The following is a 288,358-nucleotide window of genomic DNA, read 5'->3' on the forward strand; positions in this document are numbered from 1 at the left end:
AGATTGCAGCTCTACCTATCATGTACTATGATGTGCTAATAAAAATGGCCTTACCTGTGTGCATTTTGCCTCTGATTTCAACTACAGTAAACTAGTTTGGCAAGGCCAGACTCATAAACAGTGGCAAAAGCAACAATGATTCTTCATCTCCTCAGATTATTTGCCTGCAACAATCTCATGTCATGTGAAGGCATATTTTATACAGTGGATGAGGAATAGATCAGAAAGATGCCCCTATAGTACACATATCAGAACTTCTTTGAAGAAAAACATATAGACCCCTGAAAGGAGAGAAGGAAACATGAAATAGGAAAAATAAGTTATTAAATTATGTGTTTGTATATATGTACAAACAGAATTAACACATACATTTTTCATATATTATATATAAAACCCTATTATTTTATGAAAACATGATTTTAGATGTGTTACATTCTAAATATCTGTAAATAATAGAGAACAACAGGTTGAAGAGTGTCGCACAAATCTAAAAGTGAAAGAACAACAGACTGAAAAATTGTCATATAAAACTCACATTAACAGGTAGAATACTGATCACATTTCTAGTTTATAAATGCTTGCCTTTGTAGTCAGATTTCCAGGAATTTCTACAAGGAACATTGCTCACTGCATACTAGACAAAGGCCTAAAGCAATAATCAGTACAGGCAGTCTACCCTTGTGATGACCTATGTCTAAATCAAAATAAACATCCCAGCAATGACATCTTATCTTCCCTCTCTCTTGATTATTTCTCATTACTGTCCTACTTCTTAATTGTTTTCTACCTGTCTTCCTCTTTAGGCTTTCCTGCTTTGACTAGACTAATTTCTTCCTAGTGAGCTGAAAATCTTCAACCAGATTCAGACAGTAAAGAAACTGATATGGTAAGTTTTTAATGACCAATCTCCTTATCAGCATCACACACTAAAAAGTATTGTCCTGATGTGTAGGAATATGGATAATTAAGAGATTAAGCCAGGTGGTGGTGGCACATGCCTTTAATCCCAGCACTTGGGAGGCAGAGGCAGGCGGATTTCTGAGTTCAAGGCTAGCCTGGTCTACAAAGTGAGCTCCAGGACAGCCAGGTCTATAGAGAGAAACCCTGTCTCAAACAAACAAACAAACAAACAAAAACAAAAACAAAAACAAAAACAAAAACAAAAAAAAGAGAGAGAGATTAAGATGCTGGGATAAAAGTTAAGAAACATCCCAACAATTTTTATGTCAGAATATAAATTCTTAATGATATAATTAATTGTTAATAATAAATATTGATTTGGGCAGAGATGAAAATTATAGATAGAAATAAGTCAGAACATTTTGTAAACTGTGAATATCTTAAAATAAAATGAACACCAAATTCTGTTAGCACAAAGAGATAAGTTTAATGATTCACCATGCATTTGAGAATAAGTATGTGCTCATTAATTTTGAATAATTTCTGAAATTGTGATATATGAAATTAGCAAAAGGCAGTAGTGAGACAGAACATAAGTTGTATCTATTTTTGACAAAGTTATTTTGAGAAAATTAATGCATTTAAAATGATTAAACCGAAGAATATTTTATAAGAATATTGTATATAAAGAACATAGAATGCTCTTTCGGATGTCTAGTTTCACTAACTAAACAAAAGAATTCCACCCTCATAGACTTCTTTGTCAAGTACTGTGCAAATAGAGTTTAATTTTAGATTTAATTTCAAATCAATGCTTTGTCCCATTAATCGAGGTTCTCAGAGCAAGTGAAATCTCACAGGAGCAGTGAAGTTCTAAGGATGGAGACAAAGTAACAAGTGTCCACTCTTTTCATTGTTCCTATAAAGAAACAGACTGATAAGCTGAGCTATCCATCCAGGTTAATCAAAACGTCCTTCGCTTCCTGAGAAGACTAACTGGTAAATTATAAGCACTGCTGGAGTTCTTGTTTCAGCCATTTACAATAATTATTTTCCCCAGGCTTTGCTTTGATTCTATGGACTATCCTGTACTTTGCCAATAAGTTATTTTGTTTGCTATGGCAATACTGATCTGTTTCTATAGCTTGCAAACAAATGATTACCAAAGACACAAACATTGTTTATTTGTTATCATTGATCTAAGGGCTGTCAGACAAGTTGCAGTCATAGCTTGGAATAAGCAATTTGCTAAAGGAAATCAATGCAATGTTTTTCCTTGAACATAAAATCAGATTAAAGGCAAAGCCGGTGGGGCAGTGAAAGGTTTTCTTATCCCTTCTAAAATTATGAGGATAAACAAACAATCAATTTTCTTATCAACTGATTATATGGGACAGATTCTGCAAATCTATTATTTTTATTGCCATGAATTATCTTGGAGAATACACCACTAAGCTGCCACAGTGAACGCAAGGCAAAGGCTCTTACAAGGTAAAATTGAAAGCTCTAAAAGCAATGTGTTTAATAACTTCCCTCTCCTAGCAGATGGTTTAATGCTTGTCTTTATTCTTTCAAAAGATAATTGTGTCTTGTTTTTACAAAGAAAACAGTGAATAAAGTGAAATTGCTACAGAATATTTTTCATCTATTTTCTTCAGGTATTTTTTTTTCAGAATTAATTCAATATTTTTACCATGATTCCCTGATCTTTCTTTTGTATTGTGCATGCACACGTGCCTACAAACACACCTCTGCTCTTCTGTACTTCTTGCTGGTCCTATCATTCTTTCCAAATAACCATATTATTTTAATGTCTTTAAAATTTGTAGCAGAGGATGGCCTTGCCAGGCATCAATGGGAGAAGAGGGCCTGGGTCCTGTGAAAGCTTGTTGCCCCAGTGTAGGGGAATATAAGGGCAGGGAGGTGGGAGTGGGTATGTGGGTGGGGGAACACCCTCATAGAAACAGGGAGAAGGGGTGGATGGGATTGGGTTCTTTAAGTGGGGAAACCGGGAGAGAGGATAACACTTGAAATGTGAATAAAGAAAATATCCAATAAAAAACAAAAAGTTGGGAAAGAAAACATTTCCTTCACACCAAGCCAACCAGTGACACCACACAGCACTACATCTTCTGTCTCTATAGGTGCAGAATACTTCCTTCTGCATATGCCGCCTTAACTCTGTCTTTACGTGTGGATACCTAGCCTAAAGAGAGCACACACCAAAAGGATACATTTTCTTTTTTTGTTTAATTGATGTTTTCTTTGCCTGAACATTCAGTCCATGCAACAGGAACTAGCATGATACTACCACACAATTCATATTTGTTAAATTTATTAAAAAGACTTATTGAAAAAAATAGGCTAAAATATCATCTAAAGACAACAAAAGAAAATACAAAATAATATTTTTGTATTATGTTGCAAAAGCTCATCTTTTAAAATCTATTTTAGACAAGCTGGTTTCTCTGTGAATGAAATATATTTTAAGTAATGATTTCCTTTGCAATGCTTATAAGCAAGGACTGTCATAAATCAATTCAGTCAACATTCCTGAATTCATGCTCTCAGCCAGGAACTTTGCTAGATAGAGAAAAGAGGGGATGAGATTGTTTTGTTTTTAACTTTTTATTAATTTTCAGATACTAGTCATATTAGTTGTGAAAACTGTAGATAATGAGCCAATAATACCTAATGCTTTTTATAAAGGGAATATGTAAGTGTATTAAATAGCTATATGATGAAAGATGAGGCAGTTACTAAGAGCCGTAAATAGATATGTTAGATAGGTACTAAGTTGGTGACTAAAGACAAACATGTTTTACATTGTGGCAAGGCTTTCTTTCTAATTTACATACTACTTACATGAGTCTTGTGTTTATACCATGAGAATTGTAATAATGTACCTTTACATAATTAATAAATAATGGCTAAATAACCTAGACAAATGATAATGATATTTACAAAGCTTTCAAATTGAAATTTATGTTTAAACACTGATGAAATTCATGGTTACAACAAGCAGCTGAATGTGCCTTGGTAAGTAGCAGTCACTATAAGTTTCTTTTATTCAAATGAATGTAGATACATCTATGAAAAGTTCATTTAGACTAAACATTAACAGGTTTCTTTATACTAAGCTAAACCATGCCTTTGAACTTTGCTTAGAATCTCAATCACACTTTTACTATTTTTAAGATTCAGATAAATTGAAAAAAAATTATAAACTTAAAATAATGTCAAGTATTTTATGTATGTAATAAGTATGTAATACTTTCAGTATTACAATGTTTCACAAACTAGACTGTGGGATCCTTCACCATAACTCTATACCTTTTAATTAGGAACTACTTGGGGAGTTTTGAATATTAAAATAACTCTACAGGAAACATTTGAAAAATTATCATCTCAAAAAACCCCCACATAAACAAAACAAAACAACAACAACCAAACAAACCCCAAAGCAGTCATACACAGAGAGAGCAGGGACACATTAATGAACACTAGGATTCTTTTCAGAGAACTGTGTGAAAGAAGTGCACTGAGACCTATGGCTGCTTCCTAGGCATCACCAAGATGTGCTTTCTAGTCCCCTCCCAGATGTGTCATCTCATTAATTTTCCCTAAAGCAGGAGCTGCAGTGGGCAGATGAAGTCCCTCTCTGATGAGATCCTCTGTTTATTTGTGTGCCCCTGAGTGTTGTGACCTTCATTTACATCATGTCAGCTTTTCTGGCTCTAACTTTGATTCTTAGATTCAAGCCATGTGTTCAACTCCACTTTCCATATTGCAGAAACCACATGCATGTGCTCTAGTTCCCACGTTCCTCAAATGTCCCCTCTAACAAGCCCCATTCTATGGCAAAGGCCAGGTGTCATATCACTTATATTTTGACAGTGTTCTTTAGTGCTTTGTCATTTTAAAAGAACTTTCTGTTTCATGACTTTCATTTAATCTTCAGGTCATCCTCCTGCCATTCCCTTCCTGAGCATGACTGTGGCAATGACCAACAACAACTTATCTTTAACAAGTAATTCTCTTTACACACCTGGAATGTATTTCTGAGATCATTCTCCTCATTGGTTATAATAATAATAATAATAATTGAAACTAGGAATTTCTTTTTTATAGCAATTCAGACATAGTCAACATTACTTCGGAATCAATTTTTCTCTCATTTACATCTTTGCTCCATAGTAAAAGTTATTTCTTATGTTTCATATTCTTTCAAATTTCTTCCTCACATACAATTCCACAGATTTTCAAGTAAACTGATATTAACCATATATATTCAGCCACCCTTGACTTAATTCCTTATGAAATTTGGCAATTTTAATTTTTTATTCAAATGTGTTTTTCTTTTTTTAAAAAAATGGATATTTTACTTACATTTCAAATGTTATCCTCTTTACCAGCCCCCCCCCCCAGAAATCCCCTACCCTATACTCCTCCCCCTCCTTCCAAGAAGTTGTTCCCCACCCACTCCTGCCTCCCTACCCTGGCATTCACCTACACTGGGACATCAACCATTCACCCGACCAAGGACCTCTCCTCTCCTCTCATTGATGTCCCACAAGACCATTATCAGGTCCATATGCTGCTGGAGCCATGGGTCCCTCCATGTGTACTCTTTGATTGGTGGTTTAGACTCTGAAAGCTCTGGGGGTTCTGGTTGGTTAATATTGTTGTTCATCCCACGGGGCTGCAAATCCCCTTACTCCTTCAGTACTTTCTCTAGCTCCTCCATTGGAGACCCCGTGCTCTGTCTAATGGTTGGCTGCAAGCATCTGCCTCTGTATTTGCTAGGGTCTGGCAGAGCCTTTCAGGGGACAGCTATATCAGGCTACTGTGAGCATGCACTACTTGGCATCCTCAATAATGTCTAAGTTTGGTGATGGTATATGGATGGACCCCGAGGTGTGGCAGTCTCTGAATGGCTTTTCCTTCAGTCTCTGCTCCACACTTTGTCTCCGTATCTCCTCCCTTGAGTATTTTGTTCCCCCTTCTAAGAAGGACTTAAGCATCCACACGTTGGTCATTCTTCTTGAGCTTCATGTGGTTTGTGAATTGTATCTTGGGTAATCTGAGCTAATATTTACTTATCAGTGAGTGCATACTATGTCTGTTCTTTTGTGACTAGATTACTTCACTCAAGATGGTATTTTCTAATTCCATCCATTTGCCTAAGATTTTCATGAAGTCATTGTTTTTAATAGCTGAGTACTACTCCATTGTGTAAATGTATCACATTTTCTGTATTCATTCCTCTTTTGAGGGACATCTTGGTTCTTTCAGCTTCAGGCTTTTATAAATAAGGCTATTGTGAACATAGTGAAGCATGTGTCCTTGTTATATGTTGGAGCATCTTTTGGGAATGTGCCCAGTAATGGAATAGCTTGGACCTCAGGTGGTACTATGTCCAATCTTCTGAGGAACTGCCAGATTGATTTTCAGAGTGGTTGTACCAGCTTAAAATCTTACCACAATGGAGGAGTGTTCCTTTTTCTCCACATGCTTGCTAGCATCTGCTGTCACCTGAGTTTTTGATCTTAGCCATTTTGACTGGTGAGAGGTAGAATCTCAGGGTTGTTTCGATTTGCATTTTCCTGATGACTAAGGATGTTGGGCATTTTTAAGTGCTTCTCAGCCATTTGGCATTCCTCAGTTGAGAATCCTTTGTTGACCTCTGTATCCCATTTTTAATAGGGTTAATTGGTTCTCTGGAGTCTAACTTATTGAGTTCTTTGTATATATTGGGTATTAGCCATCTATCAGATGTAGGATTGGTGAAGATCGTTTCCCAGTCTGTTGCTTGCAGTTTTGTACTATTGGCCGTGTCCTTTGCCTTTCAGAAGCTTTGCGATTTTATGAGGTCCAATTTGCTGATTGTTGATCTTAGAGCATTTAAGCCATTGGGGTTCTGTTCAGGAAATTTTCCACTGTGCCCATGTGTTCAAGGCTCTTCTCCACTTTCTCATCTTTTAGTTTCAGTGTATTTGGTTTTATGAGGAGGTCCTTGATCTACTTGAACTTTATCTTTGTACAAGGAGATACAAATGGATAGATTTGCATTCTTCTACATGTTGACCTACAGTTCAAGCACCCTTTGTTTAAAATGCTGTCTTTTTTCTATTGGGTGGTTCTACCTCCTTTGTAACTATTGTATGTATGTATGTATGTATGTATGTATGTATGTATGTATGTATGTATGTGTACATACATGGTTTGATGTCTTGGTATACATCCTTACATGTGGTTGCACATACACATGTATCCATATACATGTCTGCATAGAGACTGACATTGGGTGTCTTTTATGGCCACTCTCTGTGGTATATACTAAGGTCTCTTGCTAACTGAACTATTTCACCTGAGAGGCTTGCCCTAGGGATTTGTAAATGCTAGACACTTAAACTGTGCTTAGTTCCTTACTCTTTTAAGACAAGATCTTCATTCACTAAGTTCACCTCCATCCACAAACTCTTCCCTTTGGACCTGATCTTTGAGTTTTTCAAATGCTACAAACATATCAATCAAAACATATGAGGGTAAAAGTGCCCTTCTTCAATCAGAATTGTGTTATCCATTTTCATCCTCGGTACACACATACAATTACTATAGCAAAATCAAGTGTATAAGGATATTATTTCATAAATTAAAATGTTTTAATGACTTTGGAGTTTCATTCATGGTATTGATAGGAGCATGTCTTAACAGAGTGGCAATTTTTTCAAAAAAAAAAAAAAGTCAGAGTTTATGATCTTTAAATAACGGCACAGACATGGGGAACTGATAAGAAATCATCTCTATCTTTAAACCTACATTTAAATATTAAATCTACATTTAAACATATAAAGAATGGCATATCTGTATTTTCTGAAAATCATTTTAAACACATATCAAGACAATATAACAGGCCAAAATACATGCAAAGAACAGGGGAATTAATTAAGCTCTGGAAGAGACATTACAACAAAAAATATATAGGAATTAAATATGTTCCATATTATCTGTACTGTTTCCCATCATGTGGATAAACCATGAAAGACTTCTTGTGATGGGACCAAGCCAAAAGTGACCTCATCCTGCTTTGTGTTTGCCAAAAATGCATCACCATTCATCAAGGACACAATCATGACTGCAAAGTATAGAGCTTTTGATTTGATCTGTTATCCAGCCCACAGCTGGCTGAGGAATTTACAATATTCGAGAACTAAGCTCATAGTATCATCTACCTTGTCCAATTTGCTTTTCTCTGTGTCAGGATTCATAAATCACCAGTGTTTTAGGATTCTAGAAGACAGATAACCACAGAAATCTCTGTCTTCAACTTTTCCTTTCAGTATTTTTCTATTTTCACCCCACAGCATAGCATTTATAGTGTTTGTTCTCATCTCTGAATGGCGTTCTTTTCTTTCTTTCTTTTTCTTCTGTAATGTACATTAAAAGTTTTCAAATAAAGTAAGGGATACTTATAGAATATATAATATTGATATTTACTTATATAAAATAAAAATATAATTTAAATCTAGGAAAAATACATTTAAAATGGAATATCTTCTATTAAATTACATTGGAATCACTTTTTAAAACTGTGCTAGTTCGGCTATTAATAGAAATATATCCTATGGGTAAAATATATTTGTTATGTGACTGAGAAAGGACACATGCCATTTTGATGTGATATGTTTTACTAGTGAAAAGGAAAATGATATAGCAAATTATTGGTGTAAATGACTAATATCACCATGAAGAGAGTAAGTACAAAAGGGACTTTGATTTCAATATTTCTATCAATATTTCTTTCTGCAAAAGCACTTTATATGAGAATATGACATGTTTATTATAACAGAATTAAGACTTTTTTAGATCCCCTAAATAACTGAACTATCTGAACATAAAAATATGTATTTTACTTGTTTTATGCAGGAACAGTGGTGCATAAGCACTTAGTGTCTTAGTAGGCTTCAAAAAGCAAAGATCAATGAACCTTGAATGTTTATACTAATAAATGTGTTGTGTTTATTGTTGATGAAACAATGAAAAAGAAACAAGTGGAATTGAAAACAATTTTCTGAGAATTCCATAAAATGGAACGCTTACTAAATACATAAATATATATATGTGTGTGTGTGTGTGTATAGTAATTACTAAGCAGTAAAACTATCACATAATATGTTATTTTTTTTTCCTGTTCAAAATTTTAACTTTGCTTATAAGTAGCCTATAATGTGAATATAAACATTTATAAAACCAAATATAATATTACCACATATAGTGTGAAAAATTCCAGGACATATTAGGTTTCATGAATATGAGGACAAACTAGGTTTCATGAATTAACAATAGTTCAATAATTTAAAAACACTTACTATGGATTGATCTGGAGAATATCATCCAGAGTGAGGTAACCTAATCACAAAGGAACACACGTGGTATGTACTCACTGATAAGTGGATATTAGCCCACTTAGAAACCCAAGATACAATTAGCAAAACACATGAATCTCAAGAAGAAGGAAAACCAAAGTGTGGATACTTTGAACCTTCTTAGAAGGGTGAACAAAACTCTTGTAACTCCTACCCATGGAAGGAGTTACAGAGACAAAGTTTGGAGCAGAGACTGAAGGAATGATCAGCCAGAGACTGTCCATCCCATATACAATCACCAAACTCAGACACTATTGTGGATACCAACAAGTGCTTGCTGACAGGAGCCTGTTATAGCTGTCTCCTTAGAGGCTCTGCTAGTGCCTGACAAATACAGAAATGGATTCTCACAGCCATCCATTGGACAAAGCACAGGGTTCCCAATGAAGGAGCTAGAGACACTATCCAAGGAGCTGAAGAGGTTTGCAACCCCATAGAAGGAACAACAATATGAACTAACCAGTACTCCCAGAGTTCCCAGGGACTAAACCACTAACCAAAGAAAACACATGGTGGGACTTGTGTCTCTAACTGCATATGTAGCAGAGGATGGCCTAGTTGGTCATCAATAGGAGGAAAGGCCCTTGGTCCATTAAAGTTTCTAAGCCCCAGAGTAGGGGAATGCCAGGAAACAGATGCAGGAATGGGTAGGTTGGTGAGCAGGGGAAGGGAGGAGGGATAGGGGTTTTCAGAGGGAAAACCAGGAAAGGAGATAACATTTGAAATGTAAATAAAGAAAATATCTACAATAGATAGATAGATAGATAGATAGATAGATAGATAGATAGATAGATAGATAGCCACTGGCTTTAAATAAGGGTGTCCTGTGTAGTGAGCTCAGTATGAATCTTTGGTGCAAAACAAAATGGTATAATTTTTAAATACTATAGTTTATCTGTAATTCTGACCAGTCTGTTGATAACTGTAATTGCAACCACCATTGTAAAAAGTAACCTTGAACCTGAGATTCACAAAGCAGAATATCATGTAGGAATCAAGTCACAAATATTTGATTTTGTATTAGGGTGCTTAGGTATGGGTATATATATATATATATATATATATATATATATATATATATATATTAATTTTTAATTGAGTTTTGTAACCTGAAATATTTTAAAAATAATTGATGACATTGTTCTGAATTTTGTTTAGTAAAAAAAAAAAAATCAGACTAGAATTATGAACTCTTTTCTATTGTTCAAATTCTGTATCTTTATTTCCTTTTAGATTACACATTTAATTGTAATCACAGGAAAGATGTAAGAAATCAAAATAGAGAGAACTTTATAAAACAACTGGACAATAATATTTTTAAAATGCAGGACTAGGTCCTGGAGAGCAGCTCAGAGGGTAAGGTCCCTTGCTGCTCTTGCAGAGGACACAGGTTTGCTTCCAAGCATCTGCTTGGTGATCAACAATGGCCTATAATTAAAGTTCAATGTGAATCGAATGCTGTCTTCTGAAATCTGTGGCCTCATGAAAGCACATGTTGCACATGCATACTTGTGGGTGAACATTTCCACACATAAATGATAATAAACAGTTTTAAATAGAATCATGAAAAAGAGGAAGGTAAAGAAAATGTCAAAATTTGATATTATAAATCAAGCACTTTATAATAACTCAGGTTAGACCAAGAAGTGAAAATATTGATCAGGAAGAAGCAACTGCAAAACTCTTTATTGTTTCTTATATAATGATGTGCTAATATGTCAATATTGAGTTTTTAACTTTTATAAATATGCCCTACTTGCACAGAGGAGGTCCTTAGGGAACTTTATGTTAAAAGTGTACAGCTATTTTGTATTCTCTTAGGAACTATTTGGCACAATTGGAATTATGTATAAACTGGTAGTCTATACTTATGAATAATTCAAAATACCCTGCATTTTGAAAGTATTAATTTCTATATACCTCATACATTCGTTACCTTTATAGATTCCTCAGATGAATGTCATCAAAGGGATAACTTGATGCTCTCTGTACTTCTGAGAACAGCTGAGGTTGGTATGCAGATGGTTAGTTTACTCTTTGGACTAACTGATAATGAAAGGACTAAGAATTATCCCCTAAAGGAAATCATAAGTATAGAGCAAATTACACAACAGTCACCAATCTTTAAATTCTGTTTTGGTCTCCTTTACATGAAACAGATTGGAGAGGCATGGACAGGGTTTCTGGATCCCTACTGCTTTCAGAGTGTGTCTCTGGAGTAGGAGTATTCGGGCTTCATTTTAACCACACTCAATCACTTGGGGGAAATCACATGCAGTTCTATCATCCTGAAAAAAAAAAAAAAAAAAAAAAAAAAAAAACTTTAACTGTGACAGCTTCTAAATTGCTTAGAACCCATCATTCTCGCTTAGGGATTTAGTAAAGAAAGAATAAAAACACGAACATAGCCTTGTGTTCTATTTTTCTGGTTTTTTTTCCCCTTCAAAACCAGAATCAGTTATTTTTTGCCTCAACTATATCCACAAGAAAATAATCCAACATGTCTCTGTAAAATATTTTCCACACTGATAGAAATTCCTTCTTTACATATTTTACAAGTGTATTTTAAATTATTTTTATGGTAAAGATTCTGTCTTCTCTCTATTGTATAACATATTAAGGAGCATATGTAAATATATGTATATAATCTAAACTTATACTGTTAAGGAGAAATAGAAACTTAAAATTTTATAATCTTTAAATTGTTTGTATACACACATACACATATATGTGTTTATATACTTGAAGAGAATATCATTTTGTAGCTATGATTGTCAAAACTGTTCTCTGTAGAACAAGTAGTTTCAAATGACAAAGATCTGCTTGTCTCTGTTCAAATCTGTGATTAAACACATGTACTGCAATGCCTGGGTCTGTACATTTTTAAAATTAATTCTGCTTAAAATTTCATACATGTATATTGTATTTACATCATTTTGTCTTCCCTACCTTCAATTATTTTCGTCTCTTACCTCTAAAATCCATGACCTTCCTTTAAAAAAAAATTGGTGTGTGCATGTGTGTGTGTGTGTGTATGTGTGTGTGCTTACTCAGTCATCTGATTCCATTAATGATTATCTTATTTATATTTGTTTAGTGCTGACCAGTTGAGATTGGATAATCTATCAAACACTCAACCCAGGAGACAACTGTTGTCCCTCTCTTAGCCCCCATTATTGGCTGTATCTTTATCTAGGAACAGAGGTTTGCAAGATACTCAGTGCTGGCATGTCAACTTGTGTGGTCCTTGTGTAAGTCTTATTTAAGAGACTGCATTTTTACAATTTTATATATGCAGCTCCTCTGTTACACATAAATAGGTATCATCATCTCATAGTGAATTTTCTTATAGCCTTTCCCTTCTGTCTTCTGTGATGTTCCCTGAAACTTAGGTAAAGGAATGTTGTAGATATATCAACTGGCATTAAACACTGCCTGATAACATTACTTTACATTTTGTCCAGTTTTGGATTTCTGTAATGGTGACTGTCTGGTATGTAAAGAACCTTCTTTGCTGAAAGATGAGACCTGAACTTAATCTCTTGGTATAAGGATAAGTATTTAGACAAGGATAATATTATTAGACATTATCGTGATTTCAGACATTGCCAGTAGTAGTTTCTTCTCCAGGATTCAATACCTTACTGGACATAGGAAGTCAGCTAGGATTTCACTAAAATGTATTAAGTGGATCATAAATCCAGTTATAGCTTATCATTGTCCTCAAGGTATAAATGCTACTGTATGTAGAGGATATCTTGATGTGCTAGTTAGTGTTATTTGTGGGCTCTACATCTTAGTAGGACTGCTTTTCTCTGATGCCACAGTGCATAGTAGTTCTGGATAATATGAAGTCTAGTTCCCCAGGAGGAATCTGCCAGGTATGTCAGTACCAGTTTAATGTGCCAATTCTGTGTCTGAAATGTCTTCAACAAGAGGGTCCGACATTCAAATTACAGGAGTCAATCAAGCCTCTTGAGTTGTTTGTCATGGTATTTAAAGAGACACTCTTAGTAATATAGTATATAATATTTAGTAGCCATTATGTAGTAATGGTTATTGAAGAATCCTGAGGAAGTTTTATGTTGTTACATTGTGGCTTTAGCATCAAGCAAAATTTAGGAAACTGATGGACGTGCAAGAGTAGTTATAAATAATGGATGGGAGGAATGAGGCATGGAGTGAGTGAAAGGTAGTGACCATAACAGGAGAAAGATAACAACCAAAACAGTAAAACAAAATTATCTCAAACTTTGAGATTGTGATTCAATTTTTTAAAGTGCTATTTTGGAGCTCTTAAATAGTGTAACTCTAGATACCCACAATTAAAGCCTCAGTGTTTTTATTCTCTAACTACTATCTTCACATAAAATCTGACAAGTAGATTACAGGGAGGAATACACAATATGTCAGCAAGATAAATCAGTGTTGGATCAAATCAAATGCCTGTTGGTAAGACTGAACCAGTATACAGGTTGATTCATGAGCAGAACAGTAGCTATTTATTTAACATTTACTTTTATCTTGATAATAATTCATCATTTTTTCTACATTTCTCAAAAGTTTGAATAGACTATAAAGTATATCCAAATGATATTTAATAGTGTACTGTAGATATTTAATAGTGCACTGTAAGCAATAAACAAAATCCCCAAAGTAATCTTCTTAATGAGTCAGTTAAGGAAAATACTTTAGCATCCTGATAAAAAAGTGTTTTGTAAGTCCAATCTATGAAAATATGATATTATTTTAGTGTGATTTAAAACTCTCAAGACCTTTAATTTGTCTGTGTTATGTATAAGATGACCGGTGCCCAATTTTCAGATCATAATTATTTCTTTCTTTTTAATTTTTAATATTTTTTATTACGTATTTTCCTCAATTACATTTCCAACGCTATCCCAAAAGTCCCCCATACACCCCCCCACTTCCCTACCCACCCATTCCCATTCTTTTGGCCCTGGCATTCCCCTATACTGGGGCATATAAAGTTTGCAAGTCCAATGGGCCTCTCTTTCCAGTGATGGCCTACTAGACCATCTTTCAATACATATGCAGCTAGAGAAAAGAGCTCTGGGGTACTGGTTAGTTCATCATGTTGTTCCAACTATAGGGTTGCAGATCCCTTTAACTCCGTGGGAACTTTCTCTAGCTTCTCCATTGGGAGCCCTGTGATCCATCCAATAGCTGACTGTGAGCATCCACTCCTGTGTTTGCTAGGCCCCAGCATAGTCTCACGAGAGACAGCTATATCTGGATCCTTTCAGCAAAATCTTGCTAGTGTATGCAATGGTGTCAGCGTTTGGAAGCTGATTATGGGATGGATCCCTGGATATGGCAGTCTCTAGATGGTCCATCCTTTTGTCACAGCTCCAAACTTTGTCTCTGCAACTCCTTCCATGGGTGTTTTGTTCCCAATTCTAAGAAGGGGCATAGTGTCCACACTTTGGTCTTCATTCTTCTTGAGTTTCATGTGCTTAGCAAGTTGTATCTTATATCTTGGGTATCCTAAGTTTTGGGCTAATATCCACTTACCAGTGAATACATATTGTGCGAGTTCCTTTGTGATTGTGTTACCTCACTCAAGATGATGCCCTCCAGGTCCACCATTTGGCTAGGAATTTCATAAATTCATTCTTTTTAATAGCTGAGTAGTACTCCATTGTGTAAAAGTACCATAATTTCTGTATCCATTCCTCTGTTGAGGGGCAACTAGGTTCTTTCCAGCTTCTGGCTATTATAAATAAGGGGGCTGTGGACATAGTGGAGCTTGTGCCTTTCTTACCGGTTGGGACATCTTCTGGATATATGCCCAGGAGAGATATTGCTGGATCCTCCGGTAGTACTATGTCCAATTTTCTGAGGAACCGCCAGACTGATTTCCAGAGTGGTTGTACAAGTTTGCAATTCCACCAACAATGGAGGAGTGTTCCTCTTTCTCCACATCCTTGCCAGCATCTACTGTCACCTGAATTTTTGATCTTAGCCATTCTGACTGGTGTGAGGTAGAATCTCAGGGTTGTTTTGATTTGCATTTCCCTGATGATTAAGGATGCTGAACATTTTTTCAGGTGCTTCTCTGCCATTCGGTATTCCTCAGGTGAGAATTCTTTGTTCAGTTCTGAGCCCCATTTTTAATGGGGTTATTTGATTTTCTGGAGTCCACCTTCTTGAGTTCTTTATATATATTGGATATTAGTCCCTATCTGATTTAGGATAGGTAAAGATCCTTTCCCAATCTGTTGGTGGTTTTTTTGTCTTATTGATGGTGTCTTTTGCCTTGCAGAAGCTTTGCAGTTTCATGAGGTCCCACTTGTCAATTCTCGATCTTAGAGCACAAGCCATTGCTGTTCTATTCAAGAATTTTCCCCTGTGCCCATATCTTCAAGGCTTTTCCCCACTTTCTCCTCTATAAGTTTCAGTGTCTCTGGTTTTATGTGAAGTTCCATGATCCACTTAGACTTGACCTTAGTACAAGGAGATAGGAATGGAACGATTCGCATTCTTCTACATGATAACAACCAGTTGTGCCAGCACCATTTGTTGAAAATGCTGTCTTTCTTCCCCTGGATGGTTTTAGCTCCCTTGTCGAAGATTAAGTGACCATAGGTGTGTGGCTTCATTTCTGGGTCTTCAATTTTATTCCATTGGTCTACTTGTCTGTCACTATACCAGTACCACACAGTTTTTATCACAATTACTCTGTAGTACAGCTTTAGGTCCGGCATGGTGATTCCACCAGAGGTTCTTTTATCCTTGAGAAGAGTTTTTGCTATCCTAGGTTTTTTTGTTATTCCAGATGAATTTGCAGATTGCACTTTCTAATTCCTTGAAGAATTGAGTTGGAATTTTCATGGGGATTGCATTGAATCTGTAGATTGCTTTTGGCAAGATAGCCATTTTTACAATATTGATCCTGCCAATCCATGAGCATGGCAGATCTTTCCATCTTCTGAGATCTTCTATAATTTCTTTCTTCAGAGACTTGAAGTTTTTATTATACAGATCTTTCACTTCCTTAGTTAGAGTCACGCCAAGATATTTTATTTTATTTGTGACTATTGAGAAGGGTGTTGTTTCCCTAATTTCTTTCTCACCCTGTTTATTCTTTGTGTAGAGAAAGGCCATTGATATGTTTGAATAATTTTATATCCAGCTACTTCACCAAAGCTGTTTATCAGGCTTAGGAGTTCTCTGGTGGAATTTTTAGGGTCACTTATATATACTATCATATCATCTAGAAAAAGTGATATTTTGACTTCATTTTTTCCAATTTGTATCCCTTTGATCTACTTTTGTTGTCGAATTGCTCTGGCTAGGACTTCAAGTACAATGTTGAATAGGTATGGAGACAGTGGACAGCCTTGTCTAGTCCCTGATTTTACAGGGATTGCTTCAAGCTTCTCACCATTTACTTTGATGTTGGCTACTGGTTTGCTGTAGATTGCTTTTATCATGTTTAGGTATGGGCCTTGAATTCCTGATCTTTCCAAGATTTTTATCATGAATGGGTGTTAGATTTTGTCAAATGCTTTTTCTGCATCTAACGAGATGATTATATGGTTTTTGTCTTTGAGTTTGTTTATATACTGGATTACGTTGATGGATTTCCTTATATTGAACCATCCCTGCATCCCTGGGATGAAACCTACTTGGTCAGGATGGATGATTGTTTTGATGTGTTCTTGGATTCGGTTAGCAAGAACTTTATTGAGGATTTTGCATCAATATTAATAAGGGATATTGGTCTGAAGTTTATCTTTGTTGGGTCTTTTTGTGGTTTAGGTATCAGAGTAATTGTGGCTTCATAGTATGAGTTGGGTAGAGTACCTTCTGTTTCTATTTTGTGGAATAGTTTGTGAAGAACTGGGATTAGTTCTTCTTTGAAGGTCTGATAGAACTCTGCACTAAACCCATCTGGTCCTGGGCTTTTTTTTTGGTTGGGAAACTATTAATGACTGCTTCTATTTCTTCGGGGGATATAGGGCTGTTTAGATCATTAACCTGATCTTGATTCAACTTTGGTACCTGGTATCTGTCTAGAAACTTCTCCATTTCATCCAGGTTCTCCAGTTTTGTTGAGTATAGCCTTTTGTAGAATGATCTGATGGTGTTTTGGATGTCTTCAGGATCTGTTGTTATGTCTCCTTTTTCATTTCTGATTTTGTTAATTAGAATGCTTCCCTATGCTCTCTAGTGAGTCTGGCTAAAGGTTTATCTATCTTGTTGATTTTCTCAAAGAACCAGCTCCTTGATTGGTTGATTCTTTGAATAGTACTTCTTGTTTCCACTTGGTTGATTTCGCCCTGGAGTTTGATTATTTCCTGCTGTCTACTCCTCTTGGGTGAATTTGCTTCCTTTTGTTCTAGTGATTTTAGGGGTGTTGTCAAGCTGCTAATGTGTGCTCTCTCTAGTTTCTTTTTGGAGGCACTCAGAGCTATGAGTTTTCCTCTTAGAAATGCTTTCATTGTGTCCCATAAGTTTGGGTATGTTGTGGCTTCATTTCCATTGAACTCTAAAAAGTCCTTAATTTCTTTCTTTATTCCTTCCTTGACCAAGGTATCATTGAAAAGAGTGTTGTTCAGTTTCCATGTGATTGTTGGCTTTCTATGATTTATTTTGTTATTGAAGATTAGCCTTACTCCATGGTGATCTGATAGGATGCATGGGACAATTTCAATATTTTTGTATCTGTTGAGGCCAGTTTTGTGACCAATTATGTGGTCAATTTTGGAGAAGGTACTATGAGGTGCTGAGAAGAAGGTATATCCTTTTGTTTTAGGATAGAATGTTCTGTAGATATCTGCCAGATCCATTTGATTCATACCTTCTGTTAGTTTCACTATGTCCCTGTTTAGTTTCTGTTTCCATGATCTGTCCATTGGTGAAAGTGGTGTGTTGAAGTCTCCCACTATTATTGTGTGATGTGCAATGTGTGCTTTGAGCTTTACTAAGGTTTCTTTAATGAATGTGGCTGCCTTTGTATTTGGAGCATAGATATTCAGAATTGATAGTTCCTTTTGGAGGATTTTAACTTTGATGAGTATGAAGTGCCCCTCCCTGTCTTTTTTGATGACTTTGGGTTGGAAGTCAATCTTATCAGATATTAGAATGGCTACTCCAGCTTTTTTCTTCATACCATTTGCTTGGAAAATTGTTTTCCAGCCTTTCATTCTGAGGTAGTGTCTATCATTTTCTCTGAGATGATTTTCCTGTAAGCAGCAAAATGTTGGGTCTTGTTTGTGTAGCCAGTTTGTTAGTCTATGTCTTTTTATTGGTGAGTTGAGTCCATTGATATTAAGAGATATTAAGGAAAAGTAATTGTTGCTTCCTGTTATTTTTGTTGTTAAAGTTGGCATTCTGTTCTTCTGGCTGTCTTAGGTTTGTTGAGGGATTACCTTCTTGTTTTTTCTATGGCGTGGTTCCCTTCCTTGTATTGGTTTTTTTCTGTTATTATCCTTTGAAGGGCTGGATTCGTGGAAAGATAATGTATGAATTTGTTTTTTTTTTTTTTTTTTTTTTTTTTGTGGAATACTTTGGTTTCTCCATCTATGTTAATTGAGAGTTTGGCTGGGTATAGTAGCCTAGGCTGGAATTTGTGTTCTTTTAGTGTCTGTATAACATCTGTCCAGGATCTTCTGGCTTTCATAGTCTCTGGTGAAAAATCTGGTGTAATTCTGATAGGCTTGCCTTTATATGGTACTTGGCCTTTTTCTCTTACTGCTTTTAGTATTCTATCTTTATTTAGTGCATTTGTTGTTCTGATTATTATGTGTCGGGAAGTATTTCTTTCCTGGTCCAGTCTGTTTGGAGTTCTGTAGGCTTCTTGTATGTTTATGGGCATCTCTTTCTTTAAATTTGGGAAGTTTTCTTCTATAATTTTGTTGAAGATGTTTGCTGGTCCTTTGAGTTGAAAATCTTCATTCTCATCTACTCCTATTATCCATAGGTTTGGTCTTCTCATTGTGTCCTGGATTTCCTGGATGTTTTGAGTTAGGATCTTTTTGCATTTTCCATTTTCTTTGATTGTTGTGCCGATGTTCTCTATGGAATCTTCTGCACCTGAGATTCTCTCTTCAATCTCTTGTATTCTGTTGCTGATGCTCGCATCTATGGTTCCAGATTTCTTTCCTAGGGTTTCTATCTCCAGTGTTGCCTCATTTTGGGTTTTCTTTATTGTGTCTACTTCCCTTTTTAGGTCTAGTATGGTTTTGTTCATTTCCATCACCTGTTTGGATGTGTTTTCCTGTTTTTCTTTAAGGACTTCTACCTGTTTGGCTGTCTTTTCCTGTTTTTCTTTAAGGACTTCTACCTGTTTAATTGTGTTATCCTGTTTTTCTTTGAGGACTTGTAACTCTTTAGCAATGTTCTCCTGTAATTCTTTAAGTGAGTTATTAAAGTCCCTCTTGATGTCCTCTACCATCATCATGAGATATGCTTTTCAATCCAGGTCTAGCGTTTCAGGTGTGTTGGGGTGCCCTGGACTGGGTGAAGTGGTAGTGCTGGGTTCTGATGATGGTGAGTGGTCTTGGTTTCTGTTAGTAAGATTCTTATGTTTACCTTTCGCCATCTGTTAATCTCTGGAGTTAGTTGTTATAGTTGTCTCTGTTTACAGATTGTTCTTCTGGTGATTCTGATTAACGTCTATCAGCAGACCTGGGAGACAGGCTCTCTCCTCTGAGTTTCAGTGGTTAGAGCACTCTCTGCTGGCAAGCTCTCCTCTTACAGGGAAAGTGCACAGATATCTGGTGTTTGGACCTCCTCCTGGCTTAAGAAGAAGGCCCAAAACAGGACGTTTCCCAGATGTTGTGTTGCTTTGGCAGGTCACAGAAGCTGTCAGCTTCTGTGGTGCACACTCTCACCTGTGCAGACTACGTTCCTAAGTTCGGCAGAGTCCTGGAACCAAGGTCCATGAGTATTTCATAGACAGTAAATATTATATTTTTCTGTGAAACCCTTTGTGTATGAGGATTTAAACTGGTAATTATTAATTCTACAGTTCCAATTTTATTATTGAGTCAGAGAAAAGTGTTCTATATTTGGAAACCTACTGACAATTTTACCATTTGAAGGACAGATGTCTTACAAATTACAAGGGATTTTTTTTTATCATTTTAAATAAGTTTTTCATTTTTTGAGAATTTCATGAATGTATATAATTGGATATTTGTATTCATTTTACTCCTTTAAATTTTGCAAATAAGAAATTCATTAGATATAGGATTTTTGAGCAAACATAAAAACAAGTTTTTCTTCTTCTCTCCAGCCTTGTGATGTTTTCCTCCAATGCTGAATTTCACCCTGCTACAATTATATATTATTACATATGGAGATAGATAATAAATTTGTCATTTCATGAGTTTAATGAGAATTTTTAAATAAGGGGCTGACAACAAGCCTCTGTAGGAAGTATTTAAGACCTTTGCAGTTTCTCTTATGGTATTTGTCCTACGTTGCCTCTTTGTGGCTGTGGTAAAATGATCAGCGCAAGTGCTACATGATAAGGATGGAGTTTATTTAATCATATACTTCTCGATCATAGTCTGGCATTTAACACAGTCTGGACAAGATCTCGGGGCCTGGAACAGAGTATGGGAAATGAATCAGAAACCATCTGGGAATATAGTTTACTAGCTTCCTTGGTGGACTTTGCAGAGCTAGTTTTGTTTTTGTTTTTTGTTTTGTTTGTTTGTTTGTTTTGTTTTGTTTTGTTTTGTTATGTTTTGTTTTACAGTCTAGACCTGCAGACTCACGTTGGCCACCAGAGTTTCCTGAGTACTCTTATATCAATTGAAAATCAAGAAAATGCCCCACAGATAAGATAAAATGTCTGACTAAGATTACCCATCCTGAAATTCTTACTCAAACATATCAATAACCAAAAATTTCCATAACATACCTAATATTCTTTTTTTATCTGTCTGTCTGTCTGTCTCTAATTTCTGTCTATGTAACACTGACTTTCCCAGAACTAGCCATATAGACCTGGCTAGCTAAGGACCCATTGAGATATGAGATTCTATGCATCCTGAGTGTTCAAATTAAAGGTGTGTACTACCATTTCCACCTGAAATCTAATACTTTTAAAAGCTCAAAAAATGTTTTCTCATACATGGTGCCTGTCTAGCAAAAGTATATGCTCCATTAAATAAGAAAATGGAAATTATTATTTTGGGAAATAATCTTGTCCATGCAAAATACAAATATGTAATATATTTGACATATTTTTGTGAGAAGTGTTAGTCATGTTTATGTATAATAGTTCCATGACTAAACACTTTTATTATATTTTCATCTGAAAGATCATATTGTGATTGTACCAAGAAAGTAGACACTAAAACTATGGTTTTATTTTTAATTTAACAGCGAATATGCATGTGATAAGATGTCATTTGGTATAATTTGGTTCAGTGTTTGTGGCCTCAAATTTTCTAATTATATACAGTTACACTCAGAGATGCATACACAGCACATGTATTTATAACGTTTGGAGGAGGAGGAGGGTGAGGAGGAAGAGGAGGAAGAAGACTAGGACAAGGAGGAAAAAGGAGAAAGTAGGAAAGTGTGTAGGAAATTTGATTCTTGTGCATACAACTTTACAACTGAATAGAGATGAAGAACCTCTAATAGCTTCCTAGGCAGGAAGCCAGGGTATTTAAGGAAAGTTTACACTCAGCAGGCAGAGCAAAGAGAAAGCAGTGTGGCAAAGCACTGGTCCATTCCATCCCATCTGAACACTGAACAGCTTAACCTCATTGTCCAGCCACCATGACTGGGATGTCAAACTCCAGATGGCTTCCAGGAGAGCCTGCAGATGGTGAAGATTACCTCATGGCTAATAGTCTAAGGCCAAATTTGAGCACTGACTTAGAGTAGAAATTGCATCTAAACAACTAATTTAAATTGTAGTTTATTTGAGAAAGTAGCAAAAGTTTTCTAGTTCCTAGAATAGACAATTAAAATTCTCTTTTCATTTCTTTGATATAATTTAGAGAATGTTTTAAGGATGCAGAAGTATACTAGAATTTCTACACTTTTCATTATACATATGACTCTGGTCTTAATTTCCTTGATGCTTTTCTGCAAACACATTTTGTTTACTAATAATCCTAAACTGTTTTAGTCAGGGTTCTCTAGAGTCACAGAACTTATGGATAGACTCTATATAGTAAGGGAATTTGTTGATGACTTACAGTCTGTAGTCCAATCTCCAACAATGGTCAGCAGCAGCTGTGAATGGAAGTCCAAAGATCTAGCAGTTGCTCAGTCCCGCAGGTGAACAAGAGAGAGAGTTTTCAACTACTTGTGTAAAAGAAAACTTATATTGTATACCCAAATAATGCATGTGATATTCCAAGCAGAATTTTTGTTTTAATGGAACAGATTATAAATTCAATTTCCTAATTTTATGTTGAGTTTAAAGTGCTATTCTTGATTTAGTTACTGAAAATCTCCTCCTCCTCCTCCTCCTCCTCCTCCTCCTCCTCCTCCTCCTCCTCCTCCTCCTCCTCCTCCTCCTCCTCCTCCTCCTCCTCTTCTTCTTCTTCTTCTTCTTCTTCTTCTTCTTCTTCTTCTTCTTCTTCTTCTTCTTCTTCTTCTTCTTCTTCTTCTTCTCCCTCTTCTTCATAGAGTTGTTTTAGATATTGAAACTCAGGTGTGGTAGTATGAAGTTATTTTCTCCTTAGAGTATCAGTTTATGCCTGGACAATTAGGAGGATGAAGGTGGCTAGCTTTTCACTGTCTACAAATGCTAGGCCACTAAACTAGCATTTAATTTATAGACAACCTGCTTCATTAGACAGTATTATGTAAGAAAGGTAGAGTAATGAACTCTTAAGGGTTAGATTTATAGAAGCACAAATTAACCTCACCCTTTTTCCTGGAGTTATAAAACCTTTCACCTGAGTTGATCTTTCCCAAAAGAAATTAAGTAGGTGAAACAGAATATAGAGAGAAAGGAAAACAGCTTCCAATATTATAAGAACATGAATCAAACCCATTTTTAGGAAGTCTACAGCTTCAGCAAATCACTTGATCTCTGTTTTTTTTTTTTTTTTGTACAGTCTTTGGAAATTAGTTTCAGTATTTATGGAAGTCATCTATAAAGCAATATAATCTGTGGGTAAACAAGATCTCTTAGTGTTCATATTCAGAAGATCCCACTGGCTTGCTCTCAGAGACCTAGCAGCAACTTGATCAGTCATCACCTGCCAATGCTAGGTACTGCAGATGAAAAGGTCCCTAGCAGCCATTCCAGAACTCCTGCTTTGCCTGCCCTCTTGTTTATTTCTGCCTGAACCCCTCTCTCTGCCTTATAGGGCTCTCTCTCTCTCTCTCTCTCTCTCTCTCTCCCTCCCTCTCTCTCCTCTCTCTTATGTTGTCTTTCTCCAGTTCCCCCTGTCTCTTTGTCTGCATGTCTGCCTCTCTCTCTTCCCTTTGCCCCCCACCCACACCTTGTTCACTTTTCTCTACTCCAACAAACCTCTTACATCACATCAGTTGTGTGCTGTAATTTCCCAGGGGTGCACATTAACATAATCCAGCCAAAGGAATCCTCTCACCTCACCAACTTTTTTTTTTTATCTTATCACTTAATGTACATACATTCATGCTAGAAAGTGTCCATTAGCATGTAGACTGAGCTAAGGTCACATATCTAAAGGTTAAAACCATTACTGTGGTTACTAGACAAACAATTCTTGACAAGAAAACTGCCACTGTATAAACCCCTTCTTCTCCTTCTTCTTCTTCTTCTTCTTCTTCTTCTTCTTCTTCTTCTTCTTCTTCTTCTTCTTCTTCTTCTTCTTCTTCTTCTTCTTCTTCTTCTTCTCCTCCTCCTCCTCCTCCTCCTCCTTCTTCTTCTTCTTCTCCCCCTTCCCTTTTCTCTTCCTCCTCTCATCCTCCTCTCTTCATCTTCCTCTTTCTCTTCTTCTTTTTCTTTTCAGAGTTCCATTTATTTCAATAAGCAAATACACAACCAAAACAAAAAATCTCAGTCAATAAACCAACAGGAGAGCTACTGGATGCCACCAATGTTGTAGATTCATGTAAAAACTATCTATTATACTGTAAGCAAGAGTGATAACATTTTGAAATGTAAATAAAAATAACCAATAAAAAATTAAAAATAAATTAAAAAATAAAACAAGAACACCAGTGGCTGGTTCTCAGCTTTTGTTCAGTTGGGCAAGTGTCCTCACATGGCAATGCTGAAGCTGAATGCTTCAAATAACACAGCAATTTCAGAACTTCCAACAGAAAGCTCCTCTGTCGACTTACTTTCAAGTAAGTCTAAGATTGGTGGAGATTCAAGGACAACAACTAACTGAAGAGAATGGAGCTGGATTTTTGTTTGTTGTTTTTTGTTTTTTCTTATTAGATATTTTCTTTATATACATTTCAAATTCTACCCCGAAAGTTCCTTATACCCTCCCCGCCCCCCCCCCCCCCCCCCGCTCCCCTACCCACCCACTCCTGCCTCTTGGCCCTGGCATTCCCCTGTACTGGGGCATATACAGTTTGCAATACCAAGGGGGCTATCTTCCCAGTGATGGCCAACTAGGCCGTCTTCTGCTACATATGCAGCTAGAGATATGGACTCTGGGGGTACTGGTTAGTTCATATTGTTGTTCCACCTATAGAGTTGCAGACCCCTTCAGCTCCTTGGTGCTTTCTAGAAGAGGGGAAGACCAATGAGTGTATACTTCATTGTGGCCTCCCTTCCCCCAGCCTGGAACCTGCCTGCTCAAGGGTGGAGCTACCGGCTCATTCGTCCTGCCACGCCCACTGCTGGAACCTGCCTTTGCTGCCTGGAGGCACACACGTGTTCGTCCTGCTACTGGACCCTGAGTTACTTGGCGGGAAATTGGGTTCCCTCCCCCTTCCTTTATAAACTGAGTGTCTGGAATTAGTAAAATTGAGCCTAGATCAGAACTTGTTGTCTAGTTTCCTCTCTTTTCAGCCTGAACTGCCTTTCTCAGCGAACCGTTCGTGTTGTGGACTGCGGGCGGGCCGCAACACTTCATTCCTCCTTAGAATAGGGAACAAAATACCCATGAAAGGAGTTACAGAGACAATGATTGGAGCTAAGACAAAAGGATGGACTATCCAGAGACTACCCCACCCTGGGATCCATCTCACAATCAGCCACCAAACCCAATCACTTTTGCATATGCCAGCAAGATTTTACTGGATGAAGCTGGTTTAAAACAAGTTCACTATAGTTTGGTAAGGCTTTATGCAGCAGGACCTTCAGGTTTTCCAAGGAAGGAACTGCTTTTGCTTCAGCTAAAACTATGAGATTGTAGTCAGGGACTGCTGTTTCATGAGCCAGTAATAGTGGGATTCTCTTTTGGAACCTGATGTGTTATTTGTAAAGTTTTTGTTTCTTTTTGTTGTTTTGGTGGTTTTTGTTGTTTTTTGTTTGTTTGGTTGGTTGTTTGTTTGGTTTTTGTATGTTTGTTTGTTTTCTTTTGTCTTGTTTTGTTGTTTTATTTTTCTGAACTATATTAGCCCAGATTCTACTCTGAAGCCTCGATAAAAGGAGTTGGGAGTCTATAGTATAAATACTACTCTATGTTCCACTGGGATTAAGTATGGGGTTTTCTGTTCTACAGGGAGGAAACTAAGCTAATTAACCTTTTCCAAAGACCTGGTTTCTAAATTATGGTTGCATCTCAGGGTTCCCCTGTAGAGCTGAATGACTGTAGGGTTAGTTTATGTATGCCCATTTTAACAATCATTCTGCCCCTGCCCTTTCCCCTTCCTTCTTTGCCCTGCCCTGCCATGCCTCAGCCCCTGCTCCTGCCCCATCTGAGTTCTCTAACACACCTTTTCACTCTGTTATAAATGCTTGTTTGACCTAAATCCAATGTGCACTTGTATTCTATCTCAGACTCACATTTGATTAAAAAATGTAATAATTGGGTTAGTATTTTAACTACTTAGATTAGTTAAAATTTTAGAATATAATATAATCTCACTATTACATCTCAAATTTTAAAAGCACTAGATTAGGATTCTCTAGGACTGTGAGAAAATAAATTACAATTCATATGATGTAACTTCCAATTACTTTTCCTAAAATTATACCTGAGGGAAAAATAAAGGCTAAGACAAAGAAATTTTCTCCCTATCAAATAATGTCAATGATCTCAAAATTTTATGTGTAAAACACAATATAAAAATTTAAAGACCTTTATAAACAAAAATCCTTTTATATTGTGTTTCTAGTATTCCAAAGCTAAACTCTACTTTTCTTGATGGGTCAGAGACTCTGTATCCAGAGTCCCTCTCTGCTTCCTAAAATCAAATGTAACTGAATGTCCCATTGGAAAGGAAACATTCCTACGTAGTTCAGATATCTGAACTTGCATCTTTGAAAAGCATTATCTGTCACATCTTCCTTTCCACTTATTAAATGTTTCAGTTCCTGCTACAAATATTTGATTACAATTTATACCTGAAGGAGGAACATGTTCAAAAACACAGTCTATCATATATGTAAATAAAAAATCATTATTTTTCACAATATTACTATAATTACTCTATATGTGAAATAAACCACTATAAGAAAATGCATTATTTTGGAAAAACAATTTTTTAAAAGACTAAACAAAATATACTTTCATTGAACAAATTGCTTGAAACATATCAAATCAGACTAGTAGTCAATAGAAACTTCATTTTAATAATTTTTCTTTGGAAAAAAATATACACTTTAAATAAAAGCTCCTAAGATATTTTATTTTATTTCTGCAAAATAATAAAATTGAAAAGACTGAAATATCTTACAAGCAACATTGTACTTAAATAATCAAATATATTGATGTACAATTAGCCAATCAAATGCTTCTTCTCATGTACTTAACTTTCACAACTAGAAATGAATGAACAATGACAGCGTAAAGGTAAGTTATGACATCACTTCCGTTATGATTTAGCATTATATTTTAGTGTTTAAGATAAGGTTGTCTGTCATTTTCTTGTGCAATTCTTAATTAGAAACTGTATCAGCATTAAATCTAAAGCATAGATAAGCTCAAAATATGATGGGTATCACAGAGCCTTCAGTATCTTCTGATAAAAAGAAATATGATTATTTGCCTACATGTGTGCCTGTTGCCTGAGATCAGAAGTGTGTTCCCTTTGTGGAATACAAGTCACCTCCTGGATGACATCAGATTAAGATATAGAACTCTTGGCTCCCCCAACACTATGTCTACCACTGCCATGCTTCTAACCATGATGATAAGGGACTGAACCTCTGAAACTTGTAAGCCAGCCTCAACTAAACGTTTACTTTTATAAAAGTTGTCCTGGATCACGTGTCTCTTCACAGCAATAAAACCTTAACTAAGACAAAAAAAAAAAAAAAAAAAAAAAAAAAAAAAACGAAGACAAAAAAACCTGTAGGATCCCTTGGAACAAAATCTACAGATATTCATGAATCACCACATGGATCTTCGACTTTTGCAAATACAGCAAGTTTTCTTAACCACTCCAGTACTCAAAGAACTTCCTTTCAACATCCAAATACACAGAACAATACAGTCCACTACTCATTTTATGGTTATTTCTAAGAGATCCAAAGATATAATAGATTAAGAAACAAACACAAGAAGTTACATTTAGCCATTAGCGTTCATGGTGGTAACTAGTGTCTCAAACTGGCACAGACTATTCTAAATCTTATCTGAGATTTGCTCTTACATGTTTCCAAATGTTACAATTATGGGAATTGTATTGTTTGCTAATTTGAGGGAATTTTTAAATTATTTTTTTAAAGTGATAAAGTCAGAATCTTCAGCCAGACAGTCTCACCAACAGGACAGCCTAAACCTGAGCTAAACAAGGAAAGCAACAGTAGATATCCTGAAGTAGACAGATGAGAGATCAAGAGCTCTCAATCCTACACAATAAAATACAGGCAGCTAAGGAATTCTGAAAATCAGAGAAATAGCTGTAGTTGGTAAAGTCCACATCAGTGGATTATTCAATACCAAATGGCTAGTCTTGAAAACATAAATACAAGTGATATTATACAGACTTGGCAGTGTATATTTAAACACACTTAGAGTGATAGATCATTGATTGATAAATGGACGACTGATAGATAAATAGATTCATGTTAATAACCTCTAATAAACAGAGCCCATGAAATTGAAAAAGAAAGGGGGTTAATAGGGAAAGTTTGAAGGAAGGAAAAGAAAGGGTAAAATTATATGATTATATTATAATCTCAAAAAGTAAAATACATTAAAAAAATTCTGTTTTGTTTCTTGTTTGAAACTCATCAGCTTTACAAATATGAAAATATTTTCTCTAGTTTTCCATTTGTATGAAGGCACACATCTGTTATGGTGCACATGTAATGTTCAAGTAAATTATCACGTCTTTCCTGCTAATTTTCCTGAGTTCTGAGGATGAAACCCAGGTAATCGGGGTTGAGGCTTTACCCTCTGAGCCATCTCGGTGCCCCCTGAATTGTGTATTTTTTTTAATTCACCAAAAGAAATTATAAAGTCTCCTTTGTTAAAATATCCCTGAATTTACTTTTTTAAAAAAAATCGACATCAGTATTGTATTAAAAATGTATTTTCTCTTACATGTTGCAAGTTTTAAATTCTCACTTACATAAACACCTGTTATAGTTGTTGTTTCCAGCATAATGAGTTTAGGGAGGTTTATATCGCTGAACTGAGAGTAGTTCTATCATTTTGACATTTAATTTTGTTTCTCCTTTATAAATGTCTTGTAAAAAGTGACTCATTTAACATCTGCTCTGTTACCTTCTAACATCTGTCCCCGTTAACCACTGTAACCAAAACACACATTTCTTAATTCACTCACCGACTCAGTCTTGATGCAAAATTCTTAATATCACAGGCTTACAGTAAAGTTTAATATAGTGAAGTCTGACAGAGGAAATATGTTCTGTAGCAAGAAATTGTGAATGCACACATAAAAATTACTTCGACATCAACCAATCAATCATAAATTTTCCAGGTTATTATTCTATCTTGAGAAAAACTAGAATTGTCTATAATATATGTATGTGTGTATGTGTCTGTGTGTCTGCGTGTGTCTGTGTGTGTTAATGTGTGTATACTGCATTTCAACTGTTTATGTGTACAATTCGCAGCATATTTTCCTAAAATATTCAAATGGCAAATTCCAAATTTAATTAGTGTTGTATAGTTCATTTCTTGTTTTGTCTGGAATTAGAATTAATATAAAATAATTGTTTGCTGGTGTAAGATATCTCCGTAATGTCTGTGCTTACTGCTTAGACTACTACATGTAAGTGAGGGCATTGAGTGCTGTGAAATCATCTTTTCCAAATAGAGGGGTAATATATCTGACTGCTTGAGCCTTTTCCTCCACTTTACATATTGAAGGAAGCCTGGATTTCAAACATGGTGGTGCTATATACAGGATGGTGAAACTGTGTCATCCTTGTTGGGTATACCACTTTGGAAGATATAAACCACCCAGCTTGGTCTTTCCAAACCTTCCATTTCATCCAGTCCTTAACACCTGCTCTACCAGGGAAACCTGGAGAAGTTGTGACTCTGGGAAACTAGATGGTTAGATGTACAAAACAGTCATTGTTACAATCCCTGCCTCTTACAGTGATAGAAAATAGATTTCTACTCCTAGAATCTTACAGTCTGTGACATCTTCACTTGATAGCTTGAGCATACTTAGACAAGAACAGAACTTACAAAATATATTCAATCATTACTGTGCCTAGTTTTTTAATAGTCATGGTCATCTAGATGAGATTGAATTAAAAGTGAGAAATTGACGTGAAACTTTCTGAGAATACAATTAGTGTTTGGGTTCTTTTTTAGACTTTTAATTCTTAGTTTAAGACAAAGAAGAGGCATTATTAATTCAAGAACATTCTCTAAGGCCTTGGGAAATGGTATCAATCTTGAGGTTACCTTTTCAGAAATCATTTTCTCTAAGTATTGGAGCTTTGAGCCTTATTTGATTCCTACAAATGATTCATGGGACTTTAGTTTTATATTTTTAAAAATTGTACTCTTAAACTGTCAATTTAGCAACATCACTCTCTTGACTCCTAAATGAGCACTGAATTATTTGCAGAAATGAAAACATACATAATGTTATTATAGGCATTGTAAATTAAATCATGATACCCTAGAGTATCCAGCCTCAGCTGATACATGGATGGCTGAGCCTTAGCAAACATTGCAGAAGGGCAGTGGAAAGGCTTTAAGATGCAGAGGACTTGGCTGGCTCTTGCGAGATTGTGTCTTTGAAATCTATGAAATATCAACAACATGGCTGCCTAAAGAAGTTTAAATCTAACTAGGCCCTGTTTCTAGACAAAGTTACAGAGTAGGGGCATGCCGAAGGGGGCTTACCTACTCAGAGAAGAAGGGAAGGTGGTGGGGGACTCTGTAAGGGGAGACTGGGAAGACAGCAGCATTAGTGACTTCTGAGAGAAAGAGAATAATCCTTCCCTAGAGATAAACTTGTAATTATTTATCTAGTACCAAGTAGTCAGTCCTGAAATCATGTACACATGAGCAACACTAAAGGGTCTATTTTTAGTTGAAAATATGATTTAGAAATGGTATAAAGCCTACCTAAACTATAGCTTGAAACAATGCTTCCTTTGCCCCCAATCCACTCTCACTTCTTGACAGTATATTTTTTCTGTGTAAAATTATATCTTTAATGCAAAAAATAAAAATAAAATAAACAACAGAAGGATGGACACATGCAACCTTATTATATCCCTAAGTGCCATGTGAAGGAAGGAAAACATAAGTCATGACAGCTAATTATCTTAACATTTTTGAAAGGCCAAGATACAATTCACAGACCACATGAAGATCAAGAAGAAGGAAGGCCAAAGTGTGGATACTTCAATCCTTCTTAGAAGGGAGAACAAAATACCCATGGAAGGAGATATAGAGATAAAGTGTGGAGCAGAGACTGAAGGAAAAGCCACCTAGAGACTGTCCCACCTGGAGATCTATTCTGTAAACAGCCACCAAACCCAGACACTTTTGTGGATTCCAACAAGTGCTTGTTGACAGGAGCCTGATATAGCTGTCTCCAGGGAGGCTCTGTCAATGCCTGACAAATACAGAAGTGTATGTTCTCAGCCAACCACTGGACAGAGCTCAGGGTCCCCAGTGGAGCAGCTAGAGAAAAGACCCAAGGAGCTGAGGGGTTTGCAATCCCATAAGAGAAACAACAATATGAACCAACCAGTACCCCTAGAGCTCCCCGGGATTAAACCAACAACCAAAAAGTAAACATGGAGGGATCCATGACTCCAGCTGCATATGTAGCAGAGCATGGCTTTGTTAGTCATCAATGGGAGGAGAGGTCCTTGGTCCTGTGAAGGCTCAATGCCCCAGTATAGGAGAATGCCAGGACAGGGAAGTGGGAGTAAGTGAGCAGGGGGAAGGCGGATAGGATAGGAGATTTTAGGACAGGAAACCAGGAAAGAGGATAACATTTGAAATGTAACTAAAGAAAATATCTAATAAAAAATCCTGTAACTTTATAAAAATACATTATATAAAGAAGATTATTTACATCATTCTAAATGATAAATTCGAAACATGTTTTAACATGAAAAATTAATATGTTTTGAGTCCACAGGTTTTTTCAATGTAAGAATTTTTATTAATAAAATGTTGAGTTGTTTTTACTTCATGAAAGTAGAATAGTATGCCTCTCTATACTATAACTTGCAATTTTACACTCTTTTTTTTTAAACAGCCTTTGGAAAGACTATCTTCCTTATGTATTATATGCATACATAAAGTATTTAAAATATGTATTAAATATAATTTTATAACTTCTATTATCAAAAACATTTATTAATTTATGTAATGTTTTCTTTACAATACATTTAGTGTAATAACCTTGTTAAATTCCTAGCACCTTAGGATTTCTGCTTACTCTAAAAATTGTATAGCACAGAAAATAATTGATTTTATTATTGCTGATATTATTTTGATTAATTGACAAATATATTTTCTCATACTGTCCCAAAGAACTGTTTTTTTTTTTCAAAATTAAAAACTGTCCATAATTCTATAAATAACACACAAGATCCCAAGGGAGAGAAGTTATTAAATAGTCCTACCAAGCTCAATAAAACCAATGACTCATGTAAAGCATGCAATGGTAATAGTGTAAGACATGGCACTCATGTTTTTGTGGCAACCACCAGTTTTCTAGTTAGACTTAAGACCCACTCAGCAGGAAAGAAACACATCTGTTACTGAAATTTAGGCAACATCTCAGGAGTAGTGAAGTCATGCATCTAAAGACAGAAACTGCTTCCACTACTATGCTAGACCAACATAGTTTCTTACTGTATTCTAAGTATTACAGTTATAACCAGAGATAAATGTAGCTTCCACCCCTTATCAAAGGAGCTTCTCTTTACTGTAAATCTAGACTATAACAGGAAGCCAGATCTAGACACAATGCAAAGATCCTGAGAATCTTAGCCCAAGTGAGTAACATTTCTGTATCTATGTCTCACAGAAGAACATCATGAAAGGAGCAGATTGTAAGAGCAAAAATAACAGGAGGTCTCCTGTGACATAATCTCTGCTAAAAATAGCTAATCAATACAACAGGAACAATAAAAATATCAATAGACCTTTTAATATAAAAGCAGGTACGTTTTATGGTATTCATTTGGACAAAGAATTACAGGCCACTAATAATCTCATGGAGAAGTTTATTTAACATCTGGTAGGGCTGATACCCCAACTCCTTACAGGGAGCTCAATGTAGAGAGTTTGGTCTTGTAATTGAGGACACACCACCAACAAAAATGCACTCAGCAGATTGAATTTATATTATATATTTATATGTATTTTTGATATCCATGTATATTTATATTCATTTATACCTATGTGCTTACAAGGATGTATATACATTATGTAACAAATACAATAAAAAAGAAGGGACTATCATCTTGAGAGAATTGGAGTCGTTGAAAGGGTTCCTAAAGGTATAGTTGGACAAGCTGAAGGGAGCAAAGGATCAGAGGAGTGATCTAATTCTATTTCAATAAAAAACCTGTTTTAAAAAGTTCTCTCTGCCCCAGACCACTGAGATCTCTCAGACACTGAGCCACTAACGAGGCAGCATACAGGAGCTGGTCCAGAGCCCCAGACACCTATACAGCAGAGGACTGCCTGTTCTGGACTCAGTGGAAGAAGAGGAGCCTAACACTCAACAGACTTGGGAAGGTGAACCTGGTGCAGGGAAATGGCTGAACTGTAAAAAAAATAATAATAAAAATATAAATAAAATAATTAATTAGAAAGAAGTTTCAGAAATCTGTCCTATATTTAGTTTCAGAAATATATTTTGGAAGAAAAATATGTATTCATGACCTTAATTATCTAAACAAACATTTCTCCTCATTAGATTGTTAAAAATACATGCTGGATGTTAGTTTCAAGTGCCTAGGAGAGGAGAATATAGGAGGAAAGAAGAAATGGGAAGAGTTTGCTCTATGGGGTCTTATATTTCAAAAGAAAGAGAAGAGGATTTTGCAGGAGACATTGGGTAAATCATCAATGAACATAGCATTTCACAACCTAACAGAGAAGGATTTTAGAAGAACTTAAAGAAATAAGAAACAATTGAGATGAATTATTTTAGCTTGATTTAAACATTGTGTATGAAATATTTTTATTCCATCTATCAATTAGAAATAAAATGAATGAAAATGTGTACTCAGCAGCCATTGTATAAAATCGTAGATTAATTTTGCACATTAGTAGGAAATTATATCCACTAAATGTCTTTAAGATCTCTTTGGGGTAGCTTGAAATTAAAAGAAAAACTTGCCATTTTCTTCTATGTAGGAAAACATTTTTATACTTACACATGATTATAAATTCATTTAACCCCACTGTTTACGGCAGTATTATTTGGATAGGAAACAGCAGCTTTACTTTCTTTTGTGTACTACTTTTACTAAGTTTGTTGGGAATAAAAAAGTAAAGAAGGATCACAGAGTATTTAAGAGAACAATTTCACTGAAATAAGAAATGTGGCTTCATTGCCAAACTGTATCCTACTCCATCTCTGTTCACTCAGATTCTTTCACGTTCACCTTTGCATGGAATGAGAGCCATTGTGTCGAAAGGCTTAAGAAACACTTGACATTTTCGAAGATGTTTCACAAAGACTCAAGACAACACCGACTATTTTATTGGACAATGCAAAAATCAAACTGACACTTGAAAACAACGACATTGTATAAGGAACAAATCCATATATTGCTTTTGTGAAGTTTTAAATGCAAATGTACCTTTCTAAAGGAAAGAAATCCTGATTCAAATACATTTCAGAATATCTCCTATAAATATTATCAAGAGTGAATATACATATTTATTCTTTAGATATATAACTAGATGACTGTTTGCTTATATTCAACTTTGTTTTTGATCAGATAATAAGTTGTAAGCATTCTCATTCTTGCCATGGTCTGCAGAGAAAATGTAACAGAAAGATGAAAACATCAATTTATATTTTTGTACAAGAAGAAGAATCTGAGTTTCTATCTCTTCATGTTTAACAATCAAACTGAAGTATGCTGTTTATACTATAATTTTAAAATGTTTTTTTTATTCTTCAGGCATGTCTAGATGTAACATGAATAAAATTAAGTTATCTACAACCTTTAGCAAAAAAAATGAATCTTTTATTTTTAATACTGGGAGGCAACAGTTATAGCTAATAATGATTGAATATTTTGAGTTTTGTGCTGTTGATTTCAGTATCAGGCATTCCTCACCTTCTTCTTTATTAAATACACTGTCTCTTACCTGACCACAACTCATTAGTTATTTTTATTTCTTGAAGCTCAAGTAGTCTTCCACCTCCAGTATATAGTTTTTGTATCTTGCTACTAGTTTCTGTATGATGCTAGAATGGTAACTGACTCACTGGTCCTCTGCTCTTATATGTGGAAGAGCTAACAAAAATTCTGATTAATGAAAAGATTTAGGTGAGATGTATCATTCAGTAGTTCTCATTTGATGCCATATGAAAGCACTTTATTTTTCCCCCTGTTGGGTGCACGCCTATAACAGTAGCACTCAAGTCATTCAAAAGACAGAGGTCGGTTGACCAAGACGCAGTCGAATCTCTCAATTTGAGGCTATCTGGGTCTACAGAGTGAGTTACAGGACAACCAGGTATACAAAGAGAAACTGTCTTGAAAAACAGCAAAACATATTCTTTATTTTTCCATAAATTCTACCCAACTAATTTTTTACAAGTGAGAAAGAATGATTAAAAAATAATAATTCACAAATTTAAAAGTGAGTACTCAGGTTCAACTTTGAAGGCACAACTTAGCACATCTAACTTACTTTTGTTGTAAGTTCAAATGAAGAATTTCCAATACATTTTCACTTCTTTTGTTTGCTTGTTTGTTTGTTTGTTTGTTTTTGTTTCATTTTGTTTTTTTGAGACAGGGTTTCTCTGTGTAGACCTGGCTGTCCTGGAACTCACTCTGTAGACCAGGCTGGCCTCGAACTCAGAAATCTGCCTGCCACTGCCTCCCAAGTGCTGGGATTAAAGGCGTGTGTCACCACTGCCCAGCTACATTTTCACTTCTTATATTGTCTTGTAAAACAATAATACAATGAGTAATAGTGACTAAGATTCTGGAATACTAACTACCCTCCCATATTCATAGTTCATTTGTTTTTGTCCCCTGTGCTAGTTTAGAGATTTTAATTCCCTTATATAATATATCACTATATATAATTATATATATATAAAATATATAAACCAGGCACTATTTTCTGATTACCCATGAAATATATTCAGCCATAAATCATGTTTGTATTGTAATCATTTCACATATTTATTTTTAAAATAAGATATACTGTGATATTTCCATATGTTTAGGTTTTACAACAATTATGCCCATTCATCATTCTATGCATCTACAATTCATATTCATTTTTAAAACTGGTTCTGATATTTCTGTAGTCATTATGATCTGTTGCTAAAAGAAGATCACTTGATGAGGAGTGAAGGCTATCCTTACCTATGGGGGAAAAAAGACAAACATTTAAAGATCGTTGCTTGTTGCTAGAGATTACGCTGGTGTGGTAAATTAGTGGTTATATATTTTCCTCTATTAGCTATGCTTTCACTAGCACGGATTAGTTAGCTAAGTTTCCAGTTTCAGACATGGCATTCCTCTTTTTGAGCAGGTAGTCAATCTACAAGGGAGCTGAGTAAGGATAACTCCAACATGCATGCAAAACTAGATGGAGAAGAGCCCGTGGGGCTTCACACAAGAGAAAAAACTCCAGGTAACTGAGGAAAGCTGGGAGCAGAAGTGGTGACCTTCCCCACAGATGAGCTCAGTGACTAGAATCCAGCGCCAAAGGTTAGCCCTGAAAACAGATGTACAGGTAACAATACACAAACTGAACAGGTGATATCTAAGAAAAAATATGAAATGGCAATTATTAAAAAAGACTGGCTATGAAATTTGAAGAAGAGTTGGAAAAGATGAGAGGGTTTGGGAGAAGAAAACAAAAAGGCGACAAAGAGTAGAAATAAATTATAATCTCAAAAAACTGCTTTCAAATGTGAAATAGCCATAAAGTTATGCTTTATTTTAAGTAATAGTATTTTCCATGTCTGAACTTTCTCTTAATGACTCAGAATAAGTATTAAATATGTGTGTTTTTAATAGAGCCATTCTATCTTGAAAAATATTTATTCATGTAAATTTATATGCTTAATTAATAGAAACCATATGCGTGCAAAAAGTTGACATTATAGAAAAACAACCAAAAAGTAAATATAGCCTTTTAATTTCCAATAAGTTGTTAAAATCAATGTCTACCCCAACCACACCAAAAATCTTGCTGGGATGTTTTGGAAACTGACTCCAACTTTAACCTTCATAGCCATTGATCGAGGACAATATAAGATAAATTAGTTCCTGTCAGAATAAACGTGAAAAATTATGAACAAATAGTGGCAGAAAAAGAGAAGGCATAGATCATGATAATGTAAAAATTAAGGTAATTAACGTAGATTATTGCCATTCTGGGCAATGATTGGAAATTCTTCATTCATTCATACAATGTTCATTCATTTGTAGTTTGTATATGACCTTATAATAAAAGAAAATTAGAGGCTATATGGTCCTTCATGCTTGAGCCCAAATATTTATTTTTAAATGTGTGAATTATATAACTTTCTTTTTTATTGGAATTTTTATTTAAATACATTTGAAATGTTATCCCCTTTCCTGTTCCCCCACCCCCCACAGGAAACCCTCTATCCCATCCTCCGTCCCCCTGCTTCAATAAGGGTGCTCTCCCCCTCCTACTCACCTACTTATTTCTCCCAACCCTGGCATTCCCTTACAACGGGGCATTAAGCCTTCCCAGTTCCACGGGCCGCTCCTCCCACAGATGTCCAGCAAGGCCATCCTCTGCTACATATGCGGCTGGAGCCATGGGTCCTTGCATGTGTTTTTAATCATCATTTATCTCTTGTAAAAATTTAGTTTGGTAGAATTTTACTCTCCTAGTTAGTTATTGAAAAATAAAGATTAATTTCTTTGTTTGATATTTGAGACAGTTTCTCTGTATATATCTGACTGTGATACAATCATTCTCATTTTGTAGCCTCAAACTCAGAGATTTGCCTGTCTCTGCCTTCCTCAATGTCAGCCCCACCCAGAATGAAAATTTGCGTTTTTGTGGTATCAAATGAGATATATTTTGAGGAATGTTCATGAAAGTGTCAGTTAAATATATGATATGCTCTAAAAACTAGACATCTATTTCTTTTATTTTATATATATATATTGAAATTTACTTTAATATTTTTAATTTAGTGGTTACTAAACTATAACCACACACCAAAAATACAGATGTAGCTTAACTGCATAAGAAAAAAAAAACATTTAATTTTCTTCCTTATCTACTACCACTGAAATATTATGATACACTTATTATTTGGCTGTATAATCTAAACTATTATTACAAGAATAATCAGATAAAATTTCATATCAAGACTGTGTCCAGTATTCATTCATGCTTTTTCTAATTTAAAAAATATTCTCACTTTAAATGCTTCTTCAAAGTTCATCATCTAATATTTCTTCCAGAAAGGCAAATTATAATGCTTATTCAGTTCTTGGCACACCCTGTTTCCTAAAACTGAGCTAAAGGAAGGAATTGTAATGGTAGTGCATTTATTTGACAAGCTAATTGAAGCTGCACAATAAGTCAGCCTGATTTGCAAGGACAGAAAGGTTAATGGAGTATGCTTCTCAATACTTGTATAATAGCAGAGTTTTCTTTACTGAAATAACCATGATTTCCTATATTAGTGGTTGTATTATTCAAGTAGAAAAGATACATTTGAAAGGAAAATGTAATCATTTTAAAATAAACCCATTGTAGAGTACACAGTTTAGAAGCTTACTCTGAATGCATAATGTCATGTCCTTGTCAAATAATACAAAGTGTACAGTTCTTACTTTTTGTTATTATAGTGTTATGATTCAAACCTCAATGTACTGGGTTGAACAACACAACCAGAGGACATTTTAGACAGGTGGTATTTAGTTTGCTGCATTGCTGCCGTAAATGCAAAGCTGAGACCTTTACTTTGAGACAATTCAGCTCCAGATGAAAGCCAATGCAAGGCTTAAGTCAATGACAATCTTTACTTCCCATAGGAAGACAATTTTGAAAAAATTGGTTGGTCACAAAATAGATATATTTGATAAACAAGATTTGATAAGGAAGGGAGGTACATAAATTCATATTTTACTCTACATTTAAAAATAGTTAGTGTTGAAGCAACAGATGAATTAAATAACTCCAAAAACATCGAGAAAATAAAACATATGATTTCCAAGGGGGATAAATTATATGATTATATGTATAGAAAGTACATGCACTTCATATTTATGTCTTATCCATAAATTTCTTAAGTTTTTTTCATATAATCATGTACTATATTCAATTTGCAAAAATAATGAAACTTTTATCATAGATGAAGTACTTTAATATGTTTTTGTAGGTTCTCACTGAGTGTAAGAACTGTTGGGAATTTTAGAAGCACATTATAAAATTAAATATAGAAAATGTTCTGTATTAATTAGACTTGTAAAATGTGTAGAAAAAAGAAAACAGAGTAAATTGAACAAGAATGTAGCAATGGGAGGTGAGGATCAGGTAGGGTCTTTCTGGAGGAGAAATGAGGAAAGGGGATGACATTTGAAATGTAAATGAAGAAAAAACTAATTAAAAAAAAAAGAATGTAGCAATGCTTATAATTAAGTAGAGCACTTGTAGGGAAAAAAATGGACCATGAGAGATCATTATTGAGATGAGGTATGATTGAAAGACTAGAGACATGCTGAAACAATTTCTGATATTGAAAACTATTTTGTTTAGCTCATACTCAGCTAGCATGAATACTTTTACTGACTGAACCTATATTTGACATGGAATATGTGTACTTAATGATATACATATTCTTCGTGCTAGAATTGTTAACTCTCATGGTTGTGTGTAGGACTTATGTAGGTAAAAAACATGCTATGCATTCACACATGTAAAAGCCTTGACATACTCAAATGTCAGCCTTTCAGAGAACTATTCAGTTTCCTCTAGTTTTTACATTCATTCTGTCCCTTATTCTCCGACCCTTATCAAAAAGGTTCTTGGTTAACAATAAAATATGAATCTATTGCTAAGTACTCATAGCCAGTCAATTGTTTAGGCACTTTCAAGAGTAATTCACCTCTCCATTAACCTCTTTCAATTAAAATGAGAATCTTTTCAGGCAAGAGTTAAGAGCAGCATAAATTTGTAGATTTAAATACAAATATTTAGAAGACATTGACAAAATGACCACTTAGCAAAACAACAACAACAGTCTCAGCTAAATATGATGGCTTCACTAGTCATTGACCATATTTATAACATGATTAAATTTCCATGTATAGTGCAATACTCAATCCAATCAAGAGAGCCATTATTATCTTTTATAGGCAACCTAGTTATTATCACATAAGTGGAACCATCTTCTCTCATAGCTCATTAGGCTAGTATGTAGTGTCCTGTGCTGAGTAAAAGCACTGACGTATTTTCTCCCCAAGAGTCTGAATAGCATTTACTATCACTATAAAACCTATTCAGAGAGGAGAGAGTCTTGTGGTCAGTTCAAGATTGAACTATGTATTTTTCAATCAAATCCTGTGTTGGCTTTAGCAATATAATCATACCATCTAGTTAGGATGGTCAACCAAGAACACTGTCAATATCCAGTCTAGGTTGAATGTTTCTGGTGACACAGGTCAATAAATTTTAGGAGGTAACCTGTTCCTGTCACAAATATTTTCATTTAATGACCCTTGTCTTCCTGGAGGAATGTATTATCCTAATGTAAGGGCTACCTCTTATCAAACTCCCTTTAAGAACATAAAAAAAAAAAAAAAAAAAAAAAGAACTGTTTTAATTATTACATAGACTAGTTGGGTTGAAGGTGGTTTGATAGATTATTAATTTTGGATGAAATTGTATACATTTTGATATTAGTCAAAATTCATCATCATTTTAGTACTCAGAGGTTTTGTGTAAAAAAAAAATTGGTGTCTCACTTCCAATATATTAGGTTTCTTGCACTGTTCAAATATTTGTAATTTATAACTATTGTCATGTGTGTTTTTAGTGTACAGTAGCTTCTAGGTCTCTTGACTACACATATTGGTAGGAAAAAGTCACACTGGAAACTCTATGCTCTAGACTTGTGCCAATTGTTCTTAGGTAATCTGTATTATAAATTCATATGGTAGGAAAATTTAACTAATCAGTCTGGGAAATTGAATTATTTTTTATTGCCAATGCTGAGAAGTCATTGTTTCTAAGTAACAAAGAAATACATTGAAAAATTCCAATTAATTCCAATCATTGTCATTTGTAATTTATTACTGTCAAAAGTGTATTTCCTCTTTTAGACTTTACAAAATCTGCATAGCTAATAAAATCAGGTGAAAATAGTGAAATATAAATGAAAACTGAAACAATACAAAGATCAATAAAAAGATTGTTCCTTCACAAAGATTAACAAAATTGACATTCCTAAAGCCAAAATATCCAAAGGAACAGGAGTTAATTCAAATCATTAAAATTAGAGATTAAGGGAGTCATTAAAACAGACACAAGAAATTCATGGAATCACAAAGATATATTTTAAAAATCTATGAATATTACTGCAAACTGAAAAAAAATAAATGGATGAATTTCTATATACATGCAACTTAATTTTGTGAAATAAAGATGTAGTAAATAATTTAAATAAAATGAAATAACCAATTAGATAGCAATGATTACATAGGCACAAAAATTCTCAACAAAATACTTGCAAAAATTAAAGAAGGTATCAAAACTATCATGCAAATTATTAAGTCAGAATCAGAGTAAATGAGCAGGGATAATTCAAAATATATGAAGCAACAAATTCATCTACCACCTATATGATAGAAACTATATGATCATTTCATTACTCAAGAAAAGACCTTTGACAAAACTCATCACTTTCTTAGTAAAAAAATGATGATACTTCAGATAAAGGGAACATATCTCAAAACTAGACATAAATATATTGATGATATAGCTAACACCATCCTTAATACTACAGCTAATAATTTAGGTCATGAAGCTAGTTGATATTAAACAGGAATAATATGAAATACTGTCAGTGAATTCCTATTTTACATTAGCTATAAAGGTAATGTTGGTAAAATTCTTAATAAAAAAGTTGGCTTTTCTATATTAAAATCTGCACATCTTGCAAAGAAAAGAACAAGAATCCAAAAAGTTTTCAATTCACAAGGTTTGATATCTCACCTCCTCTTCAGTATATGCCAAAATTCTGAAGACATAGGCTTGAATGGCAGCGAATGAATGTACTTGGCAGATGGAATGTCTCACCTCAAAAGATCTGGATTACAAGTGGTTCTTTCCACTTCAAAGTATTTAATTAAGAAAATCCTGGCACAGATTTGCAGAGTCACTTGGGTTCTAGTAATTCCAGATGTAATTAAGTTGACAACCCAGAACAGCCTCCACAATGAATTATATTAGTTCATCTGTCTTTTCTGTTATACAATGATCCTGTATCATAATGCATACATTCTCCCATTCCTTGGGTATTTTCAGAAAGTAATGAGAAATCTTATCTAAGGATTTTTGAGGGATCAGAGATCTCAGAGAAGAAAAGTACTTTAATCCATCTTTAAGTAAAAGAGACATTACCTGATATATTTTATTGTATAACAAAAATAAATTACACTGTTATAAATAATATGTTGGCATTTCACTCATTAGGAAGTATAGAATTTAGAATCTCCTTTAAAAACTAACAATAAAATTGTTTATTGTAAAAACTTTGTACAGCACTACTAAAATTGCCATGCATTGCTTTAAGGTTGTCCTAAAACCATTAGTGAAATAATATAAATGTTGAATTCATATGATATTACATAATTTAATAAGATTCATTTACTATTAATGATGCTAAATATAGTGGAAGGAAGATATTCTAGAACTGTCTAAAGCTATTCAGTAGCATCATGACAGTGGCTAAGGACATGGACAACGTTTGATGTTAATGATCAGGGAAACAAAGAAATGAAATGTTCATGTTTTCAATGTAGCCTTTTTTCTAGGCTGGTAACTCACAATTCTCCACATACATATTCCTTCAGGAGATATAGTTACGGCTCTTGATTGAGGTTCATACTAAAATGGCTGAGATTTCTGAGTATAGATTACTTCACAGATATAACATAAGTATATGTTTTTAACCCTATCCTTAACCCTTACCAAAACAATAACACCATTCAGTGTTGATACAGTGTATATGTTCATTTAAAATATTTACATGTGCACTGAGAACTTGCTAGTCTCTCAGAGTTAAAGAAATGGTGTTTGAAATTATTTATGAAGGAATTTTTGCGGTGGAAAAGTAATATCACTAATATAGAGAGGATCCTCTAAACAGGGATGTGTTTATTTGGTTTAAGGATTACAATAGGGTCTATGTTAATGGGTTGGAGGTAAATCTCTGGTATGTGGAAAATGATGACAGAAGTGATCAGAGACACAGATGGAGAATGGAGGCATAATGCCTCCTGGTTTATAGTAATAAGAATTTGGTGTCAGAGGTAATGTCATATGCCTTTTCATTTGGATTAGCTTCATGTGTTAATATAAATAAATGAAAATTTATAATTTGTGTTTAAAAGAAAAAAGACACAAATTCAAATACTCCGTGAAACCAAATATCTCCTTCATAACTGTCAAATCATTAAAATGAATCTATTCTATTTATAAGATGTGATATCTTCTCTCCAGATTGATTTGAAAGATATTTCACAAATGACTTTAAAATGAATACAATAATAAAAATTATCAACACTTTAACATACTAATCATTAGGATTGGTTTTTGAGCCATCTGGTAAGCTAGCTGAGGAAGAATATAAAAATCTAGAGATAAGAAGCCGATAGCCAGAGATGGAGGTACCTGGAAATTAAGATAGAGACTGCTTTGGTGGGGATGGGGGGAGGGGTAAGCAGTAGAGAATGGAATAGGAGTACACAGTTGCTATGAAGAAGAAATCGTGTAAAATGATTTCATTAAGAGATATCCTGGGGAAGCAAGATGGAAGACAATAGAAAGGGAGAGAGAAGAAAAAGGGATAAGCTACATGAAAGATATTTAGATACTTCATTGGGAATCACGTTTTTTTATTTATACTTAGAATTACTGTGCGTGTGTGTGTATTAATTTAAATTATGAAGTTACGACCCTTGGAATAACAATTGGCAATATCAACCTGATCCTATAGACTAATGAAAGCGTCTGTGGTACACATTGAAAATATTTTGAGTGGTTAGTCAGGGGACTGGAAGAGATCTCTAGCACAATGTAGAATATATTCTATTTCCATTGCTGTTATTATTTTCAGAAGGAGGAGGAAGAGGAGGAAGGGGAGGGGGAAGGGAGGAGGTAAATTCCTATCAGTGAAGACCACACTATTTTCTGGCACAGGACTTGGAGGTATCAATCCTAGTCTGCCATGGAAGAATCCTTCCTGAGGACTAGTTTGATAGTATTGGAAGGTGAGTTAGAAGCTGCCAAGGGAGGAAACCAATCTATAGTCCTATCCATTGATAATTGCAATATACCTCAAAAGTGGTCCACAAAGGAAGATATCCCACAATGTGCAATAGCAGCACTTACATGCTGAGGGTAACCACAGTCACCCAATTTTACTTTCATCCTACTCAATGGATGGAAATTCACCCTGACCCTGTAAATTTACCCATGTATTTTTGGCTGTTGATGCCATGGAATCCAGATGAGAAATTAGTGCTGTTAATATTCTATATGAGAATCACCACTAATTGCATTCTCATATATGTTTCCTTATATTTGCAGGTAACTATAGCTCTATACTTGTTGTCAAAGACATTTCCTTTTTCAGTAGATAAGGATTAATACAGAAAGCTGATATTAGCCAAATGTATAGATCAATTGACTGTGGATCACCCAGTGCTAATTAATATAACATCTACATTTAAGTCTTAGGGAACTTTCTGTAAAAGGGGATATAAACACTGTAAGAGCCAGAAGACCAGAAAATGTGCTATGAGATGGTGTATTCTGTAAAATAAAACAAAAAATCAGAGTAACTAAGGACCCAAACTGATAGGGATTAGGCCAGAAGGGATGGATCTGGGAAGAGTAAGGGGAGGAATATTGGTAAAAATGATGGAGATCTGCTATATAAAATTTTCTAAGAATAAAATATATGCTTTAAAAATTAAAATCCTTGTATAAGTATCATCAATCGTTGATCATCCAAACTCCAGTGAAGAACACACAAAATGCCAAAGTCTCACGTTAGCCTTCTGGTGGCAGAAGTTGATTTCATGCTATGAAAATATCCACAGTAATCATTTTTTAAAGATATATTTATTTTCTGTATATAAATATTTTGTCTATATGTGCACCTTTATGTCAGGGCTCATTATAGATGGCTGTTCAGTCACTGTATGGCTGCTGGGAGTTGAACTCAGGATCTCTGAAGGAGCAGTGAGTGCTCTAAACCTCTGAGCCGTCTCTCCAGCCGCCAGAAATTAATTTTCAGTTGAAACTCTCTTACAATCTTAATATCAAACATCAGAAAGAATAATATACAGCTGTTTTTTCAGCTGTCATGTTTTAACATGATTACTCAAGAAACACAGAACATAGGGCAAAATTTGCTACTTGAAGATAGATTTTAGGAAATAAACCTGAAATATGATACTTAGACAATGTCAAGAATTTTGAGAAAGATTGAGGTAAGAATTCAGTGCTCTCTGATGAAGATAGTGTTAGAATGTTTTGCCCATTCATATGTCTGGGTAGTGACGTGAAACCAAAAACAGAGATTTAACATGTTAATGAAAATTAGAAGATCAGTGTTCTGTACTGATAAGGCATTTAGCAACTTTATAGTCAAAGTCGTTTGGAAATACTTGAATATGTTTAACTCTCTAGTACTTAGTGTGGGATATTTGTTTTTCCGTGCCACAAGTTGACTGGTGTGTCTTCCTATACCGCCACTAAGGATAGTAGAATTTATAAAACTCCATCTGGGAAAAGCAGAATTTACTTGCCTTTTAAATGCTGCAAGCATTTAAATCTTTAAGTTGATATCAAATATCATTTGCTTCCAAATCCCTTATACAATCCAAAGTACCTCAGGAAGTTTTGACTCAGCTGTGGGACAGAATGATAGGACATGCCTGTCAGTGAATGCTCCTAGGAAATCATGATGGACTCAAAACAAAGCCTGCATGCAGATATCAGAATGCTTGAATAACAAAAGACATTCTGTGGGTAGAAGTGATGGAGACAGGCCGACATTATCATAGAATATTCATGTGGCTCACTATTGTACAGGGAAAGGCAGGCACAGAAGTATGTGAGAGTCCATCCTAAGAAATACTTGCCTGGCTTTAGGTGAGTTAATGGATGAAAAAATGAACGAGAACAGACAGCACACTCCCCCTCAAGCATCTAAAGTACCATTGCATTTATTTGCTACCTGTAGATTTTATTTTAGTACAGTGAGAAATAGGTTTCACTTTATTTTTTAAACTCGGAGATCATAGTCTTTTAATTCTTGAAATTTATAGAAGTTTGAACTGGAGATTTAGAAAGCTCGTATAGATTTTACAAACTATTTTAAATATTCCAGAATATATAAGTAAATAGGAGAGCAGGAAATAGCTATTGGCTTTAAAAGTCTGATGACCATGTTAAATAGAGATCAGGTTTCTTTAGATATATCACTATACAAATGGGCCCTTAAAACAGCTGTACTAAATGAAGATTTTTTTTTTCTGAGAGAATTGTTATGTTATACACAAATCATTGATAAGTTATTGTCGGCCTGTGAAATAAGCCAATTCAAGCGAAATTAAAATATATAAAGGCAGGTTTATTGGGAAAGTGCCCTTATTGGTCTGGAGGAACTAGGCCAGGGAAGTATTCATGGTGAGGGAGACAGAGAACAGGAGAGAAAAGAGAGAGTGTTCTCACACAGGAAGAAAAATGCAGAGAGGGAGAAAGAGAGAGACAGGACCAAAATGCCTAGATTATATAGCTTCTGGGGAGGGGAAAGCACAGGCCCAAGGCTTCAAAGTCAGCATAGGTAGAAAACCATGCCAGCCATGCCCTGTCATAGGCAGGGACTAGGGCATGTTGGAAAAACCTGCTGACCAGGTCTGTTTTGGTAGTTAAAATATGCACTTCAGCTATTTTTCCTGGGTCTGAATCTCATCAGTTATGATTACAGGTATAGAGATTAAAATATTTCTGGTGTGTGTTAACATAGGAATGAGGAGATGACGAGTAACTAAAACAAAGAACAAAGACAACCTTTGTTTTATATAGCGAGAGAAGTTCAATAGAAAGTCGAATGACATTATGAAAGTAACAAAATTTCTGATATAAAACTGGCTGCCCATGCAAATACGCTAACCATTAACAACAAGGTCTGCCTGGCTGTTTCTTTCCATTTATAGTAAACTATGGGAAGAGATAGACAATGATGCATGGAGATTTTTCTGCCAACCAAAATGCTAAGCTCTTAGCTTCAGCTCTTCTCTTTGTTCATTTGTAATTTGTTAGCCTGGCTGGTGATACACACATGTAACTCCAGTATATTGAAGATGGAGAGGGACAACGATTTCAAGTCCATTATTAGCAACATAGTGAGACTGAATCTTGCCTGGGCTGCTGGAGAACCTATCTGCAAATAAATAATAACCATTAACTTCAGAGATGTGAGGAGAAAGACCACTGACCCAAATCATCATGGCCAATTAATAAAATCAAGCTTTAGTTTTATTTGTGTACACAAGTTGGTTTTTCCTAAAGGTAAGTTCAAGAGATTAGGTTTGGAAATGGGTTAAAATAAGATTTTTTTGTTTTTTGTTTTTTATAGTTCAGTAATAAGGGGTTTCAATGGGTGGTTTGGCAGTCAGAATTATAAAATAACAGAGTTATATAAGCATAACAAATTGGTCTTATCAACTTCCTGAACTAAAGATAAAGGTACAAGTTGGTCTTAAAAAGGTGCTCATAATAAGATAGTCATAGAAATGTGGTTATAACAAATGGTCATTAAAAAATCTTGAAACAAAGGGATGATTGCCATTTCCTGAAACAGGGAGTACAGAACTATTTTTAGTTAAGTTTACAGGGGAGGCATAGGCCAAATTTGAAGAATATATTTAATCACAAACAGGAATGAATATAACTTGATTTTTTTATTATAAGGTAGCTACTAAACCTAAGACAGAGTCAAACTGGTTTATCATAACAAGAGAAAAGAATGAGACGAAAAGTAATGGTATTTGGACTCATAGACTTAATGATTTAGAAAATCTTCAATCTTCTCAGTTAGAAAAGAATGTTGTATTTTTTAGGACAGGTCAAATCCAAGACACTAAGAAACAATGCATTTATAAAGCTGAAGAGACTATAACATTTTTTATGGAGTCATTAGAAAAATCTATGAATATATGTGTGGCAGGGTTTGTAAATAATAAAACATGGGGTCACTTATCATTTCATCCAAAAATTATCATTTAAGTGTCATTCATTGTCACAGTACCTCCCCATGGCAATGATTGGATTATTATTAAGGTAATATGAAATAACATTGATCCAGTGACATGACCATCAGTAGAGTTTATAATCATTAAAGTAGATTGTATATATGCCAATGGTACTTACTTGAACTTTGACTAATATAATGCAATCATTTAAAAAGTATAATTGCACCATCAAAGTTCTACTCCCAGGAAGAGAGAGATTGACAATGTCAGCTCCACCGTTATAAATTGGGTGCGTTATGGGAAGATAGTGTGTCACAGTAGTTTCATAAGGTGGGGGAGAACCCTAATTTTCTTTATGGTTTTTTTTTTTTTCATTATGGATTTACTTAAGGAACAAAATAAAATGTAGTCCTATTTACTACTAGGCCTTGTAAAATTAACTTTTGTTTGCCTGATATAATTGTCAACTTAGAGGCTTATGGCTGCATATACTCACCCTTTCGACCTTTCTGAACTCTGTCTGACTGGTTCAACTCAGCAGTTCAGGCTCAAACACTCCCCTCAAGCTGACTGATTCAATCTGGCTTCTCTTGGATTCTCACTGAATTGTTCTACTTGGTCTCAAATTAATTCTGAAAATTTGCTCTAATCTTCTGGGCCCTTCTTATTCTCTGGCTTCAACTGCCTCTGTTGACCTGCACCAAACCGCATGAAGTCATGAAGAAACTCAACTCTACTGCCCTGCACTCAAGGCAGTGACTGCCACGTGACTGACTCGACTCCCCACTCCCTGACAACTCATCTACGCTACCCTTAAGTAGCATCTCTTTCCTGTGCTCTTCTTGTGAGAGCTGGCACAGTCCAACTCTGACTCATTTTATCCAACCTTGCTCTGATTTGTCACTTTGTCTTACCCTCAATTAGACTTCACTTCCAAACAGGGCTGCTTCCTTCTACAAACTAGCTTTACCTGTGTTTCGGATTATATGATCCCTTGCCAGAGTCACCATGTTACTGGATTAAAATTCCTCTACAAGGCTTCATACAACAACAAGAGGTTACACTTGAGCTGATGATCTAATGAATGAGATTTGGGGAATGATTTATGAGAAGCTGACTGCATTTTATTGATAATAGATATATAAATCATTGAGGCTAGGGAAGATAGGGATATTCATACTTCAGTGGGGTCTCCAATGAACCCTGTGCCTCATCATTGAAAATGTTTGCAGTCTCATATATTTTACAGGGTTTGTTAAACAGGAAAGGCAGAATCAATCCTCCCCCACTTCTCTCACTCTCTTAATGAAATAAATGATGTATTAGGCAGGTATGTGAAGAGGCATATGCTGTGAGGAACTGAAGCTGCTGACAGCCTGTAAGGAAATTAAATCAGTGCACCATTGAGTAAATGATCTTGTGTTTGCAAAGGCCCAGGTTGGGCTTTGAAACTACTGTTCAGGTGAGAATTCTGACCCTGCTCCTTACTCCATGCTTAATCTGCCCAACTCAACCCCTGCTACAGTTATGCCTGACAGAAGTTTCAAGAGAGCATTCATAGAAAGAGTTTTGAAGTGTAATATTTTAAAGTAATTTACTAGACAGCATTATATAACATTCACAGTTGAATGTCATATAATATAATATAAAGACATTAATTTTCACTTTAATAGATGGAGATTTCAGCTATTTTATGTATGTGTATTATGAGGAAGCCCTTATCAAAATGGATTCTGTCATCTGAGTTGCTTTACAAGTATTAGTATGTGAAGGGTTGCAATACCGTAATATTCCTTAAATTAGTGAATATTAATATAATATAGGTCATCATTTATAAAAATTCATTTCTATATGAATATAGCTGCTAAAAAGATTTGCCATACATTGGAGGCTAATGATTATAGGATAGCCTCTTTCTTTAGTGAGAACATGACTCAAACAGCATTTTTTTACTCACTTAACATCCCACTCACTGCCCCTCTTCCAGCTCACCCCTCCCTCTATCCTAAGCTCAATCTCCCCCTCCTTTCCCCCTCTGGGAGACTGGAGTCTCCAAAGTATCCTCTGACCCTGGCCCTTGTACTCTCTTGGAAGCTAGAAGCTAGATGCATCCTCTCCCACTGCAGTCAGAAAAGAAAGCCCAGCTAGAGCATATGCCACAGACAGGCAACAGCTTTTGTGACAGCCCCCTGCACCAGTTGTTCTGGATCCACATGAAGACCAAGCTGTATATCTGCTACAGATGTGCAAGGAGGCCTAAGTGTAGCCTGTGTATGCTCTTTGATTGGTGGTTCTGATTCAAGAGCCCCAAAGGTCCAGGTTATTTGATGCTGTTTGTCTTCCGGTGAAGCTCCTATCCCCTTCAGGGCCTGCCATCCTTCCTCTTATTCTTCCATAAGAGTCTTCAAGTTCCATCCACTGTTTGGCTGTGAGTGTCTATATCTGTCTGAGTGAGCTGGTGGGTAGAGCCTTTCAGAGGACAGCCATGCTAGACTCCTGTCTGGAAGCAAATTAGAGTATCATTAATAGTGTTAAAGATTGGAGCTTGCCCATGGGCTAGGTCTCAAGTTGGCCATTCTCTTATTCTGTGCTCCATCCTCTCTGTCAGCACTTCTTGTATACAGAATATGTTTTGGTCAACAGTTTTGTGAGTGGGTTGGTATCCCTTTTCCTCCACTGGGGTTCCTGCCTAGCTACAGGAGGTAGCCTCTTCAGGCTCCATATTCCCAATGCTGTGAGCCACAGTTAAAATCACCTCCACTGATTCTTGGGTACCTTTCCTAACCCAGGTCTCTGTCATATTCTCAATATGACCTCTTCTGCACCCCTGTCAGTTGCAGATTGCCATTCATTTGGCCTTCTCTCCTGTCCCTTGTCACACCTGATCCTGACTTACCCTCATTCCCCTCTCCATTCACTCTTTCACCCAGATCCCTCCTTCCACCTGTTTGCTATAACTATTTTATTCCCCCTTCTAAGTGAGAATCAAGTATCCTATCTTGGGCTTTCCTTATTATTTAGCTTCATTGGGTCTGTGTTGGGAGCCATTATGACAACGCTATTGTCCTGATCTCTGAATTGGGCCTCTCCCCCCCGAGAAGAAAAGGGGGTCAAAAGCAGGCCCCCTACGCACCATTCCGAGAACAACCACAGAATGTTCCAGCCCTAAGTCAGTGCCAGATGTCCTGACCACACCCTGATACCACCAAGTTCCTGCTTCCCCACGTAGCTGCCGAAAAAAATTTCCACTGCCCCACCCCTCATGCTGAGAAGTACTTGTACTTCCCCTTTTGCTTGTGCATTTAAGCCTTGAGCCTTGCTAATACAGCGACACCTTGATGCTAATCAGACTGTTTATGTGTCGTTTCTCACACTTGGTGTCCGTCCTTCTCTTCCCCCCATTTGGTTCTTACGAGAAGGTCCCCTCGAGACCCTCGAATAACTGAACCTTCTGGACGGGTCAGGTCTGTGGAGTGTATTATGGTTATTTTGTGTTCTATGGCTAATATCCACTTATAAGAGAACACATACCACCCATGTTCTTTTGGTTCTGGGTTACCTCACCCAGGATGCTTTTCTCTAGTCCTTTCCATTTGCTTGCAAAATCCATGATGTCTCTCTTAATTGCTGAATAATATTCCATTATGTAGGTGCACATTTTCTTTATCCATTCTTCAGTTGAGGAACATGTAGGTATTTTCCAGTTCCCAGCTATTGGGAATAAGGCCTCTATAGACATAGTTGTTCAGGTGTCTTTGTGGGACAGTGGAGCATCTTTTGGGGTAAATGCCCAGAAGTGGTATATCTGGGTCTTGAGGTAGAAGACCCAGCCTTCTGAGAAACTGCCAAATTGATTTCTAAAGTTGTCCAAGTTTGCACTCCCATCTACAATGAAGAAGTGTTCCCCTTGCTCCACATCCTTACCAGCATCTGGTATCACTTGAGGTTTGGATCTTAGCCATTCTGACAGGTGTAAGGTGGAATCTCAGAGTTGTTTTAATTTGCATTTGTTTGATTTCTATGGACTTTTGCCAAGTGCCAGCCTCAGCTTGAAGAGGGGAACTGAAGAAGGGGTGTCTGGGAGCAGCAAGATAAAAGACTAGAAGTCAAGTTGTTTGTCTAAGCAGGTGGCCTATGTTCTGTCCCAGACAGCTTTCGAGGATGCTTTCTTTCTGTTCTGCTTTCTCTGGAGATCTCCAAACAGTTGTCTTTCTAGACAGGTTTCTCTTGCTATTCTCTGCAGGAGACAGTTCTCCAAGCAGTTCTCTTTTGCTATTATTCTAAAAAATTCTCTGAATTACAGAGCATAAGCCCAGTCTTTTATTGTACATATCAATCCAGTCATTTACTCCAGGTTCCCTTTTGATTATCCTATAAATCAGTATACCAACCAATGAACCTAGCCCCTTAATTCTCAGGAGAAAGCATGCATATTTTCTTCTAACATTGCAAAATAATTCAGAAATCTGCCTGTTTCTTTTAAGCACAGATGAAAATCTACCTGAGTGGAACCCAGTCCTGAAATTACCATTTGTACCACACCAGGGCTTAGCCTTCCTCTGTCCCAGGCTGAAGCTAATCTCAGGAATTTATCTGGTTTTGTAAGCAGAAACAATAATCTTAGCTGGGAAGGATCTTCTGTGATCACAACTCCCTGAATCTCTTTATCTCCTTCCTTAGTATCTTTCTTAGAAGTTGGTTCACAGTGCAGCTGCTTTTGTTCCTTTAGGTTCATGAAGCCCCTCATATGATTCATATTGCATCCTTATAATTTGCATTTTTGAGATTTTTGAACACCGGTTTTTAGAGTTTGGTTCCACAGCTTTAAGGGCTATTCTGAAGGTCCCAGCATTTACCATTCTGCTAAGACAACAGCCACATCTTCCACTCCCAGCCTACAGCTGTCTCTGATTATCATGGAATCATTAAAGTGAACAGCAGGACATTTCTTATGAAAGGAATGTAAAAATATGTGCATTATTGTACAAATAAGCCTTATACTTCAACTGCCATCCATACTCCTAGAAGCCCACACCTGCTCTCCCTGTCCCATGGGCAGGTTCCATGCCCCTCTGTCCCTTGTAAGGCCATGCCAGACCCTGCAGACTTTGACCACTTCTTTTTTTTTTTTTTAAACGTTTCCTTTGTTTTAAATTATTTATTTATTTATTTATTTATTTATTTATTTATTTATTTATTTATTTATTATATGTAAGTACACTGTAGCTGTCCTCAGACACTCCAGAAGAGGGCATCAGATTTTGTTACAGATGGTTCTGAGCTACCATGTGGTTGCTGGGATTTGAACTTGGGACCTTCGGAAGAGCAGTCTGCACTCTTAACCACTGAGCCATCTCTCCAGCCCTTGACCACTTCTTTAAGTGCTCTTAACCATTCGAAATTCCTCTGTTGAGAATTTTTTGTTTAGCCTTGTACCACATTTTTGAATTGGGTTATTTGAATTATTGGTCTCAAACTTCTCAGAGTACTTTATAAATTTTAGGTATTAGCCCTCTATCACATGGAGAGTTAATGAACATCTTTTCCCAATCTGTATGCTGTTTCTTTACGGTATTGACAGAATCCTTTTCCTGATTGAAGCTTTTCAGTTCCAAGAGGTCCCATTTATCCTGTTGATTTTAGTACCTGATCCATTGATGTTCTGTTTAGGAAGTTGTCTCCTATACCAATGAGTTCTAGCCTATTCCCCATTTTCTCTTCTATTACAGTTAGTGTATCCTGTTATATGTTGAGATTTTTGACATGGTTTGAATATGCTTGAGCCAGGAAGTGGTATTAATTGGAGGTGTGGCCTTGTTGGAGTAGAAGTGGCCTTGTTGGAGTAGTTGTGTCATGTGGTGGGCATGGACTTTGAGATACTCATCCTAGCTGCCTGGAAGCCAGTATTCTGCTAGTGGCCTTCAGATGAAGATGTAGAACTCTCAGCTCCTTCTGCACCATGCCTGCCTGGATGCTGCCATGTTCCTGCCTTGATGATAATGGACTGAATCTCTGAATCTGTAAGCCAGCCCCAATTAAATGTTGTCCTTATAAGACTTGCCATGGTCCTGGTGTCTGGGTACAGAAATAAAATCCTAACTATGACAGTCTTTGATTCACTTGGACTTGAATTTGTGCAGGGTGAGAGTTATAGATCTATTTGCATTTTCCCACATGCAGACATCCAGTTAGACCAGCACCATTTGTTGAAGTTTTTTTTTTTTTTTCAATCCTGTATGGTTTTGATTTTTTTTTTTTTTTGTCAAAAATCAATTGTCCATAAGTGTGTGAGTTTCTTTCCACTCCATCAACCTGTCTGTCTCTATATCATTACCATGCGGTTTTCACTATAATTGCTCTGCAGTATTGCTTGAGGTCAGCAATAGTGATACCTCAGGAAGTTCTTTTATTGTTCAGGACTGTTTTTGGTCTCCTGGGTTCTCTGTTTTTTCAAATGAAGTTGAGAACTGTTCTGTCCAGGTCTGTAAAGAACTGGGATGGGAATTTCATTGAATCTATAAATTGCTTTTGGTAAGATGGCTACTTTCACAATGTTAATCTTACAGATCCAGGAAAGGGGGGAATATTTCCATCTTCTGATATTAATTTCTTTCTTCAGCAACTTGAAGTTTTTGTCATATAGATCTTTAACTTGCTTGAATATAATTTCACTAAAATATTTAATATTGTTTGTGGCTAGTGTAAAGGGCATTGTGTTTATCAGTTGTATAAAGGAGGGCTACTCGTTTCTTTGAGTTAATTTTATACCCAGCTACTTTCTTGAAGGTTCAAACAACATTTTCATAACAAAGTTACCTGTTAAAAAATACAAATTGTAAGTTAGTATTTCTCCAAGTAGTGTCTAAGTACATTGTGCAAAATTTAACTTATCAATGTATACATATATTATAAAACATAATTAAGTGCCTTATATATTTAGCTTAACTTACTTATTTATGGCACTTTCTTTCTGAAGCACAAGTTAGATCCAAAGTGAAGGATCAGAGAGACAGGGAAAGGTAATTCATTTCAGAAACTAAGTAGAGTTAAAAAGTAAGACGATTGAAATTATCTACTTTATAAAAACACTTATGACTCATTGCCAATTAACCTTTTCAAGCTAAATGATATGATCCAAAGATAGATAATGATAAGCAAAATGATAATCAGTATGTATTCTTTTTTTTTACTAGAAGGCTCAATGAATATGTAAGTAAATTCATCAATAGAAACTAGTTTAGCTATGACTTTGCTTAAAGATGCCCTGAGTTTTTTCTAGTTGCTGGAGATCATATGTCAAGAATTTTACTTGTGAACAGCATTTGTTAATGAGGAAAGAAAACTGTAGGCCATACCAGCAATGGTTTCTGAGATTCCTTGTTATTTGTGCACAAGATTCCATTCTGAGTAAATAACAGGAAGTGGTGGACACCAGCATGTTTAATTCCCTCAGCCATAAAGTATATCTAATTTGTGCTTCTTTTCTTATTATTTAGGACCAATGAGAGAAGAGAAATTTGTTTTCAAGTATTGAACTGTCATATATCACATGAGGTGTGTCAGATGAGAAATGAGAAGTGTCAGTATATCAGATGAAAAATGAAATCAGGGCAAAAAACCATACTGAGCTAATAGCTATCCTGTGCTGTGCACTTTATATGTAATCATCTTGTCGGGCTTGTTTTATTTTAATAATTTCCTATACAAAAATTTCATGTTCATAAAACTCAAATGTGAAAGCCTTTACATAATTATGTTCATTTAATATCACTGTACAGTTTTTGAAAAAAAATCTCATTGTAATTAAGTGAACATTTTACCTTATTCTTATAGCTCTGATGGAACAAGACAACCCTGAAAAGAGCCTTAGGATAATGTTATCCTCATCAAAGGAAATGGGATGGCATTTCTATTGTCAACATCATTGGATATACAGACCTCTAAAGCACTGGAAAGGTGAGGTTCTGTAAGTGCCTGTGAGGGGATTTCCAGAGAAGATTTACTGGGGGAGAAAGAACCTCCAGAATGGTCTCATCCTATGTGTTGGCACCTCAGACTGAATAAAACCAAGAATAAGAGAAGACCCCCCCTTTCATATATTTTTCTATGATAAGTATTGTCCTATGAACTGCTGGTAGCATATACTTTGGTCATAGATACAAAAACACTGTATCTTGGTGGCCATGGTGTATCTAACATAACTACCAGAACCTATACCAATCTTTTTTTTTTAACTTGATTCTTGCCAGATGTTTGATCATAATAATGTGGAAAACAAATAATAACAAGAATATTTCTGAAAGATATGAAGTTTGTAGTATATAGAAGTCTCCTGCTGCAAGGTGTTTGGCTTCAGTGACTCTCTTAAACTGTGGACAAGCATCTTCAGTTTCTTCATGCTTCCATTCCACCTGCCTCCAAAGCCAAATAGAATATTGCCAAGTTCTGCTGCAGTCTTGAAGCACAGTAGCATCAATTCTTTTATTCTAGTGATTTCAAAGAGCAACAGACCACATAGGCTTTCTTTCAGGATTTTAAAGACTACATGTGTGGAACTCTGCCCTGAGGGCACCCTTTCCTTTATTCTAGTGTAGAAATTCCAAGGCCTCTAATTATTGGTGCTAATCTTAACACACATAGCTTCCCTTCTGGGATACAACTTGGCTGTAACATTAAGCTTGATATGTATGCTCTGTGGTTGAGACTTGATGTGCCAAGATGAGGGAATACTCCAGGGAGGGGCCCATCCTCTCAGAGGAAAAGTGGAAGAGGGAATAGGGGAGGGACTCTGTGAGGGAGAAGCAGGAGGGCAAGGACAGCATTTTTGGGATGTAAATAAATAAACGAATAAATAAATAAAAAAATCTCTTAAAAATTAATCTTCATAGTGCTCATTATCTCTCCAAAATACACTTTGTGTTTCTTTCTGCCCTTTCTTTCTGTTCTTGTTCTTGTTGTAATATATAGGCAATGCCTGGAATGTAAATAAATCAATTAATTTTTACATTGGAAGAATTATGAGAGAAGTTCCAGAAGTAGTAATAATAACAAACAAAAGGCAGAGGACCTTTCACCTCAGGTCACTTTGTCCTGTAGATTGATCTTGGATGTGATGTTGTGTCTTCTGCAACCATCATTTACATTTAATTCATGACACATGTGTATTCTTGTTGCATGTCTGAACATAGCTATCAGAACCCAATTTGGTCAGTGTACCCTGGATATGGTCTTCTGTCTTGCTTTCATGCCTTCCCAAATATAATCTGTAATATGAGCTAGGCAATTGTGTTTAAATTCGTCTGCCCTGAGAAAGTTCTGGGAAAGAGCTACTCTGTTAATATTTAGTATGGTCTTACTGAAGTTTATCTTCATGCTTTCTGATCATGTTTTTCTGACTTTGTTTGTTTGTTTGTTTGTTTTGTTTGTTTTGCTTTTTGTTCTTTTGTTTTTTTTTTTTTCGAGACAGGGTTTCTCTGTGTAGCTTTGGCTGTCTTGGAACTCACTCTGTAGACCAGGCTGGCCTCAAACTCAGAGATCTGCTTGCCTCTGCCTCCCAAGTGCTGGGATTAAAGGTGTGTGCTACTGCTGCCCGTCTTTAACTATGTTTTAAAATAAGTTAACTTGCACATTTGTTGTAAATCTAATAAAATAATATTAAGGACCTCAGATAAAATCTAGATATTCTTATGAATAACATGACCAAGGCAAGACCCTGAAGCACAATAAAATGAAATCAACAATGACATCAGAATATAGATCAGTTACATAAATCTTGAAAATTATTAAATTGCAATTTACTTAAGATCTGATTATCTCTTGACAATCTGGTAATTGATTAAAACTTTTAAGTTGTATCAAGATAAAACATGTTTCAAGAGAGAAACAATAATTCAATTATGTTTTAGTTGAGGTTTGTATTGCTGTGATAAAACAATATCAGCATAATGGTTATTGTTTATCATTGAAAGAAACCAGGGCAGGAACTGAAACTGAGCAAGAACTAAAGCAGGAACCTGAAAGCAAGTCACTATATAGCAGTCATGAGGAATACTGCTTACTGGTTTGCTCCTCGTGGACTGCTTAGCAAGCTTCTTTAGGGTAACTACATGAATGGAGGTATACTGAAATGACTGTGAGCACCATTGCTTTCCTTGATGACTTTTCATTAAACATATAGTTTATGAGGCCTCAGGACTTTGGCAAGGGAGAAAATATGAGAGCGGGAAAAGTAAACTTTAACCAGGCAAAGTTCACCAATTGCCAATCCATTTCAATGTCAAGTGGTGTGCTGATATAAAAGACACTTAACGTAAAATTAAATGGGAAGGACTGGAATACTGAGAGATCTCTGAAGAGAAGGAGGCTTTTATGTCAATATAATGATAAATCTTCTTGTTAATCCAGGGAAGAACTAGTGTATCTAGTGAACGGTATGAGGAAAATACTCTGTCATGAGTCACCTGATCTGTGTTCATTGGTCTGTTTCCATCCAGGGTAGCTCAGTGGCTTTCCCCTCAATTACTTCTCCATGCAATAAAAGAACACACAATTTATAGATCTCTAAAAGTAGATTTTTCTGGGAAGAGAAGGGATTAGTGAAATCAATTAACTACTTTCTTAATTTGTAGAACATTGACACCAAAATACTGAAGTTAAAATTCTTTCAAAGGATAAAAGACTTTTAGCCTTTCCCCTTGAAATTCTACTATGCATTATCTAATGTCCTCTTTGAATTTCATCAGTGTAAGTGACATTATCAACCATGTAAGAAATAAGCTTAAACAATTTACTCTCAAGACATCATGGAGCAAACTCATAAGCATTAAATTATGTGATAAAATACTTGACACAAGGTAGATTTCTATATAGTCAGGTATGTCTCTACTTTCATGGAATTGGGGGGGTTGTATGTTAAACTTTCCAGTTCTGTGATATTGATGAACTACTTTCTAAGATTAAGGATATATACTTCAAAAACATAACCTGCAAGACATATACATGTTCTCTTTTGGTATATTTGAGATATCAAAATTTATAATATTTTTATTGCTAACAGATCTAACTTCATGGGATTGTGTTTTCTGAAAAGGGCATGGTGAAGTCTTTATTTTCTAAATTATGTAAAAAAATTTACATTTTTATTGTTCAGAGAAAATTCTGTGATCTTGATTTCTTATACTAGTTGATAACATCAAAATACTGCATGATTCAGTTCATTTTATTTTCATAAAAATTCAATTGGAAATTACTAATAGAGCCAATGAATCTTAAAATATGATTACAATTTGGGAATGCCCATAATATTTAATATTATTGATGAAAATTAATAAATATAGAATCTATACTTAATTACATAACCCAATTCTTTACAGTAAAATCATTTCAATCATACTTTTCTCACTAGATTCCTCTTCGAGAATAGTTTTTCATATCAAATTGGCATATTAAATGAGGATGTCTTAGTACTAAATACATAATTCTAGACCGAGTCATCCTATCTTTAATTGATGCAATTTCAAAGAAGAGATCAGACTGTGAGAAAAGTCTTGAAAATGCTTCGTTAATTTGTCCTTTAATGTCATTAAAGGACAATTTATAATTTTAGTTTCCGTGCAATTGCCTATCTTTTAAGTAGAATGTATGATAACACCTTCTGTATGCTTGACCTAATTAAAATCTGAAAGGTAGTTGTTTTAAAATGCCAAAGGCACCTTCCCCTTTCATCTAAGAAAGTGAAATATTATTTGAACTTTATCTATTAGGTTTCACACATTTTGTTAACTGCATGTCCTGACATGGCCTTTTTTACCTTGCCATTGTAAAATGTAAAGCATGCCGATGCAAAATGTCACTGTATAGAGAAAGTTTAAATTTGATAATAAATACATTACAGATCAATTTATAAAAAAATGTAGAAAATAATCACCAACTACCTTTGAACTATGGAAAATAGTATTATTGTTCTTGATTATTGTAAAATAGTTGAAGAAATGATGATAAAGTATGAAGAAGATTAAAGATGTATTCCACTTGGCATCCTTATGTACATATGAGTATGTGTATCAGTGAACTTTGGGTGCAATGCTGAATAAAGTAAGTTTATTAAAAAGATATATATCCTGAGATAGGTATTTTTATTTGTCATTTATTATTGCTGTAAAATATCTGTTTCATCTATTTACAAATCAATAAAATCAAAGGAAATTTACATGTTGTACAAAGAAATTCAAGCAGTGATGGCATAGCTCAGTTGCCCTGCAATGTTTATTTTAATATTTTTAAATTTAATTAATTAATTTATTTTCTTTATTTCTCTTTTATTTTTTATACTCCAGATTTTATTCTCTTCCAGTTCACCCTCCAACTGGTCCACATATCATACGTCCTTCTTGCAGCCCCTTGTCGCTACAAGGATGTCCCTGCCCCCACTCCACCAGACCTCTAAACTCCCTGGGGCCTCCAGTCTCTTGAGGTAAATTAGGTGCTCTACTCTAACTGAACCCAGACTCAGCAGTCCTCTGCTGTATGTGTGTTGGGGACCTCATACCAGCTGGTGTATGCTGCCTGGTTGGTGTTCCAGTGTTTGAGAGATCTCAGGGTCCAGATTAATTGAGAGTGCTCTGGTCCTCCTACAGTGTTGTCCTCCTCCTCAGCTTCTTCCAGCCTCTCCCTAATTCAACAACAGGAGTCAGCAGCTGCTGCACATTGGTTGCGTGCAAATATCTGCATCTGACTCAGGTGCTCATTGAGTCTTCTGGAGGGCATCATGGTAGCTTCCTTTATATGAATGCTTCATAGCCTCAGTAATAGTGTCAGGCCTTGGGACCTCCCCTTGAGCTGGATCCCACTTTGGGCCTGTCACTGGATAGTCTTTTCTCAGGCTCCTCTCCATTTCCATCCCTGAAATTCTTTCAGGCAAGACTACTTTAACATGCCCAAACCAAATATACACAATTTGAAAGGATCTTAGAGATTTATGATGAAAGACAAACCTAAAATTGATGCTCGATTTGACAAATTACATTCAGATCCACATTCCCTTGTGTTGAGTCTGTCTGTCAATTCTCACCAACTCCTTGCCCACCTGTGACCAGAGACCCATTCTACGCAGACAAGGGACCAAGAGGGTCTGCAGAAGCAGCCCATACCTGTATTAAAAGAAAGGAATTAGCCACAGTTGTTCTAATAGTCCTTATTAGAATTTAAACAAATGCAAGGAAAACAGCACACATTTTTTTTTTTTTTCTGTTGAGCAACTGTGACAATAAAAATCAGGGGAAGATGGTATTTACAAACAGATAAGACTTTTGGAGGGTGGGGAAGAATGTTTGTTCTTGCTGATCTTACAAAACATGGAAGTCTCCTTAGCAGCACAGTCGCCATAGTAACCACTAACACAGAATCAAACTGTAGGAATATTTTAAAATTATTAACAATGGATAAAGAAAGGTAAGGACAAGTCAGGCCCAGTATTCCCCAAGCTGATCATTAAGGCTATAATTAGAACCAGTGCCCTATTTTCTCCACTAAATACTTTATGTTGTGTGAGTAATTACAACAAAGAAAAGATATTTTGAATGGATGATAAACAGTCTTATCAAACCAAAATCACCATTTGTCTCCGTTGATTTTTGCTTCTGACTCTCACAAATTTCTCACTACTGCTAGAATTATTGAAGGATGTATTAATTGGAGCTATTGATTTCCAATTTTTCCTTCCAATTATATTTAATGATCTCTAATACTAAGAAACTGTGTATCTTTATGCATATATAAAGTATGCTGCCTGTCTCTTTTTTAAGGATTTAGTTATATTTTTATGAATGTGAGTACACTGTCATTCTCTTCAGATATATCAGAAGAGGGTATTGGATCCCATTATAGATGGTTGTGAGCTACCATGTGGTTAGTGGAAATTGAACTCAGGTCCTCTGGAAGAGCTGTCAGTGCTCTTAACCACTGAGTCATCTCTCAAGCCCTTGTATGTTTCTTACTACATCCTTTGTGCTTGTTGATGCCTAACATAGATATCATTGACTTCAAGCTGTAATTAGTAATATTATATTACTATGATTTTAAGTCACTACTCTCATTTTACTTAGAGAACATTTCATTGGTTTATATAATTATGCCCATATAAACAAGTCCTTAAATATTTAATATTTAATACGGTGCTTTAGCAATGTACAAATGGAATATATAAAGTTAGTTTCTAGACAAATATGGCTGTAAGTTTATGTACAATGTTAAAACCCAATATAGTAAACTGACAATATTTAAAGGTTAAATCTAAAATATGACTTCCATAGCATATATAATCATCTGAAAAGTCATAATATATGGAATGTTTTCCATTGATAGCAATTTTCATGCATATGGATCAGTGCAAAATAAACATGCTTTCTGATTAACATGAGAAATAATTCAAGTGACTTTTGAATAGGACTAATGCTTTCTCTTTCTCATTCCAGACAAATAAGTGTTTTAACATTCACTAAGGAACACATTTTCAAGTTTATCATAGTGCAATCTGGCTACAACTTTCCCCCCAAATATCATTTAGTAATCTTATTTCATCCATCACTTTATTCTGGTCATAGTGATTTCTTTGCACAATCCAAAGAGAGTTCCCATGAAGCTGAGCACTACAATTACAGCTCAACAAATACTCTGTTTTGGAGCCATTTGGAGCCCCATGAGTTTAATCTGATGACAGATTGGAGAGAGAGAGAGAGAGAGAGAGAGAGAGAGAGAGAGAGAGAGAAAGAGAGAGAGAGAGAGAGGAGATCTTGACCTATCTTCACAAAGGGAAGGGACCAGTTCAATTCACACTTTCCTTCAAAAGTATCAAACTAATTAGATGACATTATTTTTGAAATCCAATATATTTTTAACCATAAAAATATGAATTAAAATAAAATATTTATTTTGTTTCTTGGATACATACAGTGAATAACAAGCTGATTGCTATATTGGTAGCAATTATTTCTTAAACTGAATGAAAACATTATGATTTCTCTTATGTTAAGACTTCCATTTCTGTTTCTTCATGACATAAAATGAAAATATATGACTTCCTGTATCAGACATAGGGAACATCAGGAAACACAAGAGACATAGATCCTACTGAGGACCACATATAATCTCAATTTATTAGATGAAATGATTAATATTATTACAACAAAGAGATCATTAGTATTTTCTTCAGACAGATAAGTATAATAAATAAAAATATCCATATTAAGATTAAGATGAATACTTATTTATTTTATGAAATATTTGGCAATTTATTCTACATTTCTTCTGTAATACATTTACATAAATGTATTTATTCACTCAGGAGTCTAAATGTCCCATAAGTCCAGAAAATCCAAATAGTGTATTTTGTATCTATTCTTATTTAAGTTTTAACAAGACACTCATGACAAAAACTGCTTCTTTGCTTCTGAAAATTTTCCCTGTCAGATTTGATTTAGCTTATGGACCTTGATTTTATGCCATCCCAATGTGGCCTAGAAATCATTTCAAAGTCAGAAGTAACTTATTTTAACTAATTCTGTCATTTATCATCGTTTTAAATCTCTCTTGAGTAAACTGTGGTTTGCATCAAATTGTGCAATATGGTCTGGAAATGTACCCTATTGTCTAGAGGATCCTAAAACTCGGACTGTCAAGCTCTTTTCCATTAGGATTCTGAGTAGAATTTCAGTTACAGTAAAACTCATAAAGCAGGATATGAATTTGACTTCAGGAAGGAATGAGAAGATATTTTCCACTCTTGTGGTTTGCTCGATGTACAGAATCCAGCATTATTTCACTGAAAAATATAAAATTCATATGCATTAATTTGGTTTAGATAATAGAATAAGGATTCATATAACACAAATTGGGTAAATTTGGATAGATAATGATCAAATAAACGATCCCACAATGTTACATATCTTAAAAACCCTGAATGTTTAGTTTTTCCTACATAATATGTCATATTTTATATTATCATTATTTTAATTCTATTTTATTTCATAATAACAGAAAAAGAAAGTTTATGAACCAATTCATTATCCACATTTATAAAATGAGGACTCTAACTATAATATACATTAATTATTTTTAAACACTTTCCTTTTACTGACTCCCTTTTTCACTTGTGTTATTTAGAATGAGAAATGCAGTTCAAGGATGGAAAGGTTTATTTAGACTCGTAGTTTCAGTCCATGGTTGTCGACCTTGATTGCTCTATAACTATGGTGAACAGATATCTTGGGGGCAACAATACGTGCTTAGAGTTTCTCAGCTTATGACAGCCAGGACATGGAGCAGAAAACAGGATGTCCGGCCTGAGTTAGATGCTCTCTCAGCATTCTGCTGCTAAGATTTTTCTCTTCTAAACCCAGTTCCTCTAACTCCTCATTCCTATTCAAACTCTGAAGCCGTGAATTGAATCATTGACTAATTTAGAGCTTTCCTGACCTAACCTATTGAAACACCTGGGCAAACACAGCCACGGTTATGCCCTATGAGAGATACTAATCTAGGAGTCCTTCAGACCAGTCAAACACACAGCTGCAATTAGTCATCTCACTATTTCCTAATTATCATGCTTCTGCTTCATGCTTAACATTTGGCTTAGTTCCAGTATATGAGAGAACAAGTGATATGTTCCCTTCCATATCTACCTTAGTCTATCCTGATATTCTCAAATTACATTTATTTTCTGCAAGTGGCCTGATTTTATTTTTTTTTTATATCTATCTATAATTGGGTACTGTATTATTCAGGGTTCTCTAGAGGAACTGAAACACACACAATGTATATTGCATGTAAAATAACATATGCATATATATTTTATGGGGATTTATTTGATTACCTCACTTGATATACAATGGGTAGTCTAATTGTGGCTTTGTGCACTCTGGAGAGACCAAGAACCTGGTTCATGCTAAGTCCTTGAGACTGGATGTCTCAGCAGCACCAAAGTGTTGTTGAAAGTCTAGAAAATTCCTAAAATGTCAGTGGTGTTTATGGTATTGAAGGATGGCAAGTAGAACAGAATGGTGAAAAGGATTACGGAATAATTCTGTGTTGTCAATGTGGATGTAGACATCCTTCTTTTATTCAGCAAGAGTGAAGGGAGGAAAACAAGTGTCAGGGCTTTTCCCAGGGTCTCTTTATATCTGGAAGGTGATGTTCACTCTTAAAGAGGATCCACTTTCTCAGTTAGTCCTTCCAAAACCGACCTTAAAAAAATATCTCTTAGTTTATCCCAGATAAACCAACTTGACAACAACAACAAAACCCTTCACAATCATAAGCATGCATATCTCCTGTGAGTTCTCTATTGATCTATTGAAATATACACAGAATGATGTCCACGTACCACTTATGTATTGTGAATATTGTTTCAGTTAACATTGATTCTCAGATGTTTGTCATATACATCTATTTCATCAATCTTAATAAATCATATTTTACTTCTGTTTTGATTATTCTAGAAACTTGCATTATCTTTTCCACAGCATCTCTTGGCCATAAACAAGTAGTGTCCTTATTATTTGATATCTTCAAATGGAGTTGTCATTATTTTTAAATAATTAGTTTTCTAAGTGTGATGGTATACAATTAGATTATTTTTATTTGCATTTTAATTATGACAGATACTTTATATTTTCATAAATATATCCCGGGCAGAAACATATCCTCTGGCAGGGAAGGTGCCCAGATGTCTGGAGCCGGAAAAGGGGGCTGCCTCAGAAGCTATGTGGCTCCCCCATGTCCCAGAAGCTGTTAGCTTCTGTAGTCCACACACTCACCTGTGCAGAGTATTCTCGGTGGAGTCCAGGATCCAAGATGTCTCTGCAGATGCTCATACTAAGTATTTGAATTTCAAAGATGTTTCTTTTCAGAATATATATTTTAATTGCAGCATACATGTTTATTGTTCAATATCATTTTAATCATTTATATTCTGGATCTTAATCTACTTCCATTTGGAATGTGGACATATATATATGTTCTCTTATGTTGGAGGTTCTTTCATATTCTATTATATTTCCAATATTGTCTAGAAGATTACTAGTTTGGTGTATTTATGTTTCTTGATTTTGTTTTATATTAAATTATAAACATTGCACTTGTGGGATTTCTATATTTGGTTTTAAGAATGAAAGTTACAGCCTGGTCTGACCTAAGTGGGAAAAGATGCACCTAACCCTCGAGAGACTTGAGGCCTCAGGGAGTAGGGAGTTCTGGTGGGGGCTGTTGAGACAGCCTCTTGGACACTGGGGGAGGAATGGGATTAAAAACTGGGAGGGAGGATCAGAAGGAATGCAATGGCTGGATTGTTAAAAAAAATACACGTAAATAAAAGAAATAAAGAAAGAAATTTAGATATACCTTAAGATTAAATAATTCACAACAATTTATTGCTTTAATATCTATTAGAACCAGATGAGCAATGAAGAATCCTATCTGCTTTAAAGTATGAGATACTTACACAATGCTGACATGATATACTCTGTAGACAGGAGTACAGTTACGTGCTCCTTCAGAGAGATATTTTGTTCTGAGGTGATGGTAGAGCCTGAGGACTCACTTCATTGTGGCACATCAGCAAAAAGTTCAGACATCAAATGCAGGCATCAACAGTGTCAGACTCACAGAGGCCAAATGCTCCCTCTAAAATGTCTCCTTTGTTTTATGTAGATATCATATGTACCAGTTAATTGTATCCTGAAATAGCTAACTTACAGTTAACTTATTGCTTATATTTCTGACTAACAGCATCCCAACTGTGACATTTTATCATAAATTGAGTCTATGAGCTGTGTGTTTACTAATTAATTTACTAATAAGTAGTTATTGCACAGTTTAGGAATATTTTAATACTTAGCATGTGATTATGTTTGAAGTATAACTAGTTCTTTCCTATAATAAGTTTTTTGTTAAGTGTTGTTTATTCAAAAATTAAGAAAATACACGACAATTTTTATTATCTCTTCTATGCAAATTTTATGTGTAACATGAATAATCAATTATTTTGTTTCATTAGAGGTCTTTCATTATATATTTGTAAATACATTTTATATTTGTTTTTTATATTTTATTCATTTATGTTTCATGTATATTTATTTCCGTAAAGTAGATTTACTTAGTGATATTTTATTAATTATTTCTTTATGTATTACATGTTATAGTTTTACTGCTACTGTTACTGTTACTTAATAGTAAACTTTTGGATTCCTTTGAATAAAACATATTTTAGGTTGTAGAACTCCCATAATAAAAGAGCATAGGTTTAGATTCCTAGCTTTCATATTTTCAGAAATGACAAATCATTAATGTAAGAGCAGATTAGATAGATGAATGAAGCAGGTGACAATTGAGGTTTTGTTTTGTTTTGTTTTGTTTTTGTTTTGTTTTGTTTTGTTGTCTACTGTAATTCTGTTTGTATCTTTTATCTGGGAACTAAATGTTCATAGGCAGTGTTGAAACACTGGATTGGGATTAAAAATTTTTACGAGTGACATATACATTTAAAGTTTATTTACTCATAGTTGGGAGGGCTAAGATTGGGGTCGTGGAAGGTTAACTTTTCTTAGAGTCAGTTAAAAATATCTGTTCTAAACCTTGTATTTTGAATTACAATCACCTGCTTTCTGGATGCTTTTAAGGAATACAGATGTCTCATATTGTCTTCCTACTGACCCATGTCTCTGCCTTTCCTCTTTGGTCTGTTTCTATCTCTGTGTCTCTGTCTTTTTCTCTGTGCCTGTGTCTCTGTGTCTCTGTCTCTGTCTCTGTCTCTGTCTCTCTCTCTCTCTCTGTGTTTGTGCTTATGCTTGGGTCTGTCTGTCTGTCTGTCTATCTATGGAAATATTGGAAATATTATTTTTAGTCCAATCATTTCTTTGATAGTTATATTTCCAAAAAGTCATAAGAACATTAATCCATCCAATATTTATTCATTTAAATTTAACACTAATTTCTTTAAATACCCCATTTCTCAAAATTTTCTCTAAATTTTCATCTTGAAGTATGGTTGCATCTTTTTTACTTAGTATTAAAAACTCAACACAAAGTTTTGTGTGAAACAATTCAATTCATCACATATAGACAAGCAAATGTCTAATTTCTTCCCAGGCAGAGTGAATCTGAAAAAGTCCCTATGAATTAAATACCTTTGTATCTTTAGTAAGGTATCTTAAAAAAAATAGAATTGATTTAATACAATATGAGTTGAATTTAAGTAACCATAAATAATAACCTATTAAATGAGAGATCATTGAATGTAAGCACTTGCATGAGAGTAAGCTGTAGTGATATATATATATATATATAAATATATATATATATATGTATGCATGTATGTATGTATATGTATATGTATATGTATATATCCACAACATTGCCTACCAGGTACTATAATTCAGTTAAACTTTGAGAAGAAATGCTAAATTTGAAGTTCTATGGGCTTCTGTTCCTGATGCACTCTGTCACTAGATTTCAGGATTCATTGATAGGCCAGTATATTTACACATCCTCAAGGGTAGTAAATTCTAGAGTGAGGAATCAAGTTCAGCTTCCTACACAATCTTACTCTCTGGAATGGAGATTTAGGTGGTTGCTCGTTCTATTGTATATATAGCCAATGCTAAGATTGGAGACTGTTGGGGGAAATACTGTATATTATAATTTATTTGTCAATAACTAAGGATGATATATATTAGCTTTATTATAGAATTTAATGTTTGCTACAAGAATAATCGAAATAATGGGACAAAATAATTCCTCTAAGTGGCATTTTTGGATTTCATTTTATTTATCCAATTTTGAAATGGTTTAACATCACATTTAAAGAACATAGGTCTTCTGTACACTCAGATTTCCCCCAATATTAGAAATATAAAGCAAGGAAAATGGCATCAAGTTTAAATATTCTGAGATTTCGGTGTATTTATAAACATTATTTTATATCAGAACAGTTTTTAAAATAAGTAGTGTAGTAAGAAGAAGCATTGCCATCTTTAAATGCAAATTAGAGTTTGGGCTTACAGCTGTTTTTCTAGAAAACTGCTCGGCACTCAGAGAGAGACCTTGTCTCCTAATTTGAGAATAAGGTCATGGAAGATAAATACAATAAAGATCTCCTGAACTAACTATGCACTAGAATATAATTATACATTTTTCCACTGAGAACAAGAACTTTATAAATAACTATCCCTGCTTATATAAAATAAGAAGCACATTCAGCCAATGTAAGTAAAATTGTGTTCAAGTTTATGCTGTATGAAAATTGAAATCTGCATAGAGTAAGATAAATACTAATATAAACAATATAGAAAGAAGGCGAAATAGGATTCAGTTTATGACTTTGTTAAAATGTATTAATTCCGTTAGTTATTTCCTTTTTTTTTAATTTTTAATATTTTTATTACATATTTCCCTTAATTACATTTCCAATGTTATCCCAAAAGTCCCCCATAGCGCCCCCCACTTCCCTACCCACCCATTCCCATTCTTTTGGCCCTGGCATTCCCCTATATTGGGGCATATAAAGTTTGCAAGTCCAATGGGCCTCTCTTTCCATTGATGGCCAACTAGACCATCTTTCGATACATATGAAGCTAGAGACAAGAGCTCCGGGGTTCTGGTTAGTACATCATGTTGTTCCAACAATAGGGTTGCAGATCCCTTTGGCTCCTTGGGTACTTTCTCTAGCTTCTCCATTGGGAGCCCTGTGATACATCCAATAGCTGACTGTGAACATCCACTCCTGTGTTTGCTAGGCCCCAGCATCGTCTCACAAGAGACAGCTATATTTGGGTCCTTTCAGCAAAATCTTGCTAGTGTATGCAATGGTGTCAGCGTTTAGAAGCTGATTATGGGATGGATCCCTGGATACGGCAGTCTCTAAATGGTCCATCCTTTCATCACAGCTACGAACTTTGTCTCTGTAACTCCTTCCCTGGGTGTTTTGTTCCCAATTCTAAGAAGGGGCACAGTGTCCACACTTTGGTCTTCATTCTTCTTGAGTTTCATGCGTTTAGCAAATTGTATCTTAAATCTTGGGTATCCTAAGTTTTGGGCTAATATCCACTTATCAGTGAATACATATTGTGTGAGTTCTTTTGTGATTGTGTTACTTCACTCAAGATGATGCCCTCCAGGTCCATCCATTTGGGTAGGAATTTCATAAATTCATTCTTTTTAATAGCTGAGTAGTACTCCATTGTGTAAATGTACCATAATTTCTGTATCCATTCCTCTGTTGAGGGACATCTGGGTTCTTTCCAGCTTCTGGCTATTATAAATAGGGCTGCTATGAACATAGTGGAGCATGTGTCCTTTTTACCGGTTGGGACATCTTCTGGATATATGCCCAAGAGAGGTATTGCTGGATCCTCCGGTAGTACTATGTCCAATTTTCTGAGGAACCGCCAGACTGATTTCCAGAGTGGTTGTACAAGCTTGCAATCCCACCAACAATGGAGGAGTGTTCCTCTTTCTCCACATCCTCGCCAGCATCTGCTGTCTCCTGAATTTTTTATCTTAGGCATTCTGACTGGTGTGAGGTGGAATCTCAGGGTTGTTTTGATTTGCATTTCCCTGATGATTAAGGATGTTGAACATTTTTTTCAGGTGCTTCTCTGCCATTCGGTATTCCTCAGGTGAGAATTCTTTGTTCAGTTCTGAGCCCCATTTTTAATGGGGTTATTTGACTTTCTGGAGTCCACCTTCTTGAGTTCTTTATATATATTGGATATTAGTCCCTTATCTGATTTAGGATAGGTGAAGATCCTTTCCCAATCTGTTGGTGGTTTTTTTGTCTTATTGATGGTGTCTTTAGCCTTGCAGAAGCTTTGCAGTTTCATGAGGTCCCACTTGTCAATTCTCGATCTTACAGCACAAGCCATTACTGTTCTATTCAGGAATTTTTCCCCTGTGCCCATATCTTCAAGGCTTTTCCCCACTTTCTCCTCTATAAGTTTCAGTGTCTCTGGTTTTATGTGAAGTTCCTTGATCCACTTAGACTTGACCTTAGTACAAGGAGATAGGAATGGATCGATTCGCATTCTTCTACATGTTAACAACCTGTTGTGCCAGCACCATTTGTTGAAAATGCTGTCTTTCTTCCACTGGATGTTTTTAGCTCCCTTGTCGAAGATCAAGTGACCGTAGGTGTGTGGGTTCATTTTTGGGTCTTCAATTCTATTCCATTGGTCTATTTGTCTGTCACTATACCAGTACCATGCAGTTTTTATCACAATTGCTCTGTAGTAAAGCTTTAGGTCAGGCATGGTGATTCCACCAGAGGTTCTTTTATCCTTGAGAAGAGTTTTTGCTATCCTAGGTTTTTTGTTATTCCAGATGAATTTGCAGATTGCACTTTCTAATTCATTGAAAAATTGAGTTGGAATTTTGATGGGGATTGCATTGAATCTGTAGATTGCTTTTGGCAAGATAGCCATTTTTACAATGTTGATCCTGCCAATCCATGAGCATGGGAGATCTTTCCATCTTCTGAGATCTTCTATAATTTTTTTCTTCAGAGACTTGAAGTTTTTATTATACAGATCTTTCACTTCCTTAGTTAGAGTCACGCCAAGATATTTTATATTATTTGTGACTATTGAGAAGGGTGTTGTTTCCCTAATTTTTTTCTCAGCCTGTTTATTCTTTGTGTAGAGAAAGGCCATTGATTTGTTTGAGTTAATTTTATATCCAGCTACTTCACCGAAGCTGTTTATCAGGCTTAGGAGTACTCTGGTGGAATTTTTAGGGTCACTTATATATACTATCATATCATCTGCAAAAAGTGATATTTTGACTTCATCTTTTCCAGTTTGTATCCCTTTGATCTCCTTTTGTTGTCGAATTGCTCTGGCTAGGACTTCAAGTACAATGTTGAATAGGTATGGAGAAAGTGGACAGCCTTGTCTAGTCCCTGATTTTAGAGGGATTGCTTCAAGCTTCTGACCATTTACTTTGATGTTGGCTACTGGTTTGCTGTAGATTGCTTTTATCATGTTTAGGTATGGGCCTTGAGTTCCTGATCTTTCCAAGACTTTTATCATGAATGCGTGTTGGATCTTGTCAAATGCTTTTTCCGCATCTAACGAGATGACCATGTGGTTTTTGTCTTTGAGTTTGTTTATATACTGGATTACGTTGATGGATTTCCGTATATTGAACCATCCCTGCATCCCTGGGATGAAACCTACTTGGTCAGGATGGATGATTGTTTTGATGTGTTCTTGGATTCGGTTAGCAAGAACTTTATTGAGGATTTTTGCATCAATATTCATAAGGGATATTGGTCTGAAGTTTTCTATCTTTGTTGGGTCTTTTTGTGGTTTAGGTATCAGAGTAATTGTGGCTTCATAGAATGAGTTGGGTAGAGTTCCTTCTGTTTCTATTTTGTGGAATAGTTTGTGAAGAACTGGGATTAGATCTTCTTTGAAGGTCTGATAGAACTCTGCACTAAACCCATCTGGTCCTGGGCTTTTTTTAGTTGGGAGACTATTAATGACTGCTTCTATTTCTTTGGGGGATATAGGGCTGTTTAGATCATTAACCTGATCTTGATTCAACTTTGGTACCTGGTATCTGTCTAGGAACTTCTCCAGTTCATCCAGGTTCTCCAGTTTTGTTGAGTATAGCCTTTGGTAGAAGGATCTGATGGTGTTTTGGATGTCTTCAGGATCTGTTGTTATGTCTCCTTTTTCATTTCTGATTTTGTTAATTAGGATGCTTTCCCTGTGCCCTCTAGTGAGTCTGGCTAAGGGTTTATCTATCTTGTTGATTTTCTCAAAGAACCAGCTCCATGATTGGTTGATTCTTTGAATAGTTCTTCTTGTTTCCACTTGGTTGATTTCGCCCCTGAGTTTGATTATTTCCTGCTGTCTACTCCTCTTGAGTGAATTTGCTTCCTTTTGTTCTAGTGCTTTTAGGTATGTTGTCAAGCTGCTAATGTGTGCTCTCTCTAGTTTCCTTTTGGAGGCACTCAGAGCTATGAGTTTTCCTCTTAGAAATGCTTTCATTGCGTCCCATAAGTTTGGGTATGTTGTGGCTTCATTTTCATTGAACTCTAAAAAGTCCTTAATTTCTTTCTTTATTCCTTCCTTGACCAAGGTATCATTGAGAAGAGTGTTGTTCAGTTTCCACGTGAAGGTTGGCTTTCTATTATTTATTTTGTTATTGAAGATCAGCCTTAGTCCATGGTGATCTGATAGGATGCATGGGACAATTTCAATATTTTGTATCTGTTGAGGCCTGTTTTGTGACCAATTATGTGGTCAATTTTGGAGAAAGTACCATGAGGTGCTGAGAAGAAGGTATATCCTTTTGTTTTAGGATTGAATGTTCTGTAGATATCTGCCAGATCCATTTGATTCATAACTTCTCTTAGTTTCACTGTGTCCCTGTTTAGTTTCTGTTTCCATGATCTGTCCATTGGTGAAAGTGGTGTGTTGACAGGTCAGTGTGGGGACCACGGGGGCAGACGGCTTCTGGGACAGGCAGGAGCCACAGAGCCGCTGAGGCAGCACCCTTTTGGGGCCGCAGACTTCCGGCACCCTCCCAGCCGGAGGACAGAGACCTGCCCTGCAGAGAGTGCCATCTTGGCTCCGGGACTCCGCTGAACGAACTTAGTCTACAGGTTAGAGTGAGGACCACAGAGGCAGACAGCTTCTGGGACAGGCGGGAGCCACAGAGCCGCTGAGGCAGCAACCTTTTGGGGCCGCAGACATCCGGCACCCTCCCAGTCGGGGGACAGTGACCGGCCCTGCAGGGAACGCCATCTTGGCTCCGGGACTCCGCCGAGCTTAGTCTCTACAGGTCAGAGTGGGGACCACGGGGGCAGACGGCTTCTGGGACAGGCGGGAGCCACAGAACTCCTGAGGCAGCACCCTTTAGGGGCTGCAGACATCCGGCACCCTCCCAGTCGGAAGACAGTGACCTGCCCTGCAGGGAGCGCCATCTTGGCTCCGGGACTCCACCGAGCTTAGTCTCTACAGGTCAGAGTGGGGACCACGGGGCCAGACGGCTTCTGGGACAGGCGGGAGCCACAGAGCCGCTGAGGCAGCACCCTTTTGGGGCCGCAGACTTCCGGCACCCTCCCAGCCGGAGGACAGAGACCTGCCCTGCAGAGAGTGCCATCTTGGCTCCGGGACTCCTCCGAACGAACTTAGTCTACAGGTTAGAGTGAGGACAGCAGAGGCAGACAGCTTCTGGGACAGGCGGGAGCCACAGAGCCGCTGAGGCAGCACCCTTTTGGGGCCGCAGACATCCGGCACCCTCCCAGTCGGAGGACAGTGACCTGCCCTGCAGGGAGCGCCATCTTGGCTCTGGGACTCCACCGAGCTTAGTCTCTACAGGTCAGAGTGGGGACCACGGGGGCAGACGGCTTCTGGGACAGGCGGGAGCCACAGAGCTGCTGAGGCAGCACCCTTTAGGGGCTGCAGACATCCGGCACCCTCCCAGTCGGGGGACAGTGACCTACCCTGCAGGGAACGCCATCTTGGCTCCGGGACTCCGCTGAGCTTAGTCTCTACAGGTCAGAGTGGGGACCACGGGGGCAGACGGCTTCTGGGACAGGCAGGAGCCACAGAGCCGCTGAGGCAGCACCCTTTTGGGGCCACAGACTTCCGGCACCCTCCCAGCCGGAGGACAGAGACCTGCCCTGCAGAGAGTGCCATCTTGGCTCCGGGACTTGCCGAACTTAGTCTGTACAGGTCTGCTGACAGAGGATACTCAGAATCCCCAGAAGAACAACCTCTGAACAGAGACAACTATAACAACTCCAGAGATTACCAGATGGCGAGAGGTAAAGGTAAGAATCTTACTAACAGAAACCAAGACCACTCACCATCATCAGGACCCAGCACTCCCACTTCGCCCAGTCCAGGGCACCCCAACACACCTGAAAAACTAGACCTGGATTTAAAAGCATATCTCATGATGATGGTAGAGGACATCAAGAAGGACTTTAAAGAACTACAGGAGAACATGGCTAAAGAGTTACAAGTCCTTAAAGAAAAACAGGAAAACACAACCAAACTGGTAGAAGTCCTTAAAGAGAAACAGGAAAACACATCCAATCAGATGATGGAAATGAACAAAACCATACTAGACCTAAAAAGGGAAGTAGACACAATAAAGAAAACCCAAAATGAGGCAACACTGGAGATAGAAACCCTAGGAAAGAAATCTGGAACCATAGATGCAAGCATCAGCAACAGAATACAAGAGATGGAAGAGAGAATCTCAGGTGCAGAAGATTCCATAGAGAACATGGGCACAACAATCAAGGAAAATGGAAAATGCAAAAAGATCCTAACTCAAAACATCCAGGAAATACAGGACACAATGAGAAGACCAAACCTACGGATAATAGGAGTGGATGAGAATGAAGATTTTCAACTCAAAGGACCAGCAAACATCTTCAACAAAATTATAGAAGAAAACTTCCCAAATCTAAAGAAAGAGATGCCCATGAACATACAAGAAGCCTACAGAACTCCAAATAGGCTGGACCAGAAAAGAAATACCTCCCGACACATAATAATCAGAACAACAAATGCACTAAATAAAGATAGAATACTAAAAGCAGTAAGAGAAAAAGGCCAAGTAACATATAAAGGCAAGCCTATCAGAATTACACCAGATTTTTCACCAGAGACTATGAAAGCTAGAAGATCCTGGACAGATGTTATACAGACACTAAAAGAACACAAATTCCAGCCCAAGCTACTATACCCAGCCAAACTCTCAATTAACATAGATGGAGAAACCAAAGTATTCCACGACAAAGCCAAATTCACACATTATCTCTCCACGAATCCAGCCCTTCAAAGGATAATAACAGAAAAAAACCAATACAAGGACAGGAACCACGCCCTAGAAACAACAAGAAGGTAATCCCTCAACAAACCTAAAAGAAGACAGCCACAAGAACAGAATGCCAACTTTAACAACAAAAATAACAGGAAACAACAATTACTTTTCCTTAATATCTCTTAATATCAATGGACTCAACTCCCCGATAAAAAGACATAGACTAACAAACTGGCTACACAAACAAGACCCAACATTTTGCTGCTTACAAGAAACTCATCTCAGAGAAAAAGATAGACACTACCTCAGAATGAAAGGCTGGAAAACAATTTTCCAAGCAAATGGTTTGAAGAAACAAGCTGGAGTAGCCATTCTAATATCAGATAAGATTGACTTCCAACCCAAAGTCATCAAAAAAGACAGGGAGGGGCACTTCATACTCATCAAAGGTAAAATCCTCCAAGAGGAACTATCAATCCTGAATATCTATGCTCCAAATACAAAGGCAGCCTCATTCATTAAAGAAACTTTAATAAATCTCAAAGCACACATTGCACCTCATACAATAATAGTGGGAGACTTCAACACACCACTTTCACCAATGGACAGATCATGGAAACAGAAACTAAACAGGGACACAGTGAAACTAACAGAAGTTATGGATCAAATGGATCTGGCAGATATCTACAGAACATTTTACCCTAAAACAAAAGGATACACCTTCTTCTCAGCACCTCATGGTACCTTCTCCAAAATTGACCACGTAATTGGGCACAAAACAGGACTCAACAGATACAAAAACATTGAAATTGTCCCATGCATCCTATCAGATCACCATGGACTAAGGCTGATCTTCAATAACAAAATAAATAATAGAAAGCCAACCTTCACGTGGAAACTGAACAACACTCTTCTCAATGATACCTTGGTCAAGGAAGGAATAAAGAAAGAAATTAAGGACTTTTTAGAGTTCAATGAAAATGAAGCCACAACATACCCAAACTTATGGGACGCAATGAAAGCATTTCTAAGAGGAAAACTCATAGCTCTGAGTGCCTCCAAAAGGAAACTAGAAAGAGCACACATTAGCAGCTTGACAACACACCTAAAAGCACTAGAACAAAAGGAAGCAAATTCACCCAAGAGGAGTAGACGGCAGGAAATAATCAAACTCAGGGGTGAAATCAACCAAGTGGAAACAAGAAAAACTATTCAAAGAATCAACCAATCAAGGAGCTGGTTCTTTGAGAAAATCAACAAGATAGATAAACCCTTAGCCAGACTCACTAGAGGGCACAGGGAAAGCATCCTAATTAACAAAATCAGAAATGAAAAAGGAGACATAACAACAGATCCTGAAGACATCCAAAACACCATCAGATCCTTCTACCAAAGGCTATACTCAACAAAACTGGAGAACCTGGATGAAATGGAGAAGTTCCTAGACAGATACCAGGTACCAAAGTTGAATCAAGATCAGGTTAATGATCTAAACAGCCCTATATCCCCCAAAGAAATAGAAGCAGTCATTAATAGTCTCCCAACCAAAAAAAGCCCAGGACCAGATGGGTTTAGTGCAGAGTTCTATCAGACCTTCAAAGAAGATCTAATCCCAGTTCTTCACAAACTATTCCACAAAATAGAAACAGAAGGTACTCTACCCAACTCATTCTATGAAGCCACAATTACTCTGATACCTAAACCACAAAAAGACCCAACAAAGATAGAAAACTTCAGACCAATATCCCTTATGAATATTGATGCAAAAATCCTCAATAAAATTCTTGCTAACCGAATCCAAGAACACATCAAAACAATCATCCATCCTGACCAAGTAGGTTTCATCCCAGGGATGCAGGGATGGTTCAATATACGGAAATCCATCAACGTAATCCAGTATATAAACAAACTCAAAGACAAAAACCACATGGTCATCTCGTTAGATGCAGAAAAAGCATTTGACAAGATCCAACACCCATTCATGATAAAAGTCTTGGAAAGATCAGGAATTCAAGGCCCATACCTAAACATGATAAAAGCAATCTACAGCAAACCAGTAGCCAACATCAAAGTAAATGGTCAGAAGCTTGAAGCAATCCCTCTAAAATCAGGGACTAGACAAGGCTGTCCACTTTCTCCATACCTATTCAACATTGTACTTGAAGTCCTAGCCAGAGCAATTCGACAACAAAAGGAGATCAAAGGGATACATATTGGAAAAGATGAAGTCAAAATATCACTTTTTGCAGATGATATGATAGTATATATAAGTGACCCTAAAAATTCCACCAGAGAACTCCTAAGCCTGATAAACAGCTTCGGTGAAGTAGCTGGATATAAAATTAACTCAAACAAATCAATGGCCTTTCTCTACACAAAGAATAAACAGGCTGAGAAAGAAATTAGGGAAACAACACCCTTCTCAATAGTCACAAATAATATAAAATATCTTGGCGTGACTCTAACTAAGGAAGTGAAAGATCTGTATAATAAAAACTTCAAGTCTCTGAAGAAAGAAATTATAGAAGATCTCAGAAGATGGAAAGATCTCCCATGCTCATGGATTGGCAGGATCAACATTGTAAAAATGGCTATCTTGCCAAAAGCAATCTACAGATTCAATGCAATCCCCATCAAAATTCCAACTCAATTCTTCAACGAATTAGAAAGTGCAATCTGCAAATTCATCTGGAATAACAAAAAACCTAGGATAGCAAAAACTCTTCTCAAGGATAAAAGAACCTCTGGTGGAATCACCATGCCGGACCTAAAGCTCTACTACAGAGCAATTGTGATAAAAACTGCATGGTACTGGTATAGTGACAGACAAATAGACCAATGGAATAGAATTGAAGACCCAGAAATGAACCCACACACCTACGGTCACTTGATCTTCGACAAGGGAGCTAAAAACATCCAGTGGAAGAAAGACAGCATATTCAACAAATGGTGCTGGCACAACTGGTTGTTAACATGTAGAAGAATGCGAATCGATCCATTCCTATCTCCTTGTACTAAGGTCAAGTCTAAGTGGATCAAGGAACTTCACATAAAACCAGAGACACTGAAACTTATAGAGGAGAAAGTGGGGAAAAGCCTTGAAGATATGGGCACAGGGGAAAAATTCCTGAATAGAACAGTAATGGCTTGTGCTGTAAGATCGAGAATTGACAAGTGGGACCTCATGAAACTACAAAGCTTCTGCAAGGCTAAAGACACCATCAATAAGACAAAAAAACCACCAACAGATTGGGAAAGGATCTTCACCTATCCTAAATCAGATAAGGGACTAATATCCAATATATATAAAGAACTCAAGAAGGTGGACTCCAGAAAGTCAAATAACCCCATTAAAAAATGGGGCTCAGAACTGAACAAAGAATTCTCGCCTGAGGAATACCGAATGGCAGAGAAACACCTGAAAAAATGTTCAACATCCTTAATCATCAGGGAAATGCAAATCAAAACAACCCTGAGATTCCACCTCACACCAGTCAGAATGGCTAAGATCAAAAATTCAGGTGACAGCAGTTGCTGGCGAGGATGTGGAGAAAGAGGAACACTCCTCCATTGTTGGTGGGATTGCAAGCTTGTACAACCACTCTGGAAATCAGTCTGGCGGTTCCTCAGAAAATTGGACATAGTACTACCGGAGGATCCAGCAATACCTCTCCTGGGCATATATCCAGAAGATGTCCCAACCGGTAAAAAGGACACATGTTCCACTATGTTCATAGCAGCCCTATTTATAATAGCCAGAAGCTGGAAAGAACCCAGATGTCCCTCAACAGAGGAATGGATACAGAAATTATGGTACATTTACACAATGGAGTACTACTCAGCTATTAAAAAGAATGAATTTATGAAATTCCTAGCCAAATGGATGGACCTGGAGGGCATCATCTTGAGTGAAGTAACACAATCACAAAAGAACTCACACAATATGTATTCACTGATAAGTGGATATTAGCCCAAAACTTAGGATACCCAAGATTTAAGATACAATTTGCTAAACGCATGAAACTCAAGAAGAATGAAGACCAAAGTGTGGACACTGTGCACCTTCTCAGAATTGGGAACAAAACACCCAGGGAAGGAGTTACAGAGACAAAGTTCGTAGCGGTGATGAAAGGATGGACCATTTAGAGACTGCCGTACCCAGGGATCCATCCCATAATCAACTTCTAAACGCTGACACCATTGCATACACTAGCAAGATTTTGCTGAAAGGACCCAAATATAGCTGTCTCTTGTGAGACGATGCTGGGGCCTAGCAAACACAGGAGTGGATGTTCACAGTCAGCTATTGGATGTATCACAGGGCTCCCAATGGAGAAGCTAGAGTAAGTACCCAAGGAGCTAAAGGGATCTGCAACCCTATTGTTGGAACAACATGATGTACTAACTAGAACCCCGGAGCTCTTGTCTCTAGCTGCATATGTATCGAAAGATGGCCTAGTCAGCCATCAATGGAAAGAGAGGCCCATTGGACTTGCAAACTTTATATGCCCCAATATAGGGGAATGCCAGGGCCAAAAGAATGGGAATGGGTGGGTAGGGAAGTGGGGGGCGCTATGGGGGACTTGTGGGATAGCATTGGAAATGTAATTGAGGAAAATATGTAATAAAAATATTAAAAAAAAAAATAAAAATAAATAAATAAGGCTGCTATGAAAAAAAAAAAAAAAAAAAAAAAAAAAAAAAAAAAAAAAGAATGGAGTTTTTGGTGCCTTCCTTTTCTTGAGTCAGTTCCACTAGACAGTCACAGAAGAGATAGAAAGTGAGGTCTGTATAAAACTAACCTCTTACTCTCAAGTAAAAGTTTGTCTTTCACTGAAACTTATAGAGGAGAAAGTGGGGAAAAGCCTTGAAGATATGGGCACAGGGGAAAAATTCTTGAATAGAACAGCAATGGCTTGTGCTGTAAGATCGAGAATTGACAAGTGGGACCTCATGAAACTGCAAAGCTTCTGCAAGGCAAAAAACACCATCAATAAGACAAAAAAACCACCAACAGATTGGGAAAGGATCTTTACCTATCCTAAATCAGATAAGGGTCTAATATCCAATATATATAAAGAACTCAAGAAGGTGGACTCCAGAAAGTCAAATAACCCCATTAAAAAATGGGGCTCAGAACTGAAGAAAGAATTCTCACCTGAAGAATACCAAATGGCAGAGAAGCACCTGAAAAAATGTTCAACATCCTTAATCATCAGGGAAATGCAAATCAAAACAACCCTGAGATTCCACCTCACACCAGTCAGAATGGCTAAGATCAAAAATTCAGGTGACAGCAGATGCTGGCGAGGATGTGGAGAAAGAGGAACACTCCTCCATTGTTGGTGGGATTGCAAGCTTGTACAACCACTCTGGAAATCAGTCTGGCGGTTCCTCAGAAAATTGGACATAGTACTACCGGAGGATCCTGCAATACCTCTCCTGGGCATATATCCAGAAGATGCCCCAACCGGTAAAAAGGACACATGCTCCACTATGTTCATAGCAGCCCTATTTATAATAGCCAGAAGCTGGAAAGAACCCAGATGTCCCTCAACAGAGGAATGGATACAGAAATTATGGTACATTTACACAATGGAGTACTACTTAGCTATTAAAAAGAATGAATTTATGAAATTCCTAGCCAAATGGATGGACCTGGAGGGCATCATCTTGAGTGAGGTAACACAATCACAAAGGAACTCACACAATATGTATTCACTGATAAGTGGATATTAGCCCAAAACTTAGGATACCCAAGATATAAGATACAATTTGCTAAACGCATGAAACTCAAGAAGAATGAAGACCAAAGTGTGGACACTGTGCCCCTTCTTAGAATTGAGAACAAAACACCCATGGAAGGAGTTACAGAGACAAAGTTTGGAGCTGTGATGAAAGGATGGACCATCTAGAGACTGCCGTATCCAGGGATCCATCCCATAATCAGCTTCTAAACGTGGACACCATTGCATTCACTAGCAAGGTTTTGCTGAAAGGACCCAAATATAGCTGTCTCTTGTGAGACTATGCAGGGGCCTAGCAAACACAGGAGTGGATGCTCACAGTCAGGTATTGGATGGATCACAGGGCTACCAATGGAGAAGCTAGAGAAAGTACCCAAGGAGCTAAAGGGATCTGCAACCCTATAGTTGGAACAACATGATGAACTAACCAGTACCCCGGAGCTCTTGTCTCTAGCTGCATATGTATTGAAAGATGGCCTAGTCGGCCATCACTGGAAAGAGAGGCCCATTGGACTTGCAAACTTTATATGCCCCAACATAGGGGAATGCCAGGGCCAAAAGAATGGGAATGGGTGGGTAGGGAAGTGGGGGGCCTAATGGGGGACTTTTGGGATAGCATTGGAAATGTAATTGAGGAAAATATGTAATAAAAACATTAAAAATTAATAAAAAAAAGTTTGTCTAAAAAAAAAAAAAAAAAAAAAAAAAAAAAAAAAAAAAAAAGAAAGTGGTGTGTTGAAGTCTCCCACTATTTTTGTATGAGGTGCAATGTGTGCTTTGAGATTTACTAAAGTTTCTTTAATGAATGTGGCTGCCTTTGTATTTGGAGCATAGATATTCAGGATTGATAGTTCCTCTTGGAGGATTTTACCTTTGATGAATATGAAGTGTCCCTCCCTGTCTTTTTTAATGACTTTGGGTTGGAAGTCAATCTTATCAGATATTAGAATGGCTACTCCAGCCGTTAGTTATTTTCATACCTCTACTGTATCTTCTCTCAGTCTGAACACTCTTACTGCTTATCTGACTTTGAGGAGTGCAGTCATAAGTTAGGCAGCTAAGCACATACAAAGGAAATGATGCACTACCCCTCTCCAAAGGGAGAATAAGCAGGGAGAGAGTAGCAGGAAGAGCAAGTGAAAGGTGTGAGAAATATAGAATGCCGGCGTGACTAAAGCATGTCCACCATGTCTATACAAAGATAATGAGATGAATGATCAGGAAACGATTTCTTAAAATAACGACACCAGCTAGAGTAGGTAGCAGACTGTACAGTTCTCATAGGAAATAGCCAACAAATCTCACTGAGAAGTCAGGGAAGCAACACCCTTCATGATATCAACAAGTAAAATATCTTGGGTAACCTTAACCAAGCTAGTGAAAGGTGTATATAATAAATCTTCAAATCTTTATAGAAGAAAATTGAAGAAGATATTAAAGACTGGAAAGATCTCTCATGATCATGGACCAGTATTTTTAAGTTAGAAAAAAAAATAAAAATTAAAAAATAAAATAAAAAAGGATATTCTACAAAAGAGCAACCTACAGATTCAATGCAATGTCCATCGACATTCCAACACAATTCTTTGCAGACTCTGAAAGAACAATACTCAACTTCATATAGGAAAAAACATAAAAATAAAAAACAAATACAGAATAACTAAAACAATCCTATACAATGAAGGGACTTTCAGAGGTACCACAATCCCTGATTTTAAGCTGTACTACAGAGCTGTAGTAATAAAACACTTCATGATATTAGCATAAAAACAGACACCTTGATCAATGGAATCAAATCAAAGACCCAGATGTAAATCTATGCACCTATGGATACCTGGTGTTTGATAAAGCAGCCAGAAATATACAATGGAAAAAGAAAGAATCTTCAACAAATGGTGCTGGTCTAACTGGATGTTGTTATGTAGAAAAATTAAAAATAGATCTGTATCTATCATCTTGCACAAAACTCAAGGCCAAGTGGATCAATTAAGGATGAGGAAATAACTCAATGGGCAAAACTCCCTCTGTAATCAGTAGGACCAGAATTTGCATTCTCACACCTAGGTAAATGTCAAATGTGGTCTCATTCACACCTTGACCTCCAAGGACTACAGAGACTTGCTGTTTGGCATCCTCCCCATAAAACACAAACTACAAATTAAGTGAAGGAGTCTGCTTCAAAGGAACATGATAGAGAAGGAAACAGGAGAACAACTGACCACTTTCTTTGTTTTCCCAATGTAAAAGGGCTTGCCCAATATTGCTAGGACATAAACACACAGATAAACCACCTAAACTACTTATTAGTACATTTCTGAACAAATATGAGCTCTTCCTTTAACAACATCCATGAAAACTCATATATAGTTTTCCTTAAAAAAGAAAAAGTGACATTTATTTTTAAATAAAACTTCTCATGTTTTTTGTACTTCTATTGCAGCTGCTAAAGTCATTTAAAGTTATCTTGACATAAACATCCATAGCCAGGGGTAAATCTTAAAATAAACTGCTTGTATAATCAGATAATCTCATTTCTTCAAAAACTAAAGAAAATATTATGCTTTTTTTTTTTTTTTTTTTTTTTTTTTTTTTGCCTCTTAGCGCCTGCTTAGTATAAATTCTCTATCTGCTATTCACTACCTATGTATCTCACATGTATCATTTCAGGGCAATGATTTTAATTCTGCAGAATTTTAGTAGCTCTTTTGTAAATAAAGAAATTGTCTTATAGTGAGTTTTATATTAAAACTTACTTTATTTAATCATATTTTCTCTAGATGATTCCCAACTAATTCCAAACTGTGTGTACTAGAGAGTATGTTTTCTATTGCTATAGAGCATAGCAGGTACCATTCATTTTTATTTACAATAAGATCCTGCTAAAGGATTCTTACATTTTATTGTTTCTGGTATCTCTTTTACCCTTTCAATTGACCTTTCTAAAAGACATTTCCTTGCTATGACATATTCATAATGCTAGTGTGAAAACCTGAATCTTTTAAACATAATAGGCTGCTAAAAGTTTTGAGTGCCAAAAATGAATTATCTCGTTTTATGTAGTTGTTCAGTGGGGTGCTGTCTCATGGGACTTCTCAAACATTATAAGCTATTGCCAGGACTGTTGATTACCCTTCAGAACTTGATAGTATATCCTCCTTCTGAAGACACTGCATATTTGAGTTGTAAGGCATGAGTAAATAAAATTTTTACCTATCTTGTAGCTACATCCCAACTGGATATCTTTCCCAGTGTTTGAAGCTTCTACATATTAGGCATTAGAAAATTAATTATATATATATATATATATATATATATACATTATAAATATATTATATAAATTAATTATATATAGTATAAATATATATTATATTATATAAATATATATCATATTATATACTATATAATATATATATACTATATATAGTATATATATGTATATTATATATACTATATAGTATATAATGTATATTATATATAGTATATATAGTATATATACTATATATATTATAATAATATATAATAATATAATATATAATAATATATAATATATAATTATATAAATAAATAAATATATATATTATATACCCTTCACCCTGTATCTAAGGAGTTACTGGCAATTGGTGGCTTGTGGGAAAAAACCATCATATAATAAAATTATATGATGACCTTATAAAAAGTCATCACCTTTTCACTCAGTTGTGAGTTATGTGAATAATGGTAATTATTGCCCAGGCAAGATATGTGCACAGGTGTGATATAAGCATGATTGTTATTGAGATACGCAGTTGTTTTTTAATTGGACATTTCTTACATGGGAAAAATGTATTTCTAATACTATAAATCTAGGCAAGAAGATACATTCTGGGGAGCTCACTCATATCCAACTGGTAAGGCTACAACTGTTATTCTACTAAATGTACATAGTATCACGCTGCCCTTTACACTTTGTCTCTTTATCCATAGATCAGTATAATAGTCAGACCTCATAAGGGAAAAACAAAAACCAAAACCAAAACCAATTCTTTGTGCACTGAATAGTAGATAACTCAGAAACTCACATCTGCTAACATTAAAGAGTAGGTCCTAAATGATAAATTTGGGATATATATATATATATATCAGACTTTGACCCTATTTAAAACACAAGGAACTTCACAGTAGCTTGGATTGGCAGAAGTCTAAAGAGCAGAGGTCAAGGAGGTTTGGAGTGAAATAGTGTCCTGTCTTCCAGACATGGATGGCAGATCACACAGCTGCAGTCAGCACAATGTCTGTACAATATCAAGTCAGTCACCACATTTTAATGGAAGAGAGGAGCTCACGACCCTTCTCCCTGTATCTAAGGAGTTACTGGCAATTGGTGGCTTGTGGGGAAAACCAAGTCCGTTTTCTTTAGTGATGTAGACCCTGGTATGTCCAAAACTTTCCCAGATATAGTTTCTTTCATGAGTTTACAAATTATAAAAGTTAGATTCAGTGGGTTATTAAAAACAGTATATGTATGCAATGGTGTCAGCGTTTGGAAGCTGATTATGGGATGGATCCCTGGATATGGCAGTCTCTAGATGGTCCATCCTTTCATCACAGCTCCAAACTTTGTCTCTGTAACTCCTTCCATGGGTGTTTTGTTCCCAATTCTAAGAAGGGGCACAGTGTCCACACTTTGGTCTTCATTCTTCTTGAGTTTCATGCGTTTAGCAAATTGTATCTTATATCTTGGGTATCCTAAGTTTTGGGCTAATATCCACTTATCAGTGAGTACATATTGTGTGAGTTCCTTTGTGATTGTGTTACCTCACTGAAGATGATGCCCTCCAGGTCCATCCATTTGGCTAGGAATTTCATAAATTCATTCTTTTTAATAGCTGAGTAGTACTCCATTGTGTAAATGTACCACATTTTCTGTATCCATTCCTCTGTTGAGGGGCATCTGGGTTCTTTCCAGCTTCTGGCTATTATAAATAAGGCTGCTATGAACATAGTGGAGCATGTGTCCTTCTTACCGGTTGGGACATCTTCTGGATATATGCCCAGGAGAGGTATTGCTGGATCCTCCTTTAGTACTTTGTCCAATTTTCTGAGGAACCACCAGACTGATTTCCAGAGTGGTTTTACCAGCTTGCAATCCCACCTACAATGGAGGAGTGTTCCTCTTTCTCCACATCCTCGCCAGCATCTGCTGTCACCTGAATTTTTGATCTTAGCCATTCTGACTGGTGTGAGGTGGAATCTCAGGGTTGTTTTGATTTGCATTTCCCTGATGATTAAGGATGTTGAATATTTTTTCATCCCATAATCAGCTTCCAAACGCTGACACCATTGCATACATTAGCAAGATTTTGCTGAAAGGACCCAGATATAGCTGTCTCTTGTGAGACTATGCCGGGGCCTAGCAAACACAGAAGTGGATGCTCACAGTCAGCTATTGGATGGATTACAGGGCTCCCAATGGAGAAGCTAGAGAAAGTACCCAAGGAGTTAAAGGGATCTGCAACCCTATAGGGGGAACAACATGATGAACTAACCTGTACCCTGGAGCTCTTGTCTCTAGCTGCATATGTATCGAAAGATGGCCTAGTTGGCCATCACTGGAAAGAGAGGCCCATTGGACTTGCAAACTTTATATGCCCCAATACAGGGGAATACCAGGGCCAAAAGAATGGGAATGGGTGGGTAGGGAAGTGGGGGGGGGGGCTATGGGGGACTTTTGGGATAGCATTGGAAATGTAATTGAGGAAAATACGTAATAAAAAAAACAAAACAAAAAAAACAAAAAAACAGTATATGTACACAAATACTCAAACTCAATACAGAAACAGAAAGAGGTATAGAGAGGTAGAGGGGGAGAGAGAGAGAAAGAGAGAGAGAGAGAGAGAGAGAGAGAGAGAGAGAGAGAGAGAGAGAGAGGTCTTTGAAAAAGAAAATATAATTTTTCACATTTCTCAGGATGTGGAAACAAAATTGCATGCCAGTGTGGCATAATAAAAGTACCAGACAGACCATATCACCTTTTCAAATGAGATTGGTGTATTAACAAGTAATTTATTTTTATTGCTTTTGAGGGTCTGTTTTCTTGACTTTTACAACTTCTAAAGGTTTCTCTCATATCTTGGCTGCAGACTACCTTTGGAAAACCAAAGAGAGCACTTTTGTTAAGTCCTTTCAACCATCAGGAAATATCTCAAAGACTTTTCTCTTCCAATTTCTTCTGTATGTGGACGACTTGTGGTGTTAAAGTCTACCTAAAACAATCAAGGTAATCACCATTGTTAGCCAGCTGATTAACAGCTTTGGTTCTCTTCAAAATCTTAATTTATCTTTTCATGTAGCCTTTATGAGTTTCATGGAGTAGGACATGATATTTGGGATGCTGTGGTCATTATTATGCTCAATACCTCAGAAGTTCACCTTTATGTAGCATAGTATGTTTTTATTTAGCTACTGATTTCGCAAGCCTGATCAAATAGCCAGTAAGGAAGTTGCTTCAAAGAGGAGTCTTTAAGGCATTAGCTGCTTTGCTGATCCTTTATGTTTTTGCTATCAAGTTTTATGCTGGGATAATGCTTTCTTTCATCATCTTTCTTTGGCTTTTGTTGCTTCTAAACTTTAGCCCTGGTGGGTCACTGGAGTATGTGGCTGATAGAGGAGAAATTTCCAGTAGTCCTTAAACAAAATTACTGCAACTTACTGACAAGAAAAGAGTAATGGTAGGTGGATGGATGAGAAATAGTAACACTGTACTGGATTTTTTTGTTTGTTTGTTTTTTTGTTTTTTTGTTTTTTTGTCAACTTGACACAGGCTGGAGTTATCACAGAGAAAGGAGGTTCAGTTGGGGAAGTGCCTCCATGAGATCCATCTATGGGGCATTTTCTCAATTAGTTATCAAGGGGGAAAGGCCCCTTGTGAGGTAGACCATCTCTGGGCTAGTAGTCTTGGGTTCTGTAAGAGAGCAGGCTGAGCAAGCCAGGGGAAGCAAGCCAGTAAGTACCATCCCTCCATGGACTCTGCATCAGCTCCTGCTTCCTGACCTGCTTGAGTTCCAGTTCTGTATCCTTTGGTGATCAACAGCAATGTGGAAAGTATAAGCTGAATAAATACTTCCCTCCCCAATTGCTTCTTGGTCATGATGCTTGTGCAGGAATAGAAACACTAAGACAAATACTTTCCTCATTGCTCTATATCATGGAGATAATGCTTTTCAAAACCACACTACGTAAACACTCTTTTCCTTGGTTTGCTTTATTTCCATGATAAGGATACAAAGGATAACTGTCTGTGGATGTGCAATAAATTAGATTATTTGTCTCGTCTTGTACCACAGTGCAAGAGGCTAAAATTACATTCGTGGTGACAATGACTCCATCCTCAGATGAACTGTGTTTTGCTAGGAAACAGGAACCTAATGTGCTTCTTACAGGGCTGTAGGTCTGTATAAATACTGCTAGCCCCAGTAGTACCACTTTAGCAGTAATAAAATGGGCTCATGCTAACCACCTTCTGTTTAGGCTTTCTTGCAGCCTTTTCCTGGTGTACTCTTATATAAAAGAAATCATGGCTACCTCCACTACCACTACCACTACCACTACCACTACCACTATTATTAATTAACTAAAATTTTCTTTCTCTCCATGGAAGATAGTTGAATTTGATGGTTCTTGATACCACACAGAACCATCTAGGAAAAGACATTATGTTCTTTAAAAAAAATTAAATGGTAAAGTATTTCCTGTAGAAATTACAAATGACAAAGTGTAACCACAGATATGTAATTCTGAATACCATGCTTTTATTCTCAGGGATTTTGTTTAACTATCTTTAAAACCTTTGCTAAAATGAAAACTTTATATCAGGGTTTATAAATTTATCAGGTATGGTTTTAACAAAATCTATAAAAATAGTAACAAAACGTTATTTAAATCTTTAAAAATGACTGATAGTTAAAAATCTATGTAATCTTAATTTGCTATATCATGCTAGAATAGATTCCACACATCATACCATACATGTAACTTGGGTTCCATTTTTGTTTATGAAACATAAAACTTACTAACATATATTTGAAGATTAAGATATATGAATTCTTAAGGTCTACTCAGGCTAGCATCAACTGACTTAAGAATATAACCACTGGCATACTTGTTAACCAATTAAGCTCTAGCTACTTGAATAAATTGAGGCAATGTCTTAGTCAGGGTTTCTATTCCTGTACAAACATCATGACCAAGAAACAAGTTGGGGAGGAAAGGGTTTATTCGGCTTACACTTCCATACTGCTGTTCAACACCAAGGAAGTCAGGACTGGAACTCAAGCAGGTCAAGAAGCAGGAGCTGATGCAGAGGCCATGGAAGGATGTTCTTTACTGGCTTGCTTCCCCTGGTTTGCTCAGCCTGCTCTCTTACAGAATCCAAGACTACCAGCCCAGAGATGGTCCCACCCACAAAGGGCCTTTCCCCCTTGATCACTAATTGAGAAAATGCCTTACATTTGGATCTCATGGAGGCATTTCCTCAACTGAATCTCCTTTCTCTGTGATAACTGCAGCTGTGTCAAGTTGATACAAAACTAGCCAGTACAATTGACCCCTTGTCAACTTGACATACAAACACATCACTAGTAAGCCTCAACCCTTACATTCTTATTCTAGCCAGTACAATTGACCCCTTGTCAACTTGACATACAAACACATCACTAGTAAGCCTCAACCCTTACATTCTTATTCATCCCCAAGGTCTAAATAACTTTAAGCGTCCCACAGCCTTTACATATTCTTAAATTTTCAATCTCTTTAAAATATCCATCTCTTTTAAAATCCAAAGTCTTTTTACAATTAAAAGTCTCTTATCTGTGGGCTCCACTAAAATAGTTTCTTCCTTAAAGAGGGAAAATATCAGGGCACAGTCACAATCAAAAGCAAAAATCAACCTCCAACCATTCAATGTCTGGAATCCAACTCATGATCTTCTGGGCTCCTCCAAGGGCTTGGGTCACTTCTCCAGCCATGCTCTTTGTAGCACAGGCATCAGTTGCATCCACCCCAATCAGAGGAAAGAGGCAACACCACATTGTCCTTCTTCAAGCAGGTTTATTCAGGAACATTTCACATTGCAATGCAGGAATGGGAATCCTGCAAACAACCCCAGGGCGTGCCTTAAATACCCTACTGACTCCTCCCAATCACCCCAGTCACATAATGGCAGTCCATTGATTTACAGCAAGTGACGAAACCTCAGGCAAGCTGACCAGGCATAGTGTCTGCGCAGTGCAGGTGTCTGGGATGTGGCTAAGTCTGAGGTAATGAGGTAGTCAGGTGCAGGTCATAAGACCTGGCAGCTGTCCTGGGTGCCATCTTGGGGCAGAGGCCGCACAGCTCCTCACATGCATCACTTTCGGCTCCAGATGCCTGTACTCCACTGTTGCTGCTGCTCTTGGTGGTCATCTCATGGTACTGGCATCTCCAAAACACTGCATGACCACTTCAGTCCTGGGCCATCAATTATAACTGAGGCTGCACTTTCACCAATGGCCTTCCATGGCCTCTCACAGTGCCGAGCCTCAGCTGCTCTGAGTGACCCCTTCATGCCTTCAAAACCAGTACCACCTGGTGACCCTTACACATTACCAAGCCCCGCAGCAGTAGTACAACCTTGGCTATCTCTGGAACACAGCCTCTTTATGCTTTCAGAAAACACTTCCCAGAGGATGTCACCTCAATGATGCTGTTCTCTTCTTAATCACCAATAATTTCTTAGCTCCAGCTAACCAGCATCAATAGTCCCAGTAATGCAAAGTTTTTGCTTTAGTAGTTCTGGTATCTTGTCAATCACAGCTGATTCTTCAGCCCCAGCTAACCAGAACTACAGAATCTTCACAATAAAAACAGCAATGGCTCTGAAAAGAGTCTTTAATTTTCCCTCTGAAATTTCACAGGCCAGACCTCCATCTTCTGCACTGTTCTCAACATTATCTTCCAAGCTCCTATACAACATCTGACAGAGCTCTTAACAATGAATGGATCTTCAAGCCCAAAGTTCCAAAGTCCTTCCACAGTCCTCCCCAAAACATGGTCAGGTTATCACAGGAATACCCCACTATGCTGGTACCAATTTGTCTTAGTCAGGGTTTCTATTCCTGCACAAACATCATGACCAAGAAACAAGTTGGGGAGGAAAGGATTTATTTGGCTTACAATTCCATACTGCTGTTCATCACCAAGGAAGTCAGGACTAGAACTCAAGGAGGTCAAGAAGCAGGAGCTGGTGCAGAGGCCATGGAGGGATGTTCTTTACTGGCTTGCTTCCCCTGGCTTTTCTCAGCTTGCTCTCTTATAGAACGAAGACTACCAGCCCAGAGATGGTCCCACCCACAAGGGGCCTTTCCCCCTTGAGCACTAATTGAGAAAATGCCTTACATTTGGATCTCATGGAGGCATTTTCTCAACTGAATCTCCTTTCTCTGTGATAACTCCAGCTGTGTCAAGTTGACACAAAACTAGCCAGTACTGGCACACACACACACACACACACACACACACACACCTAACATTTTGTAAAATAACACCATAAGTGATTAAGTAACATGAAGTCCACAGTCTTTCTGTGTGCTGTACTTATGAAGAAAAGTTTACTTTGATTCTAAAGTATCTCTAATTGAAAATTTATAAAATGTAAGTCTCAAACATAACAGGGATAAAACTATAAAATATTTTATCTTATACAATTTATTTACTCTAAAGTGTGAAAGATGATTCAGAAATACAAGTTAATGATTAGTCACCTTACAAAAAATTGGATTATTCCATGAGCTTATAACCATCTTTATAGTCACGTTAAGTACAAATGTAATTCATTTACAGGAACAAGCTTGAGAGGAGAGACCTTTTTATACCTCTCATTATTGTATTTCACATGTGTTGTCAAAGCAAAACCAAAAGTAAGTCAGTAAAAACAGGTTTAAAGAACAGAGATAAAGTTTGGAGCTGTGACGATAGGATGGACCATCTAAAGACTGCCATATCCAGGGATCCATCCCATAATCAGCTTCCAAACGCTGACACCATTGCATACATTAGCAAGATTTTGCTGAAAGGACCCAGATATAGCTGACTCTTATGAGACAATGCTGCAGCCTAGCAAACACATAAGTGGATGCTCACAGTCAGCTATTGCATGGATCACAGGGCGCCCAATGGAGGAGCTAGAGAAAGTACCCAAGGAGCTAAAGGGATCTGCAACCCTATAGATGGAACAACATTATGAACTAACCAGTACCCCAGAGCTCTTGACTCTAGCTGCATATGTATCAAAAGATGGCCTAGTCGGCCATCATTGGAAAGAGAGGCCCATTGGACATGCAAACTTCATATACCCCAGTACAGGGGAATGCTAGGGCCAAAAAGTGGGAGTGGGTAGGTAGGGGAGTGTGTGGGGGGGTAGTGTATTGGGGACTTTTTGGATAGCATTGGAAATGTAAATGAGGACAATACCTAATAAAAAATATAAGTCTATAAAAAAAGAAAGAAAATTTCCATTTTTTAAAAATAGAAAACTTTCAAAATAAGTATATAAAACAAACAAACACAACTCAAGCTAGTACATGAGGTCTTTCAGATCCCTCAGAAAGATCTGCTAAATATGGCACTAGGGTTTCTATTGAAAGAGAGAGACAGGAAAGAGGGTAAATGGCCTTCCATGATAGGCAGAAATACCAATTTCTGGCAGCAAACCTGAGGCAACCTCCAAAGAAGATGGGACACCAACATGTTCTATCTGGGACCTGTTCCAAGTATGACAACAGTAGACACTCGGGCAAAAAACAGCCCCACACCTTACCTGCCTCCAGAGCCCTGACAAAGCTGGCAACATGTAGGATATTTGAAGGCCCTAAACCCCACTAGATCTTGACAAGTAGCTCAGTGCTCCAAGTTTTTCTGTCAAAGGAACCTAAGTTGGATCTTCCAGGATGGAGCAGCCAAAACTGGCACTGTTCTGCTTTCTTAGGATATCTGTTGCCATCAAAGCCATCAAAACTACCATGGAGGGTCCCTGATTGTCCTGGTACAACTTTTGGTTTCGTGTTTTAATTCTTAAACTAGTCTTTTTATGTAGAATGGTTGTGTTCAGTAATTTTTCTGCCATGCCTGCTTATAGTTCTTATCGCCATTGCTTGTTGCTTACTCAATTCCTAAAAAATGTGTGAGGAGTTACTGTTCACCTAGTTGTCACCTAGTTTCCAGAAAGAATGGAATCCATCCAACCATCGAAAATCCTAACCACCATATTCAAAAGATAGTCATATGGGAAGCTTTGCATAGCTAAATCTGGGCCCATTGCTTCTATCAGTATGAGGGAACTGTAGCAATCACCTGTATATTTTAGAGTTTGGAAAAACAAACAAAAGAGAAAATTTCCTAGAGTTAGTTACCCACTTCCTCAAATAACCATTTGTGCTTGATCCTTCCCAAGCTTTCTAAATACAAAAATTCTCAAGTTATTAGTCTTAGATTTAAAATCTTAATATTAGTATAACTTCCAGAACTTTTTCCTTGGGTCTTTCTCTATGAAGTGAAACAATGTTCCCTGAATATTCAACGATTCCATGTTGCCAAGTACTTGCTTATGAAGCATGCTAGGCCAGAGATTCAGAGCGTGGCTGGTTTTGTAACCAAATGGCCACAGAGGTCATTGTCTTTAGATTGTTCATTTTGTAACTCAGCTTCTGAAATTGGGCACCAGCCACTGCTGCAAAATTTTCTAAAACAAGCAGACATTTGCTCTGGCTAAGACACAGATGCATCTTTCTCACAGAAGGCCACTCTATTATAGCAAAATAAATAATGAAAGGACAAACACCAAATCAACACAAAAGCCTTTTATGCAGGACCATGGAAAGCCACCATTTATTTATTTATTTTTATTGTGTCTTATTTTGTTTGTTTTATGTATAGTGCTCTCCCACAAGTCTGCCAATATAACAATTAACACTTTGACAGCCACATGTGAGGCTCTGGCTCTCTCTGATGTTAAATGCAATCCCTGGCCTGAAATAATACAATTTTCACAAACATTATTCTTGTTCTGTTGGGGACTATGGAGAACTTGATATGAATATTTACAGTTATTATCCTGGCCGGTACAACCAAAACATGCTCTCTTTGTCATAAGAGGGATCATGATATCGCTCCCAGAATATTATATTCATGACCTCTCTGCTTCATTTTGGCTGGAACTCTTTCTAGTTTCATTGCAAAAGTGTTTTCTTTCCCATGCAATGGAATTCAGCCGGCAAGCCATGCCTCAGGATGCCACCCGCATCTCTCCAAACCATGTCCAATAGCATCATAACCATGTGTCGAAATAAGATGACTGCATTTCCTAGAGTTTTAAGAGGTCTATTATGTAGACCTTCCCTGGTCTGACATGTTAGCACACCCTGGTGCAATCCTCAGAAGAGAAATTTAAAGAACAGTTTATCAACTCCAGATGTGTAATACATGATAACACACTAGCATGTACATTCACGAGCACACATACACACACACAATTTATAATATATTCACAAGCAAACACTTTTCCAAACTCATGGCGAATTAAAGCCACACTTTTAGAAGCAATCACTGTGTACACTCCATCTAAGTTAATAAGCCAAAATAGTAAACTGGTGTCTATTCAAACTATGTATTTCATCACTCTAAATGATGAACGTTTATATAAGGTATGTTTTTATAAATTATTAATACGTAAAATCTGAAGGATCAAAAATGTTAACTTGTCAAAGTTACATCTTTTCAAACTAGATTCTATGAAAATGTACTTTTTGGAGTTAAAATTATATACATGAATGAAATGTTTGTTTATTATTATATACATTCTTTTCTATGTACTCCCTCAGGCATCTTTACTTTCCACACCAGATACAAATAAATGAAAATAAAATGCTTTCTGCTGAAAGTACCACGTATCTGTGTTCATCTCTTTCCTTTATTAGAAATTATCCCATACATATGCACATGTGCTTTACTATGTGACTGAGTCACACAGTTTTTGACCACTAAACTCAATTAAAAAATATATGCAGCATTTGGGAACGTAAGCCCTTCACCTTGCACAGGCACCTTAGTGAAGCTAGCCCTGGTAGCAGGGTTGTAGTTGACCTGGTCCCAAGGATATGAGAATAGGTGAGCTGACTTCAACAGTCACCTGCACACAGAGTCCTAAGGGAGGGAGAACTAATCTTATCCCTACAAGGGTGCAGCACCTAGGAAATGGGTTCTGCATCTTGACTGGGTGGCAAAGTGGAGGTGTCCCTGGATGTATAGGTACAGATGTATTGCCCTGAGCGCATGAAAACAGGAGAACTGCCCCTGCCTCTGGCTAATGCAAGTATTTGGGTAATCTACTCAGAGCAGTACTGAAAAGCTCACCCGGGTGGTACTGATAAGGGAGAGCCAATGTGCTGATAAACTCCAACCACCTGGTCCCAGTTCCAGGCTTCTGAGTAGGCTCACCCAAAAGTCTGTATCATTTGGGAATGTCTGGGAATGAGGCAAGGACCAGTAAGCTGATACAGAGCTGAAGGTTCTCCAGGACACAGGGTGCCATTAGGATAATTGGGAAGAGTCCAGGTGAGTATCAATAGTGAGTGTGTCAAAGAAACCAGAGAGCCCGAACCAAATCAATGGCCCATGGCAATGGATATTCGCAATTGAAGATCTGTGGACAGAGGGATATACTCTGGGATACACTGTGACTCACATACTATAGCTTGCATAATGTGATGTTTTTCTATGCTTTGTTTGCTTGTGTGTATGTATGTGTGTGTGTGTGTGTGTGTGTTTTGTTGGGGGGAGGTTGCTAGAGTGAAGGGCAGACATGAGGGAATTGGGAGATTTTTAACAAGATGAATATGTATTTACTTCTTATGGATTGCAAAAGAAATGTATTCGGCATTGTGACTGTGTTGAAAAGGAGATTCAAAAATAAGGGCTCATGTATTACAATGTTTTACCACATTTGTAGTCAAAGTTAGACTTTCGTGCATATGTTCAGTGACTTTCAGCCAGTAATGGACACTCCAAGCAAAAGGTCAGGAAAGAGTTGAGGAAAGGACTTTTTAGTGTTCTAAGATGACCACTTGTTTCATTAAAGTGCACAGTCTTCTCTAAAAAAAGTACACTGGGAGGACCTTCATGAAATTTGTAGTTTTGTGAGAGGAAAGTAGAGAAATATAACATTTGCACTAGTTTCTAAATTACATGTTTCTGGGTTTTTAACAATGTTTTATTTATTACAATCTATCTTGACTGTTGGAGAAAATTACTAGCAGGAGAGGAACAGGTCAGGTAGAAAAAAAAGCAATACAGAAAAAAGTAAAAGGAAAATGATTAATTCAGAAAATACTGAAAAGGAAAGTTATCTCACACTTGAGCTACAGCATTGGGAAATATAAAGTTATTTCTGTAATTTGTTTATGTCTCTTCTTTGTCTTATTGCCACTTAATTATAGTATGTATTGAATATTTAATCCACGCATGATGACTTAGGTTATATATGTAAAGGACTAAGTAGATAGTATAAATGTAAGTGCTTACATGATACCATGAATCATACTCTAACTTCACTGGGATAGTCCTAAGCTAATATACTACTTATCAGGCAGAAACTATGAGTATTCTAAAATTTCCAGAGGAAGATTTCCTCAACTCTGAAGTTAACAAGAAGTGCATAGTCCTGAGGTATGCAGGACAGGCTTCCAATCATTTCTATTTTTAATTGTTCTTGCAGGAATATCACATAGAAAAATCCTATTACTGATTTTGTTGTCGTTTTTGTTTAAAGTGACACAGAAACAGTTATTTTTAATGTTGGAAACACCAAAGAAAATTCCCAACCACCAAAAATTAAGAATAATATAGATCTTAGGAGAATATATCATCTAATAATATTAATGGAGTTATCAAATCAAAGAGTTTCATGAGGTCAGCACTACTATGGTGCTAAGAAAGAAAGGGAGGAGGCACTGGGAGGTAGAATTATTAGGAAAATATATTTTAGAAAACTAGTGTTCAGTATGACCTTCGAGCTTTAACTTCAAAATTCTCCCTTTAGTGATCCACTTGCATATAAATAAATGATGATTTCCCATAGAAGAGTTTCCTAAATGACCACCTTGTAAAGGGCTTTCATCTGTAAGGATAAGGATGGTAACATCAACCCTTGCTTGAAAATCTCAAAGCTATAGATAACAGAAGGCATTTCCTTTGCTCAGCTACTACCTACCATGCTTTTATGACTTATTGCTATGGAAAATCATGAAAAGGTTGTACATTTGAACCTATCAACAGTTAACCACAGATCTTAGAGAAGCTTAAGAGGACTACTGCCTCACTCCATTCTGAACTACTGGTTACTGATGGATTCTTAGGGAGAAGTAAAGATTGGTTTTATTTGCAGAGTAGTGAGAGATGATCAGTTTCCAGCAGATAGTTTGCAAACCCACAGTAACACTGAAGGTCCCGGTTAAATTTATTGACTCTCAAATAACAACATTTACAACAACCAAAGTCATGAATTATAGAGCACAATCAACTTGGGGGAAATGTTGGGGCAATCACCACTAGCAGGCATATTTATAATGTTTGAAATTGTTAAAGACAAGTAACTGAAAGTTTACATGATCTACCTAGTGAATTAAAGGACATTTAGGGCAACACAGAGAAAACCTGTTTTGGAAATAAACAAAGATATAACCATTGCACTCTCTCTTTTTATGTTTACAAGTTTTTGCGTGTACTTATGTTGTATGTGTTCATTTGTATGTGTGCTCAATTGTGTGTATGCGTGTCTTTCTTTCTCATACTTTGTGTCTATGTGTCTTTATATGTTTGTGTGCTTGTATGGGTCTGTGTCTGTGTGTGGTAGGAAACATTTTGGATAAATGACAGATATGTATCTGGGGTAAATAAATGTGGTTTAACAATAGTGCTGCTGCAGCTGCTACTGCTGCTGCTGCTGCTGCTGCTGCTACTGCTGCTGCTGCTGGAAACTGCTCAGTGGTTGAAACCACTGGCTTCTCTTGCAGAAGACCCAGGTTCTAGTCTCAGTAGCTATATTTTCAGTTGCAGGGAAACTGACACTGTCTTGTGGATTCCACAGTTGTACATAGCTGCTACCAACATGCATATAGCCAAAGCTCCCATACACATAAAAATTAAAATATTTTAATACAATACTGAAATACTTAAATGTATTTCAATACAATACCAATGCTCAACATGATGGAGAATAGCATAAAGTTTTATTGAAATAGATTTTGTCCCTTTATAGTTATGAAGCAATGAGAAAAACTTTATTAATGCTTTTGAATCCTATATTTCTCCCTTTTAGGATTCAAATACAGAGTTTCATGGTATATTTAGAAATAGAGGGGAACACCAGGGCCAAGAAGTGGGAGTGGGTGGGGAGGGGAGTAAGTGGGGGAGCGTGTGGGGGACATTTGGGATAGCATTGGAAATGTAATTGAAATAAATACCCAATTAAAAAAAATGGAAGGAAAAAAATGAAATAGCATTATAGTTCCTTCTACACAGTTTGTTCCATTTTCAATAAAGACTTATGGGCAATCTCACAAAATTGGAATGAAGGGTTCAGGCCTAGTACCCTAGGTCTCACTCATCTTTACTTTAGTAATTCAGTGAGACTCTGAATCCTTACATCGTAAGCCTTTGGAAAAGCCTGCAATCAACATGAAGTTATTCCCTCTCAACTCTCAAGCAGGTCACTTAATCTCAAGTTAAAAAAAAGACCATATGCCCCAGTACAGGGGAACACCAGGGCCAGGAAGTAGGAGTGGGTGGGTTGGGAAGCAGGGTGGGGGGGACGGTATATAGGGGACTTTCAGGATAGCATTTGAAATGTAAATGAAGAAAATATCTAATAAAAAGGAAATATTTCTATCATCGTGTAAAGCAAATATATAACAACAAATACTTGCAAGGTTGCCAGAACAAATTAGTATCAATTTGGATGACTATTCAATAATAAAATATAAACCTATCATTCCTAACTTTATGCTCAGCAGTTTTTTGGCACTGTATAAAATACAAGATACTTTATCTTAACACCATGAGTATAAGAAGCTAAAATACTGTGACAAATATTAATAATTAGTACATGATGAAAAATTACTGTTGAAAGGAATTAAACACAGAAACACCTATGCTTGTGTTATCTTGTCCAAGCTATTGTCCAACACAACATGATCTTTTGATGAATGGCTAATATTCAAGTACATTCTCTGATATTTCTGAACCAATAATACTGTACTAAGTTAATCACCTAATGAATCGAAATAGCTTGGGCTAGAGAGATGAATCAGTGATTAGAAGCACTTTTTCTCCTTTCTTCGCTCACAAATAACCAGAGTCTACACTTTCCTTCCAATTCACACCTGCACCAGGGAGCAGATCATGTTGGCAAGGATGTGAAGAAAGAGGAACAATACTCCATTGCTCATGGGATTGAAAACTGCTACAACCACTATGGAAAACAATCTGGAGGTTCCTCGGAAAATTGTTAATAGGTCTACCTGATGACCAGGCTATTCCACTCTTGGGCAAATACCACAGGGGCACTTTCTCCACCATGTTCATGCAGGCCTTATCTGATAGACAGAAGCTGGAAACAACCCAGATGTCTCACAATGGAAGAATGGTTACAGAAAGTGTGGTTTGTTTATACAATGGGATGCTACTCAGCTATTAAGAATGAAGATATCATGAGTTTTTTCAGGCAAATGGGTGGAATTAGACAATATCATCTTGTTTGAGGCAAAACAGACCCAAAATTACATGCATGGTATGCACTCACTGATAAGTGGATATTAGCTTAAATGCTCACAATACCCATGATTCAACACACAGACCACATGAAGCATAAGAAGGAAAATCAAACTAAGGATGGTTCAGTCTTACTTAGAGAACAAAATAATAGAAGGTAGAGAAAGAGAGGTATCTGGGATAGAGAGAAGAAAGAGAGAGAAAAAGAGGGGGGCAGGTTCAGGTATGGGAAGAGACAATATAGAAGTACTGAGCAAAAGAAAAATGAATACAAATATGTAGCAGTGGCAGGATGGGGAACTGGGTGTAGACGGATAGCACAGAAGTGTTCAGCTTCTGGACTCCTTAGGGACTGTACCCACAGACCACATATAAACACACACACACACACACACACACACACACACACACACACACACACACACACACCCTTAAACCCTCAGAGAAACAGAGACAGAAAGAAGAGAGAGAGAAAGAGATTCACATTTTTAAATGTTATTAAATTCGTAGAATTAATTTCCTGAATTACAGTTTCTATAAATTGCTCATTAAGAACCCAGTTTTTATACCATTTCTACTTTTTGTGATGTTCCAAATTCAGGATCAAGTGGAGCTCCTGCCATTTAGTTTACTCTAGAAAGGAACTGTGTACTTACAAAGAGTGATGCTGAACCACTGTAAAACATATGTAAGTTTTCCAAACCCAGGGGAAATTAAACAGAAAGGGCTTTCCTAAACAGTAGAGAAAGATTATGGATCACCGTATATTTTCAGAAGATATAATTTTAAGAGCATTGGATTATTAGTCCATTTTACTTAGAGTTTATTAAAGTCCAATTTAATTAAGCAATATTCAAAGTTTTGCAATTATTCTTAGTTATGTTGTGTGTGTATAGCAATGTGTATTGGGGTCAGGGGTGAATGTCAGACATCTTTCTATTCCTTAGAGAGCTTATTTTTTTGAGGTAGTGTCTTTCAGAAAACCTGTAACTCTCAAGCTGGACAATGGTAGTGCACACCTTTAATCCCAGCACTTGGGAGGCAGAGGCAGGTGGATTTCTAAATTCAAGGCCAGCCTGGTCTACAGAGTGAATTCTAGGACAGCCAGGACTATACAGAGAAACCCTGTCTTGAAAAACCAAACCAAACAATCAAAAAACAAACCTGTAACTCTTAGCTTGGCTGTATTACACAGCAAATTAATTCCAAGAACCTATCTGTCTAGTCTCCGTAGGACAGGCCCACAGATGAGTATCACCGCAGTAGGTTTTTGAAAGAGCATTGGGGATCTGAACTCTGGTGTTCATGTTACAAAATATGATTTTCTTCACTGATCCTAATTAAAGGCAGTTCATCTTGTCTGTAATTAAAATAGCAAAGGATATGCAGATTAAAAAGAGAATCCTTATGTTTATGTACCCTAAGTCTTGAGTTACATAGAAACTAGTATATGAACTGTTTTTGGTAATGTTCTGAAAGAAAATCTTAGCACTCACAGAGTCCCTGAACTCTGAAGCAAAGATCTGGTCTTAGAGACTGTAGGTTAGGTAAAGAGTAAATGAGTAATCTAATTCTATTAAAATATCAATAAAAAAAGAGACAAAAACAAGGTAAAAATATATAGAATGTGATGCTTTCAATGTCTAGTACATGTTTGTCTCTTAAAATGTTATAAAATACTGAGTTGCCAAATATTTCAGACAACATAAAAGATCAGAGGTTTAAAGAGTACCAAAATAGTATATGTTACTTAAACCGAAGTTAACATTTTATTTATGTCTTAACTATATTGGTTGTTACTTTGCATTAAGAGCAAGACTTAAAAATAGAACTAACTGCTTGGAAATTACTTTTAAATCTTTCTGGTTCAGGTTAGTGATGAATCATAAATTTCTGAACTATCACCACCAGAACTTTTTGCACTGTGATATATTTATGCAATAGGCTAAATAAAACACTTTTCTATGTTCTGTGAATTAGCCTTTAAGTCTACACTCCATAAACTAGTCTATATCCCGATGCTATAACCAAACAAATAGCATACTTCTAGAAATCACTATTGCAAAGAACAGTAAAAATAATATTGGAGCCATCAGGGCAGAGAACAGAACAAACTTAAGATTTAAAACACCTTTAAGAAGCAATATACTTCGTTTTTATTCTTCTGAATGCTTTAATCAATGACTTTCACTATCAACACTGCTAAAAGTCTAAGGCATTATCTGTTTTGTGAAGTGTACTTTTTTTTTATGACATGAATGGTAATTTTAGCCATGTGATCTTGCAGTCTTTATTTACATATGATACTGAAGTTCTTTTTCTTTGCTCTTTCCTTTTCGTGTTTGTTAGAATATAGAAAGACAATTGGTAATTTCACTGATTCCTGAAGTTTTTATAGTGCAGAATTTTCTGCAAAATTCATCCTGAGCTCCTGATTTCCTGGTTTCCTCATGGAGCATAGGACTTCCTTGGAATGTTTTATTCAAATATGTTCTGAGCATCCACTCAACAGAATAGGATATAATATTTTTAAAGGATTGTACATTAGTTACTTTTTTATTGCCATAATAAAGTTATGTAACAGTAACAATTTTTTTTAAATTATTTTGCCTCATAGTTTGGGGATACAATCTATAACGGTATGGAGACAAGCTGGCAGGATTTTGATGCTGCCTTGTACCTACAATTATGAAGTGGAGAGCAATGAAACTGAGAGATAATCTCACTGTTTCTTTTGTATGCATACAAAGAACACAGCCTATACAATGGTGGTACATGAAATATTTAGTGGACGAACATAGTATAGAAAATATATGAAATACATGCCAAGAGATTGTTTCACAGGATATTTCTAAGTCAATGTAGGGTTGGCACTATGGTTCAGCAGGTAGTTACTTGCTAATACTCTGAATATCTGAATTTTATTTGGAAGAATACACGGTAGATGGAAAACTGGACTCTATCCTCTGATTTCTACAGCTGTACTATGAAATGTGCATATACAAATGCACAAAGACATATAAACACATGAATAATTATAGTAGTGTAAATAAAATTTTAAATCTTTTTTTTTAATATTTTTTATTACATATTTTCCTCAATTACATTTCCAATGCTATCCCAAAAGTCCCCCATAGCGCCCCCCACTTCCCTACCCACCCATTCCCATTCCTTTGGCCCTGCCATTCCCCTATATTGGGGCATATAAAGTTTGCAAGTCCAATGGGCCTCTCTTTCCAGTGATGGCCGAATAGGCCATCTTTCGATACATATGCAGCTAGAGACAAGAGCTCCGGGGTACTGGTTAGTTCATCATGTTGTTCCAACTATAGGGTTGCAGATCCCTTTAGCTCCTTGGGTACTTTCTCTAGCTTCTCCATTGGGAGCCCTGTGATACATCCAATAGCTGACTGTGAGCATCCACTCCTGTGTTTGCTAGGCCCCTGCATAGTCTCACAAGAGACAGCTATCTTTGGGTCCTTTCAGCAAAATCTTGCTAGTGTATGCAATGGTGTCCGCGTTTAGAAGCTGATTATGGGATGGATCCCTGGATACGGCAGTCTCTAGATGGTCCATCCTTTCATCACAGCTCGAAACTTTGTATCTGTAACTCCTTCCATGGGTGTTTTGTTCCCAATTATAAGAAGGGGCATATTGTCCACATTTTGGTCTTCATTCTTCTTGAGTTTCATGCGTTTAGCAAATTGTATCTTTTATCTTGGGTATCCTAAGTTTTGGGCTAATATCCACTTATCAGTGAATACATATTGTGTGAGTTCCTTTGTGATTGTGTTACCTCACTCAAGATGACATATAAACACATGAATAATTATAGTAGTGTAAATAAAATTTTAAATCTTATCATGATGACAAATGAGATTAGTACTCAGGAACTCCCCGCTTGCAGCTTTCTAAACAAACACTTTCATGTAAGTTATAATATTTCACATATTTTTCTATAGGTCTGCAGTCATCTCATAATAAGATATGTACTAAAATGAATTCCAGTAGCCCTCATGTTCTTTAATAGTTTGACAATGTTCAGGTACAGAATCTCTGATGAGAATGACACGTCTATATGAATCAAGAGATAGATGATAGAATAAGGATAGATGATAGATAAATAGATACTCTGAGGAAACACATACATACATATCTAGTAAAGAGCATGCAACACCTCTTTATATTTATAATTTGTAAACGTGGAGCCTCTGAATTAATAGAGGAGGATTTGTCCTGAAGTTTCCTAATAAAAATATTCTGAATTACTTTGTGCTTTCCATAAAATAAACTTTAAACATCATGAGTTACATAGTTACAATATGAAATGGAACAATGGGAACATTTACATTGTAAATGCAAAGTGTCAATATGGCAAAAAGGGATGAGAACAAGAACAAAAAGATGAACAGGCAAGTACCAAATCAATCAAGGAAAATGGTCAATTCTACAGCTCTGTATCTGGTAATAAAATTATCTGTCTTCCAAAGTGCTTGGGTAGTGCCCATCCTCCATCCATGAGGCTTATATCACACATGGCATGGCTCTGGGCTAACTCCACTTTGTTTCTGCAACTTTACTTGGTGGCTGATTGATGAGACTAGCATTTCAAACATGCAAGAGTATTCATAAATATCTGAGCTTTACTTTCATAGCTTTATAACATCATCTGTCATGATTTTCTGTTACAGACTATAGCCCTGAAACAAATCATCTGCCCTCAGCTGGCCTTATACAGGTTATCATAGGTTCTGTGAGTTTATGTGTTCATTTTTCTGGTTGTTGTTAGAAAATTTTGCTTTTATTTGTTTGGGCTTTTTGTTTTTGTTTTTGTTTTTTTCCATTTTAGGGTTTTTTTTTTTTTTTAAAGGTGGTTTTCCCTGTTGTCATTTGTTTGTTTTCTTCCTCTATCTATGCTACATCTTACCTTGCTTCTACCACCTCTCCTGCAGAATTCTTTAAGACATCCCATTTAGGACTAATTTTCTAAGTTCTCTTACTTCCTACACATAGTCCTAATGTGGCACTCTGTATTCAGAAGAAAGCTTCTCTGTTGATGGCTAAAAAGCACCCTTATCTATGAGTTTAGCAAAACATCTCTATGAGTTGTTTTAATGGTCCCTTTAGCAGAACAGTAGTGCTTGGTTTTCTCCTAGGTCTCTGGCCTATTTGTTCTCTGGTGCTTGGCAATTAAGCAGTGTCAGCATGGAGGTCCATTTCATGGAGCAGGTCACTATGGTAGATGGAAGGATTTGTAGGTGAGCTGTTCCCAGCAGCATGCAGAGTAACATGACACCATGACCAAGAATCAGTGAGGTTGAATATTCTAGATAGGCACTGGCTTGAATTCCTGGTATTCTCCAGGCCGAGTACTTGTTGCTACAGCAATAGCCTCTTACCATTAGTTTAAAGAGTGCAAGTAACATTAGCTTAAATTGTTTATGGGTTCCTATTGAGACCTTTTGTCCAACAACTCAATAAGATATAACCTACTTCCTGAACTTGAGGCTTATTGATAAAAGATATCCAGCTTGGTTTCTGTGTTCCTTTTTTTTTTTTTTAATTGCCTTCATATATGTGTAATTTTTAGGAAGCTTCTACCATACTAAGTTTCCATATGTCTTTGACTCCTATATGTCTTAGGTTTAACTGCCCTTTCTTATGATTCCGTCCTTCCTCAGTTTACCTGCCCTCCCAGTATTTTTCCATTAATTCCAGTCCCCCTTAACCCATCTGTCTATTCTATTCTATTTTCTCTATCTAGGGTCATCCAGCCCTCTGCCCCCCCCCCCTTTTTCTATTCTATATCTCACCTCTGCCGTTACATAGATTTTGTAGTCATAACCGCTAACATCCACATACATGTAAGTACATACCATATTTGTCTTTTGGAGTTTGGGTTATATCATTCAGGATGAATTTTACTATTTCCATTCTTTTATCTGTGAATTTCATGATTTAGATATTTTTGTTAACTAAATATGTTCAGTTTTATAAATGTACCACAATTAGTTTATCCATTCATTGTCCACTGATGGGCATATAGTTTGTTTTTAATTTTTGACTTAGAAATAGGGCAGGAATGAACATAGTTAAGCACATATATCGGTAGAAGGAAATGTCCTTTGGGAATATGCCCAAGAGTAATATAGCTGGATCTAACTTAAAATCCAGCTAGCTCTATGTCTTTTATTAATTTATGTTAACTTTAATTTTAAAAATGAAGGCCTCAGTATTTGCAGTTCTGAAGCTGTAACAAGGAAGAAAAAGGAAGACCCACCAAAAATTTTAGAAAAGTGTAGGGCTTTCAGTTAGGTGGTACAAGATTGGAATATAAACTTGATATTTCTAGTTGCACACATTTGAATTAGAATAAGATGTCTTTTCAACAAAAGGTACTGATAAAAAACAAAATTAAAAAAATTAAACACTCAACTTTCCTTAAAAACAATGGAGGATGCATAAAGATATTAGCCTGAGCTAGCAGAGTATATTTTAGAGACAAGAGAAATGAGTATGGGCATAACATTCTAAAAAGCATCCCCCAAGACAAGGAAAAGGTGGATATAATTGAAAATAAATTAATTTTAAAATCATGAAGTTCCAGTACAACAAAAGCAAAAAGAAATGACTTGCAGGGTACATAATGAAAGAAAGCCTTGTCCTGCTGTACCTGACTGTGGATTAGTATCTACAATATGCAGTGACCAGAAACACAAGTGTCAATAATCCATTCCTTAGCAGTAAATAAAATTAAGACAACAATATCCAAATACTGAATATACAAGAAATATTCCATATCCTTACACGTCTGGCAATTGCTAATTAAAAATACATTAAGTTTCCCCTCTTACTCTACTGAGATGAATGTTCATTGAGAAATAAAATAGCAGATTCTGGTAAAACAACAACAACAACAGCAAAAATCCTAAGCCAATGAAGTTCTTCTGCGATGCTGGTGGAACAGAAGGTAGTGCAGTCAATATGGTGGTTCTTCAAAGAGCAAAATATAAAGCTTTAGTACTCAATGATTCCTCTAATGCATGTATGGGCACAAATGAATTCGAATCAGTGTCCTTCAGAGATACTGGCTTATCATTCCTACAGTAGTGTTATTCAAAATATCTTAGATATGTTATCAAATTAGATGACCATCAACAATGAATTAAGAAAGACCCTCTGTATTTCCTCCCTCTCCCATGTTTGTGTGTGTGTGTGTGTGTGTGTGTGTGTGTATTCACATATATACATATATAAAACAAATACATATTGTATATATACATAGAACTTTAGTTAGTGAAAACAAATAAAATTATATCATTTTTAGGATAATTGATAAAATCATAAACCATGATATTTAATGAAATAAACTAGATGCCAAAGAATAAATTTTATTTTTTCTTACAAAAGGACAGAGGCAGGAAAAAGTATGGAAGGCAGTAGACTGGTAAAATTAGTATGAAGCCGGGCAGTGGTGGCACATGCCTTTGATCCCAGTACTTGGGAGGCAGAGGCAGGCAGATTTCTAAGTTCAAGGCCAGCCTGGTCTAAAGAGTGAGTTCAAGGACAGCCAAGACTACACAGAGAAACCCTGTCTCAAAATATCTTAAGAAAAAAAAATTAGTATGAAATGTGTAAGCTTTAAAAAGAATGAAGAACACTCACTACAATCAGAATTTTCTTTAAAAGGAACAATGATTTGCATTAATATTTTATAATTGATTTCTCATTTATATTAAGAGCTATTTAAAACTTTCAGATGCTATAGCCAAAGAACTCAGAGGGATGGAGAAAGGAGAGGAGAAAATTATAGAAATGTGAACGCTGCTATTTCAACTCCTATTATAAAATATCTCTAGGATAACATCATCTCCAAGTTACTAGTAGTAAATATGACAATATCCAGAGGCATTTTGTTTTGTTTTGCTTTCATTTCTGATCATAGCCTGTATCACACTTCGCATATGGGTAATCTATTTCAGGAACTCATTTTGTCCTTTTTGTACCAGGAACAAAAATACTTGAGTAAAATTAAGCAGCACGATGCATTGAGATCCAAGTAAACACTTTTCTCATTGAGAAGCTCATCCGGCATGACAGATGCTTTGACAAGCATACTTATTATCTCTATGTGCATCACTCTCTATCCCTCCCCTTGCTAGCATGTACTGACAGGCGCTGATCACTGTTAGCAAACAGCCCTTCAGGTGCTGCACATCTATCTGACAAGCCTCCCGCAGTCCACAGGCAAAACAAAAAATTCTACATTACAAAGCTGGATAATTAATTAAACATTGTTTGTGTCTCTTTTGCTCTTGGAAGAACAATTATTTTAAAAATGATGATATTATGCCAGGAAAACAAGGGCAACACTCAAGTAATCATTAATGTTCTGGGATAATATGCTTTGGTTGCTTCCTAGCAGTGCTGACATTACAGCAGAGAAAGAAAAAAAGAAAGAAAGTAAAAAGAAGAAGAAGAAGAAGAAAAAAGCCAAAACCCTGTCCTTTGAAATTTTATTCTTGTCATGTAGAACTTATTAAACACTGACACAGTTTTATTGAGCCAGGTCTTCTCCAAGCAAGTTTTACAAGGCCTGACATTTAAGAGCTAGCATTTCAAGCCATCCAATGCTGACACAGTTGATAGTACAATGCTGGTACTTGAAAAAGCAAATTAAAAAATAAAAGATGATAGAAGGCAAGTTTGTTAAAAAACGGAACATGAGAAACATCTCACAGCATAAACTTTGTGTATTATGTTTGACAGAGATAAAGCTGGGGTCAAACAAAAATTTTTCATTACACATATCTAACCCCAAAGGAGTTGCCATATTTACTGAGAAATGGAGGCAGTAATATTTGATTTTACATTTGCTGAGTAAAGGTGAGAATGGAGCAGAAGCTTGGGTTGCATATAGGATTTGACACAGATTTCTTTTTTCCAAAGAGAGATAATGTTTCATAAGAGTTTCTGTGTATGAATAAGTTATAGGCCACTTTTTAAAGATCTACTTGGAGTTACTTCCCTTGGTCAGTGACAAATATTTTAATTAAGTCTTTGATGGATTTCTTTCTCAGGAGCAGCCAGGATCGTCCCTTTACAGATAGACATAAGCGCTGCTACGATAACACATAAAGTAAATGAAAACTTAAACAAGACTTCCTTGTGCATATATTATTCCACACAATGAGGAATAGTATGCTCTTTTACCAACAGAGATGCTTATCTACAATAGGATAAAGGCAACTGCCAGTAATATCTAATTAATCAAGAAGCATAATACTGTACACAGTGTCCATTCTATTTCATGTTTCTCCACTAGAGAGAACAAATTCCTGTTCATTTTGTTTACTATTTGAATTCATTTTCTTTTTGTTTTTTTGTTTGTTTGTTTGTTTGTTTGTTTGAGTCAGACAGACTACATTGACCTTGCTGGCCTTCAGCATCTGACCCATCTTTAGCTACCTTCTGAATGTGAGTTTGCTAGTATTCAATATCACATGGTTCTGGAGTTTGAACTTGGTAAGTGTCTTGAATTTTATTGTCAACACATCACGGTCTAGAGTTACTTGGGAATAAAGAACATCAAATGATGACTTGTATCAAGTCTATCTGTCTGTTGACACTCCAGTGATATATTCATTTAACTGAGGATGAATGTGGGAGTGCCTCGTTTACTGGGGGTTTCACCTTCATGAAGTGTTTGGATAATATAGGAAACCTAGCTGAGCTTAAGCCCGGAAGCAAACCTGTAAGCCACATGGTTTCTGTATCAGTTTCTTCGAGAGTTTCTGTCATGATTTTCCTCTGTGAGAGCTAAGCCAGGATGACTCCATGACATGCCTCAAACTGGCAGTTCAAAAGATCAGGCCTAACTTTCTTTTTCCCAGAACTGGACAAGAATAGGCAAGTCAGATACTTGAAAAACCATAGCCTGAGGGTAAACAATCAGAAGCTGCCTTGACATCTGGCCTGAGGGGGGAAAAATCAGTCAGGATAAGTCAGCAACAGATTCTAGGCTTTCTTCTGAAAGTCCCTAGAGTCTTAGCCAATACCAAAGACACCCATACCCATAGAGAAAGAGCCCATCAATTAAGTTAAAGGTTGCCTCCCCTATCCTTAGTTTAGAAATTCCCCTAATGTTCTTTAAGTTAAGCCTGCAAGCCTAACTCGACACGCCATCTTGGCAAATGGTAGACCTGTGGATGTTGGGTTTCTGCAGAACAAAATGCTCTTTGCTTTTGTATACTAGTTTTCTGGGATATCATTCTTTAAAGAATCAGTGACCCTTATAGCTCATTGATGGTTTGTGAGCTTCAAGCATATGTTGAAGAAGACCCTTTCTTCAGTCTTGCCTTTGGTAAGACTGCTATTCCCATAAAGAAGAAAGCAAACTAGAACACTATGTAATATCTATGATACCAAACACAATCTCTACCCAACATTATTTCAAAGTTCTCTCAAAAATAGCTGTATGATCTTATATCCTGAATAAAGACCACATGATTGATACTTCATTATTATCATTTGCTCCTAAGTATGCAGGAACAAAGAGGATTACTCTTCAGAAATGACCAGCATGCTAGGGTGATTTAAGAATCGTGAACTAGACAAAGAGTTTCAAGCCTCTTTTATAACAAAACTGCTTAATTGCTTCTGAGATAACAAACAAACTTCCAAAACCTAGAGCACATTCCAAGATGTTATAAAACTGTTAACTGAAGGTCATAAAGAAGAGCTAAAGATATATACCACAGGTGCAAGGACAGGAGATAAAATATTGACTGGGTTTATCTATATGAAACTTCAAGGTCTACTTAGTAACTGTTTTTAACTCTCCATAAACCTGTAAGCTAGTAACAAATGATGAATGTTTAACTAGATAATTACTGTGAGTGGATATGCACATAGAAATTTTCTGTTATAAACATCTTAAATTTAAGACCTGAATTTATGAGCAAATCTGTAGTGAACTTTGTATCATATGATCACACACTCTGGAAGTAGTACAAAGTGCTGACAACTATAGCAGACACAGGTTTTCCTCTGCTTTTCTTCCTGGGACTTCAGTTTAGAGCAGAGAAAGTCCTGCCAAGATAGAGCAATGGGTACTTTACCTAGCCTCCAGCTGATTTACTATGATGTGCTAAACTGGAGAACGTAGCTTCTAGCTTCTTGCCTCAGCACAACCCATACAGGCAGATCAAGTACAGAAGCAAATTACCTTACATTTAGGATGGGTAGCAATGGTTTATGGCCTAGTTAATGAGTAGAGCTAAAAAATACCCTTCATCCATCTACCATTTATCTATCTAATCTATCTATTATTTATTTATTTACTCTATCTATCTATCTATCTATCTATCTATCTATCTATCTATCTATCTATCATCTATCAATATCTATCCATTCAGCTTAAGGAATGTCTTTTGGCCATGGTACTCTTTATGTGTTAATATAAAAAATTACATACCATTTAAAGAGTTGACTTTTCCATCATGAAAAAAAATAGAATGAAGGGCTGCTTTAAATTGTGCCCTGGCTGAAGAGTGTAGACATTAAATATTGAAAGGCTCCCGAGAATGAATAGTTTACATTTCAGAAAAGCTTGTTAAATGGCCTTGCAAAACTTCTGGAGTGTTATTTAAACAATATCACTACTGGCATTTGCTTCAATGACCAGTTTCCTAGATACCACAGTACTTAGAGGGTTATGCTTAAAGGAATAAACATATTACCAATAATCACAAAGATTGCTATAAAACAACCATTTCAATTTTATCTTGTAAAGACCTGTGCAAAGTTCAGGGGGAGATGAAATGCAAGCATTTATTTTCCTATTCAAATAAACCCTCCTTGAAAGACATGTTGAGGAGAAGGGAGCGCCATCTTGGTTCCAGGACTCCTACGAACTTAGGAACATAGTCTGCACAGGTGAGAGTGTGCACCAAAGAGGCAGACAGCTTCTGGGACAGGTGGGAGCCACAGAGCCGCTGACGCAGCACCTCTTTTGGGGCCGCAGACATCCTGCACCCTCCCAGGTGGAGGACAGTGGTCCTGCCCTGCACGGGAGCCCTCTGCCTCAGGAGCAGGGAGCACCATCTTGGTTCCAGGACTCCGCTGAACTTAGGAACTTAGTCTGCACAGGTGAGAGTGTGCACCACAGAAGCTGACAGCTTCTGTGACCTGCCAAAGCAACACAGCATCTGGGAAAGGTCTTGTTTTGGGCCTTCTTCTTCGGCCAGGAGGAGGTCCAAACACCAGATATCTGTGCACCTTCCATGTAAGAGGAGAGCTTGCCAGCAGAGAGTACTCTAACCACTGAAACTCAGAGGAGAGAGCCTGTATCCCAGGTCTGCTGATAGACGTTAATCAGAATCACCAGAAGAACAATCTCTAAACAGAGACAACTATAACAACTAACTCCAGAGATTACCAGATGGCGAAAGGTAAACGTAAGAATCTTACTAACAGAAACCAAGACCACTCACCATCATTAGAACCCAGCACTCCCACTTCGCCCAGTCCAGGGCACCCCAACACACCAGAAAAGCTAGACCTGGATTTAAAGCATATCTCATGATGATGGTAGAGGACATCAAGAAGGACTTAAATAACTCACTTAAAGAAATACAGGAGAACACTGCTAAACAAGTAGAAGACATTAAAGAGGAAACACAAAAATCCCTTAAAGAATTGCAGGAAAACATAACCAAACAGGTAGAAGACATTAAAGAGGAAACACAAAAATCCCTTAAAGAATTGCAGGAAAACACAACCAAACAGGTGATGGAATTGAATAAAACCATCCAAGACCTAAAAAGGGAAGTAGACACAATAAAGAAAACCCAAAATGAGGCAACACTGGAGATAGAAAACCTAGGAAAGAAATCTGGAAACATAGATGCGAGCATCAGCAACAGAATACAAGAGATGGAAGAGAGAATCTCAGGTGCAGAAGATTCCATAGAGAACATCGGCACATCAATCAAAGAAAATGGAAAATGCAAAGAGATCCTAACTAAAAACATCCAGGAAATCCAGGACACAATGAGAAGACCAAACCTACGAATAAGGGGAGTGGGTGAGAATGAAGATTTTCAACTCAAAGTACCAGCAAACATCTTCAACAAAATTATAGAAGAAAAATTCCCAAATCTAAAGAAAGAGATGCCCATGAACATACAAGAAGCCTACAGAACTCCAAATAGACTGGACCAGAAAAGAAATACCTCCCGACACATAATAATCAGAACAACAAATGCACTAAATAAAGATAGAATACTAAAAGCAGTAAGAGAAAAAGGCCAAGTACCATATAAAGGCAAGCCTATCAGAATTACACCAGATTTTTCACCAGAGACTATGAAAGCCAGAAGATCCTGGACAGATGTTATACAGACACCAAAAGAACACAAATTCCAGAGCAGGGTACTATACCCAGCCAAACTCTCAATTAACATAGATGGAAAAACCAAAGTATTCCACGACAAAAACAAATTCACACATTATCTTTCAAGGAATCCAGCCCTTCAAATGATAATAACAGAAAAAAACCAATACAAGGACGGGAACCACACCCTAGAAAAAACAAGAAGGAAATCCCTCAACAAACCTAAAAGAAGGCAGCCACAAGAACAGAATGCCAACTTTAACAACAAAAATAACAGGAAGCAACAATTACTTTTCCTTAATATCTCTTAATATCAATGGACTCAACTCCCCAATAAAAAGACATAGACTAACAAACTGGCTACACAAACAAGACCCAACATTTTGCTGCTTACAGGAAACTCATCTCAGAGAAAAAGATAGACACTACCTCAGAATAAAAGGCTGGAAAAAAATTTTCCAAGCAAATGATATGAAGAAACAAGCTGGAGTAGCCATTCTAATATCTGATAAGATTGTCTTCCAACCCAAAGTCATCAAAAAAGACAGGGAGGGGCACTTCATACTCATCAAAGGTAAAATCCTCCAAGAGGAACTATCAATTCTGAATATCTATGCTCCAAATACAAAGGCAGCCACATTCATTAAAGAAACTTTAGTAAATCTCAAAGCACACATTGCACCTCATACAATAATAGTGGGAGACTTCAACACACCACTTTCACCAATGGACAGATCATGGAAACATAAACTAAACAGGGACACAGTGAAACTAACAGAAGTTATGAATCAAATTGATCTGGCAGATATCTACAGAACATTCTATCCTAAAACAAAAGGATATACCTTCTTCTCAGCACCTCATGGTACCTTCTCCAAAATTGACCACATAATTGGTCACAAAACAGGCCTCAACAGATACAAAAATATTGAAATTGTCCCATGCATCCTATCAGATCACCATGGACTAAGGCTGATCTTCAATAACAAAATAAATAATAGAAAGCAAACCTTCACGTGGAAACTGAACAACACTCTTCTCAATGATACCTTGGTCAAGGAAGGAATAAATAAAGAAATTAAGGACTTTTTAGAGTTCAATGAAAATGAAGACACAACATATCCAAACTTATGGGATGCAATTAAAGCATTTCTAAGAGGAAAACTCATAGATCTGAGTGCCTCCAAAAAGAAACTAGAGAGAGCACACATTAGCAGCTTGACAACACAACTAAAAGCACTAGAACAAAAGGAAGCAAATTCAACCAAGTGGAGTAGATGGCAGGAAATAATCAAACTCAGGGGCAAAATCAACCAAGTGGAAACATGAAGAACTATTCAAAGAATTAACCAATCAAGGAGCTGGTTCTTTGAGAAAATCAATAAGATAGATAAACCCTTAGCCAGACTCACTAGAGGGCACAGGGAAAGTATTCTAATTAACAAAATCAGAAATGAAAAAGGAGACATAACAACAGATCCTGAAGACATCCAAAACACCATCAGAACCTTCTACAAAAGGCTATACTCAACAAAACTGGAGAACCTGGATGAAATGGAGAAGTTTCTAGACAGATACCAGGTACCAAAGTAGAATCAAGATCAGGTTAATGATCTAAATAGCCCTATATCCCCCAAAGAAATAGAAGCAGTCATTAATAGTCTCCCAATCAAAAAAAAAAAAAACCAGGACCAGATGGGTTTAGTGCAGAGTTCTATCAGACCTTCAAAGAAGATCTAATCCCAGTTCTTCACAAACTAGTCCACAAAATAGAAACAGAAGGTACTCTACCCAACTCATTCTATGAAGCCACAATTACTCTGATACCTAAACCACAAAAAGACCCAACAAAGATAGAAAACTTCAGACCAATAGCCCTTATGAATATTGATGCAAAAATCATCAATAAAGTTCTTGCTAACCGAATCCAATAACACATCAAAACAATCATCCTTCCTGACCAAGTAGGTTTCATCCCAGGGATGCAGGGATGGTTCAATATATGGAAATCTATCAAAGTAATCCAGTATATAAACAAAGTCAAAGACAAAAAACACATGATCATCTCATTAGATGCGGAAAAAGCATTTGACAATATCCAACACCCATTCATGATAAAAGTCTTGGAAAGATCAGGAATTCAAGGCCCATACCTAAACATGATAAAAACAATCTACAGCAAACCAGTAGCCAACATCAAAGTAAATGGTGAGAAGCTTGAAGCAGTCCCTCTAAAATCAGGGACTAGACAAGGCTGTCCACTTTCGCCATACCTATTCAACATTGTACTTGAAGTCCTAGCCAGAGCAATTCGACAACAAAAGGAGATCAAAGGGATACAAATTGGAAAAGATGAAGTCAAAATATCACTTTTTGCAGATGATATGATAGTATATATAAGTGACCCTAAAAATACCACCAGAGAACTCCTAAACCTGATAAACAGCTTCAGTGAAGTAGCTGGATATAAAATTAACTCAAACAAACAAATCAATGGCCTTTCTCTACACAAAGAATAAACAGGCTGAGAAAGAAATTAGGGAAACAACACCCTTCTCAATAGTCACAAATAATATAAAATATCTTGGCGTGACTCTAACTAAGGAAGTGAAAGATCTGTATAATAAAAACTTCAAGTCTCTGAAGAAAGAAATTATAGAAGATCTCAGAAGATGGAAAGATCTCCCATGCTCATGGATTGGCAGGATCAACATTGTAAAAATGGCTATCTTGCCAAAAGCAATCTACAGATTCAATGCAATCCCCATCAAAATTCCAACTCAATTCTTCAACGAATTAGAAAGTGCAATCTGCAAATTCATCTGTAATAACAAAAAACCTAGGATAGCAAAAACTCTTCTCAAGGATAAAAGAACCTCTGGTGGAATCACCATGCCTGACCTAAAGCTTTACTACAGAGAAATTTTAATAAAAACTGCATGGTACTGGTATAGTGACAGACAAGTAGACCAATGGAATAGAATTGAAGACCCAGAAATGAACCCACACACCTACAGTCACTTGATCTTCGACAGGTGAGCTAAAACCATCCAGTGGAAGAAAGACAGCATTTTCAACAAATGGTGCTGGCACAACTGGTTGTTAACATGTAGAAGAATGCGAATCGATCCATTCCTATCTCCTTGTACTAAGGTCAAGTCTAAGTGGATCAAGGAACTTCACATAAAACCAGAGACACTGAAACTTATAGAGGAGAAAGTGGGGAAAAGCCTTGAAGATATGGGCACAAGGGAAAAATTCTTGAATAGAACAGCTATGGCTTTTGCTGTAAGATTGAGAATTGACAAGTGTGACTTCATGAAACTGCAAAGCTTCTGCAAGGCAAAAGACACCATCAATAAGACAAAAAAACCACCAACAGATTGGGAAAGGATCTTTACCTATCCTAAATCAGATAAGGGACTAATATCCAATATATATAAAGAACTCAAGAAGGTGGACTCCAGAAAATCAAATAACCCCATGAAAAAATGGGGCTCAGAACTGAACAAAGAATTCTCACCTGAGGAATACCGAATGGCAGAGAAGCACCTGAAAAAATGTTCAACATTCTTAATCATCAGGGAAATGCAAATCAAAACAACCCTGAGATTCCACCTCACACCAGTCAGAATGGCTAAGATCAAAAATTCAGGTGACAGCAGATGCTGGCGAGGATGTGGAGAAAGAGGAACACTCCTCCATTGTTGGTGGGATTGCAAGCTTGTACAACCACTCTGGAAATCAGTCTGGAGGTTCCTCAGAAAATTGGACATTGTACTACAGGAGGATCCAGCAATACCTCTCCTGGGCATATATCCAGAAGATGTCCCAACCGGTAAGAAGGACACATGCTCCACTATATTCATAGCAGCCTTATTTTTAATTGCCAGAAGCTGGAAAGAACCCAGATGTCCCTCAACAGAGGAATGGATACAGAAATTATGGTACATTTACACAATGGAGTACTACTCAGCTATTAAAAAGAATGAATTTATGAAATTCCTAGGCAAATGGATGGACCTGGAGGGCATCATCTTGAGTGAGGTAATGCAATCACAAAGGAACTCACACAATATGTATTCACTGATAAGTGGATATTAGCCCAAAACTTAGGATACCCAAGACATAAGATACAATTTGCTAAACGCATGAAACTCAAGAAGAATGAAGACCAAAGTGTGGACACTATGCCCCTTCTTAGAATTGGGAACAAAACACCCATGGAAGGAGTTACATAGGCAAAGTTTGGAGCTGTGATGAAAGGATGGATCATCTAGAGACTGCCATATCCAGGGATTCATCCCATAATCAGCTTCCAAACGCTGACACCATTGCATACACTAGCAAGATTTTGCTGAAAGGACCCAGCTATACCTGTCCCTTGTGAGACTATGCAGGGGCCTAGCAAACACAGAAGTGGATGCTCACAGTCAGCTATTGGATGTATCACAGGGCTCCCAATGGAGAAGCTAGAGAAAGTACCCAAGGAGCTAAAGGGATCTGCAACCCTATAGTTGGAACAACATGATGAACTAACCAGTACCCCGGAGCTCTTGTCTCTAGCTGCATATGTATCGAAAGATGGCCTAGTCGGCCATCACTGGAAAGAGAGGCCCATTGGACTTGCAAACTTTATATGCCTCAATATAGGGGAATGCCAGTGCCAAAAGAATGGGAATGGGTGGGTAGGGAAGTGGGAGGGGGGTATGGGGGACTTTTGGGATAGCATTGGAAATGTAATTGAGGAAAATACGTAATAAAAAATATTAAAAATTTAAAAAAAAGAAAGACATGTTAACTTAGTATGTCATTAGTAATTTTCATTTCAAAAAGAAATTGTTTCATTTATTTTCTTCATATCTCACTGGTATATGTCTACCTACAGTATATATCATCTGCATCTTTCGAACAAGTTGTACCTATAATATAGATAATATCATAATATATAATGAAAGAGTTTTTTTTTCTAATATTTTTGAAAGCTTAGTGATATATTTTTCTTTTGAAATAGCTTTATTTTCATGGATAATACAAGTGATTCTTTCTTCCCTTCTTGTCTTTTTGTTTTTCAAAACAGTGTTTCCTTGTGTAACACTACCTGTCCTGAAAGTCACTTTGTAGGCCAGGTTGGCCTCTACCTTAGAAATATGCATGTCTTTGCCTCCTAAGTACTAGGAATAGTGTGTGCCACTACTGTGCCCCTTTCTCTTATTTATTATTATTTTTAAATCTATCCCTCTTTGAAAAACTATATTAGAAAAACTGGAATTGATTCAGTGGGTAAATGTATGTACAGCTCTCTGTGTTCATGTCCCCTAACTAACAGTATGTTGATATTCATACTATATTTATATTTAAAAGATTTGATCAATAAGGTGGATCAAAGTCTCACTCAATAGACAACTTTATTTAGAGCATCAGACAGTTTATGTTTTGAGGTTTAAAGGAGTTGCATGATTAAAGTATATAATAGAAAAGGACAAGTCATACATAGCAGACAAGCTGCAAATGGGTAAAATAAATAAATGTGTTTTTCCATAGAGACATACAAACATAATAATAGTCCAGTTGTAACAATTTATGGTAAACTCATTTCTGTACACTATACCTGAGAAAGACTCAAAAACACATTTCATTAATAATTTTGTAGTTTTGAAGAAACTTAGGGCTCAAGACTTCTCTCTCTCTCTCTCTCTCTCTCTCTCTCTCTCTCTCTCTCTCTCTCTCTCTCTTTCTCTCTCTCTCCCTCTTTGGGAGGGAGTTTTTCTCGACCACTTGGAATATTTTTATGACTCCATTCTTGACTATATCCTAATAAATACTCAAATGTTACAAAAAAGTTCTTGCACTATGAAAATGGATTTCTTCATTTTTAATTTATATTGTTAGACAATTCTTTTAAAATACTTTAAAAATGTATAAATCATCATTTTTAATTGAAATATAATTATATTATCACTCCCATCTTTTATCTACTTGAATTAATTATCATGTACTTCCCTCACTCTTCAGTTTTAAGTCTCTTTTTATTTAATTCTTATTGTTACATATATGTATAATGAACAAATGTATAAAAATAGCAAGCAGTACAATTCTCTTTAGTGTGACTTGTATGCGATTGACTTCAGTAATGCCCACTAGAATTTGGATAAACAATTAGGGAACTCATTCCTGGTCTGACTTGCTCACTCATAAAGCAGTCCTCATTTGCCTGTAGTTCTTTGTCTAGGGTAGGGGACTAGTGATATTTCCCCATTCCATGATAGCAAGTGTATCAGTGTTATGATTTTTGTCCTCACCCATAATTAATTAAGCTTCTCTCTGGAGCACACAAAGATCATTGAAAATCTGCAAGTGGTTAAAATGCAAAGAACAACTGATCCTATGGTGCCCACAGCCAATAGATGCATCTGTAAGACAACTGCCAAGATTTGCAGGACATCTCAGAAGAGGGGTATGGAAATTATAAAGGCTAGAGAACCAGGAAGAGTACTGTCAGATCTTACATCGTGGGAATGACTGAGAAGTTTCACGTATGATACTTCTACAATATGACTTCCTGAATAGAATGTGATGTTGTCAGATACTTCTTAAATTACAAGTCAAGAAAAGCTAAGATATTTCAAAAATATAAAAATATTTGTGGTAAATATTTAAAAATAAAACAGAATAACAAGGCTACACTTCATTCAAAATGAATATGGATCTTTAAATAATTAATTTCAAAAGCATCGAACTGATGCTTTTGTAAATGAAATATCACCTTGTTTAATTTTTAATGCAAAAAATTCATGCAACATATCCTGGTAGGTTTCTTCTTTTGCAACTTCTCCCAGAACCTTCTCATCATTTCTCTTTATCTTTCCCCTTGGAAAATATACAGGCAAACAAAAATACAAAATAAACAACAAAACAATAGATCCATAACTTAAATAAAAAGAAAAACAAAGATGCAGTAAAGTAGACATAACCCCTAAAACCACAAAATTCGAAACAACAATACACAATCAGATGTCCAGTAAGAACAACAATGCCTAAATAAAATAATATTAGACAAGAAAATTTACTTTGCAAGAAGTAATTTTTTCTTTGCATGCCATTATATGAACTAGATATGGCTTCTTGGTAGTGATACGAGCTTGTATCTACATCTCAGATATGTCACTCTGTATCGAAACTACCAATTCCCTGCACATGCTGCCGCAATCTCTATGACTTCATATGTATACCAGTGTTTCTATGCCAGTTTTCTTGAACCCATACATTTCCTGCTTCCTCTGCTACATAGCTCCTTTATCACTGTGGAGAGGGGTCTGATGAATACATTCAATGTAGGCCTGAACTTTGCAAAACTACTCACTCTGTTCAATTGTAGGTCTTTACATTATTTTCCACCTAATACAAGAGAAGGTTTCCCTGATGAAAGCCAAGCTAGGCACTGATCTATATGTATAGCAGAAGAACATTAGGAGTCATTGTATTACAACATTCCTTTAGTACAATAGTAACATATGGTTTTCTCTTAAGATCATGGTGTATTCAGTCTCAGGTCCTTGGCTACTGTTCTTAAATCCAATCATAATATATTTTGTTGTTCTCAAAATGAATATTTTATTATTGTACTAGCATAATAAATGAGCAGGTTACCATTGTCGCTTATTGAATTAATACTTGGCTTGGTGTTAACTTTCATCTCTTGAATATTCCACAATACTTTCTATTACCTAGGATACTGGTCAGGGGGAATGAAAGAGATTTTTTTTGGTCACTACCTGATCCAAAAGCAAGCAGGCATTGTTGTCATTAACCAAACACTAATCAAAACAGACAGGGAATAACATACAGGTTCCACAAAACATTTCTATACTAAAACAAAGACACCCAAATCCATACAAGCAGACACTGTTGAAGCTGAAATCTCATATTATCAATCACATAGTGGCAGTTGATAATTTCAATACCTGAATCTGACCCATAGAAATCTCATTCAGGCAAAAACTAAATAGAGAAATCTGAATGGCATCACACACTTGTTTTGTAGTTGACTGTATGTCATATTAAAGTGGAAATGTCTATTTTTGTAGTTCTCAAAAACTGTATAATCACCATAATAAGAAATTTTAAAATGTGGTAATAAATTAAAGGAGTCAGAAGAAAAATATCATTTGAAATCTTTCCTTACAAAGATATTTGAGAATCAACCTAATTAAATATATAATAGTAAAATTGTTAACAGATAGCTAATTTTAAATATAAGGTGCATTAGATTGTCTATCATTTACTACATAACCAAAAATCTTTTGGAATAAAGCTTACTATATCAAATCACATTTTATGTTAATATCATTGAGATTCATTATTCCTTTGAAATGTGTGTTTTTCTAAGGAAATATTTAAATTTCATAATTTCATTTCATTTTTACTATGACAAAATAAGGGAGTATGTAGAGGAATTTTAAGCCAGGAACATGGCTTCTCTGGCAAGCCACCATATCCAAAGACCTTCTAGGTCTCTGTGATCTGGATAGAACAATAAAAATTTAATCCCTCTGCCTGGAATACAGACACACCCTTAGTACACACCTTCAATATCAAACAATGAAACAGTTTTTAGAGGGAAGCAGTCTTGCTTGAAAATCAATGTAATTGAGAGGAAAAATGAGTCAGACCATCTTATATTTGTTTTACTTGGTTAATTTGTTTTTATTTCTTTTTTCTTCTTTCAGTTTATATTTAAATTATTTTATCTCATAATAATATATTTTGATATTTTGATCATATTTTTCCATTGATCTAAATCTGTCTAGATTATTCTTACCTCCCTACTTACCCAATTTAATGTTCATTCTCTATATCAATAAAAACAGGAAAAAGTAAAGCAAAAATAAAAAGAATCTGAACAATCAAAAGAAAACCAGTAAGATAATAAATGCCAAATCAAAAATACCTACACACACACACACACACACACACACACACACACACACACATTTGTGGAGTTAATATGTTGAAATAAATTACATATAAAACATCTACAATTGAGTTTCTCACTTGATTAATCTTATGGCAATCAGCTGACATTCTGTATGATCCCGTTGTCATTTTCAGAGGCAACATAGGAGTGGAAAAAGGATGTGTTGGAAGCATGAACTACATTTTTTTAAGTTCGTGATCAGAGATTAATTTATATCATACTTTCATAGATTCAAAACTGATTTTGGTTCCCTAATTTTTCATGGAGAATCAGGTCAAGTGGATCTTTTACAACTACTGAATCAGTAGCTTTTGTTCCATGTGTTTCAGAATTAATGTGGGAATCCTACCAACTTCTCACTGATTGAACCTCAATCTCAATTATGCATTACAGATTGGGGACATGAACACAGCATTGATTCTGGGAGACACTGTACCCACTGTAAGTCTGACATTTTCAACTTCAGAATAACAAGAAATAATTGATTTCTCGTTATTGATCAATGATAATCAATTTTATTAATTTTAGAAATTCTTTTTAAACTTTTATTTATTTATTTATTTACACTCCAGATTTTATTTTCTGCCCCTCTTCTCCCATCCACTCTCCAACTGTTCCACAAACTATACCTCTGCCCTGCCCACCTTTCTCCACTAGGCTGTCCCCATCCTCCACCCCCACCCAACCATCCCTCTAAACTCCCTGGGGCCTTCAGTCTCTTGACGGTTGGGTGTATCTTCTCTGATTGAACCAAAACGGGGCTGTATATATGTTGGGGGTCTCATATCAGTGGCTATATGCTGCCTGGTTGGTGGTTCAGTGTTTGAGAGATCTCAGTGTCCAGGTTAATTTAGAATGCTGGTTCTCCTACAGGGTCACCCCTCTCCTCAGCTTCTTCCAGATTTTTCCTAATTCATCAACAGGGGTCTGCAGCTTCTATCCATTGGTTGGGTGCAAATAGATGCATGTGACTCTTTCATCTGTTTGTTGGGTCTTTGGGAGGTCAGTCATGATAGATCCCTTTTTGTGAGCACTTCATAGCTCAGTAATAGTGTCAGGCCTTGGGACCTCACCTTGAGCTGGATCCCACTTTGGGTTTGTTTCTAGACCTTCTTTTCCTCAGGCTCCTCTCTATTTCCATCCCTGTAATTCTTTCAGACAGAAATAATTATAGGTCAGAGATGTGACTGTGGGATGGCAACCCCATCCCTCACTTGATGCCCTGTCTTCCTGTTGGAGGTGAGCTCTATAAGTTCCCTCTCCCTACTGTCGAGCATTTCATCTAAGGTCTCCTCCTTTGTTTCCTGAGACTCTCTTATCTTCCATGTCTCTGGTGCAGTCTGGAGGGTTCCCCCAATCTCCTATTTCTTGAGGTTGCCTGTTTCCATTCTTTGTGTTGGCTCTCAGGGCTTCAGTACTTTTCCCTCACCCAATACCAGATCAGGTTCCCTTCTCTCCCAAACTCCCCCATCCCTGTTCATTTTCCCTCCCATATCCCTTCCTCCCTCCCTCCCCACTTGTGATTACTTTCTTCTTTCTCTCAAGTAGGACTGAGGCGACCTCAATTGGGAACTTCAGCTGGTAGATCTTTTTGAGTTCTATGGATTGGATCTTGGGTATTCTCTACCTTTTTCTTTTTCTTTTTTTTTTTTCTTTTCTTTTCTTTTTTTTTTTTTTTTTTGGATAATATCCACTTACTAGTTAGTACATACCATGCATGTCATTTGGATCTGAGTTATCTCACTCAGGATGATATTTTCTAGTTCCATCCTTTCACCTGCAAAACGCAGAATGTCCCTGTTCTTAATAGTTGAGCAGTATTCTACTGTGTAAATGAACCACACTTTCTGTATCCATTCTTCTGTTGTGTGATATCTAGGTTGTTTCCAGTTTCTGGCTATCACAAATAAGGCCACTATGAACATAGTGGAACACGTGCCCCTGTGTCATGGTTGGGTATCTTGTGGATATATTCCCAGGAGTAATATAGCTGGGTCTTCAGATATATCTATTTCCAATTTTTTGAGGAACCTCCAGATTGATTTTCAGATGGTTGTACCAGTTTGCAATCCTACCAGCAATGGAGGAGTGTTTCTATCTTCATCCTCACCATCATGTGGTGAGCTTTTGATCTTAGCCATTCTGATTGGTGTAAGGTGAAACCTAAGGGTTGTTTTGATTTGCATTTCTCTGATCACTAAGGTCATTGAACATTTCTTTAGGTGCTTCTCAGCCACTCAAGATTCCTCAGTTGTGAATTCTCTGTTTAGCTCTATACCCCATTTTTTGATTGGGTTGTTTGCTTGTTTGTTTGTTTGTTTGTTTGATTGATGGTTAGCTTCTTGAGTTCTATATTTTGGATATTAGCCTGCTATCAAATGTGGGGTTAGTGAAGACTTTTTCCCAAACTGTAGGTTGCCAATTTGTCTTATTGACTTTGTCCTTTGTCTTACAGAATCTTTCCATTTTCATGAGGTCCCATTTATTAATCCTTGATATTAGAGCATGAGCCATTTGAACTGTGTTTAGGCAATTTCCCCCTGTGCCATTGAGTTCAAGGCTCTTTCCTACTTTCTCTTCTATTAGATACAGTGTATCTGGTTTTATGTTGAGGTTCTTAATCCCCTTGGTTTTGAGTTTTGTGCAAGGTGACAAATATGGGTCTATTTTTATTTTTCTACATACAGACAGCTAGTCTGTATTAATTGAAGATGATTTCTTTATTTCATTGTCTATTTTTTGCTTATTTTTCAAAGATCTAGTATCCATAAGTGTGTGGTTTTATTTCTTGGTCTTCAATTCTATTCCGTTGATCAATGTGTCTGTCTCTATACCAATACCATGCAGTTTTTATCACTATTGCTCTGTAGTAAAGCTTGAGGTCAGGGATGGTGAGTTTCCTAGCCAATCTTTTATTAACAATTGTTTTCTCTATTCTGTTTTGTTTTGTGATTTGCCTTCCCAGATGAATTTCATAATTGCTCTTAAAATATCTTAGAAGAATTGTGTTGGGACTTTTTGATGGGGATTGCACTGAATCTGTAGATTGCCTTTGGTAGTTCTTATGCTCCACAGAAGTTTTAAAAATTTTCTTTTGTTTCAGTTGAATCTTTGGTCTGTTTCTCAAGCTTTCTGATTCATTTAACACGTTCTTTATCTTCCAGTTCTTTGCCTTCCAGTTTCTTACCTGCAACTCCAAGTTAGGAGCAGTAATGTTTTGAGTGACTGTTTGGAATCTGCAGCACACACCAATATTTCATGGTATTTCAAACTCACTTGATTTTGTGTTGTATGAAATTATACATTTCACCTTTTCTCATAACTGCAGTAATTAAGGTTGTTTTATGATCCGGGCACTGGATGTTTTCCTGTAAAATCTCTGTGATATGTCCTGTTAACATCACTGAACTGATTGTAAAACTTATAGGGCATTATATACTGTTGTTTGTTTCTTGTTCTCCAGTTAGATTGTGCATATAAAGTTCAAGGTGAAATCAGTTAAAAGACAAGGGATATGCACATTTTCCCAAACTCTGTAATGTCAGAAAATTATATACACTGCCTAATTTTCTCTGCATTGTCATTCTAGTGAAGTAAAGTAGTTTGCATCACCTTCTTTTTTTGGAATATTGAAAAATTAAATTTAAGGATGATGCTAGCAAGAAAAATATCTGTACTTCATCAACTTTAAGCTATGAGTATCCACTGCTTCTCCCACAGTATCTGGTAGCTTGAATTATTTATCCTTCTGCAGTGGAGAGGTGTTTTGCTTACAGGTTAATGTGACTACACTGAATCATGTTTTTATTAGAGATGATATAAGGTCAGTTGTCAAAGTCAACATGGTACTGTCTCCAAAACAATGATTTGGTACCTTGGTGAATGAATATAATTGAAAATGATATCACATAGCTTCATTCCAGGCTTTGAATGTATTCACAGGCATCAAAAATGAATTTATATGCTTTTCTACAATGTGTATATGAAATTCCAAGTGTCTTCTTCTATTAACATTAGTGAATATTTTGTGATCTGACTTTATGAAAATTCAAAACTGTCTAGGCAATATGATGAGATTCTATAATTAATTAGTGTTTGTGTCAACTCCCTAATTTTGGAATCAAGAAAATTAATATGAACAAGGTGCCTCAAAATATCTCTGGTTCAAAAATTTAATCTAGCTTACTAGTATATGTTAAATCTGTAGATTGATCCAATCTGCTGATATATACCTATCAAACTAAACCTGTAAATAAACTTTATACTAATATAATCCATCTAGTTACTTTTAAATTATTGACTCCTCTTTTTATACAATTCCAAACTGACATTTGCATTTATACTATTGGTTGTCTGCCTGGTACATTTAGAGTTTTATTTATTTGAATTACTCTAGTGATCAGAGGGCTTCCCTTAATTCATATATAAAACTTTTCCTAACCAATCAGCTTTTACTAACAGAATAAATTTATAATTAGCTAACATGTTTGTGCTATTGCTTAATGTAATGTGAATTATTCTAGCCTATATTTCTCTAACACTTCTGTTCTGAAGTAATATTGTACATGCATTTATACTATCCAAAAGACTAAATCTGTGTATATAATTTATATTCTATTTTCTTGTACAAATATTGATACAACATAGGCTTTCATGCATACTTAAATAATTAATTATGATAATTATAAACTATATAAATATAATTAGGTATTTTAAATTTTCATTTGATTAATTCTTAACATTCTATATTAAAACATTTTTATTTGTGAAGCATTTTAGTTATGGAAGGCCTTACCCCCACGGCACTACTACTTTTTATAGCTCTGTATCTCTCAGTCATCTTCTCAAAGTTCTTTGTCATCAGACACATATACCCACAGTATGTGCTTATTATTATTATTTAACATATCATTTCATTTGTCAGAGGTTCATTGATATATCCATATACATTTGTAATTATTAATTATTGAACACATTTGCAACTTAAAATTGTGATTAATATGCTGAAAATCAGCAAACAGCCCTGTTCAAGTCATCCAGGTGGACTGTGATCATTGCGGGTTTCTAATAGTTGTAAGTTAATTAGCAGTATATATTTGTATTTTTTTCCCTGAAAATTTTTGATACACAATTAAATATTCTAATAAATACTGGAAAAATACACTAATAGAGAGCCTATGTTAATTTATATCCTATATAAAAAACACCTGTCATTTGTGTATACCACAAAAGCTTACACAGATACACACATGTATGCACACACATCTTCACATACACACGTGAATGCACACATGAATATATACACATGCACCCTATCTTTGTTTCATTCAATCTTTGATTCAGTCAAACATGATTTTTTAAATTTCACTTCACACAATTTCTTAGCTAAGATGTTTATAATATTTATGTCTAAAATGTCTTTTTTCTGCATCTTACATTTTGATTTATCAGTCACAAAAATTAACATTTTTTAATTTTAAAGATATTCTACCATTCATCATAAATAATTTTGCTTTTATACATTCACTGATTTATTTTGTATGTAACAGTTAGTAATTTATCAAGGGATCTTTATCATATTCCCTTATCTTGATGAAACAATCAATTATATTATCAAAATGAAGTTAAAACTTACATTAATATAACCTTGGACATAAATGTTTACATAGCTTCCTTTATAAGCCTAAACTTTCTTCATCAGGTGAATGCATGAATAAATGGATTAATACTCATGCAATGTGATTATATTTAAATCTAAAGAGGGAAAAAGAAGGCAAATGCAAGAGTAGGGTTGTATCTCTTAAAATATACTGACACATGATGGCAAATGAAATGTCACAGCTAAACAGACACAGATAATATGTCCATGCTTCATTAATTTCCTGTAAAAGCAAACAAAACTAATAATAATCACAACACAAATTCTTGAGTTTGAGTGGAAGCAGGGTTATCTAAGATTGCAAGCACTGAAGTGTCAGCAGATTACAGAAAGGTGTAATATTACAATAATTTCAATGATTACAAAATGTAGCATTATCTTGAACATAGAATTAAAGTTAAAAAATATAAAGAAAAGAGGCTTGTGACCTAATGAAATAAAGTCTAGTCACTACACATAGAGAAATTCTGTCTTCCTGTCACTTACTATAACTATCTCCAATCTCATTCATGAAAAAGGCAGGAAGACAAGTATTGCTTGATATGAGGAATCTAAAACTGTTTTAGTGATAGAAGTTGAGAGCTGGAAAGATTGGTTTGTCTGAGGCCAGAGAGAAAAGTGTTAAGAGTGATGAAGGAGAGCCTGGTGCAAAGGTCCCGAATTCCAGTTACATACCATGAAGGAGGGTTATTGTGCACTGTGGGAAGAAGACAAAGAACAATGATATATTTTATTTTTACAGTGCCTACGATGCTGAGTGTTTTGACCTCAAGGAAAATAAAAATTTAGAAGTATTAACATTTTTTGAGCATCACATAATATACATATTTATTAACATATGATATAGTATCTCAAAATGTATTTTTATTTCTACATAATACAGTGAAGAATAAGCTTAATATAAATTTTAAACAAAAGCTTATAATGCACTCAGTTTTTTTCTTTATTCAACAAAGGTTAGAATGAAACAAAATAGAAATGTAATAAATACAAATTTTCTGAAATTGATGGCATAAACAATTCAAACAATGTAGGAAAAACTGTGGTTCCTTTACACAAAGGGAGACTACTCAGCTATTAATATTAAGGACATCCTGAATTTTGTAGGCAAATGAATTGACTACAAAATATCATTCTGAGTGAGGGAACCAAGACCTAAAAGGACATGCATATCATGTATTCACTTATAAATGGATAATCACAACACGAGTGGAGTTTGAGTGGAAGATGGTTGTCTAAGATAGCAAGCACTGAGATGTCTGTGGACTAGAGAAAGGCATTCTATTGCAATACTTTCAATGGTTACAAAATGGAGTAACTATTTGCCATAAAGTAAAGGATAACAACAAACCCAGAGGAGCCAAATATCAAGTAAAGGTCCAAGGGAGAATGGTTGAATCCTCCTCAGAAGGGGAAATGAAAGGTGGATGGAGGGAGGGAAGTGGGTGGGAGAGGGGAAGAGAAGGGTCAGGGGCTTGGGGCAATCAGGTAAGAGTAGAGTAGGGAAGAAAGAATAGAAATCAGCAGTGGGCTGGATGATGGTAGAGGCATTTCTCAGACACACAAGAGAACTGGGACAGGGGTAGAGACCTGGGGTAGAGGGTGCTATGGGATTAACTCTAGCTGAGATTCCTAGCAGTAGGGGATATGGATTCTGATGTGGCCACTTGTGTAGGTCTTCCAGAGTAGGGATACAGAAAGCATCCAACCCACAAAACTTTTGACCCAAAATGTGTCTTGCTTGTAGGATGTGTAGGGACAAAATAGAGCAGAGACAGAGGGAATGGCCAACCAATGACTGGACAAAACAATCCACTCTCCTGGCAAGAACCAACTCCTGTTACAATTAATGGTACTCTGTTGTGCTTGCAGACAGGATCCTGTCATAAATGAGAGGCTCCACCCAGCAGTTAATAGAAATAGATACAAAGACATGAGATGGAGCTCAGGGAGCCTTGTGGAAGTGTTAGGGGAAGAACCAATGGACCCTTTCCCCTTTAAATTGCCTGTCTTGATGAATGGGGGGCCCATATTGCCAGAAGCTACCAGCTTTTGTCCCACAGCCAACTCTATGTCCACTTTAAGCCTGGCTTCAAAGCTGGTCTTTGGCACATCTATGTCCTTTTACCATGGTTTTCATGGAATTTTCATTAATCTAATTTCACAGTTTACGAGTTTCCCCACATTTCAAGATATAATTTCCTCCATCATCTAATTTAAATATTTTCCCACCTTTGTTGGAATTGTTAATGTCGCCATTTTAGAAAAAAAATGTAAGTATTACATTTCTATTTCATTTCTATCTCACTCTTTGCCTATGCACCACTCTTCTGGGGTCAGAGCTTATTGCTTCTTTCATTTGGATCCTGCTGATAGCAGCAGGCAATTAGGAAAATAAATGTAATTACCTGGGCCAGTAATCAATGTAACAGGTAAGAAACTCTGTACTCCATAATCTCTTGGGGGGAGGGCATCAAGAAAGGAAAAGAAAGAGAAAATCACACACACACACAGAGAGAGAGAGAGAGAGAGAGAGAGAGAGAGAGAGAGAGAGAGAGTGAATGAAGCAAAGGGATTCCAACAAGAATGTTTCATCAGTTTCACATGTATATATGTATAATACAAGCACACACACACATATATATGTGATATATATATATATATATACACACACAAACATATGCATATACACACATGCACAAATACACAATACACATACATACATACACACACATTCAGTGGATGGAGCCATCTCCTACAGTCTTACACAAACACCTATGTCTGATGGATGGAGAGAAGTTCCAACCAGTTGACTCCAACAGCTTTCATGTTTCTCCTCAGAGTTTTATAATTGTTCTCTACATAAAAAAGAATCTCCTCACAGATAAAATGTTAGATAGGAGGGAATCACAGCAGGATTGTTGATTAAAAGTTCAAAGGAATCTTTTTATCCATCTTTTACTCTAGAAGCTCAATAATTGTTTTATGTGCTCATGGCCTTAGTTTACCATGGTGAACAACTAGGTTCTCTTCCTTGGACCTTACCTAGAATGAATGTTTTTCTTTGATCATAAATCTACCTTAAGACTATTTCTCTCCCTAGTGTAATGTGCATGCTTGTGACACATGAGTTCATATAAATCTTTTTGCACTTTTCTTCGTCTGTAGTGATGGGGCTTAAAATAACCCGAGTTAATTCTATGAAAGAGAGAGAATTCTAGGAGTTCTATGAAATCATTGTCAGGAAATATGAAGTAATCAATATGTCCAAGCAGCATTATTACATGTGTGTGTATCTTCATATTGATTATGAGGGAAATCTGCTTAGCAGAGTGGCTGAATCCAATGCACAGTGAGAGGAGTCCATGAGGAATACAGCCATGGCGAGTATGGAAAGACATATCAGCATCAAGAAACAATCTTGGGCCAAAGTCCCTGGGGTCCATGCGTCCTCAGAGCACATGAATCACAGTCATGGCAAAATGGTGGGCCACTTCCAGGAAGCTCACTTGCCTGCCACAGCCTTCCCTGCATGGCTTCCCTCAAAATTGTCACACAAGTGAAAATTCTGTGGCCAAAAGGAAAGACCTGAACAGGTAAAACAAAACAGTAATCTTTTTGATATAAATGTTGAAAAAAATATTGTTAATATCTTCCATTATTGCGGAGAAGGTACCATGAGAATAAAGTTCTTGCTAACCGAATCCAAGAACACATCAAAACAATCATCCATCCTGACCAAGAAGGTTTCATCCCAGGGATGCAGGGATGGTTCAATATACGGAAATCCATCAACCTAATCCAGTATATAAACAAACTCAAAGACAAAAACCACATGGTCATCTCGTTAGATGCGGAAAAAGCATTTGACAAGATCCAACACCCATTCATGATAAAAGTCTTGGAAAGATCAGGAATTCAAGGCCCATACCTAAACATGATAAAAACAATCTACAGCAAACCAGTAGCCAACATCAAAGTAAATGGTGAGAAGCTTGAAGCAATCCCTCTAAAATCAGGGACTAGACAAGGCTGTCCACTTTCTCCATACCTATTCAACATCGTACTTGAAGTCCTAGCCAGAGCAATTCGACAACAAAAGGAGATCAAAGGGATACAAATTGGAAAAGATGAAGTCAAAATATCACTTTTTGCAGATGATATGATAGTATACATAAGTGACCCTAAAAATTCCACCAGAGAACTCCTAAACCTGATAAACAGCTATGGTGAAGTAGCTGGATATAAAATTAACTCAAACAAATCAATGGCCTTTCTCTACACAAAGAATAAACAGGCTGAGAAAGAAATTAGGGAAACAACACCCTTCTCAATAGTCACAAATAATATAAAATATCTTGGCGTGACTCTAACTAAGGAAGTGAAAGATCTGTATAATAAAAACTTCAAGTCTCCGAAGAAAACATGAAAAAAATATCTTCCATTATATGAAATTCTAAATAATGGTTTTTATTATCAAAATATTACATGCAAATACTGAAGTTATAAAGTAGTATAAAATTTTAGAATGATTAATTATGTGCCAAAATGAAGAATAATAATGAACTATTTGAAGCAATAAAATTGTAATTTTATCTTTACGGTGCACAAGAGAAGAAAGCATTTCAACGGATTGAGATATAATGGAGTTCTTATAAGTTTTCTGAAGGAACAAAGTAACAACAACAACAAAAAATAACTACTTAAAGTTGGAATGCAATGTTTCAAATCTGTACAATATATATAGTTTCATATAACCAAAATGTATGAAAATAAATGGTGTAACTTAAAAACCAATGTTAAAAGGAATAAAGACTAAATTGCATTTTTTCAGGATAAGAGAAATTAAAGATGTAGAAAATTTATTTTCCTTTCTATTTGTCATAAAATATTTTTTTTATTTTTTGTGAATTACATATATATTTTGGAAATAATTAAAACTAAAATTAGGTTAGGTGATTCAAGATTAAGTGCTTTTCCAGAGGACAGAAATTCTGGTACTAGTACCCATGTGTCTCCTTACTCCATGGGCACTTACACATATACACACACAAATATACATACACACAAAACACACATATACACACACAAAGTCACACATGTACATGCATGCACACAAACACAAAAACATATAAATGTAAACACACATATAAACACAGATATACACTAACACACATGTAATCACACACAGCACAAGTGCACATTCATACTAACACACATAAACACACAGACCCACACACAAACACACACACATATATAAGAGCACACACATGCTCATATATATAGCATATATACATATGCCTATAATAATGATCTAAAGCTTTTACAACAATATGTTATAGGCCACTTAATTTACAGACCATACAATTATGTCTGTATTTCTAGGTTAAAATCTAATATGAAAGCATTAGGTGATTTAGAGTTTCTTATGAAGCATCTATCTCTGGTTTGAACATGATTGCTTCTTGCTGCATCCTCAAATGCCCCCTTCTCTGTGTTTGTACACCCATCCCAATTAGGATACTTCACGTATTTCAATATTGTCCTATTCTCCTATTTTATATATTAATGCTATGTCCCAATTAACATTTCAAAATATTTTAGTGAACACAACTTGGTGCCTAATTGCAAAAACCTACACATATTCAAATAGAGATTGATAACTAATTTTTAGAAGATATGCAAATTTAATTTATTATGTAAGGTTTCTCTCATATCAAAACACTTTACAGAAGCCTCTCAAAGCCAATCGACTAAGACACTGAGTTAGTTAGTAATTTCAAACAATCATGGAACACCCCACTGTATAGAGAGGTCAACATTTTATCAGTCTTTCTTCTAGGGATTAGAACATAGAGGAAAGGATGGACCATCTAGAGACTGCCATATCCAGGGATCCATCCCATAATCAGCCTCCAAACGCTGACACCATTCCATACACTAGCAAGATTTTGCTGAAAGGACCCTGATACAGCTGTCTCTTATGAGACTATGCTGGGGCCTAGCAAACACAGAAGTGGAGGTTCACTATTGATGAGATCCAGCTATTGGATGGATCATAGGGCTCCCAATGGAGGAGCTAGAGAAAGTACCCAAGGAACTAAAGGGATCTGCAACCCTATAGGTGGAACAACAATATGAACTACCTAGTATCCCCAGAGCTCGTGTCTCTAGCTGCATATGTAGCAGAAGATGGCCTAGTGGGCCATCAGTGGAAAGAGAGGCCCATTGGTCGTGCAAACTTTATCTGCCTCAGTACAGGGGAACGCCAGGGCCAAGAAGTGGGATTGCATGGGTTGGGGAGTGGGTGGGGGAGCAGTTGGGGGACTTTTGGGATAGCATTGGAAATGTAAATGAAATAAATACCTAATTTAAAAAAAGGAAAGAAAATAGTTTCTCAGACAATCTTAAACACTGGTCATTTTCTGTATCCAATAATTTTTATACATCTTTTTAAATGCTACATTTTATGTTAGAACTTGCTTTAAAAAGAAAAGTGTAATTGCTACATCAAAGGCTTCAGGTATTTGAGTTTTAAGAGAAATTGCAAAATTGATTTTCCAAAGTCAATAAGCTTTGTTGTCTGGAGCGAAGACAAAGTATGGATCCTTTTGTGAGTATCCCGAGCTTTAGAGCTACAATTCATTTTAAAATTGGTTTTAATTTATGAATAATCATAAATTATTTTTATCTAATGAGTCAATCTTAGCACTCTCTTATTAATTTTAACTTTTGCCTTTAGGCATTGACACATTATATTTTGTTGTTCTTTATATATCCTTCTTGCACTAGCAAATTTTTAATTGTTACCTGGATATTATAACTTTATCGGTATCATCTGCTTTTAAATTATTCATCAGAGATCTAACCTAAATTAGTAGCTGTGAACACCAGCTACTAATTTTCTTTGAAAGTATTATCTTATTCTAGAGGTTATATTAACATCCGAGTTTGGCAGAGACCAAGCACCAAAAAAAAGAAACTAGAAAAATTTCAAAACTCTGAAATAATTACTCAGGAATGCAATGACTGACACATCAAAACTTCTTGGACACAAGACTCATTCTACCTCAAAGGCTTTTGGTAAATTTCACTGCATTTCTGGGCAGGGTAAGCTGAAACATTAGCCTTTATGCGTTGCCATGCTATCACTCAGGAAACGAAAACCTGATATAGCCAACGGGCTTTATAAATGAATGAGGAGAATTGAAGCACAGACTCCTGGGAAGAAAAGTAGATTAACAAACACTAAAGCTCCAAGCCATTCCTCACGCTAGAACACTCGATGACAAGGGGCTACAGGTAAAGGAAGCAAATATCGGTAGCTTGGCTAAAATGACAGAACCAGTAGTAAGGAACCAGAGAGGAAAAATTGAGGGCAAATTTAGCAAACTTAGAGTGAAAATCTAAAGGCTTAGGTAAAATCTCAGAGTCAAAAATGTTGCTGAGCACCAAAGAAGTGAAACAAACAACTCCTGGCTTCACTTTGAAAAGCAGCATTGCTTAGAAATAAATAAATAAATAACTACGGAGCTACAATTCTGTGTAATCCCTCTTGGATTAAGGTTTAAATTTCTCTCACTATTCACAGGGAAATGCTTTATCTTGGACTCATGGTTGTTGCCTTAACATGCTACACATTATCATGTAAGTTCCCAGTTACTGCTCTAGCACCATGCCTGCTTGCCTGCTGCTGTACTCCGTGCAATGGTGCTGATAGACTCTAACATTCCAGCGCTGTGATTCTCAACCCATGGGTCATGCTTCCTTTGGGGGGCTGCCTATCATGTATATCATATATTTACTTCACAATTCGTAACAGTCAGAAAATGACAGTTATGAAGTATCAGTGAAATGATTTTATGGTTGGTGTCACCCCAACATCAGAGACTCTATTAAAGGACCATAGCATCAGAAAGGGTGAGAAGCACTGGTCTAGATCCATGAACCCCAAATTAAATGCTTTCTTTATAGATTGCCTTTGCCATAGGGTTTAATGGCAATAGAAAATGAAATAAGAGACATGCAAAAACAAACAAACAAACAAACAAAACAGAAATCAAACAGTGCCTAAAAGAGGTGAACACAATATTCCTGAACAACCAAAACCAAGCAAAGCAAAACAAAAATCATTGAGCATGATGCTATATAATTTTAATCCCAGCATTCAGGAGGAAGAGGAAGGTGGAATTCTGAGTTTGAAGGCAGCGTGGTCTACAGGGAGAGTTCCAGGAGAGTCAAGGCTACACAGAGAAACCCTGACTTAAAAACAAACAAATAAACAAAAACAATCAAACAAAGCCAAAACCATTAGAAGATTTCATGTTATTTTGTACATGACATTTGTTACAAATGATAACTAATTGACATTTTAAGTGGCAAATATATAGGAATACTAAATAAATAAAAATGTATCTATGAAAGCATAACCAACATGTGAACCACAGTTTGGATCAATCAGGTTATAGTTTTAGAATCACTACTTCATAATTAGAAAATATAATGAAAATAAGTAACACAATGTCTATGATACTTAAAAATAGGTAATCAAAGAAAAAATATTAAGTAGAAATTCTGGATTTGAAATACATCCTGTGAAACTGAGTCATTCTAAAATAAAGTAAAAACAATGAATAATAGATTTATGAGCTCTAATAAAGATTTATAAAACTAATTAACACAGAAGTACTAAAGGTAGAGACTTAGCAGTTGGGCTATATACACTACAGTATGTGAATTTTATATATGATATTTTATTTATAATTAAGGTATAAAGAAAAAAACCTTAGGTCCCAGTGTGGTGGTACATGCTTTCTATCCCAGCACTCAAGAAACAGAGACATGCAGATCACTGGTTTTAGTCAGTCAGTATGATTGGGTCAGTGAGTTGAGAGGCTATGTTGTTATGTTAAAATCCACACACAGACCTATACGACAATACCATATGTATTTTCTTTTATAATTTATTATATAAGTTTGTACTTGCTAGAGCCCTAATTTGTTAATATGGCATTTTTTTCTATTTGCTAGAACATATGATCCTTTAATACATGTGCCAAACCATATGACTAGTGGGTTTGCTTGTAAACACAAATATTTGTTCTGTTACCCAGAACTAACTGCCCAAGATTGGCACAATCCACAGGTTGCTGTGCCGTCCCATATTAACCACTAGTTAATAACATGCCCCAGAGACTCACCGCAAGCCAATCATTTGGAAACATTTTTTTTAGTTGAGGTTTCCTCCTCCCAAAGGACACTAGCTTGGTCATATTTGCAGAAAACTAGTATGAGCTTACTAAAATATTTCATAAGTTGGTTATATTTTAATGAGAGTGTTTACACTTTTAGTGTGTAACAAGTGTTTGTCTTTGAGGGTAAACACATTAGTCACACATGTATTGATGGGGCACATACATTAAAAGAGCATATGTTCCAACAAATGTTTTTCACATTTGAAGTAACAGAACTGTATTTACAAAATATGTCTCTAGCAAGTACAAACTCATATAATAAATTATAAAATGTTATAAAATATTACACATTAAACATAACACAGTAATTATAAAGTATGACGACGCTATAAAATAACAAAAGCAGAAAGAGGACTAATGAAGATAAAACCTGCAAATCATTTCATGAATGTAAATAAAGTAGAAGAGAGTTTAAGTACTTAATAAAGAATGGAGTAATACTGACAAGAAATATAGTGTAAGTGAGCTTTTTATTCTAGCTAGCCTTTATAAAAGACACAATAACCTGGTATTTTGTTTTCAATATGTAAGCCTAGCTTGGGCAGATTCTGAGGCATACTAACCCGTATTCAAACCATATGCCCCATGTTACATGCTATTTGAATCTTGTCCGGCAATTTCTGTCCCATCAGTAGTTCTTCATGGTCACTTCTGACCACATGTCCATGGTCCATCTTCTCCAATGGTGGCCCCCTACTACCTTGGCCTTCTTTTTCTTTCACCCATGGTCTCTCCTGAAATTCTTCATTCAATCTTCAAGTCCTGCCTTCTCTCTACTGACAAATCAGACTCTCACCTTTTATTAGCCAATAGGTGTAAACTGTGGAGCATGGATTACACAGCGATGTCCAGTGTCTGTGAGAATGCTCCCATTTGGAAGGTAACTAGATCCCGGGGTTGAGAATTTAGCATTTATATACATAGCAACAGAGGAACCCTCATCAATACCGGGATATTTACATAGACTTCACACATAGTTTTTAAAATGATTGAGTGTGCCGGGCGTGGTGGCACATGCCTTTAATCCCAGCACTCGGGAGGCAGAGGCAGGCAGATTTCTGAGTTCGAGGCCAGCCTGGTCTAAAAAGTGAGCTCCAGAACAGCCAGGGCTCTACAGAGAAGCCCTGTCTCGAAAAAAAAAAAAAAAAAAAAAAAGAGCGATGATGTCCGATGATATCCGTTATAGTATATACTCATATAGAACACAACAAGGATACACAGTGACATGTACAATGTCGAATAACTTTTTGAAAAAACAAATCTACGAAAAGAGGAAGCTCTGAAAGTGTCTCAGAGATTAAGACTTTCTGCACAACTATTAGTCATTTCCACTGCACTGCATTATGAAATTGTGGAATTTAATTATCTTGTACAATGCTAATTTTATAGTCACAGAGAAACTTGCTTTCAACCTCTCTTACCTCTTTTTATTATTTTTACGTTTATGATCTAAAACTTTTTATTTATTATTTTTAATATTATAGTACTGTTACAAAATTTGCCCTTTCTTCTCCTCTACCTGAACCTTTACATGTACCCTTGTACCATTCCATGTAGCGTTCAAACTTATGGACTCTTTTGACTTGTTGTTGTATACATACTCACACAGGTGCTTGCGTAGGGTTTTCTGTGTTTACATGCACTTATATTATGTCCGTGTGCATGGGACCCCCTCCTTCCATATCTCATTTGGAACCGCACAGTATCTGTCCATCTGTAAATGACTCACCTCAGTTAGCATTGCTTTCAATAGACGCATCTGTCAGGACTTCACGCTCAAAATCTATCAGGCTGGCTACTTGTTGGACAAGATATATAATCTCAATACATTTTAAACATTTAAGTCATTCCGGAGTTTGCTTTCCCAAGATAACAGATTCAGTATGAAAACTGGTAATATGTAAATTAATATCCAAAAAGTCCCCAATAGAACCTGCATTATTCATGAATGCAATAAATAGTGTAACTGAATACAACAAAATGGAAAATGTTTGTAATGGATTTATAAGAAGTTTCTGGATCTGGAGCCGAGGGGAGGTTGAGGAGTTAGGTACAGGAGACTGGGGTGGGGATGGATGTAGTATTTGAGAAATAGAAAATCATTAAAAAAAGAAAGAAACTGTGATAAGCATGCTGAAGTACAGCTCTCTGAAACTGACACTTTCTGGCAGGAATGCATGTGGGGAAGGAGGCAGTTTTCTTGAAGGGGCTACCAAGCCTTACACCATGCTCCAGTAAGTACATTGGCAACAAAGTGGACCAATTTTTCTTCTTTTTATTCCTCTTCTTCCTTTTCTTCTTCTGGAGTGGGGATATCACAAGGGTTGGAGAACGGTCCTGGGAGTATTAGGAAATGTGTGTGATTGTGAAATTTCTAAATAATCAATAAAATATGATATATAATGTGTTATATTTCCAAATTTCAGTTCATATAGCCAATCAAATAGTAGTAAAGTAAAATAAAGGTGAATACAGAGAACAAAATAACATACTATGTTTCTGAATTTAAATTTCTTGGATTTTAGCTATGTACTACCACAAACACACATGTACATACAAACATATATGTATATTACAGTATGTATATGCAATATAAATGCATCTGTATGATATCTACTCACTGAAGTTTTAGCCACCTGCTCCCATTTTCATAACATTTTGCTATATGTATTTTAGTTAATTAATATCATTTTTTCTGGCAGGGCTAGCAAATACATGTAACATTTTTTTGAATATACTTTAATGGGTAGTGTTTGTTTCAATGCACATATACACATGTGCACTAGCATATGTATGTATCATGGCCTATGTGTGGCAGTTAGAGGTCAATATTCAGATAAACATTCTATTGTTCTACTATGTGTTATTGAGTTCTGTTGGTCATGCTTGTTAGTACATGTTATTATCTAGCATTATGTCACTGGGACCATAGAATTTTATTATTTTTGAGCCATAATTTACAAGAATAGATGTACCAATCCAACACCTGAGAACTAATATTCAAGATATATAAAGATTTCAAGAAACTGTATGCCACAAAACAAAACAAATAATCCAGTTTTTAAAATGGTATACAGGTGTAATCAAAGAATTCTCAACGTAGGATTCTCCAGGGAGTGAGAAACACTTAGAGAAATGTTCAACAACCTTAGCCATAACTTTTTGATATTCTATCCTATACATGTCAGACTGACTAAGATAAAAATCACAAATGCCAGTTCATGCTGGGACCACTGACTGAGAAGGAGTGGGTCTCTGACTCTTGTGCCTGTTCTTGGGACTCTTACCCCTTTTTTTGTGTTTTTGTATCCAACGTTGATATGAAGGTTTTTGCTTGGTCTATTATATTTTATTTTGTTAAGTTTGGTTGTTATATCTTAGAAGACTATTCTTTTCTGATGAGAAACAAAAAGCGGGAGGTTCTGTACAAGAGGGAACAATGGAAGCAACTGGGAGAAATAGAAGGGGAAACAAAATCAGGACATATTGTATGACAAAATAATCTATTTTTAATAAAATGGAAATATGCAATTACTAGCTAAGAATGCTGACTTGCATGCAAAATCAGAGTATTCAGTAGGATGAGGCCAGAAAATTGCCATGAATTTGAGGAGAACCTAGATTAAGTAGTGAGTTTGGAGTACCTTGTGCTGCAGTTTGGTCCTATCTTAAAATTAGAGAAGAAAAATAGCCAACCAAATGCAACTACATTTGGGTGTCTACGTTTGTGTTTATGTGTAAAACAAATTATATTCAATTTGAAAACCTCCAAAATCCCATTTAAATCCATTGGAGTAGTTGTCAGTAGACAGAATGAATGTCTTCAGTATCAACAAAGTTCTAAGTGACATTTTTTAAGAAAAATATTTAGAGTTGTAATAGCCAACTAATTTAGAGAAAAGGTATTGGAAATTGATACTTTGATTTTCTAATGCTACATTTTCAAATTTAGATAATTACCATTTAGAAAACTTTAAAGTGTTATACAAATGTATCTGGTTTTCTCACTTGAACAAATTCTCAAATGATTATAAGATAGTGAATATTTGACATTCAAAATGTAATTGAATGCATTTCAAAGAAATAATATGAAAACATAATCCTTGAATTACAGGACAAGTGATTTTTAGAATGAGTTTAACTTTTCTAAACCTTTCAAGCTTCTATAAAAATATACCATTGATAGGAGAGACCTGACTTCCACAATAAACCAATTGCTCACTTAATTAAAAAGTTCATTTTCCCAGACTGAATCCACCAATGCTTATGACATAGAACTTTCCTATACTCTCATCTGTTCTGATCATTACCTAGATTTCCAAATATCAGAAAAGATAATTCAAATAATATTACAAAATTAGGTTTATACAATGATTGTTAGCACTTCTTCTACTTTGTACCATTCTTACAGTTGAATGAACAGATTGAAAAGATGATAGGATCCTAGTGGTTACTTTTACAGTAAGGTTGTATATCACACTACCATTAAATATTAAAATTAATAAAGCAAACTCAAAGCTTGTTATTCTAAAAATGTGATCCCTGGCTACAATCTTGGTCCATCAATCTTCTTTAACACGAAATAAAATAATAATAATTTCACATAATTAAAAGTAGTTACATTTTTTACTTAGGGAAAAGAATTATGAGTTTAATTCCTCTAGAAAACTTCCCCAACAGGCAGCATACACTAGCTGATATGAGGCCCCAAACACATATACAGTAGAGGACTACCTGGTCTGGACTCAATCAGAGATGATGCCCTTAACCCTCAAGAGACATGAAGCCCCCAAGGAGTGGGAGGTCTGGTGAAGTGAGGGCTAGATGACATACTCTTAGAGATGGGGGGAAGATGTGTGGGATGTGCAACAGTCTGAGGGTGACCCAGGAGGGGATAAAGTCTGGACTGTAAAGAAAGATTAGAGAATAGATTTTATAAAAGGAATGCCTTAGAAAGCTATGAAGGAGATGCAACCACCTGGAAGACGAATTTGCCACTTGGTCTACCAGAATAAATGAATATAAAGGTTGAGCATGATTGTTGCAAATGAGGCCTGGAAAGATGACTCAGTGTCTAAACACCTGTGTTGCTATTACAAATGACCTAAGTTTTGTTTCCAGCATTCAAGTCAGGTAGCTGAAACTGTATGTGAATACAGCTAGTCGTTTTGGACATTCACATTCATATATATATATATATATATATCCACAAATGTAAATACCCCTATATATAAATATAAATATAAATAAATTAATTAATTAAATTAAATAATATCATTATTTAAAAATATAGTTGGAAACAATTTATGTATTTAAAATGTAAAGAAAGCAAAATTTTTAACCATTACTATACACAACACTTATTAAAACAAGAAAACAGTATAGAAATGAAAACCATATCATGAACATGTTATGTTCAATGTTAAGTATCATTTCTCTAAGAATTACATATGCTTTGCACTATGCTATTCCAGGGTCACTTCCTAAAAGCTCTACAGCTGGTCAACTTGCTTTTACTTTGGAGCTCCTGTTTTATGGGGTGCTGTTTTAGACTTAGTAGCCTGGGGCAGTTCAGGAATGTGTATCATTCCCAGGGTGATTGCCACATATACATATTTTAGAGAATCACTGCAGTTGGCCAGATGCTTAATTCAGTATAATTGTAATGCAGGTAACCCATGTCACTTTGTAACCCCAATAATATTAAAAATATATACTTTGACTCAAAGATATATTAGCACAAATATGCTCTGGGGAACCCAATTAAGGTTATATGTAGCACTGGATATGAGGGTAATGAAGACATGGGTTGAATTTTCTTGAATTTGAGGTAGAGTGAATTGTCTTCGTCTTTCAAGCTGTGTACACTTGGAATATTGATATAAGAGGCTGGATTTCCCTATAAATAAATAAACAAACAAACAAACAAACAAATAAAAATAAAGCTTATTTTCTACTCTATTTTTACCTGTAATAACTCTAAAATTTTTACTATATTTTTGTCTGTTATGAACACTATTCTAGGTTTTGCTGATCATGTTTCTAAATTACATTGTTTAAATATATTGCTGAAAATCCTCACAATTTTCTTAACACCAATAAGTAGTTACACTTCTCATGTGGCTTCCTGTTAATGGTTAATGGTGGTTTGTTTCACTTCCGTATTTCTACGGCTTTATTAATCTCAATGGGATATTTAACTGTCATTCAAGTTGTTGTTCAACATATTTTATGCATATTTCTTTGCTTTGTCACATAGTTGATCTATTTATTTTTTCCAGTTATGTGAGCGTTTTTGGAAAACTTGAAACAGTTAAGAAACAGCCTAAATTTGATCACTGTAATTACAACCTGTGAGAAGTAATCTCTTGCTGTACATTTTCCCATTAGTCATGATTATCTTTAGTTTAATGTAGGCCTTTATACTTGCTCTTTATTCTGTTTACATGTTTATACAATGGTTATTTTTTCAGTGTTTTAATGTTTGTTAAATTTCTAAATTCTGAGCATAAATCTTTTCTAAAGAAAACTTTTCCACATTACATTAATATTGCTGGTTGCTAGTTCATCAACTGTTACTTATTTAATATTTCCAGACATGTCTATATTCTTCCTTATTGACATTGTTGAGAAGTATTCCATGTACTGGAAAAGTCCTCATTCACCTACATTGAAAAGCAGTCTGCCATTCTTTTCATTTTGTTTTTCTGTACTACATCAAAAATGCATTGCATTTACACTCCAAATTCATCTCTTTGGTTATTCTATGATAATTCTCTTGGCTGAGGTAAGGACCGCATCATCTCATCACTGGTTCTTTGTTAGGGAGAAACAGTGAGTTGAAGTTGGACTAAGCAGCTCATTCTTCTATTCCCATAACAGAACAATTCTGTGACAGAAGAATAGGATGTAATGAATATGGATGAAAAATCCATCTTAAAATGAAACTCAATGAGCACTGTGCCCATTTAAGATGCAGAGTACAATACAGCTAATTGGTAAATTACCACAATTTCCATTCGTGTATTTTCATGTAAAGTATCATTGACAAAACTTTTCAGCTTTATATCCTTGTGCATAATAATAAATTCCAAGTTTCTTAAAATCAATGGAAGAGGGAATAAGTATTATGAAAATTCTATGTTTATTTTGGCTTAACTCTGTTGTATTCAATATGTTAATATTTTCCATAATAGTGTTAGTAGTTACAATAGTTTGGGGGATTAATGGAGTAGTTTTGAATGGCTTTCTGCAGAGAGCATCTCAAAGACTAGAATATAAAACATACTTCATATTATAAAGTTCGGTTCTGATACTGTTTTGAAAGCTATTCACATAGAGATGGATCACCTGTTTGAATGACTAGGGAAATATTTTTAAAGCTAGAAGCGTAAAATAGTTTTAGGTGCGGTATAATGATTTTATGGAGGAAATAAGCTCCCTACACAACTCTATTGAACATGTATATACAAATATAAAATACTTTAAACTGTTGAAGTAATCAGTAAGATACATAGCAGAACTTAATATAAATTAAGTACATAAGCAAAGTGAACAAACAATGTGAAGCTGATTTATTATAACAAACATTTATCCATTTTCCAGTTGCAAGAAGTTGCTTTTATTCACAGGTTATAAGCCAATAACTTAGATGTATATTGATTTCCAGATACATCCTTTGACCTTCTCCATTCTAAATAAATATTTTTGTCAAAAAAATGTAGTTTGATTTTACCACTGTGCAGAATGATGAAAGCATATTTGTATATATTATGGAATTCAATTTGTGTACATTGTGGTCTCATGAATGTAAATATCCAGGCATCTTCAAGGATCTTTCAAAAGTAAACATTGTTTTTTTATTATATCTGTACAAAAGTTAATATTTAAGTATGCTTTGTGTCTTTAGGGATGAGAAAGTAAAGATAATCTTATACAGTGGCCACAGACCAATTACTAAATTAAGCCAAAGAACATCCAGCAAACTCTAGTAAGTAATGTGATACAGTTGGAGGCTTTTAATTTCATACTGAAGGAGTTTATGTTGTAATTTGATATCTACACAGAAGCACTAAGGAAGAGATGGCAATTTTTAATAATTATTCTGAATGATTCTGTGTAGGAGAAGATAAAACAGTAATACTTTATTTATGTGAAAATATTTGTGTAGGTTTCTTAAAGCCGCATTTACTCGTGTAGTGATAACAGGAGTGATTCAGATGTTCCTATAGCAATTAATATGTGATTCGGTAACTAAATATTCAAGTGTACACTAAAAGCCCATCAGAAATGCCTGTTCATTTCAAAGTGTGGGTTAAGAAGTAAAGTGCTTTTCTGAATGACAAGATGTAAAGATGTACAACAATGGCTGGAAATGCTTCTTCAACTTCATGTTGTGCGAAAGTGAGAACAGGGTTTAAGGACACTCAAACATCTACTCTTCTATCTTGCCCCAAATATATATATATATATATATATATATGCTTTAATACAACTTATGTGAAAATTGTTATTCATAAAAATCATAATACAGTAGTAATTAATAACACTGTGCAACTTTTTTACTTAAAATAGAACTATTGATGATTGTATATTCTTTTCCTGGATCATTTAATATAAAATCTGTTAAGGTTTTTGATACATTTAGACATGAGTTTTGTGAAAAGTGATGAATGCAGATCTACTTATATTTTATTTTTTTGTAGATATCAATTTAGAAACGAACCATTTGTTGAAGTTGCAGTTTTTTTGGTTTGGGGGGGGGGGTTGGTATTTTGTTTGTTTGTTTGTTTGTTTTGCCCAAGTGTGTTTGGCCTTCTTAAAACAAAACAAAACAAACAAACAAACAAACAGTGTTCCTTTGTGCATGGGCTTATGCATAGATCTTCTTTTTTTTGTTTGTTTTTTTTTTGTTTTTCCTCCAAATTTTATTTTACTGACGTCCCAAATGCTGTCTCTCCTCTTGGTTTCCCCTCCCTCTCATAATCCTTCCTCCAATCTCCCCCATTCACCTTTGAGAAGGTGTTCCCCATGGTGGCCCTCCCATCCTGGGGCATGAAATATTAGTCACACCTTCTGTTGAGTCCAGACAAGGCATGCTTCTCCTCCATATGTGCTGGGGGCCAGTATTTGGAGCAGCCCATGTATGCTCTTTGGCTCAATCTCTGGAGGTTCCCAGGGATCCAGGTTAGTTGACATTGTTAGCCTTCCTTGGGGTTGCCATCCCCTTCAGTTTCTTTATTCCATGCTTTAACTCTTGCATAAGGGTCCCCAACCACTTTCCATGGTTGGCTATGTGTTTCTGCATGTGTCTCAGTAAAGCTGCTGAGTGGAGCCTCTCAAAAGACAGCCATGAGAGGCTCCTGTCTACAAGCACAGCATAGATAGCATCAATAACATTCCCAGGAATTGTTGCCTGCAAATGGGACAGATCCCAACTTGGACCACTCACTAGTTGGACATTCCTTTAGTCTCTGCTCCACTTTTGTCCCTGCATTTCTTTCAGACAGGATCGATTTTGAGTTGACAATTTTGTAGGTAGGTTAGTATCCATATCTTTCCAATGTGGATCCTGTCCAGATACTAGAGATAGTCTCTTCAGGTTCCATACCCCCACTGTTGGGGATTTATACTAATTTCACCCACATTGTGAACTGGGAGCCTCCCTCATCTCATGTCTCTGGGACTTCCTAGATATTCCCTTCACCTGTGACCCCTTACCCACCGCATCTATGTATTTCTATTCATTGTCTGGGTCCTCTGGACTTCTCTCTTGTCTCTCCCCATATCAGTCCCTGTCCTCCTATTCCCCTCCCTCTCCCCTATCCCCCTCAGTTCCCTCCGTTTGCTTTCCATGTCTATTTTCTCCCTTCTAAATAGGATTTAATCTTCCTTACTTAGGCCTTTATTATTATTATTATTATTATTATTATTATTATTATATATTTTCTTTGTGTACATTTCAAATGTTATCCCCTTTCCTAGTTTCCCCTCTGAAAGTCCCCTGTCCTCTTCCCCCTCCCCCTGCTCCCCAACCCACCCACTCCCATTCCCAGTCCTGGCATTTCCCTATACTGGGGCACAGGACCTAGGGCCTCTCCTCCCATTGATGACAGACTAGGCCATCCTCAGCTACATATACAGCTAGAGCCACATGTCCCACCATGTGTTTTCTTTGATTGGTGGTTTAGTTCCAAGGAGCTCTGGGGTTACTGCCTGGTAAATACAGAAGTGGATGCTCACAATCATGTATTGGATGGAGCACAAGGTCTCCAGTGAAGGAGCTAAAGAATGTACCCAAGGAGTTGAAGGGATCTGAAGCCCCATAGGAGTAACATCAATATGAACTAACCAGTACCTACAGAGCTCCTTGGGTCTTTCAGCCTAAACAGCCTAGGATATCAGACCTTAGTGGTGTAGGTGTGGGGTAGATGGTCCTTCTCTTTGACGTGGGAGCATGGGAGAGCTGATCCTTATGGTGTCAACATAGAAGATCTGGTACAACCCCTATTCTGGACAGTATGGAAGAGGTGGCTCTGTTAGCTAGGGTGTAGGACATCTTGCATGCTGAAAAATTTGGCTACCACCCAGTCACATATCCTGGGCTTTGAGAAAACCCACCCTAACAAAAACCCTACTTAAGAGTTGTTGGTACTGCGGGAAGGAGCCTGTCCTCCTGAATCAATGATTCCGGATCTCCATGAATGAAAGAAAAAGCAGAATTCATAAGACAATTCAGTGTTGATGCAGAAGTTCAAGGTCATGAACCAGACCTATGACTGATTGCAATGACTATTTACAGATAAGCTGTTTGAACAAAAGGGTATACTATGTGACACAGCATGACTCACTACACACCACACTTTAATAGATTTTTTTTCCTAATGTGGGTGTGGGGTGGGGTTACAAGGGTGGAGGGTGGATATAGAATGCTGGTGAAATTAGTGGGATTGAGGAGAATGGCATGAAATTCACAAAGAATCAATTAAAACTTTGAAAATAGGAGAAATAAGTAAAAATAATGAAATAAAAATATGACATTTTAAAATATATATTAAGCATTTTCAATTTCAAATATTTTCAATATTTTAATGTTTATAATTCTGGATTTCATTATTCACCTAGAGAAATGCTAAGTTTCTTCTCTGCTTCAGATACAATTTACTATTAAAAATTGGCATGCTCTTGTACTTATAGTTCAGAGAAGCTATTGATTCTGGGTTTGATGTGTCAATGTACTTGGTAAAAAGTGGTTTTGTCACTTTGAATTTTCTCATCAGATTTGCTACAGTACTTGAAGCAGATCTTGCTAGCCTTTTCCAATGTTGCTATGTTTAACTCTTGCCAACATATGACTCTAACTTTTTAAATGGTTGGTTTTGAACCTGAATCTGCCATTCTGCCTGGTCTTCATACAGACACTCAGAACTGTCAGAAATGCAGAGAAACAGTGTTAACAATACAGTGGCACATGGGATTCTCAAGTCTTCAGAACTTTGAGAATTGGTCTTTATATTTTAAGATGGTCACTTTGAGTAGAGCTGTGATAACCTTACCTCATTTTACTATGATTTTCCATATCATTTAGGGATGAATCTAACTACAGCAATCCTGTAGACTATTTCCATCTCTATCAGTGCAAGCCTATAGTATACTATCTTAGTTTATTGTAGTTGTTATACGTGACAGCATTCCTAACACTAGAAATTTAAGAAGAAGAGACACTTATTTTCTTTATTATACTAGAGATTGAGATGTCTAGATCAAAGATAGGACATCAGGTATCCAGTGAGTTCATATGCATAGCACCATTCCATGCCATGTGGTAGAAAACTTGTATCCTGGTGTGATAGATACTTGCAAAAGTTCTTGTTGAGTCCAAGGTTTCAGTACTGGGAGGTTTGGAAATATTTATAAGTTATAAACTAGTGGAGAGATCCTTAAGTCACCAGGAGGACTGTAGGACATTAGGGCTTATACCCATTCAGTTTTCTTTTCTCTTTTTCTGACAAGGTGAATACACCAAGTGAGATAAACCCCACTGTTACTGGTTATTCAGGAGGGCATGTGATCCTATTCAAAAATAGAGAGATACTAGTCACTTATTTCTGAAGGTCCTAAGTTTTATACCTTCAGTTTAGTAGCTTCTGTGTACCCTACTTCAGGGGAGACCATTCAATTAATACGAAGCACACATATAAAAATGTAGCATAAGTCTGATGAGAGGGGTGACCCAGTAGCTAAGACCCCATGCTGTTCTTGAGAGGAACCAAGCTGAAGATCTAATACCACCATCCAGCCACTCAAGACCACATTTCAGGGCAGCTCCAGAGGCTGTGATGCTTTCTTCTGACCTCCATTGGCATTGTAGTCATATACAAAGCCCTTCACTGACCTGGTCACTTAGGCAAATAATTGAAAATAAAAAAAAAATAGATGGAACACATGGATTAGTCCAGAAGTATAAAAAAATCATAGTATTATTAAATAATTCTGAAATTTACATTATGGTTGACTTATTCTTCCTGCCAAAAAACATTGCCTAACTGGAATATTCATCTTGATGTTCGAAAGTGTGTTTGATAATAGAGATACTGTTTGGGTAGTTGCATTTACCTTGGGTTTCCAGTGGAGGAACACTCAAAAACTAAAGCAAGAAAAACAAAAACAGAGAAGAGTATAGGGCACTGGCTTTGTGTTTAATCTGTGTGTGTTTGCTGTCATAGATCTGGCTCTATGTGTCATTTGTTAATCATTTGGTTTTGGCCTGAAGCACACTACAACTACCATTTTGACTTACCATTGATGACAAGCATGTGTTACTTTGGACAAAACTACTTTGATTTTTTTTTTTTTAAAGAAAGTGAACAAAAACTATGTAAATGTTCAAACCAGTATTATTGGCTTTTAAAGCCTCAGAAACAGTCCATACTGGGTGTTGTAATTATTTCTAGAAAAAAAAAATTGAGCAAGAATCAGCATTTTGTGAGCCAAGACAATTACGATCTGTCCAATTTTGTCTCGGCTTCAATATATGATTAAAGATGGATTTACTTTCTCTCAGCTGGTCATATTTTTGAGTCAAATGCAGTCTTTCAAATGAATTATGCATCGTCTTAAATTAGTTACATTTAATGAAATCATTCTAGGAATGCAAACGAAGTCCCACCTGAGGCCAATTGAGAAGTCTGGTTTTGTTTGTTTTGTTTCTGTTTTAGATGTGACTTTTTATACAAGTGTAGGCAGGAAGCTTGTATTCACAGTGAAAGGCTGAGTAGAAAATAGGCAATGCATACATTATGATTACACCACTTTTCCCCTTGTGTAGTACTTTAAACTGCTTACAATTGCAAATTCGAGATACCTTTGCATTAATACAGTTTGTTTCTTTTTTTTTAATTTTTAATATTTTTTATTACATATTATCCTCAATTACATTTCCAATGCTCTCCCAAAAGTCCCCCATACCCTCCCCCCCCAACTTCCCTACCCACCCATTCCCATTTTTTGGCCCTGGTATTCCCCTGTACTGGGGCATATAAAGTTTGCGTGTCCAATGGGCCTCTCTTTCCAGTGATGGCCGACTAGGCCATCTTTTGATACATATGCAGCTAGAGTCAAGAGCTCCGGGGTACTGGAAAGTTCATAATCTTGTTCCACCTATAGGGTTGCAGATGCCTTTAGCTCCTTGGGTACTTTCTCTAGCTCCTCCATTGGGAGCCCTGTGATCCATCCAATAGCTGACTGTGAGCATCCACTTCTGTGTTTGCTAGGCCCTGGCATAGTCTCACAAGAGACAGGTATAGCTGGGTCCTTTCAGCAAAATCTTGCTAGTGTATGCAATGGTGTCAGTGTTTGGAAGCTGATTATGGGGTGGATCCCTGGATATGGCAGTCTCTAGATGGTCCATTCTTTCATCACAGCTCCAAACTTTGTCTCTGTAACTCCTTCCATGGGTGTTTTGTTCCCAATTATAAGAAGGGGCACAGTGTCCACACTTTGGTCTTCATTCTTCTTGAGTTTCATGAGTTTAGCAAATTGTATCTTATATCTTGGGTATCCTAAGTTTTGGGCTAATATCCACTTTCAGTGAGTACATATTGTGTTAGTTCCTTTGTGATTGGGTTACCTCACTCAGTATGATGCCCTCCAGGTCCATCCATTTGCCTAGGAATTTCATAAATTCATTTTTTTAATAGCTGAGTAGTACTCCATTGTGTAAATGTACCACATTTTCTGTATCCATTCCTCTGTTGAGGGGCATCTGGGTTCTTTCCAGCTTCTGGCTATTATAAATAAATCTGCTATGAACATAGTGGAGCATGTGTCCTTCTTACCGGTTGGGACATCTTCTGGATATATGCCCAGGAGAGGTATTGCTGGATCCTCCAGTAGTACTATGTCCAATTTTCTAAGGAACCGGCCAGACTGATTTCCAGAGTGGTTGTACAAGTTTGCAATCCCAACAATGGAGGAGTGTTCCTCTTTCTCCACATCCTCGCCAGCATCTGCTGTCACCTGAATTTTTGATCTTAGCCATTCTGACTTGTGTGAGGTGGAATCTCAGGGTTGTTTTGATTTGCATTTCCCTGATGATTAAGGATGTTGAACATTTTTTAGGTGCTTCTCTGCCATTCGGTATTCCTCAGGTGAGAATTCTTTGTTCAGTTCTGAGCCCCATTTTTAATGGGGTTATTTGATTTTCTGGAGTCCACCTTTTTGAGTTCTTTATATATATTGGATATTAGTCCCCTATCTGATTTAGGATAGGTAAAGATCCTTTTCCAATCTGTTGTTGGTCTTTTTGTCTTATTGACAGTGTCTTTTGCCTTGCAGAAGCTTTGCAGTTTCATGATGTCCCATTTGTCAATTCTCAATCTTACAGCACAAGCCATTGCTGTTCTATTCATGAATTTTTCCCCTGTGCCCATATGTCCAAGGCTTTTCTCCACTTTCTCCTCTATAAGTTTGAGTGTCTCTGGTTTTATGTGAAGTTCCTGATCCACTTAGATTTTTATCTTCAATAATACTATATCCACAGTTTTTAGTTCTTATTAAGAATTTACAATTCCACTCGTAAAATATATGCTTTAATATTAACATTCTACTCTGGGGGAGAAAAAAAAGAAAATCTGGTATTTTTTAATTTTTTAAAAAATCCAGCAATACCTCTCCTGGGCATATATCCAGAAGATGTCCCAACAGGTAAGAAGGACACATGCTCCACTATGTTCATAGCAGCCCTATTTATAATAGCTAGAAGCTGGAAAGAACCCAGATGTCCCTCAACAGAGGAATGGATACAGAAATTATGGTACATTTACACAATGGAGTACTACTCAGCTATTAAAAAGAATGAATTTATGAAATTCCTAGCCAAATGGATGGACCTGGAGGGCATCATCTTGAGTGAGGTAACACAATCACAAAGAACTCACACAATATGTATTCACTGATAAGTGGATATTAGCCCAAAACTTAGGATACCCATGATATAAGATACAATTTGCTAAACGCATGAAACTCAAGAAGAATGAAGACCAAAATGTGGACACTGTTCCCCTTCTTAGAATTGGGAACAAAACACCCATGGAAGGAGTTACAGAGACAAAGTTTGGAGCTGTGATGAAAGGATGGACCATCTAGAGATTGCCGTGTTCAGGGATCCAACCCATAATCAGCTTCTAAACGTGGACACCATTGCATACACTAGCAAGATTTTGCTGAAAGGACCCAAATATAGCTGTCTCTTGTGAGACTATGCAGGGGCCTAGCAAACACAGGAGTGGATGCTCACAGTCAGCTATTGGATATATCACAGGGCTCCCAATGGAGAAGCTAGAGAAAGTACCCAAGGAGCTAAAGGGATCTGCAACCCTATAGTTGGAACAACATGATGAACTAACCAGTACCCTGGAGCTCTTGTCTCTAGCTGCATATGTATCGAAAGATGGCCTAGTCGGCCATCACTGGAAAGAGAAGCCCATTGGACTTGCAAACTTTATATGCCCCAATATAGGGGAATGCCAGGGCCAAAAGAATGGGAATGGGAGGGTAGGGAAATGGGGGGCGCTATGGGGGACTTTTGGGATAGCATTGGAAATATAATTGAGGAAAATATGTAATAAAAATATTAAAAATTATTTAAAAAAAAGAAAAAAAATAGAGTAATATGAGGAGATGGGGCAATGAGATGAGCTACTTGGTATGAAAAATCTGAACTTCATTTTCCTCAGTTTTAGATAAGACTTGGTTTTTAGATCTCAAAGTTTTCATAAAATAAAAAAACTTGATATAGGAAAATTTTTTTTTTATTATGAATGTAACTTTTCCATTTTGATGAATCTGGTTTCCTTCTGAGGAAGCAAAATATACTAGTATATTATCAGACCAGGTTAGAATACATTTACTTATAGAAAAATATTTAGGAAATGGTACTATCTTATTTTTTTCTTGGCAGGAAAATATACAAAGCCATCATAAAATGCTATTAAATTACTCTGCTATTGTGGGTAAGTATAAAACACAAGCTTAATTTGAAGTGGGGCTTCATGAATCATTATCTCAAAATTTGGAATATGCTTTGTATACTATAATGCTTCTGGTCACATGTATTACTTCTAATTCATGCAAAGTTATGAGATCTTATTGATAGGAGATAAAACAAACAATTATACTAGGTATTCATTAATTTACAGAGGAAATAATTTAATATGAATGTATGATGATATAAAGGAGAAAAGTTACATTTTCAAAATTCAATGTGAAAAAAAATTACAAAAGTTTTCAAGTGGCTTAGGAGACCTACATTTTTCTTCTAGAAATTCTCTGTATAAAATGGTGACTTCGTGCTCAAACTAAACATATACATACACATTACTGAAAATACTATAATTCATTTTATGTCAGTGATCATAACTTTATTAAACTCTGGGGTATGGACTAGTTGAATAATTATCTCTTCAATAATGAATGTCTTAAAGACTGAATTTCCTAAAGTGCTGGGAGAAACTGCACCAAAATGCTTAAGGTCCTGATTTAATTTGTGAAATAGCAGGAGTATTCAGCTGCTAGGCTCAGGGAAGTGACACCTTCTGGGAACGTGTACAATTCAGTACTCATAAAACCCATTGGGGTTTTAATCAAAAACAGGACATGGGGACTTATTCATCTTCATTAGGTTAAATATTAATATAAGACCTATGGTGGAAATCCGAGTTTCATTACAGAAGATAACAAAAATTAATGCCAGGAAATAATACAGAAAACAAGTAAAGTAAAAGTGGATCTGTTGCCTTTTCTACTCTCAGCTTAGTGTTTTGAATGTTACCTCTTTTGGAATTGCAAAATAAATTATACAGTGCAAAAAGACAAGTGAAAAACACCCCTTCCCTCAAGCGTCACTGCACACCAGAAACAATTTTATGTCTGACATTTCTTGCAGCTGAATCTGATGAGAAATGGATCAAAGTCAAGGTGAATCCATCCCCTCATTTCCCCTTGTGAAGAGCATTCGCTGCTGAGCCACCTCTCTAGCCTCGGTGAAGAGCACTCGGATTGCTACTGATAGAAAAACCTACCAGAACAGTACAGAGACCATCCAAAAAAAAAAAAAATCAAAGTTTAACACAACTGTAACAATGTTGCATTTTCATTTCAAGTTTGTATTTGCCTGGATTGATGATTAATGTTGACTGTCAATTTTACAGGAGCCAGAATCACCTAGGACAGGAACTTTTGAGCATGTTCATGAGGGAGTTTCTCCATAGACTGAGTTAATTGAGGATGGTGGAGCCACCCTAAATGCGGGAGGCAACCTTCTATGGGTTGCAATACGTGATCTAAGTGAAGAAAAAGCAAACAGAGCCTTGGAATGCATCACTCTGTTCCCTGAGAGCACTTATTGCATGAAGAGCTTCTGACATCAGGGTGACTGCCCTTACATAGTAGCCTGGACCATCAAATTGAGAGGGCATGTAAACCGCTTTTTTTTTTTTTTTTTTTTTTTTTTTTTTTTTACTTAACTTGCTTTTGTCGGGGCATTTCCTCGCAGCAATGAGGATAACATTTCACGAACTACTATGCATTTTGCTTTCTTCTAATAAATAGCTGGAGCTAGATAATTATATCTAAATCTTTAAAATACAGTGAAAGTACAGTGTGGTGCTTTGAGCGATTAATGTCACCATAGACTGGAGCATTTGAAGCCTTGGTCCTTCTATTGGTTGGTGTCTGGGAAGTTTAGAAGGTATGACATTGCTGGAGGAAGTATGTCATTGGAAGAGCGCTATGAAAGTATGTACCCTCTATGTGGTTCCCATTTGATCTCTATGTATCATGCTTGTAGTTAATGAGGTAGTTTCTCAGTTTTCTACTCCTGGTATCACTCGGAGTATTTGCTGCCCTTTCTTTGCCTTGATATGTTGAATACTTATGCCTCTGGAACTCTAACCCTCAGTATACTCTTCTTGCTTTAAGATGCCTGGGTCAAGGTATTTTAACACTGTAGCAGAAACAAGGATGATACATGAGTAGAAAATGAAAAAGAGTGCTGTTGTTTCTAAGGTTAGGGTGTCTGTAGATATTGATGTATGAAATACCTGTGTACAGTACTCTATAGATATTAAAAAATTGTATTAAGGCATATAATTTTGATTCATTGATTTTATTACCAATTATACTTTTCACATATTAAACATTTTATGATGTAGATATTATCTGGTGTTTACCTTGATGAAATGATATACAATATGAGGAAAGTAATGCCGATTAAATATGATACGATTCTAAGATCAAATTTAACACTGAAAAATTTTGAAAGATGTACTAGACACGTTCAAATTTTAGCTAGCATTAAAGAAGAATACATTATAATCTGACATTCTGAGATTTTAGTTTACTATTATTGGTTATAAATCTAAATTTTAGTCTAACTCATGAAGTGACTTCTCATACTTTTTCATAAGTACACAACTTAAGGAAACACTAGGAAGAATGCCACTCTGATAAATAGAAGGCTAGGAGATCATCAGGAGGCTCTGTCCTTTGCAAACAGCAAGGTTTTGACCTTTTGTTCTGAAATGACCTTCCAAGGAAGTTCTTCTTTGTGACACTCCTCATATTGTTTACAACTCAGGGAAAACACCTAACAGGGTGACTCCCTGCTATAGAAGGACTTAATACATTTTTGTCACGCAAATAAACACATAATTTTAACTGACAGGTTTACCCATTTTCCTCACTGTATATGGATACTGTCTTAGTCAAGGTTTCTATTCCTGCACAAACATCATGACCAAGAAGCAAGTTGGGGAGGAAAGGGTTTATTCAGCTTACACTTCCATACTGCTGTTCATCACCAAAGGAAGTCAGGATTGGAACTCAAACAGGTCAGGGAGCAGGAACTGATGCAGAGGCCATGGAGGGATGTTCTTTACTAGCTTGCCTCTCCTGGCTTGCTCAGCCTGCTCTCTTATCGAACCAAGAGTATCAGCCCAGAGATGGTCCCACCCACAAGGTGGGACCCCTTGATCACTAATTGAGAAAATGCCTTACAGCTGGACCTCATGGAGGCATTTCCTCAACTGAAGCTCCTTTCTCTGTGGTAACTCCAGCTGTGTCAAGTTGACACAAAACTAGCCAGTACAATTGATCCCTTGTCAACTTGACACACAAACACATCACTAGTAAGCCTCAACCCTTACATTCTTATTCATCCCCAAGGTCTAAATAAAGTTAAACACCCCACAGTCTTTACATATTTTTAACATTTCAATCTCTTTAAAATATCCATCTCTTTTAAAATCCAAAGTCTTTTTACAATTAAAAGTCTCTTAACTGTGGGGTCCACTAAAATATTTTCTTCCTTCAAGAGGGAAATTATCAGTGCACAGTCACAGTCAAAAGCAAAAATCAGTCTCCAACCTTCCAATGTCTGGGATCCAACTCACGATCTTCTGGGCTCCTCCAAGGGCTTGGGTCACTTCTCCAGCCATGCCCTTTGTAGCACACACGTTGTCCTCTAGGCTCCAGATGCCTGTACTCCACTGCTGCTGCTGCTCTTGGTGGTCATCTCATGGTACTGGCATCTTCAAAACACTGCATGACCCCTTCAGTCCTGGGCCTTCAATTGCAACTGAGGCTGCACTTTCACCAATGGCCTTCCATGGCCTCTCACACTGTCGAGCCTCAGCCGCTCTTCATAACCCCTTCATGCCTTCAAAACCAGTACCACCTGGGTGACCCTTACATATTACCAAGTCCCGCTGCATCAGGAGTACAACCTTGGCTATCTCTGGAACACAGCCACTTTGTGCTTTCAGAAAACACTTCCCAGAAGATGTCACCTCATTGATGCTAATCTCTTCTTAATCACCGTTAATTTCTTAGCTCCAGCTAACCAGCATCAATAGTCCCAGTAATGCCAAGTTTTTGCTTTAGTAGTTCTGGTATCTTGTTTATCACAGCTGATTCTTCAGCTCCTGCTAATCAGAACCACAGAATTTTCACAATCAAAACAGCAATGGCCCTGAAAAGAGTCTTTAATTTTCCCTCTGAAATTTCACAAACCAGACCTCCATCTTCTGCAGTGTTCTCAACATTATCTTCCAAGCTCCTACACAACATCTGACAGAGCTCTTAACAACGAATGGATCTTCAAGCCCAAAGTTCCAAAGTCCTTCCACAGTCCTCCCCAAGACATGGTCAGGTTGTCACAGTAATACCCCACTCCTGGTACCAATTTGTCTTAGTCAGGGTTTCTATTCCTGCACAAACATTATGTCCAAGAAGCAAGTTGGGGAGGAAAGGGTTTATTCAGCTTACACTTCCATACTGCTGTTCATCACCAAAGTAAGTCAGGACTGGAACTCAAACAGGTCAGGGAGCAAGAACTGATGCAGAGGCCATGGAGGGATGTTCTTTACTAGCTTGCCTCTCCTGGCTTGCTCAGCCTCCTCTCTTATGGAACCAAGACTATCAGTGTTCTTTACTAGCTTGCCTCTCCTGGCTTGCTCAGCCTGCTCTCTTATCGAACCAAGAGTATCAGCCCAGAGATGGTCCCACCCACAAGGTGGGACCCCTTGATCACTAATTGAGAAAATGCCTTACAGCTAGATCTCATGGAGGCATTTCCTCAACTGAAGCTCCTTTCTCTGTGGTAACTCCAGCTGTGTCATGTTGACACAAAACTAGCCAGTACAGATACAATTAAAGATATGGAAGGTTGTAATTGAATGTAGTAGTTTTATAAACATATTCTCATTGATAATAAACATTTGTGGTGTTGTAAATATGCTTGTCTCATGGTAAGTGTCACTATTAGGAGGTGTGGCCTTATTGGATTAGGTGGTAGGCTTTAATGTTCCATGATCAAGTTCTGCTCAGGATAGAAAAGAGACCCTCATCCTGGCTGCCTGGAGAGGATGACCTTCTCCTGGCTGCCTTTGGATCAAATATAGAACTCTCAGCTATGCTTACACCATGCATGCCTAAACAACACCATGCTTACCTCCTTGATGAAAATAGACTGAACCTCTGAACCTGTAAGCAAGACCCAATTAAATGTTGCCTTGGTCATGGGGTCTTTTCACAGCAATAAAATTCAAACTAAGACAACTTTATTTCCTAAAGCAATCTAATTTTTAGTTCTTCTGCGATCAGCTGTATATAGAAGTGGTTGAGATTTTTATTCTGGCTCAGAAATAATGAGCTTGCCTCAGTTCACTGATGGTTCAGCTTAGGTACATCAATTTCCAGTGAATTCTACTGAACTTTTGTTCTCAAGTGTAGCAATACAATTTTGTGAAAATATCTTTTAGCTTCAAAGAGACTGGAACTTTTGCTAGACCTCACAACCTTGAGGTCATGTAAGATGTAAGACTGATATCCTGCTGTTTCTGAAACTGTTTGTTAAATCTGCCTTTAAAGAACACTCTTTCAATCCTTATTTGGATTTTCAATGTAATCAGTTTTTACTACTTAAACCAATGCAGAGCTTGAATCTTAAGTTATGTCCTTTTTCATGCCTCCAACCTAGAGAGCAATACATACTGAAACAATGTATTGTCAAGAGTCTTCCTAATTCCTGATTCCCTTTGTCAAGAAAAATAATAGATATATTCTAGTGGCCTCTTTAAACAAAGCATGCACTACTTTGAAAATCATACCCTGACAATCTCTGTAAAAGTTGTCGATGTTGTGCCTTCTATGTGTCAGACATAGCAGAAATTCCAATAACGTTAGTGTTAGGTTGGTGACCAGGAAATATTTTTAGGCAAAGGAACAGAAGACTACATAAAAATATCAGGATGTTGAAGGAACTCACATTTATAATAACAACTCTCAAACCAAACTCTTGTTTTGGTTTTTGGTTTGTTTGTTTGTTTGAGACATGGTTTGTTTGTTTGTTTGTTTGAGACAGTTTGTTTGAGACAGAGTTTATCTGTATAACCTTGGCTGTCCCAGAACTCACTCTGTAGACCAGGCTAGCCTCAAACTCAGAAATTTGCCTGCCTCTGATTCCCAAGTGCTAGGTGTGTGCCACCACTGCCTGTCTTTGTTTTGTTTTAATTTTGTTTTTAATTTAAAAGCTGTATGTAAATATGTTTTAGATATAGGTAAAGATTCTGAATTTTCATGGGGCCCAGAGGAAAGTTTGTCCTCAAACTTAACAATGTTCCTTCTAAAGCTTCTGATCTTGCCTCGTCTGATATCTCCAAGCCTTCTCAATGATTTCTCTTTGGGTCAAAGGGATGTCAAAAGGACTTTGACTCAAATTTTGGGGCCATGGAAGAGGCAAGTAACATGATCTAACCAACTGTACTCAGTTACTTCAGGATGACCTGAGGACCATTGCTGCTACTGCAATGTTAGTGAAGAAAAACAACAACAACAACAAAAAATCCAAACTGACTCTGGGTCAGGAAAGTCAAGACACTGTCTTGAGCCCTTGCAGAGGCCATTACCTGACAGATAGATATGAAATGCAAGTACCAGCCAATATCAGGTGCAGCTCCTGGACCCTACAAGAGTGACTTTCCAGAGAAAGGAAGTATTAAACCTTGCCACCTTCCTTCTGATGAGTGCCTATTGCCAGTCATCCATGACTGTCTTGAGACCTTGACTGCTCTCACTGTGATAAGGAAGGACTTGAGAGATGGCCTTCTCCCAAATTTGGATGCTGAGTTATTCACAGATAGAAGTAGGTACACAAAAGATGAGATAAGGTATGCTAATGTCACAGTGACTAGAGGCCTATCACATGCACTTTCAGCCAAAAATACAGAGCTTTAAGACTTAGCACAAATTCTTCGATGGGTTAAAGGAACAACTGACAATATCTACACAGTCATTACACTTTTGCTAGTATCCATGCCCATGGGGCCCTATACTGTGAAAGAGGACTTTTTAACATCACATGGAAGGGGCATTAAAAACAAAATGGAAAGGAAATCCTGGCTCTACTCAAGGCCTCCTGGTTGCTAAAGGCAATAGCTATCATATACTGCTACAAGCATCAAAAAGATAAAGCCTTCTGAATTAAGGATAATGACTGCAGTTAGAAGAGCCGGATTGTTGTTGAGGAGAGGGAGAAACCATTAGAGATTCTACCCTTGTTGCCTCTTCATTCCTTTCCCTGCAGCATGTCTATATGCATCAAGAATTAAACTTAGCCAAAGCACAAAAAGCCAAATAGATGGTTGGAACAACTTGGAAGACCCAACTTGTCTCAAGCTCTAGGAAGGAACTATCTATTGCAAACATATGTGTCCACCCATCTTGACGCCACCAAATTGATAGAACTGGATCAAAAATAGTTCTGTCTTCCAAACCTAAATAAAATGGCTCAAGATATTGTGGGAAGATATAAGCCTTTTGGTCAAACTAATCAACACTCAAGCTTTTCTTTTAGAGGATAATAACTGATGAGTCAAGCCTCTGGAGAGAGATGAACATTGGACTTTGCAAAAATAAAAGATTGACAATATGGTCACTGTTACTTGTTAGTCTTCACAGATAACTTTCTCAGAATCTGTAGAGGCTCTTCCTACTAAGACTGAGTCAGCTCAAGTAATAGTTAAGAAATTATTAAATCATTTGATTCCCTGATTCGACATCATTACATGACTGGGGTCTGGCAATGGTTTGGCTTTTATAACTCAAATCTCAAAATGTATAGCCAAATCATTAAATATTCATTGAAAATTAATTAATTGTGTTTATCATTCTGCAAGCACAGGAAAGGTAGAGAGAATGAAGAGGAAAATAAGGGAAACTAATATTAAATTAATCTCAGAGACTGGTAGTAACTGGGTATTCTCCTTCGCTTTGCCATGCTCCTGGTGCCCCTTTTCTCTTATGTAAAGGATGTTCCTGTTTGAAATTTTCTTAGAGATACATCCCTGCTTGATACCTAAATTAGGAGAGGTACACATTGCTGAGATGCTTAACCAGTTCTTCTCAAATCCTTGCAGGCCCTATAACTTGCTCTAAAAGACATCAAACTTTTGTAAAAGAGGCCCAGCCTGAGAAGCCAGTGGTCACTACTGACACCTTTCTATATTCTGAGCCTGGTAACTGGGTTTGGATGCAATATCATTCTGCCCACAGCCACGAAGCAAGGTGAATTAGATGTATTTCAATCTCATCTCTCTAGTGTTACCCATCAAGGTTGAAAGCTGAGATCACTATACTCACTATTCTCAAATGAAGACGCAATTGAAACATTGTTCCTCCACATTGAAGGTGAAGCAGAATGACAATCCACTCAAATTCAGAGTGCTGAAGGACTCTTCTGATTTCTAGTTTTCTTCATCTGGGGAAAGCCACACCCTAGTCCAATATATCTGGACCATGATTACAATGGTAGACAGGACATTAATAATGTGACCAGTTTTTGGACTCCTGCTCTCATGTTTTATTTATGTAGATTATTTGGATGTAATTGGAAAAAGCCTGACCCTAAAGAAGAAGGCCCTCCTTCATATGGCTGTAGAAATCAAGACTCAGAAAAATCTCTTGACTTCCCTACAGATATGTTTGTTTGCCTGTCTGGAATGAACTCAGATTGTGGCAGAGGAAAACAATACCATTGTGCATCCTGGAGCTTTATCCCAGCACCAGGGTTTAAACAGAGACACATTTGTTGAGTTACAGAGATATGAGGTAAAACTGGAAGAATAGAATACAAAATCCTTGTCCAGGCTACAGTCAAAATGACATAAGTAGTGTATGGAAGACAGATTTACAACTCCCACCACAAAGCCCTTAGATACTGTTGGCCCTCATATTGTTTTAAATCCCCTTTCTGACTAGGAACAACAGTCAAATGCATTGAAGCAAGCATTGTGCTTGACTGCTGGCATCCCCAGTACTCTATTCCTGGTTTTTCACTCTGATATGCCTGGTCTTTGTAAGTCTTTGAAGAATACCTACAAGTTGGTTAATTCCTGCAATGCCATGACTGCCAAGTATTGGTTATGCTTGGATTCTATACCTCCCTTCTACATAGAAATTGCAACTCAAGCAGAATTTGGGGGGAAAAAGGAACCTCCTCCATTAAAAACCTAACTGTAAAAGGATAAGAATCACAGCTCACAGTTTTATATCAAGACCAGTCTCTTACTTTTGGGATGCCCAGACAGTAAAAAGCTCTGCTCATGTGAGGGCTTTATAACATCTTTAAGTCCCAGTATAAACACTACAATGGAACTTTCCATTTACAAATGCTCCCTATAGACTCCTCTCCCTCTTATCTAGTTCCTACCCAGGGAACTTGGTTTGTTTCTATTTCAGTAGACCTCCCTGTATTAATCCCTCCATTATTATCAAGGCTTTTGACTTCTGCATTCTAGTCCATTTCGATCCTCAAGTTTCTAACAGTTTAGGAGAGGGAGGCTGAGCACATTTAGGACATGACAATGACCTTGCTCACACAGAGCAGCTCAGATGCTGGTATCCTGGCCTGTAGGACTATGGATAAACAGGATAAGTAGAACTGGGAACGGCTGCACTTCTCATTGCTAATCAGAACTTCAAGCTCCCAAGCCAACAGATTGATGAAGATCTATCTAAACTGGAGATATCCATCAGCTACCTGACCTCCTCTTTAGACTCATGGGCAGAGATTCTACAGCAAAACTAAAGGGGACTTGAACTCCTTCCTCTCCATCCAATGGGTGGAGAGTGGAAGAGATTATGCATGGCTTTCAGCAAAGAAAGCTGTTTTTATGCTACTCACTCAATAGTGATAAAAAGCCAGAATCTAGTTAAACAAACAGTTATGTTGAAACATCATTTGTATGAATCGCTATTTTCTTGTACCCATGTTTAGTTACCCTTCTTAAAGTTGTGGTATATCCCATACTACTTCTTTTCCTTGCTCCCACTTGACAGATCATACATTCTGAATGCAGTTATAAAATCTGTAAATTAATGATTTAGTACCATTAAGAAACCATTATGAACAGTTGGGATTAACTCCTATTAAAGATGATAGCTTACCATTTAGAGGTCCCTAACAGGAGTGAGGAATGTTAAGTGATATCTGACTTCATTTTTTCTAATTTTAGTTAAAGAAAATGTTATATTATAATTTCATTTATTTCTATATTGTTCCATGTAGTATTATTTTCCTTCTTTAATTATGTTCCCACCTTTGTTCAACATTTTTGAATTGTACTTTCTCTATAATGTTAGCCTTGTACACATTCTTTTTATGTATACAGTCTTAGATCAAACATCTTCATTATCAGGAGAATACCTGACCTCAATGGAGGCTGTGGAATTCCTGTGATGCAGGAGAAAAGACTAGCTTCTAAATTTCAGGAAGCATGATGATAAGCCTTATACAAAACAGATTAGAGGTAGACTAAGAAGGATTTAAATACAGCTATAACTTATATTGTCCAAACATAAGAAACTTAAGAAAGGAGGAACAGTGATAATATTGATAACAACACTCAATAGTGAACATGAACTTTCCTGACAATATCCACAAGTTGAATTCTAAAATGAAAACTGTCAGGAACTTTGAAGGTAAGAGGTAGATTCGACTTGAACTGTCATTAGAAAGGTACACCCATTCCTCAGGTGAGAATTCTTTTTTCAGTTCTGAGCCCCATTTTTAATGGGGTTATTTGATTTTATGGAGTCCACCTTCTTGAGTTCTTTATATATATTGGATATTAGTCCCCTATCCGATTTGGAATAGGTAAAGATCCTTTCCCAATCTGTTGGTGATCTTTTTGTCTTGTTGACGGTGTCTTTTGCCTTGCAGAAGCTTTGCAATTTTATGAGGTCCCATTTATCTATTCTCGATCTTACAGCACAAGCCATTGCTGTTCTATTCAAGAATTTTTCCCCTGTACCCATATCTTCGAGGCTTTTCCGTACTTTCTTCTCTATAAGTTTCAGTGTCTCTGGTTTTATGTAGAGTTCCTTAATCCACTTAGATTTGACCTTAGTACAAGGAGATAGTAATGGATCAATTCGCAATCTTCTACATGATAACAGCCAGTTGTGCCAGAACCATTTGTTGAAAATGCTGTCTTTTTTCCACTGGATGGTTTTAGCTCCCTTGTCAAAGATCAAGTGACCATAGGTGTGTGGGTTCATCTCTGGGTCTTCAATTCTGTTCCATTGGTCTACTTGTCTGTCACTATACCAGTACCATGCAGTTTTTATCACAATTGCTCTGTAGTACAGCTTTAGGCTGGGCATGGTGATTACACCAGAGGTTCTTTTATCCTTGAGAAGAGTTTTTGCTATCCTAGGTTTGTTGTTATTCCAGATGAATCTGCTGATTGCCCTTTCTAATTCGTTGAAGAATTGATATAAGATACAATTTGCTAAACGCATTAAAGATATAAGATACAATTTGTCAAGATACAAGATACAATTTGCTAAATGCATTAAACTCAAGAGATTGAAGACCAAAGTGTGGACACTTTGCCCCTTCTTAGAATAGAGAACAAAACACCCATGGAAGGAGTTACAGAGACAAAATTTGGAAGTGTGATGAAAGGATGGACCATCAAGTGATTGCCATATCCAGAGATCCATCCCATGATCAGCTTCCAAACGCTGACACCATTGCATACACTAGCAAGATTTTGCTGAAAGGACCCAGATATAGCTGTCTCTTGTGAGACTATGCCGGGTCCTAGCAAACACAGAAGTGGATGATCACAGTCATTGGATGGATCACAGGGCCCCCAATGGAGGAGCTAAAGAAAGCACCCAAGGAACTAAAGGGATCTGCAACCCTATAGGTGGAACAACAATATGAACTAACCAGTACCCGGGAGCTCGTGTCTCTAGCTGCATATGTATCAAAAGATGGCCTAATAGGCCATCACTTGAAAGAGAGGACCATTGGACTTGCAAACTTTATATGCCCCAGTACAGGGGAACGCCAGGGCCAAAAAGGGGGAGTGGGTGGGTAGGGGAGTGGGGGTGGGTGGGTATGGGGGACTTTTGGTATAGCATTGGAAAAGTAAATGAGCTAAATACCTAATTTAAAAAATGGGAAAAAAAGAAAGGTGCACGCAAGTTTAAGATTATAGATTTTGTATCAAAACTAACAAGAAGGAGGAAGACGAGGTGGAGGAGCAGGAGGAGGAGGAGGAGGAGGAGGAGGAGACTGAATTGAGAAGTAGATGAATAGTGAGTACCACATCCAGGAAGAATCCTGCTTGCATCTTCACATTCTATTGATAAAATGTGTTCACTTTCAAACTTTCTCCAAAGTAGCCTTTGGGCATTTATTATGTAGTGGTGATGAGTGTACACTGCTATATGGAGTGTGTGAATTGGCTAATAATTACTCTATCTTCCTGAATGCTTACTTGTAGATGTGAGTTAATTAATCAAGTTTCAGATTCTAGCATTTTATCTGAGATCTCAAATTGCTAATGGTTTTAATTTTTCACTAGGCAGCTTTAGAGTCTATGTTTAAAAAACTGAAACATTACAGGGTGATGTCAAATTCTTCATTTTGTCTCAGTCTCCCAAGAACAGAGATAAGAGGAGATAATTGGTGTCCACCTTAAGACCCAGTTGTATGTGCTACAAAGGACAATGAAAAAAATAAATGGATTACCCCACAATGCATTACATTGTTGTCCATGCTTACTCGATGTTATTCATCATTCTAATTTGATTTCCACCAAGATTATTTTTGTTTCCTCTTAGTTTTAATTATGTAGCTAATTTGTTCCATTTTATTCAAAATTTACTTTGCATCAATGTTTGTATACCATTTTCAACTGCACATTTTCAGACATCTGGTCCCATTATGCTTTCTCTTTTTACTTTTTTTTTTTTTTCTGCAGCTGTTCTATCATTGACTCTGATACCAGAAGTTTATTTTCCTTGATTCTTCTCAAATTTGGTTTTGAGTTTTCAAAGGAACTCCCTTCATAAAAGTTTAGATTAGGCCAATCAATTTCTTATTATTTCAATTCTGTATTTATGTGGTGGCTTATAATTTGCTGCAAAGAGAAGTGAACAGTGTTGATCTGAGCACACAAGGAAACAAAAGCCACAGATGGATCTTCAGGGAGATGGGTTTAGGCAGACACGTGGCCACCGCAGCTTCAGAGAAGACCACAGGAAGCAGAAATGTAGGACTGAGTGCCTTGAAGGAGCACAAAAGCCCGAGGGGATTTTCTGCTTCCTCCTAATGTCATGACCAACACATGTTTTTCAGCACCCATTTCTGTGTTTTTTTTTAATGCTTACTTGAGACACAAGTAATAAATGCCAATTTTAAACCAAAAGGAAGGAAGGAGACCAATCAAACCAGCAGCACAATAGTTTTGCATCTTAACTTTAACAGCTGTGTACTTCCATTATATCTACTACTAATATATATTTTGATTTTATTCAATTTTTATCCATTTCAAATGAAGAAAAGTGAAGAGAACATTCAGCCCTTTGAACATATTTTCAACTTTCCATTATTAGCATGTACATCGATGAAGAATAGGTGTGGATGATGATGTCGTTTAGCAGGTTAAAGAGATTTAAAGCGATTTTTGGAGTACTATAACTAAGATTTTCAGTTTAAAGGCATTTTGAGGAATCTAAATAAGTAATATTATCATTAAAATGCTGTTGAAAGTAGGCATATTTGAAGGCATAGGTGATTTCTAATTGCCCAGTATCACAACCATATTAATTCCTGAAACAAGAACAAGAACAAACTAATGAGTCCTGTAGTATTGACTGAACATAGATTTTTCCTCTTAAATAGAAAAAAACAATGTAAATGTTAGATTTCTAGATATTTTTCTAGTTTAGTACAATTTCAAGAGTTCTTTTCAATAGTAGGGAAATCATAAATGATTATTTGTCTGAGAAGTAGTTTTGACTCTTAGATACCCCCTTTTTTTTTTTTCAAATGGAGACACAAAGTTCATATATTTTATAGATGTGTTTCCTGGATTCAATCCGTGCTCAGTGTCTCTGGAATATAGACTCCTGCATAAGATTGTATTTGTACAAACTAATACACAAAATACTATGCTAACAACACTTTACATTTGTAAATAAATAAATTATGACTGTGAATATTAACATATAGTAAGGTAAGCATGTGATATCACCTTTCTTTTGTTTGTGAGCTGCTTCTAATACTTGTAAAGAAGTAAGGAAGAATTTAGTTTCTAAAGTAATCCATATTAAGATTCTTATGAATTTTATAAATAAATTAATTACTGAAAATGTAATCTCTCATACTAATTTCATGCAACTGAGAAAAATTTAAATATAGCATGATGAATTTCAAATCTGTAACAGTCCATTAACCTAGTAATACTTACTACAAACCAACCAGGTTGTCTTTGCCACTTTATGAAGGACATTTTTATTCTCTTAAGTGAGCTTATATATTTTGAGAGGAATCTTACATTATAGATTGATGTTAGGCTTCTTTTCTAGTTTAAATGTTTTTTTTTGTTTTGTTTTGTTTTGTTTTTGTCTTAAACATTCTCAATAGTTTATTTGCAACAGTGGGGACATAATGATAAACTGTGAAAATAAAAATCTAAATATAGTATTATTGAATTATAAATGGCACAAGTAACAATAGAAATTTGCTTTCTTCCCTAGACAAGTGTATCAACCCTTTTCTTTTTACTTTTCTTTTCATATATTAATTGTACATGATAGGATGTTTCATTACAACATTTTCATATACACAAAGTTATATGTCCTTGATTCCCTCCAACACTCAGTCTCTGGACTAACACTGCTGCATAAAATTGTAATTGTACAGAATAAAATGAATTTATTAATATATAAATAAAATAATTTATATATAATTTTATTTTATTTTTATATAAATTACACACACACATATATATGTGTGTGTATGTATATGTATGTGTATGTGTATGTATGAGTATCTGTATATGTACATGTAATATTTTGATGACATTTCTCCTTATAATCTTTTTTTTGCTCTCACTCCTGATGATCTCTTCTTTAATCTACTGGTATGATTTGTCTTTTCTTTGAGCTTTTGTTATTAACAAAAGTATAATAATAATTAGGCTTGCTAAAGGTAACCTGTCATCCTATGTTAACAGGTTAGGAATTCTGTCAGGAATTAGAAAATTGCTTCATCTTTAAATGTTTCTATTTTCCTCTCAAAATGCTGAGATTTATATTCCTGAAATATAAATTAAAAACTTTCTTTTATACCAGTAAGAAAGGAGGAAAAGAAATTTGTCATACAAAAATACTGAAAAGATACTTGAAGTTTTTACATGAATAGTTACACTAATTGCTGAGGCCATTCCATGCTCACATAGCCATTAATCAAAGACAGAATGATAAATATACGCTGTAGTTTATAAACTCCTTTGGAAACTATTAAAATAAATTATTCACGTGCTGTAGAGTTGACTAAATGTGAATGTATCGTGCTACGTATTCAGAGATCTAATTCTTTTTAAATGGGATATTATTTCAGGGATGCAGATATGCACCATATCTTTAAATGAATTGTTGGGATAATTAAGCTCAGGGATATTTAAAATGTAAAAAACCTTCAGAAATTATAAAAAAAAAACTTTCATGAATTATCACAATAGTTTAAATGCATAATTCAATAAATTGAACTTTTTTAAATCATGTTTTAATTATGAGACAAGAAATGGTGAATGCTGATATTTTGAGACTGAATCATTCTTATTGCTTTACATTAAGTGGGGTTTATGTTTGTTAAAGAAATCTGATGCATTGCTTTCAAAATTTCAGTCCAGGTGCTACTAGTATCCCCTTCCTGATACTCTTAGAGTTAAATATTTTCATGACAAGAAAAATTGCCTCCTCTTGTTTTCTCATCTATATTCATTTTAATGGAAAAGTATGTATTTTTTGACCATGTGGTATGCAACAAAATGAACACTGATGAGATTATCTCTGAAATCATTAATATGATAAGAAAAATTGAACTGAATAATTTAGGAGTCAATATTCATAAGCTATTCAGATATCTCACCCATCTCTTTTATAATAAGGTTTTTGTGTACTCTTATGTGTATGGATTTGTTTGGGTGAGACTTTTAAGACTTATATTTTCATACATTTACTTCCCATTTATATATGTGTGTATGTATATGCCATGCTTTTGCAGGTAACAACGCAGGTCAGGCGTGTTGTATATCCCAGAGCTATCGTTACAGAAATATGTGACCATCTGAGATTTGGTTCAGAAGAAGAATAGCCAAACGCTCTTAGACATTGAGCCATCTTTCCCTACAGTGTTTGTTTTACTGATAAATTTGTTCTTTTCAAAATCAAGCATGTATATAGTGTATTCTAATTAATCTCCAAGCCATTCTCAACATGTAATTCTTACTTCTTCCTGAGGGTCCATTTATCACATTTATGAACTTTTTATTTCTTCTGTGATCCACCGACTTTAAAGAAGTCCTTCTGTGTGACCTCAGGTTAGGAACCACCCATTGGACCTTATTGGACTAATTCCTATATAGATGAAAACAATGAATGAACCTGCTCCAGATTCCATTACTGGCTAAATAGTTCATCAATGAGAGATAAGACTCTGAGACCCTCTCCTTGTTTAATTCTTCACATACCTAGTGTTTTGCAGAGCCAGGGCAGGAAATAACAGGTACTGTGAGATAACCCATGAATGGGAATGCCATGCCATAAATATAGCATTTCACATAACTTTGGGCTTATGACTTTTATAACCTGTTACTTCGTCCTTGGCAATGTTCCCTCCGCCTTAGTGAGACTAGAATAAATAGCCTCTAAAGAGATGAGCACCCAACCATCATGTATTCTAATTATCTTGGACATTCATGTATCTCTGTAGCCACAACTGTTCACTAATTATTGAACCTTTGATGTACAAATTGTATATCTCCTCCTCAGTCAAAAAGTATTTCTAAATTATGTATAAAACAGAACAAATGTGATTTTTTTTTTTGTTTTCCGTTTTCCAGTGTTGTAATCAGCAACTTGCTATACGGTAAAATGTTTATGGTAGTGGGCCCTACAATTCCTTCTGTAGGATCTACTTCACACATATAACAAGATAGTTTGAACCACGTCAAACACAATGACTAAACAGAGAACCTGCCTAGGTGGGAAAATTACAACTGAGAACATATGGTCACATTTATCCTTTCCTGGACAAAGGGGTAAAAAAAGACCTCAAGCCTGTTTGAATCCAGCATGCAAATGCCAGGGTTATGCAAGCTCTGGAAACTGCCCTGATGGCTCCTCTTCACCTGATCCATGTCAGCTGTATATACTCAGGGAAGTGTGGGTACTGTTCCATGTTTAGATATGGCCGAGAGAAAGACATATGGAAAGAAGATGAAGAATGAGTGAGAGGGTCCAAAATTTGCACACGCTCCTTACTTTCTATTTGAATTACACTGTAACAGAAGTTTCTTCTTAAGGGGTCTACTGTAATTGGCAATGTCGATTGACATCAGAATATCTTCTTAGATGTATGAAACCCTTGTGGGAAGAACTTTGTAAAGATTGTCTTTCTGCTAGATAGCAGTGTATATTAAGATTTCACTTGCTTTTACTAAAATAAATTCATTACCCAAACAGAGAGGTCCCTAGAATATGTGTCCTGTATTCTTATATATGGTATGTTAAGTTTCTTGTTTAATTTCTCTGTGCTTCTTGTAGACATACTATAAATTATTAATAAATGAAAACCTATCTATGTTGCTAAGTTCTATAAATATTATTAAAGTCATTTATGATATCATATTTCTTTTCTCAAACATGTTGATTAATGGTGCATCTACTATCTTTAACTACACCTAAGTCAGAAAAAATGAGATGCACATATTGCCAGTTTTGGACTATCTAATAACAAATTATTTATTCAATAAAAAGAAGTGTGCAAGAAATAAAATATTTAATCTATATCTGATTAAATTTTGTGTTATTAGTTGGACATTCTTTATAATATAGAATATATGGAAGAATAGATTTTAGGTTTGTATCACTGAAAATACACCTCTTTAGTCACTTGAAGTAGTTCAGAAGGAGTTGATTTCATTCATGATTTTGGAAAAATGATTTTTCTGAACACGGAAACCTCAAAATTTCATTTGAACAAAGAGAAGTGTTTTATCTCTAATAATGATTTCTATCTCAATGAATTTACAGCACATATCAGCATGAGATTGTTTGTATTTAATTGTATTCCATTGAAAATGTGTGAAAAATGGCAGACCATTTAAACAAGCAATCACTGGTAGTTAACCTTATGGGTAAGACTGAGAGAGTAGATACGCTGGAGAATTCAGATGGGTGATGTGAAAGACACTAAATCACCCGTTTAGGATTACCATTTCCAATTTCCTTGCGCAAGCCATTTATTTGATATATAGTCAAATCTGTTTCTTCAAATGGATTATTATGCCTTATTGTGTGAATTAAAACTCAGGATCTCAGTCTATTTATGGACACATTTAAATACGTTTTCATATACACCTTATTCAGATATATGTTTATATATTCATTTCCTGTTTATTTATTTTGCCCATACTGTTCTGTCCCTTCTGGCTATTAAAAACAGTCATTTATAGTGGTTTCCATCTTTCCATCTCTTATAAAGATCTGTAATTTTATTCATAAAGTAAACATTTTGTAGTAGGTAACAAGTTATAATTGCATGGCTATCACTGAAGAATTCACATATAAGGAATATAAAATGGAAAGGAAATGAATAGCATAATTTATGTGCCTAGTTTCAAATACTGTGAGCCTTAAGTATTAAAATGAATTTAAATTTAGTAAAAGCATTTTCCTAGTGAAAAAAAAAAAAAAGGTTTTCTCATCTTTTTTGCTGTAATGAAGACCATGATCAAATGCAACCTGGGAGGAAAGTGTTTAAATTCAGCTTATAGCTCAGGTTGTATTCAATAACTTGGCAATGAGGGTAGAAATTTAAGAAAATAACCTTGAGACAGGAGCAGAAGCAGAGGCCAGGGAAGAATGTTGCTTACCGGTCCATAATGAGGTTCTCTGAGTAAGAAATACAGAGTGCCAGAGGACCTCATTTCTACCTTGAAAACTGAGTTTTGTGATTTTGTTTCTAGGTTAGTGTAACATCTTCCCAATCTAAGTTGCTTTGGTTATGGTATCTTATCACAACAGTTGAAAAATAATCAATACAATATGGGATTGTTTTATGAAAATAGCTTCTCAAATTTAGAGGGATTTTATGTATCTGAATTTCAAATGAAGAATAAAAGGGTGTCCCTAATAGTGCAAATGTTACAAAACCCAAGAAATGTGCTTGAAGACACAGATTTATTCAAAAGCCATTGCATGAAAGTTGATAACCAGTGTCCCTATTATCACCAAGTACCTTTTTTTTTTCAGTAGTGACACCTGTTTCCTTGTATTCTTTGTAAAAAGAAACAGGATTACATCAGCCTCTCTCCATGAAAGTAATTCAGTACAAAGAAAGGATTTAATAAATAGATTTCTGAATCTTGAATATGTCCCAAACCTTGTGTTAGATGCATTAAAAATGAACATATCTAAACACTGCCAATTTTTTCATGGCAAGCTACAACTGGAAAAATGCCTGTGACTAATTTTTCAAATTTACATTATTCCCCCTTTTAATTATAATTATCTCTTGGAAAAATGAGTTGAATTTGTCCTCTATTTATCCATAAAACTGTACTAGAGGCTGGCAAAAACTCTATGCATTTTGCTACCCTTTCTCTCTTTCTTTTCCTTTTCTTTTGTATGGTATTTTAAATTTTTGAGACCTACTCATGCTGTGTAGCTCTGACTAGTACAGAAAATATTCCACTTTCTGCCTCCCAAACTCTTGTGTTACATGTATGAATTATTATCCCAAGTTATTCTATTGGCCTGCTAAAACAATAGTTTAGTAATTTTAGTTCCCAGGGATAACATCATCAATTTCTTTGAGATATTTGTAATTCATATTAGTTTAATTGCCTTCATACTTTTAAATTGTTGACATACACTTACATTTTGATGAATAAAAATAGAATGTAAAATTACTAAGGAGATATTATTTTATAGTGTAAAATTCTATATTTTGCTTGTTTTTAACTAGTAATGGTAAGTCTCATAGAAGGAAAATTCTCCATATACAAAATTTAATAATTTTAAGTCCGTCATACTCCTGCGATTGTGACGTTATCATTGTTTTCAATCTTAGAACAATTTTAAGACTTTACAACATATGTGTAGTATAGAGTTATGTTATGACAAGCATTTATTTCCGCAGTTATTTAGTCCCTCTCCTATATCCCTTTAGCGTTCTGTGACAATGAAATCAAGCCTTGGGAAGAGACGTTATGGAATAGTGGAATAGATATGTTATTTGAGAGATACATTGATGTAGTAGCATAGCAATAACACAAATATTCTTCATAAATATGAACTAGAGGTATAAAGATTATAACCCAAATGTTCCTGATAAATATACATGAATAAATCCCTGACAAAATAATTGCATGAATTGTGTATTATTTATGGTGAATACTTTCGCTTTCAAAAAAATCCCAGGTGTGCATAGTTATGTGGCTTTATACTTAAACGTATATTTGGATTCCCAAATACATGTTATAAGCACACACACACACACACACACACACACACACACACAAATGCATTTCATATATATAATCTATAATAAATAGATTCAACAATACTCTATGTGTTATATATATATATATATATACATATATATACATTTTATATATTCTGCATTATATGTATGCATTTTATCTATTACATATGCATTTTTATGTATTATATATGCATTATATATTCACACACACACACACACACACACACACACACACACACACACACACACATATATATAATATATCCGAGGGCAGAAAACATGTAATCATCACATTACTAATAGTAAAGGCCTTTATTAATCTCTGTTTAGGATAAAAATCCTGAAATTATTAAGGAAAGAAGGTATATATCTCAACATTATAAATGAAAATTCTATTCAATATAATGCTTGAAGTCTTAGCTAGAACAATAAGAGAAGGGAAGGAAAATGGGGGATACAAATAAGAAGCAAATAATTTAAAATATTCTTACGTGGTAATGATATGACTTTATAAACAAAGTTACGTAAGAGAAAACAAACAAACAAACAAACAAACAAATCTTAGTGCATTCACCACAAAACTCCTATATCTGATAAACACAGTCAACCACATAGCAGGATATGAAATACAAATCAATATGCAGTATCAGCCGACTTATTCAGTAGTAACACCATACCAGGGAAGATGTCATGGTGAGCATTCTGTTCAAGCACACAAGCACATATGAATGCATGTATAAAGGATGTAAAAGAATGCATATGTATACATATATGTTTACTCATATATGTATGCAAATATATGAGTAAGCCTCTCAAATGACATACACAATGACATAAGTGTATGTCAACAATGTCTTTTCATTATTTGTATAATGAAAGCTTTAGAAAACTATGAAATTGGATTGAAGAAATCTCAAGGTAGAAACACATCACATGATTATGGATTGCTGGGATTCATATTGCAAAAAGTGGTCAATTCACCAAAGGCAGTCTATAGAGTCAATGCAAGCATCATAAAAACTTAACAAAATTCTTTACAGAAATTGATAAAGATCACACAAAATTTATTTGAAAGCATAAAAGACCCAGGAAAGCCAGAATATGCCTGGAAAGTAGAGGTGGTAAAATTTCAGTCTCAGATTTCAATACCACGGCAGAGATAGCACAATAAAAGTAGATGATACTCAAATCATTTCTAGACACAAGTTGTATATACACATACCTTAAATTACTCATTACTCTTTAAATTAAATGATTCACTGTTGCATTTAGTCACTCTGTGAAACCTAAAATGGTATTGTTTAATGAAAACCTATGTTTTCAGTTGAGGTGTTGCTCAGTTCTTAGCACATATGTCTATAATCCTTCCAACCAGAATAAAGATATCCCCAACATCAATCCCAAACAATGAAGGTAAAATTAGTAGAAGATAGCATCCCTGCTTCAATTTGACTGGCAAACATAGAGGTGAATCAGGAACAGATTTGACAAAATAGGATATGCTCAAACTTTCATGAGAAGAGAAAGGAAAGAGAGGCTACTTAAGAGAAATAAAAAGGAGGCAGTTTTGCCAGATTAGAATTATAGAAGCAAGTTGAAGAGGGAACATGTTAGATACACATAAAAGACAGAATAAGGAAGAGAATGAGATAGAGCCAGAAAGTTGGAACCAATTGATAGAGTACATTTGGGGACAAACAGAACAAACATCAGAGACCAAAAGAAGGCATCCAGTTTGAATCACACAATTTGGAGATGGGTTTGAGCCAGAATAGCTGAGTTGAATCTACCAGCCAGAGTTCACAAAGGAAAACAAAGGGTGAACTTACTCAGCAGTAAGTTTTAGAGGCTGAAAACACTCTAGACCTAGATAAGATTGTACCGAGGCAAGGAACTTCCAGGCCTGGGTCTAGGTTAGCAGACTGAGGTAGTAAGTCTCAGACATGACAATTACAACAGACAAAAAAATGTGACTTGTATAATGCTTATTTATTTGTATTTCATTTCTCAACAACAGCATGTGATAATGTATAATACATTATTATAATAACTGCTATACAATCCCATTGTTCTTAATATGCAGCAAAGTTAAAATTTTCTAAATGTTCTATTTAAGAAAAGATCGTATCCTTCTGAAAAGAAGTTCCAAATTTAATTTCAAAAGGACAAGGTAGACAACCATGATCAAGTTATAGTGACAGTTTTGTGAGTTGAGTTCATTACCTGTGTGTAGTGAACTACCATTCTGCCACAATGTTTTATAAAATCAGTTCTGACAAGCTGGTGTATTCGTAGTAATTTTATATAATAATAGAGAATGTAAATGAAGCAAAAAATAGTGCATTGGAAATCCCCACACGTCTAGGACAGGATGGATGGATATATTAACAGTGTCAGTTTTTATAACTTTCTATATTATAGTTAGATAATGGCATTCATGCCCATGTTTTAATGAACCCAAAATGACACAGACATAAAATAAATAAGAAACAAATAGCAAAAATCTAAACTAAGTATAAATTAAAATATGATCAGGAATTAATAATCCTAACTCATTAATTTTTTGTAAACCTATTTCAAACGTTTATCAAAATAATTTTCTAATATAAGTAGATTTTTATAAATTTACCTTTAAAATATTTCTGTAGGCTATCTTCAGTTCTTTTCATTCCCAAGCATATTCAGAGGACATATTTAATAAACTACACTATCAATGATATTCTTGATCAGAAGCTTGTGACTTTTAGAAAATTTTTATTTTACATTTGCTCAAATAAAATAGCTGCATTCACTTATCTATCTCTATTTAATCTTTTCAGATGAATGTAACATTCTAAATATATTTTGATTATCCTTTAAGGACTGCATAGATATGAACAACAGGTTTTGCTCATATTCATCACTCAGACCTTCCTCCAGAATTCCTTTACTGCATCACCCCCTCAACTTTAGGTTCTTTTTTGATAAAGCATTTGGTGATGCTTAGATAAGTTAAGACAAAGGCTTTTTACTAAAGCAAGACTATTGTACCAAAGGCCTGAGTCTAAATGGTGTTCTCTCTGGCCCAAACCATCAACTGCCAATAGCTCTGCAGGTAGAGATTCACAAAGCCTCAACCTGCACAGCTTGGAAACGGACTATATTCATCCTATGCAGCTGTTCTGTCACAGCTATGACGAGTTCATGATAACTGTTCATGTCCATGAAAACCTTTTTCTCAGCATTCCTTCACATCCTATCATAAGCTTTTTGTTATGTCTACCATGATGATCTCTGAGCCTTGGTGAAGGTGTATGATGTAGATATTCTATGTAGGACTCCACATTCCAAAGTCTTTTAATATTACCTGTCAATGTTTCATCATTTGAATACCTCTCAATAGAATAAGGTTTTAATTAAACACTTGCTAAAAATACATGTTAGATACTATTCTGGATTTACAGAGCAAGCAATCTCTTATTACTATTAATGGTATATTTTAGTGTGTTGAGTGAGAAACCCAATTAGTGTAGAAGCAACTATCAAAGACTCTGTGAGCATTTCACTTAAGTTAGGTAGTAAATTGTGAGCTACGCTGGGAGTTTAAAGATTACCACTTAGTTTAAAGCTTTCCAGTAATGCTTACTTTCATCACAAAATTAGTCATGGCAAGTATTTGAAAATGTAGAAATATGATACATTGTGTGAAAGGATCACATAATATAGAATTGTGTGCCTTAATACACAGTACTGTACATTGGAGAAGCCAGGTATTCACTTTGTAGAGTCAATAGTGGAAACTATGATCTAATGAAATGCAAAATGGCATTTGCATGCCAATGTATGTCTGTTTATGCATGCACTGAAATATATTTAAAAATTCATTTCTTACCATTAAAGTACAGTGACAGACACTAACTACTTAGATTTCAACTTTATTGAATTAGACTTGAAGGAGTGTAATAATTTTATAGTAACTTTTATAAAATACTTCTAAGTAATTTCTCCCTAAACACTCACAACCACAGGACCAAAGACATGCACTAGCATGTCTGCATTACAGCTGCATCATATAGACCTAAAACATTTTTGCATATTATCACATGGCCAGAGCAGCCATGTTGCTGGATTAAAATTCCTCTACAACACACTAATAGATTTTTTTTGTTTTTGTTATTGTTGTTGTTGGTTTTGTTTGTTTCTTTCTTTCTTTATTCAGAAAGGAATTCATGCACAGCTCTTCTTAAGGTACATATATAATTTGTATTATAACTGACATATGATAATTATTTCTTAAGGTACATATATAATCTGTATTATAACTGACATATGATAATTATTGAGGCCCAAAAAGAAGTCAATTTGGGGAACTTTGACTATTTTCTTTAAATTATTTAACAAGGCCTCCTTGCTCAGGCAGCTGAAGACACCAATGTCTCTCCTAATCATGCCAGCTTCAGAGGCTGGAAGAAAAGTACCTAAGCACCTGCTTCAGGTATCACTATGATGGATGAATATGTGATCAAAGGATGAAAAAGATGAAGTACCAGGTGAAGATATAGAGGAGAAATTGAAGCTGAGGCTTTGTATTCTGTGGAGAATTCTGGAACTGTGTAGACTTGGCTGATGTGAGGAACAGACAGATATGAGAAGGTCATGGTGAGATCCTGACTTGAAGGGCCATGTCCAGATCAGTAGTCTTGCTGCAGTTGGGGTCTGTGTTAATATCTGTGGCCTCAGTTCCTAACAAAGACCAAGCAGAGGTTCATGTTCTGGGAGGCCACTAGAGACCATGTGCATGTCTGAGAGACATGCAACTGTGGAAGGACATGTTGATTTGAGTGGCTTTTGCTGCCACCTGAAGTCATGTGAATATCCCCACTCATGCTGCTACCTGGGGTCATGTCTGGGTCTGTGGTCTTATCGCACCTGGTGTCTGTATTGATGAGCAAGCCTTGAGGTCATGAGTTCAGGAGAGCTTACCTCATCACTAATTTGCCATGGGTTGGTAGGGTAGGAATGCTGGCCTGAGGCAAAGAGCAAGTGTGGGAAGCCACATATGCCATTACAAGGTGGCGCTGGCTACCACTTTTGGTAAGTTTGGGTAAACAACCAATGTGTACATATGCAGTAAAGTTTTTTACCAAGACAATGCCTGGCCCAGGCATGATAATGAGGTTCTGTGAGGTACTGAGAGTATAACTAATCAGATGTGAGATATGCAAATGAGGTATGTTAATGAGGTTTTGTGAGGTACTGAGAGAGTATAACCAATCAGATGTGAGACATGCAAATGAGGTATGTTAATGAGGTTTTGTGAGGTACTGAGAGAGTATAATCAATCGGATGTGAGACATGCAAATGAGGTAGAAAGCATAACCAATCTGGGTGTGAGACATGACTCTCCTAGGCCTATATAAGCAGCACCAGTTCTGGGCTTGTGGTCTTTTCACCTCTGCAATCAAGCTCTCCCAATAGGATGCTGTTGTGGTGTAGCTCTTGCTGGTGAGTCAGGCGCTCAAAATAAGCAAGAGGTGGCCTTGTCCCTCACCAGCTTCAGCACTAGTGAGAACAGGTCCTGAACTGCTCCTGAGCAGCACACTAGAACTGGCTCTGGCGGCAAAAGTGGTGGTAAGCCTTCCCAGATGGTATGAAAGCAGAAGAGCTTCCCTTTGCCTTGCTGGCTGTGCTGTTGGGTGAGTTACCCAGGGCAGTGTTGGAAAGCTTGCCTATTAGTCTAAGCATAGTATTGCTGATGGCCTGATCTAGCAGGGTCTGATCCAGGGCTTTGAGTTGGCTTACCCCAACATCCATTTCATCTATGTTTTGTTGAAGCATATGAAAGGACCAGTCCTTCAGATACAAAGCTGCAGAATGACACAGGGCAACAACAGGATATCTGAGAGAAATCCCTGTAAGGATCCAGTATTGGTACGTCGAGCTTAAGCCAGAGACATTGAAACAGACAAGTGACTCATTGCAAGGAATATTTGTAAGACTGTATGGACAAAAGTTTATACTGTGTGACACATTGATACACCATATCTTCTACAACAAGAATTTTATTTTATTTTATATTTAATATTTTTCTTATGGGGGGCTTGCAAGGGTAGAGAGCAGATACAAAGGGATGGGAGATGTGTGGGATTGGGGTGCATGTTTGAATGTAGAACACCTTGCATTAGTTATAGGGTCTGGACCAAGTTTTTCAATGCTCTTGCAATTTAGTAAAAGAATTAAAGTATGGACTTACAATGACTGCAAAAGCAGTGAGAACTTTATTCAAATGGAATGATAGAAGTCAGATAAGGCATCAAAAGCAACATCAGGCACATATATTTAAGTGTAATCAATTATTTCAGTTATTTCTTGCAGGTTTATTTGTGGGACTCAAGAGAAGGTAAGCTGCTTTCTAAATGGATTGGATTGTTTGGTTCCCTGTTTTGATTGACAGATCAAGTTATATAACTGTTTCTCTCCTGTGCCCGTCTCTTCTGATAATCACCTAACAGTACTGATTCAATATTCAAAAATCCATTAACATAAAGCACTATATAAACACACTCAAAGGAAAAAAGTTCACATGATCATCCCATTAGATGCACCTAGGGCAACAGACCCTAGAGTCTGTAGGTCTTACATGAGATCTGGTAAAGCCAGGGCAACAGATCATCAGGGTGTATGCCCTGCTGAACACTCCATAGTCTGAAGGCATCCCAAAGATCTGCTTCAACCAGGGCTACAGGTTTCCCAGAAGACCTGCAGCAACCCAGGGACACAGGAGTCAGGTTCCAGACAAAGACACCAGGCCAGTTAATACTAGGCCAGTTAATAACCGGATGGTGATAGGAAAGTGCAAGACCATAAACAACAGAAGTCAACATATTCTGGTAGCATCACAATCCAGTTCACCCACCACAGCAAGCCCTGAATACGTGAACACACCTAAAATCCTCAGACCCTAAGAGAATACATATGACTGCCCATGCTATTATACTTGGAAAAACTCTCAATCATCATAGATGGAGAAACTAAATTCAAACAATATCTATCTACCAATCCAGCCCTACAGAGGATTCTAGATAGAAAACTCCAACATAAGTAGGGTACATACACCAAAGAATAAACAAGAAATTAAACATCTCACAACAAAACAAAAAGGAGAGAATTGCATACACAGCATGCCACCTAAACAAACATAACAGGAGCTAACAATCATATGTCTTTAGTGTCTCTCATTATTAATGAACCCAATTCCCCAATAAAAAGACATAAGCTAATAGAATGGATATGCCAGCAGGATCCAACATGTTGCTGCATACAAGAAGCATACTTCAAAGACAAAGACAGATACTACATCAGAGTAAAACACAGGCAAAAAGCCTTACAAGCAAATGGTCCAAAGAAACAAATGGGAGTTGCCATTATAATAGTCAATAAAATAGACTTTTGACCAAAGTTTTCAGGTGAACTAGGGAAGGACACTTAATATTCATTAAAAGAAAAAAAATCCACTGAGAAGGTCTCAATTGTGAACATCTGTACCCCAAATTATAAGGCACCCACATTTATAAAGGAAACTTTACTAAAGCTTAAAAATGTACATTGAACCTCACACAATAACAGAGGGAAACTTAAATATCCTACTTTCACAAATAGGTCATTGAAACAGAAACTAAAAAGAGACACAGTGAAACTAATAGAGGTTATGAACCAAATGGATTTAACAGATACATACAGATAATTTCACTCTAAACCAAACAAATATTGCTTCTTCCCAAAACCTCATGGTACCTTCTCCAAAACTGACCATATATTCAGTCACAAAACAAGCCTTGACAAATGGAGATTAAAATAATTCTATTCATCCTATCAGTTCTCCAGGGCCGAAGACTAGACTTTAATAATAACAAAAACAACAGGAAACCCATATACCCATGGAAAATGAACAACTCTACTCAATGAAAACTTGGTCAGGGAAGAAATAAAGACAAAAATGAAAGACTTTTTAGAATTCAATGAAAATTAAGGCACAACATACCCAAAATTAAGGGACACAGTGAAAGCAGTGCTAAGAGGAAAATTTATAACACTAAGTGTCCTACTAAAGAAACTAGAAAGATCCTACACTAACAACACAAAGGCACACTTGAAAACACAAGAGCAAAAAGAAGCAAACACATTCAAGAAGAGTAGAAGGTAGGAAATAGTCAAGCTCAGGGCAGAAATCAACCAAATAGATACAAAGAGAAGCATACAAAGATTCAACAAAACCAGAAGCTGGTTAATTGAGAAAATCAACAAGATAGGCAAACCTCTAGCCAAACTAACTAAAAGGCACAGAGACAGTATACAAATTAACAAAATCAGGAATGAAAAGGGAGACATTGTACTGGCTGGTTTTCTGTGTCAACTTGTCACAAGATGGAGTTATCACAGATAAAGAAGGCTTGCTTGAGGAAATAACTCCATAAGATACAGCTGAAGGCATGTTCTCAAATAGTGAACAGGCCCATTGTGGGTGGTGCCATCCCTGGACTAGGAGTTCTTGGTTCTACAAGAAAACAAACTGAGCTAGCCAGAGGAAAATAGCCAGTAAGGAACATCCCTCCAGGGCCTCTGCACCAGCTCCTGCTCCCTGACCTGCTTTAGTTCCCGACTTCTTTTGATGATGAACAGCAATGTGGAAGTGTAAGTTGAATAAATCTTTTTCTTTTTTTTCTGCAACTAACTTCCTGGTCATGATGTTTGTGCAGGATTAGAAACCCTGACTAGGACAGACATAACAACAGAAACTGAGGAAATTTAGATAGCATGGATGATTTTCTAGACAGATACCACATACCAAACAATCAAGATCAGGCAAACTATATAAACAGTTCCATATTCCCTAAGGAATTAGAGTCCTTAAAAACTTCCCTACCCAAAAAAAAAAAAAAAAAATAGCCAGGGCCAGATGGGTTTACTGAAGAATTCTATTTGGCCTTCAAAGAAGAAATACTAACACTCCTCAAACTATTCTATTAAATAGGAACAGAAAGAATACTACCTAATTCAGTCTATGAAGCTACAGTTTCTCTGATAACTAAACCACAAAACACCCAAGAAAGAAAGAAAACTTCAGACCAATTTCATTTATGAATACCGATGCAAAAGTACTTAATAAAATTCTTGCAAATCAAATAAAAAACACATAAAAAAACATCATTCACCATGACCAAGTAGGCTTCATCCCAGGGATGCAAGATTAGTTCATTATACAAAAATCCATTAATGTAATCCACTATATAAACAAACTCAATGGAAAAAAAATCACATGATCATCTCCTTAGATGCTGAGAAAGCATTTGACAAAAATAGAACACCTCTTCATACTAAAAGTATTGGGGAGGTCAGGTATTCAAGGCACATAGCTAATCATAATAAAAACAATATACAGCAAACAAGTAGTCAACATCAAATTAAAAAGAGAGAAATTTAAAGTAATCCGACAAAAGTTCTGTTGAGCTTAAATAGAACTCTTTTCCTATTAATTTATTTATTCACTTTATACACAGATCACAGTGCCCCACCCACGCTAGTGCTCCTGTCACATTTTCCTTTGACAAGGGAGAATTCCTCCTTCCAAATCAATCCACTCTGGCACCTCACGTCACTATAAGTAGGCTTAGGTACTTCCACTTCCACTGAGGTTAGTCAAGACAACCCATTTAGGAGAGAAGGATCCACAGACCTTCACAGAATTTTAACTGATGTCCTCCAGGTTGCCCTAGCAGCAACTATGGTTACTTGCATACATTTATATAAGATTGAGCCAGTTGAATATTGTGACAGAGAGGTCATAAGAGCACAAAATTTCTGTGTGCAGCAGAGAAACTGCTGGAGGCTGATTGCTGCTTAGAAAATATATCAACAGTCTTGACAAATAGTGGATTCTGCATGCTAGATTACTAACCTATTTGATAAAATGTATTCACGGGTGCAACAGTGAATTGATTATGATTGGAACAACAAAACACTTTCTAGTTGAGTGAAGCATGCTCCATAAGAAAGATTTAATGTGTGATGCAGTAAACCTTGTAACAAGGCCATGATCACTAGATCCTAGTGATCTTCTTTTTCTTTTCTATTTTGTTAAATTGTCTTTGTGGTGATTTGAATAATAAGCATCCTCCATAGGCATGGATGTTTGCTTTCCTGGTCTATAGTTGACGAAACTGTCTGAGAAGTTTAGGAGCTTAGTCTGGCTAGAAGAAGTATATGTCATAGGGCCGTCTTTGCAATGAAAAGTTATCAAGTACTTCCACTTTTCTTTCTGTTTGTGGCCTGTCATAAAGCAGACAGGTTCTCAACATTCTATTGCAGGTGCCAAGCCTCTTTCTTTTTTCTAAGACCCCTATGTATGACACTTTTAGCACTCTGGAACACAAATCCAAAATAACTTTTTATCTTCTCTAAATTGCTATGATCATGGCTTTTACTCAAAATAATATAAGCTTAAATAATAAAGCTAGGCTTTACCTGCCTTTGAAATATTTATAGATGTCTGATTCTCTCAGCTTTTGATCAGACCATGCCAGTTACATGGACAAGATGGATAAGGAAAGAACTTATAAGTTCTTATCCTTGACTAAGAAACTTTCAACAGTTAGTGACTACACACACACACACACACACACACATACACAAATAAACATACAGAAAGAGAGAGAGACACACACAGACAGACAGAAAGAGAGAATTTTCCTTGATGTCAAGGGAAATGATGACTACCCACATAAAAGATGTCCTCACTCACATGTTTACCAGGCAGAACTAATTGGACTTAGAAGCTACTAATAAAAGAAAAAAAAGTTGCATGATAATTAAAAACCATATACAACAAAACAAAACAAACAAAAACAAACAAACAAACAAAGTTGAAAGAAAGATGTAGTGGTGATTCTAAAGGTGGTTGCAGAGGTTGAATGGGTCTGATGATTAAATTGCCTTGAATCTAAGCATGGAATTTTCAAGGAATTAAAAAGCAGATTTAAAAAATAAGACATGAAACTGGAAGGCAGATATGTTGTGATTCAGTATAGAAATTGGTTAGAGGAAATGTATGAAGTGTATGTAATTAAAGTGAATTGTGTATATCTATGAAATTTCAAACAATAAATCACACACACACACATACACACGCACACACACACACACTATATATATATATATATATATATATGCTTTGAATTGCTCCTAGAGGGAAAAATACCTTATTTAATGTTTAGGGCACAGTAGGTAATTTTCTGATTAACTCCTCATTATAAAACAATGTTTATATTGCCCACATTATTAATCTATACTAATTTTTTTATAATATGCCTGAAATCTAGCATAGAAATGTACTTTCTGGGATAACTAATGCCTAACAAGATGAACAAAAAGAACTTTACTAAGGAAAAATATTTATAAGTATCATTCTGTATCAAAAAATGTAAATTTTATAAATATGATTTTTATTATATATTTCTTTAAAATTTAGTACATTGTGTAAAGTTTAATTTTATTATAATATTATTATATTATTATCATCATCTCTCTATAGGCAATTTATTTGACACAGACTGTTCCATTCTTTCTCAGATTTGTGACTATTAGGCAGATTACAACAACTACTCAAATTGATATTTCATATATTAAGGCTTTCTTTTTAAAAATGCAATAATAGTGTATTTCATCATTAGGAATCTCACCTCACTTGCTTTACTATTCTGATGAAAACATTTCCATTTCACATGAATATTTCCAAGATTTGTTTTCATCACCTTTTAAAGTAGATAACTGTGCGTGTAGCTTCCTGTTACAGGGAATGAACAGAGGTGTGTAAACAAGTGCAAGGTCGATATCAGGTGAATGAAAATGTGAAATAGGTCATTCAGACAGAGAAACATGACCTCATGCTTACAAATATATGGAATTGCCTTAGACAACGTTATGCAGGATTATTATAGAATGAATATTATAAAGTAGAAAATGTTAGGAAGAAATTCAACATAGTTTAGCATGGTATATTATCAAGCATTTAAAACATTTTTAAATCACTTCACTTAAACAGCTGATTTTTCTGAGTCATAGTAGAAATTTCTCTAGTGCAGGAGTGGAATTCCTTTTTCTCGTCATTGTTGAATGTTTGTAAGATATCCACAGCACGGTTCAATACAGGGTGACTCTGCTGATGACTTGCCAAATAATGACAGTATATTTTGGCAGGTTCCATCATGCTGTGTATTACAAGCAAACAAAATCAAGTTACCTAAATGTCTGAGAAAGAACTCAGGACTATATGAATAACAAGTAGAGAATCTGGAAGCCAACAGGATATAATCAGAAAAAAAAGAGAAAGATCATTGACATAGTACCATGTGCAGATTTCACCCTTCAAGACCACGGTATTGACAGAAGGTATATCTGTTTAGGTGAAATCATAGAAAAAAGGTAAGTCAATGTTGTAGACCTTCCTTTCAGAGGTATGACAAGACTATTAATGGAATCAATATATTTTTATTTTGTCCTTAAACTATATAGTGTTATTTTCATTAAATTCAAAGTAAATATTATATAAATATTTAACAAACATTTACCTTAGCCTCTCAAAAATTCCACAATGTGCAAGTTGGTGAATAAGTCCAGTTAATAAAGTGCTTACTAAGCAAATAAAACTGCCAGTGTTTGGATATCTGGATGAGATACAAAGTGCTACATATAATGCAATGAGCCTTAACTTGGGGAAAGAAGAGACAGGTATATTCTTACCATTTGTCAGTCATCCAGTATATGTGAGTCAAGAACTTCAGTTCAGGACTGACCACATCTCAAAACATAGATTGAACTTTCAATTGCTCATCTCTAAAGGTATCATATATACCACATCCCCTACACCCAGAAGGCAGATTTCATTGAGGAAGAGGGACAAGGACTTACTCATGGACATTCTTGGGCGTGCAGAAAGCTATTTCTCGAATGTGTCTTTCATAAGGCTCCTGAGGTAGGTTACGCACATCCTGTTCCCTCTGTAAAGGAAACTCTTTCAGTTAAATGCACTTTCTTATGTCAAAACTTTCTAGAAATAGTCTGACATCATAAAGTATTAAAATTGTTAGGGGTTTAGTATGTGATATTTTCCATGACGGGGGGGGGGAGGGTATATTCTGTAATAAAGATTATTTTATAATCATCATTATTGAGGTTGCTCAATTGCACAAAACCTAACTTCAGATTATATTATTTACTGCATCTTTGCGAAAAGGTAGATTCACATTAAATATCCCTAAGTAAACAGCATTCATGGAGGAACAATGATTAGAACCGTATGAAAACTTAACCTGACTTGATCATTTAAGGTTGTTTGATATTTTATGATATTAATGATCATTATTTTATTTTTGTATATTATTATTTCCTTTGGTTCTGACCCTCAAAAGGTTTATAGTGCCTGAGACAATGTTCAACCTTTACCCCCACAAAGTCTCAAGTGATCGACATGAGTTCGTAACAATTTGCTCACAATACTTGGAAATGTGCCAACAGTATATTGTTCCATTTACACAGTTTTCATAACAGAACAATTAAGGTACCTGCAGGTGAAGCCGCTCTGATCGTGGTTACTTAATTTGCAGAGTTAGCAATATGTTTTAGAAAGATGGTCAAGTTAAATATGTGTGTTGTCGACTAATAATCATGAAGGAAACAGTTCATTCAGCTTGCAATTTGCAAAGGAAATAAATGTCTGAAATGAATCCTGAAATGCTTCATGGGTCTGATAATTTTATGTCTAGTTCCAACCACAGAAACAAAAAACCCCATAAAGCTCAGTATTGTCAAATATAAACATATACCTCCACACAATTATTAAACTGTACTGAAGTCAAGGAGTGAAAATAATAGGATAATCAGTTTTATTTTCATAGTGATAACCTGGCCTTTGAGGTTATTTCTATGTGTACACAGCTATGACTCCATGACAGGTAAAGATGAGTATGGAGATCAGAAGAGAGATAATTTTGCATACTGTGCAGCACTGACTAGTGTATAGGTGATAAGCATTGCTAAGGAAAAAAATAGAGAGGTGTTTTTTTTTTTTTCAATGAGATTAAATTAGCTAACCTAGTTACAGATAGTTTTTGTTTATGCAAGCTCCAATAATTTAAATCTATCCTAAAACAAAGAGCACATTCAAGGCTGCTGGAAAACCATCTCAAGAATGGTTTTTCAGCTCCAATTCACTTTATTATTAGTGAAAATATATTGATGCCAGTCTCTGTGTTGTACCAACCACAGACAAAAATTTGCAAACCGAGTGTTAGAAACACATCAGCTCTTCTAGCTGTAACATAGAGAAGGATGATTGTTTTCCATAGTGGTTCTATTCTCTCCTGTGATGTTAGGAAAAAATGATAATGATGTCTTAGTCCCTGCTCTAGTACTGTGCAGACACACCTTGACTAAGCCAACTTTGATACAAAAAATCATTTAATTGAGACCTTGCTTATAGTTTTAGCTTAGTCTATGACCACCATGGTGGGAGGAAGACAGGCAGGGCACTAGAGCAGTAGCTGAGAGCTTCCTAATCCCTAAGCAACAATAAAGATAGCAAGAGAGAGAGAGAGAGAGAGAGAGAGAGAGAGAGAGAGAGAGAGAGAGAGAGAGAGAGAGAGAGAGAGACAGAGAGAGACAGAGAGAGACAGAGAGAGAGACAGAGACAGAGAGAGACACAGAGAGAGAGAGAGAGAGAGACAGAGAGAGAGAGGAGAGACAGAGAGAGAGAGACAGAGAGAGAAAGAGAGAAAGAGAGAGAGAGAAAGAAAGAGAGAGAAAGAAAGAAAGAGAGAGAAAGAGACTGAGACTATTCTGGCATCAAATGTTGAAACCTCTAATCCCCATCCTAGTGACATACATTTTCCAAATACACAAACCTTTAAATCTTTCCCAAACTGTTCTTATCTGTGGTGACTAAACATTTAAATATATGGGCCTATGGAATTCATTGTCATTCAAATGACCACTAATAGGTATGGATATATTTTTGAGTCACAGAACTCCAGACTAAGAGTCAAAATATTGAGAAGAGTCATTTGGAAATTGTAAATCTCTGAACATTAATCATTTATCCCTTGAGAACATTTTATTTCATATTCCTCATATTCTATTAAACTAATTCAATAAATTTTGATAGAATTCGATAAATTTGATAAGTTTCTTGGTAACAGATTTTAAAAATAAGTTAACTCATTCTTTCTTTTTCTGCTATCTCATACCCTCACTAACTTTGTGCTTCCACACTCCAAAAAACATAACTTAGTGTCTACTCACACACAACAGTGAACGAGAGAGAATAGGGAGGAATATCACTTGAATTCTCTAAAAGGATTATGACTCAGTATTACCATACAATTTATCATTCCATATTTCTATAGGACCACTTAAAATAAAATGTTTTAGTTCAAACCATGGGTGAATATTCACTATAGATAATTGGCCATCATCAGTTATCATGACTTTCTTTAACAAAGCTACATTGGCCATGTAGTTGCAATGAAACAAATGAAACCATATGGTAATCTTATATTAACACAATGATATTGCTGTTAAATTTTACATATGCCATTGGAACAAGCTATTCATAGTGCTCAGACAAATTACATTCATTAAGGTAAACCTTATATGGAATCAAAATGAAGTCAAACTAACTTGTAGCATTTGCAGTCCTATCTTGTATGTGCTTTGATCATGGTCAATGCCAACTTCTAATTATCATCTTGGTCACTAAGTCAGAACACATACATGTTTCCTAGAATTTCTATGACAAATTGTACTGAGCAATGCATATGCAAAATGATTATTATCTTAAATCTATGCCACATCTAAAAACAATACTTTCAATCATAATGTTAGCCTTATGTGCTTTTTCTGAGTGCTATAAAGGGTGTTTAAATGTTCACATCTCAGTTATGGCTGATGTCCATCATTCCATTCCCTGTCTTTCAGTACAGCACTTGGATTTCAAGTTGTCTTCACACAGAAAATTCAATATATCTTGACCTCCTGATTTCCTTCTGTGTAATAATGCCACAATGTAATGTATTATTAGAGGAACTCACTACACTTGGATTATGATACAGGAGATCATCCCAACAAGTATGCATTTGTAGATTCCAACTTCAGGAGTTTAACTTGCCCTTTATGGGAGAAACAACATATTATCTTACTACTTTGTTTTGATTGCATCTATGCATTATTTATTTAATTAATTAAACTATAATTTCTGTTAAATCAAATCAAATCAAATCAAATCAGACTTCATTAAATGAACACATAGAAGTAACTGCATTGCGTGTATTTTGAAGGCACTGAATAAAAAACCTAAATAGCTCAAAACATGTAACCATGGTCTAAATTGAATTTCATTTTTTTCAATCTTAGTATTTACCACAGAGCCTGTATAGAAAACAGTACATTCTTTGTTTATTGTTTCTTAGAAAGATAGTATTGTAGAAGATCTTCACTATGTACAAAGAAAGAATCCATACCTTATTCAGATAGCTGTGTGATGTCTGCTGACATCATAGAATTAGAAATATAGAGCACAGACACTTTCTGGTAGATCAAAAGTTCTCAATGACCATGAACCCTTTGGCACTTTAAAGACCCTTTCAAAGGGGCTTCTTAAAGTCATCATAAAACTCAGATATTTACATCATGTTCTCTCTCTCTCTCTCTCTCTCTCTCTTCTGATACAGGGTTTCTCTGTGTAGCCCTTGCTGTCCTGGAACTCACTCTTAGACTAGGCTGGCCTTGAACTCAGAAACCCACCTGCCTCTGCCTCCCAAATGCTGGGATTAAAGGTGTATGCCACCACTGCCTGGCACATCATGTTTCTTAACAGTAGCAAAATTGCAGTCATAAAACAGCAACAAAAATAATTTTATGTTTGGGGGGGTCACTAAAACATAAAAGAGTGTACTGAAGGGTCACATAAATAAGAAGGTGGAAAACCATTCCAATAAAATATTTCTATACATGTTGATGTAATTGAAACAATAAAAGTCATAAATAACTTATTTTCAAGTTCATATTTCCCATTTGAATTAATAAAGTGAAAATTATATATTGATGGAATTTCAACAAAATAGGAAGTTTCTGCTTTGGTCCCATTTCTTCAAATTACATACAGAGTGGCATATGTTTATGTCATGTCCCCCTTAATAATGTTATGATAATATAGTAAATATATTTAGAAGTTTCTGGGATAGTTTATTTTAGGTTCTTCATTCCAAAGCAGTGGTTTCACTCTGAAATATCACTTTGGAGAAGAATTTAAATTGGAGATTCAATGTAAGAAAGATAATATATCAGATCAGTCTATATTATTGGGCTTGCATAGTTATTACATGCAAAGGAAATGCAGATGAGACGAATTTGAAGCATTATAAATAAATATTGAGTTCAGAATGCTATTAATGCCATTGCTTTGTATTTATTTCATAGTTTTGAATTTTAATTTCTTTAGGAAAAATGGTTTGTAGAATACTTTCAATGAAGAACCTGAGGAGGGTGTTTGCATAAGATAATTAAAACCTTACCTAGATGTAAACTCACTAGACTAAAAAGAAAAACAATATGTTCCAATTGCCACTTCAGCTTGAAAATGGCAAAACATCAGTTAGCAAAATAAAAAAAGGACCTTAGAGAGTGGCAAGAGAGGATAAAAATTATCAATCTGAGCATATCAAAGGCCTGAGCCTTGAGGTAGCACTCTGTCATTATACCCAATAGTAACTCAGTAGTCCAATGATTGACTGGTCATTATACCCAATAGTAACTCAGTAGTCCAATGATTGACTGGTCATTATACCCAATAGTAACTCAGTAGTCCAATGATTGACTGGTCATTATACCCAATAGTAACTCAGTAGTCCAATGATTGATTGGTCATTATACCCAATAGTAACTCAGTAGTCCAATGATTGACTGGTCATTATACCCAATAGTAACTCAGTAGTCCAATGATTGACTGGTCTAGGAAGCAGAAAACTCTGAAAATTCAACAGAAATTAAAAAAAAAAAATAGATGATAATATTTGAATTTCCATAGTTTCACTTTATTTTTAGAAACTCATTATTTCTAATGATACCAAGTTAAATTGAGCAAAAATGTCATGGTGTCTATTAAGTTCTTAATCTCTAATGTATGTTTCTGAAATAATGAACCATATTTTCCTACTGTGTAAATACACCACAGGGACTGAGCAACACAGTTAGTTGTTGGTACAAAATCATTCAGGTCACTTGGAAACCACTTAGGAAATTAGCCATCATTAAGTTAAATGATACTCTTGTGTTTAATGTAAAGGTCAAAATACCTTTCAAAAACTGTTAGCTCCTGAGAGGGCTTGTTCACATATAATCATGTTAGCTACACTGCAGTTGACTAGATATTTGTATTTTTTTTTCTGTTTCCTGTGCTGCGGAATATTAGAGAACATTTCTGTTGTATATGAAGAGGTGTTAACAAATATTTTTTTAATTATGAAAAGTAATTTATCTCTAATTAGTAAAGAATAAATATATTTCATCAATCACAAACAGGTAAGGATGTTCCAGGAAGACAAAGAGAGTCACAATTTTCCTGGCCTTGGTCTTAAGTAGTAACTGATGAAACTAAAAATTATTCAGACTGAATTATTCCTAGTTGTACCATCTTAACCCAGCAGATCAAAATGACTTCACAAATTTTAACAATAAAATATAGTATTGGAATCACATGATCCATGCCTTTAACCCCAGCACTTGGGAGGCAGAGGCAGGCAAATTTCTGAGTTCGAGGCCAGCCTGGTCTACAGAGAGAGTTCCAGAACAGCCATGGCTCTACAGAGAAACCCTGTTTCAAAAAACAAACAACAACAATAAAAACCCACCCCCCAAAAAAACCCCAAAAACCCAAAAAAGAATGAATTAAAAGTAAAGATCATAGGGTAGAAAGACTGCATATAGTGTACAGACACTTGCTTCCTTGTGTCCAGTCCTAAAATATAGTTCAGTCCTAGCCAAACATAATGGTGAAGGTCAGAGTTTCCTACCTTAAGTTGTCCTCTGACTTGTTCATGTGTCATGTACACACACACACACACACACACACACACACATACACTCACACACACTCACACCTTTTGATATGATGTTTATAGACTTTAAGAAGTTAGTTTTCAAGTCCAACCTGTTGCAGTGTGTGTGTGTGTGTATGTTTGTGTGTGTTTGTGTGTATGTGTGTGTGTGTGTACAGTTTTATGGTAGGTATAGGGCGTAAGAGTAACTAAAAGTATCTACAGAACCCTAAAATGTATTTGCAAGATCACAATGGATCAAAGGAAGAGATCTAGAGAAGCTATGAAGGATGTGAATTCATATATACAATGTTAATGTCTTCTGATATCTATGAATTTATTGGAGCAAAATTAAAAAGTGATATCAATAGGAGTGAGTTTAATGTTGAGTGAATTTTGTTAATTTGATAACAACACCATTAATATCAATTTTGAAGCACCTTTTGCATGCATTATTATAGGACATTCACATTTTACATCTAGCGCGCCATGTTATGCTGCAATAAGAGTTCCAGTGACATCTCAAATTTCTGAGTATAACAGACATTGAACTGCGATTGATGACAGCTGAAAAACTCCTAGAATGTTAAATCATCTGTAAGAAACTGACAAAATAAATGAATAGAACTTGGTTGCCTCACACATGAGACAAATTATCTAGCATGTAGTAGACAATCTCATTCACAAAAGCAAGAGTTAATTGCACGGAATGAAATATTTGAGCAAACAAATTGGCAAGAAAAATTAAATTCAAACATCTGCATGCATAAAATTTAGGTAAATAAGATCAGGCATTCTCATAAGTTTCTCAGATTTTATTTAATCATTTAAGTAAAAGCAATGCTGCAAAATGTTGAATAAATATAAGTAGCTGACTTAGCTCAAAGATTTAAATTTCATAACAGACAAGAATTAATGTAAATTACTTATAGCACTCTGTCTGGTAATGTTCAGCATACAGTGATCATATATATATATATTTGTAACAGCTGATATCAGCGATAAAATTGTAAAATCTCAATAAAAATTGTAATATATCAGCATGAAATCCTCAAATACATTTTAAATATATCAACTGAAAACAAAAAGAAAAACAAACTCCGGAATGAGAAGCAAATCAGAAAGAAACTTAAATTGGTAACTGAAACATGTTACTTTTTTAAGGGGTGAAAGTCAACCGCACATACAATGTGTGCAAAGTGGTGATTTGACATTTTCTACAGTGTTTACGGTTATAATCAGGGTAACTAGCAGTCACTTCTCCTCATGTATTATTATTTTTTCTTGCTTATCTACTTCTCTCTCCATGTTTTCCACATGATACGGAACAGGTATCATAAGATGTAGTTTCTTCACTGACCTGAAGAATAATAAGTTGTTTTTCTGCTTCCTGATTGCATTTGGGTAACATTTATATTTTCCTTCTCTGTCTCTCCACCCTCTTACATATTCTTTCTGTCTTTCAGTAATTTGTGTTTTGTACTTTGATTCCAACCATTTTGCTAGAAAGGATGTTATTTTACTAGGAAGGGAATCTGAATAACAAGCATAGTTGCTTTTATATTAATGTATACTTTAATCAGAATACACAATATAAGTATAGAGTCAGATATAAGCAAAATCATTCCAAGTATATCTTAGAATGGGAGAATAAGTTCAAACACAATGATCTGGAGAAATTGGTAGTAAAGCAATGAGAAGTAAAATGGTTAATTTGAATATTAATCTCAAAAGAAACAACAGCAGCCATACACACATTAGATATGTATGTTTGTTAAGCAAAATCAACTACTGCAGAAAAGGTCACTGATTGACACAGCTCCCAGAAGACAAGCTCTTGACTATGGAGGCATGCAAGAACAAAATCAGCATAAATTCAACACAGTTATAATCATAAGAAGTCAGCAAATTCACAATTATAATAGAGGATATCAACATTTCTCACAGTAACTAATAGATTTTAGTCACACATTCAGCAGGAATACAGTGGCACTGAACAGTACAATAAAGTACAGCAATCTCGTTTTATTTATGTAAACTCTGGCTAGAGAGAAAAACATTGCTAATCTTTTATTCACCTTAGATAAATTAGAATAGACTGGGCATGTCTTGATGTCCAAACTTAAATAACTATTTTTTTTTCTTTTTAAATAAATACAATATGTGGAGCTTGCTATCCTGACTTGGACAGAGAACAGAAGCCAGGGCCCCGTGTTACCCCTTGTCATAGGACTCAACAAGGGCCACAAGCAGAAAAAGAAAGCCAGAAAGCCAAGACACAATTGTTTCCAGGGACAGTTCATGGAGCACAGCAAATTCATTGAAGAAATGGTTCAGGAGGTAGGCAAGCTGCTCAAGGTGTCCAAGGACAAGCACACACTCAAGTTCATCAGAAAGAGTGTGCATACACACACTCATGCCAGGAGGAGCCGAGTGATGTGCTGGTAGCCAGGAGTAACTCCTCAGCCTGGAATAACTGATTTCCCTTACCCTGCTCCCCACCCCACAAACAATTATGTACTACACTTACATCGATGTTGAATTGAATGCAAGAGAGATAAAAATACCTTCCTGAAAACTGGAAGGTTTGCAAACTGTACCTAAATGATCAAAAATCAAATGAGAGGATCAAAAAAATCTATGTACAAATAATGAAAACAAAACTTTTAATTAAAGTAATTAATGAAATATAAAAGGGGGGCTTAATAGTAATCGCTGATATTAGACAGTGATACAGATTACAATTTGAATAAAGAGAACAGTTAAAAAGTGCCACGCAAAAGAGTGATAACCATCCCAAACAGAAGTAAGAGATAATACATATCATCAAAGCCCTTTAATTCAACTGCATCACAGGGCCCCAAACCATAGCACTGTCTCCGTGACACTGAGAACCCATAATTTGTAATGTGCAAATAAAAACAATGTTCCATACGCATGGGTGAAGGGAAGGAGGATACTGAGATGCATAATCCCTCGTAGACAAAATAAAGGAAATTTATTTATTTACTGGAGCCTTGGGTGAGTGAGGTGCTAAAGAGTACTCACAGCCCTGTTGTTCGGTGCTCACACTGCGCAGGATAAATGAGTAGCAGCCGCGATCTGAGCACACTGGGCACAGTCAGTCCTGTGCCTCGGGCTGTCATGCTCACACTTTTGCCTCTATTATAATTTTACGAGGTGATTGAATGTTAAGTGCATTGGCACTTGGGAAGGAAATAAGGCCGAATCACAAGCAATAGGACTCCAAAGCTTAATATGTAGATTTACAATTAATGGCCAACAGTTAAAATCATTACCCTCTTCACTTGTTTTAGTATCATAATCCTTAAAGCTTTATTTGAAGGCATTTCTTAATTTAGTACTGTAACGGAACATCTTGTTTCAGCCGTTAGAGCAGAGTTATTTACGGCATTTATTAGCAATATGGAACAAATAAACTTTATAGATGTATGTTGCTGGTGATTAAATAAAATAGAAAATGCAAAGTATATAATTTTATATACCTAATGCATCTTTTCTCAATTTGGGTTTCATGTTCAAAATTATACTACTAAAAGAAAATGGACACAATTAACCATATATGGGAAATTAATGTATAGTTATAATAGAGATAACAGCTTTTATAGAGTGAGATGATTATTTTTATAACCCAATTAAAATTTCAGAGTTAGTGTTGCTTCATTACTGAGATTGGATATTCTTTAATCAGAAGCTTCATATATTTTGCTTCTTCAAAGTTTGTGTATGCAAAATGTACATTTAGAAAATGAAGGCAAAAACACAAATGCAGTGAATATGGCATAATAGGATAAAATTAAACATTTTAGTCACTTACTTTAACCCTATACAGTGTAGAGTTTTCTGATTGCTGTGAGCAAGTAAAGAGCAGTTCTAGGTAAGAGCATTCAGCCTGCTATAATATTCTAAGCTAGATGTGTGTGTGTGTGTGTGTGTGTGTGTATGTATATATGTGTGTGTGTCTATGTATTACATGTTTTTTTTACTTAGCAAGAAACATAAACCCTATTCTTTTTTTTCCATTTTATTTTTTTATTTATTTTTTTAATATATTTTATTACGTATTTTCCCATAAACCCTATTCTGAAGAAAAGTTTTAACCTTTCACAATGGGAATTTACATATTGAATTTAGCCACTCCATAGTTCTGTTTCTCACTCATAAAATGCACAGATTTCTCAAAGTTGTTTTCTTTTGTTCCAGTTTCGAAACTAACTTAACTGTTTTCTATGAAAATAGAGATTAATAATCCATATGAAATATTGATAAAATATTTACTTGGGCGATTCAAAACTCTTGATAAAATTAATGTGTCCCCAGATGTAACTTATGGAAAATTATGTGATGGTGTGTCACATATAATAGAAAATATAATTATGAAAAGAAACATATAAAAGTAGACATGTAAAATGCTTAGAAAGTTTGGTTTTCTAGTCTTGTTTCTCACTCATAAAATTCATAGTTTTCTCAAAGTTACTTTTATTGTTCCAATTTTGTTACAAAGTTAATTAACTGTATTTCTATTAAAAATGGACTAATAATCCATATAAAATATTAATAAAATATTTATTAAAGCAGTTTGAAACTCTTGATATATATTAAAATTATAATGTATTCCCAGTTCTACCACATGAACACTTAAATCATGTTGTATCACATAAAATAAAACTATTGATTATTATTAAATAAAAATTATGAAATGAATCAGATATAAAAGTAGACATTTAAGATTCTTAGAAAGATTTTTCTCTTAGATTTTTTTCTGCTACCTTAAAAAAATGCCTCAAATCACAAAATTTTTAGGACGCTGAAATGCATTTGTTCGGAACGTTCGAAAAATCCAAGATTCCATCAGAAGCACCTTGTTAGGTCCTTCACGTTGTGCTCTCTGTGGTGAGAGCAACAAAGAAGGTCTCCATGGCCCCTGCATGGCAAGGTAGAAGCTGGAACTTGAAAAACCCCCAGTGAGGTGGTTAACAGAGACCTTAATCTCTTAATGAGGGAATCAGAAGGCCTCTTGGTCTACCCATTGCTGTATTTCTCCTCCAGCTGGCACTTTATTTGGATTAGATATTAAAATCTCAGTTGGGTGGGAAACACATGTTATAGAATATGTGGAATAGACGGCTGTTTAATTTAGTTTGAGATTAGACATTTCTAAATTAGAGACAAAAGTCAAACATCTCAAATTTTCAAACTTCTATATCATCTTTTCAATGTCTTCAAACACAATAGCATGATTAAAACAGTTTCTTAGTAGGTATAATTATATAACCACAGCTCTTCATTTGTTCACTTATCAGAATCATCTGAAAGCTAAAGAATTTCTTTTTTTTCATTTTTTATTTTATATTTTTTATTACATATTTTCCTCAATTACATTTCCAATACTATCCCAAAAGTCCCCCACACCCTCCCCCCCACTTCCCTACCCACCCATTCCCTTTTTTTTGGCCCTGGCATTCCCCTGTACTGGGGCATATAAAGTTTGCCTGTCCAATGGGCCTCTCTTTCCAGTGATGGCCGACTAGGCCATCTTTTGATACATATGCAGCTAGAGTCAAGAGCTCTGTGGTAGTTCATAATGTTGTACCTACAGGGTTGCAGATCTCTTTAGCTCCTTGGATACTTTCTCTAACTCCTCCATTGGGGGCCCTTTGATCCATCCAATAGCTGACTGTGAGCATCCACTTATGTGTTTGCTATGCCCAGGCCTAGTCTCACAAGAGACAGCTATATCAGGGTCCTTGCAGCAAACGCTTGCTAGTGTATCCAATGCTGTCATTGTTTGGAGGCTAATTATGGGATGGATCCCTGGATATGGCAGTCTCTAGATGGTCCATCCTTTGGTCTCAGCTACAAACTTTGTCTCTGTAATCCTTCCATGGGTGATTGTTTCCAATTCTTTTTTTTTAATTTTTAATATTTTTTTATTACATATTTTCCTCAATTACATTTCCAATGCTATCCCAAAAGTCCCCCATACCCCCCACACTTCCCTACCCACCCATTCCCATTCTTTTGGCCCTGGCATACCCCTATATTGGGGCATATAAAGTTTGCAAGTCCAATGGGCCTCTCTTTCCAGTGATGGCCGACTAGGCCATCTTTCGATACATATGCAGCTAGAGACAAGAGATCCGGGGTACTGGTTATTTCATCATGTTGTTCCAACTATAGGGTTGCAGTTCCCTTTAGCTTCCTGGGTACTTTCTCTAGCTTCTCCATTGGGAGCCCTGTGATACATCCAATAGCTGACTGTGAGCATCCACTTCTGTGTTTGCTAGGCCCCGGCATAGTCTCACAAGAGACAGCTATATTTGGGTCCTTTCAGCAAAATCTTGCTAGTGTATGCAATGGTGTCAGCGTTTGGAAGCTGATTATTATGATGGATCCCTGGATATGGCAGTCTCTAGATGGTCCATCCTTTCATCACAGCTCGAAACTTTGTCTCTGTAACTCCTTCCATGGGTGTTTTGTTCCCAATTCTAAGAAGGGGCATATTGTCCACACTTTGGTCTTCATTCTTCTTGAGTTTCATGCATTTAGCAAATTGTATCTTATATGAAAAAATGGGGCTCAGAACTGAACAAAGAATTCTCACCTGAGGAATACCGAATGGCAGAGAAGCACCTGAAAAAAAGTTCAACATCCTTAATCATCAGGGAAATGCAAATCAAAACAACCCTGAGATTCCACCTCACACCAGTCAGAATGGTTAAGATCAAAAATTCAGGTGACAGCAGATGCTGGCGAGGATGTGGAGAAAGAGGAACACTCTTCCATTGTTGGTGGGATTGCAAGCTTGTACAACCACTCTGGAAATCAGTCTGGCGGTTCCTCAGAAAATTGGACATAGTACTACCGGAGGATCCAGCAATACCTCTCCTGGGCATATATGCAGAAGATGTCCCAACCAGTAAGAAGGACTCATGCTCCACTATGTTCATAGCATCCTTATTTATAATAGCCAGAAGCTGGAAAGAACCCAGATGCCCCTCAACAGAGGAATGAATACAGAAATTATGGTACATTTACACAATGGAGTACTACTCAGCTATTAAAAAGAATGAATTTATGAAATTCCTAGCCAAATGGATGGACCTGGAGGGCATCATCTTGAGTGAGATAACACAATCACAAAGGAACTCACACAATATGTATTCACTGATAAGTGGATATTAGCCCAAAACTTAGGATACCCAAGATATAAGATACAATTTGTTTCCAATTCTAAGAAGGGGCAAAGTGTCCACACTTTGGTCTTCGTTCTTCTTCAGTTTCATGTGTTTTGCAAATTGTATCTTATATCTTGGGTATACTAAGTTTCTGGGCTAATATCCACTTATCAGTGAGTACATATCATTTGAGTTCTTTTGTGATTGTGTTACCTCACTCAGGATGATGTCCTCCAGGTCCAACCATTTGCCTAGGAATTTCATAAATTTATTTTTTTAATAGCTGAGTAGTACTCCATTGTGTAAATGTACCACATTTTTTGTAACTGTTCCTCTGTTGAGGGACATCTGGGTTCTTTCCAGCTTCTGGCTATTATCAAAGGTGAATTAATTTTTTTCGTTCTCTTGAAAGAGTTGGATGTTGAACATATTTTTTTAGGTGCTTCTTAGCCATTTGGTAATCCTCAGTTGAGAATTCTTTGTTTAGCTCTGTACCCCATTTTTACTAGGGTTCTTTGGTTTTCTGGAGTCTAACTTCTTGAGTTCTTTATATATATTGGATATTAGCTCCCTAATGGATTTAGGCTTGGTAAAGATCTTCTCCCAATCTGTTGGTTGCCCTTTTGTCTTATTGACAGAGTCCTTTGCCTTAAGGAAGCTTTGTAATTTTATGAGGTTCTGTTTGTCATTTTTTCTTATAGCACAAGCCATTGGTGCTATATTCAGGAATTTTCCCCCTGTGCCTAAATCTTCTAGGCTCTTTCCCACTTTCTCCTCTATCCCTCACACCAGTCAGAATGGCTAAGATCAAAAACTCATGTGACAGCAGATGCTGGCAAGGATATGGAGAAAGAGGAACACTCCTCCATTGCTGGTGGGATTGCAAGCTGGTACAACCACTCTGGAAAAGAGTTTGGCGGTTCCTCAGAAAATTGGACATAGTATTACCAGAAGATCCAGCAATACCACTCCTGGGCATATACCCATAAGATGTTCCAACTGGTAATAAGGACATATGCTCCATTAAGTTCTTAGCAGCCTTATCTATAATAGCCAAAAGCTGTAAAGAAACCAGATGTCACTCAATAGAGGAATGGATACAGAAAATGTGGTACATTTACACAATGGAGTACTACACAGCTATTAAAAAATGAATTCATGAAATTCTTAGACAAATGTATAGATCTGGAGGATATCATTCTAAGTGAGGTAACCCAATCACAAAAGAACACACATGATATGCACTCACTGATAAATGAATATTAGCCCAGAATCTCAGAATACCCAAGATACAATTGGCAAAACACATGAAACTCAAAAAGAAGGAAGACCAAAGTGTAAATACTTTGATCCTTCTTAGAAGGGAGAACAAAATACCCATTGAAGGAGTTATAGAGACAAAGTTCAGAGCAGAGACTGAAGGAATGGGGATCCAGAAACTGGGGATCCATCTTATAAACAACCATCAAACCCAGACATTATTGCAGATGCCAAGAAGAGCTTGTTGACAGGAGCCTGATATAGCTGTCTCCTGAGAGGCTCTGCCAGTACCTGACTAATATATAAGTGGATGCTCACAGTCATATGTTAGATGGAGCACAGGATCCATATTGAAGGAGCTAAAGAAAGTACCCAAGGAGCTGAAGGGATTTGCAGCCCTAGAGGAAGAACAACAATATGAACTAACCAGTCCCCCCAGAGCTTATGTCTCTAGCTGTATATGTAGCAGAGGATGGCCTAGTTAACCATCAATTGGAAGAGAAGCTCTTGTTCTTGTGAACATACTATGCCCCTGTAGGGAAATGCCAGGGCCAGGAAGTGGGAGTGGGTGGGGTGGGGAACAGGGTGAGGAGTATAGGGGATTTTTGGAGAGGAAACTAGGAAAGGAGATAGCATTTGAAATCTAAAGAAAGAAAACATCTAATTAAAAATAAAAAGATATTGGCCTTGAAATTTGCTACGGTATTTGGTAAGTTTGGTAGTATTGCTTGGATACCGTACTTATCTGTGAACAGCTGGTGAATGACACATCATGTAGACCCCTCCAGAGTTGACATCAGTCATTTGACTTTTGACTAATCCCTGAAGATTGACAGGATGCATTCAACCTTAAAGATTGAGAAGTACAATCATGACTTAAAGAAAGTCAAGTGACATTTTGCTTTGAGCAATGAAGTTTCAAGCTAGTTGTTACATAGTAGCTAAATAAAATCAATTTCAGTTAACTTTAGGAAATGTATATTTTACTTAATGTAATTCCAAATTACTCTAAAATAATTTAAAGTTTATCTAAAATATTTCAGAGACGTAAAAAAAATGATGAAAAATATGGTTAAATACATTTTCCTGATTACCATAACCAATGAGATTTTAGAAAATTTAAAGAGTGTTTGTCTAAATTCTATCAATACAATTTGAACTCATTATTTAGGAGTTTGCAAAATAATCCTTTATTTTTCATTGTATAGTTTTTTTGCTAGTATATTTAATAATAAAAATACCTTAATCACATTGTAAGCTATTTATTTGTGAAAGCTAAATTATATTTAGAATTTCATTGTGATTTTGTGATTTCTTTTTATATGTACAAAACATGGAAATTTGAGAAAACTTGTACTTGCTCTTTTGCTTGTATTCCTCATAAGTAAAGCATTTTCATATTGTTAAATAATTTTATTGTTTCCCCCCCTCAGGACCTTGAGATTTCTTCATCTCTTTTTGAGTGATACCTGTTGATAATTGCATATTGATATCAGACAATAAATTACTTAATTATAAAATAATTGTTATACCTTTGTTAAATTGACTTTTACCTGTATATATAATACTTTTCTTGTTGGATCTACTCATAAATCCATATACTAATATCTGAAATGATGGCTCAGTTGCTAAGATTGCTTACTGCTCTTGCTGAGGACCATGGTTCAGTACCGACTGCTGATATTGGTGGTCTCATAACCACCTGTAACATCAGTTTCCATGAGAACCTATGCTCTCTTTGGTCCTCCACAAACTCCAGCATTAGAATGGTGCCCACAAACTCATACAAACATACAAAGTAAATAAATACATTTTTTGAAAAGCAATGTATAAGTGTATCATTTTTGAATACTAGGCACAATATTTATCATAGCAAATGTATTTTAGGATATAGATATAAATGATAATACATCTTCATTTAATCTTGATAGTTAATTGTATAAGCCCACACTATAATGAAACCTTTGTTGTTTGAGAGTTAATCATAATATTAGTTGCATCATCAATAAATTTACAGATTTTATTTCTAATTTTCTTTGTAATAATGGTGATGCTCTTTGGAATAATACAGTGTTAAAGAGACTCTGTTGAAAACAAGGTGCTAGGAATGTACAATTTCCTTTGAAGGAGCCCTTGTCAAGATATCACAGTATCATGGTAAGATAAACACTCTGGCATATTAAAATCATATTACAAAGAAAGCCAGTGCTGGTCAGTACATAAACTAACAGCTCATTTTTCTTGCTTTTATCATCTCAAATATCCCCTTAAATATGTATTACTCAGTCCCAAACATTATAATCTCTTATATAAAGTGTATCCTCAGCAAATACAAATGAGAACCTTTAAAATATCAAGGTATATGAAACATATATCTTTTATTTTGGCACTGTTGTCCTCTGATTGAAATTCAGCCCTCTCTAGAGACTCTTAAGGAATGCATTCAATTTTTCTGACATTTTATCACAGCAATAAAGTAAGATGGGACTCTTCACTCCAAAGGACACTAAAAACAGTCAGCATATTTACTATGGCAAACAACTGCTTGCCAAACACACACACACACACACACACACACACACACACAAACACACACACACACATACACTCAAGGCATCAGGAAATTGGGACATATTTCACACAATATTTCTTTTTTATTGGTTATTTTATTTATTTACATTTCAAATGGTCTCACCATTCCCAGTTACCCCTCCAGAAGCCCCCTGTCACTTCCTCCCTCTCCCCTGCCTCCATGAGGGTGCTCCCCCACCAGTCCAGCCATTCCTGCATGAGCAGCCTAGTGTTCCCCTATCCTGAGTCATCAAGCCTCCACAGGATCAAGGGGTTCCTCTCCCAGTGGTGTCAGGTAAGACAATCTAAGGCTATATATCCAGCTAGAGCCATGGGTGCCCCCTGTGTACTTGTATTATGATTTGAAGCACCTTATATGATTAATGAAAGATAGACTTAAACAATAATACTCTTGTTCTTGCAACATCTTACCATACCGACTATGTATTTCATGGAAAGTTGGTGAAAATAGTTTATCTTAATTTATTTGATTACATTGTATTTTGTTGTCTCTGGGTGTGTGTATTTGTGTATGTGTGTGTGTGAGTACATAACTGTGTGTGAGTACATAACTGTGTGTGTCTGTATGAGTGTATGGGCATGTGTGTATGCAGGGATACAAGTACAGTACCTACTGATGACACCAGGCATTAGATCCTTCAAGAAGAGATTACAAGTATGTGAAAGATATATGCTTTGTTAACATAGATACTAAGATCCAAACCTCAGATATCATGATTTCACTAGAGATATTAGCTACAGAGTCAATTCTTTAATCTGATTCAAATTTTTAATTATCAAATCATGTGAAAAAAACTCAGCAGACAAGCAAAATTTAATTGAGATCCTCTTGCTTAAAAATCTCTTGTCTTCATTACTTAAGTGTTTATATATGAGGATGTTAACAGAGCTCCCCACATCATTGTTTCTCAGTGGAAACAATTAACAATATTCTAAATAGTATACAAGGACAACCATATAAACATAAATTTAAAGGAACAGTAGATTATGGAAAGAGTTGAAATATTTATATAAATATTATTATGTAATTTTAGACATGGAGAATGATAAAATAAAATAACATATTTTCTGCATTTTTATAAGTTCTATTAGTATTCAATAGAAGTTGAATGTAAAAGCAATATGAAAATGAACATTAGGTAATAATCAAAAGCAACAGAATAGATCGTGTTCTCTATAAGCTTTGTCACAGTGGAAAAAAAAAAGACATTAGCATCCCCTTCCGTATATTTTTATGGAAATACAAGGTGCCAAGTGGAATCATTTTTCTGAACGGGAGTCCCAACACATTAAGTCAAGCTACAATTAGTTTACTACTATGATTTGATAATGAAGTAAGGCATTACAATTTGCAACAAATATAAAAACATTCTAGAATACATTTTATAATTTTTATATGGCTAGCTGTTGTAACTAATATGATATCATTAGTATAAGCAGAAAACAATACTATTGGGACTAGTGTTGTAAAGGTTGGTCACCTGGATATGATTGTCTCAGGGTTGAATGTGAACCAAGTGAAAAACAAGACTCATTTCTCATTAGAGACATACAGAAATATCAGAAGGGTTGAGAGTACATCATCTTTCTCCTACCAGTGTTATGTATGCATGAATACACACACACAAACATATGCATACATATAGACATTTGCACACATGTACACACACACACACACACACATACACACACATGCTGCAATCAACTCTAAATTGAATGAATTGATTATACCTTTCTAATCATAGTCATACATATAATATTTGAAGATTTCAATGGATACTGTCCAAAAATTTTTCTGTCTTCAAGAAGTGCAAGGATTTTCCTATCTACAAGGTCCTTTTTCTCTAATCCTTGAGAGACTTGAGGATCCAGGGAATGGGGAGGTCTGGTAGAGTGTTGTGGGGACATCTTTTTGAAGACTGTGGGGTGCGAGGGTGAGTTGGAGATATGGGATGAGGAACAGTCAGTTGACAGACCAGGAGGGGAATAAAAAAAGACTGGACTGTAAAAAATATTAAAGAACAAAAGAAAAGAAGGAAGAAGGGGAGAGGAACTACAGGAAGATCAACAGATTTATCTGACCTGGACCCATGGTGCTCTCAGAAACTGAACCAGCAACCAAAGAGCTTACACAGGCTGGACCTAGGCTTCCCTGCATGTAAGTAGCAAATGTGCAGCTTGGTCTTCATGTGGGTCTTGAACATCTTGAGAAAAGGATACCCCCAAATCAGTTGTCTGTGTGTAGGATATGTTCTGGGGGAGAGGAGCTGTCTTGTATGGCCTTAGTGGGAGAAGATGCACGTAGCCCTGACGAGACTTGATGTGCCAGGTTTGGAAGATACCCACTGGGGCCTCCACCTGTTCAGATGAGAAGGGGAGAGGGATGTGAGGAAGGATTGTAGGAGGGCTTGTATGTGAGGGGAACAGTGTTTGAGATGTAAGGTGAATAATTAAAAATAATAACTAAAAATTAACACCACATATTACCTATGGTTTCCCAGACTTCAGCAACTGAATTGTATAGTGTGCTGCAAGTTATCATCTTATTCAATACATGAACTCCTTCAATCCTGGCAGTCTCAAGATTTTCTGGTGTAATTATATTTCTTGATATTCATTTTCTGATAAATGCAAATATAATAATAAACAGTTTGTAAATTATGTCTAATGTCATTTACATATATAAATGATTTTCTCCTTTATTAAGAGGCACTGCAATTGTTCCCAGGATGTATATCATTTTGCTTGTTTTTGCTATCACACACACACACATACACACACACACACACACATACACACACACACACACACAAGCATATATACAGACATAAAACGTACACAGGTAATGAAATAATTTAATTGTATAATAAAAATTTTTCCTTTAGTGAAGAGTTAAGTATTTCCCTCCTCTCGGGAAGAGACACCTAGAGTAAATAACTTCTGTCAATGATAAACTAGTTTTAATTATTTATTTAATTTGAACCATTTTATGTTCAAAAATTCATCTAGGACACAGTCTGTTAGGAGCCTTTAGTCAATGCTTTTTCCTTTTGTTTTTGTCCTTTCTTGCCAAAGCACCTATAATGCAAATTTCTTTCTCCTACAACATTATTATAATTTTTTAAATTATTTCAGTCACTAGACAATTACTGTTTAATTTCTTGACCTACTTTTTTAAAGACTATTCAGTCTGGGATTACTGCACTGTTACACAATGCACATCCCCCCCCCCCAATTCCTGTCACTAACCATCGTTTGCATAATTAATTCTGAAGATAATTTTCTTCTTCTTTATCAACACATCAAACACAGTTTCTGCTTGCTGCTAGAGTTTTGTGTTTCGTTCTCAGATTTACAGCCATAGAGATCAATAAAGGAAGATGCTATAGTTTTGGTACCGTTATATTTGTTTATCTTCTCCTTACCTTATGTTGCCTTAAGTGTTAGTAACTTGAAGCTTTCTGACCAAATACCTGATGTGTTTGACTCCCTTACATATTTATGTGTTAATAGTTTATAGTAACATGTCAATGAAGGATTTTAGTTTTCAGTTGTTTCCTAAGTGTGTGCCTCAATAATAAAAAAGAAGAGTACAATCTTCAAAATCTGGCTTTCACATAATTTAATTCTAGGTTCAACTTATACATTAACTCAGTAGAATCAAATTTTATTTCCTTAATCATTATTTTATATAAAAACAATTTAGAACACATAATAAAAACTTATTTGTCATCTTTTGTGGAGTTCCAAGCGCTTTGCTGTTTTTTCCACTATTTTTTTTTTTTTTTGGTTTTTCGAGACAGGGTTTCTCTGTATAGCCCTGGCTGTCCTGGAACTCACTTTGTACACCAGGCTGGCCTCGAACTCAGAAATCCGCCTGCCTCTGCCTCCCGAGTGCTGGGATTAAAGGCGTGCGCCACCACACCCGGCTTATTTTTTTTTTTTAAACAGAAAGTGAAATTTATGATATTAAGCTTACTTTTTCCTGGAAAGCTATTCATTACAGTCTGGGTTGCCAATGTGTTAGGGTGAACTTTGTGTTAGGGTGATAATGTCTTTAGTCAAATGGAGGAATTCATGCTTTAATGTCTTCAATGACAGCTAGTGGAATGATGAGGTAGAATATATTTGGAGGAAGTAACTCACTAGTCAATGGGATTTGAAAAGCATGTCTTCACATAAAACCAGAGACACTGAAACTTATAGAGGAGAAAGTGGGGAAAAGCCTCTAAGATATGGGCACAGGGGAAAAATTCCTGAACAGAACACCAATGGCTTGTGCTATAAGATCGAGATTCAACAAATGGGACCTCATAAAATTGCAAAGCTTCTGTAAGGCAAAAGACACCTTCAATAAGACAAAAAGGCCGGGGGCTGGTGAGATGGCTCAGTGGGTAAGAGCACCCGACTGCTCTTCCGAAGGTCCAGAGTTCAAATCCCAGCAACCACATGGTGGCTCACAACCATCCATAAAGAGATCTGGCGCCCTCTTCTGGAGTGTCTGAAGACAGCTACAGTGTACTTACATATAATAAATAAATAAATCTAAAAAAAAAAAAAAAAAAAAAAAAAAGACAAAAAGGCCACTAGATGCTCTCAGTCATCTATTGGATGGAAAACAGGGCCCCCAATGAAGGAGCTATAGAAAGTACTAAATTACAAAGAGCTAAAGGGGTCTATAGGAGGAACAACAATATTAACTAATTTGTACCCCCCCCAGAGCTTGTGTCTATAATTGCATATGTAGCAGAAGATGGTCTAGTTGGCCATCAATGGAAGGAGAGGCCCTTGGTCTTGCAAAGATCATATGCCCAGTACAGGAGAATGCCAGGGCCAGGAAGCAGGAGTGGGTGGGTTGGGGAGCAGGGCTAGGGGATGGTATAGAGGACTTTCAGAGAGGAAACTTGGAATGGGGATAGCATTTGAAATGTAAATGAAAATATCTAATAAGAAAAAAGAAAAAACAAAAGCATGTCTTTTCTCCCAACATCTGGCTATCTTTCCTTCTTCTTTAGGAACAAATTATGTGAGGTTGTGCCTTATCATAGTCCAGAAAATGTTGAGGCAGTTAATTATGTATTAAAACTAAGACCAGTTATGAATCAGAATCAATCTTTCTTTGTATCTAGTTACCTTCTCCAGAAACTTTGCCATATTCTAACTCAATATTGAAATCACAGTAGTTTGTTCATATAACTGTCACATAGACAACTGCATATGTACACACTGTCATTTTTACACAGTGTCAAAACTGTGAGGCTAATAATTACCAAGCATAAGTTTGAAAGTGATCTTATACATTAGAATTATTGTTAATGATCAACTCAATCATTGATTATTGGGATACGATAAGTCAATGTTAGTGGGATCATTTCAGAGGAGCCTGGTATGGCTGGCTGTCCTCTGAGAGGCTCTGGCAGCACCTAAGACAGATGCAGATACTCACAGCCAACAATCTGACTGAGCCCAGTGACCCTGGTGGAAGAATTAGGGGAAGGGTTGAAAGAGCTGAAGGGGATTCCAAAACCACAGGAAAAAACAACAATATCAATTAACTGGATCCCACAGAGCTCAAAAGACTAAATCACCAGAGTACACATGGAGGGACCCATGGCTCCAGCTACTTATGTAGGAATGGATATGAGAACTGTCTTATCAGGCATCAAGGGGAGGGGAGGAGGCCCTTTGTCCTGTGGAGGCTCAATGCCTCAGAGAAGGGAGAAGCTAGAGAGGTGAGGTAGAAGTGGGTATGTCAGTGGATGGGGGAGCACCATCTTAGAGCAAAGAGCAGGAGGATGGGACAGAGAAATTGCAGAGGGGAAACGGGGAAGTTTTGTTCTACAGTTTGTGTATGTGTGCACACATTTTTTCTTTTAAATTAAAGCAGCCCAGAAAAGTTATACAGTAGTTTGATCATCTCATGACAAATATTCTCTAAACATAGATCACAGAAATGTCACATGTCCAAACACTCCTGGACAATTCTGTCTAGGATTCGTGGAGAAATCTTTCATTGTTTTGTAGTTGAGAAATGAACCGTTCGTATTTGAAAATCATTTCCAGTAAAACACGGCAGCATTATATGTTTTTTTAAACTGAAAATGAATGTAAAATTCTTTCTTTGAGAACTGTATAAAACCAACAGTATTCGCAGTACTGTTTAGAAACAAAACTATCTGACCTAGCAGATAAATATATTTCATAGTTTCTAAAATTAAGATAAATAGGACAGCCTTATCCACATATAAACATTTTATTGGGGATTCAATACTTTGTGTTAAGAGTATGCCAAAAAGTAATTTAGTGTCATGTATTCATATTTGTAGAAGAACAATACCATAAGTTATCTCTCCCCTTGTCATTTCATTAAAATATAAAGTGTTAAAATGTGGATAGAGATGGCTATAACTTATATAGTAATTATAAATGCTTCAAATTCTATGAAATAGGAAGAATAATTTCAGAATATTTCTTAATTTTCCAACAAGGTTAAGTCAATGTAAGAGTTTATTAGTCTTCAAATTATCAGTTTCTACTGTATTAAATTATCTTTCAAATTATGAATATTTTTTCTCTATGGTCCTTGACATTAGGACTTAAATACTAACTTATAAATATGGAATGTATGACAGATTATCTTTCATTATATTTGAATGCATAATAACTATTTCAGATATCAGTGATTTAAAACTAATTAAATATATTTCTATTGGCATAATCAACTATTATGACTCATATTATTTTTTCAACACTTATAGGTTATCCACATACTTTATCAAGAGAAAATAGAATCAAAGAACTTCATAATCAATGATAATAGCAGGTAGTGGTATAAAATCTGGAAAAAAACCTTTATATTTTAAAAATATTTTGACAGACAACAAGGTATTGAAAGTCTGATGTTAGTTCCTCAATTTAAAACTAAAAAAAAAAAAAAACAAAACAAAAACTATAGTTAGATCTGGGTAAGTCACATCAGAGATGACTGATGGGAAATATGAGATTTTCCTTATACCTAAATATGAATTGTCCTAATTTACATACCTAATCCAAACTATATTGCACTGATAGTATTCTATGCTCTACTTATCAGGATGCAATTAAATCTTAAACTTTCAAAAAATCAAATACTACTCATATTTTATGGTTCTATTGAACTATAACTGGAAGGTGAAATGAAATGTTATAATATTAGCTTTATTCTTTTTAAAATGAAATCAAGAATATTTTATTATATCTGGATGTCAAGAGATCATGTATATATTATAAGCATATAAGATCGCTCAGAGAGTTGTCTATTTATCATAGGCACAGGTAAAATATTGTTATCAATATAAAGTAATAATATAAAAGGGATATATTGCTATATTATAATTTTGTAATGTATTTTTAATCATAAAACTATATGAAATAGTCAGATAAGAATAACCAAATTTAAGAGTGAAATGATGATACAAAAATAGTTATCTCATACAAAAATAAATCAAACATAAAGAAGAATTTGAAAATTAGTCAATTTTGATTAAATAGGTTTCTTTCTCTCCATAAGATTTTCATTCTATTTAATTAGGTTTGGCCAAGTTAATAGTGCACAACCTATTTAATTCCAAAATTAGCTTTAGTTTTGTAGCATGCCTTGTCATTAATGGCTAAGGATACATAATGTTTTCCATTTACTAATTTTGGACCATTACATTCTGTGGTTCTATTATTGAAACATACTTATATCAAATATTCAAAGATCACTTGAGTAATAAATATTATTAATGAATAAATATCACCTTAATGAGGTTCATAAACAAATATATACTTTTATATTTATTGATAATAATATAAACTTGATATTTTAGCCACACAAAATTGACATTATTTTTTCTTGTATACACACATATGTTCATATGTAATTTATATAACATCCACATTACATACATATTCAAATCACAAGCACGTAGTCAGTTAACAGAATACAAAAATATACATTTTAAACCATCTTTTCTGTGTCCCAGATGCATTTTTTTATTTAATTAGGTATTTTCTTCATTTACATTTCAAATGCTAACCAAAAAGTCCCCTATATCCTCCCCACACACACACACACACACTTCCCTACCCACCCACTCCCACTTCTTGGCCCTGGTGTCCCCCCCGTACTGGGTTATATAAAGTTTGCAAGACCAAAGGGCCTCTCTTCCCAATGATGATCAACTAGGCCATCTTCTGCTACATATGCAGCTAGAGACACGAGCTCTGGGGGTACTAGTTAGTTCATATTGTTGTTCCACCTATAGAATTGCAGACCCCTTTAGCTCCTTGGGTACTTTCTCTAGCTCCTCCATTGGGGGCCCTGTGATCCATCCAATAGCTGACTATGAGCCGGCATAGCCTCACAAGAGACAGTTCTATCTGGGTCCTTTCAGCAAAATATTGCTAGTGTATGCAATGGTGTCAGTGCTTGGAGGCTGATTATGGCAGTCTCTAGATGCATTATTTAAGAAGATAATTTGTCAAACTTTTTATTTATGACAAAACAATTTTATAGGAAAATTGATAGAAATAAAGGTGGCAATATATTTGTAATTTTATAGTTTTCAGAAATGGAAGGCTTTTACATTTTCAGATTTTCAAATCTGATGTTGTCAATCTAAAACTTACTTTACTATTGTCTTCTAAACATTAAAATGAGTATCTTCTAAGAAAACTTTAAAGTGAAAATTTATACAACTTTTCTTAGTGTATACATATAGCTATCTGTCTGCATCTTTAAAGAAGAAAAATTAACGTTTTTGTCCTTCTCCCTTATTTTTCTCCTCAGGATTATGGGAAAGTATCAAGGGATTGATAAGTAAACTGCAACTTGAAACCTTGAATTATTCTAAATTTAATGGATTTCTTTTATATTCTTCATACTAAGATGAAGGTCTGAATTGTTTTTATTTAATTTGTCTCACTGATTAATCATCCAATACAAAGGAGTTAGTATACTTTTTCTGTGCCCATATGTTCAAGGCTCTTCCCCACTTTCACTTTTATTAGATACAGTGTATCTGGCTTTATGTGAATGTGCTTGACCTATTTGGACTTGAGCTTTGTACAAGGAGATGAGAATGAGTCGATTTACATTCTTCTACATGCTGACAAACAGTTGAACCAGCACCATTTTTTTAAACATGCTGTCTTTTTTCCACTGGATGGTTTTAGCTCCATTGCCAAAGATCAAGTGTAGGTGTTTGGGTTCATTTCTGGGTCTTCAATTTTATTTCACTGATCTTCCAAAAGGGCAACCAACAGATTGGGAAAAGATCTTTACCAATCTTATATCCAATAGAGGGATAATATCCAATATATACAAAGAACTCAAGAAGTTAGACTCCGGAGAACCAAATAGCCCTATTAAAAATGGAATACTAAGCCATCTTGGGTTCCCAGATTCCACCAAGACTGGTCTGCACAGGTGAGAGTGTGGATTGCAGAGGCTAACAGCTTCTGGGACAGGCAAAAGCCACAGAGCTTCTGGGGCAGACCTTGTTTCAGGCTCCAGACACCCAGGCACCTTCCTTGCCAGAGGAGAGGTGTCCATCCCCGCCTGGGAGGGCGTTGCCACAGCATCTGTGGGAGACATCTTCGTTCCCGGATTCTACCTAGACTAGTCTGTGCAGGGAAGAGTTTGGACTGCAGAAGCTAACAGCTTCTGGGTCAGGCAGAAGACACAGAGCTTCTGGGGCAGACCATATTTCAGGCTCCAGTGCACCTTCCCTGCCAGAGGAGAGGTGTCTGCCCCACGCAGGAGGGCTTCACCACAGCATCTGGGGGAGCCATCTTGGGTTCCCAGATTCCACCAAGACTGGTCTGCACAGGTGAGTGTGTGGATTGCAGAGGCTAACAGCTTCTGGGAGAGGCAAAAGCCACAGAGCTTCTGGGACAGACCTTGTTTCAGGCTCCAAACACCTGGGGACCTTCCCTGCCAGAGGAGAGGTGTCTGCCCCCATCCGGGAGGGTTTTGCCACAGCATCTGGGGGAGCCATCTTGCTTCCCGGATCCCACCAAGACTACTCTGAGCAGGTGAGAGTGTAGACTACAGAAGCTACACAGATTCTGGGACAAGCCCTGTTTCGGGACTTCATTTTTTGCCAGGAGGCAGGTCTGTATGCCAGATATCTGTCCACCTTCCCTGCAAGAGGAGAGCTTGCCTGCAGAGAGTGCTCTAACCACTGAAACTCAGGAGAAAGCTCGTCTTCCAAGTCTTCCAGAGACAACTATAACAACTAACTCCAGAGATTACCAGATGGCAAAAGGCAGAGGTAAGAATCTTACTAACAGAAACCAAGACCACTCACCATCATCAGAACCCATCACTCCCACCTCAGCCAGACTTGGATACCTCCATACAACCAAAAAGTTAGATCCGGATTTAAAAGCATATCTTGTGATGAGGGTAGAGGAACAAGAAGGACTTTAATAACTCACTTAATGAAATACAGGAGAACACTGCTAAAGAGTTACAAGTCCTTAAGGAAAAACGGGAAAACACATCCAAACAGGTGATGGAAATGAACAAAACCATACTAGACCTAAAAAGTGAAGTAGACACAAAAAAGAAAACCCAAAGTGAGGCAACGCTGGAGATAGAAACCCTAGGAGAGAAATCTGGAACAATAGATGGGAGCACCAGCAATAGAATACAAGAGATGGAAGAGAGAATATCAGGTGCAGAAGATTCCATAGAGAACATCGGCACAACAATCAAAGAAAATTGAAAATGCAAAAAGATCCTAACTCAAAACATCCAGGAAATCCAGGACACAATGAGAAGACCAAACCTACAGATAATAGGAGTAGATGAGAATGAAGATTTTCAACTTAAAGGGCCAGCAAATATCTTCAACAAAATTATAGAAGAAAACTTCCCAAACCTAAAGAAAGACATGCCCATGAACATACAAGAAGCCTACAGAACTTCAAATAGACTGGACCAGAAAAGAAATTCCTCCCGACACATAATAATCAGAACAACAAATGCACTAAATAAAGATAGAATATTAAAAGCAGTAAGGGAAAAAGGTCAAGTAACATATAAAGGCAGGCCTATTAGAATTACACCAGACAGCCAAAAAAAAAAAAAAAAAAAATTAAAAGTTTAAAAGCCGGGCTTGGTGGCTCACGCCTTTAATCCCAGCACTCGGGAGGCAGAGGCAGGCGGATTTCTGAGTTCGAGGCCAGCCTGGTCTACAAAGTGAGTTCCAGGACAGCCAGGGCTATACAGAGAAACCCTGTCTCAAAAAGCCAAAAAAGCCAAAAAAAAAAAAAAAAAAAAAAAATTAAAAGAATTACACCAGACTTTTCACCAGAGACTATGAAAGCCAGAAGATCCTGGACAGATCTTATACCGACCCTAAAAGAACACAAATGCCAGCCCAGGCTACTATACCCAGCCAAACTCTCAATTACCATATATGGAGAAATCAAAGTTTTCCACGACAAAACCAAATTCACACATTATCTTTCCACAAATCCAGCCCCTCAAAGGATAATAGAAAAAAAAAAAAAAAAAAAAAACAATACAAGGACTGAAACCACACCCTAGAAAAAGCAAGAAAGTAATCCCTCAACAAACCAAAAAGAAGACAGCCACAAAAACAGAATGCCAATTCTAAAAACAAAAATGATAGGAAGCAACAATTACTTTTCCTTAATATCTCTTAATATCAATGGACTCAATTCCCCAATATAATGACAGAGACTAACAGACTGGCTACACAAACAGGACCCAACATTCTGCTGCTTACAGGAAACCCATCTCAGGGAAAAAGACAGACACTACCTCAGAGTGAAAGGCTGGAAAACAATTTTCCAAGCAAATGGTCTGAAGAAACAAGGTGGAATAGCCGTGCTAATATCGAATGAAATTGACTTCGAACCCAAAGTTATCAAAAAAGACAAGGAGGGGCACTTCATACTCATCAAAGGTAAAATCTTCCAAGAGGAACTCTCAATTCTGAATATCTATGCTCCAAATTCAAGGGCAGTCACATTCATTAAAGAGACTTTAGTAAAGCTCAAACCACACATTTCACCTCACACAATAGTGGAACACTTCAACACACCACTCTCATCAATGCAGAGATCGTGAAACAGAAACTAAACAGGGACACACTGAAACTAACAGAAGTTATGAAACAAATGGATTTATCAGAAATATACAAAACATTTTATCCTAAAACAAAAGGATATACCTTCTTCTCAGCATGTCATGGCATCTTCTCAAAAATTGTCCATATAATTGGTCACAAAACAGGCCTCAACAGATACAAATATATTGAAATTGTCCCATGCATCCTATCAGATCACCATGGACTAAAGCTGATCTTCAAAAACAACATAAATAATAGAAAGCCAACATTCACATGGAAACTGAACAACATTCTTCTCAATGATACTTTTGTCAAGGAAGGAATAAAGAAATAAATTAAAGACTTTTTAGAGTTTAATTAAATAAAGCAACAAAGTACACAAACATATGGAATACAATGAAAGCATTTCTAAGAGGACAAATCATAGCTCTTAGTGCCTCCAAAAAGAAACTAGAGAAAGCAAACACTAGCAGCTTGACAACACACATAAAAGGTCTAGAACAAAAAAAAAAAAAAAAAAAAAAAAAAAGCAGATTTACCCAAGAGGAGTAGAAGGCAGGAAACCACATAATCATCTCCTTAGATGAGGAGAAAGCATTTGACAAAATCCAACATCCATTCATGATAAAAGTCTTGGAAAGATCAGGAATTCAATGCCCATACCTAAACATGATAAAAGCAATCTACCACAAACCAGTAGCCAACTTCAAAGTAAAGGGTGAGAGGCTGGAAACAATACCACTAAAATCAAGTACTAGACAAGGCTTTCCACTTTCTCCCTACCTATTCAACATTGTACTTGAAGTCCTAGCCAGAGCAATTGTATAACAAAAGGAGATAAAGGAGATACAAATTGGAGAGGAAGAAGTCAAAATATCACTTTTTGCAGATGATATGATAATATATATAAATGACCCTAAAAATTCCACCAGAAAACTCCAAAACCTGATAAACAGCTTCAGTGAAGTAGCTGGATATAAAATTATCTCAAACAAGTCAATGGCCTTTCACTACACAAAGGATAAACAGTCTGAGAGAGAAATTAGGGAAACAACACCCTTTTAAATAGTCACAAATAATATAAAATACCTTGGTGTGACCCTAACCAAGGAAGGGAAAGATCTGTATGACAAAAACTTCAAGTCTCTGAAGAAAGAAATTAAAGAAGATCTCAGAAGATGGAAAGATCTCCCATGCTCATGGATTGGCAGGATCAATATAGTAAAAATTGCTTTCTTGCCAAAAGCAATGTATAGATTCAATGCAATCCCCATCAAAATTCCAACTCAATTCTTCCACAAATTATAAAAGGCAATCTGCAAATTCATCTGGAATAACAAAAACCTAGGATAGCAAAAACTCTCCTCAAGGTTAAAAGAACTTCTGGTTGACTCACCATGCCTGACCTAAAGCTGTACTACAGAACAATAGTGATAAAAACTGCATGGCACTGGTATAGTGACAGGCAGGTAGACTAATGGAATAGAATTGAAGACCCAGAAATGAACCCACATACCTATGGTCACTTAATCTTTGACAAGGGAGCTAAAACCATGCAGTAGAAAAAAGACAGCATTTTCAACAAATTGTGCTGGCACAACTGGTGGTTATCATGTTGAAGAATGAGAATTGATGCATTCCTATCTCCTTATACTAAGGTCAAATCTAAGTGGATTAAGGAACTCCACATAAAACCAGAGACACTGAAATTTATAGAGGAGAAAGTAGGGAAAAGCCTCGAAGATATGGGTACAGGAGAAAAATTCCTGAATAGAACATCAATGGCATGTGCTGTAAGATCTAGAATCCACAAATGAGGCCTCATAAAACTGCAAAGCTTCTACAAGGCAAAAGACACCGTCAATAAGACAAAAAGGCCACCAACTGATTGGAAAATGATCTTTACCTATCCTAAATCAGATAGGGGACTAATATCCAATATATATAAAGAACTCAAGAAGGTGGACTCCAGAAAATCTAATAACCCCATTAAAATTTGTGCTCAGAGCTAAACAAAGAATTCTCACCTGAGGAGTACCAAATGGCTGAGAAGCACCTGAAAAAATGTTTAACATCCTTAATCATAGGGAAATGCAAATCAAAATAACCCTGAGATTCCCCCTCACACCAGTCAGTATGGCTAAGATCAAAAATTCAGGTGACAGCAGATGCTGGTGGGGATGTGGAGAAAGAGGAACACTCCACCATTGTTGGTGGAATTGCAAGCTTGTACAACCACTCTGGAAATCAGTCTGGTGGTTCCTCAGAAAATTGGACATAGTACTACTGGAGGATCCTGCAATACCTCTCCTGGGCATATATCCAGAAGATGTTCCAACTGGTAAGAAGGACACATGCTCAACTATGTTCATAGCAGCCTTATTTGTAATAGCCAGAAGCTGGAAAGAACCCAGATGCCCCTCAACAGAGAAATGGATACAGAAAATGTGGTACATTTACACAATGGAGTACTACTCAGCTATTAAAAAGAATGAATTTATGAAATTCCTAGGCAAATGGATGGACCTAGAGGGCATCATCCTGAGTGAGGTAACCCAATCACAAAAGAACTCACATGATATATACTCACTGATAAGTGGATATTAGCGCAGAAACTTAGAATACCCAAGATACAAGATACACTTTGCAAAACACATAAAACTCAAGAAGAATGAATGCCAAAGTGTGGACACTTTGCTCCTTCTTAGAATTGGGAACAAAACACCCATGGAAGGAGTTACAGAGACAATGATTGGAGATGAGAGGAAAGGATGGAATATCTAGAGACTGCCATACCCGGGGATCCACCCCATAATCAGCCCCCAAACTCTGACCCATTGCACACATTTGCAATATTTTGCTGAAAGGACCCTGATATAGCTGTCTCTTGTGAGGCTATTCCTGGGCCTAGCAAACACATAAGTGGAGGCTCACAGTCAGCTATTGGATGGATCACAGGGCCCCCAATGGATGAGCTAGAGAAAGTACCCAAGGAGCTAAAGGGGTCTGCAACCCTATAGGTGGAACAACAATATGAACTAACCAGTACCCTCAGAGCTCGTGTCTCTAGCTGTATATGTATCAGAAGATGACCTGGTTGGCCATCAGTGGAAAGAGTGGCCCATTGGTCTTGCAAACTTTATATGTCTCAGTACAGGGGAAAGGCAGGGCCAAGAAGTGGGAGTGGGCACAGGGTAGGGTTTGGGGGACTTATGGAGTAGCATTGGAAATGTAAATGAAGAAAATTCCTAATTAATAAAAAATAAAAATAAATAAAAATTAATCTAGAGCAAATGAGATTGTTCAGTAGGCACAGTCAGTCATTCTCATGGGGCACCATCAAAAACATAGGTCCCACAATGCTGCCATCTTGGCTGCTGAATCTCTAATGGTACACTGATTCTGAAACTTAGCCAGGTCTGCTATCTTATGCCACAGTATTCTAAATCTTTGCAAGTTCTCAAAATGTCTCATATATGTTGCATCATTATTTATACAGAAAGAGAAGGGAAATTAAAGAAATCTTGGGACCTTTAAAAAAATAAAATAAAAATGGAATACAGAATTAAACAAAGAATTCTCAACTGAGGAATACTGAGTGGCTGAGAAGCAAGCTGGAATAACCTGTCTGGAAATCATTTTAGCAGTCCCTCAGAAAACGACATAATTTTGTCTGAGGACCCAGCAATTCCACACCTGGGCATATACCCAGAAGATGTTCCAACATGTAGTAAGGACACATACTCCACTATGGTTACCACAGCCTTATTTATAATAGCCAGAAACTAGAAAGAATCCAGATGTCCCTCAACAGAGGAATGGATACAGAAAATGTGGTACATTTACAGAATGGAGTACTACTCAGCTATTAAAACCTCTGAATTCACAAAATTCTTAGGCAAATGGATAGCACTAGAAAATATTATACTGAGTGAAGTATTCCAATCCCAAAAGGAAACACATGGTATATACTCACCGGTAAGTGGATACTATCCCCAAATCTCCAAATAGCCAGGATACAATTCACAGAACACATGAAGCTCAATACGGAGAAAGACCAAAGTGTGGGTGCTTCAGTTCTTCTTAAAAGGAGAACAAAATAATGACAGGAACAAATATGGAGATAAAATGTAGAACAGAGACTGTTCGACATGTGGATTCATCCCATATATAGTTACCAAACCCAGACACCATTGTAAATGCCAAGAAGTGCATGCTGAAAGGAGCCTGATGTGGCTGTCTCTTGAGAGGTCCTGCCAGAGCCTTACAAACACAGAGGTGGATGTTAGCCTTGTCATGCATCAGTGGGAGGAGAGGTCCTTTGTCAAATGAAGGCTTGATAGATGTCCCAATGTAGGGGAACTGAGGGCAGGGAGGCAGAAGTGAGTGTGTGGTTGGAGGAACACCCTCATAGAAGCAGGAGGAAGGAGGTTGTGTTAGGGTGTTTCCAGGATGGAAGGAAGCCATGAAAGGGGATAACATTTGAAATGTAAATAAAGAAAATATCCAAGGGGGAAAAAGGCAAAAAAAATAAATAAATAAAAACCCAAACAAACAAAAAACAAAATATAACAGAAGAAGAAAAAAATAAATAAGCACATGAGTAAGTATACTGAACTTTGATTTTGCTATCTATGGTAAAAAGTCATTCCATTTCTTTCAACATTCTTAAAAGGTCATAGAATATTTTCAAATATTTTATTAGTTGAAATTTAGAAAATCACCTTAAGTAAGTTTTTAAAAGTTTTGGAATCTAGTCATAATTGTGTTTCCATTGCACTATTTTTTACTGCCTTATTTTTGAGAACAGTATGCTTAAATACTGATTAATTATAATAACCACTATTTAGTGTTTCTTTAGCATTGGCAGGGTTGGTAGCATCCACAGTTATTACATCACCATTTCTTCAAGAAACTGATGTGACATATAGAGTTTTGAAAAAGATACTTTTTAGAATATAATGATGGAGACATTTTTGAGAGTTATACTGTCTTGAATACTTCAGTACACACAGCCCATATTTAGATGAAAAAAAAATGTTCATTGTAACAAAACCATCAAATCTTCTGTGGTTATAAGGCACCGTTTTACTACTTAATTTTGGACAGTATTTCGTATTTTTCTTTGTTTTTGTTTTGTTTTGGTTTTTGTTTTTGGGGGGGTTGTTTTTTTTTTTTAAAGATTATTTATTTATTATATGTAAGTACACTGTAGCTGTCCTCAGACACTCCAGAAGAGGGCCCCAGATCTTGTTACAGATGGTTGTGAGCCACCATGTGGTTGCTGGGATTTGAACTCTGGACCTTCGGAAGAGCAGTCGGGTGCTCTTACCCGCTGAGCCATCTCACCAGCCCAGGGGGGGGGGGGTTGTTTTTTTGTTTTGTTTTGTTTTGTTGTTTTTTTGTTTGTTTGTTTGTTTTTGTTTTTCAAGACAAAGTTTCTCTGTATATCCCTGGGTGTCCTAGAACTCACTCTGTAGACCAGGCTGACCTTGAACTCAGAAATTCGCCTGTTCTGCCTCCCAAGTGCTGGGATTAAAGGCATGTGCCACCATGCTCGGCTCATAGTTTTCTTTTATTTTCAAAGAATTTACTAAACTATTAACTTATTGATTACACTTAAGTAAATTTTGGTCAAGAAATATTAACTTATTTAAATTGGGTCTGATAAAGCAATATTCTTTAAAATTATAGCTCAGATATGACTAAAAGGATGCTGTTCAAATTCTAGTAAGCGTGTATCAATTTTTTGTACTTTCCGCTTTCATTATTGAAGCTGTGGAACTGAGAGTAAATAATGCCAATTGCCACAATAAAGACTCCTGTGTTACCAGCTGAATTTTAGCTTGGTTGGAATAGCATGCTTCTCATTTAAATTTTCAATGAAAGAAAAATATATATATATATGAATTTATCGTAACTGTTCATTCCTAAAACTAATCTTATTTGGTGATAAATGGTACTAGAACAAAATGAGGTAGTTGTCTTGTCAAATGGTAGTTCCAAAGCTCAGGAATAGAAGCCATAAAGCAGTTATAACAAAATGTCAACAGTGACTTTTCTGCCAATGTTTACAGGGATTCAATTTCTCTGGCGAGAGTGTCTGGGACTGCATTCAATAAAACATATATGGAGAACATGTTCTTTAAGCTTAACATTTTTCCTGGAGTATCCTTTTCTTTGGAAAATAACTTACCCCCTCCCCAGAACTCCCAGGGATTAAGCCACCAACCAAGGAGTACATATGGAGGGACCCATGGCTCCTGTCACATATGTAGCAGAGGATGGTCTTGTGAGGCATCAGTGGGAGGAGAGGCCCTTGGTCCTATGAAGGCTCGATCCCCCAGTGTAGGATAATGTGAGGGTGGGGAAGCAAGAGTGGGTGGGCTATGGGAACACCCTCATAGAAGCAGGCTTACAGGGGATGGGATGGGGAGTTTTATGGTGGCAGGGGGAAAACCAGGAAAGGGAATAACATTTGAAATGTAAATAAAGAAATGTACAATAAAAAAAAGAGATAGCATGGATTTTAATAAGGCTTGATAGTAATATGCAACTTAATACTAAGGCCGTTGAATATTCTGCTTTTAGGGTGTCTTTGTAAGACTCAGAATGCATATGAGGATGATGCAGTGGCATAGAGCAAAGCAAAAGATGGAGTGAAGAATGATAAGATGAATGGTTTATCATAAAAAGGAAAATATATCAAATGAAATAGCTATTAACTTTTTTATTGGCTATTTTATTTATTTAATGTTATCTCCTTTGCCAATTTCCCACCCAGAACCTGCATATCCCATCCCTCCTCCTCCTGCTTCCAGGAGGGTATGCACCTACCCACCCACCCACTCCCAGCCCTTGCATTCACCTGCACTAGAGCATCAAGCCTTCAGAGGACCAGGGGCCTCTTCTCCCAGTGATGTTCCACAAGGCCATTCTCTGCTATACATGTGGCTGGAAACATTGGCCCCCTCCATGTATACTCCTTTGTTGGTGGTTTAGACCCTGGGAGCTCTGGTTTGTTGATTTTGTTCTTTCTATAGGGTTGCAAACTCCTTCAACTCCTTCATTCCCTTCTCTAACTCTTCCATTAGGGACCCCATGATCAGTTCAAAGGTTGGCTGCAAGCATCCTTCTCTGTATTTGTCAGGCTCTGGCAGAGCCTCTCAGGAGACAGCTATATTAGGCTCCTGTCAGCATGTACTTCTTGGCATCCATAATAGTGTCTGGGTTTGGTGACTGTATATGGGGTGGATCCCTAGTGGGGGACAGTCTCTGGATGACCTTTCCTTTAGTCTCTGCTCCACACTTTGTCTCTGTATCTCCTCCCATGGGTATGTCCTTCTAAAAAGGACAAAAGTACCCACACTTTGGTCTTCCTTCTTCTTGAACTTCAAGTGGTCTGTCAATTATATCTTGTGAACTCTGAGCCTTTGGGCTAATATACACTTATCAGTGAGTACATGCCTTGTATATTCTTTTGTTATTAGGTTACCTCACTCAGGATGATATTTTCTAGTTCCATCCATTTGCCTAAGAATTTCATGAAGTCATGGTTTTTAATAGCTGAGTAGCACTCCATTGTGTAAATATAACACATTTTCTATATTCATTCCTCTGAATCCACACACCTTAGTCACTTGATCTTTGTCAAAGGAGCTAAAACCACCCAGTGGCAAAAAGACAACATTTTCAACAAATGGTGCTTGTTCAACCAGTGGTCAACATGTAGAAGAATGTAAATTGATCCATTCTTACCTCCCTGTACAAACCTCAAGTCCAAGTGGATCAAGAACCTCCACATAAAACCAGATACACTGAATCTAATAGAAGAGAAAGTGGGGAAGAGCCTCAGGCACATCGGCATAGGGGAAAGTTTCCTAAACAGAACACCAATGTCTTATGCTCTAAAATCAAGAATTGACAAAAGAGCCAGGCATGGTGGCTCAAGCCTTTAATCCCAGCACTCAGGAGGCAGAGGCAGGCAGATTTCTGAGTTCAAGGCCAGCCTGGTCTACAAAGTGAGTTCCAGGGCAGCCAGGGCTATACAGAGAAACCCTGTTTTTGTACTTTTTTTTGAACCAAAAAAAAAAAATTGACAAAAGGTACCTCATAAAATTGAAAAACTTCTGTAAGGCAAAAGACACTGTCACTAGGACAAAACAGCAACCAACAGATTGAGAAAAGATCTTTACTTACATCCAATATAGGCCAAATAACCAATATATAAAAAGAACTCAAAAATTAGACTCCAGACAATCAAATAACCCTATTAAAAATGGGGTACACAGCTAAACAAATAATTCCCAACTGAGGAATCTCAAATGGCTGAGAAGCACTTAAAAATGTTCAACATCCTTAATCATCAGGGAAATGCAAATCAAAATAATCCTGAGATTCCACCTCAAATGAGTCAGAATGGCTAAGATCAAAAACTCAGGTGACAGAAGATGCTGGCGAGGATGTGGAGTAAGTGGAACACTCCTCCATTGTTGGTGGGATTGCAAGCTGGTACAACCACTCTGGAAATCAGTTTTTAGATTCCTCAGAAAATGAAATAGTACTACCTGAGGACCCAGCTATACCACTCCTGGGCATATACCCAAAAGATGCTCCACATATAACAAAGACACATGCTCCACTATGTTCATACCCGCCTTATTTATAATAACCAGAGGCTGGAATATGAAATTCCTATTAAATTTCATTGGTATATAATATGCAAATCCTCTAAACCTTTCAATTGTTTACTTGAGCTAAAGATAATTTTTATTAGATAATATATCCATTCATATTATGAACTAATTTAATGCCATTCAAATTCCACTCAATTTCAAACACATACATTCTTTTTGAGCTAATGATGTAAATACATTTATATGATAACTTCTCCAGTTTTAATACAATTTTTGCACTTATCCTGCTCCCTTGAACACTAAAGATAAGGTATCATAAAGTATGTGAACATATAAATAAATCATGGGCTTTCGCAAACCAGTGAACTTTTCAGATTATTCTAAAGATCAGCCCAATTCATGGGCTATCTCATAAGCCCATCAAGATTGTACACATTGTGAACTCTTGTGCCTTCATTTTTGTGAAAAGGTGAATTTATGTTACTTGAATAAGGAAGGGTTTGTGTTTTAACATTGTTCCACTTGCTCTGTTTAGGGTATACCAGTTTAGGTCAGAACAATCCTCTTTTCTATGACCTACTACCATTTAATTGGCAGTGCTGGTAACCAATTTCCTATTATAGAACAAAACTCATCACTCCCGGGGGAGTGTTAACTCTAAGTTGAATTAACCACTGTTAAAGCAATTACAATTTAAACAATGAGATTTCAATTCAGAACTTCCCATTATATTTGAAGTAGAATGCATCAGGTTTGTGGGCTATTTTGTACAATGATTCCATATACTGAAAGGTTTAATTGACTAATAAATTCAGTAATTATGCTTTTTTTAGTGTTACAATATTGTTTCAAGCAGACTATGATCTATGACAGTCACTTAGAAACTAGCTGATACAAAAACAGGATTGACTTTACAATAAACCTATCAACTCATTTTTTACTATTGTGTCATTTTCTTTTTACTTTTTTTTTCAAATGTTTTATTCTTCATGTTAACCCCGAGATACATATCACTCCCCTTATTTGACATTCTGTGTTATTTAGCCTGAGGTAATTTTAAGACTGAGTTTATTCATCCAGGTATATTTGTTTGGACTCCATTTACATTCCTTCAATATCTTGCTTAATTTTTTTATGATATGGTGTATTTAACGTGATAATTTTTTTTTTTTCGTTTTATCGAGACAGAGTTTCTCTATATAGTCTTGGCTGTCCTGGAACTCACTTTGTAGACCAGGCTGGCCTCCAACTCAGAAATCCTCCTGCCTCTGCCTCCCAAGTGCTGGGATTAAAGGCGTGTGCCACCACTGCCCGGCCAGTGTGATGATTTAGAAGTCACATCCATAAAATATATTAGCTTGCTTGACTTTTGTATATTTTTTATTCAATAATATTACCTAAATTTTACTGAAAAATATCACCCAGATACTGTGAAGAGAACAGTCAATGCAAGGGGAAAATTAAAATATAAATCCTGTGGAAAATGAAGGGTAATATCAATATTCACTATAAGTGGGCGAACTGATAATAAAGGCACTTAGAACTTAGCTTAGTTGTAGAGAAAACGTCAAAGAATCAAGGCATAAAATAAATGGTTCAGATGTACAAGTCAAATGTAAGAAAAGGAAAGGAGATCGATAGGTGAAAGATAGATGATAGTAGATAGATAGATGGAGAATATTAATAAATAATCAAATAATGCCTGCCTATTGATATAGGATACTCAAAATGAAAAAAAAAAAAAACAGATAAAATAAAGTCAACATATTGCAGTCCTCTGTTTGACAACATGGTGACCATAGACCTTCAAAACAATGAAAAATATTACAATATAGGAGAGACCCTCATTAGAAAGATATGAAGTGTATATATCTTACATATGAAGAGGACTTGTTTCCGACTCAAGCAAGCAGTGCTTGCTGCCTTATTCCTTGTAAACTCATATGTACCTTGCTTATTATACTCAGTGTAGCTCATGCTCCTCCTGTCTTCCTTTCTCTCTGACTTTTACAATTTTTCTGCCCTTTTATTCTGCTGGCACTCTGAACTCTGATGATTAGAATTTGATGTACACCTCCCATTTAGAGCTGTGTGTTCCAAGGACGACTTCTCTGAGTACTGTATGGATATGGTCAGATTTTTAATGGTGTGAGTTTGGTAGTTTTAAAGTAAAGTAACCTAAAAATATGCTCTGACATATGAAGTGTACACAGTTGGTCTCCTAGGCAAATTTCAAAACTGGTACAATGATCGATGGTGTCAAATTGAAAATGAAGCTAAAAAGCACACTGGACAAAAAGACAGATTTTTTAACATAGGGTGCTAGTCAAGCTCAATGCCTGATATTAAAGTTTAAAATACATCCATATCTATCATTGTGTGCAAAACTCAACTCAAATAGATCAAGGATCTCAACAAAGACCATATACCCAGAATCTGACAGAAGAGAATATTTAAAATAAACTTAAAGAAAACATTTTGATCAGCAGACCCATAATGTAGACCTTAAGACCTACAATTACTGAATGAGATTTCACGATGCTAAAAAGCTTCTGGACAGCAAAGAACATTGTCACTTAATCAATGAGACAGAATACAGAATGGCAAAAGTCCTTATATGTTCTAAATATGACAAAAATTAGTATATAAAATGTAGAGAAACTAAACATTGTGTCTGAAATTAGTTGGGGAAAGTAAAGTGATTAATACATATTATACAAAAGTTTTTTTAAATAAAAATTAGAGTTGTAAGCATTGATATAAACATATTCTGATATATATATATATATATATATGGAAATAAGCGTATTTGAAACTTGATAGTACATGTCTGAATTTTGCTTTTGTCATGTAAGTTTTAGAAGTTATAGAATTTAAATTAATCTTTAATTAAAATAGAATAACTTCATTTCTCCTTCTCTTTTCTGCCACTATATCCACCTTCAACTCTTCCCATGACATCCTCAAATATTTGTGTGTATAAATGTGTGTGTATGAAACAATAATATAAATATATGTATGTATGAGAGAATGTGGGGCATTGGGCTATGCACAGACAGGTTGGTCTCCAGTAGAGCTGAGATGCTAAACCCCGGGACCCAGTTATAATTCACATACATGGGACAGAAGGAGTTTTCTCAGGCTCCTGGAACTCTGGCTCCTACCGAAGTTACCGCCCCCCTCAACCCCCACAAGAGAAGCATGGCTAGAAGTCACGTAGGCAATGTCTGAAGCTTCTGACCTTCAGGCTAAACTGCTCCCCAGTTACCTAGCAACAGAAAAGATAGCAGCATACTTTAAAAGGGGCTGTTTGGCTCTCTCTCTCTCTCTCTCTCTCTCTCTCTCTCTCTCTCTCTCTCTCTCTCTCTCTCTCTCTCTCTCTCTCTCTCTCCTTCTCCTCTCATTCCCTTGTTCTCTTGTCTGTCTCTCTCTCTCTCCTCTCATTCCCTTGTTCTCTTGCTGTGGGTCAGAGGCTTGGATGCCCACCCAGGGCTGAATGGATAGCATCTGGCAGCCCTCCTGCATCCACCTGTCCAGAGCATAGGTGGAACTCTGGCCAGATGTGGGCTAGCCTCCCCTCCCCCTCTTTTCCAGGCTCCTTTTTAGTTCCCATAAAATAATATATTCCTTATTGTATAAATGCAGCCTTCTGAGTCCATTGTTGTTTGTGCATATATGATTTCAAAGATGCCCACTTAGTATTACAAAATCAATTAGGGAACTAATCCCTGAGAGAGGCTAATTTACAGCAGTCATTAATTCTCTGACATTCTCTGAATATTTTTCTCCTTCTTAGTTAGAATGTTTATACACAGCTCCATTGTTTCTGCCTTGTTTATGCAGCCCTATGTAAATAAGGCTGTTTTACAGCAGTCTTCCTGATAGTCTGACTCAAATAATCTTTCCAGACCCTCTTCTGCAGTTTTTGTTGAGCTACAGATGCAAGATCTATGGTGCAATATATCCATTAGCTATGCGCTTCCATTATTTGTTGATGTATGTATTTTTTTTCCTCTTGTTCTTTTTTTTTCCTGTGATAAAACTGGAGAGAACAAGGTTACTATAGGCTGTATTTAATAACAGAGTAAATGGTGTTTTGTGTAGGATGTATTTGTACTTTAAGAAGGACCAGGCATTGAAGAAAAATGCTAATGTATTAAATACAATAAGGTCGGATGAGATCTTCAGGAACATGGGAAGATCTGCAAAAACATAAATTTTGAGAGAAGTGTAGGTTTTTCCAAGAAAGTTCAAAAAATTATCATATCATTTATAAATGGGAATTATTAAAGCATATCACTGGAACATAAAGCTAGTTGTAGGAAAAGACAGAAAAAGAAATAGCAAATTTGTCTCAATGTTTATTTCTGGGACTTGTGGGAATAAAATATGAAAGTTTATATTCATTCTAAATAGTTATCAAGAATGATAAACCCAGCACTTCTAGAGACATACAGACACACAGACACACAGACACACACACACACACACACACACACACACACACACACATTTGTATATAGCATCATTTCACATCATTTCAGTCTTTCACATAAATACATTAGATAAGAAAATAGATGGTCAAATTTATTTTAAAAATTAAAATTGGTACTCTGAAGCAAAAAATTAAATGGAATTACTATGTAAAAGAGGCATCCATGTCCCTTTCTTCATTCTCACATTATTGAAGCTATGTTATCAAATCTTGGATTCATTGGGTGAAACAAGGACACAAAACTTGAAATACTTATACACAATGAACTACACTGAAGAATGAAAAAGGAAAACATCTGCGGTTAGCTACAATCTAGATGACTACAGAGATCCTTTGCAAGTGAAAGAAAATCCAGGTACAGAAATCCAAGCATTTCATGATGTCAGTTGCAGTTATGGTTGCCTAGAAGTTGAGAGTGCAAGAGTGATTATCATTGTTCATGAATAAGGGTAAGAGGATAGACAATTTCTTCTATCTTCTTCTCTAAGTAGAAGGCACAACAAGACTGAAGTAACAGTTTTTTTTTTTTTACTGGTGTTTTTCTGAACAATTAAGTGATTATTTGAGCAGAAATACACTGTAAACTTCAAAAACTTCAGAAGAGAAAAATCTCAATGATTTCATCATAAAAATGAAGAGTTTTGATGAAAATATTTAGATTTGACTTGATTTACAACTTTGACAATTATGTTCCAAGACATCTCCTGGTATACCTGATACATGTACATTTTATAGTAAACATAATTTCATTTGTATGTAAAATATACATCACAATTAATAATTTAAAGCAATCACTTACCTGGTTTCAGGTGTGTCTCATACTATTTCCTTTATAGCCACCATCTTATTTTATGAATGAGGAAAACCAGATTGAACTAATAGATTTTCAGCTTGTGAATGGCTAAAATATTTGTGCAGTATATTGGGTAACAATTTGTGACACAAAAGTATTAGCAGAAAAAAAAAACTTGTGTAAAACTTTATTACCTATGAAATAATGAGTAATAAAAATCTGTTAGAAAATGTTGATGGTTTCAAGCTATTGCTATTTAAATGCTCATGGGATTATATAATAATATAATGTGTATCAGGTAATCATTTGTGTTGGTTAAAGCCAGTAATAGTTTCAAATACCTTAAGACACATATAGATAGATATAGATATATATGTATAAAATACATATCTTCAAGTGAAACATTTTATGTATTGTAAATGCTTACATACATGTTAATTCAAAGGAGAAAACTTCTCAGTTCATACACATAAGTACTTGTCTTTAAGATTACTAAGTTTATTTCCTGTTCTCCAATGCTATCTATTCTAACATTATTTAAGGGACAATAGATGTAAGCATAGATTGAACAGTCTTGGGAACACCAGTGATGCTTTAAGTTCTCATGTCATGACTTAGGCAAGGGCAGGCTGCGGTTTACAGAACAGGAGGGAGCATGCATAACACCAGCAGCCCTGATTTCACTGAATCCTGGGCATTCTCAAAGGGGTTTCAAGCACTCATAACCTCTGTGTAACCGAGACCTGTACTTTCCCCATCTAGAAGACTCAAAGAAATTCCTATAATCAGTTCCTTGAAATTGGAAGTGATCCCACTGGGAGAAAATTGACAAATGTTTGTTTACCTGCTGGGTAGAAAAATTGAAAAATATCAACTTAAGGACATATTTGTTTTGATCTTGTCTTGTGCTTCATTATTGCCCAGCAACTGGAAAGCGACTGAATGGCAGCAATCCGGAGGGTGCCACAGACTCAGGAGGTATTCACTGCTGGCAAGCAGATATTTTTCTGTTGCCAAAAGGTTCCTGCTCACCAGAAAACTGGATCGAGGATATTTATACACCAAAAACTACAGTGTTGTCTGTGACAAAAGCAACCGAGAATCCACATATCGCCTCATCTCAGAGATGCCATCAGAGCATCCTAAAAAGAGACAAATATTGACTCTATACCTCCTAATAAATTCTCAAACATAAATAATTCACTCAATAGCTTTTAAATTAAGAAGACAGAATTTTATTATTTTTTTTTCTTCTACCAGTCTTTTGGGAAGCTCTCTTTGTTATATTATCCTTGATTTATGTCACATCAATTTTAGATACTTTTATTTAAATATTGCATGATCCATTGAATTAACTTGATTCTTATTTAAAGGTAGACTGGAATCCATTTAAGGGGTTCAAAATAAAATATAAACTTAACTACTAGGTTGAAATATAGTTCTGAGATGCCTATGAAAGTTGTATTTGCATATTTATAAACTATATACATATATATACATATATAATATTTATACTCTCTCACACATGCATACTTATATATGTATATCTATATACATGTACATTTGTGTATATTAATATATATAATATATTTATATAGGTATGTAAAATATGCATACACTTATATGTATATAACAACAATTAATGAAAACTGAGGTCATGGATTTGAACTATACCAAGAAAATTATATGGTAGGACATGAAAAGGGAAAAAAAGAAATGGGTGATGATGTAAATATAATTTCAGAAAAAGAAATAATGAAATATACATGTTCAAGTGTACTAAAATGAGCTTTTAATATAGACTGAAAATGTTTTCATATCATTATTATTGAAACTCATAATATTTTAGATTAAACTATAAATTTTATGTAACTGAAGGCAATGCAATCTTAGAAATAAATGCATGCATTAGTAGATAACTATACTATATAAATTCTCTGTATATTTCAACATAAGTTTAATTGAAAATAATTATTTCCATGACATTTACATGGAGATTTTGAAGCATTCTGCTCTGTTGTACTCACCGTACAAATGACCTGAATAAATAAAATATGTGAGTAATTGTTCCCCTAAAATATAAATACATTTTTGAAAATGTTCTTTTGTATGTGTTTGTTAGTTTGTTTTGAGCCTATGAATCAGTACATTGTAAACATGCTTATTTGGTTTTTCAAACTTTAATGTGTAAATACTTATTAGAATTCCAGTATAGACCCAACATTTTAACTTTCTACAGAAAAGTTGCATATATTGTTTATATTTATCCTGTAGAACATGTTTCATTTAATTCTCAAGTTCTAATGTAAGGTTGTATGCCATGCTTGTAGTTATGTTTGAAGAAACTAAAACAGGTAGTAAATGTCCTATATAAAATCTTCAAAGATGTCCAGGATAATCAGGCTGAGAGATGTGAGTGAGATATAGTTTAAAATGGTTATCAACTAAAACACTTGGACTATAAGATATGGTTTGGAAGAACCCAAATTCCTTTTCAAACCCTATATTGGCTTTTATTCTTTGTACCTTCAGCAGCTCAGACTATCTGAGCATCTGACAGAGAAGGAAGCACTCTGCTTCCAACCGTGATGCCTGGGTACGATTTTGTCGGAAATAATCTCTAGCAAGTTTCTATATTTAGTGAAACGAAGAACATTAGTTCTTATTTTTATAACACAAATCAGAAAGAACTAGATATGTATTTTATCATTGAAAAATATTTGTTATAGATATATCAAAACAATCTTTTTTCATTGAAAAATGTTAATTTAGTACCTGTGAAGAATTAAAGAATTATCTGTGTTAAAGACTTTATCCTAGGCAATATAGCATGTTTTCTAAAGTTTCATTTCTACTAGTGTGGTGATAGATTATCTATCTTGTTCTACCTATTTATAACTTTAATTACATTTTAATCATATGTTATTAAATTCACTCTGCATTCCTTGAACACATACTAGACAGTGAAGAAGAAAATTTGCATGTGGAATACTGTTTAAGGGAAAGCAGAATATGTTCCTCAGTACGGTTTTATTATTTTAATTAAAAATACAGATGATTGGTGTGTGGATAAATACGAAGCAGGGCATTGTTTTGTGCAGTGGGAAACTGTACCTACAGAAAAATTAATTTGTTTAATTTTCAATTTTTTTTTGAATTCTACACATGAATATAATGCGTTTTGATCAAACATACTCCCCACTCTTGGAATTCAAATTCACATTGTAACAATTTACTATTTTCCTAACTCAATGTTAAGTATTATTTTTAAAAATCACTAGTTCTACTTAGTACTGCTTATCTGTATGAGTTCAAGACTGGGCACTTAAACATCAACAGTCTATTATGACAGATTCCTAAACACAATGCTCCCTCCAGTAGCCAAAGATCATCTTCAAATTCCAAATATCAGACACCAGAAGCCCTCTTTCGAGCTGATGGCCAGGGTTGTCCAAAAGACTCCTCAAAATACAGCTTTCCCTTGTTGCTCTTGCTTGTTCTATTAGGTAGAAGTTATGTTGTTATTCCTGAAGACAACAGTTCAGAAACTGGACCCAAGACCTCTGTGCTTGAACTGACCTAAATGCCCTTCCCATAGGACTAGAATTCTTGGTATAAAATAGTGCTTGCAAGTTTTCAATGGAGGAAAGCAAGCAACATTTCTACTGAACTATGAAGCCTATGAACCACATCATTGACAAGCAAAACATCATAACTCTATGTAATAAAAATATTAAAAAAAAAAAAAAACTCTAATGTTGCCATAATGCCTTGCATATCTTGATGGCAACGAACAACCTTCTGTTTCTAATTGGACTCAAAACTCACTCCAATGAAGATAAAAATGACTGAAACTAGAACTCTAACTAGCATTTATAAAAGAACAAATGTTTTTATATTGTTGTTAGGGTTTATGCAGGTTTAATAAGTCAGTGGTTGTAGATTCTCTGCCAATAACCATGACTTTATCAGCACTGAATAGTTAGTTAGGGTTCTAGTACCAAGCAGGATTTTTTAAAAGTAGGTTTTAAGTCCAATTAGAGAGTGTTACCATTACATAGCAGAGTCCAGTCATAATGGATAAATCAACAAAACACTCTTGTACCTAAGTTGCAGGGAATATTGTGCAAGCCTCAACCCTATATAATGCCTCCAGGTGCTTACCCTATCATAGAACATGTTCTTATATCCTTCAATGAAGAAGAGTGATATCAAATGTAAGACAAATAAAGTAAAGTACCCTTCCCAAATTAATTTTCAGTCCTGCTGTTTGGTCAAATCCATTCTCTCTCTCTCTCTCTCTATATATATATATATATATATATATATAATTGAGTCTCTAGTATAAAAAGATTTCACACTGGGTTTAATAACTAGCACTTGAAAAAAAAAACCAAGCAAGTGAAAATGAGCAACAAAGTAGACTAACAATGTTAACCTTGGCAGTATACTTTGGGTGTCATATCAAAAGTTCAGGCCACACATCAAAACAGATAAATCAGGTGAAATGAAAATTTGCAAATAAGAAAAGCATTTGCAAGTCATGTATCTGATAAAGATGAACATGCAAAATTCATAAAGATCCCATACAGTTCAGTAGTATGGAAACAAACTCATCACTAAAAATGGATAAGTCATGAATAGCAATTTATTCTTAGAAGACACAGAAATAGCCAGCAAGAATATTAAGATGTGTTTTGCATCACAAACTATCAGCATATGCAAATTCAAATCACAGTGAAACAGCATCCCAACACCTTTAGAATGTCTTTAACATAAAAGCCAAAAATACTTAATGACCCCATTCATATGAAACATCTGTGTGAGGTACAAGAACATATGATATTTGAAATCTATTTTCACTGTCATGAACAGTGCTGATTAGGATAAATGAAATTCAGGGATACAGGGGAGAAGACAGCAAGCAGCACACATGTTGTAAAAGTAAGTCAACACGTCTCTAGTGTTCAACCTGGGGGTTATAGGAATAACAGTGTACTGTTTATGGCGTTTATGCAAAATAAATGTCCTTTCTTTTCATTCAAGCATAAAAAATAAAGTGTGTAATTTTGAATATATATATAAAACTAAAATCATATGCCAGAACCTGACCAATAGAGATGCAGACCCTGCAGCCAATCATAGGACTGAGCATGGGGTTGCCAATGGAGGGGTTAGGGGAAGAACTGAAGGAACTGAGGGGTTACAACAATAACAACCAATCATATCCCGCCACCCAGAGTTCCCAGGGACTAAACTACGAACTAAAGAGCACACGTGGAGGGACTCATAGCTCCAGCTGTATATGAAGCAGAGGAAGGCCTTATCTGGCATCAATGGCAGGGGAAGCCCTTGGTTCTGTGAAGGCTTGATGCCCCATCGTAGGGAAATGCTAGAGCAGTGAGGCCAGAGTGGGTGGATAAGAGGGTGAGCACCCTCATAGAAGCAGCGGGAGGATGTGTGTGGGTTAGGAGCTTTCCAGAGGGGAAACCAGGAAAGGGGATAATATTGAGATGTATATAAATAAAGTATTCAATTGAAAAATCAGTATGTCAAAACAAACAAACAAACAAAAAACAAAAACAAGAAAAAAAAACCCACCAAAACTAAAATCAAGTAATTTCTAAGTTTTCAGAAAGCAAATGTATATAAAATTAAAATTATAAAAAAAGAAATCTAAAAGGAATCTTAAAAGTGGATATAAATGTAATACCAAAGTGTAATCTCCAATAAAGTAGATAATTATATTTCAATTACTATTTAAAGGCATGATACAGAAAGAATATTTAAGCAATATAAATTAAAATAACTAGGTTATTAGTTTTCAGACTTAGAAATTAGACAGGAAGATTTGAAAATAACTGTGCCTAAATAAGATTTCTATATGTTTATAACATTAAATTAAAGGAATTATATTTCTTAAATTTTGAAAAAAATTGAAACGAATTTAGTTTTTGATTTTTTTCTATTAATGATAATGTCATGGCTGCCTAGTAATTTTGGATTCTACTTCCAGCAATATAGACATATGGACCAATAATACAGGCAGCCAGACAAATCTATACAAAGCCAATTGATTTGTGACCAATATATGAATATACAGTGGGAAAAATTACTGCTTTTTAGTGGATTGTGCTGGGCTATTTGAATAAACACATATAAGAAAATGAAACTGAAACCTCTCCCATCCATTACAGAAATCAATTCAAAATGGATCTAAATTTTACATATAAGGTCTGCTACTATTAAATGTCTAGAGTAGGTCCCAGAGACAGCACTGTAACATATACACATTGTTCTGATTATCGTTATAGCAATAAACGATTTAAAGTTTTTTTTATTTCTTTCAAATTTCTTTTCTCTTTTATCTTCTTTTCTTTTCTTTTGTTTTGTTTTCTGTTCTGTTCTTTTCTTTTCTCTCCTTTTCTTTTTCTTTTTTTTTCTAATTTTTACATCCCAATCTCTGTACACCAAGTTCTCCTCCTCACAGGGTCCCTTCCTTTCCTTCCTCCCCTCCTCTTCTCTTAAATGCTGCTCCCCACTCCTCCGAGTATCCCCTGACCCTGGCCTATGAAGTCTTTGCAGGGTAAGACCATGCATCCTCTCCCACTGAGTCCTGTCAAGGTAGCCAAGATGCATAACAGTGGAGAGAAGGAACCTGAAGAGGGCACATCCTTTAGCCAGGCAGGACCCCCGAGTAAGGAATAAGGACACCAACTTACCCAAAACGCCTTTGACCCAAAATTTGTCCTGTCTGAAAGAAATGCAAAGACAAAGATGGACCAGGGAGTGAGAGAATGGCCAACCAATAACTGCCCCAACTTGAGTCCCATGCCATAGGCAAGCACTAATAAAGGGCTTTTGAAGTGTCTTCCAGAAACGTGGCAAACAGAAGCAAAGAGAGACAGAAAGAATTGCATTCAATCAACTGAAAAGAAAAAAAATGAGGTAATGAAATGGAAATTAATGCAAGCTATACACCTGACAAAAGGCAATTATAAATAAAAGAATACATCCTTGTAGTAAAATATCAAAAAGCATTTTATAAATGTGTGCATGCTACTTCTAAATATGTGTTAAAATCCCTGATTAAAACTTATTTTAAGACTTGAAGGTTTCAATCACTGAGCTTAAAAAAGCTAAAAAGAGAATAGGTTATTAATATATGAGATATGATGCTTATTTGTAATTTATAAATGTTTAATATAGAAGTGGCAATTTGTATCATGCCTATTTATATCCATTTATCTGTTTTTTTAACTGTGAATTCATCATTATTTGCTTTTCTCTCAGGAAAGTATGTTTATGTAAATAATATGAAGCAATAATGTCCCCACAAGACAAACAAAACTGTGGGCCAGCTGAGAGACTGACACAGCCATGTATTCCCTTAAGAGAACATAAGTCCAGTTAACTTAAGCAATATGACTTATTCTAATTAGACTTATAAAAAAATCATGACTGGATTCAATATCAAACATATTACTAACTTAATTTATAGTTCCTGAGATTGGAATTTAGCTCATCATTGTTCACATTCATTCATCATGCTTCATTTAATCATAAATAATATAATTTTAAGAATAAGAAATAGCAATAATGAGAGATATAATTAATGATTATTAAGGATAATGACATTAGACAATTGACTAGGATAAGGAATTATATATTCTTTCAAGAAATATCTGAGTAAAGGGTTAAGTAATGAAATCACAGTATCATTTGTATGAGTCACAAATTTTAGTATTAAAAATTTTTAGAAGCAAAGGAGAAACCACCTCAATGAAATATTTTTATTATTGCAGATAATTTCGTGAGGCCTATAATAAAATTTGAAACACCTCAGGGATTACAAATAAATACACCAGTTCTCAAGTAATATTATGTCGTCATGAATTGACATTCCCTATAAGAATACTTTTGCAGATTAATAAAACCCCAAATTTGGGATTAGTAAGATATTAGCTTATGTGAGATTGTGAAAAAATACAATATAACTTACTGAAAAACTTCGTCTGTAAGGGTAAATTAACTTAAAATTTCCATCATTCCTACCTTGTAATGAGAATGTTGAAACCATGGAAAGTGCAATGGACTCACTCCATTTAACCTATAAAATTATGACAAGTCATGTTTCAATTCCAATATTTGAAGTATTTGGTAATAAAACAAAATAATCAGGAAAAATATATACTTGTTTAGTAGCTTTAACATGCAAAACTGGGTGAATAAATATATATGTAACTACATTATCTATTTATCTATTTTATATATCCATATCTTTAATTATTATTGCAAGGGTTTGGAGGAAAAACCTTTACATTCACCATTAGATTTAAATCTGTCTGTTTATTATCTTGGGTTAAGTATACATCAAAGCTAAGAAAAATGTTGTGTTGTTTTGAGAAGGCATGGCATAAATTATATTGTTCTAAAATATACACCATAAAATATTAATATGCTTAATATGTGATTGTAAGTCTTCTTTCATCCCACTTAAGATTTCTTGGAAAAATCATAGACTGTTCAGAAGGTCTGATATGGTTCGATAAGCCTTAAGTTACAGGGAACACCTCATATCATCTATGAGGAAATACCATATATCTCCGTGCTGCAGCATTTCAGATCTTTCATGCCATTTTGATATTATTTTCTAATTCTCACAAGTTATTTCAGTTGTTCAACTGTAACAAACTTCCTGGTAGATGCCTGTTGCTACAAAGACATAAGGCAAGTAACTATATTACTTCTTATGGGTTTTGAATTTACTTTTTCTAGACTTCATGCAGAGAAGAATAGTAACTCTGTGAAGATATATTTACGTGCAAATGATTAATGTTTGGGACTGGATCGGTGGCTCAGTGTTTTCAAACATTCAGACATTCAATCACTCAAACTCTTACAGATGCTCTTTTGTTTGATTCTCAGCACCCACATGCTAGCTCACAACCATCTGCAACTTCAGTTCCTGGGAATCCAGTGATCCCTGAACTTTCTGGTCATCAGGCATGTACACATACACATACACATACACATACACATACACATACACATACACATACACATACACATACACATACACATACACATACACATACACATACACATACACATACACATACACACCAGCAAAGGATTGAGACACATGCTATAATCCAATCAGGTTGTTTTTAATATCCACAATCAATTTCTCTAAATTCAATAGCATAGTTCATCTATAACTGTAAATTGATGAGTGGCTGAGTGATAAATGAATAAAGAAACAAACAAATGTTAACCCAAATAGTCTAAAACAACACTGATGCTATTGTGAAGATATTCTCCCAGCAAGTTTAACAGTTTTTATCTCATGTTCATCACTTGCTTCTATAACTATGATTCCCTATATAAGCTAGAACTACTGACACCATTCTCCTCTATGGATTAATGTACAATGACGGTGTGTTTCTATCCTGTTAAACACAGAAAAAAGGAAACAATTAAAGTATAAATAAGACTATATTATTAGACGGTCTTTTTATGAATTAGTAGAAATAAGTTGCCTTTTCATATCAAGTTACTCAAAAACCTAAAACGGCTAAGTAAAACAAGCAACAAAGCCTCCCTTTCCTCCCATTTAGCACAGCTGAATAAATCGTAGCAACAAATGCCCATAGGAGCTTGTTTGTAGGAGTCCTCAGGTGTACGTCAATCTTGAATTATGTATCTATGGTAGGCATACATCAGTCCTCAATTGCTGCCTGAAGAATGAACTCATATTCCTGGTAAGTCAGAGGAGATCCATGACCCACAGAAACTCTGTATTAACAAACTTACAGTTTCATTGTCTACATTCTGTGATACTAGTCTATGCTCTTTGTAAGTAACTGAGCCATATGTTGAAGTTTAGCCTGAGGGTCTCAGAATTTGGGGGAGAGAAGCATAAGAGAGGGAAAGATACATAGAAAGAAGATGAGACGCAGGATGAAAGAGGTGGCATATAACAGTGGTTTTCACGTACAATAATCCATTCTGTTGTGCGGTTTTCTTGGGTCCATACATATAACATTCACTTTCTTTTCAATATTCTTGCTTTTTCAAGCTGGCTTTCATGAGTGATTGATTGCTTATTTAACTAAACATTCATAATGACAATGCATATTTATACACAATTGAAAAGACAACCAATGCTTAGGTCTTAAAGGCAATAAATAAAGAGCACAAGAAACCTGGAACACTTGAGAGTGTAGATATAACATTAGTGAAATGCATAAGCTGAAGATTAATTTTATAAAAAAAATGTGGGGAAAGAGAACAAATGCAATTCAGAGTGACTAGACATTAGTACTGGTTGAGGTGACAAGGAAGTGGGGTCAATTATTTAATTTACAGGATAAATAAAATCAATGCAGTGGTAATTTGTCTGACTAAGCATCATTTTCCATTTTAATGTTCTATGTAGCTCAAATTAGCTCTGTATTAGTGAGGCTCATTTGCATGCATAAAAGGAAACTTTAAATTGCCTTACTTTTAAAAAGAAAGAAGCAAGAGAACTGACAGACAAATGCTACTCTTGGATGTTTTCAAGAAGCTATTCCTTACAGTGCACGTTTGTGAATTCAGAACTTGTGGCTAATTCAAGTATTGAGAGTTCAGTGTTGAATGAATGCTCAGACCCACACAGAATATGTTCCCATTCTCTCTAAGTCCCAAGAAAAACTGTAGATGAGAACGTAGAAAGAATGTAAGGTCTGAAAGGTAAGAGAGAAACGTGCAGCCATATTTCCTTGGCAAGCTACAACCATGACAACCCCTGAACTCAAAGCTCTGAAGACTTCATTGGATCTAAAGAAAAATTGAGGCCTTTACTGGTCAGATATAGCTAGAGGAAGCACTCTAGGGCCCCGACTACACAACCACTCATTTTTCAGTTATTTTACATTGATAGACTGGCAGAGGAGATGTTGTCTCAGTTTTATTTCCATTAATAACTCCTACCAGACATCAAAACATTGCTCCAATGCAGTGGTCACCCATATGGTTATGGTTAAAATAAATGGATCACAATATGATGGTAAAGGTAATGTTAGGGAAAGAGCATAGTAGGGAGGAGTGGGCCATCAAATAAATTGGACAGAGAGACAAAGAACTCAATATGTGCACATATAGAAATAGGACATATAAATGGCAAAAAGCATAAGATCTCTAATAAATGTAACGCAGGATCACACATTTTACTGAAATGTTAAGTAGCTGAAACATTCGCCAGTGACTGGTGATGGCGTTTCTTATATCCTCTGGAATTGGAACATTTAGTTGCCAGTTGTTGATGGTATTTGGAAATGTCTAGGAGATGTTGCCTACTTGGGGGAATTATGTCACCTTGGGCAGGCTTTGACATTTTCACAGCCCTCAGACATTTCCAATGTACTCATTCTTTCTTTTAAAAATTAATTAATTAATTAATTAATTAATGCTCCAGCAGCAATGTCTGCCTGCTACTATGCTTCCCCTCTGGGATGGTGATGGACTGTAATCCCTCTGAACTGTAAACCTAAACAAATCCTTTCTTCTACAAGTTGCATCAGACATGGTGTTTTATCACAGACAGAAAAATAGCTTTTAGGAGTATTGTTTTGTTGTTGTTTGTTCTATTTTTTCAAGGAATATGGAAGACTTTGAAACATTGAAATGGAAAATCATCGAATGACAAAAGCAGTCTTAGCAGACCATTTTATTAGATGCATCAACAAGAGTGTTATGAGCAACCCATGTTTTGCAGCATCAGATCACGGCATTTTAGGAAAACAATACTACCACTAAACAGTGCTCCTGACCTTTGGGCACATAGATAAATTAAAACAATCAAAACACCACAATTCTCCTAATACATTTCCTGAAGCTAATTTTAAAAGCAAGGGATTGATTTTGTAGAGGAGATTTTAAGGAAGCCTAAATTGACTATTCTGTGTGATCATTAGTAATAATTCATGTATGGTTCTCCAATGAACAAGAGACTCTTAGGCATAGACATACAAAATATACTGTTTGGAGAGAAAAGGGGACATTGGTGATCTTACTGTTACAGCTAATGCTTGTGGTAGAAGAAAAACTGCTATTATTAACATTACTGGCATTAAATAGAGAACAAGTCTACATTGAAATAAAGGTAAGATTCATTCAGGGAAAGGTCTCAAGAAGAGATTTAGAACATAAAGCATTTTCTGTTATTAATCTGAAGTGAAAAGGTTTCAAGAGTTTGAGTTTTTTTCCCAAACCAGTAGCCAAATATGGCACCACAAACCATGTAGTCTTGGCTTTAGAGCCAAGAAAGAATAGGTGTCTTGTAATCTTGTCTGTGGTATTGGAGACCAACTGAAATCAGGCAATATGTGGCAGGGGAGTTTCTGTGAATTCCTTAAGAGGGAAAGAGGCCCTAAGAAATCATTAATGGAGAGGTCTACAGTCTAGGTTCTACTGGAGAACACAATCTCTGGGTGATATTAGAGCCATGGCATACCTGCCAAGAACATTTTTACACAGGATATAGAACCAGCCCAAAAGAGAGACATAAGCTGTAGGCAGCAAAGCTGAAATAGCAGAGTATTGTAGCCCTCTAGCACCAAGTTGCTCTGTGGAATTTAGATTCTACTTGGTCTAGCACATTATCACTCTATCCAATTATTTCCTTTTAGAGTGGTGATACATATTCTTTGCAAGTATTTGGTGGCTGTAAATAATCATATTTTAACAATTTTATGGATATTTAGAGTTCAGAGATTGAATTAATCTTTAAATAGTGACCTACTCATGTCAAATATTAGATATCCAGCAATGCAGGAATAAGTAGCATGTGTGTGTGTGTGTGTGTGTGTGTGTACATATATATATATATACACACACACATATATATATATACATATATGTATACATATGAGTGTGGTGTATATATAAAGCATATAAACATAAAACACGTAACATATATGATAATAAAATCTATAAATATACATAACTATAAATTATTTTTGACAAATGTACATCTTTGTGTGATTCTATATAGTGATAATATCAGAGAGGACAACATCCCACCTTCATTTTTGGTAAATAAAACATGATTTGTCTACCTATGGTCCATACATTTGATTTCAGCTTCTTCTGGCTGTGCAAAACTACCTTGCCTTGGCTTCAGGACTTAGAACTCAAGTCATGTATGGTTAGTAGGATTTGATTGTAGCACAGAATTCTGGGTAAAGAGTGACTGTCTTGCTAGAAAAATCTCTCGAGGGCCTAGCTGATGCTTCTGGAGAAGTAATATGCCTTAAACACAGAGGTTCAAGTATGTGAACTGTACATTATATAGGAAACATTAGGTACTTAGATGAGGGATTAACAGGTTGAGCTCCGCCAAGGCCACACAAATGAAATGTCACAAAACTTTCATTTAATCCTTCCCCCTGTGTTGCTTGCCTAACCAGTGACTTGAGAAAAGATAGGAAGAAGAGCTGATGAGAGTAGATGCATCTGTGATCAACAAACTGCTCCTCTCTTACGTTCTTCCACAGTGACAAACTTCTAAGACTTCAGGACACAGTTCTCCCAATGTCAGGGAAATCGTTTTACTGGAAAGGGATATGGAGAGCCAAGCAGAGTACTGAGCTGATCACAGTAGGTGACCTTACTGCTAGCATATTGGACCCTCAAAAGGGATGAGCATCCTGTACTGGAACAATGGTTCATGGCTCACAGGATGCTTCTGCAGTGTTGCTTTTGCTGTTTGCAGCACAGCGGGTTCTGGCAGAGCTGTCCAAATATAAACAGTTCTGTGCCTCTCAACACTTCTTGTGTATTTCTTCCCTGTGGCTGAATATTTCCTCGGGTTGGACATTTGCAGTGGTTGGCAACCCTTCATACATCCACCAGTAAGTTCCAACTTTGAGTAACGGCCATAAAGACAATGGTGAGAGGAGACCACATCATCTTTCCAACAAATGCTGCCAATAACAAAAAAGGGCTGCTCATGTCCAGAAATACCAGTTTCCTTGGGGGCATGAAGAAACTGGTTGTGGAATTTCTCACTTTAAAATGATCACTGTAATACAGATGACTCATAGCTCTGTAACTTCTCCAGACTTCTAGCATAGAAGCTGCCCTGGACTTGGATAATACCTGTATTATCAAACACTAAATAAACCAAGCATGCCTTCCTGTAGCCTACTATGGACCTGATGACAAATGACTCTACTTTGGGGCCTGTATCACTATGCACTGTACCTGCTGAATGCCTTTTTATCCATCAGATAATTTGTACCTCAGATAATTCAAACAAGTTACTTTTCCTGGGAAACTTTTAAATGCTCATTCATTCTTTTGCCCTGGGGATAGCTGAAACCCCACATCTGCCATGTTTTAGTGACTCAGAAATTAGTCTGGAACTCTCATAAAGTAGTCACTTTGTCTCATTATATTGATATTATGATGACTTCTGATATGTTTAGAGACTTGAATGCCTTTGCTGTGAATTCAAGAACTCTGAAGTCATGGAGATGGACATGAACTGAGCTATAAGGGACTAGTTTTTCATTGACAAGGAGGTTTTTAAAGTAGTCCCCTAACAAGACTCATAGGAAGTCCTTTGGGAGCAGTGAATAAGTGGGGTTGATGAAACATACGCATTTCCCAAAGACATTGATCACATAGAGCCATGTCCCAGCAAGGAAGGGAATGGTCTGACTCTACAACTTGTTTACTGATAGCTCCAACATGAAGCCAAGGTACATTGACAAAGCAACAGTACAAATATCCAGTTATATTTTTTTGTACAGAAGCAGCACCCAATCAGTTACAGGCTGACTATTGTCTATATGATTAATAATTAAAAATAAGTGCTCCGTTTTCATTACATATACTAATAATTCTGCTATGCACTAAAGGTTCATTTTATGGATACCTATAATACATTTGGAAGAACGGAGGTCGCTATCATCTTCTGTGGTGCCATCCCATGTGAGAACATGTGTTTTAGCCAGAAAAGCAGGGCCTGAGGCCTGATAATCCAGAGACCAGCAGAGCTCTTTACATCTTCTTCAGCCTCTTATGTCGCTGGAACCATCCCTCTAGGTTTCAGCCCCGCCCCTCATATAATTACAACTGCAACCATTCCAATCCGGGTGTTCCTTCATATGAATGTGCAATTCATGTACTTCATATGTATGCTGATTATATACTATTTATTTCACTATATATTAAATAATAGTATTATGCTTGATAGACATAGACATGATTTATCAACCAAAGTATATTTTACACTAAATAATGAAACATTTAAGACTGCAGTAATTTGAGTGCCAAGTGGGAAAAATCTTTTTTTTTTTTTTCAGCAAACTAGATCATAGATAACAAAGGCTGTTTTCACAGATTACAATATAATCTAAGGTGTGCTTTGCATTGAAATTAATTAATAATGTTTCTTCACATACAAAACTATTGTTTTCATGTGGTTTATGTGATGCTTACATTTTTAATACATTTTCAGAAAAAAATAAGATAATGTAGTATAGAAATAATATCAGTAATCTATTGCTGTTTGATTCCCTTTGTCTTTCTGCCTCTGCCTGTCCGTCTGTTTTCTTCTCTCTCTCTCTCTCTTTGAGTGAATATTCAGGCAAACTTGTAGACTTATTGAATTTGTGCCAGTGTATCTCCATTTAAGAAAAATGTCATTGAGGGGTATGATTTCTTCAAAAAAAAAAAGTTTTTTCTATGACTAAGTAGGGTCAGAGATAATTATTGAGGTTGTAATTCAAAGACCAAAAATAGCCTGCTCCCCCTCAGTATTGACACCGAACTATTCATTAATTTGTCAAACGAACTGGAGGCAGATTGCCAGGCTTCAGACCACCATTGCCATTGGATATGCACAATTTATCTACGGAATCTCCATCCCCATTGATTGAGTAGCATCTTTATTGCAGTCCAGTATCCAAAACCTTTATCTACTCACACTCACTTTCCAAGACTATAGTTTTTTTTAGTTTATGGGAGATGAGGTAGAAACTTCCACAAGACAGAAGTGACAAAAGATTAATCTATAGTATATATATATAGTATATGGAAGTATTACATGTATATAAGCAAAAGTTTGTTTAAATGTATTTGTTTCTACTTAAAGAATTATGAGAAAATATGTTATTAGATATTAAATAAATATTAATATATGAAGAAAAAGTTTTAATAGAAACAGATTCCAATTCCCTGTTTTTAATTTTCTTTTAAATTTACTTCCCAAATATTGCCCCCTTCTGGGTCACCCTCTCAGAGTTCTTCCCGTCAGACCCCTCCCCTTCACCTATTAGATATTACTTCCACCCCCAGGTTTCTCCTTCTCTGGGGCATCTAGTCTCTACAAGATTAGGCATATCCTCTCCCCTGGAACAGACAAGGCAGTTCTCTGCTACATATGCACCTGGGGCCTCAGACAAGCCTGCCTATGTTATTTTGTGGTTGGAATTATGTCAGGAAGTTCCCTGGTGTCTTAATTGACATTCTTGGTCTTCCTATGGAGATGCTATCCACTTTAGTTTCTTCAATCCTTCCCCTAACCCTTCCAGAGGTGTCCCTGATCTCAGTCCAATGGTTGGTTGTAAGTATCTGCATTTGTCAGCTGCTGGTAGAGCCTATCAGAGGACAGCCATGCCAAGCTCATTTCTGACAGCACAGGAAAGCATCAGTAATAGTGTCAGGCTTTGGTATCTGCCCATAGCTTGAATCCCAAGTTAAGCCAGTCACTGCTCAGGCTTGCCTTCATTCTCTGCTCCAGTTTTGTTCTTGCACTTCTTTTTTTTTTCTTCCTTTTTTTTAAATTAGGTATTTTCCTCATTTACATTTCCAATGCTATCCCAAAAGTCCCCTATATCCTCCCCCCCCACTCCCCTACCCACCCACTCCCACTTTTTGGCCCTGGCATTCCCCTGTACTGGGGCATATAAAGTTTGCAAGTCCAATGGGCCTCTCTTTCCAGTGATGGCCGACTAGGCCTTCTTTTGATACATATGAAGCTAGAGGCAAGAGCTCTGGGGTACTGGTTAGTTCATAATGTTGTTCCACCTATAGGGTTGCAGATCCCTTTAGCTCCTTGGGTATTTTCCCTAGCTTCTTCATTGGGGGCCCTGTGATCCATCCTATAGCTGACTGTGAGTATCCACTTCTGTGTTTGCTAGGCCCCGGCATAGTCTCACAAGAGACAGCTATATCAGGGTCCTTTCAGCAAAATCTTGCTAGTGTATGCAATGGTGTCAGCGTTTGGAGGCTGATTATGGGATGGATCCCTGGATATGGCAGTCTCTAGATGGTCCATACTTTTGTCTCAGCTCCAAACTTTGTCTCTGTAATTCCTTCCTTGGGTGTTTTGTTCCCAATTCTAAGAAGGGGCAAAGTGTCCACACTTTGGTCTTCCTTCTTCTTGAGTTTCATATGTTTTGCAAATTGTAACTTATATCTTGGGTATTCTAAGTTTCTGGACTAATATCCATTTATCAGTGAGTACATATCTACTCACCTTGCACTTCTTTTAAACAGGAACAATTTTAGGGTCAAATTTCTTGAAGGTGGCTTGTTGTCCTTATCCCTCCACTGGGAGCACTGTCTAACAAACCTAAATAGGTGGTCTATTCAGGTTTCATAAATTTACTGTTAGTTTATTTTTAGAAAAAAAATTCCAGATTATTTATATTTCTCTCATGTATTAATTTTTAAAGCAATTTTTAGTTAAACAATTTTTGAAGACAAAGGTTCATGTATTTTTACCTGCAGGATTATAAATATTCTTTTGTGATTGTCCTCAATACATGCACAGCAACATGTGAATTTTAACATGGAATCTGAAGATTTGAATATGTTTCCTCATGCTTCCCACATAGAACCCTTATTCACTGACCCATTTCCACAATCCATACATCTTTGTTTCTTTTGTTTTAATTTTTGTATGAGTATTTGTTGTAGGTTTGGTCTAATGCTGCTTGCGTTATGTTAATTTGGGTGCCCAAAATTGCATGAGAATCTGCATGTCTTCACATAAGACACAGAGGGAACCCTTCCCCCAGTTGACTTTGATTGGTAAATAAAGTTGGTAAAACAGCCAATAGCTGGGCAGGGCAGACATAGGTGGGGCATTTAGGATTTCCCTGCTAGGAACGAAGAGAAGGAGAGGAAGAAGAGAACCGCCTGCCATGCCAGGAGAAGTTGGAGGATACGAGAAACCATACCTGAGAAGGTGAGGAACAGAGAAAATAACTGCGGAGTAGGAGCCAGGTCCCAAGATGGTCCCCCTAACTGGGTCTATGGCACCAAAGCTGGAATTTAGATTTTAGTAAGTAGTAACTTGGGAATATTGGATGGAGGTAGATCAGCCACATGGTGGTTAGGAAGTAGCTAAGCCATTGAGCTGTTTTCAGCATTTCAATGTATAAAGGCACTGTGTTTTTATTCAGGAACCCACAACACTAAGGTGGGTAGCAAGGAGTCATGCCACAGCTGGGATCAAGCTGAATAATTTTATTGGGTACTGCTACAAGTATCAACAACTGTCAAGGAAAATATAAGTGAATCTACCAGTTACATTACTTAAAAATTAATGTAAATCCTATATCAATACTATACATTTTCCCAAAACACAGTGTATGAAACACTTTATTTAGCATAGTTCAGAGTAGTAACTGCTGAACCATGCCTTCAGAACAAAGAGAACAATTTTTTTAACCAACTAGATCAAAATTGTAGGCACGTATTATAAAAGAGATTAAAAATAAAGGCAGGAGTAGGTGGGAGGTTGCAGAGTACCCTCATAGATGTACAGGGGGAGGGGATACGGGGTTTGTGAAGGGGAAACTAGGAAGGGCAATAATGTTTGAAATGTAAATAAATAAAATAACCAATAAAAGTTTTTGTAGTTTAAACTCTGTTATGAATTTTTTATTTGTGTGTGTGTGTGTGTGTTGGAAAAGTAAATACAAATATACTTCATAAAAAAGTATATAACATTTTTACTATTTAAAACTTGAAAGCTTCCAAATGGTTCATGTAAATACCATTGAGATGTATAGACTTTGTGTCTGGTTGATTTTAGTCTATGACTATTTTAGATTAAATATAGTAAACTCTATGAAACATATGATAAATGAAAAAAATCCTTGTGCTTAACACTTTTGTCCATAAAAACAAGGGCAAAATTATATCAATTTTGAAAATCACAGTCAGAAAAATTGAACTTTCCATATTGTAAAGATAGAAACAATGGGTTTATAAGAAAAGAATATTTTGATTTATTAATGGCTCTGAAGAACACTCACACATTTCTTTGCAATAATTTAGGTTTTTATGGAACACACAAAGAAGCCAGTGATTCTACATTAGGGATTTTCATGTTCACCAAATTAGCTGTCAAAATGTGTTTTTTTTTTTCCTTTTCTGGAAGGTAAACAACCTAGTCTGTTTTAAGAGTCTGAGAGAAAGGGACATGTGTGTGTAAAATGGCTTATGAATTGGTTTTACCCTTTAAATCTCAGCCAATTGTTTTGTGATGTTCATCCCAAAGCCAATGAATTGTTTTCTTCTGTATCAAATGTAATAGAAGTTGGCATAGCCAGGAACAAAAACAGGGCTCCTGATGATTGAAACTGCTGCAAAATGAAAGTTGCAATCTGATTCTTCTTGTTGGTTTCCTGGGCTGAAATTGGAACAAAGTTCTGGCCTCATAGATCTTAATTTCTTTGAGGAATTGATTATTAAAACAGAATAATGAAAACGTATACATATGTACATCCCATAGGCAAGTGGTAAAGAACATAATGCATAAGACAGACAAAAATTTAGATTGATCAACATCACTCACCATATAAAACTTGATATTCAACTCCGCATTTTGATGCCCACATATATAATGCAAACATAAACAAGTTGCTATTATATTAATTTTATTCAGTTTTCTACTATAATTACAATAAGTATTACATAATTAGCATGTTGTTTAATTTTAAATATATATTGTAAATACCTTTATTTAAATTTTAGTTTCTTTTTTTGATAAAACAAATGAGTGACTTAACACTCAGACCCAGAAAGATAAATGCCACTTGTTTTCTCATATTTCTGGATGCAAGATCTAGATCTTTAGATACTGATATTTGCAGTAATCACTAACATGTTAAAAAGGGCCATAAAGGAAAGGGATGGTGAGGGAGACAAGAAAAGCAGATAGGATGATAGTAGGACACAGTTGCTGTAAAGGGGTAATGAGGAAAATGATTGTGGGAGATTATCCTGAGATATAGGAAGAAAAGCAACAAAGCAGGAACCTGATACTTCATTTCCTAATGAAGCATATTTTCTCCTTGTGTTCTAGATACTTGTCCTTGTACAAGATCATATGTATATGTGGAAAATACAACTCTCACACATCCAAGTTGCTCCTTTTCCAGTGCACAGAGACAGTTACAGAAAGACAAATCTAGTCCAAGAGAATGAGCAACTGACAAGAGAGGAACCCACATGTAAAATATAAATTTATAATACAACAACTACACTTAAAATCATAGAATATTTGGGAAAAAAAGAGAAAATTATAAAGGTTAAAGGGGCTAAGACTGATGCTGGAAGACTGTATTTAAGGGAAATTGGACACCATATTCAGTGGAGTAGGAGGAGCTGGGAAAGAGTTAGAAGAGTTGGGGTTACATTAAAGAAAATACATTGTAAGAAATTATTTAATAATTCATACAGAGAATTATAATAGCTTTTTCTCTATAATTCCACTTTGCTTAAATGAAGTAGGCCCATTTACTTTTCAATTCATAAACACAGGAAATTGTATGAGAATATAGACTTTTAATTTCACCATTAAAACATAGCTTTAGAATGATTCACTATGTCCTTAATTTCTTACCCATATACATGCAGCTTTATTGCAGTATATATAGCTTTTAAAATATAAATAATTTTATTCCATAAATTAAAGTAAAAACTATGCACATGCATCATACACAACACACATTTGTTATAAGATAAAGCAAACGTATATTGTTTATTTTTTCTGATTCAATGGTACAACAGTGCTGTCGACTCCAAATATTAATAAGCAGGTAAAGTATTTCCTATGAAAGATAACATTTAGCTATCAGCATTGAATCCATTGTACAGAGTGGCACAAGGAAAATCTCCTTCTCTCCTGAGAGTCAATGTAAGCCAGATGCATGACATTATCACATTACATCATTCTTTGACCATTATTTTTCTACTACAAAATAATGACAATGATATGATCAAATATTTATGTTTGACTTACTGAATAAATACTAAGAAAACTAAGCAAGAATGAGAATAAGTCTTATAAGAACTTTTACAAATGTAAAACTGATGTATACAATTTCTGAAATTGTCATCAATCTTAATTATTTCCAGGGCTCACTCAGTAAATTCAGTTCCTTGCCAACATTAGCTCCAAATATCCGGAATTATGCATCCCCTTTAATTATATATATATATATATATATATATATATATATATATATATATATATATATTTATAATTATATAAATATATATATATTTCATTATATATATATATAATGAAAACATTGGTGAAACTGTTTAAGGGAACCAATATGATAGGATAAAGGAGGAGGTATATAAGTAAAGGCAGAGGGACAATAGAAGAATTATGCTTAACATATGGTATATACTTGTCATAATTTATATAGTATTTGAGTTTCTTCTGTGTTGATGGCACGCTAATTATTAATAGATTATTCTTCTTACCAAAAGAGAACAATAACTTGCAAATGATGCACACTTCCTAAGATCAGTGACCTTATAGAGTTAGCAATTTCAACACAGCTACAAAATCTATACTGATTAATTAGTGGCTAGAGATTGAGTTAAATCTCCCATAATTAATGATTTTAAAAAATCATATTTAATTGTTGAAATCTTGATGTGGGAATAAATGCCCAATTGTAGGCCTCTGGGCTTAGAAACCTCTTGACAAAATTCTTTTCATCTATTAATTCATTTCCATCTTTCCTAGTAAAACGTCATCATGCTTAGATTTGTCAGAAGTTTAGCGAATACATCTAATAACCTATCATCTGAAATTTTATTGCAAAAATTATCAAATTAATATTAGCTCAGAATAAAGTGCTGGTTTTTTTGGAGACTTTATAAATAGATGCCATCTAGAGTCAGTATTTTTATAGAATTAAATTGTTAAGATTGCAAAGCCTTTATTGCCTTTGAGTAATTAAGTGCAGACTCGGTAGGAAATATGGTTTACTTATTTCATGCCAGAGAAGTCACTACCAGGTCAATGACTGTATTATTCTTTTAGTAATATAAACTAAACTAAGAGTTTAAATAGTTTTGTTTTGGTTACAGGACTCCAAAAGACTATATATATATATATATATATATATATATATATATATATAATCATTCCTGTATAGGAAATATAATACTTGTATATAAAGTGTTGTTTGAATATTCTGAAATTTTATGATTGGCTAATTGAAATACTATTTTCCTTTTATAAACTATCAACTTTAATCCAGAGGGAAGGGGAGATAAAAAACAGTGAGTGCCCTTTTCTCTACATTATAAATACTCAGTTTACTTTAGTTATAATAGTGTGAAGTCCTAAAAATTTATTCTTATTTTCCAGCTATACTGTTTACATAAGTAAAACAGTGCTCATAAGTTTGTGCATGGAGTTTTATGTAGCCCACTTGTAAAAAATACATATAAACATTGATAAACATTAAAAGAGAAATAGCAGAAATATTTAAAAAAAAGTGAAACTCAAATGAATGTCTACTAAGAGATTGGAATGTTTTTATTCCTATTTCCAACTTGACTGGACTAGAAATGAACCAGGAGACACATATTGTGGTGTATTAATGAGGGCATGTGTACACAGTTGTAACTGGGTAGAGAAGATACTCTCAGAATGTGGGCAGTACGATGACATGATCTGTGGTCTCAAATTGTGTTAAAGGTAGAAAGAGAAGGATTCCACATTCACCATTCTAAGTACCACATTCATGATTCTCTAGGCTTTTTGGCAATATATACATTGTCACTTTTTCTTATTGGATATTTTCTTTTTCTTTATTTACATTTCAAATGTTTTCCCCTTTCCTGGACTCCCATTCAGAGACCCTCTATTCCTTCCCCTCTCCCCTGCCTCTACCAGGGTGCTGCTCCACCCAACCATCCACTCCCATCTTCTGCCCTGACATTCCCCTACTCTGGGGAGTAGAACACTCTCAGACCCAAGGGCGTCTCCTCCCACTGATGTCCAACAACGCCATCCTCTGCCACATATAAGGCCGGTGAAATGGGTCCCTTCATGTGTACTCTTTGGTTGGTGGTACAGTCCCCAGGAGATTCGGGTGGTCTAGCCTGTTGACACTGTTGCTCCCTCCATGGAGCTGCAACTCCCCTTAGCTCCTTCAGTCCTTTCTGCTGAGTACAATGATTGGCTGCGAACTTCTGCCTCTGTATTTGTCAGGCTCTGGCAGAGCCTCTCAAGAGACAGCCATATCAGGCTTCCAAGCAAGCACTTCCTGTAATCCACAATAGCATTCAGGTTTGGTGGCTGTATATGGGATGGATCCCCAGGTGGGAAAGTCTCTGGATGGCCTTTCCTTCAGTCTCTGCTCCACACTTCCTCCTGTGAGTATTTTCTTTACCCTTCTAAGAAGCACTGAAACATCCACATTTTGGTATGTCTTCTTTATAGGCTTCATTCTGGTCAGCGAATTGAGTTTTGGTTGTTCCTGAACTTTTGGGGTAATATCTATCCACTTATCAGTGAGTACACACCATGTGTCTTCTTTTGTGACTATGTTACCTCACTCAGGATGATATTTTCAAGTTCCATTCATTTGCCTGAGAATTTTATGAAGTCATTGTTTTTAATAGCTGAATAGTATTCTATTATGTAAATGTATCACATTTTCTGTATCCATTCCTCTGCTAAGGGACAACTGGGTTCTTTCCAGCTTCTGGTTATTATAAATAAGGCTGCTATGAACTTAGTGGAGCACATTGTCACTTTTTAATCTTTCTGTCATGACTTCCTATTTATGAGAGACTGTTTCTCCACCAAATATCAACCCTAATACTATTCTTCTCTCATGCTTTTTTTTTGGGGGGGGTTAGGTATTGATTCAGAGTAGCAGAAATAGTAAACAATACAGAAAATTGGTACTAATTAGTGACATTTTTTGCTGTAGGAGTCTTGACTCTGCTGTTCTTATCCATTTGAATCTGTGGTAATTGATGAAGAATTTCAAGACGTGGGAAGAAATCTGGAAGATCAGATAGCTGCTGGAAACTGAGAAGTATAAAATCTTCTTAGTAAAAGAGAAACACTGCTCTGGGGATAGAATAGAGGTATTGTGATCAATTGTGGATTAGTTCAGTCTGTTTCTTAGAAATTTGGATAACACTACATTCAGGATATGAGAGATTAAGTATTTTGTTGGGAGAAGTTTTCAGGACAGCATGAAAGCCATGGTTGATTATCAGAATATTCTCAGTGAGTTCCGTAATGAACCATTAAGATAATATTAAAATAAGCCAGGCGTGGTGGCTCATGCCTTTAATTCCAGGAGGTAGAGGCAGGTGGATTTCTGAGTTCGAGGCCAGCCTGGTCTACAGAGTGATTTCCAGGACAGCCAGGGTTATACAGAGAAACCCTGTCTCGAAAAATAAATAAAACAAAACAAAACAAAAAAAAAAAGATAATATAAAAATGGTCATTTGGGTGATAGGTGAAAAAGGAGAATGTGAACAGTTATTGTCAATAAGAAAACATCTCAGACTTATAACTAGACTAAGATACTTTAAAGACATGAATTGTGGCCATGGTTTTTACCTTTCTGCATTCTGATATTATCTGGGTCAAATGGTTACATTAATACCATTCTCCCCTTTAGAATGGGAATGCCTATTCATTTTACATATTACATGTGTCAGTATGTTGTTTCTTTCACAAATTTTCAAAGTTACAGATTATCTGAGTCAATAAAATTTAGCACTTACAGTTTCAAAATCTATTGGACAAAGGTGGATTAGACGACTTTTTGATATGGATTAAATGCTACTTTCTTTTTGAGAAAAATATATAACTTTAGAGACTAGGAGCAAAGTAATGGCCTCTAACAAAATGTGGTTGGTTGTCCCAAAAGTTAACAAGCTTCATTTGTCACTGTGATCATGAAAATTTATTCTCAGACTAACTGGATTTGGAAACCTTTGGAAGACAAAATTCTAGGAAGTCTATAAAGGCATTTCCAATGTGCTTGAACTGAAGATGGAAAGCCATGGCCTAGGGTCATGTATATATATATATATATATAAACACACAAACACACGTAAATAGGTTGTATATGACTGCATATAAACTCCCTGTTTTGGTTTTATACCACTTTCTTCTCTGTAGAAAGTACTGCAAGCTAAGGATTGACAATTTAGGGAAGATGATAGTTCTGACGGCTTTTGAGGACATGAATTCCCTTTAAGCTTAAGGTATTCTCTGAACACATGGCCACTGACCCTGTGGCTGAATGATAACTCAAATTTTGCTGAGCCTTGACCACTCATTCTGGTGACAAATGGGACAGATTCTACAAACTGCTTCACACAAATACTTTTGGATTGCTTGTTGTGTGCACTTGCAGAGCTGAAAGTTCCATTTGTCTTCTAATCCTTAAGGATCAAAATGCATTATTCTTTCTACTTCCCCTCCAATCAGTGCCATTTTTCCTCTTGTGAGTAAATGGGTTTGTGGAGTCTCTTTAGTCATTACAGCCACTGGCTTATGAAATTTTCAGTGCAATTTCTACTCTATATAATTCCATTTACCCTTCAACAAAACATCTTAGATTCCTATAAAAAGGAAGTTAAATATTCTTAGATAGATTTATGGTTATTGTTACTTAAATATATATTTTAATATAAATGTAATTTCTGCATGGTTCTATGTAGATAAAATGAAAATGTTATGGACCTTAAGTTATTTATCTGTAATACACTTTATAACATTAACTGTGTTGTTACCTTAAAAGTATCAAGGTATAATGTGTTAAGATGTACTACTAAGCCCCTGTTTTCTATGTCCATACTGCTAGCAATTTTATAGGTATACGTATATGACTGTAAGTAAATGATTTTTCACATACATTTGCAATACTTATTTAATATGACTCGTACTATAAGTACTTTGAAATTTACATTAATAATTTTGAAATGGTTATCAATATATCAAAAATAGCCATTTGACTGGTGCTAAACATTTAAAAAACTATACAAGATCCCACTAATTTTTCCATTCCTAAGTGAGTGAATACTGACAGCTAACTCATGAATCAAATTTAAGGCATTATATTAGGATAGAAATGTTTGTTCTGCTGTCAAGCTGATTATAATGTGTCCTGATCGGCCCAGATATAGTTACAGCTGGTATGCTCCTGACACCCTGCTAAATCTTCTCACTACAATGGACAATGCACTCTTCTTAAATACAAATTAATTTATTTATTTAGTTTATCTCAGGTTACAGTTTCCTCGAGCTCCTCTCCTATAAGTCCTTCTCAACCATCTCTCCTTAGCTTTATACCGTCCACTCCTCCTCTCTTTCTCTTCAGAAAAGGGGATGCTTTCTCTGGAGATCAACCAGCCTTGGCACATCAACTTGCAGTAAGACTAAGCACATCTTCTCATATCCATAAACCAAGATAATGACCTTCTTCCTGCTGTTGCTTTCACCAAGTATCTTTTCATAACAGCAAGAAAATGTACTAATATCCCCTTAGACAATTCTCTATCAGTACTCTTTGCACAGTTATTTTTCAGGTAATGTGCTTTGACTAATCATTAGCAGGTTTATTACATTAATGATCATGACAAGGCACATGTGTTCCAAATTTGTCCTTATGCCATTGCTCTGAGATCAAGGATAAGCTAGCTCTCAGAAGGATGAAACAGAAAAAAAATCAAGGCTAAATAACGGTCATCTTTGCTTGGCTATGGGAAATCATATTGAGGGTCTTTATTTAAATATTAGATGGAGAAATCACAAGAAAACTGGTAATTCACATGAAAACAGAGGGAATCTGGAAATATAAACTGTAGGAATCATGAAATTTGCCTAGTCTACCTGTCTTGAGAGGCACTTGTAAGTTTTTTTATCTGGTTAGAATCCATGGGAATTCTATCCTCACAACTACAATTGTATCACTCCTGGCAACTTACATTATATTCTGTTTTTAGTGAGGGTATAAAAAGTTTGCCTCCTTGCAATGAACTTGGCTCAGTCTGAGTATATCTGTGAACCCTCTGACCTGTGTGTGATAGATGCCATTCCCTCTGACCATAATCAGATAACCCTGCTCAGTAAGTAAGTTCTGACACTTACAAAAAACAATATTTTGTACCAATATGGACCATCTGTTAATTACTTCCGAAGGGAGAAAGACTTCTACTAACAGGTACAATCATGACTTTATTGAACTCAAAGTAAAGATTCCTCTCCTTGAGCATTTAACCTATGTAGAGGTTAAAGTCAATGAGTGACAGGTAACTAATGGAAGAAAAAATGAATGACAATTCTACTATGATGAAGAAGAGGCTTTGTAGATTTTAGACCATCCTGCTAAGGCCTGTGGGAAATTACAATGTAATTCAGGCAGGGCAACTAGTTATCAGGCACCCTCAGAGATGTCAGGGGGACACCTCATGTTATTCAGTCTTTGGTCTTACCTACATACTAAGTAAAAAGTGAATAAGACAGAGGAACTGAGGACAAATTACTGAAATTTAAGAGAAAAAAATTGTTCTCTTAGTGGCTGGACGGGAAGACAGTGGCATGAGCAGCCATAAGCAATCCTTTCCAGGAAAAGAAAACAGTTAGGAAAATGCATTTGACGGTGAGAACAACATTTATGCTGAAGAACATTTTCACATATGCAATAAGCTGGCCACATGCGGTAGACCCTTTGGGTTTTGTAGATCAAGAAGGTGATTGTTCACTCCATTGTCTTTCCATGGTTCATTTTCCATCATCCCTACTGACCTTAAGCTGTAAACAGAAAGCTATCTTTCTTCCTGGACATGTTCTATGTTTGTTCGTTGTTTGCATTGAAGGGTTCTATGATGTTGTTAGTGCCACAAAGGATGTTTGTACTTATGTAAAAGGGTGTTTAGTCATTTTAAATAGAGGTTGAAGTGCGCAAAAGTTGGAATCTAGGTCATAAGCTATTCTGAATAACTCCTTTTTACTTGTCACCAATGGTGTCCAAGGGCAAAAGGCTACTGAGGACCTATTTTGATATATGCGTGTTGTATGTAAACATATCCCACCAATAGAGAAGTACATATACAATCCCTCATCAGATACATTTCTTTTGGTATTATATGATGACTTACATAGAGATACAGAACTGAATAACATATAGAGAATAAGAGATTGTAGACTGCAGTCACAAATAGGACATGCCTACTACATGCCTTCCTTCCAAATATTACTTAGCATTGTAGAATAAGAAGCAGAAGTGATGTGAAAGACAGAGGCACTGGATATGTATTATGAAAAATATTTGCTAGATATGACAGTGCTATTGAACAGATAAACTCACAGGGTATATGAACATATGCACAAGATCAACCAATTAAAGCAGTCTAAAATTCCAGCATTAACAGGAGACCGGTTCCTGAAAATTTGCCCTTTGTTAAGAAGATCACTTCATGTGACAACTGCTGGGGTAGGACAGTAAGTTTTCTTGAGGAAGGCAGCCTGTAAATGGCTACCATGCTCCAGGAGATGGTCCTAATGTACATGCACAAGAGCATGCACGCAAACACACACACACACACACACACACACTCACACACATGCTATTTTCAAACAATAATAAATCTTAAGACAAGAAATAATTGAATATATCTTTTTAAAATAGTAGTTCTTTCAGTATGTAATATCAAAATGGAAGCCGAAAAGAATGGCAGAATTATAACAAAAATACTCTGAAATTTTTGTTTGAGGTCAGTCAGTTATTAGTTCTTACTTCATGGAGATTAGCTGTTTACACAAAATCATAATTTTATTACATTAGTATGGTTCTTTGGAAAGTATATTGTATGACCTAATCATTTTAACGTGTATTAATTTCATTGTTCTATTAAGAAATCCCTTTGCTATTAAGTGAAACATTTTACACTTTTATACAGTATACTTTGTTTATGGGTTTTTTTCTGTTACTTTTAAATCCTCCAGTTGCGGGATGGGGCAACCCATCCTTCTCAAAATTTTAACCAAGAATTGCTCCTGTCTAAGGGAAATACAGGGACAAAGAGAGGTGCAATGACAGAAGGAAAGGACATCCAGAGACTGCCACACCTGGGGATCTATCCTATATACAGCCACCAAATGCAGACACTTTTGCTGATGCCAAGAAGTGCTTGCTGACATATAGCTGTCTACTGATAGGCTCTGACAGAGACTTCCCATACAGATGCAGATGCTTGTAGGCAACCATCAGACTGAGCACAGGGACGCCAATGGAGGAGTTAGGAGAAGGAATGAAGACGCTGAAGGTGTTTGCAACCCCATAGGAAGAAAATTAATATCAACTAACCAGACATCCACAGAGATCCCAGGGACTAAACAAGCAGCCAAAGAGTACACATGGAGGGACCCATGGCTCCAGCTGCATATGTAGCAGAGGATGGCCTTGTTGGGCATCAATGGGAGGGGAAGCCCTTGGTCCTTTGAAGGCTTAATGTGCCAGCAAAGGGGAATGCTTGGATAGTGGGGCAGGAATGGGTGGGTGGGTATGGGAGTACCCTCATAGAAGCAGGGGTGAGGGGTGGAAAAGGGGTCTTTGAAGGGGAAACCAGGAAGGAGGATTACATTTGAAATGTAAATAAATAAAATAGCCAATAAAAAAAAATTTAAAAAACACACTAAAAGTTGCAAAGAGATTACCAATTAGCACAGTTGAAGTAAACCTACATTTTAGTTGCATGTGATTCTGTTTGGATACTGAATTGTCACATGGTAAAATTTACTGGCATATTTTAAAGCAAACTTGAGGTCCTGGGACACATAGATAGTTCACGTGAAAAGTGGGTTGGAGAAATTAATGACTCTTATGAATGCATTATACTGAATGCATTTTAAAGTCGGTTCTGAGTACAGAAGATGTTAGAAAGGACTGGGCAGTCATGACCCACACAGCCTGCATATAAACATAATGCAGAGATGCAGAGGTCACTACCTTCCAGGAAGTACTTTCCACCCAGCTGTAGAGAGCACAGTCAGCAAATCCCTCCTAGCTGTCAACTCCTCAAGGATCTGTCCTACCTGCAGAAAGTCAGTCCTCTCACTGAGCCAACTACCAGCATTTGGCAGCTGAATGAAGTAGAAATTTGAGGACCTAGACATTTTGATTCATTGCCAATAAATAGATAGATAGATACATAGATAGATAGATAGATACATAGATAGATAGATAGATAGATAGATAGATAGATAGATAGATAGATAGATAGATAGAGTAATGGCAAACGGAATAATTTAGAGTTGCCTGTCCACATACAGATAGTTCAAAATGAGACATGATAGACTATCTTATTTAGGGTGTAATCTACATAAAAATAACTAATTTCACCATGATATTATTTTTTTAATGTATGCTGAAATACAAACACATCTTTTGGTAAGCAAGGAAAGGAACAGTCACAGTATTAGCACTCCAGTGTGTGTTTCTAAGACTGTTTCCTTAGAGGAGATGAGAACAATATCTATTACCTGCTGCCAAGGTAATAGTAATAATAAGGTATAATTTCTCGTCAGTTCCAACTGGAATCAAATGAGTACTTTGTGCTTACTTACACAGTATGGGAGAGGGGTTACTGGAAGAATTATGAATGATCCTAAAAATACTACTGGTAAGTATTCACCTAGCATAGATAATGGATTACCAATACATACAGCGAATTAATTCTATTCCTCTTGTCTTCAACAACATATAAATCACAGCCATTCACTGAGACGTCTAGACCCCAATGGAAGGACAGAAGTACTGCACACATACGGCTTGATTCTCAAGTGAGTATCCAGTGATTTTCCTTACCTCCTTCTTCTAAGAAAGACTTTCAACAGTTAACAAAATATGGTCTTATGATCGGATGATCCTTGGTAGGGAGATAAAACTGGGCTCATATAGATGGAGATTATTGTGCTTCAAGAATAATACTGTGGAAGAGTACAGCTCTATTATATAAAGTAATTGCGGTACACTTTCATGACAGGTTGATAACGTGGGTTTGTGTACCTTCGTGCTCTGATTACTAACTTAAATGATAATTATACCTTTAACAAACAGGAAATAAACCATAACTTTAAATCTTATTTAGTAGATGCAGTGGATAAGACAAATGTATCATCTGTCAAGACAGCACCAATAATATATCAAAATATGTTTAATACATATTCGTTTCTTAAATAAGTGCAACCATTCCTACAGCATTAGAGAATTTCAGTAAAATATGATATTTGTGAGTCATGAAACATCTGATTCTGTTTTCATTGTAGAATCCTTTTCATAGTAATATATACGCATCTTCTTTAATGGTATCACCAATATTCCTAAAGTGTTCATACCATTAGTTATAGTCATCTATTGTTCAGTAAGATTATTTTTAGTGCAGGAGGCAGAAGCTATTTTGGGAAAATTGGATATGTTTCAGTCCATTGATTCTCCCTTCAGAATTAAAGAATATATTACAATAAGAGTGATTTGAAAGTCCAAGTAGATGTTACAGAAAGTACCTCTGAGATATTTCTAACAAGAAGTTTTCTCAATGAACTAAAGAAATGAAAAATGGAGTGTCTCAAAGCATCACACGGCTGAGACTTCCTCCTGCATTCTGATTCTATCGATAAGCACACGTCACAGAAACTGTTGTTTCTCAGTTCTGTCATGTTTTGGTTGACACTTTTGTTTTTAAAGCAAAAGTATGTAAAACACAGATGCATAGTTTCAAAAAAAAAAAAGAAAAGAAAACAGAAAGAAGAAGAGGCTTTAAATTAACTTTGCAAATACCTCTAGAGAGTCGCTATAAAACTCTGCAAAGGTAATAACAGAAATGGATAGAAGAAAGGTAAGTCATAAAAAAAATAGAGTATAACTTCTTTCCAATAGATGGACCAATAGTGCCATCTATTGCCTCTGATGTATTCTCTATACATTTTTTAGATGATAACATAATAAAGGTATTATTTTTGTGTCTATATTTTAATATATTTCATACATTCAAAATATCATAAAATTAATGGTCCAAGGTTAAACTTCAGAATATGTTACATATGCACACAGTATTTATTTATTGAATACTAAATTGAATTTATTCATTTTTCAGAAAACAGTTTCTCTTTATCAGAATTTATATTCTGGTTTAAAACGTTTTATGTCCACTCTACATAGAGTAGAGTGTAGGGTCATACTGTATGAACAATGTATGAATACTGACCACAAGCTATGCATATTTCATTTAAATGGTATTTAGTTTAGAATTCAGATGAAACAATGCTAATTTTTGCATTTCACCAAACCACTTAAAGAACTTAGTGATTGGTATTATGTAAGTGTTGCTTAAAGGAAGGAAAGTAAAATTAAAATTTTTCCAAAATTTTTTCTTAAACATAGGTTCTAGTAATTTTGCAAATCATAGTGTTGCTTGCTATAGGTTCTATTTTGGATTGCTATTTATTCTAAGAGAGGTAAATGATGACAGTTAATATTACTTCAGATTTTAAATTTCTATTCAATTAAATGTACTAGTTCATAATGAATATGTACATGTGAATGCATAATGCAGATATGTATTCTATCTACTAAAAAAAAAAAAACCTAATGAATGAAAAAATACAATCTAAAACTCTACACATGAAAATCCTTTTTTTTCCATAAATGTCTATTTGAGATTAAAAAAAAATAGAAGAGCTATGGCTAGAAATCAAGCTTTGTGAGATTAAGATTGTTTTAATATGTACAAGAAATTGGGAGGAATATTGAATAGCTTAGAGAACTTGAAAGAAGAGTGGAAGATAAAGGTGATCAGTATATACTATACTTGCTTTATACAAATGTATTAAACCTTTAAAGAATAAAAGTACTAGTACTTATACAAATAATTTGTTTTATTTATGTATTTATTTTAATTTATATATTTTTACATTCCATATTTTATTGCCCCCCACAACTGTTCCATATCCCATACCTCCTCCCCACCCCCTTGTCATAAGAAAATAATTTCTGAAGGAAGAAAACGAACATAGGTTCAGGTTGTGCCTATGAATACAGAAGGTGTGGAAGGAAGCAATTCAACAGATTAAGTGTCCAGAAAGCACAATTGCAGTTACATCATGTGGGGCTTTTGTCATTGCTGGTGAGGAAAGCCAACTTTTAATGATAATTACCAAATTCTACTTCTTTTTAATTTTATTAAACAGTAGAAGAATATATTTATAATTATAATCAACATATATATCAGCTGTATACTCTGATTGATTCCCTGAAGTGCTTTATAGTTGTAGCCAACCTAACTTACCCAAACCTATTTTATTTCATTACTCAATAATTTGCCCTAGTCCCTCCCCCCTCAATAAATCATGTAAGCAACATTATACAGTACTTCAAAAAATTACACAATGTTTGTCTATGGTTCTTTTCACTTAACACATTAAATCTAAAATTCCTTTACATCATTGGGTACCCTTTCTTGGTCAACTAGAAATATTCTATTGTAACTTGAACACAATTTAGTCTTAGGAGCCTCATTTTAGATAAATTTAATACATTTATATTTTCAAAGTTCTTCTGTATTATCCATAGTATTGGTATGCTGATGTCATTGTTCCAGCCATTTTTTTTTTTTTTTTTTTTTTTGTATCTTGACTGTGACATAAACTCTTATCTCCTGGGAAGAGGATCCTCATATGAGAAAAAGCCTACATTAGATTCTTTATGGACAGTTCTATGGATCTATTCCTTAATTGGTGATTGAGCTGTGAGGGTCCAGCCTACTGGAAGTGGTAGTAGACACATAGTCCTGGATGACACTAAGATCAGACTGTGAGAATCAGGAGTAGCAAACCAGCAAGCAATATTTCTCCATTATCCATTGCTTTAGTTCCAGAGACAAAGTTATTGCATTGAGTTTGTGGCCTAATTTTACTCATAATAGAATACAAGTTCAGTGAAAACAAATAATTTCTTTCTCAATTTGTTTTTTGTCATAGGGTCTTATCACAACAATAGAAAGCAACACAGAAAATAGAGTCATTAATATTTTGCCTAAAAATAAGGTTTTACTTCACAGAGGGATATCTATAATAAGCACTGACCTTGTGTGGTTAGTATGCATTCAGTTTGTAGACAATGAAGTTACTTGTAAAACATACTCCCACTTTGAACATATATCAACGCAAAGTGTTGCAAATATTATAGTGGAACACCTGAAATTTGGATGATAATACAGAGAAATAGAAGAAAATCCTCAACTATACACTGGCTCTTTGAAAATGACTTCAGTAACTCAAAATTAATAAAATGAGCTGAAATAATGCATTACATTATGCAAAAACTTTTATATATGATAAAAATAAAACAGAAAGTATTATAGGGTAAAGATGTTTTCCATTTATATATTTGACAAGAAATTAATATCTAAAATATATAAACTGCATAAAATCTGAACAAAAACAATGATCCAATGAATAATTAGGAAATTAAAAAATGACCCAAGGCTAAAAATGCTTATTATTCTTAGTCATAGTAAACTTTATATCTCATTCTGTAATAAATGCCTATTACTGAGAAAACAAGGAAATAAGAACATGCTTCTGTAATATACATGGAAAAATTAATTGTACATTGATCATATAGTTATAAATGAGCAAAGTTACCACAGAAATCATAGTGGATATTCTTTTAAAATCTAAAACCACTTTCTAACCTAGCCACTGTGGGGAATTTCTTCAAAGTAATTCTCTCTCTCTCTCTCTCTCTCTCTCTCTCTCTCTCTCTCTCTCTCTCTCTCTCTCATATGCTAGTATATGTTCATCTGCCCAGCCATCTGTATTGTGACACTATTCACAATAGACAAAATAAGTCACCAGCCTAAATCTTCTTTAACATATCAATGAAATATGAAAATATGGAATGTATGCACACTGTCGCCTACCTTTTCTCATTCTTTTACTTGGAGGTAATGTTGACTTTAAGGTGGATTCGGAGAAAATATAGACTCTAGTTATAACACATTCTACCACTCTGTGTTCCTTTATTGGTGAACTGAAATCATTAATAGTAAGAGCTATTAAGAATCAGTGTTTATTGATTCCTGACATTTTAGTCTTATGATATAGCAGTTTCCCCTTCTCTTTTGATTTACTGTTTTAATTAATTTATTATTATTACTATTATTATTATTATTATTCATCCCTTGTGTTTTACTGAGTGTTGCTAATGTATTAAAACTGAAGTCTTCCTTTCAATGCCTTCTGGAGAGTATTCAATTTAATACTTAAATTTGATTGTATTGTGTGATATTTTCTTTCTCTGTGTAAGGTCATTAAAGGTTTTCTGTGTTAGTAGTAGTAGCCTGGGACGGTACCTCTGATTCTTAGACTTTCCAGGTTTTATGTCAGCCTAGATTTTCTTTAGGGATTCTGTTTCTTCTTTAAATTCTATTTGGGAATCATTTTCGTTATTTCATTCAACTAATTGCATTCTCTCAGACTTCATTGAGAGATTTATTTAGGTTCTTGAATATACTTATACTTGTTCTTTTAAAGTCCTTGTCTTTTTCTTCAGTTATATTACATTTCTCAGAGGCTCTAGTAGTATGCTCTGGTGGTGGCATATGGTCTTGTCTGGTCATGGTTTCTTTTGGTGTGTAAGCTTTTAGAGTTATAATGATTGAGGTGATTCTTTGTCCTCTCTTTCTTTCTTTCTTTCTTTCTTTCTTTCTTTCTTTCTTTCTTTCTTTCTTTCTTTCTTTCTTTAATAGGTGTTCCATCCCTTGATTACTCTTTCTTTCTCTACATGTTAGGAAAGTCTGGTAACTGTCAGTTTCCTGGTAGACAATGCTTCTGCAGGTCTATAAGTGACAGAGATGAATAATGGTTGACCTGGAGAAAACATTTAGGTAAGCTGTGAAAAACTTCTAAGGCAATCCTGTCTACACCAAGAGGCAGGCCCCTGGAGTAGGAGGGGTGATAAGTGGAGGGATTCTTGCAAGTAGGTGGTAGAAAGACAAGAATTTGAAAGCAATTATGAAGGGGATATGGAGACTCTGAGGCTGTAGGAGGAGTTGGAGTTTCCAATGCTCAGAGTTGACACCTGGAAGTAAATTGTTACAAGGGTAAAGATGAGAAATAAGAGATCTTAATGGAGGATAGAAGTGACAGCGTAAATTGCCTACTTGAGTCCCAGACTGATGAGATAACTGTGGTTCTCAGATAGAAAGTGGATCTAGGTAAAGGGTGTTATCTAAAGAAATAGAGATGTGTGAGATGAGGGCTAAGATGGTTCACAGACAAGAGCAAAGCCAGCTCAGCTCCAAGATCCAGTGGAGTCACTAGGTAAGAGATGTACAATATGAGGGGCATGTAGCAGCAGCCTGCTATAGGAGACAGTGGGACAGAAGAGAATCAGAATGGAGAACAATAAAGAGTGAAACTTGCTTACCTCATCCCCATTTTCCTTGTTTAATATAGCTGATACCTAACATAAAATATTTATGAATAATACAATTGTTTTCTATATCAATATTAATAGCTCAGTTTCTGTTTAATCCCTTTCAGGATTTTGCAATAAAAACACATTATATAAAAATATTCACAGTTTGTAAATGTATGTTATGAACATGAATGTTGTATCATATTCTTCTTTTTGTTACAATGTAATACCCTATATAAAACTCTTAGAGATCAATATGATCCATCTTTAGTCTAGTGACATAAATTTTAACAGAGCAAAATTTAATCTTTTACAAACAAACTCAGAAACATATGTAAATGATTGTCCAGAAAACACTCATAATCAAATAACTTAGAGGGATAAGATGCCTGAATACCTGCATGAGACAAAGATTTGTATATTTCCCATATTTGTTCTAATCTTAGTAAGCAGGATATTTGTATCTTCTCATATCATAAAACATTCATTTCACAATATTCAAAATTTAGAGGAAGAACTCTTTTATTTTATTTTGACACATTTCTTAACAGTGTATGTCCTGGTGATGCTTAAGAAGAAGTGGAAGGAAGTCTGGGTCAGGAAATCTAGAGATAAGGGCTTGCCAGCATGTGCTTCGGTCTTTCCTCAACACACAGAAACTGGACCAATATTAACTATCAATATATAGTTTAATTTGAAGTCAGAATGTAATCTTAAATGTCTTCATTTAAATTTAAAGATTAAAATTTAAAGCTTAAATGTCTCAGTTTGCTTTGTCCACATGTTATATTTTCTCCAGGAGCATCTGAATTCTATTTGCTAAGAAGCAATGAGTAGTTCACACCAATTAATAAGGCAGATTACCAGGACTCCCCAGAGCTTGGGTCTCTAGTTGCATATGAATCAGAAGATGGCCTAGTCGGCCATCAGTGGAAAGAGAGACCCATTGGTCATGCAAACTTTATATGCCTCAGTACAGGGGAATTACAGGGCCAAGAAATGGGAATGGGTGGGTGGGGGAGTGGATGGGGGAGCGTGTGGGTGACTTTTTGGATAGCATTGGAAATGTAAATGAAATAAATACCCAATTAAAAAGAAAAAGAAAAAAAGAAAAAGATATACCAAAACAAAAGTTTCTAAGCAATATCATTATCCTTTTTCTTTTTCTTGCTTCTTTACCTACCACTGCTACCCCCTCCTTCATGTGTGTCACGCTATATTCATCACAGTAGTTTCCCACCACCATAACAGATTATTAGAATTTAGATCTGTGCACTGATGCTCACTCTAGCTTAAATATTTTTTCTCTAAAACTACTCTTTAATGTACTCATCACTGACTTATGGCTTTTCCTGAAAGTCACTTTATCTTATTATGGTTTCCTGAGCTTCATCTAAGATATACATAAAACTTAATCAGGCACGCTTCTCTTTCCTATATTAAAACACCCAAAATATCATGACATGTATCAGTTGCATCCTAAAGCAATTGCAAACAGGACCCTTCAGGCAAGGGTTTCCCATACTCACGTGTATTCTCCAGCTCTAATGTCTTTCACATTTGTCTGGTTTGTACATATTTAAAGGTCTATGTGTGAGATATTTAAAAAGCTCCAATGTCCCTCCCTCCAAACTCTATAACAACGTTAGTGAATGTGATTATGAGAAACTTCAACATAACAAGCGTAAAAGATAATTCATGGATTTTTAGGCCCATGGGAATTCTATGTAAGTTCTAACTTTTAATTCAAATTTGTTTTGATTAGTTCTGTCTTTTCATCCTTTTTAAATAAGATACATTTATACGTTCTTGTTATTAGTCTTTGAATATTATTTTTATAGGTTGAGATAACAATAAAAAACAAATCACAACACACAAAATATAGAAGAATAATCACTACATTTGCGTTTTTCACTTCCAATTTTGACTTATATTAATAGAATTAAATGAATATATTAATATTTATTAATAAACATACTTATTACTATATGAACAAATTGATTATTATAAATAAATTATTATTTTTGATATATTAATAAATGCCATATATTAAATTTAAATGAAATTAATGGTTTTAATAGAATTATATGATATGTTAAAAACAAAAAAATTATAAGACACCTTAAGTAAGTGATAAGGAGATAAAAACCTCTTAATTAAGAATTTACATCATTCATTCTATACTTTATCTCTGCCATTAAAAGGCCTGATTTCTTAAGACGTGATCTATGGCAACCTATTACTAAATGTGATCAAAATAAGGCAGTTGCAATTAAAATTACAAACTAAGTATAAGTTTCTTTAAAACAAATTACATATCAATATTATTATTTAATAGAGTGAATTTTACTTGTTTCAACCAAGAATTTTGAATTTTACAAGGAGAGAAAATACATGTATTATGTGGGAATATTTTGTTATAGCATTGCTCTTGAGTAGGCCAATATTTTTTGGTTCAATGAATCCTAGTTTCTCACATGACTGAGTTCTAGTGTTAAAAACTGGCTCTAAATAGAAAGATAATTAAAAGGAGTAACTTTATTCTTCTTAAAATATTTGTTTAAAATACATAGCAAACATATCTCAGTATTAATAAAAGAGAAGTTATACTAAATGGAAGCAGTCATCTCCACAACAGTATCCTTAATGAGAGAATGAATATTTAATGGAAATGTAACTATATCATTTTCTATCAAAAGTAGAACATAGGTGTGTATCAGAAATAATACTAAGCTAGCTGAAACCAAACTAGATTTTACACTTGGTTTTCTTTATAGCCATAAACCATTGTCAATTAAACTACTCACTATACTAATTGTGTAGATGTTCTTCATTTGTTTATTGTGAGTGCAGCAGACACTAAGCAGTAGAGTCACTTGTGGACATCTATAAGGATGTTTGGAGACAAAGTTTGGAGCTGAGATGAAAGAATGGACCATCTAGAGACTGCCATATCCAGGGATCCATCTCATAATCAGCCTCCAAACGCTGACACAATTGCATACACTAACAAGATTTTGCTGAAAGGACCCTGATATAGTTGTCTCTTGTGAGACTATGCTGGGGCCTAGCAAACACAGAAGTGGATACTCACAGTCAGCTATTGGATGGATCACAGGGCCCCCAATGGAGGAGCTAGAGAAAGTACCCAAGGAGCTAAAGGGATCTGCAACCCTATAGGTGGAACAACAATATGAACTAACCAGTACCCCTGGAGCTCATGTCTCTAGCTGCATATGTATCAAAAGATGGCCTAGTCAGCCATCAGTGGAATGAGAGGCCCATTGGTCATGCAAACTTTATATGCCTCAGTACAGGGAATGCCAGGGCTAAGAAGTGGGAGTGGTGGGTAGGGGAGTGGGGTGGAGGGTATGGGGGACTTTTGGGATAGCATTGGAAATGTAAATGAGGAAAATACCTAATTAAAAAAAGATTATATGCACATAGGACACAGTAGCTTTTCCTTCAGTTATCCTAGCTAATAGAGGGACCAGTATATTATATGTCTTAATATCTATTCACATTCCTGACCCAGAAGAAGTCTTAATACTAGATACTGGGCAATGGTTCACAGTGATACCATATTCCTATCTATAGCAGAGGCATTTTTCCTAAAACTTCAAGTCTAAATTTATTTTGATAGCACTTTTCTATCTGAAGCAACATCAACCACATCATGGTTCTTGTTCTCCTATCATAAGTATCCAGCCATCATTGTAACATGTTCTAATTTGAAAATATGACAGGAAACAGTTTTACCATGTCTAAAGAATTTCACTTTGTCTTGCCAGTAACACTTGTGTTTTTCCTTTTGCTAGTTTCTTTTAACTCACTATTGGAATATTTACAAAAATTGGAGAGATTTGTAATTGTGTTATTGCTCCTGTTGTGTCTATAATAATCTTTACATCTAATTTCCCATTTAATCTAAAAAATAACTGGTGACTTCAATAAAACATATCCTAAATTTGTTTCAAATTATGTAAGTTCTTATATTTCTTTTACTATAATATTGAAGGTTTGTCAAGGTAGACATGAAAACTGAATGGGCTTTCAGGCTTATGGTTTTAGCATCTTCTACGCTTATATGTTATTATGTATTATCACTCCAGCTGGATGAAGATACCCAATCAGCAAGAGAGCATTTCAGTTTTTATCAAGGCAAAAAAAGAGTGGCATGCACATTGTGCTGTCAAGAGACATTCTATGGTGCCATCTATCATTTTGACTCACATTGACTGTCTAGACAGTAGCATCATGTCTACTATAATGAACAGAAACTAGAAAACACAGATTTTTTTTCTGGGAAAATTTGAAATATTATAACAGTTATATTTTATGGGAGAATGTTACGTCCAACTCGACCAGCAAGGAAAACTTAACCACTGGTTTTTAAAGCAGTTTACTCAGGCAGCTTCTCTCTTCAAATCCCCCGCGCTTCGGGGTACAAGCGTTTTTGTCCACTCAAGCCACAACCACGCCTCAACCAATCACCACAGGTCACATCACCTCACCAGGCAGGCTTGCTCAGCCAATCAGGGATTAAGGGTGAGCCATCCATCAAATATGGGCTTGTTTACTGCCTGGCACAAATTTCTGTCCTGCTGGCTAGGGAGTCCGGAATGGCTTCCCACAGGAGAAGAAACACCAACATTACAGATACACTTGTAAATTTGTTAATTACATATAATTTTAATAAATCAATAATTGTCATAATACCTCTAATAATATAAAGGTGATTTATATTCAATATATTAAATATTAAACTATATCTTGGTAATGCACCAGAAAGATTCTATTGATTATTATTTTTCTGAAACATTTAATACAGAGTGCTCTGTTAAAAATGTATGATAAAATCTGAATTGAAATTAGTTCACTCTTTATTCTGTAAGTGAGTTTTCCTAAGAAAATTTCTATTAACTCTTTTTTTTTTTTTTTTTAGGTAAGCACATTTCATAGTTCACAACTTGCTACTGTAAAAGATCTGAATTTTGACAATAAAAATACAGGCAAAATTATGTTCAGCATATTGGTTATAAATTATATTTTTAAAACATTGGATGTAATTTTAGACATGCAAGCATTCATAACAAAAAGACTGCCCTTTGAATATTACAATAAGAATTTCTAATAGCTGAAAACAGCAAAATGTGTACACTTATAACAATGAACTATTTTACCTGCTTCATAAATTAGAAATAATTTACAAGCTATTAAACTACTCACAACCCAAATTCAATAGTCATATATTTCAAATTAAGTTGTAACATAAATTCAACTGATATTACTATGAAACAGGGCTATGATGGTTTGATTAGGAATGGTTCCCATATGCTCATGAATCTTAGTTCTTTGTCATTAGGAATTAGCACAATTTTATAGAGCTAAGGAGGTGTGGTGTTGTTGGATTAGGTACAGATTTGTTGGAGGAAATAAGCCACTACGGGGTGGACATTGGGGCATCAAATGCTTAAGCCAGGCCAACAGTCTCTCTCTTCCTGACAATGGCTTATCTGGATGTAGAACTCTCAGTTACCATTCAAATACCATGTGGACCTAATTGCTGCTATGCTTCCTACCATAATGACAAATGACTACATCTTTGAAATTCTAAACCATTCCCAGGTAACTTCATAGTAGTTGCTATAGTCATGGTGTCTCTTCACAGCAATAGAACATTGGCTAATACAAGGGCTTAATATTTTATTAGGAAAGTTATTATGAATATATGTCCAAAAATGAACACCTCCAATTACTGGAAAGAATCTACAGTGTTAATTGGAATAAAATTAAGGAGAGAAATGTCAGACTATATTTGGAATATAAAATAATCATCTGACTTAAATTAAACTGATTTAGGTGAAACTATGCTATAACAGATCAAAATTTGCAATAATCATCCTTCATTATTTGCTATAATATGTATAACTTTAATTAATGATATCCAATAAACTCTTAAACTTAATATTTACTCAATGAATCCCTTTTTAAAATATGTCTATTAATAATATCCACAGTTCCTTGAAAAATACTATTTTCCACAATAATATTTTTAATTTTTCTTTAAAAATAGTAATAAGAACTGGAGAGATGCGTCAGTGATCAAGAGCTCCTGTCTGTTCCTCCAAAGGTCCTGAGTTCAAGTCCCAGCAACCACATGATGGTTCACAACCATCTGTAAAGGGATCTGATGCCTTCTCCTGGTGTGTCTGGAACAGCTACAGTGTACTCATATAAATAAAATAAATCTTAAAAAATAAATAGTAGTAAACATATAAACTAGAATCTTCTTTATGTAAACTACTATAAGATACTTTTTAAATAATTATTTAATATTTAAGGCTACCTCTTTTAATACTGAGAAAATAATATCAAATATTCACTATATAATCTCTCATGGAATGAACTATAATCAATGAATTATCAATGTGATAGTGACATTATGTTAATACATTACCATAGAATGTTGAAAGTTCATAAAAATTATAAGGCACTGTTTTTCTTCATACAAGGGAAGATTTGTACTATTTAGCAACAGATCTCAGATTCTATATTTCTTTACTTATTCAATTTCTCTGAGTCTCAATATTTCATAGAAGTAAATGGAGTCAATATCACATGTTCTTAACATACAAAGACAGTAAGTTAAATGAACACACTTTAAGATTTCTCTGAACGGAAATAAAAAGAAGTTGGTAAATCAATCATATAATGCCTTAACATTAGATTTTGATAGAATATATATTGACCTTTTCATTCAGACATATGAAAATACTAAATGAAATTCCTTGAAATGTATCTTTCCACCTGTAATTTAAGTAGTCTGCTGCAAATATTTTCACTTCACTAGATTATATGTCCCGTGATACTATCATAGACATTCCTTTGTGAATTTCAATCTATTCACATTCTTTTTGACTGATGACTGTAAAAAAGGAGTAGTTCTTATTCTCTTGACTATCATCTCAAGTCATATTTTCTGATTAGAACAATGCATCATAATATATTATCTTATTTTCCTATTCCATAGAACTCAAAGAACAAAACAGAACTCAAGTCGAATAATTTAATGAACTGAAAACAATATACGTCTTTATTTTCTGTTATTTATGGGGGAGTTCTCCTCTCAACTGAAAGTGTAGCACATTGATCTATTTTTACATTTGCATGCAGCAAAATATTTCGGTAGAATATTTTTATTTACATTGCATCTATAATGATACAATAGATCTGACATGGGAAAACTTCTCTTATAATGTGCATATATCGCCTAAATGCCTTTGGTTTGACACAGATCTTGCCTCAGTTTTTCAGGTCTGTAACTAGTTGGAAAGTAAATACAGAAGTCATACAAGAATACTGCGCTGTGGATTTTATTTGTTTCCTTACTTATTTGTTTATTTGTTAATTTATTTTATTACTTTTATTTTTCTACAGTTCAGTCATTGACCCCCTCCTGGTACCCACTTCCACAGTTCCTCATCCCATTCCTCCTTGCCCTCTCTCCAAGAGAATGTCCCTGCCCCCTGCCATGCCTTTCCTCTTCCTGGGGCTTCAAGTCTCTCGAGGGTTAGATGCATCTTCTCCCACCAAGGCTTGACAATCAGTCCTCTACTATATATGTGTCAGGGTCCTAAGAGCAGCATATGTATGCTGCCTGGTTGGTGGGTTGGGTCTCTCAGAGGGCAGACATGCTAGGCTCCTGTCTGTAAGCTCAGTAATGCTGTCAGGCCTTGGAGCCTCCCTTTGAGATGCATCCCAAGTTGGACCTGTCACTGGAACTCCTTTCCCTCAATCTCTTCTCCATTTTTGTCCCTGCACTTCTTTCAGACAGGAACAATTTTGGGTCAAAGTTTTCGACTGTGTGGGCAACTCAATCCCTTCTTGTGATGCCCTGTCTATCTACTAGGGTGGACTCTAGAAGTTCCCTCTCCCCATTGTTGGACATTTTATCTAATGTCCCTCCTACTGAGTCCTAAGAGTCTCTCAACTCTCAGGTCCCTAGTACTTACTCCTCACCTCTCACCCTTTGAGGTTTAATATTTACATTCATCCTCCTAGCCATCAGGGCTTCTCTGCTGTCTCCAGGCCCCCCACCCCATACCTGATCATGTTCTCCTTTTTCCCTTCCCCTCCCTAATCCCATCCAGGTCTCTCCCTCCCTCTGGACTACACCTCTTGATTGCTTTCTTCTCTCTCCCAAGTGAGATTGAAGCATCCTCACTTGTGTCCTTCTGCTTGTTAAACTTCTTGAGTTTGGTGGATTGTACCCTGAGTATTCTGTACTTTGTTGGTTAATACCACTTATCAGTGAGTTCTTTTGGACCTGAATTGAGGTCATGAGTGAAGTATAGCTGGCTTCTTTGGCAGGTGTCAAGGAAGAGGGGATGAAGTCACCCTGACCCTTTACTCTTTGTCACCTATGGCAGGCTAGATAGCTGTTCAAATCCCTCAGCTGCTGTAACATTCAGAATATGTGGAAAATGTTCTGCCACTTGCCAGCTGCAGGAATAGTTAGTGCTGCAGATCTCACCCTGCTATAAATTAGTGCAGGAAAGCTGATGGGCTGACCAACCCAGCTTCTACCCAGGCCCAGATCTAGGGCTCTAATTTGGGTCACACTAGCATCTACCATTCATGAGCTGCTGTGAAGGGAACATGTGAAAGGAGGAGCCAATGCTACCGACCTAAAGCTGCAGCTTCTCCATGCCATAGAGCAGAGAGATCAGAGAAGTCCCAGTAAATATACAGGGCCTGCTCCTTGCTGGCAGGGGAGAGAAGTCCCAGTCCCTCTGGGGTCTCTTGGGGCCTGAGCAGGATGGCAAGTGTCAAAGGCCCAGAAGAAACACACAGGGGCCAGGTGTGTGTCAAAGCAGGAACTAAATTTTATGACATCAGTATCTCGCTTATATAAGTTCAGATCATAGGGAGGGGGAATTTGGGTGGGATCAGATGACATAGGAGGCAAGGAAGGGTGATGGAGAATATGGAGTAGTGACTGACAGGGCCAATAGCAAAGCTCTGCATCAACAATGGTGGGTCACAGGCAGGGCCAAACTGGTCTTGCTGAGAAGTGACTGAGACAGATCTCAAAATTTGAGCCAGGCTTAGGTTCTCCAACAAGGCCAAAGAAACTTGAGCCAGGCTCAACATTGTTCTCAAGGTCCAAACCAGGGCCAAAATGGGGCCCAACAATACAGCATTAATAGTGTAAAGACTCGGGAGCCGGGTGTGGTGGCACATGCCTTTAATCCGCAGGAGGATTTCTGAGTTCTAGGCCAGCCTGGTCTACAAAGTGAGTTCCAGGGCAGCCAGGGCTACACAGAGAAACCCTGTCTCGAAGAACAAAACAAAACAAAACAAAACAACAACAAAGTCCTAAGACTCCACAGGCCTCAAGCCAGACCAATGACTCATTGCAAGCAAAATAATGTGGGCAAACAGGTATATACTGTGGGACTTACTGTCACACACCACTGCTATCACAGAAAGATTCTGTGATATATATCTATATCTACATCTACATCTACATATATATATATACACACATGTGTATGTATATATATATATGTATGTATATATATACGCACATGTGTATGTATATATATATATACATATACACACACACATATATGTGTGTGTTATATGTTATATATGTTATGTATACGTTATATATATAACATATAAATGTATGTATATATATGTGTGTCTATATATATGTGTGTGTGTATATATACATATATATATATATTGGCATATATGTGCATATTTGTATACAGTCCTTTATGTGAATGTGAGGACGTATTTCCTGCAACATGCATATAACTGTTAGGGAAAATTTTTAGGGGCTGTGTCTATGTCTTTCATGTACTTGACCTGGGATCTCTTGTTCACTGTTGTCTATACTAGGCTAAGTCTACTGCAAAATTCTGGACCTATCATTCCTCCTCATTTTTCTTCTTCTTCTTCTTCTTCTTCTTCTTCTTCTTCTTCTTCTTCTTCTTCTTCTTCTTCTTCTTCTTCTTCTTCTTCTTCTTCTTTTTCCTTAAGAATTGGAATTACTGAGAAAAGCACCGGGGTAGCTAGGGCGCAGGGTCGGCTGACACTCTCCAGCTACCCACAACACCCGCCACAGGATCTTAAGACTTCTGGTGAGTGGAACACAGCTTCTGCTCCAATCCAATTGCGCGCGGGACCTGAGACTGCATTAGTTAGGGAAGCAGAAACCGGCCTGAGTAGGACCACAGGCCTCTTCCGGCTGGACCAGCACCGGGGTACTGCCAGCTACCCACCACCCCCTCCACAGGATTTTGAGACTGCTGGTGAGTGGAACACAGCTTCTGCTCCAATCTTTAAACAGTGACAAGGACAACAACTAACCCCAGAGATTACCAGATGGCGAAAGGTAAACGTAATAATCTTACTAACAGAAACCAAGACCACTCACCATCATCAGAACCCAGCACTCCCACTTTGCCCAGTCCAGGGCACCCCAACACACCGGAAAAGCTAGACACGGATATAAAAGCATATCTCCTGATGATGGTAGAGGACTTCAAGAAGGACTTTAATAACACACTTAAAGAAATACAAAGGAACACTGGTAACAGGTAGAAGACAATAAAGAGGAAGCACAAAAATCCCTTAAAGAATTGCAGGAGAACACTGCTAAAGAGTTACAAATCCTTAAAGAAAAACAGTATAACCTAATCAAACAGGTAGAAGTCCTTACAGAAAAACAGGAAAACACATCCAAACAGATGATGGAAATGAACAAAACCATACTAGACCTAAAAAGGGAAGTAGACACAATAAAGAAAACCCAAAATGAGGCAACACTGGAGATAGAAACCCTAGGAAAGAAATCTGGAACCATAGATACGAGCATCAGCAACAGAATACAAGAGATGGAAGAGAGAATCTCAGGTGCAGAAGATTCCATAGAGAACATCGGCACAACAATCAAGGAAAATGTAAAATGCAAAAAGATCCTAACTCAAAACATCCAAGAAATACAGGACACAATGAGAAGACCAAACCTACGGATAATAGGAGTGAATGAGAATGAAGATTTTCAACTCAAAGGACCAGCAAACATCTTCAACAAAATTATAGAAGAAAACTTCCCAAATCTAAAGAAAGAGATGCCCATGAACATACAAGAAGCCTACAGAACTTCAAATAGACTGGACCAGAAAAGAAATACCTCCTGACACATAATAATCAGAACAACAAATGCACTAAATAAAGATAGAATACTAAAAGCAGTAAGAGAAAAAGGCCAAGTAACATATAAAGGCAAGCCTATGAGAATTACACCAGATTTTTCACCAGAGACTATGAAAGCCAGAAGATCCTGGACGGATGTTATACAGACACTAAAAGAACACAAATTCCAGCCCAGGCTACTATACCCAGCCAAACTCTCAATTAATATAGATGGAGAAACCAAAGTATTCCACGACAAAACCAAATTCACACATTATCTCTCCACGAATCCAGCCCTTCAAAGGATAATAACAGGAAAAAACCAATACAAGGACAGGAACCACGCCCTAGAAACAACAAGAAGGTAATCCCACAACAAACCTAAAAGAAGACAGCCACAAGAACAGAATGCCAACTTTAATAACAAAAATAACAGGAAACAACAATTACTTTTCCTTAATATCTCTTAATATCAATGGACTCAACTCCCCGATAAAAAGACATAGACTAACAAACTGGCTACAGAAACAGGACCCAACATTTTGCTGCTTACAGGAAACTCATCTCAGAGAAAAAGATAGACACTACCTCAGAATGAAAGGCTGGAAAACAATTTTCCAAGCAAATGGTATGAAGAAACAAGCTGGAGTAGCCATTCTAATATCTGATAAGATTGACTTGCAACCCAATGTCATTAAAAAAGACAGGGAGGGACACTTCATACTCATCAAAGGTAAAATCCTCCAAGAGGAACTATCAATCCTGAATATCTATGCTCCAAATACAAAGGCAGCCACATTCATTAAAGAAACTTTAGTAAATCTCAAAGCACACATTGCACCTCATACAATAATAGTGGGAGACTTCAACACAACACTTTCACCAATGGACAGATCATGGAAACAGAAACTAAAAAGGGACACAGAGAAACTAAGAGAAATTATGAATCAAATGGATCTGACAGATATCTACAGAACATTCTATCCTAAAACAAAAGGATATACCTTCTTCTCAGCACCTCATGTTACCTTCTCCAAAATTGACCACATAATTGGTCACAAAACAGGCCTCAACAGATACAAAAATATTGAAATTGTCCCATGCATCCTATTAGATCACCATGGACTAAGGCTGATCTTCAATAAAAAAATAAATAATAGAAAGCCAACATTCACGTGGAAACTGAACAACACTCTTCTCAATGATACCTTGGTCAAGGAAGGAATAAAGAAAGAAATTAAGGACTTTTTAGAGTTCAATGAAAATGAAGCCACAACATACCCAAACTTATGGGACGCAATGAAAGCATTTCTAAGAGGAAAACTCATAGCTCTGAGTGCCTCCAAAAGGAAACTAGAGAGAGGACACATTAGCAGCTTGACAACATACCTAAAAGCACTAGAACAAAAGGAAGCAAATTCACCCAAGAGGAGTAGACAGCAGGAAATAATCAAACTCAGGGGCGAAATCAACCAAGTGGAAACAAGAAAAACTATTCAAAGAATCAACCAATCAAGGAGCTGGTTCTTTGAGAAAATCAACAAGATAGATAAACCCTTAGCCAGACTCACTAGAGGGCACAGGGAAAGCATCCTAATTAACAAAATCAGAAATGAAAAAGGAGACATAACAACAGATCCTGAAGACATCCAAAACACCATCATATCCTTCTACCAAAGGCTATACTCAACAAAACTGGAGAACCTGGATGAAATGGAGAAGTTCCTAGACAGATACCAGGTACCAAAGTTGAATCAAGATCAGGTTAGTGATCTAAACAGCCCTATATCCCCCAAAGAAATAGAAGCAGTCATTAATAGTCCCCCAACTAAAAAAAGCCCAGGACCAGATGGGTTTAGTGCAGAGATCTATCAGACCTTCAAAGAAGATCTAATCCCAGTTCTTCACAAACTATTCCACAAAATAGAAACAGAAGGTACTCTACCCAACTCATTCTATGAAGCCACAATTACTCTGATACCTAAACCACAAAAAGACCCAACAAAGATAGAAAACATCAGACCAATATCCCTTATGAATATTGATGCAAAAATCCTCAATAAAATTCTTGCTAACCGAATCCAAGAACACATCAAAACAATCATCCATCCTGACCAAGTAGGTTTCATCCCAGGGATGCAGAGATGGTTCAATATACGGAAATCCATCAACTTAATCCAGTATATAAACAAACTCAAAGACAAAAACCACATGGTCATCTCGTTAGATGCGGAAAAAGCATTTGACAAGATCCAACACCCATTCATGATAAAAGTCTTGGAAAGATCAGGAATTCAAGGCCCATACCTAAACATGATAAAAACAATCTACAGATAACCAGTAGCCAACATCAAAGTAAATGGTGAGAAGCTTGAAGCAATCCCTCTAAAATCAGGGACTAGACAAGGCTGTCCACTTTCTCCATACCTATTCAACATTGTACTTGAAGTCCTAGCCAGAGCAATTCGACAACAAAAGGAGATCAAAGGGATACAAATTGGAAAAGATGAAGTCAAAATATCACTCTTTGCAGATGATATGATAGTATATATAAATGACCCTAAAAATTCCACCAGAGATCTCCTAAGCCTGATAAACAGCTTCGGTGAAGTAGCTGGATATAAAATTAACTCAAACAAATCAATGGCCTTTCTCTACACAAAGAATAAACAGGCTGAGAAAGAAATTAGGGAAACAACACCCTTCTCAATAGTCACAAATAATATAAAATATCTTGGCGTGACTCTAACTAAGGAACTGAAAGATCTGTATAATAAAAACTTCAAGTCTCTGAAGAAAGAAATTATAGAAGATCTCAGAAGATGGAAAGATCTCCCATGCTCATGGATTGGCAGGATCAACATTGTAAAAATGGCTATCTTGCCAAAAGCAATCTACAGATTCAATGCAATCCCCATCAAAATTCCAAATCAATTCTTCAACGAATTAGAAAGTGCAATCTGCAAATTCATCTGGAATAACAAAAAACCTAGGATAGCAAAAACTCTTCTCAAGGATAAAAGAACATCTGGTTTGGAATCACCATGCAGGACCTAAAGCTCTACTACAGAGGAATTGTGATAAAAACTGCATGGTACTGGTATAGTGACAGACAAATAGACCAATGGAATAGAATTGAAGGCCCAGAAATGAACCCACACACCTACGGTCACTTGATCTTCGACAAGGGAGCTAAAAACATCCAGTGGAAGAAAGACAGCATTTTCAACAAACGGTGCTGGCACAACTGGTTGTTAACATGTAGAAGAATGCGAATCGATCCATTCCTATCTCCTTGTACTAAGGTCAAGTCTAAGTGGATCAAGGAACTTCACATAAAACCAGAGACACTGAAACTTATAGAGAAGAAAGTGGGGAAAAGCCTTGAAGATATGGGCACAGGGGAAAAATTCCTGAATAGAACAGTAATGGCTTGTACTGTAAGATCGAGAATTGACAAGTGGGACCTCATGAAACTGCAAAGCTTCTGCCAGGCAAAAGACACCATCAATAAGACAAAAAAACCACCAACAGATTGGGAAAGGATCTTCACCTATCCTAAATCAGATAAGGGACTAATATCCAATATATATAAAGAACTCAAGAAGGTGGACTCCAGAAAGTCAAATAACCCCATTAAAAAATGGGGCTCAGAAATGAACAAAGAATTCTCACCTGAGGAATACCGAATGGCAGAGAAACACCTGAAAAAATGTTCAACATCCTTAATCATCAGGGAAATGCAAATCAAAACAACCCTGAGATTCCACCTCACACCAGTCAGAATGGCTAAGATCAAAAATTCAGGTGACAGCAGATGCTGGCGAGGATGTGGAGAAAGAGGAACACTCCTCCATTGTTGGTGGGATTGCAAGCTTGTACAACCACTCTGGAAATCAGTCTGGCAGTTCCTCAGAAAATTGGACATAGTACTACCGGATGATCCAGCAATACCTCTCCTGGGCATATATCCAGAAGATGTCCCAACCGGTAAAAAGGACACATGCTCCACTATGTTCATAGCAGCCCTATTTATAATAGCCAGAAGCTGGAAAGAACCCAGATGTCCCTCAACAGAGGAATGGATACAGAAATTATGGTACATTTACACAATGGAGAACTACTCAGCTATTAAAAAGAATGAATTTATGAAATTCCTAGCCAAATGGATGGACCTGGAGGGCATCATCTTGAGTGAAGTAACACAATCACAAAAGAACTCACACAATATGTATTCACTGATAAGTGGATATTAGCCCAAAACTTAGGATACCCAAGATATAAGATACAATTTGCTAAACGCATGAAACTCAAGAAGAATGAAGACCAAAGTGTGGACACTGTGCCCCTTCTTAGAATTGGGAACAAAACACCCAGGGAAGGAGTTACAGAGACAAAGTTCGTAGCTGTGATGAAAGGATGGACCATTTAGAGACTGCCGTATCCAGGGATCCATCCCATAATCAGCTTCTAAATGCTGACACCATTGCATACACTAGCAAGATTTTGCTGAAAGGACCCAAATATAGCTGTCTCTTGTGAGACGATGCCGGGGCCTAGCAAACACAAGAGTGGATGTTCACAATCAGCTATTGGATGTATCACAGGGCTCCCAATGGAGATGCTAGAGAAAGTACCCAAGGAGCTAAAGGGATCTGCAACCCTATTGTTGGAACAACATGATGTACTAACCAGAACCCCGGAGCTCTTTTCTCTAGCTGCATATGTATCGAAAGATGGCCTAGTCGGCCATCAATGGAAAGAGAGGCCCATTGGACTTGCAAACTTTATATGCCCCAATATAGGGGAATGCCAGGGCCAAAAGAATGGGAATGGGTGGGTAGGGAAGTGGGGGGCACTATGGGGGACTTTTGGGATAGCATTGGAAATATAATTGAGGAAAATATGTAATAAAAATATTAAAAATTAAAAAAAGAAGAAGTTGGAATTACTGACATATTTCTACATGTAGAATTAGTGGGTTCTGTGGATATCAACTCAGATCCACACAATTACAAATATTTACTCTGTGATTCATGCCATGTTCTGGTTCCTTAAATGTACTTTGATGTGTGATTTTTAGAACCTTTAAAAAATGCTAAGTTGGTCACTTCTTCCCAAACTGCTCTGGGCTTCTTCTAATTTACATAATTTCTACTTTCTGTGTTATAACTTTAATAGTATAGTAGTGAAGCTGACTACCATAAGTCCCAGTAATATGATTTCCTTTCATCTATTTTTTTATAATCCATATTATTAAATTAAAGATAGGTTTATGAGCAAAAGCTATAATGTATGTGAAATCACTATTGACTGGAGATTGTGTTTAAAAAAATAAATGAAGAAAACAGTAAAATGTCATCAGAGCAATAATTTGAAATCAAATTATAAAAACAGACAGAAGGATTTTATAATTGAACACGTATACTTTACACAGTATAAGAAATTCTCCAAATGTCATTTATTATTCTCATTTGTGCACTTGCAACAGTTATAAATCTTCCACTATAATATATTATCATAATTCACAAATTTTATTAAACACTTAAAAAACAACCATACTAAAAATTGAAGTCTTCCTTAGTTTCATTGGATGAATAGTTAATTGTCATAGGTAATTAAAGCATAATTTAAAAGTAGTATACTTCAACTTAAAACTTATCAAGGTGTGTGTGGGAAGACATTTGTGGAGATTATGTTTTTGTTTTCCACTATTTGTTGGGTAACAGAAAGACTGGCAGAATAGAAAGGGGACACCAGTGAATTTGACATGCATGCATGCACTCACACTCATTTCACAGGCATATCTAGATTGCTGGATACTGTAAAGTCAGTAATGAGTGAAACCATAGTTCCTAAAGGCAAATGCTTTGGAATCTAGATATTTTATAGGTTTCTAATCATTAGGTTCAAGGGAAAGAAGACATGTTATAAACATTGAATACAGAACTGATACTGGAGACTAGAGACAACATATCTATTAACAACAAAACTTATACTACTAATTATAATCAGTGACAGCATTGCTATTGCTCCTTCAATGTGCAGGCTAATGAACAATTATGGAATATTAACATATCATCTTGGTGTCTCCAAAAATGAGAATTATTGGTGTCGGTATAAGAATTTTAACAAGTTGGGCTGTGGAGTCAGGTCATTGGTTTGAATCCTTGATACACAAGCATGAGAACATACAGTTAAGTACCCAATACCTATGTGAAAAAAAATGGTGGTATGCAACTGAAACACCTTTAATATCAGCAACATCATGAGACAAAGACAGTGGAATCTGGGACAGAGGAGAACTCACTGACCAGCCAATGTAGCCACTAAATGTAATCCAAATCATTAAGAAATTGTGACTTACAAAATAAGAGCAACTAAAGAAAACTAACTACATCGATGTCTCACACACACACACACACACACACACACAGACATACACACACACACAAACACATCATAAATACAAAAAAGTCAAAAGAAATATGCAGGAGATTATGAAAAAATACAAGTCTTGATTAAAATGTAAAGGAAAACATGTAATTTGAAACCTTTAGCTATATTTAACAATTTGATATATACCAAGACAACCTAGAAAAATTATTCAAGTTGAAGTGGTTTTTAATTAAAGGAAAAATATGTTCATGACAGAATATATAATTTCACATTTATGACAGAAAATATTATATATATCATATATGAGAACATTATATAATATGTTCATATAATATATGAACATATATTATATTATAATATATGAACATATAAGAACATATAAGAACATATAAGATATATGTTCATATATTATAAAGAAAAAATGTATTTTCTTTATGATATATGTTCATATATTATATTATATATGTTCATGACAGATTATATAATTTCACATTTATCATAGAAAATATTATATATGCATACACATATACACACATACACACACACACACACACACAGACACACACACACACAGAAGAACTTTACTTGCCAGACTTTGTGGATAGTGCCAATCCACCTTATCACAATGTCTAATATATTGGCGTCAACCTGAAGAATTTCCATTTTTCAAGAGTAGGAAACTTCAAATTTCAGTATGGATAAGAAAGATAATTATTCCGAATGCATCACAAATTGAAAAGAACACATATTAAAAATAGTAAAAACTTAACACACTATTTTTAAATCTCAGGATGCTAATAAACACATTTCCCCAAATTTGAGGAAATTATAGAAAAAATACAGATATTTCTACTGTGTTATCTATGATTTGTATTGTTGGATAAGCATAGCGCATATAATATTTCATATCTCTGTCATATTATTTAAGCTAAACACTTAAAAGAAAATGATTTATCAGTTAGAATAATTAGTAATATTTTTAAAATATGGAACTTAGTGTGTTGCTTACTCTCCAGCCATGGCCATAGACAATATGTCAGCCCAAGCTATACTTTATTGGTATCAAGCAAATCAGACATGAGGTTGAATAGTAGGGAGGAGACAGTGCATCTGAGAAAAATGGGAAAAGGCAGGAATACAACTGAAATTCATTGAGTGAATTTCTCAAAAAAAATTAACACAAAAAGAGGAAAATCGCATAAAAATCATTGAATAAAAATGGCTGAAAACCCAAAATTTAAATTAAATGACAACTATGTAATTATTTCTACAAAAATAATTTGTGATCATCTAAAATTTTAATCACATATTTTCCTGAATTATGTTATAATGTACCAGGAATTATGTTCAAAAACATCTTTCTTCAGGGAAATCTTCCAGATAAAACTGGCTAGATTCTGAAATGTATAAACAATAATGAATTGGATGGATATAAACACACAAAAGAGCTACTTACTAAAAGAAAAGAACAGTTGTAACAAGAACTCAATTAATTAGTTGCTTGAGATTTCATGACAATTGAAGCTAACAAGGAGCTTTTGAAATTATTTTCAATCCATACAGTAAGTACAAGTCTGCAGAGCATAACATACAAAGCCAAATTCAGAAAAATGAGAGGTGTATACTTAACAGACTTATAAGATATTTGAGGTAAGACTAAAATTATGTTAGTATGTTCTCACATGTCATATAGCAGAGAATATTTCCATTATTCACTAAGTTTCTTTTCTCTAACTTACATATGCATTGGTGAGTGGTTAATAAGCAGTAAAAGAATACTTTCTATTAAGTCTTATTTTCTTATAATAATTAAAATTTTCATTGTAATTAAACATGTCCATTTTCTCCCCTATTTACATTCTAAAGCACATTTATTTCTTGATATGTCACCACTTATATCGAGTTTGGTTTCCTTTGGTTTTCCAGTATTCTCTTTAACATTTCCTTAATTCAGTAGCCCATAGTGTTTACTATCAAGCTGCATTAGATATTATAAATAGAGAACAATGAAAAGAAGTAAAAACCTTCTTTGCATTGTGACTATAATTTTCGGATGAAATTCATGATATAAAACATCATTCCCTGCTCTGGCATAAATCTTCAGTTGCACAATTTACCAAAATCGATTTTCAATTGCTTGATTAAACTTTGAATGCTATCAGCTTGGAAACTCTTGATTCTATGAAAGAAAAGTATTAGCAAATGAAAACCTTCATTTAAATAATAACATATTTTTATGTAAATATCTTATGTTTTGTTGTTGTTGTTGTTCATCAATCATCTCAAATATCAATCAAAATTTTCACTATGAAGCATGACAACAAATCTGTATGGTTGTTTAGAATAAAATATATGAAAACACAAGGCTAGTTGTATTT

The sequence above is a fragment of the Mus caroli genome, unplaced genomic scaffold (genome assembly GCF_978045245.1).
Source record: "Mus caroli unplaced genomic scaffold, Mus_caroli_1 scaffold_17, whole genome shotgun sequence".
NCBI classification, from domain to species: domain Eukaryota; kingdom Metazoa; phylum Chordata; class Mammalia; order Rodentia; family Muridae; genus Mus; species Mus caroli.